The sequence below is a fragment of the Cimex lectularius genome, unplaced genomic scaffold (assembly GCF_000648675.2).
Source record: "Cimex lectularius strain Harlan isolate CLEC.00 unplaced genomic scaffold, Clec_2.1 scaffold53, whole genome shotgun sequence".
In the NCBI taxonomy this organism is placed as follows: domain Eukaryota; kingdom Metazoa; phylum Arthropoda; class Insecta; order Hemiptera; family Cimicidae; genus Cimex; species Cimex lectularius.
Genome location: NW_019392659.1, coordinates 246146 through 534503, shown reverse-complemented (window position 1 = coordinate 534503; position 288358 = coordinate 246146). Strand labels below are relative to the sequence as shown.

Here is a 288358-nt window from a genome sequence, read left to right as displayed (position 1 = left end):
AATTAAGGTTTTCAGTTGAGATGAAAAAAAGCTAATGGCACGAGAGGGATTCGAACCCACGACCTTCGGCTAGATACGCCGCTGCTCTACCACCTGAGCTATCGTGACCTCGATCCACTCGGACATCAACTCCCCATCCCAATTCATAAGGTGGGGTTGAGATGGGAAGTTAGTGTCCGAGTGGAACGAGGTCACGATAGCTCAGGTGGTAGAGCAGCGTCGTATCTAGCCGAACGTCGTGGGTTCGAATCCCTATCGTGCCATTAGCTTTTTTTCATCTCAACTAAAAACCTTAATTAATTGTCACTTATTTACACTTCTCAAATGTATATTTTTTACAAATCTCAATTAGAATGTATAATACAACAACGTTATTTGGGAAGAAGCTAAACCCCTTGTTCTGCATAGAAATTATTCTCCGATTTTGGAGCTCGTTAAAACTTTATTTGATTTGTCGAAACAAGTGCGCCCTTCCGCGGATATGGGTGCTTGGAATTTCACCCTTACAATTAACTACCGGCGAATCGACTTTTCCTAAACCCTTAAACATAAAATAAATCTTAATTTACTGAAGTTTAAATTGAGTAACTCTTCACGGCAGGGGTCATAGTACAAAAAATGTTTCAACGAGGGGGAAAGTTAATTCGATTTCGTCGTGCAAAAAAAGTGACTAAAAGTTACTAAAAGTCTTCAAGCAATAAACACGCCTTGAAGATGATTAATTTTTATTAGAAAAAGCATTCGGTTTCGCCGGTGGGAAAATCAAATAGAAATCTGTTAGCAGTAAAAATACCGATTGATCGATTTGAGCCTTCCCATAACAACAATTTTCGCTCAATCGAAAGTTTGATAAAGAAGTTAACCTAAAATTACCTTTATACAAAGCGTTAGTTAGTACTCTCTTACTTTTTACAAATTATGTCAATGCAAATTATAACAATATAAAGCGTTTACAAAAATTATTAATCACTTATGTATGATGCCTACTTAATCTCAAGTATGACGATCGATTATATGATAAATTTAAAGGGCTACATTTTTTAAAAGCGAAGAACTTCAAAAATTGCAGCTTTAATAAAGAAAACAATAATGATAGAAAAACCATAATTTCTACCAACCAATGTTCAATCGTAGAATCGCACAATTGCTCCTCAGTTACTCACTCTCTTTCTCTCTCTCTCTTTCTCTCTCTCTCTCTCTCTCTCTCTCTCTCACTCGCTCTCTCTCTCTTCTTTTCCTTTATATTGAAACGTTTTCAAATGCTGTCATAAGGAAGGAAAAAAATATTATCAGTTCAACCTATGGCGGGGAACACACTTACCCGATGCAACGCTATGCGACGCTACCTGATGCTTCACGACGCCTCGTCTCGTTTTGGTCAATCTATGCGACGTCTAGCGCACACCATGTACAGCCAGTCGCACAGCGTGTATCACAAATCAGTATCGGAATCGCAAAGCCTCTTTTGTTCTTAATGCATTATTTTGAGCAAAAACATGTGAAAAATTTGATGTTTGTTGATCGACCTGCCAATGATCCCTACGAAAATTAGAACTGTACATGTAATAAATTGTTAGTTAAATTTTATGTGCACAACTCAATCAATTGTTTATTAAACTTAATATTTTTAAATAATTATTCCGGTGTTTTGATAAATTTTCTTCCTATCCATCATAATTAAATAATTTTTATAAAAACTTATGAATTTTTGATCTCGTTTAATTTGGTTTACATTAAAATAGGAATGTTGTAATAAATATAACGACAAAATTACATATACTTAGTTTAAATTACTACAAAAAATATGAGTGTGCTGTTCTCACGTTACTGGACGAAAATGGTGCAATTTTATGAGCAAAACCATGAATTAAATTGTTAGTTAAATTTTATGTGCACAACTCAATAAATTGTTTATTAAACTTAATAGATTTAAATAATTATTCCGTTATTTTGATCAATTTTCTACCAAACAATTAAAATTAATTTTTTTTAAATAAAAAACTTGAATTTTTGATCTTGTTTAATTTGGTTTACATTAAAATAGGTATGTTGTAATAAATATAACGAAAAATTACATATACTTAGTTTGAAATAAACTACAAAAAATATGAGAGTCCTGTTCTGACGGTAACTCGATGAAAATGGTGTGATTTTATGAGCAAAACCATGAAATAAATTGTTTGTTAAATTTTATGAGCAAAACCATGAAATAAATTGTTAGTTAAATTTTATGAGCAAAACCATGAAATACATTGTTAGTTAAATTTTATGAGCAAAACCATGAAATAAATTGTTAGTTAAATTTTATGAGCTAATCCATGAAATAAATTGTTAGTTAATTTTATGAGCAAAACCGTGTAATAAATTGTTTCTTAAATTCTTTATATTCAAAAATTGTATTCCATTATTTTGATCAATTTTCTACCAAACAATTAAAATTAATTTTTTTAAAATAAAAAACTTTTAAATTTTTGATCTCGCTTAATTTGGTATATATTAAAATAAGTATGTTGTAATTAATGTAACGTCATGTAGTTTGAATAAAAAAATGAGTGTCCGGTTCTTTTGTCTTCGCCTATACTCGATGCTCCCGACGAAAATCTGGACAGTGGGTATCGCAGAGCATAGAGTAGGGTAGCGTTGCATCCGGCAAATGTGCACGGGGGTAGTACAACCATATGGAAAATTGGACTTTGGATTTGCGTCGGGTAGCGTTGTATCGGTGTGTTCCCAAGCATATCGTTATGTAATTTGTTATATATATTACTTGTCATTATTAATGGTGGCTAAATGTAGATGAAGATATAAATTGTTAAAATACAATAACAAATTTTTTTTTTACAGCTGCCGCAGGTGGAAGCTAACGATCAAGATGCCATCGGACGTAGATTTAGAGTGGAAAATGGAGAATCATTAGGAGGAAAAGAAGAGGTAGTTTAAACTAAATCACACATTTTTAAAAATTCACACGACTGTGTAACTTCAATAAAGTTGTTTTTATGGTTTAATCAAGCACGCTTCACTTGATGTACTTGAATGCACAATGAAGATGCATGCGCTATTTTGAGTTAAAATCCATCCATACGCAAATCAGAATCATTCATATTTAACATTAAAAACTGAACAGTTCATTGTTATTTAAATTTTTTATACTATTCTTCTGTTTCAGATATTTGGCTCGCCGAGCACACCCGTTTTAGAGAACCCGGAATACCAAACTAGGTGGTATTTCAAGTATTTCCTTGGGAAGCGTAAGTGTTAAATGAAATGTGTGGTGATTAGTGACCGTTAATCGATAATTATTCAGAAATCGTGAGATGCGGTCTGGTGTGATGTTTCAGAAAAACATTTTCTTTATCGTGCCAACAAAAACTTTGATTGAGCAGAAATACTTTGATTGAATATAAAAAATATATTTTGCATTGTATAAATTCAATTTTCCACATCCTAAATGTATTTGTTAAATGTAAACAATGTTTGTAAATCCCAGTCCCTGAAGATGATCTCAATAAAGATCGAAACGTTGGCACGATAAAGAAAATGTTTTTCTGAAACCTACATCACACCAGACCGCATCTCACGATTTCTGAATAGTTAAGTGAAATCTTGATCTACTCACGTTTTCAATAATACTTTTGTTTTTAGTGCATCAAAACTATGTCGGAGTCGATAGCGAAAAAGTACCCTTTTTCCTCAGCGTCGTTCTCACCGACACTAATTCCCAATGCGTCCCGCAGTATAGAGTTATTTTATGGAAAAAGACGGTGAGTTGGTAAAAGTACTCATAAAAATCCCGCATGAGAATTGCCTTTTATCCGAACCTCTCCTCTTCTACTCTACTAGCATTTACAATTGAATATTTCCAATGATATATCTAGTCTTATTGAATTAAATGATTTCGAAAATAGAATTGCTGAATGAAAAATTTATGACTAACCAATTTGCAAACACCGATTAATTGCATTTACAAATCTGTTAGTAAAAACAATCACTTTCTTTAACACAAGTTTTATAGCTTTCAGGCTTTTAAGGCCTTACTGTAATGATTGGGTATGGACTCTATTTTGACTTAACTCATCATGTCAATTATGAACGTGTCAATTTCAAATAATGTATTTGTGTTAGATTTTTAATTTCGATATTTTTTATTACAAGAGGAGGCTACAGACGTGAAATAGTTTTATGAAAACTTTTTTTACGATACGAGGTCAAAAATTATTAGACAATGTTCAAGCTTCCTAATGAGCTTCCAGAACGGATAAAGAAAACAATATTTTAATAATTTACATAATATTTTTAAATATGGTTTTCTCCCTTTGTTGTACATGTGTGTCAGGGTTATTAATTCCGATTATGTTAATTCATTTGTTTTGTTAAGCAGGATAATAATGTAATAATAAAATGGGCTACCAGCAAATACCGAATAACAGTAAAGATATATTTTCGTTGGGGAAAAAACAAAAACCATTCGGATTAGTTTTAAGCACCGTTTAATACAATTAAATTTTCATCGTAATAATAAATATAATATATTTTTCTAAATTCGTCGGGTGCAATTTTTTTTTCTCTCGCCTATGTTCAGTGCTCAACTTAAAATTACATAATTCTCAGGATTTTGCTTTTCAAAAACACACAAAGAACGGATCAGCTGGCTTGATGGTTAATATATTAGCCAGAGCAGAATATTTGTAGTGTGTATATCATAATTATTTCTTCGTGGAAGGGGAGAGCGTAAATAAAATTATACGAGCGACGGTGGGAATCGAACTAACTACCATAGGGTCTACGAGCCGAGAGTCTACCACACTGAAATCTCGGCAACCGCCGTCCCACAAACAAATTTACTACTACAATTAATTAAAGAGGGCCAAACTTAAAGGGGTCACGGGACTCATATCCAATCACTGGCATATGAGAAGACATTTACTCAACATGGACATATAGGGATGATCTGTACGTTATGTAATGAGGAGAATGTAACACCCACCCAAACCGTCTTCGAATATGAAGTGCGTAGTGGAGACAAAACTAGAGATACAGAAAACCCAGGAAAATGAATTATAGAAACGACGGATAGCCGGGAAGGAAGAAGCAGACAGGGCGGCCAAAGAAGCAGCCAGATGACCTCACGACGCTTCCCAACCTATACTCCCAGCGGATCTCAAGTTATTAATTTCAAATACGATAAAAGAAGAATTGAAAAACGGCTGGGCTCGGAACAATAGAAATAACCCTACAGATTAAGAAAGACGTCGGTCCCTGGTTCACAGAAAATTGGTCAAAAATGGAAAAGGTCATACTGACAAGACTACGCATAGGTCATACAAGAATTACGCACGGGCACCTTCTAGCAGGAAAGCGACCGCATAGGTGCCCATTATACATGGATAGAGTAACAGTCGAGCACGTTTTCAATTGTAGAAGGCTCGATGTTTATAGGCAATATTTTGGAATATCATCGGACCTGTGCGTAGTCTTGGGGGATGGCAGCGGGCACAAATCGCTGTATCGGTACCTCAGGGCTATAGGGACTTTCAATGTATATAGTTTATGTGTGTTTGTGCTGTGCTTGTATTGTGTATGAAGTGTTTGTGTCGTGTTTGTGTCATGTTTATGTTAGAATATTAGGATGAATGTAATTTATTAGCGTGAAAGGAAGGGGTTATTTACCCAGCCCCGAGGAATATCAAGTACTCTGGGGTGAGTGAATGTGACCAGACTTCTATGTTTGTGGCGATATATATGTGATTGTATGTTGGTTATTTATTCTTAACTTGACAACCTGAGGTACAAACAAGAGGCTAGGATTTTAAAATAACGACGTAATATACAAGTAAAAGCAGAGAGTCAGTAACCAGATCGAGATGCTCAAATGGCCGCAGTTCAATACAAAATACGCGAGAAATACANGTTAGTGTCCGAGTGGATCGAGGTCACGATAGCTCAAGTGGTAGAGCAGCGGTGTATCTAGCTGAAGATCGTGGGTTCGAATCCCGCTCGTGCCATTGACTCTTTTATCTCAACTAAGAAACCTTAATTAATTGAAATGTATTGATTGGTCAAGCGGACCACGAAATTAGTGAATTTAATCATCATCATTCCCAAAAGTATAGTGTACATAAATTTTCTTAATCAAGAAACCAAGTTGGTACTTATCGTGTACACCGAAATACCCGGAGAAAATTCAAATGCTACCTGATTTTTTCAAGTTCAAAAGAGTTGGAGTGACTTTAAAACGAATCCACGATTCGTACAAAGCTTTGCAAAAGTTAAGTACCCAATAACCGTTACGCAATAGCCTTCTTAATTAAATCAAAACCAGAGAATGTTTTTTTTCGTTTTACCATTATTTTTCTCAATTGTAAAAGCTCAAAACAGACAGATTTTGATACAGGCTCGAAGAAGAAAAATACGGATTTTCTCCGGACAAAAGTTTGAATTAAAGTTAATTGCGGAAGAGTTACAAATTTTCAAGTTAAAAACAAGCTATATGTCAGAAAAATCAAATTCTTCTGCCGATCCTTCCCAAAATGTATCTTTTAACAGATGTGAAAACACAAGGCCAAAAAAAGAAAAAAAAAGATTTTTTAAATTTTTTTATTACATTTATTTGGCATTTACAACTACAAGTGATGTATTAAGTAAATATGTTCGTATATGTTGAATTATCATTTGAGGCTCTTGTAGAAGTTGCCCAGTACCAACACTCCTTCACACTGATATCTTGTTCAGTCTTCTCACAATGAGAAGGTCTCGGGGCCACTTTCGCTTCAATCGTCTTGGAGGATTTTCAGATAGGGTTGGAAATGATAAATTTCGTACGAATAGATTACTGTGTTTGTTCAGTGATTGATGAAATTTTTTATATCGGGTTTTGATGAGTTCATGTACAAACGGGATGTGAAGGTCTTTATGGATAGTGTAATTTGAAACGTAAAAAGGAGCATTTATAATTTGACGGAGAATTTTTGATTGGATTGACTGGAGACGCTGGGAATTGGAATTCTTGATTTAGCCCCACACTTCACAACCGTACGCCCGAGAGGTCTAATCATTGTCGTGTAAATTAAAAGTTCATTTTCAAGGTCTTATTTTGATCGTGAGTCGAGTAGTCGTTTTAACAATTTATAACGTCGGTTTGTTTGCTGTCTTTTCTGTCTTGTATGGGGATTCCAAGTCAGTCGTTTATCCATGAAAAGTCCAAGATAACGCACAAGGTCAGTGTTAGGCAATGAAAGTCCATTTATACTCACCGCAGGACAGACATTTTTACGTAAGGTAAAATTGATCTGTGTGCTTTTTGTTAGGTTTACCTTTATTCTCCACTTTGTGAACCATATTGTTAATTCATTCAGGTGTTGTTGTAAGTGTTGAGTGCTAATTGAGGGGTCCGAATTGCGTGTAAGAATCGCTATATCATCGGCGAATGTGTGTGTCGAAATGTTAACGTGTGTAGGAATATCTGCAGTGTATATGGAAAATAGAAAAGGGCCAAGTATGCTTCCCTGAGGAACATCCGCCCTTATGCGCATATAAGGTGAGAATCCAGTTCCCTGACGGACTCGACAAAATCGATCCGTCAGATAAGATCTCAGTATAAGATACTACGAATGAGGGAGGATGTTCCTCACTTTCCAAAGCAAGCCCGAGTGCCAGACTCGATCGAAGGCCTGTTCTAAATCAAGAAAGACACCCAAGCAATGCTGTTTTTGTTCGAGGGAAGAGGCTATATTGTCAGCAACACGATGTAATTGTTGAGTTGTCGAGTGAAATGTGAAACCCAAACTGATGATCTGGAATAATATTAGAATTTTCAATTATTGTCAGTAATCATCGGAGAAGTAGTTTTTCTAGTATTTTTGCAAGAATAGAAAGGAGACTAATGGGTCTATAGGAATTAGGAAGATCAGAAGGTTTACTTGGCTTATGAATCATTTTAATTATAGAGAACTTCCATTGCAATGGAAAATATGTGGTCCTGAGTACAGCGTTGTATAAGTATGTTAAGTATAGTAAGCCTCTGTAGGGCAAATTTTGTAATATTTGTTTTGTAATTAGATCATAACCTGGAGCTTTTCGTGAAAAAAAAATTACTGTCATGAGTTGCGTATATTACAAGTGAATTATCATATGTCCCTTACGACCAAAAGATGTGTATTTCATCGTTCTGGTATGAACCCTGCCTAATGAATAAATCATTTTTACATAAAGGTTTTGACTAAATAATTAATAATCGTAATTAGTATACATATCGTTTTTTATAAATTATTTTGACTCGTTTTCGAACAGTTTTCACTGTTAGGTGTTGAATTATCCACCTGAAATTTGATAGGAAAAAAGCTTTATCTAGTAATATTTATTTTACACATACATAAAATAAAGTTTCAACAATATAAGCCTTTTACCGATTTTCATTATAGATATTAACGAACATTTCATGCCAATAGGTTATGTTTGCCGTTGAAAATGGTTGGTATGAAAATAATAAGTGGGACTTAATTATGTTAGGAAATTCAACCGCTCCGGCCCGCTGTAATGTAATTCATAAACATGATATGCAGATATCTTTGGAACGGATTTATATGAAAAGTGAGGTAGTCGACTCTTGATGTGGATTACACCGTACGAATCGTTATTTCAGCACCGACGAACCTTCTTTAATAAAATTTATAACATAAATTATATAATAATTTCAATACGGGAAACACGGAAAAACGTACACTCGACAAACGTATTACGGGGATTCAATTTACCTTTCTGAAAATATCTCTTAATAAATCCTAACAGACCAAGTCACTTACTTCATTTCAGTACATAGCAATTAGCCTTTATAATTAATAAAGGCTTTTACAATAAGCTCCGTATTGGTTGATGTAGGTAAAATATGTGGGAAACGTAATAGAACTAGCGCAGTTTTGCTGATAATGAAACAAAACCAACACTTAAGATAATGGATAGGCCAGGATTCATCGTAACTTGAAATATTAATTATTTTGGGCACAATTTGCAAATGTAGATGTAGATGTTATTAGTCGGGGTGATATATACTGCGCCCTTTAAGAGCTGCTGTATCCCCCGTTCTCTGCCTAAAGCACACCGATGAGTCCTATTTCATCAAGGAACTTGATTACTAGGGCCGGTTTCAGTGGTTGGATCTCTTCTATGGTCACATTGTACATCCCAAAACACTTCCTCCTGCGGGCAATTGTAGCTCCAAAGTTCGTTAGTAGGAGGGTTGGTGTCTCCTCTGCCTCTTTGCAGAATCTGCATGTGCCGTTGGATTATTCCAATTTCCTTTAAGTGACCATTTAGCTTGCAGCGTCATGTTAAGAATCCTATTAGGATTCTCAGTTCCTGATTCTCTTGACACATTCTATAATTTCTTTCCTTCCAAAATTGGTCAGAAGATTCTTGGATTGTCTGTGTCCAATGGTGAATTCCATTGTTCCTTCACTTTCTTTTTGACCTTCTGTCTGAGATACTTGTTAATAGTGTGGGTTCCTATGCCACAGAAAGGTTCAGGTCCTGTCAGTGGTGTAGCAGCTCCTTGCCTTGCAAGGGTGTCCGCTTTCTCGTTGCCTTCTACTCCCATGTGTCCTGGGACCCAGTATAGGCTGACTTTATTCTGCGTACCTAATATGTTTAGCTTGGTTTTGCAGTTCAGCACCATCTTGGAACTAATGATATTTGAGCTTAGTACTTTCATGGCTGCTTGGCTATCTGACATGATAGCTATGTTCTTGTTTTTGTACCCTTTACTTAGCTTGAGTTGAGTACATCTCTCGATTGCGTGAATCTCAGCTTGGAAGATACTAGTGTATTTATTTTCCCATGGGTTCTGAGTATTTGGTTCCAGGATCGAATACTCCTGCCCCTGTACCTTCTTGCGTTCTAGATCCATCTGTGTACCAAATGATGGTGCCATTCTTAAAGGAGGTGTTTCCCTCTCTTTCCCATTCTCTTTTGGTACCGAGATTTATTTGGAAGTTTTGATTAAATTCAAACATCCTGTTCATGTCGTCTCTTGGAGCGTTGAGTATCGGACGGTCTTTCATTATTTTGCTGCTACCTCTCCATTTTAGTTTTCTTCTTGTTGGAGGTTTCATTTTTCAAATAGACAATTGACTCTTTGTAAGCTGATAAATCATCAGCAGGTTTTGGGATTAAATAACACACTCGGTTTATCTAGGAAGGGGAAGGCGTACAAAATTTTCGAATAATCTAAATGTTCAAGTATAAATGATTTTCAATATAGCCTGGAATGAAGACCAACATCACTTTGGAGAAAGGATCTTCGGTGAGGTCACAACAGAACGACAATTGTTTAAGTTTTTGCCGAGCTTCCGACGATTGTATCGTCATGAACAGGGCCCCATCATCATAATAAGATAAAAGATTTTAGATGCAGTCTTTTCTTAAGGCTTATTTCAACACTCGTCGAGGAAAAGAAGAAAAATATAACTGTTTTTAATTTTGGTTTTACATACAATATGTTATAATTGCTATATTTTCCTATAATTAATAGGTCCTGATGATGACGATATAATCGTCGAACTCTCGGCAAAAACGAAAAGAATTGTCGTTCTGTTGTGACCTCACCGAAGATCCTTTTTCCAAGTTGTTCAACAGCAGGTCGATCCATCATTTTATCTTTAACAAACATCACCTTTGAAACCTACCTCCTAACCATATATCCTACTACATGTCCGAAATCCACGAAAGACGATTTTTGAAAATGTTAAATGCGCATCCTAGAAACGTCGGGTTCAATATCCATCATTCCACGTTCAAGTAATGTTTCAGAGTTGTTGATATCACTTCCTCCGATCCGAGAACAGGCTTTTGATAGGGTGTAGTGCTACAATCGTAAATTGAAATCCACTCTGCTGGTTGTGTACAATACATATACGGTTGTAGATAAAAATAAATAATTATTACTTATATTCAGAAATCGTGAGATGAATCTAAAATCGTCTAGCATTGTATTAATTCATGTTTTTGAATGTAAAATTTTCCAGCATTGCATAAATTCATTTTTTTAATCTAAAATTTTCTAGCAATGTATAAATTCATTTTTTTTAATCTCAAATTTTCTAGCATTGTATAAATTCATTTTTTTTCACACCTCCTAAAATCTCCCTTTGACAAAACCGAACCGCCCCAGATTTTCTACTATATTTTCCTGCATTGATCGTAAAATGACAATTTGTTTTTATTACTATTTTTATTCATATTTCACCGTCATATCAGACTTCGTCATATAGAAAATTAATTGTTAACAAAAACTCCAGCAAAGTAAATTTATCATTTTTAGACTATAGAAATTCTTAAAAAATCAAACACTAGAATTAATGATTATTTGGAGATCGTGAGATGCGGTCTGGTGTGATATAGGTTTTAGAAAAACATTTTCTTTATTGTGTCAACGTTTCGATATTTATTGCGATCATCTTCAGGGCCTAGGATTTATAAACAATGTTTATATTTTACAAATACATATATTTTGTCCACACCCTACATGTATTTGTAAAATTTAAACAATGTTTATAAATCCCAGCCCCTGAAGATGACCTAAATAAAGATCGAAACGTTGGCACGATAAAGAAATTTTTTTCTAAAACCTACGTCACACCAGACCGTGTCTCACGATCTCTGAATAATCATTGACTAACGGTCAGTAAACACCACACATAAAAATAAATGTCAGAAAAATTGTCATTTTTTAAAATTGTCAGGTCTCAATCAAGGTAAATGACAGGTCTCTAACATAGAATATACCGTTTATTTTCACTCGAGATATTACAACTATCAATAACAAGACCGGAGGGGCGTCTGTAGCCGCAAAGGTTAGTCGTTGTCACGGCGCTCATCAATGTAAGGTAAAGGTCCCGGGTTCGAATCCAGCGGCCCTGAATTGACCCGGCACCCTGAGGGTATATATGACCTCTGCTGTTGCAAACACTCGTTTAAAAAATACAAATAAATAATTTTTTTTATTTTTTTAAACACCGGAATACTATTTTATGCTTCAAATATTACTGTGGTGATAATATTACAGTGAAACAAAGACATAAGATAATGCTGTACGAAACAGACGATTGACTTATAAATGTAAACTCTGTACAAGTTTTATGATTTATCATTGCCCTTTATGGGTTGCATTTAAAAACATATTTATGTACGTTATCAATTTATATATTTTGTTAGTATTATAACTTTTATTTTTTATTAAACATGTGTTTTTTTTTTTAGGGTGCACAGAAAATCTCTTTATCCTACACCCCAAACAAGCCGATGACAGTGAAACAGATACTGAGGTAATAAAAGAAATTTTTTGTCAGGGGAAAGTCCTTGGGTTGGCAAAGGGCAGCAAGATAAATAAAGATTGGCAATAGTGCGGACAAGCTATTTATCAGGGCTCGAAACAGATTGCCGTGGACAATCCTGGGAAGGGGCAGATAGCCATATCTACCAAAACCCATCCTTTTTACACAATTTCTACTCCTCTTCTTGTCCCAGGGTTAATTGATTGGACAATCCCCCAAAAGACAATTTACCCAAAAGAAGTCAGGGAGGAAACTAATCTGCATATTAATTTCCGCCCTGAATGAGATTTAGATTTTATTTCAGCACTCAATTAGGGCCATTGTAAGTGGATTTTACGACGAGAAACATTTTTTGAATGTCACACCGGCGGCACGGTAAGCTGGGTGGTTAGGCAGGGATCTCGTGGAAAGATTTAAATTAAACCATCCCGATGGGATTTTAAACCTACTTATTTCCTGGTTCAACTATCGGTGTTATAAGTTCGTTTTGATTTCAGCAATTTCCCCAACATGGAAAAACTGGAAAAAGGCCCCAAGGAAATTTTTGCTCCCGATGTACAGAAGGTAAGTTTGTAACATTTTTTTTTTATCTCATTCTCTAAACTTAAAAAAACATCAATAAAATTCTACTTTGCGATTGGTGCTTAATATCAAAAGAAAATCAAATTAAAATAATAAACGAGCAAATATTTTTTATCGTGCCAATTATCAGCTATTTTATAACTAAAAACATTAAAAAGGAAGTTTCGGTTTCGGCCCGAAAAAATGCATTTTTATTTAAATAAAAACTTTATTAATTTAAAGTAAAACCTTCCGGCATAGACTAAAATTGGCCTCCTGAGAATTTGACCTTTAGAAGTGATAAGTTTTTTGAATGTTGCGAATAAAGTGCTCTGGTTTATCTTGCCTTGATGAACTTGCAACTTGTTAGCACTTGATCTCTTTGAAGGTTCTCCTCTTTTATGAATACTGTCTGAAAAATTACATTCCTAATGAACAAATCAGTTAACAAACCTTACAGCATGAGTTGTAATACTTTTTATGTCGTAAATTGCAAGGCAACTAATAGAAAAAATCGTGCTCGATCGCTCCTCATGAAAAGGTAATTTTTCGTCACACTCTTCACCAAAACCCTTCATCATATGAAACTTGCTTGAAATTTTTTTATTTTATTATAATTTTGCAGAGAGCGATTTGTTTTAAACATCCAAAAGCAGAAAAATGATTTTTTAAAGGAGTGATTTTGTCAAAATAATAAGTTGGAGCCAAATATTAACGATTCACTATTTTAAAAATCTTGCTGTATTACTAAAAGAAATAAAGTTTGAAATAAACCAAAAAATAGATTTTGAGAAAAGGTACTACAAAATGGCAGCTGTTTGACCTCTCTTCGAACAAATAAATGTTTTTGAAAGTTTGCTGAAATATGGTTCAATTTTAGAGTTTTTTAACACAGAAAGTTGAAACAAAAAGTCTGTTATAAAAATCCGCAAAATTAAAATCCATCGTCTGAAAATGGAGTCATTAACAGATCTCATTGTGAAAAGAGCAAAACACGATGCTGAGTTTATTTATGTGTTAAATCTGATAAGCATTATATTTCTAGATCTTTCATTCATCCAAAATACAAATAATGCGTTAAATATTTTCTTCCTAAGAGTGAAAGAATTTTTTAATTGTTATTTCATTTGTACCTTATACATGTTTGATCATGTTATAAATGTGAGTACAAAAAGGTTTTTCACGCGGGTACAGCCCTAACGCTAAAGCTAGCGCCGCACCGGAAAGACACATGCTATGAGATATCAGCCGGCACTCCATGTGATGGATTAAGGGAGAAGGAGTTCTCGAGGCATCCTTGATTAGGGCGACGAGGATGGTTCTCAGGATAGGAACGTGTAGAGATGGCTTGAGCAGTTGGGTTTGGATGAATCGAGATGTTGGTGTCAAACTTTTGAAATCGGGAACGGACAAAAGGGATGCTGATGTCGTTGTAGATAGTGAGGTTAGTGAGGTAGTAAGGTTCTTTGACAATTTGTGTTTGGAAGGTTTCGATGCACTGAACGTAGCTTGGTTTGGCTGTTCCATTCCGTATGCCCAAATTGGTTGGAAGTAATGTTTTATATAAAGATAATTTAGTTTTGACGGTCGTCAATATTGGTCCTATCAGTTTTCGAAGGTGTTCAAGTATTCTGTTGGGATACTTTAAGTCTTGTGTGGCGATTCAACGTCCGTCCGTTCTTTAGGTCTAGTCCTAAGTATTTAACTTGATGGAAGAAGCTATCTCTTTGTTTTTGATGTGCAGCAGAGAGCAAGATTTTTTCAATATGAACGTACACTGAGTAAATTTTTCTTCATTACGTTCCAGTTTTTTCACCAGTCTTCAATTATCAATGTGTACTTGTGCGTTGGAGGGTAGCTTGGATAGGATTCGAAGATGGATGTATATTTAAGTCAAGAGTATAAATTATATAAAGGACGGGTCCTAGAGCGCGCCCTTGTCGGACGCCGGCTTATATCTATCTGTCTTTCAAGAACTCGTTGCCGTTAAAAAAAAAAAATTGATGTTATTTTATCTACAAAAAACTTCTTAATTTTGTAGTAAGGATTTCCAATATATTATAAGTTGTCGTGATATAAAGTGTGCTACGCAAAGTAACAAAAAGGTTCTTAAATTAAAAAAAGTAATAAGGTGAATTCACCATCCCCGAGTTGTCTTTTCGTTTTATGTTCAAATTTTCAAAATAAAGGAAAAAATTTACTTTTCTATCGTACTTTCATTATCCACTCGCGTCTATGTATTATTCAAATCAATACGGCACGAGGAGATAGAATAAAATGGGAACTTGAGTCGTTCTGGGGCGTTATTATTTTCTTTACACCCGGGGACAATCACATTTCTACGATGCAGCCTTTCAACAAAATCAATTTAATTAAAACCACTTATAAGAAAAATACAAATCTTTCTATTAGAAGAAAATTTAATTATCTCCATATAACATCCGCCCGGATAATTTAAATCGTGACGAATAAAAAAGTAATGACTACTAACTGGCAGTCCTCAATGTTTGTTGGAAAGTTGCTACGATAATTTGATTCTGTTCAATACACCAGAAAATATAAATTAAAAGGTATGAGTATTAAGAGAGCATACGAAGGACGCAGAAATGACAAAGAATAACGAAACAAATATGGATGCATTTTTACGTACAATGGAAGAAATAGACAAATAATTCACACGGCATAAAAACAAAAATACAAGGCATGAAAGATGAAAATGAAGAAAGCAAAACACAGAAATTTAAAAGAATCTGGAAAGCATTCTAAGAAAAGCCAAAGAGAAAAATTTGTTCTGGGGACTGAATACTGAGGATAAATCCATTATATTTCATGGTCCGATTGACCAAATAACTTTTTTCAAGAATCTTTATGTAAGGTTGTTGGATAGAAAAAGTTAGTGTCACGAGCGGGATTCGAACCAACGACCTTCGGCCCAATACCTACAACATTTGTTATTTGCCCTCCTTTTCGTCATTTTTCTAAGGTTGTAGGTTGAGATGGGGAGTTGGTGTCCGAGTGGATCAAAGTACATAGCTCAAGAGGTAGATCAGCGGCGTATTTAGCGTAAATTCGTAAAAAATTAATTGAAAGAAGTAATTTGGTCAATAGACCACTAAATAAGATGGAACTAATTCTATCAATGAACTGATTCTATCCTTCTTCCAAAAGTTTCACATCAAGCTTTCGATCAATTCTACCTCTACTATCCGAGCCTTGTCCTTAATTTCCCAACTTGAGAACTTACCACGTCACATTGAAGACGTTGGCGTCAAAAACTCCTATTCTCTTGTTTCCCTTTGAGTACCAACATTGGCTGGTTTCTTTTAAAATGTGTCCTCCGGAGCAATGCTGGCCAATGCCTGGTTCGTGATTGGAAGAAAAATAATACGAAGAAAAATCATATTTGTAAAATGAATGTATGTGAAGACAAAAATAAATTGATTAAAAAATATAGTAGACAAAAATGAAACCCTAGACGACCCTCTTGAAATCGCATTCCGTATTTCAACAACATTCTCCCTAAATTGAACCCAATTTCGCAAAAACCAATGCGAGGTGGTGCTGACTAGTTGAATGAAGTTGAATTTTAAAAAATCAATGTTCAGGTAGCTGTAAAGTTCCAGTATAAAATTAAATTTGAAGCAGGCTGAGAGGCCCTGGCTCTAAATCAATTATACCCCAGTGGGAGAGCATTGTAATTCAGTAGAATTAACGTCGACAACTCCTTCGTAAGGTAATTCATCCTGATATTTGTGTGGTCCTGCTTCTGGCTGGGTGGCGTTGAAGCACTAAGAAATTCAGCTTCACGCTTTGTAGACTTTGTTGAAATTCTCCCTTTGAGAAAACCGAAGGCCTGACGCCTCAGATTTTCTACTATATTTTCCTGTATTGATCGTGAAACGAAAATTTGTTTTTATTATTATTTTTATTCATATTTCACCGTTATATCAGATTTCGTTGTATAGAAAATTAAATGTTAACAAAAACAACTAATATTTACTTTACTAGTAAAGCCTCAGCAACGTTGGTATTTTTAAAAATATTAATGCTAATCTTCATCATTTTTAGACTATAAAAATTCTTAAAAAATCAAACACTATAATTAATGATTATTTGCAGAACATGTGATGCGGTCTGGAGTGACGTAGGTTTTAGAAAAACGTTTTCTTTATCGTGCCAACGTTTCGATCCTTATTGAGATCATCTTCAGAGCCTGGGATTTATAAACATTGTTTAAATTTTACAAATACATTAGGATGTAGAAAAACACACATCCTTCATTTATTTTTTCCACATCCTACATGTATTTGTAAAATTTCCGACTCAAAATTAAACTAGCCTTATACAAGACTTTATTGAGACCAATTTACACGTACGGAGGGCAATTATGGGGTTCTGCCAAGCCATCCAACATCCAACGCATCCAATCAAAAGTCCTAAGACTAATCGTCGAAGTTCCTTACTATGTCACTAACCACCATATCCACAACGATCTCAACATTCCGTTTTGTCAATGAACTGATCCTTTCCCGATTCAAAAGTTTCATACACATTCAAGAACACCGTAAGCATATCGATGAATGGAGGGCAAGATTGAAGGGAAAAAATCTCTTCAGTGTCAATTCACATAAAAAATAATAAAACTTAACAAAAATCTCACCCTCCACTGTACGTCAACTACAAAGAGATGCCTATTTGCATTCAACTCAGATACGTAGAACTCTACCCAGACACGAGGCTTACGTGGAATCCCCACACAAGACAAAAGACAACCACTCAACAAAACACTTTGATTACTACAAAGACTTTTAGGACCAAAATCTGACTTGAACGTGAAAATAAACTAACCTTATACAAGACTCTATTGGGATACAAGTTGAGCATATCGAACAGTGTGGTTCTGCCAAGCCGTCCGATATTCAAGTTCGATCCTTCCAACTGAGTGCAAGCATTGACTGATTATTCGGAGAACGTGAGACGCGGTCTGGTGTGACATAGGTTTGACAAATACATTTTCTTTATCGTGCCAACGTTTCGACCTTTTACAATTAATTAAGGTTTTTAATTGAGATAAAAAAGTCAATGGCACGAGCGGTATTCGAACCCACGATCTTCGGCTTGGTACCCCGCTGCTCTACCACTTGAACTATGTTGACCTCGATCCACTCGGACACCAACTTCCCATCTCAACCGCATAATATTACATAATTAACTGTAATATATTAATTGGTCAAGCGGACCTCGAAATTAGTGAATTTCAAACTTTATTGAGATCATCTTCAGGGCTCATAGTGTTTGTTTTCCGTGTAGATGTGTCATTCCTGTCTGTGTGGGACTCTCAACACGACAGAGAAGAATGTCAAGATCGAAACGTTGACATGATGAAGAAAACGTTTTTCTAAAATCTACGTCTCACCAGACCGCATCCCAGGTCTGCAAATAATCAATGGCTAACCGTCACTAAACACAACACATTACTATAATTAATTATTTTTATATCTTAGAATACTTAAACTATTTTAATTCTTATGAAAAAAAGGTAAGGTCCGAAAAGATACCTCACCGTAGTATTTCATCTTTCCATGCATCATAATTGTATTTTTATTATTTTTTAAAATACAAATGACTCTTTTATTTAATTTAATAGTTAATCAGGATACTAAACCGAAATAAAGTTCATTCACGCCGTGTACAGTTCACCCTTGAGCATATCTATTGGAAATAGGAATAGAGAAAAATCTTACTATCAGATAAGACAAACAACAAAAGCCCTGTTGGTAGAACGCATTATTTCATCGAACAACTTAAATAATAAATTCTATTTTTGCAAAGACAATTAGGAGGAGGAAGTGTGATCGTTTAGGTTGGCATCGGTTAATATAAGAAAGCAAAAATGGTTTTTGTTTCTGGTAGAATGGACAGTATGCAATGTCTAGTATTAATGGACAAAACAGAAAATCAATTAAAAAGATATACAGAAACAATACCAAATTAGTCTTTTATTTTAGCAGGGCAATACTCTTGTCGATACAACGAAGTGTGTAAAGCGGCCCATAGAAGATCAATATTATTGCACAATATTTTGGGTTGTGCAATTTAATTGATCTTGTGTAGACGATATTGAAAGTTTGTGCAATACATTGCATGATTGACGAAAAGTTGAAAATATATTGTACAACCTGGAAAATATTGCACCGTCTGCGCATTATTGCGCAATATCAGCCATTTTGTGAAGTATCAACAAGTGGTAAAATATTGCACAAACTTCAATATCGCCTTCAAACTATTCAAGATCATTGCACAAACAAAATTTTGTACAATATTATTGAACGTTTAGGGGCAAACGTCAAATTATTGTGCAATAATATTGACCATCTATGGGCTGCTTTAAAGCTTTTTTTCAAAACGAAACCATCAAGTTTTGGAACTGTCATACAGGTCTGTACATTTTAATACAATGGAAAATATCTGCAGACATTTCGTCGTGGCTGAAATAAGGGCTGCAGCCAGTTCCAGAAGACAGAACATATGAAACGCACGATCAAAAAAGAATGGAAAAAAATAAATTATCTCAATATGTTTTTCTAATGCTTCTAATAATTATTCTTTCTGTATAAGGTCTTGGTTGAGATTAAAAAGTCAGTGTCGCGAGCGGGTTTCGAACACACGACCTTCGGCTAAATACGCTGCTCGTTCGAATTTCCCTCTTTTCGCCATTTTCAAATCTCGTGTAATCAGGATTGGATTCTCAGCGACTTATCAAGTAGCCACGGGGAGCTGTTCAGTCAAATGGTAGAGCAGCGGTGTATTTACCCGAAGGTCGTGGGTTCGAATCCCGCTCGCGACACTGACTTTTTTATCTCAACCAAGGACCTTTCATAGAAACAATAATTAATTGAAAGAAGAAACTTGGTCAATTGACCACTCTCATATATTTTTTTACTGCCATATAATTGTCAAAATACTTTTAAAATGTGACAAAATAGTTATTTAGTGTTTAAAAAAATTAATGAAAACAATAATTTATACCCGTATACCCAAAATGATAGAATTAGCTATATTTTCATCCCTGACCGTATGGATTGTGATCTTACAAAACTAAGTGATAACTTCTTTTAGATTCCTGTATTTTTCTTAGTATGTGTAGATTGGTATTGTACTTTTATGATAGGAAATTATTTTATCCCCAACACTATTTTTAGTTTAAAAACTGTATAACATACAAAAACTCAGTATTTGGAGAAAACAGCTATTAGCGAGTTAACGAAAACTAAGTAAAGCTGCAGAATAAATAAATATTGAGTAAGTGAATACAGCCTGTAAGTTTTATAGATAATTATACAGCACTTTATTACATAATTTATCAATTTAAATATTTGTTTTAAACAAATGCCTGCAAGGTTTGCTAAGCACAAACTTTGGAATCAAATCTTTTGGATCCGCCCAACCAGATTAACATCCTATTCCTTCAATGGGCTAAAAAGAAAGAAAAAGTAGGAGCTATTTTCATTTGTCGTTTACCTTAGAAAGTTGGGAATTGGAGGTAAACAAGAACTTAATAAACTCTTTTGCCATCCTAGATCAGCCAATAAGTGTCCCGTTTCCTAGTTAACCAGGCGATGGAGACGGTTAATTAAATTGCCAGCCTTGGCGCCCCTCTTTTTAACGCCAGCAAAATACCGTAGGTGAAGTCTGGCAAGAAGTTAAAATTTTATTCGGACATGAATGGACGTGTGCTACCATTCTACGATTGGGTCCTGAAGGCTTGAACTTGTGTTATCGCAATTTGTCTCGTTTCGTTCTGGGTCAAAGATCAAGGCTTTACCTTTCCTACCAACGTCAGACAATCAACGTTTCCCACACGTATCGATACGAATGTTGTTGAAGCATGTTGTTGTTAAATAACGTCATAAAGTCATAAATATATATATATTGTAGGCTTTTATTCAATTTAACTATACCAAACTCTAGATGATGAGAATCTAACTTTATTTAAGTATGGATATAATCAATGTGTATCAATATAATTTATAATCAATGTTTCAGAGGACGACAACATACGCTTTCTATTTTCATAACCATAAATTTTTAAATTCTACAGAGAAGCTGTAGTTCAAATCTTTATATATATAATAAAGAGTACTTTCAAAGGCTGTAAATACTGTATATATAGATACCAGAAACTCAGAAATTTTATCGATTCCTTCTGGAGATATCGAAATTTTCCTTCAGTACTAGACAGTGTCAACGATTTCAGCACGAACAAATTTATAAAATTTAAGTTGCTGGTATCTTTGTTTTCGAATAGAAAAAGTAACAAAATTGCCTTGAATATGAAAATTATAATTCAATGAATTTTTAAGGATGGATTTTCGCACTCCTTTTGAAATTTCTTTCATTTCTATAAAATTATACTAAAAGCGCCTTAATTCTATCGATTCGTACTGGAAATATTGACGTTTTCCTACAAATCTCGGATCATTTATATTAAATAATAATATTTAATAAATTTATTAAATATATAATAAATACAGCGATATATGGTGATTTATCCTTAAATGCTTCAATTAGAGATAAACATAAAATTAATGTGAAAAATATATCAAAGATTTTTAAGGTTTGTAAACAATTCACTAGTTTTCGTGGTCCGCTTGATCAATTAATATCTTACAATTAATTAAGGATTTTAGTTGAGATAAAAAAGTCAGTGTCACGAGCAGGATTCGAACCCACGACCTCCGGCTAAATACGCCGCTGCTCTACTGCTTGAACTATCGTGATTTCGTTCCGCTCGGACACCAACTTACCATCTCAACCTTACCTCTCGAATATTCGCTCCTTTTTCCATTTTTCAATTGTCGTGTAATCTATTTGATTCTTGGCGACAAATAAATTGGCCACGGAGAGCTTTAATGACGGTCCGAGTGGATCGAAGTCACGACAGCTTAAGTGGTAGAGCAGCGGCGTATCTAGCCGAAGGTCGTGGGTTCGAATCCCGCTCGTGACACTGACTGTTTTATCCAACTAAAAACCTTAATTAATTGAAAGATATTAATTGTTCAAGCGGACCACGAAAACTAGTGAATTGTTTACAAACTTGAAAATCTTTGATATATTTTCACATTAATTTTATGTTTATCTCTAATTGAAGCATTTGAAGCATTTTTAATTTTAAAAACCCTTAATTAATCTATAAACAATGTTTAAGACATTATTATAAAATATCTAGTTTGAATTTTTTGAAGTTTTATGTGTTTTTTTATTAACACATACATTTATCGGCTTTATATCTAAATTTTTATAATAATTTATGTTTATTTATCATTAACTTTTTAGTTATGTAGTTTTTCTTCATTTTTGTTAGAATGTGCATATTTTCTATTTAATAATAATAATATGAGAACCATCTGCGAAGCACCTATTCTTGTATTAGCTTAATGAGGATCAATTCGATTAGCTGAATCAGTTAACCACATTGAGGTTTTCATCGCTAAAAAGTATGACGGGGGGGGGGCAGAAAGGAGGAATGATAGAAACAAAACATTTACAGTTAGAGTGATAAATGGATAGAAAATGAACAAGGTAATCGTGCGTGCTATAATAGTATATTTTGAACATTTGAAGTTCAGCTCACATACTCCAGAATATTGAACTCTTTTAATGAAACAATATTCCGCTATGTTTTGTATTAATCGTATATAAATATTTCAGGACTTGCTGTTATTGGAAGAGCAGGAGGGCTCCGTCAATTTCAAGTTTGGCTGCCTCTACACCAGACCGGGTCAGGTCACCGATGACGAAATGTTCAGTAACGGTGAGTTCCTTTTTTCTCCAGGGGCTGAATTAATTATTCCAGATATAAAAAAAAAAACCTTGAATTTATGGCTGGGTTTGGGAAAGACAAGGCTGAATAATCAGTGTGGAGGAAAAACCAACTGTTGGATGTTTTTGTGACCATCCAATGTTGATGGTGAACTAAATAATAATAAATATGAGTTTGATGCTAAATTTTAATTAATTGAGCTTACTTGAAATAAAAAAATATAGGAACATTTTTCAAATTGTTTTTTAATTGGAATCGCAAAGTAATCAAACAAAATGTTTTAAACATAACAATAAATACACTTCTCTAGTTTTCGTGGTCCGCTTGACCAATTAATATCTTTCAATTAATGAAGGTTTTTAGTTGAGATAAAAAAGTCAATGTCACGTGCGGGAATTTGAAAAATGGCAAAAATGAGGGAAAATTAAAAATAGGTGGGGTTGAGATGGGAAGTTAGTGTCCGATTGGATCGAAGTCACGATAGCTCAAGTCGTGGGTTCGAATCCCGCTCGTGACATTGACTTTTTTATTTCAACTAAAAACCTTAATTAACAGAAAAAAATTAAATACACTGTAAGGCAAAATATTCCACCCACTTTTAACTTGATTTGTATGTATTAATCAAATTTTCACGTTTTTTACAGTTTGTAATTAATATATAATATTTATATGATATATANATTTATTATTATAATTCAGTCTTTCTCGGAAAAAGCTGGAAAAAATGTAAATTGCTAAGGAGAAAAAAAACAATAGACGGACAAATAAAATTTGATTTAATTATGTATTCGATTTTTAATTAACAATTTAATATCGCGAATTTCCTCCTTTTGCCTTAATTACATCTTGAAGATGCGTCGCCCTTTTTTTCTACCAGTCTGGACTGTCTCTTTACTGGAGGTTGCCTATTCTTCACAGAGTCCTTGAAAGATGGTGGAGTGAACCAGGAAGTGATGGACTTGCTCTTATTGGTCTTTTGTGGTTATCCTATAAATGTTCGATGGGGTCCAAGTCTAGAGAACTGACTCGCCAGGCTAAGACCCTGATGTTATGCTGTTGAAGGTACGTTCATACTATGCGAGCGACACGTGGAAGGGCATTGTCGTATATTAGAATAGGATCGCTGATTTCATCGAGGATAGGCAACGCACGATGTTCCAAAATTTCATCCACATAACGAGTGGCCGTCAAAGACCCTCAACTCTGTGAGGCTCTCCGTTGAAATTCCCGCTCACACCATCACAGAGCTACGTTGAAAAGGTTGGCTCTGGGAAAAATTACAGGCTTCGTATCTTTCATTTTGCCTTCTTCACACTCTACCACGCCCATCTATCTTCGAGCAGTGCTTTCAGAAATTTGGACAGAAGTCAAAAAATTGTTACCCCGCGGTTCTGTTACCCTAGGGCGCCCAGAATCGGACCTTCTATGGTATGATCTGATACGAATACCTGATGGAACATCTATCATCAATAAGGGTCACACCACGCACAACATCCTCAGCACTAAGTGACATTTTTAAATACTCAATTAACTATAGACGAATTAATTATTCGTTTCGAAAAAATTGTATATAATAAATTGCGTATTTATATAATTAGGCATAGGCTGATAAAATAATTAAACAGTTAGTATGGCATTTTTAAGATTCAAAAATTGAAATTAAGAAAACAAAGATGAAAACTAAACACTTTATTGCTTCAGAATTCAAATGAGACTGAATATTTATTTTAAATTCCGTAAAAAGGACATTGCAAAATCCTTTATCCTTCTTTTGGATTAAGGATTAAGAGTGTTCACGTCTAATTGATATTCCCAATTTAAAACATAACATAAACAAATATTTATTGATAAAAACAACGAGGCAAATTAAGGGCAGAATTTTCTTTTATCCAGAACATTGAAAAAAAATCAATTGGGTGGAATTTTTTGCCAGTTAGTGCATATTAATTCACGAATTATTTCAATAACCATAAGTTTATGTGTAAAAATATATTGAATAATTTTTCTTTACCTAAGATACTACCATTCTACGTTTCATGTTAAATTATGGTACGGTAATACTAATTTAGTATTACCGCTTATAACCTATTTTTTTAGAGTAGGCCAAGTTACTAAAACATCAAGCATACCTACCTCCAGATAATGACCCATATTTGGAAGCACATTCGCCATAATAAAAATGAATAATTTCATTATTTTTTCAAGGTTTTATTTACAAGGCTAAAAGTGTATTTTTGGTACAAAAAGAAAAATCTCAAATTGCATTAACTTTCTTCTCTACTCCTCTAGAAAATTAACTTCGTAAATTATACGTTGAAACAACCGTGTATGTAGCATTTAGCAACCGTTAATTAATGATTATTTATAGATCATGAGAAGGGCTCCGGTGTGATATAGGTTTAGAAAATCATTTCATTAAAGTGCCTACGTTTCCATCTTTCCTGAGGTCATCTTTAGGGCCTGGGATACATTGTTTAAATTATACAAATACATATAATGCATGAATATGAAATCTATACAAAGATGTACACAGTATATAAATTTTAGGTTTAAGTAAAGTATTTGTACTCTCCCAAAGTTAATTGACGATTATTTTTTATATATGTTACATATATGAACAAATATAACATATATAAAAAAATCATTAATGTCTCACTAAAACTTTCAACACGTCAAACAACAGTGACACATCTACACAAAAACCACACTTTGAATGAGTACAAGTACTTTGATTAAACCTAAAATTTTTATACTTTGTACATCATTGTATAATTTCATATTCATATCTTTCATGTATTTGTATAATTTTAACAATGCTTATAAATCCCAGGCCCTGAAGAAGATCTCAATAAAGATCGAAACGTTAGCACGATAAAGAAAATATTTTTCTAAGCCCATTACAGTTCGTGGTCCGATTGGCCAATTAACATTTTTCATTTAATTAATATTTATGAAAGGTATTGGTTGAGATAAAAAAGTCAGCATCACGAGCGGGATTCAAACCCATGACCTTTGGCTAAATACGCCGCTACTCTACCACTTGAGCTATCGTGACTTCGATCCGCTCGGACACTAACTTCCCACCTCAAAATCACGATAGCTGAAGTGGTAGAGTAGCGGCGTATTTAGCCGAAGGTCATGGGTTCGAATCCCGCTCGTGACACTGACTTTTTTATCTGAACCAATACTTTTCATAAATATTAATTAATTTTTCTAAACCTATATCATACCAGACCGCATCTCACGATTTTTAAAAAAACGTTTAAACAACCGTTTCCGTAAATTATATGACATATATTTTTAATTTAGATCGTCTTCCTAGTAAATTAACATACACAAGAGCACATTTGTTCGGGTTTACTAGACATCAATTCCTACCATACGCAAAAATATGATTGTAATTTAATAAATTATTAAAGGCACAGAAATTTCCTAACGGATTTCCCAAAACTTGTAGGTAATTATTCACTACCTACACAAAAATGTTGGCATTCAAAAATGTAACAAAAAGTTACATTAGAGCATTACAGGGATTAACACTATGTTTTCGTGTTGTGCGTCGTTTGTATTTTTACTGTACTAATATTTTTCAAATGTTTAATGTATTTTACGGAATAAAATATGTCAAAATATAAAGGGAAATAATATTGAGGAAAAGGAGGAAAGGAGAAGTCGTTAGGGTTGTTTGCTCGGTGACTGTGAACTGGAGCCAAGTGTCTTCCCCTCCTAATCGCGCAAGACAAAACCTGAATAATATATTTTCTGCCCTCTTTTATTTATCTCCCAATTCCCGCTCGTTCGCGATAAAGAGCCAAAATAGGAAATTCTATCTTCGTAGGAGAAATAACATTATTTGCTAAGCCGGTAGTGCTTTTTTTTTATGAATAATTCAAAAGATCAGTTGTATCGACTTCTATCTTTGCGGTTCCATTGCAGAAAAGTTTCACTTCCGGGGTCGTTTGAACCCTAATCAAAATATGAACGATGCCATTTCGATTCTTTTAATAAACTCGGTATACTCTGCAGACATTACGAGTAATCCATTACAGTGGTCCGATTGATCAATTAACTTTTTCAATTAATTAATATTTATGCGAGCGGTGAGGTTGAGATGGGAAGTTAGTGTCCGAGTGGATCGAAGCCATGATAGCTCAAGTGGTCGAGCAGTGGCGTATTTAGCCGAGGGTCGTGGGTTCGAATCTCGCTCGTGACGCTGTCTTTTTTACTCAACCAATACCTTTCATAAACAATAATTAATTGAAAAAAGTTAATTGGTCAATAGGACCTCGAACTGTAATGAATTTAATAATTAAATTGAACTAAATCTTCCCGAAAGCTCTCCGTGGCAATTTCATTTGTCGCCGAGAATCAAATAGATTACTCGACATTTGAAAAATGGCAAAAAGGAGGAGAAATTCTAAATGTTGGGTTGAGATGGGAAGTTATAGTCCGAGTGGATCGAATCCATGATAGCTCAAGTGGTCGAGCAGTGGTGTATTTAGCCGAGGGTCGTGGGTTCGAATCTCGTACGGACGCTGACTTTTTTTACCTCAACCAATACCTTTCATAAACAATAATTAATTGAAAAAAGTTAATTGGTCAATAGGACCTCGAACTGTAATGAATTTAATAATTAAATTGAACTATATCTTCACGAAAGCTCTCTGTGGCAATTTCATTTGTCGCCGAGAATCAAATAGATTACTCGACATTTGAAAAATGGCAAAAAGGACGAGAAATTCAAAATGTTGGGTTGAGATGGGAAGTTATAGTCCGAGTGGGTCGAAGCCATGATAGCTCAAGTGGTCGAGCAGTGGCGTATTTGGCCGATGGTCGTGTGTTCGAATCGCGCTCGTGACACTGACTTTTTTATCTCAAACAATACCTTTCATAAATATTAATTAATTAAAAAAATTATCAGTATTATTCAATAGATATGTTTCATATTTCCTTTTCTTGAAAACCCAACCTATTGTTCACCCTCATTGCGATAATCCTAGGATTTGAAATGTGAAATAATTTTGTAAGACATGTTTTTCAAGGATTAACGCGATGACAACTGTCTGAAATGACAAAAGAAACGTTATTCGCATTACTAAAACTGTATCCTTCATTTCAGAGACTGGAAGTGTTGAATTTGAGAGATTCACAGCCCTTCTGGGAGACAAGATCAGGTTGAAAGGCTGGGATAAGTACAGGGGAGGACTCGACGTCAAAGGTATGTCGGTATACAACAATTTTTGAAACTCCCAATTACTATCCACTCGATTAGGGATGGCAATATTTAATCTATATATCGGAAAACCGATATATCGTGAAAAATCCATCGATATTTTTAATTTTAGATACATTACGACTATTTTATAATATCCATATGAGCTAGCCCAACTGGAAGAAACGAACGATATTAGTAACGGTAAAAACATCCTCATGGTCATAAATAATTATATCATTCTTATTAAGTGTTATAAAAAAGGTATAAAATAAAATTGATTTAGGTTATAAAAATTAAGGTTTTTAAGCCCTTCGAGTATGTTTTACAAGTTGCCACTTGCTTATCTTTTTCCTCAGCATTTCCAAACAAAACTTTTTGACTTTTTCCCGGGGAAAGTGGCATAATAAAATCGTAATTGAAAATTGTGCGCAGGAAAGGAAATATAGATGCCGATGCTGACGCAGAAGGCAGAATGGTAAGTTAGGTTTACCCCCGGACCTCGGTTTAGGCTCAATTAAAATTATATACTATATATATTTAATAATAATAAAAATTATATACATATATCGATGTCTCATACCGGACGGCAGTCTCTAATCCCCTTTGACACACGGGATATTTTTTTAATTATTTATCCGATAACTAATTTAAAAAAATGTATAGTCAAGTTTTTGTAATTTAATTTTTTTTTGTAAATAAAAATGAATATATCGATACATTTGAACGAATAAATATTTCAAGTATCTAGTCAAATATATCGATAAAAATATACTCGATATATGTAGAAATATATCGATATATCGTTGCCATCCGTACCTCGATACTCATTTCAACATTAAATGGTTAATTTTAGTTTTATGGTTCAATGATAATTCACAAATAATCTGGATATCGGTAAGGTCTTGATGAAAAAACAAATCTAATTGTTAGTGTCAAGCTTTCGATTTATTTTATGCTCATCAATGTACATATTTCTATAGTTAAAATTTATACTTTCCATTGTAGTATGTAGAACCTCTTTTATTTGGTGTAATCGAGACTCTTTTTCCGTTATTTCAATATTAAAAAAATCAAAATGCACCCTACTTATTAGTGAATGTTTCGAGAGTCCAGTACCATTTCTGGATCTGTTACCACAATTAGAAGCAAGACCAGAAATTTTATGCTTTATTTTCTGTTTTGTTTGACCAATGTATTTTATTGGACATTCGCTACCCGAAATCCTATGAACAACATTCGATAAATTCAACATTTTTCCATATTGATGTTTCATTCTCGTCTGTTGTGTTGAGAATGCTCTTTTTGAATTCCGTGTTTTCGTTCTTCTCGTGTAGAAATGCGTGGTGTTTAGTGACCGTCACTTGATGATTATTCGGAGGTCGTGAGATGCGGTCTGGTGTGACGTAGGTTTTAGAAAAATATTTTCTTTATCGTGCCAACGTTTCGATCTTTATTGAGATCATCTTCAGGGCTCAAAGTGTTTGATTTGTTTAATTCCACTTCCCTGAATAAATAATATACCTCATATACCAACAATGGCCAACCTGGATGGAATTGGATTTAGTGATTTCTCAGGCTTTTTAAATATGATAAGAAAAGTTCATGTAAGTTGAAAAGGTGCCGATAGAAATTACAATTATAAACAAACACTTCGAGCCTGAAGATGATCTCAATAAACATAGAAACATTGGCACGATAAAGAAAATGTTTATCTAAAACCTACGTCACACCAGAGCGCATCACAAGAACTCCAAATAGTCATTTTTTCCATATCCTATTTTAGTATACAAAAAATTCATTTTATTCTTGTACCTGTAACAATTGATGGCTGGTATTTCTTTATCACATGGGACTGGGAATCACTGGGTCTTACGCTATGCTCGCGCGTCCAGGCTCATTCCTTGCACATCTGCTGAAATGGGGGAAAATTTCTATCTCCACACTATCAACCTGCATGAACTTTTGTTATCATATTTAAAAAGCCAGCCAATCCTGAGAATCACTAAATCCATTTAAATCCAGGTTTGCCAGTGTTTTTATATGAGGTATATTATTTGTTCAGGGAAATTGAATTAAATAAGCGTTTTACATCGAAGGAATCCAAAAGATCCTTTTTGGATCATCCTTTTCATCTACGTGTTTGTCTCACAAAAAGTCAGACATTTGGTCCTAACTAGGGTTCCCCGGTATGAAGTATCGATACTACACAAATATCCGATGAAAAATATCGATACTTCTAGTACTCTGTTGATGACTTTATTTTATCGCCAATAAACAACAGTTGTAGTCCGCTCAACAACTACAAAACTTTATCATGTCACAGAGACACTTAATATAATGAATTTAATACGTAAAACGAAGTATATTTTCACTAAGAGCTCTCCCTGGCTAATTCATTTGTCGCCGAGAATCGAATCCTGATTACACGACATTTGACAAATGGCAAAAAGGAGGGAAAATTCGAAAGTTGTAGGTTGGGATGGGGATTTTGTGTCAGAGTAGATCGTAATCACGATAGCACAAGTGGTTAGAGCAGCTGTGCATTGAGCCGAAGGTCGTGGGTTCGAATCCCGCTCGTGAAACTAGCTTTTTCATTTCAACCAATACTTTATATACTATATTTATGCTTTTATAAAGTGAATGGGTTAATTTTTTAAAGTAGCATAAAAATTGTTATTTTATAAGTTACATATAAATAAATTTAATAAAACTCTTTGAAGCACCATTTATATGTTAATAATGAATTAAACGACAATGATATATTCACCTCGCAAAGCGTAAAACATTTAAACAAAGACACGAAAATTTATTTAAATGGTTTGAGAATATGATGGCTAATAATGAATTATTTCAGGCGACATGACTGGAAAATATTCTGTCTACACGATCTACGAGGGCCACGAGATCATGTTCCATGTTTCAACGTTGCTTCCTTATTCAAAGGACAATAAACAACAGGTAAGAAAAGGGAAGTTGTTAGAGATAACAACACTTACATTTATCGTGACTGACAAAAAAAAATTCGTTTAGCTGATTTAGTCTTTTTATATCATTTTTATATCTTCTTTAAAGGGAAAGGTGAAAAGCGCATTAAGAAGACATTTCATTTTAATTACTAGAATTGATAATGTTCTAATCTAGCCGATCTTTAACGATTCATGATTTTATATTTGAATAAAATACTTTCTTGTCTTATTTCTAAAGATAAAAAACAATTTAGTAAAGCAAAGTACCGTAATGATCGAATTAAATTTAATTAAAAAGGTGTTATTAAAGCGTTTATATACAGGGTGGTTAGTTATGAGTTGCTAAAGAAGGATCATTTCAAAAAAAGGAGACGATTTATAAGATGGTAGGCTAAAAATATTTTTTTTATAAAAAATTTAAAAATAACTTTTTAATTTAATTATAAATTTTAATAACTGTCAATAGAATTTTGCCGGAAAAACGGGTTTCCTAACTCACTCAAAATAAGATACGATTTTTTCCGGAGAAACGAACTTTTCACGCACAAAAGAAAAGAAAATTCTTCGTTAAACTTTTCATGAAAATCGGATGTTTCTACAATCTACTTTAAATTGTCTAAAGATTAAATCATATATTGAACCATTTTAGTCCAACTGATACCTGTTTCGGTGGCACATGCATTTAAAATTTAAACATTGGACGGTTTTTGGAAAATTTTTAATACTCACCTTGATAAACCGACAAAGAGGTTGGCCAATTTTTCCGCTTCAATTGAATAAGCTTTTGAATTATATGCTTCCTAAGACCAGTACTTTTTTCTAGGGATGGGTAGTTCAAATCTTCAAAACATACGGGTCATTACTTTTTTGACAAATACTACTAACCACAAATTATCACAATCGACTCTACGTTGTGGGATACAAACGGCCTAAAAAAATTTTATAAGTAGTGAAAACATAAAGGTAAAATGAGCTCGAGAACACGCCAGTCTTGACTTCTGGGAAAATGTGAACTTCTTAGATAAAAGTAAGCTTAACATGTTTGGACATTATTGGCCCATTAGTTTTGAGGATATCAAATCTGGAATTAGGTTTTTAAAACATAACCGACTATGAAGCGTGAAGAAGCAAGTTATAGAGAGCCATGACTCTGTGAGCTCGTCATATTGGAGCATGATTATTATGAAATCGTGAGATGCGGTCAGCTAATTGTGAAAGAAAAATCGCTTGAATGAGACACTTTTAATTTTTTTATCCGCCTTAAAATTTGTACTAAAAATGCCTATTTTAAATTGATCAATTTTCTAATTGAATTATAGTAATTATTTACTATATCCTATATAAAGTACAATATGTATACTTAAATATTTCCTTACGTAAATTTCAAAAAAATCTTTTATCTGGGTTGCAACAATGTTGGAGAAGCCATTTTATGCGGTATGTTATAATTATAATCTATTGTAATATGATACATTTTCCGACCTTAACCCACTCATTTTCAAACAATCTAATTGTTTAATATACTTAAAAAACTGTTTGATAAACATTTCGTATTTATTTTAATGATTTATATGAAAAAGGAAAATATTAGAAAACGACAAAAACGGAGGGGTCAAAAGGAACCGTTTATTAAGCCCTCTGCTGTTTTCACAGTACATAAATGATTTAAAAGAATGTTAATTTATGAAAACTTTACATAAATCTAGCTAAATCTAAAATAATGTCTTTAAAAATGGCTGGAGATATTGACGATAATTTTATCTCTGCTTCTAATTTTTTTATTGAGTTTAAGGCATTCTCCAAAATAGCACATTTTCATAGATAAAATTATCGTCAATGTCCCCAGCCATTTTTAAAGACCATTATCTTAGATTTAGCCAGATTTATGTGAACGTTTCATAAATTAACACTTTCTTAAATCATTTATGTATTGTGAAAACAGCAGGGGGCTTAATAAACCGTTCCGTTTGTCCCTTCCGTTTTTGTCGTTTTCTAATATTGTCCTTTTAATATAAACCATTTGAATTGTGCATCAAACAGTTTTTAAGTAAATTAAACAATTAGATTGTTACAAATACAATTGATACAAATTTTTTGATCTAACATTTAGGGAAGTTAGTAAGTAAAATAAGTACAATTAAAAAAATAAGTACAATTTTTTTAAATAATTTGTTTTGGCAGAATTTGTAAGTATCTTTCCTCAGGCTTGTTCACAACTTTTAGCATATAAAGCTATAAGGCAATTTTAAGCCTTAAAGATGCATGGTTCATAATCATTTCAAAAAAAGCAGACGATTTATGGCAGACTAAGAAGACTTTTATAAAAAATTTAAAAACAACTTTTTAATTTAATTATAAATTTTAAGCCCCCTGACTTGAGCACTATAGCATGTTATTGCTCTATGTACCGTATTAAAAAAATGAGTTGAGCCTCAACTGATATTTTGCTTACTTGGGACAGATAGTTCTACATCGCATCTTTATACCTCTTTTCACCTAAGGAAGTTTTCCTGGAATATGATTTGGTAAAGACATAGTAGGCGTAAAGTTTTCCCCTATCCTTTTACAGAGTTTTACCACTTCTATCTCACTACCCTAAAAGTATCATCTTTTATTTCTTGCTAGTCGTCCACAGCCATTTTTAAAGACGAATATGTTAGATTTAACAAGATTTATGTAAAGTTTTCATAAATTAACATTCTTTTAAATCATTGATGTAATGTGAAAACAGCAGAGGGCTCAATAAACGGTTCCGATTGACCCCTCCGTTTTTGTCGTTTTCTAATATTTTCCTTTTTCATATAAAACATTAAAATATGTATGGAATGTTTATTAAACAGTTTTGTAAGTAATTTAAACAATTAGATGGTTGGCAAATGAGTGGGTTAAGGTCGTAAAACGTATCATATTACAATATATTATGGTTATGACATACCGAATAAAATGGCTTCTCCAACGTGTTGCAACCGAGATAAAAGATAATTTTTTTTAAATTTACGTAAGGAAATATTTAAATATACATATTTTACTTTATAGAGGATATAGTAAACAATTAATATAATTCAATTAGAATATTGATGAATTTAAAATAGGCATTTTAGTACATATTTTAAAGCAGATAAAAAAATTAAAAGTGCCTTTTCGAGAGATGTTTGTTTCACAATTAGGTGATATTGATTTTGGTCACATTCCCGACTTTACCTCTAAGTCCCTTGGTAATTTGATGTCACGTTATGTCAAAAATAAAATTAAAATTGCCACCTTCAAAGAATAGAAGGGGAAAAATCCAAAGACGTCAAGTATTTTTACTATTAATTTACTACATGTCCGATTTAAATATTTCTTACAGTATTATTATTAGCTTATTGTGAATTAGGTAAATAAACTTTTTAAGTAATTAGATTCCTAATTTTTAAATATTACTGGTTTAAATAAGCTCATTTGTATATGGATGTGTGGTGATTAGTGACCGTTAATCGATAATTATTCAGAAATCGTGAGATGCGGTCTGGTGTGATGTAGGTTTCAGAAAAACATTTTTTTATCGTGGCAACGTTTCGATATTTATTGAGATCATCTTCATGGCTCAAAGTGGGCACTCTCAACACGACACACAAGAATGGCACAATTACACAGAAGACAAACACTTTGAGCCCTGAAGATGATCTCAATAAAAGATCGAAACGTTGGCACGATAAAGAAAATGTTTTTCTGAAACCTACATCACACGGACCGCATCTCACGATTTCACGATTTCTGAATAATTTGTATATGGAGTTGAGCCATTTTGTCATTTTTCGCAGTCCACCGACAATGCCAGCTTTTGTACTTTACAATGACTTTTTGGCAGGTCTAAATATGGGGCGATTTGGAAAATATATGGGATACACGAATAAAGCTTGTAAAAATACTCGCAAGATCTTAAATAGTGGTGATTTGCTCCATCTAAAGAAGATCCTATACCCATTTTTTATTTTGGCAGTCCGAGATCAAATATCGTTCTCATCCGTCCAGCCGACGAGGTTGCATTCCAAGGGCAAGCAACAAATCACTATTCAAAAACGCTTTCTTATTTATATACCATTCCATTTGTACGTGTGGTGGAGTGCCCTTTGCAAATAATAGAAGGTCGATGGAACCCAATGTTCCGCCACTGGCCCTTTCACGCTACATTCACGCTAATAAATACATTCACTTTTTAGCATACGCTAGGGTCACAAAATTGTCCGTAGTATAAACAGTAAAACAATTCTATTTTATTCAAAGACCGGATCAGAGGACCCAAATACTCGCTGCCGTTCTCACATATCGGATGACATTCCTACGCGCTTTCTATATGGAGGCAAAGAATCGTCCTTTCAATTAGGTGGATCGAGCAACCTTTCCCTGTAAGCCGGATATATACGCAGGCTTTGGTCCAAAAGAGCTTGTGTGTCAACCTCGTATCTCCTATCCTTAATCGGGTGAGGTTTCTTCTAAGAAATAGATCATTCAAGGGCCACCTCTTGGTATGTAGGCTTCTCTACCGATCCGGCCAACCCGGAACCAAATACTCAGAACCCATGGGAAAGCACACCAGTATCTTCCAAGCAGAAATTCATGCAATTGAAAGATGTATCCAATTCAATCTAAATAAAGGATACAAAAACAAGAATATAGCTATCATGTCAGATAGCCAAGCAGCCATCAAAGCACTAAGCTCAAATACCATTAGTTCAAGGATGGTGCTGAACTGCAAAACCAAATTAAATACATTAGGCTCGCAGAATAAAGTCAGCCTCTGCTGGGTCCCAGGACACATGGGAGTAGAAGGTAATGAGGAAGCGGACACCCTGGCAAGAAAAGGGGCTGCCACACCGCTAATAGGACCTGAACCCTTCTGTGGAATAGGAACACACACTATCAACGAATACCTCAGACAGAAGGATAAAAAGAAAATGAGCGAACTTTGGAACTCACTTATTGGACACAGACAATCCAAGAATTTTCTAACCAACTTTGGCAAGAAAGAAATCACAGAATGTGTCAAAGGAAGCAGGAACAGACTGCGAATCCTAACAGGATTCCTGACAGGACACTGTAGATTAAATGGACATCTAAAGAAAATTGGAATAATCCAAGATGGCACATGTAGATTCTGCAAAGAAGCAGAAGAGACACCAACACACTTACTAACAAACTGCGGACCTACACTAGCCCGCAGGAGGAAGTGTTTTGGGATGTACAATGTGACCATAGAAGAACTACAACCACTGAAACCGGGCCTATTAATCAAGTTTCTTGATGAAATAGGACTCACCGATGTGCTTTAGGCAGAGCACAGGGGATACAATAGCTCTTAAAGGGCGCTGTATACCATACCATGAAATATTACATCTATCTATCTATCTATCTAACCGATGCTGCCACTTTCTTTTAAAAATGTTGTCTTGGCATTTTTAGTGTTAAGTTCGGAGCTTGGACGCCCGGACTGCTGCCTTCTGTCTTTTTGTTCAGTATCCGGATACCCAGATAAGAACCATGCATTGCTGAGACGCTCCAGGTTATGGTATCTCTCCAACAAGAGCGCAACTAATTTTTATTATAGTTAACAAAATATTGGGTTGTCCGGAAAATAATGCAGGATTTTAAGTTTTCATTAAAAAAAATCTATATAAAATATTCTGTTTACGTTTACAGGATTACTCATTTGTATGAATGTCAACACTTATTAATCCTCTTCCAAATGATATTGTTTGTTTACCTCTGTAGCATTCCGCTACTTGGAAATAATTCAGTCATCCTTATAATGTCAAAGCGAGAATTTCGTACGATTTTCTTTTACGAGTTTAAACTCGGCCGAAGCGGAGCCCAAACGGCTAGAAACATTAACCAAGTCTGGGGCGAGGGTTGTGTTAATGAGTGCACTGTGCAAAGGTGGTTTAAAAAATTTCGGGAGGGAGATTTCAGCCTTGAAGATGAAGAAGGTCGTGGAAGGCCTTCCTCTCTTAATGATGATGTTCTGCGATCAGTGGTGGAAGAAAACCCCAAAACAACTGTTCGAGAACTTGCAGAGCAACTCAAAGTCAGTAAAACGACCGTCGCTGACCACCTCAAGGCGATTGGAAAAGTGAAAAAACTCGAAAATTGGGTTCCACACTCATTAAACGATCGCCAAAAAAATCAGCGCTTTGATGTTTGTGCATCACTTCTTTGTCGAAACAAAAATGACCCATTTCTGGCCAGAATTGTTACATGTGACGAAAAGTGGATTCTCTACGATAACACTAGACGTTCTGGACAGTGGCTCGACAAAGGAGAAGCTCCAATACATTTTCCAAAGCCCCCAACTCATCAAAAAAAGGTAATGGTTACGGTATGGTGGGCTTCATTTGGTTTAATACACTACAGCTTCTTAAATCCTGGCGAAACCATCAATGCTGAATCATACTGTAACCAAATTAATACCATGCATCAGAAATTGGCAGTAATGAAGCCCTCTTTGGTCAATCGGAAAGGGCCCATTTTGTTGCATGACAACGCTCGACCACATGTGTCACGTGTAACGTCACAAAAATTATTGGAGCTTGGCTATGAAACTTTGCCTCACCCACCCTACTCTCCGGACCTCTCGCCTACTGACTACCATTTTTTTAGACACCTGGACCACTACTTACAACACATAATATTCAAAAATCAAACGGAACTGGAAAATGCATTTATTGACTTTATCAATTCTAAAAATTCTGAATTCTACTCAGACGGAATTAATAAGTTACCAACACGTTGGGAGAAATGTATTGAGAGTATGGGAAATTATTTTGATTAAAGAACATTGCTTTAAAGTAACTAGTTTCTTTTTTTTTTGTTTAATACCAAAATCCTGCATTATTTTCCGGACAACCCAATAGTTTTTAAACTGTTTAATTAATAGTTTAATAATTTTTCCACCATGTTCATTTAATAAATTGGAGAGACTTAAGAGCCATGTTTTTCTCACGCATAATACCTGTCGAATCAGTTGCTTTCTTATCCACCAAAACATGAAAAGCAATGGACACTAAAAATGAAAGAAATCTTGGAGGTTGTAGCATTGATATCGTGGTAAACCAAACCGTTGAGAAACATCAGTGAAGTTTTTGACAAAATTGGCACACTTTTATTTAAAAATTAAAATTCCTTTAACGAAATTAAAATTTATCTCAATTTTCCTATTTTCAAATTTATAAATATTTGCGTGCTTTCAGTTAAAATAAAATGGAACAAGAACTTGGTTTGTGTATGTCGTCTTGAGGTATGTGTCGCGAACTTTTTAAATCCCAGATACTCGTACCAGAACAGTCACGTCTATTATTATCTTCAATTAATTAATCTTTAAGTACGGTATTGGTTGAGATAAAAAAATTCAATGTAACGAACGGGATTCGAACTCACGACCTTCGGCTAAATACGCCGCTGCTCTACCACTTGAGCTATCATGACCTCGATCCACTCGGACACTAACTTCCCATCTCAACCACACCTTTTGAATTTTCCCTACTTTTTGCCATTTTATCTCAACCAATACCTTACTTAAAGATTAATTAATTGAAAATAATTTATTTGGTCAATCGGACCACGAAACCTAGTCGATTACCTTCAACTTACCTTTAAGGCCTGCTATTTGTGAATCACCCTGTATATGCTAAATAATGTTTCTTTCAATGCCGATAATATGATAATACAAATTTACGAGGGCATATTAATATCATTATATATGACACTGTGCAGATGGTGTGAAATCTAGGAATAAAAATCAATTTGCAATGACCGTTTTCATAAATAAAATTATTCTTGAATATATTCTTGACTTAACACTGATATTTTTTAGGTCGAAAGAAAACGTCACATAGGCAATGATATAGTTAACATTGTATTTGTGGAAGGTGGACCGTCGGAGATGGTCAACTTCAATCCGTCTTGCATCAAATCTCACTTCACTCGTATCCTTCTACTTATTACAACTAATTTGTCATAAAAAAGTGTATTTTTCTTAATTTCATAAAAATAGACGTGTTTGCCGTTGTTAGCTACTGCGCCGAAAACTCCTCATACAGACTGGTCGTGTACTCGGAGGAGTCTGTGCCGCTTTTCGGCCCATCACTGCCATGCCCCTCCGTCTTCAAAGACCCGAGCGAATTTCGAGAATTTCTTCTCGTTAAACGTAAGATTGAATAAACAAAGGCCTAGAAACAATGATAATTATTTCATTTTTCAGTGATCAACGGAGAAAAGGCGACCTTCAATACGCCTATATTTGCTCAGAAAAGGGAGAGAACGTTGGACATGCTGATCAAAGATCTTTGCGCCGAGCAGATGGGGGATGCCAGTAGAGCGGTTAGTACAAATGTTTGCATACTCATGAAAGCCCCCATTTCTAGAAATTATGAATGATGGAGTGAGTGCGGTATTCAATCCTTTTTTTAAAAAGATAGTTCCTACTCACAGTAAGTTGTTTTCCAACGATCCGAATTTCGAGCCCCTTAGCTCATCATCAGGTTGAAGAATTTTTACAACCACCTCTCTCGACATGAATTGTAAAAGTCAACCCGCCGATTCCCCCGCCAACAGGACGTTCCAATTAGCAGCTGGGTTTTAAAGCCGCTCAATTTTAAACGTGCGAAAAACGGGAATTATAACACAAATAAATATTACAATAGTAAATACTTAATATTATTAAATTATTATACAAATAATAACAATTAAAATGATTAATTTAATTATTTGGACGTTTAATATTATTTATGTACGTACTTAAAATAGGAGGTAGATCAAAATCTATTATATTATTAATACACTTAACTCCATGTTCAATTTTACATTTTTAATTTCAAATTTCTCAAACTAATCAAGTTCTCTCCCTTTGTTTAAACTATGTAACACTATTGTATTTAAATTTGAATTGAAATTATACTTTGTTTCTTTTAGATGGTCCTTAAATTCCGAAAATTTGTTCCAATTAGCCAAGTGTGTTCTTTTACTCTCGTTTTTATTTCTCTACCGCTTTAATATCACAATCAATTCAATTAAGTTGGTAAACCCCGCTTTTTGCCAAGTTGTCTTGGCAAAAACTTCTTTTACGTCTTCACTTAAAAACATCCTCTCAAAACCTGAAGACAAGGCAGACAAATTAGCAAAAAGCGGGGTTTACCAACTTAATTGTAATGATTGTGATATTGGTAAAATTGTACATGGAAATAAATGCATTAATATAATAAATTTTGATCTACCTCCCATTTTAAACATGTACAGAAATGATATTAAGCGTTCAAATAATTAAATTAATTAATCTAATTTTCATTAATTTTACCATAATTTACTAATCTTTTATTAAGGTATTATTCTAATTTAATTTTTATCTTTTATCTTTAATCACTAATTTATAATTAATTTCTTACAGTATTTACTAATATAATATTTACTTGTGTTATAATTCCCGTTTTTCGCACGTTTAAAATTGAGCGGCTTTAAAAACCAATTTCTCATTGGAACGTCGCGTTGGCGGGGGTATCGGCGGGTTCACTTTTGCAATTCATCTCGAGAGATGTGGTTGTAGAAATCCTTCAATCTGATGACGAGCTAAAAGCTCGAAATCCGGATCGTTGGAAAACAACTTACTGTGAGTAGGAACTATCTTTTAAAAAAAAGGCCCCCATTTCTTGACTCGCTTTTCCAAAAATCTATTTTAAAATGTTTATTGTTGTTTCGAAACTGTGAAACGTTAATCTTCTTTGAGGCGAATCGAATGTTTTTCTTTCTGCGGACTTTCCCAAATCCCAGATGCCAGACTCACTGCTAAACAGTGATGCCTATTATTAGCTCTGTGCTATGGGAAGATGTCATGTTCATTGTTCTGTTTTTTCTTTATAGACGAATAAAACAGAATTGTTAAAATTAATTTAATTAATTAATAATTTAACTATTAGCTCCATATTTCTTGAAATCAGATCTAAACCAAAAATTAAGTAGTTATTTCGGTATTGTAGAATGACCTAGATTCATATCTATTCAGACCGCCTGCTAACTTAAATTTATAATTTACCCCGTCTTTGCGAACAAGGAACGTCTTATAACCTGTTCCCCTCAACCGTTTCCATTTTAATAATTCTTGGTCTTTTGATAGTATTTCAATGGTTAAACCAAACCTCTTGGAGGTCCTGTTAATTATGTTCCAATATAAAAAAAAGATGTAACTCTTCTTTTATCAAGACTACTTATTATGTTGTATGTTTAAGACATGCTAAAACATGATTAAATTTAACGCATGTTCACATCAACCAAAACGACAAGCAGTTTCACTAATTAACTAGATTAATATGCATTGTAAAAAACTGCAATCTCCTTCTTTAAACAGGATCCGATCCTCAGGCCAACTCGTTTTAATGTTATTCTCAAGTTGTTTCGACATTTATTCTGGTCATCTTCAAGGTATAAAGTGTAGTGCTATTCTTGTGGTGTTACATTGTTACATTGTTTTGGGTGAAGTGTTATGCTATTCTTAATGATGTGGGAGCTGAGCGGGAAAGCTACAATGTGGGTTAAAATGGTTAAAGCCAGAGGTTAAGGACAATAAATTAGAAATTAATCATCAAATGGCAGAGTATCAAATGTTTACTCTGCCCGTAAAAACTTGATATTGTCCTTAAACAAAAGGAAAATATTCTGCCCAGCACATATTCAGCAATCAATCAAGGTGTGACACTAGGTAATAAAACAGGATGGAAGAATCACGTTGATGCATTAGTCTCGAAATGCAAAAAAAACTGAACATGCTTAAGCGATTAGCAGTCATATGGTGGGAAGTAAATCGTGATGTTACCTACAAAACCTGGAATATTGACTGTATCCAGTCACACTGAAATGCTGTTGTTTTAGCTATAACCAACAATCTGATCATAGTCTCTGAAGAGGTAAAATGTTTAATAAGTGTTTTCAACACTAACGGAAACCGAGGCCATTCTGGTCATTGCCGCCTGCTTGATAATAAGTCAATAATCTATCCAAGAAGCATGTGTAGTTGATCTAATCAGATCAACCACTACTTCTTAACCCAGTACAAAGATTAATTAATTAAGATTATTAGAAGTTTGCAGGCCCAAGGCCGTAGCACAGACTTTCCCTCTCTGCCGGATATACAATGCAGTTGGTGATCTAGAGATGTAGGTACTTGCCTCAGGGTGGCCACTGAGCTCGACTACCTTCAAAAGCATTTATTCAGGATGGGGATCTTTGATAGCCATCACATTGCCAGCTGCATTGGCAAGAGGAAGTTGTCTTTGACCATTTAAATCTTTTTGCTGCAGTACCTCCAGTGTGTAATGCAAAGACTATTTAAAAGGACACGCAAGAGTACTATGCTGCTAGATGGTGGAAAAAAATCATAAAATCGTAAAAGATAGTTTGCATGAGGCATGTGACCCAAACTTGATTATTGAACCTTTTATACAGTAATTTTTTTTGACATTGGATACCAGGAAGAGTTCCCACAGAGCACTGCAGATGTTCAGCTTCTTGTACTTTATCCCTAGCTCCATTTTTGGGGGCTCGCAACACGAGTATGAATTTGAGCCTCCGGTGTGCCGATGTTCTTCCATCGAAGAAACTCATGTTTGAAATTAGTTGGGACCAAATTTAGGGTCACTGAAATCTGATCCCACTCCTTCCATTGATGAGTGCCGTGTCAATTTTTTTTTTCAATTGCGGCCACCGGTCCCCTTAGGAGTCAGAAAAAAGTCCAAAGGCGACGGTGGGGATCGAACCCACGACCGCGGGTTCTAATAGCCGAGAGTTTGAAGCCTTAACCACTCGGCTACCGCGGCCCCCTTTATATTGTAATAGTAATTCATGAATATATTTCCAGACTATGCTTAACCGAAGGGCGTTCAGCGACGTTCTCCCGGATCCTCCCAGGGGTTCAAGGAGAAAGGAAGAAGCGAGGCAAGTGGAGTTCGTTAGAATTGGCCAGGCGCTGAAACTGGAAACTATAGTGAAAGGGGACGCACCAACCTCGTTGGCGACAACCGGTCTGTACAAGCGAGCCCCATGGGAGCCTCACTGCTTCTACCCTGACTTCAGTCACGAAATCATCTGTGGGGATTCCTGGGGCGAGTCGAAGTTGGTCGTGTCGACGGAGACAGGGGTCTTTCTAGTCGAAGGTTTGCATGACGTTTTGAATATTAATATCAATCTAACTTTCATTATTTGCAGATGGGTTGTCCCATAAACAAATTTTCGACAAATCGGTCGTCATCAAACAGCTCAACGTTGTCGAAGCTCATGGGATCCTACTCTTCCGAGCCGATAAAGGGAGAGACAGCAAAATCCACGTTTTCAGGTTGTCGGATTTTGACTCGGACTGCCAAGCCGAGCCCAGGGTTTACTCGAGGCCGGACCTTAAGGAACACAAACTCGATCGGACAAAAGGGTCCACCATGTACGCTGTGAGTCGTCCTGGTGGTTCACATCTGAGAATGGTAATGCTAATTAAGTTAGAAATTTAAACAACCTCTACAAATGTTGATACACAGGTGGTGAGCCTGGGAAAGAAACTTCTAGTCATGCAGTGGAGGCATTCAGCTGCCTGGACAGCATGGTGTCCAGCCAGCGACACTGACACAGTAGACGGATTTCAGTGTTTAAGGGTAATATATAACTACTTTATTAATCGTAGCTATAGTTTTGGCCCAATTGTTCATTGTGTCAAAATATGACACGAGGATCTTCCCTTGGTTGGCATTTTTATACACACACTGACCTTGTTGGTAAACGTTGGTATTAAAATAATAAATATTTGATTCACATTCACTAATTCATCAACAATTTGCTGTGTAAAATTCTGTTCTTGAAATTGTTACTGTATCACCATCCTACTTGAATTAACTTACATTTAAACTTAAAAATGTTCTTTGTAAAAAAAAAATTCATAATTTATAGGTTAAGTGTTTGGTTGCAAATGCATCATGAAAGTTTGCTTGGATTTCCACAGGAAATTTCTATACCGGAATCACCCACGCTCATGACCCTCGTGGATTCTTCGGTGGCGGCATCAGCAGGAGGGATCGCTGATAATACCATATGCATCGGCTACAAAAACATGTTTGACATTGTCAACGAACGGAGCGGAGAAGTCAACAAGCTATTCAGCATCGCCGAGGGCACAAAGGCACACCTGATCGCAGCAGTCGACCTGTACGAAGACGAAGAGCCAGAACTACTCCTTTGTTACAACAGTAAATAATTTAAATTATGATTTCATAAGCAAGGTATTGCATCTAAATTGCTGATATTATTCTCTCTTTCAGATACGTGTCATTTTCAAAAGTTATCCGACAACACATCCAACACGGATTTCGACTTTCATTGGAACTCAATTCCTACTGCAATTGGTAAAACATACTGTTTACATAACCTATTGGTTTTAGCATTCCCTCATTTTATTAACAGAATAAAATCTTACATTCAATACTATATATTCTAAAATACTTAGATAAACAATAATCTAGCTATTAATGCCGAGGAATCTTTAGCATGATGGGTGTTCACCTGGGCCATCTTCATGTCGTCCATGTGTGCCATTGTTTTACGTGAGAAGGTGTGTCCTCGTACAAATAACATGGCATTATCCTGCATTAGCAAGAATCTCTCAGCGATGTGTGGGGAAAATGTAATCATCATCCTTTGATTAAAATATTGGACCGAACACAAATGCTATTTCGTCATGCATGCAAGATATCGCCAACACACGGTTTGATGAGGGTTCCGACAATGGCATGTGCTTTACCTGCCTGTGCCACTCGATAACTCATCAAATAAGACGCTTTTAGTGAGTTTTAGATAACAGTTTTTCATGAATTTTAATGAAGGTTCGAGCAGCCAGTTCAGTGCGATTCCTCATGAATAATCAGTCTGTTTCTCCCGGAGTTCTGTGTACCCTCAAAATGACAAGGCAATTTAACTGTGACGCTGCTCTGTTGAGTAATATTGTAGAATCTGACCACAGGAATTGGTGCTCGAGATTCATCTGTAAAGACGTTTGAACCATGCACACCAGTGTGGCCAATAGAAGCTTTCCACATAATTAATTCTAGCCTGAAAAGACTAATTTTCATTAAAGGAGATATGGTCGATGTGGTGGCCACATATAGTTACCACAACTAGATGCCACTACCGTTTATGGAGTGTTTTCGCCCACCACTCTGCAGCCAATCAGAGTAGAGTTCTTCCGAATATAAGCAAGGGCACTACCCTAATGAAACCAGACTCGTCAACCCGACGAGGTCTCACCTGTCACTAATGGAACACCGTCATCGACATCGACAACGACGAAGCAAGGGTACTCTCAGCATTAGCCTGATTCTCGTCTTCTCAACACAGCCGACTTGGCTAAAAACGCCAACTGCTGCACTTGGCTAATTGCTGCACTTGAGTCCCTTCAGCCACTGAGGAAACAACCGACTCACCGCCCCCACACCTTAGCCAACGGTACACTTGGTCACAGACCACCAACGGCACACACACACACACACACACACACACACACACACACACACACACACATACACGGTCCCGGCCTCGACCCATCGTCTCGACGCTACGAATCTATACCGGCCCTTTTCAGGGCTAACAAAACTCCCAGTCACTAAACGCGATTTTGATATGAGCTGTCAAGAAGTATATATACATATATATATTCCTGTGTAATAGTTCTGAAATAGAACGGCTCCATATGCTTTTTCTCATGCACCACAGAAACTATGGATTTTTTAAAGGTTGTTCTGAATTTTACCAGATGGCAAGTTTTGACTGAAACTTCCTCTTCATTTGGTACATATTCGCCAGCAACCAAATACAAAATGGCACCAACGAACACCATCGAATATAGGAGATATAATTAATACGAAGATTTTTTCGGCATCAACGGGAATGGAAGATTTCCTATTGATTAAGAGGTGTTAGTTTAGAAAGAATTAAATAAAGGAATAAATGAACGAAAGGAGTAATTGAAGGATTCACTGTGTAATGAAATTTCTATGGTTTACAAGATGGACGATGATAGTATTGGAGACCTGAATGCGATGAATACCTCTGAAGGCGATGAAGGCCGGAAAGCGGTGAATGTCTCTGAATGCGATATCGTGCGTTGTTCGGCGATGACTAGGCCAGTGCACTTTCCTGGTTCCAGCAGCGTCGATGATGATGATGATGGATGATGAAATCCAGGTGGCGATGTCAGTGATAGTGATGATGATGGAGTCTTCCGGGGATAATGATGGATGATTCGTTCGTGGGGTTATGATATGATGGTAGATGAATAATGGGATATGAGATATTAAGGGAAAATGATGATGATAGGTTTGGGACCATGCGGTCCGGAGATGAGATATATGCGGAGTTGAAGATCGTATGGCGATATGAAGGGGGATCCGTGAAGATTCGCGTGGCGATGAAACTTTAAGAAACGGCGATCATACACGGTGGTTAATTACTATTGTGCAACACTTAGGGGAGATGACAGGGCGATAGGAGATGTGCACATTCCGAGAGCTGGCGGAGAAGAGAGCCAAAAAGGCTGGAAATGACGAATTTTTGAGGAAAACGGAGGGAAGCGTGTAGTGATTGGTGGATTTTGAGAAGATAGGGGATGTTGATAGAGGGGTACGGTGAACGTCACAAATCGGGCGCGTGCAAATTTATTTTCTGTCTTTGTCGTAGGAATTTTGCCTAATAATGCCGAGTCATTTGCGCGCCATTTATGTATGCTTTCAAGTACCTTTTAACCTCTCTCTCCATCACTTTGACTACAGGATGCTACAATTACAACTTGTATTACCTCCTCTTTAGAATGTTGCAAACCGTGCCCATTACTACCCATCCAAAGGTTGTGAGGTGTAATTTTGGCATGTTCATCCCCAAAGATAGTGACCCTTTAGTATAGAGAAAAATAGTTCAGTTCCAATGAGTATGCCTGATGTGGGGAATTATCACGAATTCTAGCCTTGTCTGAAATGCTCAAATATTCATTTTATAATGCAATTCACTGATAGTTTATCTCTTTCCTCCTATGCCACCAACTAAAAGTTCTTCATAGATTTTCAGTTAAGCAGTATTTTTCTTTTACTTCCTGCATAAAAACCTATGTTTTAACTGAATTTCATGTATTTGGGAAGTACGTTATAATTTTGATGAACAGTGAGATAGTCAGTAACCAAAATGAAAATTTTGAAATTCTTCCTTTTAGAAAAGGTTTAATATTAGGTGCTCAAATTTTTACAATGTCTCAAGAAACTCAAAGTTAATTTGTTTAAACTTGAAAAGCCAATCTAAAGCAGATATGCCTTAGTTTTTTTAAAGGTTTTTATATGTACCCAATGCTTGAATATTATTATTATCTCTTTTTTTGTACAGTTAGAAAATGTGTTGTTTTGTAGTGTGCGCATTTCCATATGTGTTGGCCTTTACTTCAGATTCAATGGAAATAAGGCTAATTATCAATGGGAACCTGGTTCAAACCATGGCCATGCCTAAATTAAGACTTATAACATCAAAGGTCTGTACAAATCAGTTGAATATTTAATTATGAAACTTAACTTTTGTCGTTAAATTGAAAATTATTTTAGAACGACATCTTTTTTGCTACAACAGCTCCTGAATTTTTTCAAAGCAAACCCGAAAGACTTCACATGGATATGAAGACCGAACGAGACAATAGCCTGTCGCCACCATCTTCTCCACACTGTAAGTCCAATTATCTTGAAGGATATTTTGAATGTTGTATGATTTTCTTTTTTTAATGCAGCAATATCACCGGAAGCACGCCCGTTCAGACTGTACAGAATACCATTGCATGCTCTGAGCGGTATAGTGGCCGCATGTGAGCGTCGTTGTCCGACGCCAAGCCCTGAACCCCAACCTGGCACCGGTGAAAGTTCCAGTTCCAGCCTGTCACCCGGATCCCGTCTGCTGGCAGAGCCGCCCCGGGGCATCAGCAGGAGTTGTTCGTCTTCGCCGACACCACAGTCATTTCTCCAGCAGCCCAAATGAGAGAAGGAGTCAAAGCTAATGTTGGGTTCTGTTTCCTGATTGAAGACGTTCAGTTGCTGTCGTTCGCCGGACTTAACCTACGACACCCTTGAACTTGACCCCCTCAGTGGAAAACTATGAGCATAAGGCAAATTATATGGAGACCCTCAATGTTTTTTCCAGTTTGTTAATTGGATAAAAAAAATCATTAATTTCTTCGTGTATCTTCTGCATTTATTCACAACTCATTAAAAATGTGATATATATTATTAATTTCATTCTTTTGTCTAATTATTTTTCTAAAAATATGAAAATAATAGTAAATTAGTTAGAAAAAATATAGAATACTTTTAAAAGAAACTTAGTTCTCCTATTTTTCTAATTAATGATGTATATTTTAAAAAATGTTTCATACAAAAATATTATGTTTTATTACTTCTGTGATGAAATCTATTGTACTTGTAGTAGTCGATGTTAGTAAATAATGAAAACTGAACAGTTTTATAAATCATGACTAAACATTATTGGTTTTGGTGGTGTAAACTCTTTGTGAATTAAAATTCAAAACTGCTATTAATAATGCACAATGTGATAAATTAGTTTCGATGGATTTTTCTTACATAAAAATCTTTGGGTCAGTTATATTATAAAATTATAATTGATTTTGACTTGCATTAGGTCCCATAAAAGGTTTATCATAGCTGGTTTTGGTCTAGCTTTTCCTTCTAGTCTTCTCATTTCAAATATATCATGATTTGTTGTTCCTCATACTTGATCTTCTCATTTCTTGTAAGTTGTCATTTCTTAATACTTAGTTGGTTAGATCTTGGCACTCGACAGTTCTAACTATGAGTCCATTATATGCTCCTGTGTCCTAGGAAGTGCCATTTACAAAATTTGCCCTTTGAATTTTCTTGGACTCGGATGACTGGAAAAAAACTCATAAAGTCATGCCCTCATAAGTAATTAGTAAACATAAAGAGAATTATATTGAAACTAATTTTTTTTTACATTGTCCTACTCAATTGAGAGAGAAATAATACAGAGCAGGTAAAAAGATAACTCTATATATATACTTTTTTTTTTTATTATGTACTTAATATTATTTTCAGCCTGCTCGTTTATGCATTATTCTAACGGCGAAAAGAAACTACATAGTCTTTCTTTTCATACAAAAACAAAGTAAGAAAATGATAAAATAAACAAATAGTATGATTAAATAAACATTTATAATAAAACGATATTATTTTTTGTATATAAAATTTACAAAGAGATTGAAACAAAAAGAATTTTATGGGAAATATTACATATATATTTTACTAAGAGATGTATATATAAAAACTATTAACAAAATCTATAATGAAAAAAAAAATCGTGACATATCTTTTTGTAAAATCCACCAATACAGAATATAAATGCATATTCTTGTTGAAAAATTAAATAAAAATAAATGTGATGAATTTATGAGCGCAGTAGTTGGCACAGTCTTGCTGTATGTTCTAAAGGTTTAAGTAGCTGAGAGTAAGTGTTTCTCCTCTTTCTTGGATGTCGACGGATTCTTCGGTTTTATCCAAACGTATATTTACTGTGGAGATGTTTCACAGTTGTGCCAAAACACGTCAAAGACGCTGACTGTTTTATCACTAGAATCATGATAGCGTTGACACGAAAAAGTTTTTGAATCTAGTCGGGGCCAAGAACGTTATTTCCCTAAGCTTTTTCAAGTGTTTTTATTCCAGTTTCTTTATGTGTGTTGTAAATAAAGGGTGAAGCAAGTTGTCTATGATAAATACTTGATGTTTTTCATTTATTCCTTCTTTTTATACTGTGGCATTCCTTGTAGAGTATTAAGTCTTCCTCACTGTGAGCTTTCTTTTGATTTGTCGTTTTATTCCAAAAAACTTTTTATTTTTTGACACTGTCAATGTGAATAGCTTAATTATTAATATAAAATCCAATCAATCTTTGAAAAAAGACATGATTATTATATAGAGAATAAGACATTGTTTATGAATGCACTACTGTATTGAAAAATTGCCATTTGAGCTGTTGTAATATTTGATTTTTACTTGTCTAATAGTGAATTGTGCTCTTTCTTTCTGTACACTGTTCAAAATGTCTTTTTTGGTTTTAAACGATTCGATTTGTCTTTTCAAAATAAGATTGGTATGGAAATATATAGAGTAGCGCTTAATTAGAATGCAAAATCAATGGCCTACTACTTTAAACAAAATCTATTTATGAAATAATACCAATTTTATACAATATAATTCTAAATTCAATTGACAATTAAAAAACTAAAAACTATAATCGAAGGTTAAGAAAATAATTGCTGGTCCAAGCTTTAATGTTTATCATACACTCTTTGGGAAACAATTGTGTACAAATGAATTTAGTTTTGTTAATTAATTTTTAAAACTATCAATATCAGTTCGTCTTCATTCTAGACGCACAACATACAGGAATAATTGTGTAATGGATGTTTAAATTATTTCCAAATAATTGTAATCAATAGTTTAGATGTTATAATAGACATGAATACTTGTAATGATTTGTCCGTAACCAGATGAAATAAATATATATATATTTAAATGTAAAAAAATGATTGACTATAAAATAGGCAATAAAATGTATTAATGTTTGTTAGTGTATGAAATAATTTATGGTGTTTTTTTATTGAGATGTTAAAATTCATTATTTCTATTGAAATGTTATGAGTTTATGCTTGTTAATTTTTATCTAAAAGTTACCAAAGATATATTATTTACAATTGTTGACATGTTTATATTTAAATCATATATGGCTATTATTTATATACTTTAATCTCAAAATAAAGCACAATGAATTTATACAAGATGTTATTTATACACCTTCTCTAATTTTCACTCATTTCAGAAATGAGAAAATGTTAAATATTTTACAATTAATTAAGGTTTTTAGTTGAGATAAAAAGTCAATGGTACGAGCGGGATTCGAACCCACGATTTTCGGCTAGATACGCCCCTGCTCTACCACTTGAGCTATCTTGACCTCGATCCACTCGGACACTACCATCTTAACCACACCTTTTGAATTTTCCCTCCTTTTTCCTATTTTTCAAATGTCGTGTAATCTATTCGATATTATGAGCCAATTACAGATTAATTAATTGAAAGATATTATTTGGTACTAGTGAATTATGAGCAAAAGAGAAAAGCGCGATTTCCGATTACTTTTGTGAGACACTGAAGATACATGAGACAAAATGTGATTGTTTTGTTAATTTTGGCTATGAATTTAACTAATTAATCTTTTTATAAGGCATTGGTTGAGATAAAAAAGTTCATGTCACGAGCGGGAACCGAACCCACGACCTTCGGCTCCCAACCTCCCGTATCAACCCACCTTTCGAATTTTCCCTTCTTTTTGCTATTTTTCAAATGTCGTGTAATCTGTTCGATTCTGGGCGACAAATGATATTGCCACGGAGAGTTTTCGTAAAGATATACTTCATTTTACTTATAAAATTCATTAGAGTTCGTGGTTCGATTGTCCAAATAACGTTTTTCAATTAATTAATGTTTAAGTAAGGTATTGGTTGAGATAAAATGGCAAATAGGTGGGAAAATTCAAAAGGTGGGGTTGAGATGGGAAGTTGGTGTCCGAGTCACGATAGCTCAAGTGGTAGAGCAGCGGCGTATCTAGCCGAAGATCGTGGGTTCGAATCCCGCTCGTGACGGTGACTTTTTTATCTCAACAAAAACCTTAATTAATTAAAAGATATTAATTGGCCAAGCGGACCACAAAAACTAGTGAATTTAATATAATAAAGGTTGTGTGCTGCATGATTTTATGAGCAAAAGGGATGGAATTAACTTGGGAGCTGCGTCATGTATTGCATAGTACATATGTCGATTGAACTATTCTGCTACTTCTTCTAAATCATGAAATTTATTACAGTTGTCTGAGGGGTGATAAACCAGTTATTTTATTCTTCCCGATCATTTTGGTTTGCCTATGCTTTCTGTATGGTCTTTCTGACACGTTTCAGCATATTGCCTTCTCTATTTTGTCTGTGTGATTTCATTTCAAGTTACAAATTTTTATAATATAATAATAACAAATACTTTGTTTGACAAATAGTATATATTCCCTTTTAAAATACATAGGTATTGCAATGGATTATGATGAAATATTGATTAAAAAAAATAACGAAATGGCCAATAAAATATAATAATATTTTCTGTGTTTCATAATATAATCAGAGAGAAAAAGAAAACCAATAAAATAATCGGGTGAACACAGAACAAGATAATTTATACACAATTAATTAAGTAAAAATTTCTTCTAATAATCAACAATTAAATTCTTGTACCAATTCCCAGTCGCAAAACTAGGCAAACGATTGAATTTTATTGAAACAAGAAGAATTTTTTGAACTTTGAAAGTAACAGGATTTCCCTAGTAGCAACCCAGAGAAGAAGTTTTAATACTAGGAAATTTCTTTTGTAAGTGACAAATTGAATTAAAAATATACGTTAATATATTTGAGGGGGTGGGGTAAAAAATTCGACTTTATCATTTATTAAAATATGTATTTACACATACTGTGCTTCCTTAATTATTTTTTTCAACACTGAACATGTACAAATAGAGAAACCAGACACAGATTTACATAAAAACAACATGTAGGAAATATTTTAATAACCATTTATCACTTGATTACACGGTTTTATCTAAACTATGTATAATTCTCATTGTTCGTTAAAAAAGAAAAAAAAACTGCCAAAAGAAACCGCAAGTATCGAAAAAACTTTTACTCTTTTGTATCTAAAATATGGGGACATCTTACATACAAAGATATGTTTCACGATAAGTAAAAAATAAGTGTACAATTTAAAAACAGTCTTAAACATGACGTCTTCACAAATTCTTTTCTGAAAAAAATGCATGATTAAAACTACATAAAATCAATTTGCATATTGCACAAATCCATTCACAGGCAGAAATGACTAGTATATACCGGGTACGTCAATCGCTCAAAGTTAAAAACAAGGATCACAGCTAGAATCACACGTGCTCTGTGGTATGCGCTGTGATTTTAGCCAAGCAGGGTAACTATCAAATATCAAAATCAGTCTCTAAAACACATTATTACTAATCAAATATACCATTGAAAAACTGAATTTAAACAAAGTTTATTATTATGTATTTAAATTGATAAGATATATTTATTAATTATTCTTATTATGTTTTCACAATGGTCAAAATATTTTGTAAATGATTTTAAATATTTTTTGTCCAGTTACAAACTCATGTCAATATTTTATACCTACATTAAATAATTAAATGTCAACTAAACATCAAAACAGCTGATTTTCTCTCAAATAAAATGGAAGACAATAAAGGAACTATTTCTATACCATTCATTCTTAAGTACAATCAGCTTTTGGATAAAATATAAAATGGAACGTCCTATTCATTGACATTTCTTATTTTCAACTGACTAGATAATAATAATTGGTCCTAAATAATGTTATTCAAATATATATCTTGTACATTTCAAAACAGGCACAGAGTCTTTTGTCACTCAAACATTAAAAATTCTTATACAATATGTACAGGCGTGAATATAGAACGCCGAGTCTAGTCTAGAAGCTAACTGCTGAAAAAGTGTTTAACACACTTCCAAAATTCAAAAAAGTCACTGTGTTACATGCACGGTTGGTTGTGTCACCGAACTACCCCTCTTACAAAACAAACAGCTAAGCAATTTATACAAATGCTGACATTCAAGAGACTTAAAACTAGAACACTTAAAAATCGTAGAGCGATTTCTTGATAAACGAGTCGAGATATATTTAGGAGTCTTTAATTATTGTTTGTATGGTTTCGCCTTGCTTGTTGATATGGCTAAAAAGTGATTATTTGTTGAAATATGCGTTACGAGAATGTACTTGGACGATTACTGTAGATTTGTTCCACTCTTGTGTTTTGTCTTCTTCCTTTTTTTCCGATTCTTCTTCTTCATCGTCCGCAAACTTGATCCCATCTTCGTTCTCGAGAATGTTGTAGTAATCTCCGCTTCCGGGGGATTTTTCCACACGAGTCTCTTTTTCCTTTTTAGGATATTGGTGCACTTTAACTGGAGACCCCGAGCCACTTTTCTCGACCAGGTTGGCGGCGCTGTCATCTTCTGTGCTGTACAAGACTCCGGTTGATAACGCCCTATTGGAAACAGACCTCACAATGCCTTCTTTGAAAATGCTGTCTGTTGATTTAGAAAGATCTTCATTGCTTCCCTTGAATTCAGTCTCATCCCAAACCTAATGAAAAAATAAAATAATTATCCATTTAATTATTTTAATGGAGAGATTCTTTTCTTTTTCAGATTGAGGAAGGTGATAGATAGGTAGGTAACAGATAGGTAGATAGATATATAGATACAGAGATAAATTGATAGAAAGAGAGAGGAGGAGAGAGAGAGAAAAAAAGAGAAGGAGTGCGAGAGGTACAAAAGGCAATAGAAAGATGGAGGAGAGAAAGAGAGGGTGAGAGAGAGATACAAAAGACAATAAAAAGAGTGGGAAAAAGGGTAAAGGAGTGAGAGAGATAAGTAATGACAGAGTAAGAGAGATAAGAAGGGAATAGAAACAGGTGGAAATAGACGGAGAGAAAGTGAGGGAGTGAGAGAAGTAGGTGGAGAGAGAAGGAGAGAGAGGGGAAGGAAGAGAGAGAAAGAGTTAGACAGAGAATGAAAAAGATAGATAGAGGGAGGGAGAGAGAGAGAAAGGAAGGAAGAGAAAGAGTTAGAGAGAGAATAAAAAAGATAGATAGAGGGAGGGAGAGAGCGAGAAATAGGTAGAGAGAGAGAGAGAGAGACTGAGAGAGACAATTTGTTAGAAATTGAGGGAGTGAGAGAAGTAGGTGGAGAGAGAAGGAGAGAGAGAGGAAGGAAGAGAGTGAAAGAGTTAGAGAGAGAATAAAAAAGATAGATAGAGGGAGGGAGAGAGAGAGAAATAGGTAGAGAGAGAGAGAGAGAGACTGAGAGAGACAATTTGTTAGAAATTGAGGCAGTGAGAGAAGTGTTATGAGAGAGAAAGAGAGACGAGGGGAGAGAGAGATAGAGAGAGAGATAGATAGAAAGAGAGAAAAAGAAAGAGAATGAGAGAGAGAGAGAAAGAGAGAGAGAGAGAAAGTGGAGAGATTTTCCTACCAGAAATACCATATGCGATAGGGAATTTATTTTTTGTATTCTTTAAATAGTATACATTTTATGTACAGAATTTTGAAATAAAAATTATTAAATCCATTATAACTCGTGGTCCGATTGACCTAATAACGTCTTTTAACTAATTAATTTTTATGTAAGGTATTGATTGAGATAAAAAAGTCAGTGATATGAGGGGGATTCGAACCCACAACCTTCGGCTAGATACGCCGCTGTTCTAATCACTTGAGCAATCGTGACTGTATCTATAGTGGTTAGAACAGCGGCGTATTGAGCCGAGAGAGAGATAGTGAGTATAATAAAGAGAAAGAGGGAAGGTGAGTGTGAATGAGCGTGAGAGTGAGTTTGACAGAGAAAATAGGAGATATAGAAAGCGGGAGGAATTGAGAATGAGCAGGATTGAGAGAAAGTGAATATATATAAGAGAGTAAGTACAGGAAATGTAACTTAAATTTGGAAACAATGACATGCAGACAAGCCTTCATCCAAAGAAAGTCCTTTGGGGAAAAGAAGGTAAATTAGATTGCTTAGGTGGATTGATCATCATGTACTGTGAAACTTACTCCAGGAGCAAAAGGCGGTATCCACAGGCAGAAAGCTGGATCCATCGCCAAGTATGAACCTGGTACTGCGTTCTGCACGTTATAGTCATAATAGTCCATTTCTAGATCCGGTCCGTTGAGGCTAAACTCTGACCCGGCGAGAACCCTTTCCCTGTTCCTTTTTTCTTTTGTTTCTTTAGAACTCGCTCCAACCACTGAAGGAGTTGAGCCCTAGAAAATATTGTTATCAACATGAAATATAATAATAATTTGGAAATTGATCTGAAGTACCTTGCTGAACGAGAAAGTGCTTACGTTGGTAAGGGTAGACGACTGGCTTGAACTGGCACTTGGTCTTGAATCGTTCCTTTCTTTCCGGAACACCCGAGGGGATGCAGCCTCGATTTCCATTTTGTCGCCGTCTTCGTCTTCAGGGCCTTCAGCGACCGGGCTCACTGGCGACATAAACTTTCTGTTCTTGAGCAGTCTAATTTGTCTCCTAGGCAACTGAGGAGTCTTAGGAACTTCTAGACTCGTAGGTCTTTTCTCCTCGCTCAACCTCGTAGTCATCTCAGTTGTTTGATGTTTGACTTCCTCCGTTTCTTCAGACTCGTCCACCCTTCAAAGTTAACACATTAACTAATTATTTATCACTTATTTATAACTCAAGTGTAACGCTATAAAATTTATTGTCAAGATGTCGTGAAATGTGAGAAAAAATTTTCAGTCATTCTTTAATTGGTCTATGGGGGGGGGGTTCAGTGACTGAATTTTAAGGTGTCCCACTCGTATTTGCCGGACTAAAAGTTCTGGGTTCAAATCCCAAAATAAATAATAGAATTTTATGTGATAATAATCTGGAAAACATATTGTGAAGTGGTTTGACCCCTCATACACGAGATCCAGGGGTAGTGGGAAGTTAAGACCTACAAAACTAAAGCTGTCTGGGCTTAGAATTATATAGGATAAGAACCACATTTATTGGCTTCATATGGCACGTCAAACTTATGATCAGGGATAAGGCAGTTTGAAAGAAGGAAAAAACACTCAGTTCTTTTTCCAAATTTTCGACGAATGTATCCTACAAATCCAAATTATCAATTATTTTATTTTTAAATATTACCTGGTTTCACCGGAAGCATTTTTCTCCAGTAACTCGGTGTTTTCCTCAGACAGCCGAAAATGTTTATGACCTCTGAATCGTTGCAGGGATATGACATCTGAGAGTAGGGTGGAGCTAGACGTCGCCCGACTCCTTCCGACCGCTAAACTCCCGCACGAATTGTTATCGAAAGACTCCATGTCATCAGCTGCCGATGCCAACTGGTATTTGTGGTATCGGTAGATGTACTGCACTCCTAGACACGCCGATGCTACCACTGCCATCAGCAGAGTGAGCGCCAGCCCTGCGTTCACGAGACCGCTGCTCGTCCAAAGTTCGCCGCTCACAGTCTCCGCCACAACAGGGCTTGTGAAATTCGTCTCCCTGCGGTCTAAGAAACACGTTAACTTTTGTCAAAATCGGCTGAACTGATGTAATTTACCAATTTGTGATGCATGTGCGAGAAATCCTCCGCTGCACTCGTCACCGCTCGTGATGTCGTCTCCTGCGTTAAATTCTATAAGAAGTGAAGAGGAAGAACTGACGATCTCTCGCACCTCCAGTGGAGTCCCTGACAACTTGCCAAGGAGTTTAGCAGAAGAACTGTCTCCATCACGTATCTATAATTTATTCAAATAATATTAAAATGCTTGTTTTTATGCAAGAAAGCCTGTACAAACCTTCAATGACTGGGAAAAACAAGGAAGCCTGAACTGCTCCATGCTGAGGCGGACACTTCTGTTTCTTTCAGTCTGCAACACGTACATCAGTTGAAGTTTTATGTCTTCAGCAAATAAATTTTGTAGGTGAGGAAACAAAAACAATAGTAGGTAGATTAATAGGAATAAAAAATTAGTTGGTCTTAAATTACAGAAAAATTGTACACAATGAAAACATATATTTCTTGAAGTCAAGAAAAAATAGTTTGCCGCCGCCTCCCTGTTCTTCCTTCATTCATTGTTGAAAATTCTTTAATATTATATCATCCAAGATGCCAGCAATTAAGGACAATCTGCATTTCATATATGCATTTAAAAGTTTAAAAATTAAATGTTTTAAAGCATCTTTTCTTGATGTACGTAATATTTCTCATAAATCGAATAAGCCGGAATACGGTCTGTTTCTGTCACGCCGATAGAACAAAGCGCTGGTCCTCAATCATGCCAGACAATGTCAATCGGAGTAAAGGCCATTAAGAATCGGGTATGCATCTGACACACTGTCAAATCACCTGGATCAGCCAGAACGTCCTGCCCGGACAGGAATGCGACGATGCCGCGATGAGGCGACGCGTTTTTCCAGTTCCGAGGTGAACGATGCAGCCGCACCTGCAACCGGGGCCGATCTCGGCCTTCACCTCTGGTCTGTCTGCAGGGACATCGCCGCTTCCCGTGTCTGGGTAGTACCTGCAGTTCCAAGCTCCCGCAACACCGCAATTCTCCGTCTCCAGAGCATGGCCCTGTAAAAATAAATAAAATTATACATATATATGTAATATCTTATTTAACTCCATGTAGTTGTAAAAGTTAAACAATGTTTATAAATTCCAGGCCCTGAAGATGGTCTCAGTAAAGATCGAAACGTTGGCACGATAAAGAAAATGTTTTTCTGAAACCTACGTCACATCAGATCGCATCTCACGATTTCCGAATAATCATCGACTAATGATCACTAATCACCACATATAATTTAAAATAGTAAAAAAAATATTTGACTTTTCTATCTCCTAAATATTGTTATTTGATTTAGTTTGTACTGAATCTTTAGATGTTAATAATTTCTCTAGGTTTTTGACATTCTCACAAAAACTGTGGCATTTTGTTACGAATAATTTGAATATAATGTATGTCTTATGGTGTAACGCTGTTTTAATGTTGTGCGCTATTTAGCGACCGATTTTTCAATAACTTGTTGAAATAACGAGGAGCGGTCAGGAATGAATTATTTTGGGAAACCACATTTTTTTCATAGTTTCATTTCACATACATGAGCAAATAATCAAGGTAGGGGCTAATTGTATTGAATGTAAGTAATTGTAACATCGTAGATCACATGAAATATAATTTTAAAAAATGAACAGGGAATATCTCACTAAATCGTGAATAAAACCGATATACTTGAGAGCCAAATAAGTCCTTGTTCATTAGTAGGCCGTCAATTTGGCTAAAATTAGTTAAAAAGGGTGAAATTCCCCGACCCTTCTTTTATCCCTTCTCGTGTACGACTAATTGACAAGTTTATTAAAAAGCTTCTATCTATCTTCCATGAATATTCACGCTCAGTCATGACAGTGTTTTACTTTTATTAAAACTGTGCTTTTTCATCATGGCGTAGAAAGGCATCCGACCTCTCCTGATGTATTATGTATGTGGAATATTGAAAATTGTGGACACAATTGGGTCGAATTGGGTCGAGAATCGTTTTAATTTATATTCGCCAATTAGCCGATTGTCTTATTCGTGAAAGCCTATAAGATCTGGGCGTTCGTTAGTAGACCAATATGTAGAATCAGGGGGAGATATAGAAATGTTGGGCAGAGAGGACAATTTGTAGACATGACCACGTGGTTTAGCTATTCTGTAACCGCACAGGGGTTGCTTTGCATTGGAATCACCACAGACAGGAAACGCGGGATAATGCACTGGACAAATGTTAAAGAAAATAACAGGTCTTTATATTGCCATTGTCCATTCGATTACTTCTTAAAAAATTTCAAAACTAAGACAGAAATTAGCCTGGAAACACTACATCTTTTGTCGGAAAGGCGATTCTAACGTCTAAAGAAATGAAAGAAACCCTCAAAAAATGCTTAACTACTTAAGGGATGTGAAATTTCTTCAATGAACTGGTAAAGCGGGGATGCGATACAACGGTATGCGACGCTACCCGATGATACCCGTAGCAAATTGTATTACCCCCATGCACAACTGCCCATGCTACGCAACGCTACCCTACTCTACGCTCTGCGATCCCCACTGCCCAGATTTTCGCCGGGTAGCATCCAGAGTCCAGTCGAAGACAAAAGAACCGGACACTTATATTTTTATTTAAACTACATGTATTATTGTTGTTATATTAATTACAACAAACTTATTTTAATATAAACCAATTTAACCGAGATCAAAAATTCATTAATAAAAAATTAAATTTAATGGTTTGGTAAAAAAATAGATCAAAACACCGGAATGCCATTTTTTGATATAGTGAATTTAACTAAAAATTTACTATTTTTCTTTTTATTTATTTTTTATTTTTTATTCAAACTACCTGTATTATTTACGTTATACTAATTACGACAATCAAATCAAAAATTCATTAGTTTTTTTTAAATTAATTTTAATGGTTGAGGAGAAAATTTATCAAAACACAGGTATACAGTTTTTTGATATAATGAATTTAATTAACAATTTATTACACAGTTTTGCTTATAAAATTTAACTAACAATTTATTTCATAGTTTTGCTCACAAAACTACACCATTTTCGTCGAGTAGCGCCAGAACAGGACACTCATATATTTTTAAGTTTATTTCAAACTATGTATATGTAATTTTATCGTATTCATTACAATATTCTAATTTTAATGACAACCAAATTAAACGAGATCCAAAATTCATAAGTTTTTATAAAAATTATTTAATCGTGATGGTAAGGAAGAAAATTTATCAAAACACCGGAATAACTTTATTTAAAACAATTAAGTTTTACAAACAATTTATTACATGGTTGTGCTCATAAAATTTAACTACCAATTTATTAAAGCTTTTGCGCATACAATTACACCATTTTCCTCGAGTAGCGCCAGAACAAGACACTCATATTTTTTTAAGTTTATTTCAAACTAAGTATATGTCATTTTCTCGTTATATCAATTACAACATTCTTATTTTAATATAAACCAAATTAAACGAGAGCAAAAATTCATTATTTTTTATAAAAATTATTTAATTATGATGGTTAGGAATACAATTTTATCAAAACACCGGAATAACTTTACTTAAAACATTTAAATAAAGTTATCAATTTATTTCATGGTTGTGCTCATAAACTTTAACTACCAATTTATTACATGGTTTTGCTCAAAATAATGCATTAAGAACAAAAGAGGCGTTGAGATTGTGATACTGATTTGTGATACACGCTGTGTGACTACGTGGCGTGCGCTTAACGTCGCATAGATATGCACACCCCACCAAAACGTGACAAGGCGTCGGGTAGCATCAAAGTAGCGTCGCATAGCGTTGCATCGGGTAAGGGTATTCTCCGCTTAATGCAGTTTTCTGAGTTTGGAAATAAAGATGGGCCTATCCAACAATAGATTTTTTTAGGTTGCGATGGAAAAAAGTGAAATATCGGTCACTAATAAACTCGAAGAAGGAAGAAAAGATTATTAATACTCATGTTATTCCAGTTTTTCAGTTTTATTACGACTGTTTATTGGTTTCTCGATTCTGTAGTAAAAGGTTTTTAAGTTATTAATCGAAAGTATGACAGCATAAGGCAAATAACTAGAGAATCCAATTTTTAATTAATTTCTCGACATTTATACTGTTTAAAGAGGGCGTTCAGGCGTTACATTGTTGAAACGAAAGTTCTTCACATTCGTACAAGCTAAGCGTGAAAATCACATCCACTATAATTGGCCCGAATAAACGGAACACCCTTTTTGCAAACACGTTGTAAACGATCTCCTTGAAACTCAAACGCAAATGGAAACGGCTTTGTTTTTCTAATTTGTTTGTGACATTTAAAACGGACAATCGCATGTGTGGGTGTTTGTTTGTGTGTGTGTGTGTGTGTGTGTGTGTGTGTGTGTGTGTGTGTGTGTGTGTGTGTGTGTGTGTGTGTGGGTGTGGGTGTGTGTGTGTGTGTGTGTGTGTGTGTGTGTGTGTGTGTGTGTGTGTGTGTGTGTGTGTGTGTGTGTGTGTGTGTGTTATGACAGATCCCTTTGCGATGCGATTAGAAGAAATCTTAAACCTTTTTAGATTAAATTACTGAGTAACAAACCCTCATTAAACCTTTATTGGTAGCATTAAATTTAGCAAATAATTCCAATCAGTTAAAGCTTAATTGCGTTTTTTAGTGCTACATAATTTTCTTCATAAATTATTAATAATATCAAATATATGATAAAAAAGTAATTAGTTTAATTTAATTTTGATATAATTTTGTAAAAGCCATAAAATTCACACAGATTTTTAGATACTGGGTCAACCTTTTTCTATCCCCTTCCATCACTTGTATTTAGCTGTTTATTTTATATTAGAAAATAATAATAATAAACTATTATAGGGATGGCCGATTATGTTAGATTGAGACAAACAACACAGGAATAGATAAAAAAGAAAATTTTATTTAATTAGGAGGGTTAAGGTTGGTCACAAAGCCAGGTGGGATGTTGAAGGTGAAGTCTGTGCTGGTGGGTAACGACGTCGAAGGTGGAAATTGAGGAAACGTGTTGGGATCAGATCCTTCACGAATGGAATTCATTCGGTTAGTGGTGTAGAAGGGAGCAGTTCGACCGCGAAAGTCCAAATCGGTCTGATGGGTGTTTTGCTCGTTTCCGCATAGCTTGTGCGTTGTGGGTTGGAATGTGTAGATATGTCAGTAGTTTAGATGAATTGGACCTAAGATACTTTCTCGTGTAATGCCATCTTTTATTGGCGTAATGGGTGCAAATCGGTGCCGATCCGATAGGAAGGACTCCATAAAGAGATAATGGTTCTAAGGGAGGTTACCTTTCAAATTATAAAAGAGAGCGGGATGCCACACTCGGCCGAATGCTTCCGCTCTTAACCAAAATACGGTTGGGAAATACTGTTTGTCTTCTAGAGCCGAGGTTATCGTGTCGATTACTCTGAAGCACTACTTAGTAGTATGGTGAGAACGGAATACAAATTGATAGTTGGAAATTGAGTTATCACAGTTAAAGTTAAGTTTTAGCTTTACAAATAAAATAATTAAACTTAACAGAAATACTGTACCTCGCAAAATTTGGCACCGTATCTGGGCGGAGGAGAATCGCAAAATCTATAACGATTCCTAGTCCCGCTGCTGCAGGTTGAAGTGCACTGGGTCCATGGGCTCCATTGTCCCCAGCCTCCCGTTTCCCAATCTGTAAAGAATAAACATCTTTTACGTTAATAGTTGTACAAACGTTATTTAAATTTATACTTTATATATAGCTATATTTCATCTAGCATAGAGGAAGTTTTTTGTGCTCTAATTTCATTGACTTATGACCCGACCTACAATTGGGGTCTATTTTGCCGAGTCCATTAGGGAGCTGAATTCTCATTTATATAAGCATTAAAGCGGGTGTTCCTCAGGGAAGCATACTTAGCCCATTTCTATTTTCAATATACACTGCAGATATTCCTAGACATGTTAACATTTCAACACACACATTCGCTGATAATACGGCGACTCTTACACGTAATTCGGACCCCTCAATTAACACTCACCACTCACAACAACACCTAAATGAATTAAAAGTATGTTTCACAAAGGACAGAATGAAGATAAACCTAACGAAAAGCGAACTGATAAATTTTACCTCACGTAAAAATATCTGTCCTGCAGTGAGTATAAATGAAATCCCATTGCCTACCACTGACATTGTGAGTTATCTTGGACTTGTCATGGTTAAACGACTTTGCCATCCCCACACATGACTGAAAAGACAGCAGACAAACCGACGTTATAAATTATTAAAAATACTACTTGACCCACGACAATCATTAGACCTCTGTGGGCGTACGGGTGAGAAGCGTGGGGCTCCACCAAAGATTCCAATTCCCAACGTTTCCAATCATTCCAATCTAAAATTATCCGTTAAATTATAAATGCTTCTTTTTATGTTTCAAATTACATATTCATAACGACCTACACATCTCGTTTGTACATAAACTCATCGAAACCCGCTATAAAACATTTCATCAACCACTGAACACATACAGTAATCTTTAGTACGGTATTTATCACTTCCAACCCTACCTTGAAATCCTCCAAGACGATTGAAATAAAAGTCTTCCCGAGAACTTCTCATTGAGTGAAGATTGAAAAAATTTAAGTGGAAAGGCCACTGGGCAATCTCTCATGCAAGACACTCAAATGACAAATTCAACATACATATTTACTCAGTACAATATTTGTAATTATTTGCAGATCGTGCCAACGTTTCGATCTTTATTGAGATCATCATCAGGGCTCAAAGTGTCTGTTTTCCGTGTAGATGTGTCATTCTTGTCTGACGTGTCCTCTCAACACTTTTACTCCCAATACGACACACATGAATGATGACACATATACACGGAAAACAAACACTTTGAGTGATTACAAATACTTCAGTTGAGTTCTAACATTTTCTAGCATTGAATAAATTGATTTTTTTTTTCATAATTTTTGTAGAATTGTATAAATTCATTTTTTTCCTACATCCAACATTATTTGTTTAATTTAAACAATGTTACAAATCCCAGGCTCTGAAGATGATCTCAATAAAGATCGAAACGTTGGCCCGATACAGAAAATGTTTTTCTAAAACCTACATCACACAAGATCGCATCTCACGACCTCCAAATAATTATCTCAATTAATTAATCTGTACTTAAGGTATTGATTGGGATGAAAATGTCAGTGTCACAAGAGAGATTCGAACCCACGACCTTCGGCTAAATACGCTCTGCTTTACCACTTGAGATATCGTGACTTCGATTCACTGGGACAACAACTTTCCATCTCAACCTCACCTTTCGAATTTTCCCTCCTTTTTGCCATTTTTCGTGTAATCTATTTGATTCTCGGCGACAAATGAAATGACCACGGAAAGCTTTAGTGACGATATACTTCACTTAACTTATTAAATTCACTAAATTTCGTGGTCCGCTTGACCAAATAACATCTTTCAATTAATTAATCTGTATTTACGGTATTGGTTGAGGTGGTGAGGTTGTGATGGGAAGTTAGTGTCCGAGTGAATCGAAGTCACGATAGCTCAAGTGGTAGAGCAGCGGCGTATTTAGCCGAAGGTCGTGGGTACGAATCCCGCTCTACGCTGACTTTTTTATCTCAACCAATACCTTAAATACCTATTAATTAATTGAAAGATATTATTTGGTCAAGCGGACCACGAAAACTAATGAATTTAATAAACATCAATCTTGTATTGTTAAGGTTTAGTGATGATTTTCTGTTAGAAGAGTTGCGTAGTTTGATTTTTCGTCAATAACCTTTAACCGATAACCATGTTATGTTGTTTATGTCTATTTGTTATTTTTCGTTCTTCCTGGTCGATGTACTTGTCTCTTTGCATGTTATGTGAATATGCTATCATTTCAAGAGGGTTGATTTTATAACTTTGTATTAGAAAAATATTTTCTTTATCGTGCCGACGTTTCGATCTTTATTGAGATCATTTTCAGAGTTGAAAGTGTCTCTCTTTCGGACTTTTGGAAGAATGACACATCTACACAGAAAACAAACACTTGCACACTGAAGATGATCGATTTCAATAAAGATCGAAACGTTGGCACGAAAAAGAAAATGTTTTTCTAAAACCTACACCAGACCGCATATCACGACCACCAAATAATCATTAACTAACGGTCGCTAAACACCACACAAAACATTTGTAGTTTTAATATCAAATAAATGTAATAAAAAATGTATACTTAAATAAAGAAAAAAATATCATAAAATCTTGTAAAAGAAGAAGTTTGACGAAAATAACTCTTCGAGCACGCTCTTAGCAAATATTTACTTAAAATAAACATGCTCAAAGCAGCGAAAATAGCAAATCCTGTTATCTTCCATAAAAACTTGAATACTACCGAGATCAATTTTCTATGTAAATTTACAAATATATTTTGTGTTTAGCTTTACCTAATAACTCAATTATCTGGTCGCCAAACAGGCTAACGAGCACGGATCCATTTTGCTAAGTCGGATTAACCATAGAGTTTAAACTTTAGGGCAATGCCGATGGATTTTAACGGTTTCCTACTTAAATATCCTGGACATTATCGCGCGAGTCTGCTAATCTGTGTTGATGATTAACAACCGGCCCAAGAGACACAAGTCCGGGTGTGGTTGGCACAGTGGCCACTCCACGTGAAATTATTGTCCAGAAGGCCCACTCCACAGCCCATCTGGACACGGTGGAATTTGGGTCGCATGTACGTTTCTCACTGCTAATAGAGGGCAACATTTCCAACGGAAACCTAAATCCACTCAGAATCCTCCGTTTCGCAATTTGCGCAAAAAGCCTCGAAATTTATCGCGGCTTTTATATCGCTGACGTATTTCTTGTTCTATTTGTTGTTAGATCTTTCAAGGATGTCACTTTTGTCCTGACACATGTGAAATTTCTCTGTTACGGGTACGATACACAAACAAAAAAACTAAACTAGAAAACTACTAATACAAAGCAGTTATAAAATTAACCCGCTTGAAATGATAGGATATACACATAATATGCAAAGAGACAAGTAAATCGAGCAGGAAGAACAAAAAATAACATACAGATCCAAAAAAATATAATACCGTTGTCGGACATTGACGGAAACTCAAACTATGCAATTTTTCTCACAGAAAATCATCACCAAACCTTAACGATAGCAGATGGAAATTATTAAATTCACTAGTTTTCGTGGTCCGCTTGACCAAATATTATCTTTCGATTAATTAATCGGTATTTAAGGTATTGGTTGAGATAAAAAATTAAGCGTCACGAGCGGGATTCGAATCCACGACCTTCGGCTAGATATGCCGCTGCTCTACCACTTGAGCTATCGTTACTTAGATCCACTCGGACACTTACTTCCCATCTCAACCTCACCTTCTCTACCAATACCTTAAATACAGATTCCTTAATTGAAAGATATTATTTGGTCAAGCGGACCATGAAAAATAGTGAATTTAATAAGTTAAATGGAGTTTATCTTCACTAAAGCTCTCCGTGGCCATTTAATTTGTCGCCGAGAATCAAATAGATTACACGACATTTGAAAAATGGCAAAAAGGAGGGAAAATTCAAAAGGCGGGTTCAGATGGGAAGTTAGTGTCCGAGTGGATCGAAGTCACGATAGCTCGAGTGGTATAGCAGAGCGTATTTAGCCGAAGTTCGTGGGTTCGAATCCCTCTTGTGACACTGACTTTTTATCCCAACCAATACCTTAAGTACAGATTAATTAATTGAGATTATTATTTGGAGGTCGTGAGATGCCGTCTTGTGTGCCGTAGGTTTTAGAAAAATATTTTCTTTATCGAGCCAACGTTTCGATCTTTATTGAGATCATCTTCAGGGCCTGGGATTTGTAAACATTGTTTTAATTCCGTGTATATGTGTCATCATTCATCTGTGTCGTGTTGGGAGTAAAAGTGTTGAGAGGACTCTCAACACGTCAGACAAGAATGACACATCTACACGGAAAACAAACACTCTGAGCTCTGATGATGATCTCAATGAAGATCGAAACGTTGGCACGATAAAGAAAATGTTTTTCTAAAACCTACATCATACCTGACCGCATCTCACGACCCCCAAATAATCATTAAGTGACAGTCAATAAACCCGACATATTGAGATTATTACAGATCAAACGACGTACACATAAGGACAAAAAATTAACATATTTGTGAACTTGGAAATATATGCACCACAACAAATTTAACGCTAAAAAAACTCACGAGCACACAAATTAAAAATATTCCATAGACATATTGAAAATATTATGTTATTAAAAAAGGACAAGGACGGACGATCATAAAGGCCAAAGAGAACAATTAAACAATCACACAAGCCTCATGCTGAAAGTGAGAAAAAGGCGAAAAGTTTTAAAAAAATCGGTAACCGCTAAATCATATAGGTCTGTCTGTTAAAATATGGCAGTGATAGACCAGCCCTTGCATGATCCGCCAAAACCGCCGACACAAAGAAAGGTCGTGAATTATCGCCAGGACAAGTTAGTAGATTTACATCATGCCTCATTAAATAAGTCATATTTAAATACTATTTCACACCCGGGCGTGGCTTCGAGCTATCGCAGCTGGGGTGTAACGGCGAGGGGTGGTTAATGAAAATTAGTTCCCCTGAGGGTGAAATATTACCCCCTTGGAACTCGGTGGGGTAACAATTTGTATTTGTAAGAGAAACCCCCTCTTCAAAGTCCAAGATATTTTTAGAAAACGCGCATTTAAAATTTTTTATAAGACTCTTTCTAGATTTTAGTCAGATGAGTATGGCTAATTGGAAAATTGTCTCAAATGCACACAGTTCGCCAGTACTTACTTAACATTCGACTTGAGTGTATGTAGGAAGAAAATTAGGGTCAGAATATTTGAGACAATAAACAATTGATACAAACAAAAAATACTATTGTTTTCCAAACATTCCAGAGAATCAATTTTGGAAATTATTTTTATTTTTTATTTACTGACGAAACAACCCATTTTTAATATGTAAACGATTCTTGCAAGATTTGGTTTATAATAACTTGACAAATCCTTGCTACGAGAAGATAACTATCATAAATGTAATCTGAATAATATTATTAATTTCTCTCCTTGAGAAAATGCTTTTTAACTAAAATATAATGAAATCCTTTTTCTTCAGAAAATTAAAAATATTCTCTCTTCTTATTCCAGCGTTCCACCATTGATACGATCTTCTTTAGGACCGTTAATTAATTAAACAGATTAATTTACCGCCTTTTATAATGTTTGAATTAATTAAAAACAATTGAGTACTTTGCAGTAGAGTTTTCAAAATTAATTTTAAGGTGTACATTTTAACGTCAACGCCAATACTTTGTATAGGTAAATATAACAATATTTAAAAACAAAACACCCTTTGAATGTAATGATAAATAAATATTTAGAATTATAGTATTAAAAACAGGGAGCGTCGGTGGCTGCAACGGTTTAGGCGTTGACACGGCGCTCATCATTGTAAGGTAAAGGTCCCGGGTTCGAATTCAGGGCCGCTGGATTCGAACCCGGGACCTGATGAGGTTGGTTAAGTTTATGTAGTTCATGCCATGCACTTCGAGACCTCGTAGTCGATGTCATCGGGATTTTTTCGTCATTCTGTAGTGTGAGAAATAGGATGCTGTAAGTTAAACCAAAAATTTATTATTCAGTCCCTGATGATGGTCTTATAAACACCGAAAGCTTGGCAAGTGATTACAGAGTCTACTTCTTTCTCTGTCTGACCAGAAACCAAATCCCAAAAATATTAAAAACAATGTAAGTAATTTTAATTTATGTTTTAATAACATGAATTCTGGCTCTTTTCTCTGTTTGCCTTATGTCCTGACGTGATTAATCGAAAGCTCATAAAGGGACAACCATCTGCTAGGATAGCCGCGTACACGAACAATGTATAACCACCTCCAAACGTGGAGCGCGTGGCGGGAGAATTCGTCGGATGCGCAGCGGCTCCGGCCAGACGAGGAACGCGTGGCGAAGAGTGAAGGTGGCTTTATCATCGTCCTCTTGTTCTTGCCTTTTTTCTTTGGCGATCTCTTTTACCGAGAAGGAGGACATCATCTGGATTTGACAGTCTATTTTGCGGAAGGACATCGGAGGGACATCGCTTCGAAGCGGACAAGGAGTTGCACCATTATAGCCCGGAATCCGTTCAGCGCGCTCCAGGACTAACCTCTGTGCACAGAGTATTTTTTATTTTATTTTCTTTTGTTTCTATATATGTCAATACATTTGTAGTTATTGCCGGCATAACATTCATTTCTTTTCTTGATCTTTACCAAAGAGGCCTTGTTCAAGATTGTTAGCCTTTCGAACGATATTATTTTATTATACCAAAAAAAAAAAAAGGGATTTTATTTTATTTTTTTTTTATTCTAAATTTTCCAAAAGAAAGGAATTAAAGAAAAAGTGATTATTATTATTTTTTTATTTTTTTATTTCTGTGCTACCTTTTTTTAACTGAAACAACTGTCCTGAGACCACGTCGCTCTTTCCTTTATTACAAATTGTTTATTACCCCTACATAAAATATATTATAAATGGAAACCGTGGGTAACAGGCTGATGCCATACTAGGCAATCAATAGATGCCACTACGCCAAAATATAACTTCCCCAAGTGCTCATAACGGAAAGGGTAGAGTGGGCCGATGGAAAATTTCTGAAGACCAAGAACTGTCAGCTCGAGACCGGAGAGAGGCACGGGAGCTGAAGCCCTCTAGACGAATCCGAAGACCCAACTGATTTTAAACTTAGATAAGTACGTCTTTTAATCTGAAATCATAGCAATTGAACACTTCGCCAGAGAGAAAAAAAGGAACATAATCCCAGAACATTTCTGGCTTCAGCATTCAGCTCGTTCATTGTTTAAAAAATCATCATTTGCTGAATTGCCGACAAGGTTCAGAATACACCTCGCTGTAAATTCAATATTTTTGCCTCTGGAATTAGAGATGTTGAATAACCCTTGCTAACAGTTAGCAGCTTTACGTTTCTATACGTGAAAGGTAGTCGGAATGCATTATGAACATGTCTCGAGGGTAAACACTCCATGTTGCACTATGTTAAAAGCCCGTTACTATATTATAAACGAAGAAAGGAAACGTAACGAAGAGAAACAATAAATAACAAAATGTTTCAGCTCGAGGGAGCAAATTGGTTTTTTGCCCTCCTTCTAAGGACTCGAGTGACGCGAGTAACTTCGCCGTTATATCAGTTTACCTTCATTCAACCGGGGCCCATAAATGGCTCCTTTTATAGTACCTTTCGCCTTTCGTAGAGATTAGATTCCATTTCATTTTACGGACTTTTAGACACCACACCGCATTTGCCATTCTCGAGGAAGGCCTCCCCCATTGAATCTGATCCGGCCGTCAGGGGTGCATTTGAAACCTTCAATTTTCGCTTTATTGAATTGATAGCGATTTATTGTCTCTTCTTGTTTTATGGACCCTTTTGTCTTTACAATAGGGAAAAAAGTAAAAGATACAACGATTCTCGTAGGCTGAAATCAGTTCTAAACGAAACTTTGAAATCCTCTATAACACCTAATATAATTTTTATGCTGCACAAGACTCTTGTTAGGGTGGAAAAACTATTCACTATAAAATTAATATAATTGAGAGGCTATAGGGTACTCATATTTCTACACTACACCACTCCCAATTCAAAAGGAAACACAAAACTAGGTATTTATCAAGTACTACATAAAAAGCCCTATTTTTTCCAAAAATTGGAACAAGAGATACAAGGGGATAGGAATAAGAGAGGCGGCCACAAGGCGTACTGCACCTCGACCTAACTAGATCTATTGTGCTCCTCTGTTAATTATAACTCACTGGCCAGCTTCAGGTTATGAACCAGCCTCCACAGCTTTGACAGCGGTTCCTTGGTGTAGGATCTTCCTTGTGGTTTTTCTTGTCCTAGTTGCAAGAACCTGCACCTACATAGACCTTCGCAGAAACATGAAACGTGTTCTGCGGTATCCTCCTCTTCCTGGCAGTATCAGCACAGTATTTTTTCTGTCTGTACTCCTATCCGGTGCATGTAATAGCTTAAGTGGCAGTGCCCCGTCAGTAGTACAACTAAGTTTTGCGGATTGTCCTTCTATGAATCTCTTCGCGTGTCTCATACCTGTGGTATTGTTCCACCAGGTTTTGGACTCATTAAGGATCCATTTTAAGATGTATCTTTTGTGGCAGGCAGCTAGGCCACAGTAGGGTTTTGCGCTCATAGAGTCTATGTTCGCTCCCTATTTGGCCAATATGTCAACCTTTTCGTTTTTTGGGCCTCTAAGCCCAAGAGATGCAAAGATTCACTCATGTCTGGCACATTCCTACTCGCTTTCTATATGGAGCCAATGAGTGGCACCCAATAATCAATAATGCACTTTTACCGTCAGAGAGCCGAATCCTCATGGGTAGGTCCAACGTTTGGTATATAACTAATCCAATTGAGGGTTCATGTGATATCCAATATCCAACATAGGCCCTAAATCACTGCACATTCTCTCTCAATAGACCCAAAAGGAAACACAAAACAAGATAACTATGTGCAAAAAAAATTTAAAAAGCAAAGCTCTACTTTCCCTACCAGTTGGAACAGGAGGTAAAGACTAGTGCTGTTCTCTTATTATACTACATTCCTACTCGCTCTCTCTAATATGGAGCAACAGAAATTACCCTCTTCAATTAAGTTTTATACATCGAGCAACCTTTCTCTACAAATCGTACACATGCGTGGGCTTTGGCCCGAAAGAACCTGACCATGTGTCAACCATATGACCTATTCTTCGTCGTGTTCGTAAGATCCCCCTTCTTCGATTCACTTCTTCTGCATTTGCATGTGAATGCTTCTTTCTCCTACCAACGCTGGTATTTCCTTTTAATAATATATATTTTTTAAATTATATATATACCTAGTTATTCAGATATCGTGAGATGCGGTCGGGTGTGATGTAGGTTTTAGAAAAACATTTTCTTTATCGTGCCAACGTTTCGATCTTTTATGGCGATCATCTTCAAAGCTCAAAGTGTGTGTCTTCTGTGTAATTGTGCCATCCTTGCGTGTCGTGTTGAGAGTGCCAGTGAGATTTTGCTGTTTTATGTTTATATATGTTTGGTTTTGAAGGGGTGGGGAAGGAAGTCGGTATATAAAAGACAATTAAATCTGTCGTAATCTACAAGATCAATTGTTTAAATTGTCCGGTAACTTACATCGGTCTTACATCCAAATATCTGGACAAGAGAGTAAAGCAACATATCTAGCATAATAGCATTCTTTCGAATCAGCCCTAGAAACTGATATTTGAATATTTTTGAATATGGATTTTTGTCTTTGTTAAGCATGGATATAAAGATTATTACACATCAGGCGATTTGTTTCTTTTATTGAGGACGTAAGAATTACAACCAGGATTCAATTAAATTAGCCTCATGCCATTTCCAATAATATAGTTTTAAAAAAATGTGTTATTTAAAAAAACAATTGGGATACGTTTTAAGCATTCGTTAAAGGTTTTTAATATGAAATCGTATACTAAAAAAATTAGCAAATGTAATAGGAATATAATAATATATTATATACTAATCCGGAATTAGTGGGGCAAGAAAATTTTTTTGTGTGTATCACATAAAATTCATAATGGCCCTGGATTATATACAAATTCAACATTAGAGCCTTAATCCCTGAACTTTTTATATATAATTAAAATATTAAGGCTGATATCAATCACATAAATTTATTACAACTCTTAATAAGGTGGATATTTCTTTTTTTAGCGTATGCTAACGACACCTATATTTTATGTGTCATTATAAGTGAGGTCATAATAAGTATAGAATTAACCAAACCACCTGAGGCCTTTTGTTTTATATCTCTGGTTTTAATTCTGCGAAAGCCAGGTTCTAACAATCATGTGTAGTTTATTTGGTTATAAGAATCATTAAAGTCTCTAGTGAATCGTTCCATTCGTATCTAGATTTTTTTGATTTCCGAAAAAAAAATTAATACACTTGGAAAATTGTATTCGGAAACTGTGTTTCTTGTAAAAAACTTATTAATCTACTTATCTACATTACTCTTCCACAAATGACGTATTTCAATATCAGTCCAAATAACATTAGCTATTTCTAGGTACCAAATAAATTTTTGACAGAGTGATATAGCAATGTAAGTTAAAATATCTTTTTAATAAGAAGAAAGCCTAACGTTTAATTTAAGCCACCTATAAACGATACTTATCATTTTTTTCTAATATTTTTCGCTTTCGAAATTTTTAGATAATTACAAAAATAGTACTACACGTAATATCTTAACCTCCACCTTTATAAATTAGGATCGAAAATATAAAATCAAACGTTTCAACATTTTTTTTATATATTTCATTTTTACGTTCCCAACTTCTAATATTATAATAACGAGAGATGGGAAGTTGATGTCCGAGTGGATCGAGGTCACGATAGGTCAAGTGGTAGAGCAGCGGCGTATTTAGCCAAAGGTCGTGGGTTCGAATCCCGCTCGTGACACTAACTTTTTTATCTCAACCAATACCTTACTTAAAGAACAATTAATTGAAAAGAATTTATTTGGTCAATCAAGTCACGATACCTAATAGATTATAATAACATCTAAACTTCGAGGTCATAGCCCAAAAGAAGTAATATTCCGCTTTCCAGGGTTGATTGAACATTCAATTTTGATAAAATGTAGATGAGTTTAATTTTTCACGGGGAAAAAATTGACCCTTGTGAATCCATCAGAAAAAGTCTAATTTTCTCTGCTAAAAAATTCGTATCTAAGGGTTTGGACGGTGTTAAAACCAATCAAATTTGTTTGCTTTTCAAACATATTTTTTGGAACGTTTTTTTGTTTTTCAAGTTTTAATTTGTTTTATACTACACTGAGGAGCGACCCTAGTTTAAATATATATAATATATAATATGTAACATAAAATATATATAGTATATATTATAAGAGGAGGAAATACTAAAAAAATTTTAACTCAGTTAAATTTTTTTTATTTAGCTATATTTTAAAATTTTCTTTAAAAATATCTTAAAATAAAGAAATAAAAACAAGATATAAGAGAAACAACAATTATCTGCATAGGGGACACCTGCGGGGGATTGGCCCACCAGCAAGTGACCATGTGTCGACCGCGTATGACCTATTCTTAATCTAGCAAGAATTTTGTTTACCTATTTAATTTTGCCCATAATGCGATATTATGAGCCAATTATAGATTAATTAATTGAAAGATATTATTTGGCCAAGCGGACTACAAAAAGTAGTGAATTACGAGCAAAAAGAGAAAAGCGCGATTTTCGATTACTTTTGTGAGGCACTGCAGGTACTTGAGAGAAAATTCCAAAAGTGGGGTTGAGATGGGAAGTTAGTGTCCGAGTGGATCGAAGTCACGATAACTCAAGTGGTAGATCAGCGGCATATTTAGACGAGGGTCGTGGGTTCGAATCCCGCCCGTGACACTGACTTTTTATCTCAACCAATGCCTTATATAAAGATTAATTAATTGAAAAACGTTATTCGGTCAATAGGACACGAACTTTAATGATTTGAATTTAGCATTGCGAAGGAAATTTTTAAATTTTTATTACTATCAAGATACACGAGCTTTATGGAGTTAATGTAGTTCGTAGTGTAATTTAAGTGAAAATGTTACAAATTATTTATATTATTATCTTCATATCTAAATAAAACTTTTACTATTATTTATCATACATTTCAAACTTGACTAAAGAATTTTTAATTGAGTTACATTTAATGAACTTAATATGGTTACATTTTTGTTAGTTATACATTTCTCTAATTGAAACGAAACCGCAATAATTCTCGTTAGTAAAAAATATTATTTGGTTTAAGTCTATAATTTTAGTAACATAACTTAAGGCTTATTTAACTCTATAATTTTGATCTAAGTAGAAATGAGTAGTAATAATCATTGTCAAACGATTAGAATGAGGGCGCAAGATGGAAATGAACACAAATTGAAGTGCCTCGCAATCGGCAGTCGTCGATAACACTTCGATTATTAAATCCCGAGTAAGAGAAAAGGTGGGCCCGAATCACCCAAGGGTGTGTAATTAAAGTCTGGGGACGGATGGCTTCGCTTGGCAGGTTTAATCAAGAAAGCTGAAGAATTCGCCCAATTGCCCTTTTTTGCCGTCTCGGCCAATGGGACAGCCGGTATTAATTTGCATCCATCACCTCGATTCTCAAACGGTTCGTCCAATTTTATGAAAAGGGCATATAACATTCCCCTAGTGAAGATAAACGTTTTCCTTTAAAACGTCCCATTACGCTTCATCGCGTAAAACGGGACCATCCTTCTTCCCCCTTGGTACCGATGATCTTCAGGGGCGTCGACTGATGGTAGATTTGAAATCACCGCAGTCAAATCCAAATATAAACAACTTTTCAAATGGAAAAAAACAGATTTCTTCGCATTTAAGTAGTCGTCATATTTCAGATTTTATTCAAACACAAGTCGCCTTTAACGAAGACAAAGCATGCTGTTCATTGATCAGTGCGCAGTTATATTTCGAGATGCCCAATTTTAAACATTACTCTTACAATCCCTCCGGCAAGTGACAAGAGATGTTCGAAGAGACAATCCTCAGTCCACGTCTACATTAAGCCGTCCCGGAAGGAGAGGATTAATACGTATCATTTATCTCGGATTGATGCTAGGAATTAAAATGGATTAAGGGTTAGAAAGAGTAATTCCAGATTTTAGGAGAGTTACACTTAAACCCTACCCGATTTTAAATTCTGAAACAACTTGAATTTCATACTTGAAAAGCGGAAAAGTTAAATTGTAACTTAAACTGAACAGAAATCGTTTGTTCCGTCTGATGTTACATAAATGTCCAACATTAAATACTGAAACACATTATTTTACAAGGAGTTTATAATTTACATACTATAGAAATTATGATACACACAACTGGACAAAAAGCTCCTAATTTCTTCCTCGAATATATTAACAGAACCCATTATAGTTCGTCGTCCGATTGACCAATTAACTTTTTAGAGTTAATTAATATTTATGTAAGGTATTGGTTGAGATTGAAAAATGGCAAAAAGGGGGGAAAATTCGAAAGGTGGGGTTGAGATAGGAAGTTTGTGTCCAAGTGGATCGGCTATTTAGCCGAGGGTCGTGGGTTCGAATCCCGCCCGTGACACTGACTTTTTCATCTCAGCGAATGCTTTATATAAAGATTAATTGATTGAAAACATAATCTCACAATAGGAAGTACACATATTGTATTATAAAAAAATATTTAAAAAAAAAACTTTTGAAATCCATATTTTCTCAGCCTCCTAAGCCACAGATCTGCGCTACATCTCATTGTTTAGAAAAATTTTCACTGAAGAAGATGGCATTCCTGGTTTTTCATCAGTAATTTCAACAATTGCTCTTGGAAAAAACAACTCACTCTTTCTCTTTCTCTCCTGATTTTACCATATTGTTTTAACACTTTATTTGAAGCCAAACTGCCACAATATCTTCGTAACGGGAAGGAAAAGTTGAATTTCCGTGATGAGGTAAACAAATGGTTATCGACAGGAGAAGCATTACGCATCCCAACAGGTCAGAATAAGAAAAGGTAAAAATTGTAGCTTCGGTGTTCCCTTTTTTGAAAAAGTCCTCTGAACAAATGTTGTAGAGCGTAAAATTTCCTAAAAAATGACGGTACAAAATTTATGCATTATTGAAAATCAGGAGAGAAAATGATCGAATTTTTCCATCAGCAAGTTTTTTTTGCCAAAAATTGAGAATAACTTGAAAACTGTTGAGAATCGGAAAAATGAAAGGAATGTAATTGCAAGCTTATTTAAATGTTTTATCGATTGCTATAGGACGCCGCTGCAAGGTGAATTTCCTGCCCCCTCATATCAATTTGAAGTTTTCGTAAAAAGTGCAAAAATTAACATGTTCCCAATTGATGAATTTTATTATAAATTACTGAAGCTAGGAAAATATTTCAAAAAGCCATCTTATTCAGCGTAAAACATTCTAAAAAGTGAGACTTAGCATAGGTCTGTGACTTTGAAGGCTCAGCAAATATGCATTTCCGAAATTGATCATTTTTTCGTGCAAAAAGCAGGCGGTCGATTTTTTTAATTTTTATGGGCAGTGTGTAATTATCTTACATGCAGGGTTAGACTATGTACTGATTTAGTTCTGTGAAACAATATTTATTAATAAATTACATTTTACACAATTTACCATAATTGTAGATGTATACATGTAAAACAAAATCGGTTTTTATAATCTTTTCTCGGTAACCACAATAAACACTGAACAAAATGAATTTTCAAGAAACACTCTTCTCAAATCTTACGGGTATTCACGATGTTTGTAAGATGATGTTAACTCGTGTTAACTCGAATAGAGAATTGTCCAGTAAGACCGTGAACGACCCCTTCTTTTCTTAGCATGTTAAACGTTAATTTTTCCGCAATGCTGCGCGTGGCGATTGGTAGAACCAAAAATAAAGCTATTAAAATCCTTGAAGGCTTGTTGTTGTTTGTTTGGATTTTCTTTTGTGTTAAATTGTGAGATGCCCGAAGTTAATAAAAACGGAAAATTAATGTATTGGTCTGATTTAATTAATGCGTATTTAAGAATAAAAATACGTGTAAACAAAAAACTGTTAAATTCATGGCTGCCATGTTGGTTACCTACGCCCTAACGGATAGCAATGTTACTACATTTTCGACATTTAACATTGGCCCAGCTCTGTTAGATCGAGCAATTTTAACTGGCCGATTCTTACAAGTCTACGTCATCGTTTTTCTCGATCTAACACGACCTAACAGAGTTAACAGGGTTAACGAAGATCGTGAATGCCTTTTATTTAGGCTTTTGGGAGCGTCAGGCTTCTTTCACTCTTTACCACTGCAGCCCCTACTAAAAATACTGTCAGCAATGAAGTATCCACACACACACACACACACACACAGAAACATTTACAACTACATATATAAACGTACGTCGAGAAAAAATTCCATGGGGCCTCAAAGGCCGAGAAAATATGCGTTATCAAACTTGGCCATTTTGTCGTTCAGGTAGTCCGTTTTTCCTTATTTTATAGGCAGCGCAGTTCATTTTTTCAGTGTAGGAAAAAGAGTAACGAGAAATTATCTGTTGTTTTAATGCCAGACTTTTATTGCAAGTTTTTTTTAATCCGGAAAAATCGTAAAATTCTTGGAATATTTTCTATTTTGTAAGCAAATAACCAAGCTTTATTAGCTCCTAGGATATTCATATATAAATATCAATATTTGTAAAAAAAATTTCTTTAGAGTTTGCCGGCAAATTCTTGTGAACTGTTCTTTAATGAAAATACCTTCGAACGCCAATATAATTCTGTACACGTTGCTAAATTATCGCCAGAATAAAAAAAGTCGACAAAATTATAAAATGTTTGGTATTTCATAAAAAATAAGTATATTAGAACTGAGAGCATTTCGCTATTGGACACACAGACACATTTTTAATTGAGAGGCGTTCTGAATACTTTTATTGTCGGTAATTATATGAGGGATTAGTCAAATGATCTTTTTTCTCAAGAACGAAGGATGAATATTTTCCCTGGGACAGTTTATACCAATTAAGATGAGTAACTGTTCTCCAATTGAACAGGATGATAGACGTGAATAATATTATGCTGTTTTTTGAGTTTTGTTCGGTTTAATCATCCCTTGTAATGAGAATTTTGTAAATTGGTTTTATGTATGGATTGATAAAAGAGATGAATTTATTATGACTTGAACATACCTAAAACTGGTAGAGTGGGTACACAGTCCATCCTGACGTCTGAGACCGCGCCCGTGATGCTCTTACTCACGTAGACAAAACAGTACTCGAAAAACTTTTCGGAAAATAGCGAACAGTCAAACCTGTTGGAGACAAAAAAGTTATTTATTGTTTATTACGATAAAAGTTGAAATTTCTTCTCACCGCAATGAATGTCTTCCCCTGAGGACTCGCTGTTCGGCGACGTAGTGTAGACTCGAGGGTGGTACCAGGGCGGAAACGTCCGCCCGCATTCTGGAGAACAGCCTCACCCGGTCCCCCTGGGAGAGGATGCAGGAAGGGTACTGGAACAACACTGGCACCCCGGATTGCCCGTCGCACGGGAATATCGAACGGGCATAAACGTTGAAAACGAACCGATCACTCCATATTGCCTAAAAAAGAACGTAAAAAAATTAAACCAACAATGTTATAGCCAATCTATAACTAAACGTGATAATTAATTAAATTATTTTTTAACAACCGACACTTTTACTTAGAGCTATTGGTTGTTAAAAATGGTGGGTGACAACTTGTCTACGAAGGGGATCGAGGAATGTACAGGAATATAGTAAATTATAATTCCTTAGTATTAACAGATCTCAGAACTGAAAGGTTTTAGAAATTTATAACACATAAAAGTAATTTTGATGATCAGACAATTAGTGATACACTGAGGATGGCGAAATGACGAAACGCGTTTGACATTCTAACCCTGCGAAGGCAGGTAGACCAAAGTGATCGGTAACTACCAACGTCAGGTTCACCACCCCATAAAACATGGATGTTGTAATGTCACAGGTATATCAGTTCTTTAATTTTAATGTTTTATTTACTTATGCTAATTATCACGTTGAGGACACCATCCAAACCCCGAAGGTACGATGTTAATAAGGCTGAAGTGATTTTAGACCAAAGAGACACAGACCATTTTTTAAACAGAGGTATAAAATGGGCTCTTTAATCGTGCAATTATAAAATTATTTAGGCAACTTGATTTATTTTGACTAAAAAATAAATAAAATAAATGGCACATATCTGTCAAACCTACGCTACACAGTTGATGAAGTTATACTCTCCAATAACCCCAACCCAATTTAAAAAAACTAAGCAACGGCATCAAGGAATTTTGAATACAGAAGGAACACCGAAAAGATATGAACCATAAGATCATGTTCAAAAGTAAATCGAATAGTTTTTAAAAAAACTTAATTAATTGACTACAATTAATTAAGGTTTTTAGTTGAGATAAAAAAGTGAATGGCACGAGCGGGATTCGAACCCACGATCTTCGGCTAGATACGGCGTTGCTCTACCACTTGAGCTATCGTGAACTTCCTATCTCAACCCCATGTTTTGAGTTTTGCCTCCTATTTGCCATTTTTTTATCTCAACTAAAAAACTTAATTAATTGTAATGTATTAATTGGTCAAGCGGACCACGAAATTAGTGAATTAATTAATTGAATTAAATGCCAATATTCTTCATTACCAAATCGCGAACGTGGAAAAATAAAAAAAATCTGTGTGGTGTTTGGTGAGCGTTAATTATTATTTGGTAATCGTGAGATGCGGTTTGGTGTGAAGTAGGTTTTAGAAAAACCTTTTCTTTATCGTGCCAACGTTTCGATCTTTATTGAGATCATCTTCAGGGCCTGAGATTTATAAACATTGTTTAAATTATACAAATACAAGTAGGATATGAAAAAAGTGAATTTATACAATGCTAGAAATTTTAGACTCAATCAAACTATTTGTACTCATTCAAAGCGTTTGTTTTCTGTGTAGACGTGTCATTATTGAGTGTCGTGTTGGAAGTGCCAGTGAGATCTTGATGTTTTATGTTTATATACATCGGATTTTGAAGGGATTTTGGATTTTGAACCATTACCCATTCTTTCATATTGTATAAAAATATAAAACCTACCTCATATAAAAATGTTTTCTATCATTTTTATTTCCTTCCCCACCTTCCTATACTTCCTTCCCAACACCTTCAAAATGCAAAGTGTATAAACATAATAATTTCACTGGCACTCTCAACACGACACACAATGTTGACACAAATACTTTCATTGAGACTAAAATTTCGAGCATTGTATAAATTAACTTTTTTCACTTCGTACATGTATTTGTTTAATTTAAAAAATGTTTATCCCAGGCTCTGAAGAATATCTCAGTAAAGATCGAAACGTTGGCACGACAAAGAAAATGTTTTTTTTAAAACCTACGTCACACCAGACCCTACCTCACGATCTCCAAATAATCATAAAAAATGGTTTCCAATCTCTATCCCTCACACCATCGAAAGGAGCATACTGGGAATCAGAGAATGACCGAAAATCAAAACATAAAGACAATGTGCTGGAATTTAGATGTCCTAAAACCACTTTTTATACATGCTTTTGGTGAGAATGAAGGAGAATCAATGTACAAAAAACAGGTGGGTACAATGATGGGAACAGAGAAAAGAAAAAAGGCAAATGGAAATCGATAGACGACCTGCTGAAGCACTTTTGGACCAAGACAAAACAAAACAATAATAATTTTTCTCCTTTGGGGAACTTATGCGTTGTAGGACCTTGTTCATCATCGCAATGCGCTCTCAGGCAACACTATAGATTATACGGTTTTTCAGTAGAAAATTCTTCTCCTACCAGGACCTCCAAATTTGTCCTTCTAGAATAATCTTATGGTCATCAGGGTGACGAAGAATATGGCTGAAAAATCGAAGTTTCCATGTTTTTGTTAATAAATAAATGTTGGGGTAATTGTGTTGTTTATGTTTCTGAGCACATCCACGTTAGTGATGTGTTATGTGCAGCTTATTTTTAGTATCTTTATATAGATGCACATCCAGAATGCCTCAGGTTTTATCATAGAGTCTTCTGTTAACATCAAAGATTCAACAATATACAGCACTGTTGAAAAGACGTAGACACTAGACCGCATCTCACGATTTCTGAATGATTATGGTCTAACAATCACTAATCACCACACATTTAAACGTTAATTTTTCCGAATTGCTGCGCTTGGCGATTGGTAGAAAAATAAAGCTATACAAGTCCTAGAAGGATTGTTGTTGTTTGTTTGTGTATTGTTTTGTGTTAAAATATAAAATTCCAGAAGTTAATAAAAAAGGAAAATTAAACAACTCTTTCATTCAAAATGCTATCAATGCACTCGAAAAGTAGTAGCAAATGCCACGTTTCAATTCGTGCCGACATACCAAACTTTTATCCTAACGTCTAACGGCCTACAACTTTATAGGATATGGGATGTGTCCATTATGAATGAGACTGTAAGGACAGGCCAGAAATTAAGAAAAGCAACGTATTGGTCTGATTTAATCAATGCGTATTTAAGAACGTAGTGGCCACTTGTAGCTACCACACGTTACCGCTATATGCCACTACGACTTATGGAATGTTCTCGCCCACCACTCTGCAGCCAATCAGAGTAGAGCTCTTCCCTATATAAGCAGGGGCACTGCCTCGCTGGAAGGAGACTCGTCAGTCCGACGAGATCTCAACCATCACTAACAGGCAAAAGAAGACTCGTCAACCCGACGAGATCCCACCAATTACTAATGTAAACGACATCGGCAAGAAGGACAGCAGACTCGTCAGCCCGACGAGGTCTCGTACATCACTAATAATCGACTACACTAGTACTCGCAGCTGACTGATCTCGCCTTCTAAACAGCCGACTTGGCCGTAAACGCCAACTGCTGCCCCTCGGCTAATTGCTGTACTCCAATACCTTTGGCCACTGTGGAGTCAACCGACTCACGGCCCCTGGACCTAAGCCAACGGTTTACTCATGGTCACAGACTACCACCAACGGCGCTACGAACACGGTCTCGGCCTCGATTCATGGTCACGCTTTCTCTACACGACACCGGCCCTTATCAGGGCCACAAAACTCCCAGTCACTAAAAAGAATAAAAATACATGTAAACGAAAAACAGCTGGTTAGTTCATGGCTGCCATGTTGGTCACCTACGCCCTAGCGGATAGCAATGTGACTACATTTTCCACCTAACATCTAACATTGGCCCTGGCCTGTCAGATCGAGCAATGTTAACTAACCGATTCTTACAAGTCTTCGTCATCATTTTTCTCGATCTAACAGGACCTAACAGAGTTAACAGGATTAACACAAAGATCGTGAATACCCCTATAATCTATCTTGAGTTTTACGTTAGTAATAGGTGTATTACTAATAACTATAAATTTAGACTTTTCAAAATTTAATTTTAAACGGCAGGTTCAGTGGAAAGGTGTTGGAAGATGAGAAAAGAAAAAAAAGATTGGCTATTTTAAATTCAAAACAATACTAACTGACTTTAAAAAAATGAATTTAATTGAAACAAAAATAAAAGTAAGTCTATATTCTTTTCATCTTTCTATAATCTCTATAATCGAAAGAAAATACACCTTTTACAATATACAGTTTACAATCGGAAAAAATGCTCAAAACTTAATTTTTTGTATGGCACGAGAATATTCGTCTTGTCGAGAGGAGTCCTTGAGCCATTTTTATCCCAACATTGGACAATAAAATGCAAATATTATTATTGTTATTATTCATAAATGCAATGAAGCAGGCGACTTAAAACCAGAGAAAAACTTAGACGTCTATAAATTGAAAGCAATCGAAGAAAAACTTTTGCTAAAGATGCCTTTTGCCAACGAAAAGTGGAGTCCCCTTGCTCACTTTACACGTACTAATTTTTGACAAGCATATTTGGTTTAATGAGATTAATAATTTATTCTGTTCAAGCTTATTTATTGCCTGTTACATCTATATCATAATCGATCGAATGGTAAAGTCAGAAAATCTGATGGATGTGGTACACACGTCGTCTGTGAAAGAGTCAATTTATATATTCTAGCAAAATGATGCAACATGAGAAATCAGAATCGGGTCAGTTTTTTTTTACCTATCGGAAAACGTGAAACCAGAGGAGTCATCAACGAATAATCAAAGTGAACTCGATCCGTTTGTGAAAGCCGATATATAAGAGATAATCCTCTCCCAGAACAGGATTTTCAAAGAGGCAGGTATACCAAAATATTACGGCAGATATTTCGTAAACCTATATAAAACGCATAAATTACAATATTTTTAATATCGCCTTGTAATTGTATTATGCGAAACCGATTGATAATTGAGATAACAAATTGACGTATATTGATAAAAGATGGATTTTAATGTTTTGCACTACATTCATTTGATATAAATGTAAAACTGAAAATAAACCACATGTAAATCGGATAATGTTCGTTTAAATTATAGTATTTAAATTAACAACCATCCTAAAAATCAATCGGTGAGGTTGTCGCCGGGTCACCCACGCTAGGAGGTCTCCTGTGAGGATTATCAGGTAAATTAATGGATGACAGGCTTTTGACAAAGGGATTTGGGTGGATAGTTTAGAATTAAACCTTTTGAAAGGGGATTGAGGTACAGTCAGTATGGATAGCTTGGAAACAGAAAAAAGTATGCTATGTCCGCATATCCAAATAGGGTTCAGCAGGACAATACAAAGTATTTTTTTGTTTGTTATTATGAGATTGATAGTCTATTAAGCATTAGCTTTAACACTATATACAATAAAAATGTGGATATTTTGATGTGAAAATCGTTTTCCGTGAAGAGGCACATCAAAACAAACCTTAGGTTATGAACAGTATGTTACAGTCTGTACTTTTAAGTCGTTTATGGAAAATCTCAGTCAAAACACTATATTCTAAACCAAACAAACTTACATCCTTTTCTAAAAACTTTGTCCATGAACCATCAATTTGAGTTCCAACTTAGTCAACTGTCCAGCAGTGCCTTCTTGTCGTAAACCTCATCGCCTCTGCTGAGTCAAGAGCGCTGGAATATTCCGTTAATCATAAAAGCATCCCTGCTAACACCTATCTTATCAAAATTCTATATTTCTACAGATATTTTCAAGTTTACGGTAGTCATTCAACTCCCCAACCCCGTCATCTTTTCAGTTAACGCTGTATCCCAAATCCTTTAATTAATGTATAGGTATGATTTCCTTACCATATATACTCCAACAGATAAATTAACATTTTTTTGATAATTATTCAGAAATCGTGAGATGCTGTCTGGTGTGATGTAGGTTTCAGAAAAAGATTTTCTTTATCGTGCCAACGTTTCGATCTTTATTGAGATCATCTTTATTGAGGCACTCTCAACACGACATGCAAGAATGGCACAATTCCACAGAAGACAAACACTTTGAGCCCTGAAGATGATCTCAATAAAGATCGAAACGTTGGCACGATAAAGAGAATCTTTTTCTGAAATCTACATCACACCAGACCGCATCTTACGATTTCTGAATAATTATCGATTAACGGTCACAAATCGCCACACATTTTTTTGATAGTTTTACTTTTCTACAATCTGCCTCTTATCTCCCACAAAGAGGTTCATAATCATATTTTCTTGCTGGTATAAAAAGTTGGAGATAAAGGTCAACAAGACTGTAAGTAAATATATAACCTTTACATTTAGAAAATCAAACTATTTCCTCTCCCATTGAGAATCTCTGTACGTTACCTTGGATGATTTCTGAACAGCCCTAGAACATACATTAGATAAACAGATTTCACATAAACCGACGATACTTGCTACTCACCAGACTGCTTGAGTGGCAGTTTAAACTGTCATTTCCTGTCAGACAATTCATATGCGATTAAACCAATATGGACGTAGGGACTCTTGAACTTTGGGGTTCATTGTGTTCCCGAGTACTCATCGTCAACAAGACAAGAGGATCTTTAGTTTCCGAACCTGCCTTTTGGCCTTATCGGACGTTTTGATTCTCAAGATGAGAGCTGACGCACCTCTGCATACGAATGGTGTTACAGCCGCAGCATTGGTGTAGAGGCGCCCCAGCCCCTAAGAGCCGAGACAACCTCGGTCTCCGCTTGTCCACTCCGAATGGTCGGGCCCGCATTGGGCATCGGGTCGTATGCCGCACGCAAAGGGCTAACAGGCCGAAATACATCACCCTCGCGTACTCCCTAGATAGAGAAGGACACCCTATCTCCCTGAGAAAAGTGCTTCCCCAGCGCAGAAACTTCCGGGAACGCCCCGGCAGCGGTTTAGTTTTAAGTGGAATTGCTAACAACACTCTAGATGAGCACCGCATACGGTAAAGTCTCTTATCGAGTTCAGGCTACACCTGTCAGGCCCATTCGAGGGACGCCATAGGCTCAGCCTAGGTGGTCCGATCCTTCGCTTCACCAAGGGTACCACGCCGGTCATACGCACAACAATGCAAAGCATACTCGGGTCAGAGCACGCATTCGAGGGACTATAGCGTGATCATCGCGCCCTCAACGCTTACACGCTGCCGTCCCAACGTCTCGCGTGAGGCCGGGGGGTTTTACGTTGGCCATACGCAAGCTTCACGAAGGTCACAGATAGAAGACAGCCTCTGTGTAAGTTCCCGCCAGGGGCGTCACCACGCACCACCACGAATCCATTCCCAGTGTAACTAGGGCTGAATTTGGAAGGTTTAGTTACCCCGTGGTACAGATGGCCATACACCCTCCCCCGTCTTTACAGACAGGATCTTGTGCACTGGCCCTCGTGTGACTCTCGCCAACCCTTGGCCGACCCGAGTACAGCTTGTGCTTCAGAGAGGTTGCCACGCCCTCTGGGCTGCACCTTTATTTTGTGCTCGGATACCCCCCCCCCTATGAAACCAAGGGTTAGGAGGGGCCCCAGGATAGAATGAAGGAACTCGGATTGAGAAAAAAAGGGCCGTGGATGAGAACACGAGGTGAGCCGTTTCGGGGTCTCGAGACCCAAACCACACTATACCGCCCGTTGTCGCCGTAGTTCCACATACAGTGGGCCAAGACTCCCAGGGTGGGTGAGACGAGATGGCCGTTCAAGAGCCGAACTATGAACTTTGGGGTTCAACTAAACGCTCAAATAACCGTAGAATCCAAACACAATAATCCAACATCCGACGAAAAATCATAGATGCTTTCGCATAACCGCACCGCCATCAATATTCGTCCATGGCTTGGCAAGAACCAGATAACATAAATTCCGCTCCACCCTTTTCACCTTCGCCAGTATAACTCAAATTGTATCCTCCACGTTAACTTTGTTTTCCCTCTGCCAGAATTTTGAGAAAATGAAGTTTATTTTGGAGATTACAGGTAGCTGCGAAGGGACGTTTACCACGGGAACCAATTGCGGTATCAAAGGCAAAGATAAGAGAGTAAATCTAACGCATTTTTAACATCTACAATTTTTGAACGGTTTTGAAAAACTATGAATAAAAATATGTCCTTTTTTGCAATAATACACTTATTTTTTATGGGGATGATTTCACATAAACGACTTTAGGTTGTGATTTGTACATTGTCAGGATTTTTTGGGACAATTCTGCCATTATTTATGGAAATGTTAATATGTCTGAAGATAAAAAAAAGCAATATCACTCACCTTCAAAGTGTCTTTTGCCTGCGTTGCAGCGATCGGTTCCCCTGTATCCTGGATCTTCGGCCGAAGTGCTAAGGCGTAATGCCCGGCCATTCCGAACAGTTCGCATTTCAGGGTTATCTCCCGATTTTCGGGGTAGCCTCTTATCTGCTCCGAATAGACGAGCTGAAAAGATAAAAGAAATTTACGTTCGAGTAAATTAAGATTGAGGATGCGTGATTGAGGTAAGTGATTTTTTATACATATTTATACATTTTATACATATACATGAAAATTAATTTTAATGGTTTGATAGAAAATTGATCAAAACACTGGAATATCATTTTTTGATATAATGAATTTAACTAACAATTTATTACACGATTTAGGTCATAAAATTTAACTAAAAATTTATTTCATGGTTTTGCTCATAGAAGTACACCATTTTCGTCGAGTAGCATCAGAATAGGACACTCATATTTTTTGTAGTTTAATTGAAACTATAGATATGTAATTTTGTCGTTATATCAATTACAACATTTCTATTTTAATATAAAGCAAATTAATAGAGATCAAAAATTCATGCGTTTTTATAAAAATTATTTATTTATGATGGTTCGGCAGAAAATTTATCAAAACACCGGAATAACTTTATTTAAAACAATTAAGTTTAACAAACAATTTATTTCATGGTTGTGCTCATAAAATTTAACTAACAATTTATTACAATGGTTTTGGTCAAAATAATGAATTAAGAACAAAAGAGGCGTTGCGATTGTGATATTGATTTCTGATACACGCTGTGTGACGGTGCGTGCGCTTGACGTCGGATAGATGTGCCCTAACCAAAACGTGGCAAGGCGTCGGGTAGCATTGGGTAGCGTCGCATGGCGTTGCATGGGGTAAGTGTGTTCCCGGCTTGAAGGTCGAAACGTTGGCAAAAAAACTGAAAAAAAGTGTTTTTCTAAACTACCTCATTCTTTACCACTCCTCACGAATCCCACAAATTATTAAACAACCAGTCACTAAAAGAACACACATTTATTTCAGGCTGGACACTTTTCTATGGACAGAGTTTAGAATTAGTACAGCCTTTATCGGGTAAAACAAAACGGGTTGTATTTACGCAATCAAATGGGTATGTTTTAAGTGACATATAATATAATTATAGTTCACGAAAAAACTCTAATTTGTTCTTAATTAGATATTCAAAAGTTGTTTGGTACCCTTTAAAACATTCGACAGAATTGTACACTGCTGTAATAAACAACAGTCTCGATGAGGAAAACCATTTATTGCTTTATTCATGTGCAGTAGTACACTTCAGATAGTTCAAGACATTTTAAAGCATACCATTTGCTCATCTTGCAGAAATGTTCTTCACCAAGTAGCATATTTATTATCTCGTAGCTACGGGGTATAATTGATAATAACCTACATAAACCATGGATTTCTCGAAGAACTTTAATTAAATCTATCAAGACAAATTTGCAAAACCTCGACATCGAATAATTGAGATAATTACTGCTAACCATGTTCAGTCATTTCTGATTCTAACTTCTTAATAATAATAATAATCCTGTAGTTGAACAAATCACGGCAGGTTACTTGAATCGACCTTAAATAATGGAAATAGATTTATATAATTTTATTATTAATTATTTTGTCACTATTTTTTAAATTATATTATTTAAAACTGGTGGTACTTGAAGAGTGTACAGCCCGATTTTTGAGAAAATTCTATTTTGTTGAAAGAATGTTTTCGCCCTATTGACATGAGCCGTTTTCAATTATTAATTAATTTAATTGTATTTAGTGGCCTATTCACCAAATTATTTCTTTCAATTAATTAATCTTGTTATGTAAGGTTTTGTTGAAATGAAATGATGTCAAGATCGGGATTCGAACCCACGACCTTCGGCTAAATACGCCGATGCTCTACCACTTGACCTAACGTGACTTCGATCCTCTCAGACATCAACTCCCCATCTCAACCTTCAAACTTTAGAATTTAGATATATTTCATTTTTTTTTTTTTTTTTTAATGGCAAAAAGAAGGGAAATTCGAAAGGTTGTAGGTTGTGATGGGGAGTTGGTGTCCGAGTGGATAGAAGTCATAACAGCTCAAATGGTAGAACAGCGGCGTATTTAGCCGAAGGTCGTGGGTTCGAATCCCGCTCGTGGCACTAGCTTTTTCATTTCAACCAAAACCTTCATAAAAGATTAATTAATTGAAAGTATTCAGTAGTACTCGGAATATTAATCCCCTATCCCACCTTATGAGTGGGGTTAATCCTATCGACGCTAAATTAGAGTAGTTATATAACTTGTGTGGAGGGTGATGAAGGAATATTGAGTACTCCACCGCCCTTTTTGATTGAATGGTATGTTGATAGGAAAGAATATATTTAAAAAAAATGATAGTGTCAGTATGGTTAGATTTAAAAACCTTGAAATGGCTTGGCTGGTGACAGCTCCTGGAGAGTAACTTAGGCGGTGGAGCGTATAAAGCCGAGAACGCACTTACCCGATGCAACGCTATGCGACGCTACCCGACGCAAATCCAAAGTCCATTTTTCCATAAGATTGTATTACCCCCGTGCACATCTGCCCGATGCTATGCAACGCTACCCTATTCTACCGCTTTTTGATATAATGAATTTAACTAACAATTTATTACACGGTTTGGCTCATGAAATTTAACTAACAATTTATTTCATAGTTTTGCTCACAAAATTACACCATTTTCGTCGAGTAGCGCCAGAACAGGACAATCATATTTTTTTAAAGTTTATTTCAAACTATGTATATGTAATTTTATCGTACATTAATTACAATATTCTACTTTTAATGAAAACCAAATTAAACGAAATCCAAAATTCATGTTTTTATAAAAATTATTTAATCGTGATGGTAAGGAAGAAAATTGATCCAAACACAGGAATAACTTTATTAAAAACAATTAAGTTTAACAAACAATTTATTACATGGTTGTGTTCATAAAATTTAATTAACAATTTATTTCAAGGTTTTGCTCATAAAATTACACCATATTCGTCGAGTAGCGTCCGAACAGGACAATCATATTTTTTTAAGTTTATTTAAAACTAAATATATGTAATTTTATCGTTATATTAATTACAACATTCCTATTTTAATGTAAACGAAATTAAACGAGATCAAAAAAACATAAGTTGTTATAAAAAATTTTGCTTTCTTTAATTTGTCATTGTAATAGTTAGGAAGAAAATTTAACAAAACAGCGGAATAACTTTATTTAAAACAATTAAGTTTAACATAAAATTTATTACATGGTTGTGCTCATAAAATTTAACTAACAATTTATTACATGGTTTTGCTCAAAATAATGCATTAAGAACAAAAGAGGCGTTGCGATTGTGATACTGATTTCTGATACACGCTGGGTGACTGTAAGTGGTGTGCGCTTGGCGTCGCATAGATGTGCAACGCGGTAAGGTCGGGTAGCATCGGGTAGCGTCGCATGGCGTTGCTTGGGGTAGGTGTGTTCCCGGCTTAAAGGTCGAAACGTTGGCAAAAAACTGAAAAAAGTGTTTTTCTAAACCTCATTCTTGACCATTCCTCCCATTCCAAAACCATGTGCTCAAAGTAATGCATTAAGAACAAAAGAGGCGTCGCGATTGCGATACTGATTTTGTGATACACGATGTGTGACTGACTGTACATGGCGTGCACTTGACGTCGCATAGATGTGCACACTCTACCAAACCGTGGCAATGCGTCGGGTAGCATCGAGTAGCGTCGCATAGCGTTGCATCGGGTGTGTTCCCGGCCTAAGACCTAAGTGTCCTCAAGGACTACCAAAACACCGATGTAGACGACGAAGTGTCAAGCCGCGAAAAGGCATAAGCTCAACTCTGCATAAACCCATGTGTATATATGAACGTGTATCTGCATATTTGAACTTATACTAATTTAATAAACCAAGTTTATAAAATATAATATTAAAATATAAATGTGTAAATCTATACATGAATTTTCATTATTCTTTTCAATACGTCAACATCGGACGTTGAGCCTCCCTTTTTCATTATTGAAATAACTCTTACTTGTTAATAATAATTAATGATCTCAGGTTGTACACATATCCAGGTATGTGTACGTAACCCATATCGCCATCGTTTGATTAATTTTGTATCAGCGCATTTTTTACATTATTGTGAGTGAATAATCATAAATTTCATATATAACTTGAGCCTAAATTAACTATTGATACATGTATAGTTTATTGGTTGTGTTCGGAATTAAAATTTTTATGATAAATTGCGTGATAATTTCTAGGTTCGACTCAATTGTTAAATCATTGGATTTTATTGTCCGATTGACCATACAGCAACTTTCAATTAATTAATCTTTATGGGAGGTATTGGTTGAAATGAAAAAGCTAGTGCCACGAGCAGGATTCGAACCCACGCCCTCGATCGGATCGAAGTTTCGATAGCTCAAGTGGTAGACCAATTAGCAGCGGTATAATTGGTATGTCTTTACAACAGAACCAAGAATTTTTAGTAGCTATTTTTCTGAGTAATTTTTTTGTCATTTGTTTGTTTATTTTTTATTGATTAATTTTCTAACGTTACAAGTCATCCGGAATTTTCAGTCGAAATGACACCAAAAGCCAGGTCAATAACGGGCAATTTTGACTACAATAGCAACGAAAGGACATTAAAGGGATGATGGGAAGCATTGTGATGACGTCGCGGAACAAATGCATTGTTACGTCGGTTTCTGTAAATACTGCCAGGCTCGTTTGTCTTCATAATCCTGCCGGGAGTCCGGCCCCGAACGGACATGATGACTGCTGCCCGAGGGAACTAGGCTGGACACAATTAAGCCAGAGGATGTACTAATTCGGTTCTCCTACCTAATATGAATAGTGTGGATGTGATTTGTTCTCTTATACCAACATACTTACCATAATTTCTAATTCAGATGTAATATACATAAACTATACTACTTTTTTATTAAAAATATTATTGATTATCCACGCTGGTTTTTGAATAGTAATTTTTATTTTAAGTACAGATCATAAAAGTGTTTTAGGTGCTAGCGTACAAGAAACATTATAAACTGGCAAAAAGGAGCGAAAAGTCAAAAAGTGGGGTTGAGGTGGGAAGTTGGTGTCCGATCGAAGTCACTATAGTGGTATAGCAGCGGCCGAATTTAGCCAAAGGTAGTGGGTTCGAATCCCGCTCGTGACGCTAACGTTTTGAACTAATACCGCCCTACCAGTACCTTAAAGATTATAAACTATATTTACTGAATATCAAAAAGCTCATAGAAAAAAGTACCTGTTTGTGTGTGTTATTGGGGTACGTGCAGGCGTGAGGAGAGTGTCCGCAGTACAGGAGGACTAGCCAAGTCTCTGGTTCTCTTGTGCCCAGTGCAGGCTCGCAATTCGTCTGCTGGAAGCTGAGCTTGGCTGTTACTGGAACCTCAGAATAGGTTTGGATCTCGTGAGGCTCCAGAGAGAGACGCGCTCCAGGCCATCTCACGTCCAATTCAGTTATCTGAAACAGAAAGAAATTTATCAAGATACTAAACAAATACTCTAAACTTTTATAAAAATTTTAGCTAGGAAGAACGTATATGTACTGTTACTATGGCAAATTGCTTGTAAGTTCCAAAAAATTTCAAGAGAGTGATTTATTATGAAAACGGATATTAATGATGGAAATATGTAAACAGTAAATAGTGGTTGGAACGAGAGGGTTCGAACAAAACCTAAATCTTTGAGAAGAAGATGACCAAAATTTTAATCATAATGAATAATAACTATCGGGTTTTTGATATTTAATTATTTTTCAAACTTGTTCTAATAAGGTTTCAGGCAGTATTTGGTAGAACGCCCGAACTTATAATTAAAAGGAGTGACTGGCGATCAGGTCAGGATTTATCTTGATCAAAGTCGATCCGAAGCTTTTAAGTGGGATAATCCCCGTTACCTATTTAGGGTTTTAAGCAGATCGTGATACAAACCCCTTTATCAAGGACCAGGGCCTATAAAGTCTACACAATATTAATTATTAAACTACCTTGTCCTTTAATGTTACTCAGTTTGTAAGGCAGGTAGTTTCAACCTTACAAGCACATGCTTCATAAATTGCAGGTTAACATTTGATTTTTGTTTAATTATCATTAAAAAAAACAATCAGGTTCATGTAAAGATGAACTAGATTATCGACCTGCTGGATACAAGAAGTCTTTTCAGAAAGAGGTCAAAACAGAGAAAACTTCCTTACGGTTTTCGCCGAGCTTTCGACAGTTTTATACTGTCATCTTCAGCGCCTGTTTTATTATCATATAAACAAACAATCAAAACATGAAAAAACAATAATTACAACAATAATTGGATATCTTACTTTAAAACCTTAATAGGAAATTAAACAACATGGTGTTTTGGGCACAGAAATACATTATGTTTTTTCCGGCTCAGCATCTAAATATTGATTTAAATGGAATACATTAACAATTAAAAATTATAGCTAAAATTACAGTACAAATAAAATTTAAAAAAACGTGGTCGAGCAAAGTTACCTCATATAAGTCTAAAAACCAATAAAATCCACCTTTTTTAGTTTTTCAGGTACAAGTGATCACAGTACGTTTTCCACTACTTCTTTTTCACTAAAGATAAATTGTGCCAAGAACGTAATCAGTAGGGTGTTGGGTCTAAATAACAGAAAGTTTTTTGAAGAGAATGTAAAACTAATTTACAATTTACTTAAAAATAACCATTACCCGGTGGCATTGATCTAATTACTGAATTCAGGCATAACCAAATTAATGTAATTAATGGCAATGTCGAAACTCTATAAATGTTGAAAATGATTTTCCAAACCAAAGTGCGATCGAATCACAAATGGTAAATCAAATCACAAAACAAATCGAAATGGTAAATAATGGGGTGGCAAAACCTACTTTTTTCAAGTCTATCACATACATACCTGAAGTGTCTCAAAAATTAAAAAGACTCTTCAGACATAAGATTGGTGATGTAGGTATTGCTTATAAATATAATAACAACCTAAATGTATTACATGCAAATCTGAAAACAAACGAACCAATCGGATCACTTTGCAATGTGGTCTATCAGGTGTCGTGTGGTGAAACTGTAAAACTGTCGAAAGCTCGCCGAAAACCGTAAGGAAGTTTTCTCTGTTTTGACCTCTTCCGAAAATCAGGTTCATGTTAATTGACCGCACGTAAAACTAGAGAAAAATATATAACATCTACTACTTGCTATTTTCAAAGGTAAGTAAAAATTAAGTAATTCCGCTCGTGACACTGACTTTTATCTCAACTAAAAACCTTAATTAATTGAATGATGCTTGTAGTGCGATCAACCAGCCTTCATACCATGTTGATTGGGATTCGGGTTGTGGTCTTCAATCATACAATGTTATTATATCAACGCCCAAGCTTTCGACAAGTTTTATTGCCTTCTTCAGGGGATCTACAGAGACATAGGGACATAATCATTTAGATAGTTATAAATTATATAAATAGTTATAAAATATCATATATGGCCTCCAAAATATACACAAACCAGGCATACCCCTTAGGCCCATAGTGTCCTCCATTAATAGCCCAGGAACAGAATTGTCTAAATATGTTGGTAACATATTAAACCAGCTGGATGTAGACAAACATTATAACATCCTCAATGCGTTTTTGTTTAGAGAGATGATAAAAGACCTCACCATAGAGGATGAAGAATTGCTTGTTTCCCTAGATGTGAAATCATTGTTTACAAGTATACCCCTAGGGATGATAAGTTAGATCTTAATGAGGAGGCAAAAAGAGTTAGATGCCCTTACCAACATCCCTTTTCACACTATACTGGATGTCTTACAAATCACTACATTTAGTGGATACTTCAAGCATGTAGATCAAATATATACATAAAAAGAAGGTGTGGCCATGGGAGGTACTCTTTCACCGGTGAAAGCTTGCGGACCTTGTAATGAATGAGCTATTGGATTGGATTGGATTGGACTTAATTTTGGATTTCACATCAAATTTCTTAAGAAATATATTGATGACTTGTTTTTGATTATAAAAAAGAGTGAGCTGGTGGACATTTTGAAGGCGTTTAATTCTTTCCATCCGTCGCTACAATTTGCGCAAGAAACTGAGGTGGATGGGAAACTTCCTTTTCTGGACGTAGTTGTCATTAGAGATAATGGTAAATGAATAACTAAGTGGTATTGGAAACCAACTAGCTCGGGCAGGACGCTACATTTCTCATCCATCCATTCTTTTCAAATGAAAGTTAACATAGTTTTTAACTTCATTGATAGGGCTCTGAAATTGAGCGATGATCTTTTCCACAGGGAGAACAATAAAAAAGTGCGCTCTATGTTAATAGATAATGGCTACCTAAGATCATTAATAAATAGATTAATTGAAAACAGGACAAGAGCAACAAGGAATGAGAATATACCTGTCTACCAAAACTTTATCAAGCAGTTACATAAGTAGCTGGAACATCAAGTAAGCTAAAAAAAACTGTTGAAAGAAAAAATAGATAATGTAAAAATTGTTTACAAATTTAGCAATAAAGTGGGTAAGAATTTTTACAAAAAACTTAAAAGTAAAGAAACTCCACTACAAAAATCTAATGTAGTGTATCGCATTAAATGTGCACAATGTCCCACTGTGTATTACGGCCAAACGAAACAATATTTATCCGAACGTGTACGGCAACATATGATTGCAGTGATGAAAAAAGGCCGGGAACAGCACTATCCAAATATACACACGCTACGAAACATAATTTTAACTTCGATGGAGTCAAAATTGTGAATTCAGAACAAAATACAGGTCGCAGACTTTTGAGTGAAATGATATCTATTCATCAGGATAACATGGCTTGTAATTTAAAAACAGATTTGAATAAAGTGTGATATACAGTGGGATTCTAGAAAAAGATAAGGTCTCTCTCAAAAGATTGTAACAATAATTGCGTACATATTTATTTATATATTATAACAGGCTGTGATAACATAGAATTACAATGTATTAGAAATTAAGATCTTGTTTTTAAAAATTGTGGGAAATGATTGTTATCAGTAGGTGATAGTGTGGGGAACCTCCCACCTGATAACGTGATAAACACAATTTTCTAGTCAAACGCCTGTGATATTTATGTACCAAAAGAATATTAATTGTTAAGTAATTGCTACTGGTTTAAAAATGCCTATATATGGAAGAGGCTATTAAGAAGAGGTTTTTATTTATTTATTTATTATATATGTATATATACATATCGTGTAATGTGAAATGTGTTTAAGTTTTGACTTTGCATCTGTAAGTAACAAAAAACTGATATTATATAACTATTTATACAATTTATTACTATCTAAATGATTATGTCCCTATGTCTCTGTAGATCCCCTGAAGAAGGCAATAAAACTTGTCGAAAGCTTGGGCGTTGATATAATAATTGTATGATTGAAGACCACAACCCGAATCCCAATCAACATCGTAATTGAATGATAATAATTTGTCAAGCGGACCACGAAAAATAGTGAATTTAATGAAATAAAATGAAGTATACTTCACGAAAGCTCTTCGTAGCCATTTTATTTGTCGCCGAGAATCAAATAGATTACACGACATTTGAAAAATGGCAAAAAGGAAGGAAAATTCAAAAGATGGGGTTGAGATAGGAAGTTGGTGTCTAAGCTCAAGTGATAGAGCAGCGGCGTATCTAGCCGAAGACCGTGGGTTCGAATCCCCCTCGTGACACTGACTTTTTTTATCTCAACGAAAAACATTAATTAATTAATTGATATTAATTAGTCAAGCGGACCACGAATAATAATGAATGGACATTACATAAAGTTTAATTAATTTAAAGAAGTTATTTGCTCAATCGGACCACTAACTCTAATGGATAAAAAATCAATGAAAATTAAGAATCAAAATATTGCATTTCTTCTTGACCACAGTGCAAGCACGCATTTCAAATATTATTTATAGAAATGCTTAAAAACTCTGAATAATGTTTTGATGGAAAAGTTTATTATTTGAACAATTCAATTCCTCTCTTCAAATGGAATTTTAGGGTTGAATGAATCCATCGAAGGGTAATGAGATCGGGAAATCACCGATAAAGCACGGCCTTAAGCTCCTCATTGGATGTCCCCCGTGATTCTGAAGTTCATCGTATATTTCAGTTGTCATTAAAGGCAAAACTGATTTTGAAAGTAATCAAGGGGATTCCTTGTATTATGGCATAAACGGATATCACTTTAATAACTTGAAATAATTGGCGTTGTTTAATGCCGCTTAATTCCTTTCTGTTTACCTACCTGAAAGGAGAAATTTTGTTTACGTCCATATCACCCTAACTATGTGATTTACTTAAAATTTTTTAAATTTCAGTTAAATGTGGTTTCATTTAAACAGTTTTAATTGCAGTAAGACCTATTTGTAGGATTAAACAACTAGACTAGGCTAATATTAAGTAACGAATAAACACTAAATTTTTATAAAAAAGAACCTATTAAGGGAAGACAAAATAATTTTTTACAATTGATGGTGTTTCCAAAAAATATTCTTCGGACAAAGTTTTTTAAATTATTATTTTCGGTAGCCGAGTGGTTAGCATGAGAGACTCTCACGCCGCGGTCGTGGGTTCGATTCCCACCGTCGCCTCTGGCCCTTTTTTCCCGATAACCCCCAATTTGAACACAAGAATTCGTACTATGGCTAATATGCAAGATCATAAGGCCAATAAAAAAAAATAAATTATTATTTTCGTGTTATTTGAAATTATAACTGTAGAATAAACAAAAAGAAGTAAAATACAATCTTTAATGAAGGTTTTGGTTGAAATAAAAAAGTCAGTGTCACGAGCGGGATTCGAACCCACGACCTTCGGCTTGATACGCCGATGCTCTACCACTTGAACTATCGTGACTTCGATCCACTCAGACACTAACTTCCTATCTCAACCTCACCTTTTGAATTTTCCCTCCTTTTTGTCATTTTCATCTCAACCAAAACCTTAAATAAAATTAATTAATTGAAAAGAATTTATTTGGTCAAGCGGACCACGAAACCTAATAAATGTAAAATACGATGATAAAAAAGATAACTGAGTTGTGTTTTCCCGAGCGGAGATCACCAGGCCATCGGCGTTTACGTCGGCATAGTAAAGTATCAGGAAGTGTGGCTGAGGTAAGTTGGGTTACTAAAGCACAGGGGAGGCTAGTGAGTGAGGAGTGAAATTGGTCGCATTTTGATTAGTTGATGTTGAGGTCATGTTGAAGGGTAAGATTGGACATATAGAACGGAGCATTGAGCATTGGCAACTCACCAGAGGGTTTTGGACTGGAAGAAATGGACACTGTAGGAATTGGATGCTTTGCCTGAGCCCCATATTTCTACACATTAAGTTCATATTTGAGTAATGTGCTGTAAATTATTCTTTTATTATTGATGAATAGTTTGGATCGTATGCCTAAGAGGTTCATTTGTTTATTTCACAATATGGCACAATAGGAGAAACCTGTCACACTACAGGAAAGGGGAATAGGAGCCATTGTTGGAAGTCTATGTGTGCTGGTATGAATTATGGTTTAGGGTTTTGTTCGGAGGTCACAAAATCACTTCTTAGGCCTAAGTCTTCATTGGCATCGTGGAGGATTGGAAGGTGGAACTAATCGGATGTCTAGTCTTTGTGGATGGTTTTGTTAGTAACGTGAAAGAGGGTGGTAAGGATGTGAAGAATTATTTTTAATAGAAAGAATCTTTGGATGTTTGTTGGCTCGGCTGAACCCCACAGCTCGACTTCGTAAGTCAAAATAGGTAGTGCTTGTATATGGATCCATTGTTGTGCAAACTCATTGCGGATTTGGTTCGAAGTAGGCGTCTGAATAATCCGTAACTTCGGTTCAGTGCTTGACATTTTTGTTTTGTGTTGTTCCATGAAATCTCCGGAATGAGTAGAACGCAAGGTAGGGGATTTGGTTGGATGAAGGGTTTACCGTATATGTGCACTGGTGTGCAGGTAGTCATCTAATTACGAACGTCCGACCAATATAAGTGCCGGTTCTTTTTTTCGTTTAGCTTAATGCGGCACCGAGTGCTTCAGTCGGTAATGAGGTCTAGGTTATCATGGAATACTTTTGCTGCACGGATAGAATCGAATTTGAGAAGATATTTGCGGTGTCGTCTGCGTAATTCGTAATATGGTGTTAGGGTGTACGCGGTGTAAACTCTCTGAAGGATCTGTCCTAGGATTCTTCCTTGGGTGATGCCGACTTGAAGGCTTGATGTTTGAATATTCAGTGCCAATTCTCACTTGAACCCGCTATTCGAGAGAAATGACGTCGGGATGCCACACTCTGTCCAATACCTCTGCGACTTATAGAAAAACTGCAGAGCAGTAATTTTTATTTTCAAGGGCAGAGATTTCGGTCGATTACTCGTTACCTTTGCGGGACAGTTCAGTAGAAGGGTCTAGGGGAAGAGGGGTGTTGTTTCGTGACTTCCTTAATGGATAGCCGCAAACCAACCAATGTTCTCGAACGGAGAGCAGAAAGAAATAGGGTGATTGTTGATGGTAAATAATGAATTGGGATATTATGGGAGTTGAATACGGAAATTAATATTTTGAGGAGGAGGTCGTTCAAACACCTTGGAAATCTATTACCATTGGAAAATTTGGAATTTAACTTTCGAGAAATGGATAGGATTGGGAGGCGGTGAGAGAAAAAAGAGGAATTGAGAAATTCTGCTCTTAGATTTGAGTGTTATGTTGAAACCAGAGCTTGATGAGGGTTGAAAAGAGTAGCAAGGTGGTCGGAAAGGTTTGACAGCTCTCTTTACTTGTTCTGGCCTAGAATCTGTTGGGCGATCTTATAAAGGAAGAGGGGTGTTGTTTCGTGACTTCCTTAATGGCTATCCACAAACCAACCAAGGTTCTCGAGCGGAGGACAGAAAGAAGTAGGGTGATTGTTAATGGTAAACAGTGGGCTAAAAGGATTGGAAGAGGGAATACCAATGGCTGTCGGGGGACTTTTCTACATTAAGGTAAAGCCTATTTTTAAAGGTTCCGGAGATAATTGAATTTAAGCCATTGTGAATTCTTACAATTGCACCTTGTAAGCCAGTAAGTGTAAATGAAAGGTAAATTCATCAAGGCACATACATTTTCAAGATTTGTCGTTCATATTCTTTAACTTTCGCCGTACTATTTCTTTTAACCTGTTGTCTGAAGTTTTTTCAGTCTTTCTTATTCGATTCAAGTCCAATTGTTTTTAATATTTAGGACTAAATATATTCAGTTCATGCTAACCTGATCGGTGTCGGAATGATTTCCAGTGCCGGCGACAAAAAGTCTGATCCCGTACCGTCCACCACGGGAAATGACACCGCACGGGAACCTAGCCTGGGCCGAGGTCTTGTCGGTCCATGTAAGCGGCACGGACCCCATTTCTTCCCAAGAATCCACAGAGGAATCCGACTCCAGGAGGGGTTTCTGGAGTAAGAGTAGCTTCCCAGTTAGCCCTGCCCAACCTCCGAGGACGTGCACTTCCAGGTCGCCCGAAAGCGCCCTGTGCTCCCCGGGAAGGACCAACTCCAGGCCACCTTCGGCCTTTCCCACCAGACGTTCTGAAAACAAAAAACAACCAATATTTAAATAATCTCTTAAAGAAGTGCAACAATTATGGGGTTAAAATAAATTAATTCTTCTTTTCCAATAACAACCACGTTATTGATTGCTATATTTTCAACTTGTACTGTATTTTCAAATTGTGTCTTCTTGAGCTTATATCATTAGTGTTTTTTTTGTTGTTAAATAACCTTGCTACAAGTATTGGGTTGTCCGGAAAATAATGCAGGATTTTGGTATTAAACAAAAAAAAAGAAACTAGTTACTTTAAAGCAATGTTCTTTAATCAAAATAATTTCCCATACTCTCAATACATTTCTCCCAACGTGTTGGTAACTTATTAATTCCGTCTGAGTAGAATTCAGAATTTTTAGAATTGATAAAGTCAATAAATGCATTTTCCAGTTCCGTTTGATTTTTGAATATTATGTGTTGTAAGTAGTGGTCCAGGTGTCTAAAAAAATGGTAGTCAGTAGGCGAGAGGTCCGGAGAGTAGGGTGGGTGAGGCAAAGTTTCATAGCCAAGCTCCAATAATTTTTGTGACGTTACACGTGACACATGTGGTCGAGCGTTGTCATGCAACAAAATGGGCCCTTTCCGATTGACCAAAGAGGGCTTCATTACTGCCAATTTCTGATGCATGGTATTAATTTGGTTACAGTATGATTCAGCATTGATGGTTTCGCCAGGATTTAAGAAGCTGTAGTGTATTAAACCAAATGAAGCCCACCATACCGTAACCATTACCTTTTTTTGATGAGTTGGGGGCTTTGGAAAATGTATTGGAGCTTCTCCTTTGTCGAGCCACTGTCCAGAACGTCTAGTGTTATCGTAGAGAATCCACTTTTCGTCACATGTAACAATTCTGGCCAGAAATGGGTCATTTTTGTTTCGACAAAGAAGTGATGCACAAACATCAAAGCGCTGATTTTTTTGGCGATCGTTTAATGAGTGTGGAACCCAATTTTCGAGTTTTTTCACTTTTCCAATCGCCTTGAGGTGGTCAGCGACGGTCGTTTTACTGACTTTGAGTTGCTCTGCAAGTTCTCGAACAGTTGTTTTGGGGTTTTCTTCCACCACTGATCGCAGAACATCATCATTAAGAGAGGAAGGCCTTCCACGACCTTCTTCATCTTCAAGGCTGAAATCTCCCTCCCGAAATTTTTTAAACCACCTTTGCACAGTGCACTCATTAACACAACCCTCGCCCCAGACTTGGTTAATGTTTCTAGCCGTTTGGGCTCCGCTTCGGCCGAGTTTAAACTCGTAAAAGAAAATCGTACGAAATTCTCGCTTTGACATTATAAGGATGACTGAATTATTTCCAAGTAGCGGAATGCTACAGAGGTAAACAAACAATATCATTTGGAAGAGGATTAATAAGTGTTGACATTCATACAAATGAGTAATCCTGTAAACGTAAACAGAATATTTTATATAGATTTTTTTTAATGAAAACTTAAAATCCTGCATTATTTTCCGGACAACCCGATAATTGTTAATTTACCCATAAAGTATTAATTGTACTTTTCGTGCATTAAATGAAAGGTTGTACAAGATCGAATACTGTTACTACGTGTAAAACGGACTAATATAGTAATCTTGATGTAGAAAAAAAGAAGAAAATAAGAAGTTTCCAATCTTAAAGCTTTGCGACACACGACAAGCCGAAGTAAAAGGTCTTCCGTTCCTGAGAAATCAATTTATTGCGACCAATCCAAACTGTTCTTCCTTTCACCTCGGCTGCGATAAGACTGCAAAGAAGAATTTGATGACGACGTGAATCACCTCGTTTCGCTTTTCTCTCGACGGAAGGAAACTGACGCTTCAATATCCTCGGCACTGTGCGAATCTGAGGCAAACAGTGTAACATGGGAATTAATCGTCGAACGGAGAGACATGGGGGGCTGAAAAGTAAATAAGGGTAGTTAGGGGAAAGAGAGATCAATCGTCTAACCACTCTTGGTTTTAGAAAATACCAGAAACAAGGCTAGTACATTACTCTTCTAATTCGTTCTAAATAAGAAACAAATATATTGCTGGTAATCAAAGAAGTTGTAAATGATATATGTGTTTTTTGATTAGATAACCTTAATACAAGTAATTGTTAATTTATCCATAAAGTGTAAAAACTATTTTTCCTAACAAGCGACCAATGAACAATTTAAGAAGAAGGACAATAGTCTTACTTCGACAAACACAGTTCATAAAGCTAGCAAACTAGCACCCCCTAATTCCTGACAATAATAAAAGTTAAATGCTAATAAAAGATTCAAACTATTTGGAAGCTAATCGTATATACATTAAAAAAAATTACAATCGTAGGATAATTTATAAATGTATTTTATAGTTTTAAAGTTTTTAACTTCATGTGTATTCATGATTTGGGATCAGGGGTGTGGTACAAGAAGATTATGCACTACCGCCAAGGTTTCGAAATTTATTATGCATTCGTCACGGCTCTAAATTTATAAGCAATAATTAATTTAAATCCATAATAATAATTGGACTTACAATATTACCTATTTTCCATTATTTATTTACTCGCTTAGCTACTAGGTCAGTGTCAAATTTATTCATACAAGTGTACTGTTAAAACGTCCTTTTTTCTTATTTTTTGTACAAAAGTCTTGTGGTAGGTATTGACTACATAAACAATTAAATAAAAAAGACTATATACTATAAATATATAAACAATTAAGAACGTTTAGTATTGCCAGTCACAATGTGAGAATCATCCTGAGCATACAGCATATTTATGATTTCAGTAGACAGTAGTCTACGAATAATTGCAAATTTGAAACAGGACAAGACCTAATTTAATACCGCGAAACCAACTAGAGAACCAAATTAGTTACAATTCTCTATACATAAACATAAAATAACAACTGGAACCAATTTGATCCCCTTTATTATTTGAATATTAATATTACAGATAGAATAATAATAAATAACATAGAATGCCGCTATATCTTACACTCAAATTATTTGCATCTGTTTGGACATTATATTCAATTCTATCATTACATATAGACACCAAAACAAAAATTGTAAAAAAACAAGAAAGTTTTTACAAAAGAAAAAAGGTATTAATAGTGAACCTATTTGTACAAAAGGAGTATTCACGATCTTTGTGTTAACCCTGTCAACTCTATTATGTCCTGTTAGATCGAGAAAAATGATGACGTTGACTTGTAAGAATGGCTAGTTAACATGGCTCGATCTAACAGGCCAGGGCCAATGTTAGATGTTAGGTCGAAAATGTAGTCACACTGCCATCCGTTAGGGCGTAGGTGACCAACATGACAGCCATGAATTCAACAGCTGTTTCTTGTTTGCACGTGTTTTTATTCTTAAATAAGCATTAATTCAATCAGACCAACCTTACATTTCTTTTGTTAATTTCTGACCTGTTCTTATACTCTCATTCATAATAGAATCATCATCCATCTATCCTATAAAGTTGTAGTTTGTTAGACGTTTGGATACAAGTTAGGTATATCGGCTCGAATTGAAGCGTGCCATTTGTTTCACTTTTCGAGTGCATAGATAGCAGGGGAATTCACGATGATTGTAGCATGTTAATCGATTAAAGAAGTGCCCAGTAAGATCGTGAACGCCCCCTTCTTTTATTAGCATGTTAAACATTAATTTTTCCGCAATGCTGCGCGTGGCGATTGATAGAACCAAAAATAAAGCTATAACAGTCCTTCAAGGATTGTTGTTGTTTGTTTTGGTTTTGTTTTGTGTTAAATTGTAATATACCAGAAGATAATATAAAAGAAAATTAATTTACTCTTTCATTCAAAATGCTTCATAGGATATGGTATGTACCTATTATGAATGAGATTATAGGATCAGGTCAGAAATTAATAAAAGAAATGTATCGGTCTGATTTAATTAACGCATATATAAGAATAAAAATATGTGTAAACAAAAAACAGCTGATCGGATAGCAATGTGACTACATTTTCGACCTAACATCTAACATTGGCCCTACCCTGTTAGATCGAGTAATATTAACTTATCGATTCTTACAAGTCTACGTCATCATTTTTCTCGATCTAACAAGACGTAACAGAGTTAACAGGGTTAACACAAAGATCGTGAATACCCCTAGCATTTTGAATAAAAGAGTTGATTAATTATTTGTGGTTCTACCAATCGCCAAGCGCAGCATTGCGGAAAAATTTACGTTTAACATGCTAATAAAAGAAGGGGGCGTTCACGATCTTACTGGGCACTTCTTTAATCGATTAACATGCTACAAACATCGTGAATTCCCCTGCTATCTATGCACTCGAAAAGTGAAACAAATGGCACGCTTCAATTCGAGCCGATATACCTAACTTGCGAAGAAAAGAATAAGCCGTTCACGATATTTTTTAACACCTTTCAAAAATCGTAAATACCCCTAAAGTTTACACTGACCTAAATACCTAAGTAAGTAAATAAATAATGAAAAAAGGAAGTATTGCAAGATCCATTATTTTATATATTAACTGTTATTTATGATTTTAGAGCCCTGAGGAATGCAAAAAAAAAACGAAAGATTGGGGCTAGTGCAATAATTGTCATTTTTGCACTATATCTCTGAAACCAAAGCATCAATATTACGCGATCGATCATCACGCCTGATATTCATGCGTATACTTAAGTTTTTAAGAGTATCAAAATTCTTCAGCATACACTTGAAACCGTCGTTTATAAACTAGGTAGATCGGCAATGTTTTGCCATTGTTGCTCGGCGATCGTCCGGTGAAATGGAATATCAAACGAAAGATGGATCAATATGTTGTCAGTTCAGCGATTTACTGATTGCTCATGTTTGATGATTCACAGATTGTGCTGCGAATTCCTGACCCATATTTTAATTTTCAGTATTATTATATACTGAATAATATATTATATTATTATATTAATATAATATATATTATATATAATTTATTTAGAAATCGTGAGATGCGGTCTGGTGTGATGTAGGTTTCAGAAAAACATTTTCTTTATCGTGCCAACGTTTCGATCTTCATTGAGCCCTGAAGATGATCTCAATAAAGATCGAAACTTTGGCACGATAAAGAAAATGTTTTTCTTTTTCTGAAACTACATCACACCAGACCTCATCTCACGATTTCTAAATAAATATCGATTAACGGTCACTAATCACCACACATTATATCTAATATGATATATTATATTAGAAATATGGAACAATTTTTCAGTTTAAGATCACTCGGGATTAAGGTATGGTCTTGAAGAAGAAAGCAAATTCACTTGTTACTCCCGAGCTATCGAGATCATCTTAAACAAACAACAAGCAAACAATCGCAAATATGTCTACAGGTTGACATATTAAGTTTTTTTTACAGGCGATCTAAATTTTTCTTGAAGAACCGAATCAGTCCCACCAAAATTATCATATTGAACGGTATTTGGTATTTAGCAATGTTGAGACTGTCGTCATATTATGATTGTTTTGTCCTGATGATGACCTTAAAATAGGTCGAGAGCTTGGCAGTAACAACTGAATTTGCTTTCTTCTTGAAGACCAAACTTTGATCCAGATTGTGCTATATTTTATATCATTTAATTCACGTACTTATCTGATAAGCAAAACTTTTAATATTTTGTTGGAAGATATGATCTGTGGAAAACATAACTATTAAACCTTCTTATTATACAATTTTCGGCCTACAAAGACAGAAAGGTGTTCATTATACGTTTTTTCTTTTACAAAGCACTCTTACAATAAAGGATACGGTTGCACCTTATATCTGCTATTTCTATTTTTATTTCCTTTTTTTTTCTTCATGCAAGGGTAATATTTTCTTTATCATTCCCATAAATATCTATACGATCTGCCTCTGCGAGATAGTAAAAACCGGAAGGAAGGGTGGGGAAGAGCCCCAGGGCCATTGTGCCAATAAAAAAAGGGAAAGCGGAACCGACCTTTTTCCTTACGCTGCCGGGCCTCGGTACGGAAAACTTGTTTCTATTTAATTAATTTTTCCGAAAGGAAACCCCTTTCTCTTTTCAAAGTCGGTGACCTTTTAAAAGTCCGGATGTTTATATTCCATTTAAAATTGCCAAACCGCCTTGTCCGTCTCCAACGAGTCATTGTTCAAACTTCCTTTTTTCTGTAGTTTGTTGCCGAGAGGTTCAAAACTTTCAACAATCCGTTTAAAGGTGAATTAATTCCTTTTTCAGACTAAATGTTTCATTTTCAGCCTTTAATAAATGACACGAAGGTCATTAACATTTAACCCTTCGGCTTTGAGATTTTCAAACTTTATACCTTATTGAGCCAAACAGACTTAGAAATATGATAATATTACCATGTGTAATTATTAGATCTTTCCCATTATTCTCACGTACGGTTATTAAATAATTAAGTGTGTGGTTTAATCATTTAGTGACCGTTAGCCAATCATTTTGAGATCGTGAGATGCGATCTGGTATGACGTAGTTATAGAAAAACATTTTCTTTATCGTGTCAACGTTTCAATTTTTATTGAGATCATCTTCAGGCTGTATCGCGTTGACAGTGCCAGTGGCACACGACAGACAAGAATGACAGATCTGCACAGAAAACAAACACTTTGAGCCCTGAAGATGATCTCAATAAAGATCGAAACGTTGGCACGATAAAAAAAAATGTTTTTTTAAAACCTACGCCACACCAGACCGCATCTCACGATCTCCAAATAATTATTAAATAGTTAAAATTGCAATATAGTGTATAGATCATAATCAGAATTTATAATTCGTAAAGTAGCTTTTCATTCCCTCAGCATTTACTAGGTTTTAAGATTTGTTGTGGGCAAAATTCTATAATTTAAAATTCGTTATTATAGATTTTTTAGATAAGATTAGAGTATGATCTACTTTCTACCTTTTTCCATTCTTCTGTGATTTCTTTAAATAAAAGTTAACTTGTTATTTTTATTAAAAATAATTATTTATTGATACATTTTTATGCACGAATATACATGAATAAAAATCAATATTTTTTTAGAAAAAACAAGACTTTTCACATTCTCATATACACACGGGCTTTCGTGGTTAGAAGTCAATACTTCTGGAGAATATTCTCCATGTCAAATGAGACTATAAAGTAAAAAAAGTCCCAATTATCTATGTTCTGATTTTGAAAGGTATTTGATATATTTCTCGTTTTTTAAAGGTTCTACTCACAGATTTGTAAACACTCCCAGATATTATTTCAATTTTTATATATTTATCTTTCTTCTTTATTTTATATCTTTATCTAATATCCCATGTAGCCTCTGTACCTCATAACATATTAATCCTTCTGTACATATTATTACGTCAACTGAAAGATAAATAAAAATGCTATTAGATTCATTTTTTATTGTACAAAGCACAATACCAGTTTGAACATACTTTTAGGCGATTTTCCAAAGTTTGAGTAGAAAACTTTACTTGGTTCGGTAAATACTTACAAAAATAGCGCTTACAGAAAGATTGCGTACTAGTGAACTTTAAACAGATGTACTTAATTTCTGAAAGGTCGACTTACATCACTGTAAAATTAACGATGAATTGCTTATAAGCTTATCTACAAGTTTTTTCGGTTACAAATAATGGGAAAAAAGTCATTAATATTAACATTAATTATTCATGTTACAATTTCTATTAAACCTGTGGTATTTAGTGACCGTTAGCCAATGATTATTTGGTGATCGTGAGATTCGGTCTATTAAACAATAATTAAATTTTGTTCCAAAGTAAACAAAAAATACACTTTGGAACAAAATTGGACATAAGACAAAACAAGGGGCTGTACATATGGGAACTCATTAATTATATTCCGTATCTGTCAGATATAAGTACGACCTCGTGGAAAGGGTTGAGAAATCTTGTGTACTTGTATGAAATGTGAAGAAGGATGAACTTGGAAAAAGTTAAATCAGTCAGGAGAAGATAATTCCTGTATTGTTTTAGAAAGTGGATATTTTCAACATTTAATTTAATCTTTTTATGAAAGGTTTATGTTGAAATAAAAAAAGTCAGTCTCACGAGCGGGATTCGAACCCATGACCTTCGGCTAAATACGGTAGCTCAAGTGGTAGAGCAGAGGCGTATTTAGCCGAAGGTCGTGGGTTCGAATCCCGCTCGTGAGACTGACGTTTTTATCTCAACCAATACCTTACATAAAGAATAATTAATTGAAAGAGGTTATTTAGCCAATCGCACCACGAAATCAAATGGATTTAATTTAATTTTTATTAAATAAAATTGATATTTTTTAAATATTAATCCATTTACGTTTCCGTGGTCAATTGTCCAAATTAGTTCATTCAATAAATTAATTATTATATATTTTATCTCAACCAAGACCTTACATAGAAAGAATAATTAATTGATTGAAAGTAATTTTTATTAAATTCATTAGATCCGTGGTCCACTTGACCAATTAATATCTTACAATTAATTAAGGTTTTCAGTTGAGATAAAAAAGTCAATGCCTGAGCGGGATTCGAACCCACGATCTTCGGCTTGATACGCCGCGGCTCTAGCACTTGAGCTATCTTGACCTCGATCCACTCGGACACCAACTTCCCATCTCAAAAGGTGTGGTTGAGATTCAATTTCTCAATTTTGTACCAAAGATTATTAGAAGTTTCAAAAATTTCAAAATACTAGTGGTAACTGAGTTTTGAGAAATTTGGCACGTGTTTAAAGCTCATTGGAAAAGGCAACTTTTCTGTTAGTCTTTTTAGATCCATGAAAATCTTACTTAAACTTTGGACAAAAAGTTCGTAAAATATGTATGTTCATTCTGTTGCCGTACTTTGCTGACGTTTATAATCTACAAATAAATGCATCTTATTGGATTTTCAATGCGTTTTCCACTGTTTAAGTCAAATTTATAGTAGCAATATTGAATGAGGGAAAAAGTTGTGAAAAATTGAATTAGTTCAAAAAATGAAATATTTCGTATAAAATTGAGATTCAGTCTTTAGGCAATGGAACCTTTTTACATCCATTTGCTATTTAAAATGACTGTACTGACGTATTTTCACGGGACACCGTGTATAATGTAAAATAGTACACCGCAGCTTACGCCACTGATCTGGTTTAATATTACAAGATACTAATTACTGACTATTTGATCCATGTATTGCTATTTAACTACCTATAATAAAATAAATATGAGTAAATCCGCATGCTAAATCAAAAATCATTAGCAATACAATCTGTATCGAGTTAGATTCATTAATCAAATCAATTTCTGCCTATAATATCGACTTTTTCTTTCACAGCACAAAAAAGTAAAATAGTCGTTTTTTCCATATACGCTTTGTTAGAATGGTATGCTCTATTGCCGGTGGTGTAGCATAAATGACATCTACGATCGATTCCACCAGATAATTAATTATTTGCACCTAAAAAAAACTTCCTCCGTTAATCAAAACTTTTTCGCAATTTATCGTTATCGTTAGACACTTTTCAGGTGTTTTTGACAGGTAGGTTTTAATATTTATAATATGTGGCGGAGGGGGTTTGCACTGAAATTTTTTTGAAGAATAAATTCATGGCTAAACTAAACTATATGAGAATTTTGGTCTAAAACTCTATCCCAAAGTTCTTCTCTAACATCTTAATTTGATTAATAGACGATTAATTTGTTTAATAATAATCCTTTAATTTGTGTGAACCACTTTTTAAATGAACCAACCAATGCAGATAATCCCATCGTCAATTAAATTATTCAACACTTGAAAAAAAAATTTTATTTGTTGTCCATAAACTATTAGTTCATATTACAAAAATGCTTTGTAACACGGCACGATTTTTTCAAGCATAGGTGCTAACACTAATGCCAGCACTGCACTCAGCGGACACGTGCATGGAAAAAACCAGAATAAAATACTGGTACTCACTGTGAGGGATTATTAAGGAGCAATGAAGTCTCGAGGCCATTATCGATTAAGACGAGGGGGGTTCTCCTGATGTGAATATGTAGGCAGGGCTCAAGCAATAGGATTAGGATGGATAGAGATGTGTGAAACTTTCGTTTACAAAAGGAATGGTTGAGGTCGTGGAGAGTGAGCATAGTGTAAAAGGAGCGTTCATGATTTCTCGAGGACGTTTGATTAGAAGGATCGTGGATTCGCTGGACGTTTTATTGGCTTCGCAGAACTAGTCCATTTGTCGAAAGTGGAAGCAATAAAGTCTTTAATTAGTTCAATTAATTATTATTTATATTCAAGGTCTTGTTTGAGATAAAAAAGTCAGTGTCACGAGCGGGATTCGAACCCATGATCCTCTCGGACACCAAGCTCCACGTGGCCACTTCTAAAGCCAGGAACACACTTACCCGATGCTACGCCATGCGACGCTACCCGATGCTACCCGACGCCTTGCCACGTTTTGGTGGGGTGTGCACATCTATCCGACGCAAGCACACGTCGCGTACAGTCCACAGCGTTTATCACAATAATCACTATCACAATCGCAACGCATCTTTTGTTCTTAATGCACTATTTTGAGCAAAACCTTGTAATAAATTGTTAGTTAAATTTTATGAGCACAACCATCTAATAAATTGTTTGTTAAACTTAATTGTTTTAAATAAAGTTACTCCTAACCATCATAATTAAACAATGTTTATAAAAACTTATGCATTTTTGATCTCGTTTAATTTGGTTTACATTAAAATAACATGTTGTAATTAATATAACGACAAAATTACATGTACTTAGTTTGAAATAAACTACAAAAAATATGAGTGTCCTGTTCTGATGCTACCCGACATTACAAAATGGTGTAATTTTACGAGCAAAACTATGAAATAAATTGTTAATTAAATTTTATGAGCAAAACCGTGTAATAAATTGTTCCAATTTTAGTATATGTACCGCCGAAGCGAGTACAATAAATTGTTAGTTAAATTCATTATATCAAAAAATCGTATTCCGGTGTTTTGATTAATTTTCTACCAAACCATTAAAATTAATTTTTTAAATAAAAACTAATTAATTTTTAATCACAGTTAATTTGGTTTATATTAAAATAAGTATGTTGTAATTAATATAACGACAATAATACATGTAGTTTGAATAAAAATATGAGTGTCCGGTTCTTTTGTCTTCGACTGTACTCGATGCGACCCGACGAAAATCTGGAGAGTGGGGATCGCAGAGCGTCGGGTAGGTTAGCGTGGCATAGCATCGGGTAGATGTGCACGGGGGTAATGCAACCTTATGGAAAATCGGAGATTGGATTTGTGTCGGGTAGCATCGGGTAAGTGCGTTTCTGGCTTTAAGCGCTGATAATCCAATCCTGATTACACGACATTTGAAAAAAGGGAAAATTCGAACGGTTGTAGGTTGAGATGGAGAGTTGGTGTCCGAGAGAATCGAAGTCACGATAGCTCAAGTGGTAGAGTAGCGCCGTATTTAACCGAAGATCGTGGGTTCGAATCCCGCTCATGACACTGACATTTTTATCTCAACCAAAACCTTCATTGAAGATTGTATTTTACTTCTTTTTTGTTTATTCTACAGTTATAATTTCAAATAAAACGAAAATAATAATAAAAAAAACTTTGTCCGAAGAATATTTTTTGAAAACACCATCAAGTGTAAAAAATTAATTTGTCTTCCCTTAATAGGTTGCTTTTTATAAAAATTTAAGGTTTATTCGTTGGTTAATATTAGCCTAGTCTAGTTGTTTAATCCTACAAATAGGTCTTACTGCAATTACTGTTTAAATGAAACCACATTTAACTGGAATTTGATTGAAGCATATCAGATGAAGAATTTTTTGTAAAATTTGACAAGTTGTAGGTACTGTTTTGTAACCTCAGTAGAACGTGCAATCATGACCAAAATTTTAAATTTTGTAATTTTGACATGTTCCAACTAATATTGGCTAAGATTTTATCTCATTCAGATTATTGCAAATAGAAGTATCTTACAGAAAATTTAGCGTTCTTTCAAATGGTGTAATTGGATTGGTTGTAGTCTCAACATTTTGGAAGTTGTAAGCGTTTTTATGTGGTAAGGTAGTGAAAAGTTGAAAAAACCTAAATTGACGAATATCTTCAAAATAACTTTCCGAAAATTTTCTCCTTAGCATTTTTTGCTCCAAACGAAGATTAGAATCGATTCCCTGAGTTTAGTCAGAAGGAGAAGACACCCAGTATATTCGAAGACATACGGTGCCATTTGCTCCCACATCGGTGAGACATTCTGGATAATGCCAGGCCCCATAGACCAAGTATGCTGATGACTACCTGAATGAAGTTGGAATTGAGTGCTTGAAACGACAAGTATGACGTCGAAACCCAGTCCAAACAACCTAGATGAGTTGGAAACGGCTGTTCTTGATGAATGGGAAAGAATTCCTCAGAATTTTTCCAGAAATCTTTTCCAAGGAATGGAAATGCTTTTAATGGACGTGATTTGTGCGAGAGGTGGAAATATTCTGTGTTAAAGGGGACAAAAAGTTTTTTACATTTTGTTTGTTCTTTACTTAATTATTTTTTTAGAATTAGTTAATATATATTTTATTTTTAAATGCCTTATTTTTACAGCCAAACCTATTTTTGTCATGAAAATTATTGTATGAATAAATACATTAAAATTTAAGGTTGGTGCGTTAACTTTGCGTCCATCAGTGTATATTCGGACATGAGGAAGCCAGTTAAAAGTTGCACTACAGTAATCAGTTTAATACTTGTATTTTTGCACTGTATGTTAAGTGGTAATAAAAGCCAGGATCGATAAGTAATTACTTCAAGAGCGGTTAACTAAAAAGTTCTGAACCATAGAATGTGTGAACTAATTTATTCCGACGAGGCTTCCTTGAATTTTAAATGAGTTTCTTTTCCCCCGTGGCGAATTTACTTTAAATAGGATCCAAAACAATTTCAGCTTTGTTAACCTACCTGAAAATTCGAAAGACGTTAACGATTCATGCATTCGTAAGCATACCAGAGGATGAAATAGATTTTATCCAAGCCATAAAAACGTACTTACTTCATTTATTGATATAAAATCTCGAGAGTTTAGTGTATCTGTCATTATAAAAAATATGAAATATTGCGTATAGGCTGTGTACAGCGAACAGTACGCCATGAAAACGAAACCTCGAAAACTCGTGAAAATAAAACGAGCGGGCCTGATCTTGTGAAATGTCTTTCCTATCAAGTGGGAGAATGTCCCATGGGTATGGATTAGATCTCGTAGATGGATAGGGACGAAGGGCCGGGGTGGAAAGAGACTTCACATCCCATATCCCTGATTAAGGTAACACATGTCCCCGAAAAGGTAAAAACGCCAGTAGAGACCAACCTTTTCTGAGGATCTTATAATCTTAAAATAAACAATTTTGGAGAGCGAACGATATCCAGTTGATGAACGTACGCCTTTTTCTTTTTTTACACCCAAAATCGTAATGTGAGTATTCATTTATTTTTAGTGAACTGGCTTCGCATAATGCAGTCGGTTATTAATAATTCAAAACCCAAGGGACCAAAAAAATAATTTCAATTATCAAGAGGAAAGAAAGAAATTGTTAAATTTTGATGTGCCTTTTTCCAAGTTATTACGTAAATTAAGTAATCTTTATGTAAGGTATTGGTTGGAATAAAAAGCCAGTGTCACGAACGGGATTCGAACTTTCGACTAAATATGCCTGATTACACGACATTTGAAAAATGCAAAAAGGAGGAAAAATTCGAAAGGTGGGTTGAGATGAAAAGTTGGTGTCCGATTATATCTAAGTCACGATAGCAGTCAAGTGGTAGAGACGTGGCGTATTTAGCTGAAGGTCGTGGGTTCGAATCCCGCTCGTGACACTGGCTTTTTTATTTCAACCAATACCTTACATAAACATTAATTATTTGAAAGAAGTTATTTGGACAATCGGACTACGAAATCTAATATATGTATTACTTAATTTGTGCATGAATAAAACATACTAAAAATAAGCGGAAATAGATCAAATGTAAAATTGAACATTTTTATGCGTTATTAAAAAGATTTTGAAGCGGGTTTTGTTTCATGTAGCCTGGCTTTCTTTGTTAAAATTATTTTCCAATGTGACTAGTGATGAGAACACATTGACAAAACACTGACCTCGGAGCATAACAAACTAGAGAAAATTCGAAGAAACATTCGGCTGTAAGGAAGTAGACAGTATGTGGACATTTAAAGGAATAAAACAAAGAAAAAGTGCAAATTATAAGGATGGGATGTGGCAAGGTTTTTCTCAATCTGGATCTTTGCGTGAACTCTGTTAAGTCTGTTAGTTTCTGTTAGATTGAGAAAAATGATGACATAGACTTGTAAGAATGGGCTAGTTAACATTGCTGCGCGTGGCGATTGGTAGAACCAACAATAAAGCTAAAGCTATAACAGTCCGTGAAGGCTTGTTGTTTTTTGATTTGGTATTGTACAGTGTTAAATTGTAAGATGCCAGAATTGAACAAAAAAGGAAAATTAATCAATTCTTTTATTCAAAATGCAAGCGGTATTCACGATCTTCGTGTTAACTCTGTTCAGTCTGTTACGTCCTGTTAGTTCGAGAAAAATGATGACGTACACTTTTAAGAATCGGCTCGTTAACATTGCTCGATCTAACAGGCCAGATCCAATGTTATGTGTTAGGCCTAAAATATAGTCACATTGCTATCCGTGAGGCCGCCATGCATTTAACAACTGTTTTTTTGTTTACACCTATTTTTATTCTTAAAAACGCATTAATTAAATCAGACCAATACATTTATTTTGTTAATTTCTGACCTATCCTTACACTCTCATTCATAATAGATACATCCCATATCCTATGAAGTCGTAGGCTGTTAGACCTTAGGATACAAGTTAGGTATGTCGGCACGAATTGAAGCGTGTCATTTGTTATAACTTTTCGAGTGCAGAGATAGCATTTTGAATAAAAGAGTTGATTAATTTTTCTTTTGTATCAACCTTTGGCATCTTACAATTTAACACAAAAGAAAACCAAAACAAACACCAACAAGCCTTCAAGGCCTGTTATAGCTTTATTTTTCGTTCTACCAATCGCCACGCGCAGCATTGCGGAAAAATTGACGTTTAACATGCTAAGAAAAGAAGGGGGCGTTCACGATCTTACTGGACATTTCCCTATTCGAGTTAACACGAGTTAATATCTTACAAACATCGTGAATACCCCTTATGTTACGAAAAATATTTCGTATTACCGACTGTACCAAAATACATACATTTTTTCGGTTTACCAAGGTGGCCTGCTGAGGAAGAAGATGGATTATCAAGAAATACGAATTACCCAGTTTGAAATTATCAAGTGTTGTTTGTATTAAATCCAAGCAATTTTAGTAACTATGCTTAAATTAAAATTTAACTTTTTACCGGGATCAAAGTCACCAAGAGTGGTTAGAGCCTTGTGTTGAAAGTGCCAGTGAGATGTTGATGTTTTAGGTATATATACGTTGGATTTTGAATGGGTGGGATGAAGTTGGGATAGAAAGACATTTTTATATGAGGAGTAGGCTTTTTTGAGGTAAAAGGAGCCGACAATGGGAAAGAATGGGTAATGGTTCGGCCTGATTATTTTTCAGGATTATATAGACAGGGATAATTTGAGAAAGGATAGCTTAATTGCTGAATAATTAAACTATGTAGAAATGTGTGGAATGGGATGATTGTTTTATATGTTATATCGTATGGTTTGTGTGATGTTCCTTTCCTTCCTCCCCCTTTCAAAATCCAACGTATATAAACATAAAACAGCAATTTCTCACTGGCACTCTCAACAGGACACACAAGAATGACAACACTTTGAGTGAGTACAAATACTTTGATTGAATCTAAATTTTTCTAGCATTGTATAAATTCATTCTTTTTTAAATCTAAAATATTCTCGCATTGTATAAATTCATTTTTTTATCTACAATTTTCTTGTATTCTTTAAATTCATTTTTTTACATCTTACATGTATTTGTAAAATTTAAACAAAGTTTAAAAACCCAGGCCCTGAAGATGATCTCAATAAAGATCGAAACGTTGCACGATAAAGAAAATATTGTTCTAAAATGTTGCCACACCAGACCGCACCTCACTATCTCTAAATAATATTGGACAGATACAAATGGGGGAAAATTCCGACATTACAGAGATATATTTTGATTTGTAATGAAAGATAAAAAGTGTTAATGAAACATCGAGTGAAATCGGTTATTTTGTCATCTTGAAATAATAGGGAAAAAACCTCCGAAGAAAAATCGGCCACCTGTTCCCAGTTAAGGCTCGTGAATAGCCATTACTGTTCCCAATGAGGGTAAACTAAGTTTTTACATCAATTTTTCTCGGGGGGTTTACCAACGTTTTTCCGGCCCCTTCCTAATAAAAGAGAACCTGGAATTTATAACCTCCGAGAGCGGGGGAGTTTCTTCTTTCACCCTCCGAAGAACACGGGCGGCCGAGCAAGTCATGGGAACCTTTTCCAACACTCATCTGTTTTCATTTACTCCGGGCTATATCTTCTTTTATACAATGGTCTTCTCGGTATGTGAAAAACAATGAATAATTTTATTTAGTATTGAACATTTTACTGCATTGAAGTAGCATGTGCCAGCTCCTAAGTCTAGTAAATTTTTAAGAAAACATAGACTTTTAATAATATGAGTGTAGGTTTTTGGTCTTGTATTGCAGAATTGATATAATATTTACAATAAACCTTTAAGATTAGCTACATTTTAAATGACAAGTAACATTGCCTGTGGCTCTTACGTTGATTACATTTAGCAAGGTTAAAACTAAAAAGCCGAAAAAAAGCACTGTCACTCGACAGGGATATTTCTTGATCTTTTGGGAGATATTGTACCATTTCAAAATGTGTCAGTTTTCACTGGATTTTCTTGTTCCATTGCATTAATTGTTTTATAGTGGTTTTAAAATAGAATTTTATGAGTTTGAGCGGTTAACTGAATCGATGAACCTATTCGACCGTTGATCGGTTTTGTTGATTTTTCTCATGTTTGGTCGTTTCTGCACAAGTCAGTGTAAATATTGCGAAAACATCTGCGTATTAGGAACAGCTACACTTTTGCACTTTACCACCAGTTCAACGGATGCGGAATCAATTTGACCCCTCCACTTGTTTTCCACCCTAAGTGGGCAACTTATTATTCAAAGCCGCCGCATTTGCTGTTACCTCGTATCCCACCGTTTTCTGTCGCTTAAGAGGATAATCCTAAATCACCTTGTTTACCCTAACAATTAAAAGCTCAACTCCCTCGAGGATTTAAACCAGAGTACTCAAACTTCCTACCGAAATACACATTCAACTTTGGTCGTTGTTAATCCCAAATGAAAATCTAAAATAGGAAACGCATCAATTGGTTTTCTGAACCCTGAGTTGATATTGAACGGTGGCAAACATAAAGGACGTGTTTATTATAATTTGCAAAATAAACTACCACCGGTAGCAGCTCCTCTACTTCATATTTTGCCAACCAGATATAGATCTGTTCAGGAGGCTTCCTGGAGGAATAATTTCGTTATCCCAACAAACACTGTAGAACTAAAAAGATGAGCAGCAAATATGATGGGTATTTTCAAGTATTTGAAAATTTGGCTCTTTGGCGAGAGTTACAACACGTCAGAATTTTCCATTCTATTAGTACTAATTAGAGTCTCCAGAACGGTATTGGTCAATCGGACCACGAAATCTAATGGATTTAATAAGTAAAATTAAGTATATGTCCATTGAAGCACTCCGTGGCCATTTCTTTTCTCGACGAGAATCGAATCCTGATTACATGACATTTGAAAAATGGGGGGGAAATCGAAAGGAGGGTTGAGATGGGAAATTGATGTCCGAGTGGTTCGAAGTCACGATAGCTCAAGTGGTAGGGTAGCGCCGTATTTAGCACTTAGCCGAAGGTCGTGGGTTCGAATCCCGCTCGTTACACTGGCTTTTTATTTCAACCTATAGCTTACATAAAAACTCACAAGGTCGGTCCTGTGTCTTATCGGTCCAGTAACCGCGGTTTAACTCCAATGGTAATCAAAGTTAGGTCATTTCAGATCCCAGCGCAATCCGACTCTAGACCCCCCCCCCACTTGGGATACGATGCTGTCAACAGCTTGGTCAATTCTCAACGATTGCAGCCACTCTTAAATACATTCTTTCTTTTTTATATACCATTCCATTCAGGGTGGTGGAGTACTCGATATTCCTTATCACCCTGACACTTATTATTGCCATTGGAGGGGGGAACGCGCGATTGAAGTTTATTATGATTTTTTTGTGTATGATTCGTGTTCGGCACGGGGGTCAAGGGGGTCGGGGTTGTATTCCAAACTTTCCCGGTTCTACCCCTCCTTCCGTGCACAGTATTTCCTAGGTTGCGTTCTTTTCCAGTCCCTCCACACTCGTCGCCCTCCTTACACCCAATCCCTCCAATTCAACTCCTCACATCACAGTCGTAATACCCGCTCATCCCCAATTGATCTTACCCTTCCACAACATACAACCCATACAGCCCCTAAATTCTGGAACTCACATCCCCTTTCTATTCGTCACGCCGCCTCCTTTTCCTCCTTTAAATCCCACCAGTATAATCACCTCCTCTCTCTCCAAATAGATATTTTACGACAATATTTGATATTTTTGTTTAATATTCTTGTAATTTTTTTTATGGCTTGCCTTATTTGTGTACATTGTGACATGATTTTTATTTAATTTTATTTTTTATTTCATAGAAGGCACTTCATTTATTTATTTCATGTATATTGTTCTTAGGGGACACGAGTCTCAGAATAAATTTATTTTTCGTCTTCTTATTATTATATAACTAACATAATTAAAGGTAGAAGGGGCAATCAATATTCCTCCATCGGCCCTCTCACATTACACGTTCAGCGTAAAACAGCCCTGTTCGCACTTAAAATCGATACCGTGTAACCAGATACTCGCTGCTGTGGTCAAGCACGATTCTCATATCAGGTGGCATTCCTCATTTCCTGGTAATGATTATTTAGAGATCGTGAGATGCGGTCTGGTGTGATATAGGTTTAGAAAAAACATTTTCTTTATCGTGCCAACGTTTCAACTTCATTGAGATCATCTTCAGAGCTTGGGATTTATAAACATTGCTTAAATTATACAAATACACGTAAGATGTATTTGTAGTACAAACTTGTAGTACTGGGAATACCACAGGGTAGTATGCTCGGACCACTCTTGCACCTCCTCCACACATCAGACATCCCATCCAGCTTCTATTCTCCTTGCATCCTTCGCCGACAACACAGCCGTCCTTCTGTCCAATCCTGAAAAAGCTTCGGAGGAGCTCCAATCACACGTAGCGGATTGCAGAATGGAGCAAAATATGAAGAATAAAAACACCCATATGACATTTACACTCTGAAGCAAAAATCCTCACATAGTGCACCTCAACAACATCCCTATTCCCAAAGCTGACTGCGTACGATACCTTGGGCTCTATTTTGACTCACGACTGACGTTGAAACAGCACATCCAAATAAAAAGACAGGAACTGAATACACGAGTCGGATGTTACAAGTGAGCACGAGAGGAAAATGTGTGCTCACCCCACTCAGGAAGGCAACATCGAAAAATGTGGCAGACCATATTGAAGAAAACGTGTTCCTCGCCTTTGGGGTGCCACGGGTAGTCATCTGCAATAACGGGGTTCAGTATCGTGGACGAGAGTTTACTACCAAAATGTCGGAGTACGGAGTGAAGATATGGTACAGGGCGCTATACCACCCGCAGGCTAACCCGACGGAACGAGTAAACCGAGTGATAAAGACGATGATGGCGTCTTACATTCGAGACAATCAGAGGCACTGGAACAAGGAACTCTCGAAACTGTCGTTTGCTGTAAACACTGCAGTACACGAAGCAACCGGGTACACACCAGCATATTTAAATTATGGGCAAGAACTCGCCCGTTCGGGTGGAGACTATCTAGGAGAAAAAACGGGAAGTCACGACGGCACCCTGGAGGTAGATCGGACGGCTCACCAAGGGAGATTACAACAGGTGCCGACACTCTTCCGAGAGGTACAGGTTCGACTTGATCGGGCGTACGAGAGATCTAGAAGGGTCTATAATATGAGGAGACGTCAGGTTGAGTACGTCGAGGGACAGGAGGTATGGTGTCACAATTATGTCCAATCAGATGCCGCCAGTAAGTTGACTCCCCGCTTCTCTAAAGCTAAGATTAAGAGAAAACTGTCTCCCTTGGTCTATGAGTTGGAGAACGAAGAAGGCCGGAGCTTAGGCCAATGGCATGTGAAGGACCTAAAGCCCCACCCCGGAAGTCAAGACTCCATGAGGGGGGAAAAAAAAAGGGTTAACCTTTTTTTTTGGGAGGAAGGAGTGGAAATGTTACAAGTGAACACGAGAGGAAAAAAAAATTTTTTTTTGCACTGGGGTGACCAGACTCAGGCAGAGGCGAGGGTGCCCTCGATAAGATTGCCAGATAAGAGGCCGAAGACGCGCGGGCGGCATTTGGAAGACGAAGGAAGCGGGGACGCTGGCGAGGAGTGGGGTCCGACGGCAGTGGACAAGAAGGCCTCGAGCTGAGACTGGTCGGTGTGGACGAGCGAGGCAAAAAAGTAAAACGTGACAGTGTATAATTTATTATTTTTGGGACTTTTCTCATCGTCGTGAAGTGGAGGGTTCGCGTGTGCGAGGGGAGAACCGTTCTGGAACGACGAGAAAAAGGACGTACACGAGGTTCGAGCTTTTAAGTTATAAGATTGGTTTCTGGCAGTTTTTTGGTTTTAATTCTGAAGAGACTTGTTTTATTTATTTTGTTTTGTTTTACAACTTATTCTTAATACAGAGGACATTAATATTTTATTTTCTTGTTGTGTTTTTTTATATATATATTTTTTATTTGTTATTTTGTTATTTCACCCCGAGGGTTTCACTGTTTTCCTAAAGGAAGAAAATGAAATAAAAACAGTGTGGCGCACGATTATTCCCCTTTTGGAGACGAAGCGGCCACGGGAAAAAATCTCCACTGAGCCCCAGGTACCCGGCAACCGGGTGAATTGCCAACGGTCCGTCGAGAAACCGTAACACGGACTACCCTACAAACTACTCGGACACAAATCTAATTTTTAGACAAAAAATTTAACACTGTACAGAACACTACTGAAACCGATTTGGACATACGGACTAGAACTATGGGTACCGCTAAACATACTAACATCCAACAAATTCAATCCTTCCAATCCAAAGTCCTTAGAATTATAATTAATGCTCTTTACTATGTCTCCAACGCCACCCTCCACAATGACCTCAAAATGCTCCTTGTAAATAAATTAATCTCGTCCAAATTCACTCAGTTCCTCGACAAACTCTACATTCACCCGAACCCACTAGGCCAGTTCATGTCCAACATAATCCATCCCTACAATCCTGTCGGCAGATTAAAGCGGAGATGTCCTCGGGACCTCCTCATCAAGGACTCATGCACAAAACTGGTTGACCAACAATGGTTGGCCCCTCAAGACAATAAAGTGTATAATGTAAATACGTAAATAATCTCAAATTACGAGATGTATATTTTATTAATGCAGTTAGTAATAAAAAAATTAACCGTCACTAAACACCACTCATCGTTCTTAATCTAGACGAATGAGTCAATAAACAAGCAGTTATTACTAAATCAGAACTTTATTTGTAAAAAAGTAAAAGATACAAAATAAGAATGATTTTGATGTATTAATTGTTCATATTCCGAATAATTACAATGAAAAAATTAAAATAATAAATTATAATTAATTAAGGTTTTTAGTTGAGATAAAAAAATCAATGGCACGATCGGGATTCGAACCCACGATCTTTGGATTGATACGCCGCTGCTCTACCAATTGAGCTATCGTGACCTCGATCCACTCGGACACTAACTTCCCATCTTAACCGAACCTTTTGAATTATCCCTCCTTTTTGCCATTTTTCAAATGTCGTGTAATCTACTTGACTTTTTTATCTCAACTAAAAACCTTAATTAATTGAATGGTATTAATTGGTCAAGCGGACCACGAAATTAGTGAATTTAAGGAATTAAAATAATAAAATTGTCTAAACATAAGAGGAAAAATGAAAATTTAATTTAAAAATATTACTTACTAAATAATACTTAATAAATACTTGAAATAATACTTGGCTTTTGAGAAATAATTAAAATTTGTGTAATTTGTTTAAATTTTAAATATTATTTCATTCTGTTTAAAATTGTTTGGTGGATTGCTCACATTTCCGTGTGACAGTTAAACTTCCCGGGATTTACGGTTTATCCAATATTCAGTGTCATGTGTACAATGCTAAAAGAGCGAAACAAAGCGGTGCGCATATGCACGAACACACGTCTCTTGACAGACGTGGACATTTCCCAGTCCGACAGGCAGACTCACGAATTTGAAAACGCCTTGATGTATTCGTCCCAGGAGAGAGAGTATACCTTATTTACCTAACTTAAACCTCTTCACAATCCCTCAAGTTTTAGGGAAATTAAATAATTGATCAACTGATTTTTACTTTCTCTCTGAAAAAAAAAGCACAAAGTCAAATTAAAACTAGAGTACGATGGTAATATTAAAACTTAGGATGATTAAACTTGTATGCAACTCTTTCTTTTTCTTCTTAAAAATTCTCAATTCAAAAGAGATGGGAAGTTGGTGCCTGGGGGGATCGAAGGCACGATGGCTCAAGTGGTAGAGTAGCGGCGTGTCAAGCCAGAGGTCGTGGGTTCGAATCCCGCTCGTGACACTGACTTTTTTATCTCAACTTAAAACCTTAATTAATTAAATGATATCAATTGGTCAAGCGGACCACTAAAAATAGTGAATTTAATGAATTAAAATGAAGTATACTTCACTAAAGCTCTCCGTGGCCATTTCACTTGTCGCCAAAAATCAAATAGATTACACGACATTTGAAAAATGGCAAAAAGGAGGGAAAATTCAAAAGGTGTGGTTGAGATGGGAAGTTGGTGCCCGGGGGAACAAAGTGACGCTAGCTCAATTGGTAGAGTAGCGGCGTATCCAGCCAGAGGTCGTGGGTTCGAATCCCGCTCGTGACACTGACTTTTTTATCTCAAATTAAAATCTTAATTAATTAAATGATATTAGTTGGTCAGGCGGACCACGAAAAATAATGAATTGTTTATTATTATTTTTCCAACACGGTATATTATATCACTCTAGTTACTTTTCTTTAATGTAGATATATTTTTTGGCAGCATACAGTTCATTGACTGATCCGCAAAATTTTTCTAATTGACATCAATACCAAGCCAAATATTTTCAGATCCGACCGTCTCATATCCTTGTATTGTGCTATAAAGGTTAAAAGGGGTCAGTTTTTTTGCCCTTGAGAACCGCGACCAATCTCCATCATTGTGAGCTTGAAGCCTTTTACCAGAAACCAAAACTTTGAAAGGGCTTCCGGTTGTACCATTTGACTTTTTCTCTCCCAGGAATACCAGCCTGCATTGGCTTTTCCACCAAAGGAAATTTTCTTCTTGGCCATTACGTTAGCTTGATCTCTGCTACTGTAGTCTGCCGATAATATACAAAGGGTATTCACGATGTTTGTAAGATGTTAACTCCTGTTAACCAGAAAAGAGAAATGTCCTGAAAGATCGTGAACGCCCCTTTCTTTTCTTACCATGTTAAACGTTAATTTTCCGCAATGCTGGGCGTGGCGATTGGTAGAACCAAAAATAAAACTATAACAGTCCTTGAAGGTTTCTTGTTGTTTGTTTTGGTTTTCATTTGGGTTAAATTGCAAGATGCCAGAAGTTAATAAAAAATAAAATTAAAGTACTCTTTTTCAAAATGTTATCTATATATGCACTCGAAAATTATTAACAAATGACACACTTCTATTCGTGCCGACATACCTAACCTGTATCCTAAGTTCTAACAGCCTACAACTTTATAGGATATGGGATGTATCTATTATGAATGAGAGTATAAGGACAAGTCAGAAATTAACAAAATAAATGTATTGGTCTGGTGTACTTAACGCGAATTTAAGAATAAAACTACATGTCATCAAAAACAGCTGTTAAATTCATGACTGCCATGTTGGTTACCTACGCCCTAACGGATATCAATGTTACTACATTTTCGATCTAACATCGAACATAGTCCCTGGCTATCGTGGCATCGTCCAATGTTAACTAGCGGATTTTTATAAGTCTACGTCATTATTTTTTTCGATCTAACAGGACTTAACAGAGTTAACAGGGTTAACACAAAGATCGTAAATACCCTTAACATCCCGGAAGGGCAAGCATTAAAATAAAATATTCCTCCTAGTTAATTCCCTCTCGTCATTGTCCGTTTATTTTTGTTTATTTTTCGAAACAAACCAAACAAAAATGTGGCCATTGTTTGATGATAAAAGTAAAGGTAAATACACATTACACACCTACCGAAGATGAAAATAAACACTAATTCGATATAATTTATGAAAATAATACCGCTTTTATTTAACAACAAATTTATCCACAAAAAAATTATATTCCATTCAGAGCTAATTTAATTTCATATTACTCTGTTATCTGACAGTTACATTACCACCTCCATCTGTTTCACAGCATTTAGCTTATCAATATTACGGTTTCCTAACGAAGTGAATTAATGGATTAATGGGACCATTACTTAATGGATCGGTAACATTAAGGCCCTGCAACAGCTGCTCCTTGCCTTAGATAATGTACCTTTTCGTCTCCGTACATTTTCGCCTTCCAACGATCAAAAAACAATGAAAACTTTGAACAAATACGTTTTATTTTATTTACTTAATTATTTTAATCAAAATTATTTGGCTTTTTTAGATGATTTCATTATATGATTTTAGCACGTTGGCCACTAGTATTTATGTGCTTTTATCTAATTGTTTGATTCGTTTTATTAATTTTCCTTTCACATGTATAATGAAAAATATATTTATTTACATAGTCTTTATGTTTTTTGACTACTTTGGTATGGTAAAACTGTTCCACTAGGCCGGTGTTAAGGCCAGGAAACATTGTCTTTTGTTATCCACAGAGTGCGTGAAATGTGCTTTTCAAAAACTTTTGGTTTATTTTCTTCTCTAATCCCGTTTTGTCCCTCATGTCTCTTTTCTTACTTTTTAAACAGTGGTAAGTCTGTTCTTCATACGCTTGTTTACTCCCGCGTTTCTGTCGAGTTAGATTCAAAATTGTGTAAAAAAAACCCTAAAACAGTAATTTTTCCGTATCGGGAACTAACTGTGGCTTTTCACGATCGGAAACTGGTGGACTTTGGTCCGAACTCCAGCCGCATAGTCGCAGAGAGGCCCCGAGTAAGTAAAGTAAATTTTTTTGTGCGCGTTATTTTTATTTATTTAGAAATCGTGAGATGTGGTCTGGTGTGATGTAGGTTTTAGAAAAACATTTTCTTTATCGTGCCAATGTTTCGATCTTTATTGAGATCATCTTCAGGGCCTGGGATTTACTTTCAGCTCAAAGAAGCCCACGCCTTATACAAAAATGTCTTTTCTATACCGACATCCTTCCCCACCCCTTCAAAATCCAACATATATAAACACAAAATAATAAAATCTCACTGGCACTCTCGACACGACACGCAAGAATGGCACAATTACCCAGAAGACAAACACTTTGAGTGAGTAGAAATACTTTGATTGAATATATAAAATATATTTTGCATTGTATAAATTCTTTTTTCCACATCCAAAATGTATTTGTAATATGTAAACAATGTTTGTAAATCCCAGGCCCTGAAGATGACCTTAATAAAGATCAAAACGTTGGCCCGATAAAGAAAGTGTTTTTCTGAAACCTATATCACACCAGACCGCATCTCACGATTTCTAAATAAATATCGATTAACGGTCCCTAATCGCCACACATTATTTTTATTTTACAATTACTTTAATACATCAGGAATCCCTTCCTTTCGTCCATTTTTCGTTTTTGTTTATTTATTTTGTTAATTTTTTGCGACAAAACAGGGTCGCTCAACAACCAAATTAAATTAATTAAGGTTTTGAGTTGAGAAAAAATTCAGTGTCACTGGCGTGAATGTATAATCTGAGAGAGCCACCAAATATCTTCCTTCAATTAATTAATCTTTATGTTAGGTATTGGTTGAAATGAAAAAGTTAGTGTCACGAGCGGGTTTCGAACCAACGACCTTCAGCTAGATACGCCGCCACCACCTGAACTATCGTGACTTCGATCAACTCGGACACTAACTTTCCATCTCAATCCCATCTTTTGAATTTTCCCTACTTTTTGCCATTTTTCAAATGTCGTGTAATCTACTTGACTTTTTTATCTCAACTAAAAACCATAATTAATTGAAAGATGTTATTGGTCAAGCGGACCACGAAAACTAGTGAATATAATAAGTTAAAATGAAGTATATCTTCACTAAAGCTCTCCGTGGCCATTTCATTTGTCACTGAAAATCAAATAGATTACACATTTGAAAAATGGCAAAAAGGAGGGAAAATTCAAAAGGTGGGGATGAGATAAGAAGTTACGATATCTCAGGTAGTAGAGTAGCGGCGTATCTATCCAAAGATTGTGGGTTCGAATCCCGCGTGACACTGGCTTTTTTATCTCAACTAAAAACCTTAATTAATTGAAAGATATTAATTGGTCAAGCGGATCACGAAAACTAGTGAATTTAACCAGATTAAAATTAACATAAGGAGCCCCGGATTTAGCCGGGGCAGGGAAATAAATATGTAAACGTTATGCAAGGAGCAATTAGAGAATGAATAACCAAATTTCTCTCATTATTCAAATAAATTTCAATTTGTAAATCTATCTTCATCCCTGTCCTTGATATTTACAGTATTTTCTTAAAACTCCATTCTATATTAAGGTACAAATGTAAATTCAAACAGCCAAAGATAAATTACATAACAGATGAAATCTATTATAAATAATTAATCAGTAATATTGTACATATTGTTAACAAACACCCGAAGAAGTCTCACTGACTACAAAGGAGAGAAAGAATTTAGAAGAACATCAGATACAACGATATGGTATAAAAATGTCTTCAAAACACATGAACGAACCGAATCAGGTTTTTTTTTTGTATAAGCCCGGAACATGAACAATCAAACTCGTTAGGGAAATACATCTCGGTTTTTCAAGCTGAAATACGGCATCAATGTTTGTGCCTTGGAAAATGTTCAAAAGACCGGATAGCCAAAACTATTAAAAAATGTAACAACATGTAAACAATCACATAAATACTAGTCATGCAATGCATCTAAAATCTCCAAAATGGCAAAGTGTTTTGAGTTCAGAGAATATGTAAATATGAGCCTGGACGCGCCCTCGAAAAGGTGCTGAAATTTGAAAACGAGAATTTTAAGAAGGTTTTTCACTAAATAACATCCTAACATACTATTTGTTTTTATTTTGTGAGAAAACATATTACTACTTCTGCCCACCTTAAGTACCTTTTTATGTCACCTCAAATATTATGAAGTAAATAAAAGGCGTTCTGACGTTAGAAAAATTGGCGCTCGGGCATCAAGAGAGAAAAATAGAGTGATTTGCAAAAATTATTATCTATCTTTGAGAAATACACCTCGGACTTTCAAGCTGAAATATATATTTACTAAATAATTGTCCCTCGGAAATATTAAAAGAGGTTACACAGGCAAAAAATCCACAGACCTTCATATATTCATATTTCCAGATATACCATCAGATTTATTTTGTACCGGACACAAAGGAATTTCGGATAACGAAAGGCAAACACACAGGCCAGAGGAGGATCGGCATAAACTATTATTATATAAATTATTATTATATAGGCCCTGAAACTTTTCTTGGGTTAAGAAAAACAATATCAGAATTTTCCATCACAGATTCAATCCAAAAATGGCAAAAGGAGACGTGGATAAATTCTATACGTACTGGACAGGATACGTACGTTATATGCTAAAATAACCACCACAAAGACTGGTAAACACTGTTACACTTAAACAGGGCAAATTCACAAAAGCGATAAAATATTTTATGCTCACTGGCATCTGAGAAAACATCTACACAGTATCAGTGGGGAGCCCCATTCATAGGTTATGCAAGGAGGTGGAAGCCACAGCCATCTATATCATCTTCGAATTGGAAGCAAACGCCCAACGGAGACATAAACGGTATTCACGATCTTTGTGTTGACCCTGTTAACTCTGTTAGGTCGTGTTAGATCGAGAAAAATGATGACGTAGACTTGTAAGAATCGGCCAGTTAATATTGTTCGATCTAACAGAATAGGGCCGATGTTAGGTGTTGTCGAAAATGTAGTCACATTGCCATCCGTTAGGGCGTAGGTAACCAACATGGCAGCCATGAATTTAACAGCTGTTTTTGGTTTACATATATTTTTATTCGTAAATACGCATTGATTAAATCAGACCAATGCATTTCTTTTTTTAATTTCTGACCTGTCCTTTCAGTCATTGATAATAGATATGTACATCCCACATCCTATAAAGTTGTAGGCTGTTAGACCTTAGGAAAAATATTAGGTACGTCGGCACAATTGATGAGTGTCATTCGTTAGTACTTTCGAGTGCACAGATATCATTTTGAATGCAAAAGTTGATTAATTTTCCTACAGCATTGCGGAAAAATTAACGTTTAACATGGTAAGAAAAGAAGGGGGCATTCAGGATCTTGCTGGACGTTTCTCTATTCGAGTTAACTTCTTACAAACATCGTGAAGATTGCTAGTGTTACATTAGAGAAGGCCCAAAACATAATGTACAGTTGAAAGACTTATGAAACCCCTCTCAAGAAACAAAACAAAGAATAGAAAAGGACGGCATTTATTAAAATAGTAGAGTACTGTGCAGCCACAAACTGGATTTGGGATTAAGAGTAAGATTATTGAAACGCTACGTCTTTTGAACTGTGCTGTATGATGTTGAATCTTTGATGTTAACAGAATACTCTATGAAAAAACCTGAAGTATTCAGGATGTGGACCTATTTGAAGATGCTAAAAATAAGCTGCATATAACACATCACTAACGTGGATGTACACAGAACAATAAACAACATAACACAATTAACCCAACAGTTATTTATTTACAAAAACAAAGAAACTTGGATTTTTTCAGTCATATCATCTTTGAATTGAAAGCAACCGGCCAATGGAGACATAAGGGGTATTCACGATCTTTGTGTTAACCATGTTAACTCTGTTAAGCCTGTTAGATCGAGAAAAATTATGACGTAGACTTGTAAGAATCGGCTAGTTAACATTGCTGGCCAGGGCCAATGTTAGATGTTAGGTCGAAAATGTAGTCACATTGCTATCCGTTAGGGCGAAGGTAACCAACATGGTAGACATGAATTTAACAGCTGTTTTTTGTTTACATGTACTTTTATTCTTAAATACGCACTAATTAAATCACATCAATATAGTTTTGTTAATTTCTGACCTGTTCTGGCGATGTAAAGAAAACCAAGGGAAAATAATTATAGCACTTTTTAACAGACGATCGGGTCGATTTCACTGAACTAAGGAATTAAGAAAATACAATAAGCTCGAAGGATGAATTTTGGGAACAAAATCTACTACTTCCTAGTATTCGTCATTTCAATAATCACTATTTGGAAATCGTGAGATGCTGTCTGTTGTGATGTAGATTTCAGCAAAACAGGTTCTTTATCGTGCCAACGTTTCGATCTCCATTGAGATCATCTTCAGCGCTCAAAGTGTTTATTTTCTGCGTAATTTTGCCATTTTTACGTGTCGTTTTGAGAGTGCCATCAATTATAGATTTTTTAACTACTCACAATAGAACTTAAATATATGTTTAAATAAAACTCGTATCTCGTTAAATAATATGAGAGCGAGAGTATGATAAAAACTTCCAGCAACATTGAAATCGCTGACAAGGCTTATCTTTTAATATTCCGAATTCTTCAAAGAAAAGGACGGAAGAGGAAGTTTATTGATTGAAAACTGTCGCTATGTGACTCGCCCATTGTTTTCATAAATGAGTAAAGTACAAAAGTCTTCTCTTACACAACTTTACACCTGCCAACCCCGCTCAGAAAATTAAGATTCGGGAGATGGTAATGAGGTGGCTGACAAAAGAGGGTTGTAACGAGGGCGTTGATGAGGTGCCAGCTTATCGATCCTCGACGGCCGACGAAACCGCGTCAAATCTTAACCGGCCTGTTAAATGGATAATCAAGTACAAAAGGGTTAAAACTCCACCCCCTACGATCTAGCTTTCTCCAGCCCATTGTTAGCTGATAAAAGATGTGGGTAAAGCACCGAATGCGTTAAATAAAGCTTTGTTTACCTTAAGGCAATGAAAGGATGAAAAGAACTAAACCGATTTTTCCTTTGCGTCTTCTAATAAATTAGGCAAAAATTATATTTGACTAAAATCCAATTTATTTGGCATGTGGAGAAAGAGTGGTCGATGAGTCCCACCTGATTGAAGGGTGCGATTCCTTGGCTGTATATATAGAGAGCGTGTAGGAATTCCACCTGATATGAGAATTGTGGTTCATCAAATTAGCAATTATTTAGATCCCCTATTTCAATTTTTGGAGGATGCAGAGTTGTTTTATTGGATTTATGTTTATTATTGAAGGCATAGTTTTGTGCCCCTAGCGTGTGTTAAAAGTGAATATACTTATCGGCGTGAATGTATAATGTGAGAGAGCCACCAAATAATTTCTTTCAATTAATTTTTAATCTTGGTTGAAATGAAAAAGTTAGAGTCAGGAGCGGGATTCGAACCCACGACCTTCGGCCAAATACGCCGCTTCTCTACTACTTGAGCTATCGTGACTTCAATCATCATTTTCGTTTGTCCCCGTGAATCGAATTCTGATTACACGATATTTGAACAATGGCAAAAAGGAGGGAAAATTCAAAAGGTAAGTTGTGATGGGGAGTTGGTGTTCTAGTGGATCGAAGTCACGATTGCTCAAGTGGTTAGAGAAGCGGTATTGAGCCGAAGGTCGTGGGTTCGAATTCCCCTCGCGACGTTGACTTTTTTATCTCAACCAATACCTTACTTAAAGATTAATTTATTTAAAGATGTTATTTGGTCAATCCGACCACGAAAGCTAATGGATTTAATAAGTTAAATGAAGTATATCTTCACTCCGCTCTCCGTGGCTATTTCATTTGTCCCCGAGAATCGAATCCTGATTACAGGACATTTGAAAAATGGTAAAAGGGAGGAGAAATTCGAAGGTAGGTTGAGATGGGAAATCGGAAAGTCCGAGTGGAACTTTTTCATTTCAACCAATGTCTTACATAAAGATGGTAAAATCAATTTTTGTTTCGAAACACTCAATTGTGGCTCGTGCAATGTATTCCAAAGTTATACTCTCTTTTATATTTTTTAGCACTTTTCTTAGTGAAACCTTCTTTATACTTGTTAGGTTCCTTGGGCCGATTGACCAAATAAATTTTTTTCAATTAATTAATCTGTCATTAATTCGATTATTTAATTCGAATTTCGTGACACTTTTTTATCTCAACCAAAACTTTAATTAAAGGTAAATTAATTGAAAAGAACTTCTTTACAATGTTGAAAAACCTGATATCGTGGGTTCGAGAGCAGCAACTCAAAAATATCGTACATGTCAAATTTTTAATTAAAACATTTATTGTTATCAATGAAAATGTGATCCATTTCCCTTCCTTGTTCTTTCAAGAAGAAAGGGAATTGCATTTGATTTTTGTTGTCCGGGCGGTGCCACATTGAATGGTTAGGGGTGGTTAGTGCAATGTCGTCAAAAACACATCAATCAATTTTAAACAAATAATTCGTTAGTCAGTAACGGTGAACTTTAGTGTACACAGCACTGAGTCTGTCAACGATCTGAATGTTGCTGATTCCGTGATTCTCGTATACTGATAACTGCGACCTGACGAAAGCTTGTTTTGTGAGCGCTTGTTGGGAATGTCTACTTCAAGTATAAATTGCTTAACTACATTAAAACTCACCCCTATTTGATCTCTTTTGATTCCATTATATACTGAATGCGATATTTGAAGTTATTCATAAAAAGTTGCAAACACACACTTGCCCGGTGAACACATTCACTTAAACGTTTTCTTCGTGCGCTGTCGACATAATTGGTCATTTTGAAAAGTCATCAAAATTTTAATTTTATAGAATTTTTACCAATGATTATTTGGAGATCGTGAGATGCAGTCTGGTGTGACGTAGGTTTTAAAAAAAAAATTCTTTATCCTGCCAACGTTTCGATCTTTATTGACATCATCTTCAGAGCCTGGGATTTATAAACATGGTTTAATTTTACAAATACATGTAGAATGTGAAAAAATGAATTTGTACAACGCTAGAAATTTTAGATTAAAAAAAATTAAATAAATAACATGAATTTATGCAATGCTAGAAAAGTTTAGACAAAACAATGAATGTATACAAGGCTAGAAAATTTTAGAATAAAAAATGAATTTATACAATGCTTTTTTTAACCTAAATTTGTAATTTGTAGGCAAGTGTTCTTTAACTCTCGTTTTTATTTCTCTACTGCTTTGTCCTATATTTAATGTTATCCTATTCAATCCTCCTTCAACCTGATGAAGCGAAAAGCTCGAAATCCGGATCGTTGGAAAACAACTTACTGTGAGTACAAACTATCTATTTAAAAAGGATGCAGTTATATTGTTCTGAATGTTTTATTAGTTTAGTCTAATTATTATGCCAATTACTCAATTTTTTTTGCTTAACCATACATCTACTGATCGATTTTAATTTTTATAAGCATTTCTTCTTCAATAAGGTTTGTTTTTGATAAAGGATAAAAAAATCTAAAAAATTACAATATTTTAGCGTTTTTGAAGGTCATTTAGTTGTCAAAAAAAGGTAAAAATTTGCCTTTTTTCAATAAAAACGAAAACGTTTTCTTTCTTTTGGTTAGTTTTACTATCTCTTTTTTAAATTCTAAATATAATAGTTTTTTATAAATAAATAGCACTTTTTACAAATAATTATTACAGATTAAGTCGGAAATGAAACATAAACAAAGAAGGCTATTATAACTTATTTCCATGTTCGGTTATATCTGTCCACGTTTAGGACGTATGAATTAAAATTCTAGTTTTAATTTTTTACTAAATATATATTTAAATCTATAACCTCTGATTTCTCTAATAATAATCAATAAAACTATTTATAATATTAATATTATTATAATTATATTCCCGACTTCCCTCCACACTTCTTCAAAATCCAACGTATATAAACATAAATCAGCAATATCTCACTGGCACTCTCAACACGACACGCAAGAATGGCACAATTACGCAGAAAACAAACACTTTGAGTGAGTTCAAATAGCATAATTGATTCTGAAATTTCTAGCATTGTATAAATCCATTTTTTAAATTTAATTTTGTTTTAATCTCTAAATATCTAGCATTGTACAAATTCATTCTTTTTTTTAATCTAAAATTTTCTAGCATTGTATAATTTTTTTTAGATCTAAAATTTTTTAGCATTGTATAAATTCATTTTTATCACATTCTACGTTATTTTTTTTTTTTGCCTAGTTATACATTAGCCTCAACCATGATTTCTAGCATTGTATAATTTTTTTTAGATCTAAAATTTTTTAGCATTGTATAAATTCATTTTTATCACATTCTACATGTGTTTGTAAAATTTAAACTATGTTTATAAATCCCAGGCCCAGAAGATGATCTCAATAAAGATCGAAGCGTTGGCACGATAAAGAAAATATTTTTCTGAAACCTGCGTCACACCAGACTGCATCTCACGATCTCCGAACAATCAACTTACGGTCATTAAGCACCACACATTTTTACCAATCTTGTTTTGCTACTAGCAAAGAGTCTTGTGGGATAAAAAACGTTGTTTTAGACAATTTTAACCCCTTCTGGTGCACAAGAATTAATTTTCCACGAGAGATGATCTATTTTCAAAATGAACATGCGTGTTCAAAATCACAACACAAACATTCTTTTAAAATCCACAAATATTTATTTCGCACTCACACACTTAATTTTTTTTTCTAATTTGTTTATTTCTTGTTTTTTTCTTATAAATAAAAGTATTACATTACTTTAATAATAAATATATAAAAGTTAAAAGATCGGACATCGAAGGTTTGATGTCGTTTTCTCATCTTCAGACTCAGCCGGATTTATTTACCGACCGGCTCTGTATACATGACCGTTGCCCAACTCACTTCTCTTTGACCGGCTCTTTTACATCAGGGATGAAGGTTGGCGGGCAATCCCATCCCACGTAGCGGTGAGATCGGCTCAATTTCCCATCGACCCTTGATGAAGGATAGACGCACTTCCAAAAGCCGAACTGATGATAAAGAGTAATTGAGGAGAAGGTAGGACTGAAAGATCAATATGATATATTTTAGTAGAACGGTTTGGTTTTACGTTCTCCCTTGACTATTCAAGAGACAATACATATGACGGGGGCGTCGGTGGCCGCAACGGTTTAGACATTGACACGGCTTTCAACACTGTAAGGTAAAGGTCCCGGGTTCGAATCTAGTGGCCCTGCATTCAAAACCGACATATATACATACTTACAAATGAGGAATCTTGAAGGATCAAGTAACCTCGTAGTTGAAATACCCTCGTAAAATATACAGAGAGAAAGGAAGTACACGCGGAGAAACAGTATTTTTTTTTAGAATCTTATTATATGCAAAAGGCTCATGGATTTGTAAGAACCAGTATTGTGTTTTCGGATTAAGAATAATTCTTAAGAGAGAATTTCCATGGGGTAGAGAAGTGATAGTCGTAACCAGGATTGTAAGATTTCCAGATGCAGGCTAGTTTACAACTAAAAAGGGCTGTCAAACAATCAAGTGCAGAACGAATAATTGCAAATCTGCAGTACCATGCAGGATAAATATTTCTTTAAAAAAAACAGTGGATAAAAATCAAGTATGAAAATACTCGGTTTTTTCGAATAAAGGTAAGAATGGCCCAAGTGGCAAAGAGTGGAAAGGAGCAAAACGGCAGAAGGTTCGTCGGAGGTGGGAGGCTTATGAAAATTAAAACAAGCCCTTCGTTTTCCGTCCAAAGTATATTACACGAAAGATAAAAGTTTGCCTTGACTCAGCTCGCGCTTCTTTGCTATTTATAAGCCTCTTCCAGTCACTTTCGCTCATCCCGGATCGGAAAACTTTGCCTTTCAGTTAATATTGGTTCCGAGTGAACTTCCGCTCTGCCACTCCGCCCTTGCTTATTAATAATAATGCCTCTTAGTCTGACGACGTTGGGCAAATATTTTCACCCGAGCCCGTATCGGTTTTCGTTCTTGTTTGACCTTTGAAATCAGCATATTGTACGAAATTCTATCCTGTTTCCACGAGTGTGTAAGCGTTAAAAATATCGTTGTAAGCGTGATCGACAAAGTGTACAATATTTTTTTTTAAATGTGTGGTGTTTAGTGGCCGTTAATCAATGATTATTCGTAGATCGTGAGATGCGATCTGGTGTGACATAGACTTTAGAAAAATATTTTCTTTATCATCAGGTTTTAGGAATTAGAGGACAAAGAAATAATCAAAATTTACTACCATTAAAAAAATTAAAGCAAAATACATGTAAATGTTTATTTGGAGATCGTGAGATGCGGTCTGGTGTGACGTAGGTTTTAGGAAAACATTTTCTTTATCGTGCCAACGTTTCGATCTTTATTGAGATCATCTTCAGGGCCTGGGATTCATAAACATTGTTTAAATTTACAAATATATGTAGGATGTGAAAAAATGAATTTATACAACGCTAGAAATTTTCGATTAAAACAAATTAAATCATTTTATTTGAATTTATACAATGCTATAAAATTTTATATTAAAAAAATTAATTTATCCTATGCCATAAAATTTTATACTAAAAAAATTTATTTATAAAACGCTAGAAATTTTAGATTTAAAAAAATCAAATCATTTTATTTGAATTCATATAATGCTAGAAAATTTTATATTAAAAAAATGGATTTATACAATGCTATCAAATTTTATATTAAAAAAATGAATTTATACTGTGCTATAAAATTTTATCCTAAAAAAATGAATTTATACTGTGCTATAAAATTTTATACTAAAAAAATGAATTTATACAACGCTAGAAATTTTAGATTTAAAAAAATCAAATCATTTTATTTGAATTCATATAATGCTATAAAATTTTATATTAAAAAAATTGAATTTATACTATGCTATAAAATTTTATACTAAAAAAATGAATTTATACAACGCTAGAAATTTTAGATTAAAAAAAATCAAATCATTTTATTTGAATTTATACAATGCTAGAAAATTTTATATAAAAAAAATTAATTTTCTAGCATTGTATAAATTCATTTTTTTATAAAATTTTCTAGCATTGTATAAATTCATTTTTTTATAAAATTTTCTAGCATTGTATAAATTCAAATAAAATGATTTGATTTTTTAAATCTAAAATTTCTAGCGTTGTATGAATTCATTTTTTTAATATAAAATTTTATAGCACTGTATAAATACAAATAAAATGATTTAATTTTTTTTAATCGAAAATTTCTCGCGTTGTATGAATTCATTTTTCATTCATGTATTTGTAAAATTTAAACAATGTTTATAAATCCCAGGCCCTGAAGATGATATCAATAAAGATAGAAACTTAATTATTCAGAAATCGTGAAATGCGGTCTGGTACAGTATATACTCGATATTTGTAGAAATATATCGATATATATGCCACATACTACTATATGATATATCGGTATAACGTTGCCATCCCTACTTATGGCTATGGGCAAACCAAAAGTGGTAGTCGTATTTTGCTACATTGGCTACAAGCTGGCAATGTCTAAGCTGTGGATCATTGTTTAGAAGAACTAAACCATTTTTTTACATAAGACTTTCTATAAGCAAGGGTGGATTATGCAGTAGACAGACTAGGCAACAAAACTAACCTCAGGTTTCGAAACTTCAACCATCTACTTCTACCCTCGCCGTGTACTTGACATTGATTCGATTTTCATTTCTCAGACCCTTCTTGGCACACCTCGTTTATACTTGGCCGTATATGGTTACGCAACTATCGAATTACCTAATTGGAAGGAAGTTTCAGTTTTGAACAACAGTGAGGGGGTTGTTGAAAACAATCCTCATCTCGTAGGGAATTCAGGCATAACACGGAGGAGGTGAGAACAATTAGGAGGGTAATGAAGGTACTAATTCGTGTATACGACCGGGTAAGTAGGGCCTGAGGCACCTTTATACCCGCCCGTGGATGGAGTTTTATTCGACGTCCACTAAGCGAATTATAGCTACCAACTTTCGTTGAGACTGAACGTACCGTGTCAAAAGTTTGTTTATCTGCTGTTATTCTGTTTAATTACGGCATCCTTTGGTAGAAAAGTGAACTGGCGATCACACAAAATAAGAGTAAAAATACAAACGTTTTTATATAATTTTCTAAATATTTTCATTGATGTTATTTTATCAACTGTAAAATTGAGCATTACTTCCTTTTTTTACGAGTTCTATTTAATTAGTACATGAGTAAAAAGCATGTTCTTCAGTGTGTCTGAATGATCACACAGATGTTCATTCTGCACTTCACTGAAGATGGCCCATGCCTATGCCTGTTTAGTATGATATTCTACATTTCTTAAGCCATTAATACACTTACCCGATGCAACGCTATGCGACGCTACCCGATGCTACCCGACGCCTTGTCATGTTTTGGTAGGGTGTGCACATTCATGCGACATCAAGCGCACGCACGTACAGTCACACAGCGTGTATCACAAATCAATACCACAGACACAACGCCTCTTGTGTTCTTAATGCATTATTTTGAGCAAACCCATGAAATAAATTGTTAATTAAATTTTATGAGCACAACCATGTAATAAATTGTGACGTAAATTTATTTGTTTTAAATAAAGTTATTCTGCTATTTTGATAAATTTTCTTCCTAACCATCATAATTAAATATTTTTTATAAAAACATATGAATTTTTGATCTCGTTCAATTTGGTTTACATTAAAATAGGAATATTGTAATTAATATAACGACAAAGTTACATATACTTAGTTTGAAATAAACTACAAAAAATATGAGTGTCCGGTTCTAACGCTACTGGACCAAAATGGTGTAACTTTACTAGAAAAACCATGAAGTAAATAGTTGATTAAATTTTATCAGCAAAACCGTGTAATAAATTGTTAGTTTAATTTATTATATCAAAAAATGGTATTCCGCTGTTTTGATAAATTTTCTACCAAACCATCAAAATTAATTTTAAAAAAGTGTGTGGTGATTAGTGATCGTTAATCGATATTTATTTAGGAATCGTGAGATGCGGTCTGGTGTGACGTAGGTTTCAGAAAAACATTTTCTTTATCGTGCCAACGTTTCGATCTTTATTGAGATCATCTTCAGGGCCTGGGATTTACAAACAATGTTTACATATAACAATTACATTTTGGATGTGGAAAAGTGAATTTATACAATGCAAAATATATTTTTTATATATTCAATCAAAGTATTTCTACTTACTGAAAGTGTTTATCTTCTGCGTAATTGTGCACTTTTCCACATCCAAAATCTAATTGTATATGTAAACAATGTTTGCAAATCCCAGGCCCTGAAGATGATCTCAGTAAAGATCGAAACGTTGGCACAATAAAGAAAATGTTTTTCTGAAACCTACATCACACCAGACCGCATCTCACGTTTCCTAAATAAAAATTAAAAAAAATTAAATAATTAAAAACTAACGAATATTTCATCTTGGTTAATTTGGTTTATATTGAAATAAGTATGTTGTAATTGATATAACGACAATAATACATGTGTGTTTTGATAAATTTTCTACTAAACCATTAAAATTAATTTTAAAAACTAATGAATTTCTGATTTGATTGTTAATATAACGTAAATAATACATGTAGTTTGAATAAAAATGTGAATATCCGGTTCTTTTGTCTTTGACTGTACTCGATGCGACCCGACGAAAAGATGGACAGTGGGGATCGCAGAGCGTAGCGTTGCATAGCATGGGGCAGAAGTGCACGTGGTAAGACTATCTTATGGAAAATTGGATTATATATTTATCTATTCATTGTGAGATTCCTGCAAGTGGTCTGCAAAGTGATGAACCTGGAATTTAGTTTTACCGGCCATCCTGTTCTGCTTATACTTTCTGGTTGGTCCGTCATGGTTTCAGCGTTTCGGCATCTTCAGCCGGTTTACAAAAATATTGATAACTGATAATATAATAAAACAATGTATATATAATTTGGTCGTTATCGATCAGTATGAACGGTATTGGTATTGGTCTGACATAACAGTATCTTTACGGTATTGGTATGACAGACGCGTATCACATCATCTTCTGGGTGATCACGCATCAAACAACATATTTAAAACGTAAACATTCAGAATAATATACACCTACTATAAGATAGTGGGTACTCAGTGTGCTCAATAATTCATAAACCCCACCCTCCTTACTGTAATAAATACATTCGTACACCTAATCGTTAAAACAATATATTGTAAATATACAGAGAAGGGTAGAGATGACCCTCTTTGGGGTCAGGTATTTTTGTTCATTCCGGACCTTTACCTTACAGTGATGAGCTTCTGTCAACGCCTAAACCGTTGCAGCCACTGACACTCCCATCAATGGCCTGCAGTAAGATCATCTAAGGGAGATACGTCAAAACAATTTATATCAACGTTCAAAAAATTATTAACAATATTTCTAAAGCTCAGAATCTCATAAAACTACTTCCGTTATATGCTAAATAGACATTAGTTTAATTTAAAATAAAATTTTTCCCAAAAAATGGTCTTTATCTCCGTAAGTGCTTCTAGAAGCACACAATCCTGGCCGAATACAGGTTATTCATAAAAATATTGTAGTAATATGTTTTTTCTTAAAGTGTGGGTTAAAATAATGTTGGATTTTTACTACTTTTTACTTCATAAAATACACCCTGTATCTGAAAGACATTTCACTAACATTTCATGTTTTCATTGAACTGACTACACAGACATCCTGGTAGTCAGATGGCCTGAACCTGACCGTCAGAAAGTTAAGGCTTTTGTTTCCCGTCTCCCGACGCACCGGGCAGGAGTACAGACAAAAATGAACACTGCAATTACTGCCAGGAAGAGGAGGACAATACATAACACATTTTATGTTTTTGTAAATGTTTTTGTTTGGACAGATTATTACAACTAGGACAGGAGAAACCACAAGCAAGATCCTGCACTAAGGAGCCACTGGCAAGCCTTGGAAGATGATTAAAAACTTGCAGCTGGCCAATGAGTTGTAACAAGCAGGTGAACAACAATAGATCTACTCAGGTGGAGGTGCAGAAGGCCTTGTGGCCGACGGTTTTATCCTTATTCCTTACCCGTTTCCCCCCCCCACGCTTCGTAATTTCCATGTATGTCATAATAACATCGTAATTATCAAAAGAATAAGAAGTTCTCTTGTGTTCTGACTTCTACCAAAATTAAAAATTCTTTGGACTTACACCTTGCTTCCCAGCTTCTGAAAGGACTACCACAATAATTACATTTAAAACAGTGTCCAGGCATTGGGCTATTTAGCCAGAATCTCGCCCCCAATCAACTTGTAAATTGAATAATCTTAGGTCTATGAGGTACCGTATTTATAAGACGAACCCATTCGCACATACTTTCTCTTACGCTCAAGCTAATAAATACGTTCACTCAAGAAGGAATAATCAAGTCTGAAAGGGATTGCGGGGTCACGTAAGTGCGACCATATTTATCCTATTCATGTAACCAACCAATTTCTCGGCGCATCTAAGCTTAAGGTTAAAAGTAGTCGGTCACTTCCCCCCTATTAATTATTACATTTTCGTTCTATTGTGCAATCCCCATTATTATCTATATCTCTTCGTTAAACTTAAGGCTTTTTATCTTTGTCTGGATGGTTTTGTCTGTATCTTTTGCTGCAACTATATTTATAATTATGCATATTAATAATCAGGCGGCCGCTGCCATTAAGTGTCAGAAAGTCCAGCGGCGACGGTGGGAATTCAACTCGTGATACGTAGAACCCAGAGTATGACGTCATAATGACGTCTACAACAGTCCTTTAGTTACTTATTGAAGGCAACAAGTTGGCCATACTTCCTTGTTAATAATTAATCCGTAAAGTAATATTATTACATATATTTTTTGTATTTTTCTTTCTGCAGAATCTCCTGGGCTACAGGGAATATTCGATGATCTAAAAACGTGATTATGAAAGGAACTGAAGAGAAGGGAAATTTGATACCCATCGAACTAGAGCTTATTAAATATCATCACCCTTAAAACATTTCATTATCGAAAATCCGTTTTGTTTTATGCGAGCACGTCTCTGTCTTTATCATTATTTGAAAAATATTTGCTAAATAACAAGATAAACAAAATATTGTACGTTATCACAGATTTGTTTCAAGTAGCCTTTAACCATGCTGTTTTTTACTGCTTTTTTGTTGACAGGGAACCATTTGAATTAAATTGATTGCCATTTCAAAAAAAGTTATTGCAGGATAAAACTTTACGCTTTTCTTAACGTCGGGTAATAATTTTTAACTCTAAACTTTTGATCTATACAGAAATAATGTTTGAATGGTGTGGTAAATCTATAGTTTACGGCTGTTCACCTTTTACGCAATCATAATTAATTATCATACAAACAAATAAATTATTTATATGATTTTAAAAGATAGGTTGTCGAAATGGTCGTACAATGCCTATTAAATAATACTACTATTCAGAACTTAAAACTACCTGAATAATAAACACAGGGGGAAACGAGATATTGTATTTTCGACTCTTTTTCATACTTAAAAAGGCGATTTCCTCTAAAAGCATTTAACTTTAATCGCAGGGGACAAGTTAAGAGTCGTTCATAAATTTAAATTTATTAAGGTTTTCTCCTTTCTACAATGACTTCGGTTGAACATATTCTACAATAAACGATTTAACTGTAGCCATCAGTGAAAAATTTGCAATACTGCAATGTGGTAATGAAATTTTTGTTTTAATGAAAATGTTTTTATTTATTTTTATTATTAAGTTCTAGGTTTGTACAATATAAAGAGAAGGAACATTAATGGCGATAGGCACAATCTTAGAAACATATTTCCGTAGAATTAGTTGCAATTTCATATAATGATAACAAATTTATCTTTGGCGAAGATGTCATGCCTTGGCTCCTTACAGACCTCTTGTAAGCATGCCCAATTTAAGATTGATTCTCGGCCGTTATGTGAATGACGTCGGGATTTTACATTGTTTATTGTATAAACATATGTTATATGTGTTTTGTGATTATATGGTTTGTTTGAGTGCGTATAGTTATTTGTATAAGTGGTGAGGGGTGATGATGAAATATAGTGTCATCATCACCCTCCCAAGCAGAATGTGTGTTAGTGAACTGTTTATTTGAACTGATTGTGTAAATTATGAATGTATATAGTTAAATTATTTATTTAAAATGGCAGTTAAAAAATAAATGTACATAGTTTAATCATGTATTTAAACTGGTAGTATTAAGTAGTTAAGTTTGTTATTCATATGTTTTTATGATCACTATGTTAATTCCCTAGTCAATATAGTCATTTTATTAATAACTGTACATGTATATAATCGAATTATTTAAATGAAATGTCTTGTTTTTTATGTTATATATATGTACATAGTTAAATTATATATTTGAGAAGTTATATTTAAAGTTATAAATGTATATAGTCCGTTAAGGTTATTTAAGCTAGCACGTTTTAGTAAATTAAGTTATTTTGTTTTCATTATTCGCATGTTTATATGAGTATACAATTGAATTACTTATATGAAATATCTAGTCTAAGTAATAATGTATATATTTAAATAATTTATATGAAATGTTTGTTTAGATTTATACAGGTATATAGCCTAAAGGGTTTATTTAAGCTAGTAAGATCTATTTAACAATCTTTTTATTTAATTGTTTCATTGTGCTCATGTTTTTATTACTAGTCAAAATAGTCTGTTTATATTGTTTAAAAATGTTCTAGCCGCCAAAAATTCTCTATAAAAATTGTTATTAAACCCCTCAGGAGCGGTCCATCCCGGAAACGTTATAATATAATTATAATTATAACGGCTAAAGATCTGTAAGGGGACCTGTTGTGGTAGAAAAAAAAATATTAATTTAGAAATTTATTAAAACAAATAATTTGATAAATAAAAAATAAAATAAAAGCAAACGCTGTAGGAGGTTTACACCGAAAAACAGCAAAAACACAAATAACAAAATCAATGGTGGCCGAATATCTATAAAAGTACCCCATCTACCCTAATTTGGATTAGATTATTAATAGCATGTGTAGTTTGATGGAAGATTATCCAGTATTCCACCGATTAACCAGAATTTTTTTAATACTTTTTTTAAAGATTTTATACGATATACTGATAAATAGAAAAAAAGTACAATACGACATGGATACCCCTCTGTCGGGAGTTAACTAAAATGAGAAACAAAGTAACCGAGATCAAAAATTCATTAGTTTTTATTTAAAAAAAATAATTTTAATGGTTCGGTAGAAAATTGATCAAAACACCGGAATACCATTTTTGGAAATAATGAATTTAACTAACGTTTATTACACGGAAATTATAAATGATGGGGTGAGTGTGGAGATCAATCCTTTTTAAAAAAGTGTAGAGATTAGTGACCGTTAATCGATAGTATCGGGTTGTCCGGAAAATAATGCAGGATTTTAAGTTTTCATTAAAAAAAATCTATATAAAATATTCTGTTTACGTTTACAGGATTACTCATNTGGGAAATTATTTTGATTAAAGAACATTGCTTTAAAGTAACTAGTTTCTTTTTTTTTGTTTAATACCAAAATCCTGCATTATTTTCCGGACAACCCAATAAGAGTTTCAATTCATATGGAAAAGGTTACATTTGAATTGGAAAGGTATCAACTCATGAAAAGGATTAAATTTGACGTCGTAAGGTTTTTAACTAATATGGAAATGGTTAAATTTTAATTACAAAGGCATCATCAACTCACATATAATTGGTTACATATGTAATGGGGAGTGGTTTCAACATATGGAAGAGGTTAAATTTAACTTGGAAAGAGTTTCAACTCATAGGGAAAAGATTACATTTGAATAGGAAAGGTATAAAGTCATGAAGAGGATTCCATTTAACTTGTAGTTTTATCTCAACGAAAAACTATAATTAATTGAAAGATTTATTGGTCAAGCGGACCACGAAAACTATTAAATTTAGCAAGTAAAAATTAAGTATATATTCACTAAGGCTCTCCGTGGCCATTTCATTTGCCGGCCGAGAATCAAATAGATTACACGACATTTGAAGAAATGATGATGGTGTCTAGGCGAAGAAAAAGAAGCTTTTCAAGTACATTTTATTAGGTTTCGTGGTCCGTTTGACCAAATAAATTCTTTGCCAATTAATTAAGGTATTGGTTGAGATAAAAAAAGGAATTGAAAAGTGGCAAAAAGGAGGGAAAATTAAAAAGGTGGGGTTGAGTTGTGAAATTAGTGTCTGAGTGGGTCAAAGTCACGATAGCTCAAGTGGTAGAGTAGCAGCGTATCTAGCCAAAGGTCGTGGGTTCGAATCCCATTCGTGACACTGACTTTTTTATCTCAACTAAAACCCTTAATTAATTGAAATAGTGAATTACATTTAACATGGAAATGGTATGAACTTATATGGAAAGGATTACATTTGACTTGGAAAGGCTACACCTCATATGTAAAATGTTACATTTGAATTGGAAAGGTATCAACTCATGAAAAGTTTCAACTCATATGGAAGAGGGTAAAATTTGACTTGGAAACGGTTTCAACATATCTTTTTAACCCTTTCCACCACCTCGCCGTACCTGAGGAAGACCCCATACCGGCGGACAAACGCTTTAGCTTAATCGAATTTGAATATCTAAGGGATTTCAAACAAATGGGATAAAAATACCTCTCAACGATCAACATATATGGAAATGGTTACATTTGAGTTAGAAAGGCACCAACGCATATGAAATGGGTTACATTCGTCTCGGAAAGGGTTTCAACTGAAGGGGTTATATTTAACTAGCAAAGGGTTTCAACTCATTTGGAAAAGGTTACATTAGAATTAAAAAGGTATCGTCTCATGAAAAGGATTAAATTTTTTAAAGCCGCGGTCGTGGGTTCGATTCCCACCGTCGCCTCTGGCCCTTTTTTCCCGATAACCCCCAATTAGAACGACATATATAAGAATTCGTCATGGCTAATATGCAAAGATCATAAGGCCAAAAAAAAAAAAAATGATGGTTAGGCAGAAAATTTATCAAAACAATAACTTTATTTAAAACAATTAATTTATTTAATAATTTATTACATGGTTGTGCTCATAAAATTTAACTAATAATTTATTACATGGTTTTGCTCAAAATAATGCATTAAGAACAAAAGAGGCTTTGCGATTGTGATACTGATTTGTGAAACGTTGGCACTATAAAGAAAATGATTTCCTAAACCTACTTCATACCAGATCAACCTCACGATCTCTTAATAATCGTTAATTGACGGTCACTAAATACTACACACATTTATTAATATATTTTTCCTTACGGACCTCACGTAAGTGTACGGGATGATACAACTTGGCCGTTTAAAAATAAGGCATAACTGTGAGTTGATCGTACCTCAGAAAACGTTGTTATGAAAAGCTAAAATAACTTCCTTCTCAGGTGTATGTCAAAATTCTTTATCACCCCGGGGCAAAAGGGAACAATTGGGCAAACGGCTGACATATCGGGAATAAATAGTCGTCAGCGCAATGACCTTTCCCGACGAATGGAAGGCCTGCATCGGATTGAACGGACGGGAAAAGTGAAACGTTATCGTCTCAGAACACTCCACCGCCCCCAACCGAGCTTTGTTTTTCATACAATTTCTCGAAAGGGGCTTTCAAGCTGTCCGCGGACCTCCGACCGCTTGAAACCGGCCAAATCTACGTCCCTCGCAGAATGCATTAGCCAACAATTGAAAATGATAAAATTCCGCTCAGTAAACCTCCTACTGCTCTTTTGTTTTTGCCTTAAGTATATTGTTTATTTCCAAGAAATGGTTATTTTTTCTTTTCTCACTTTGATTAATAAGCCGCAATTAATTACAACTGATAAATTACATCATCTAAACCAGCTACACAACGTGCACAATATTCATGGTAAACTTGATCATTTAGGAAACTGCTTCCGTATAAGATCCGGAGCTGACTAAATCCGGAAATTGGAAACTAAACACCCTACGAGTTGGCCGTCCACTAATTGAGTTTGGGAGAACAAGGCGCTGGCTGACCGGACTAATGAAGTCTGGGGGTGCGTAGGCTCAACCTGTAGAAGCCATTAGGTGATTGCAGGCTTGGACATGATAAATGGTCCGGCCTCAACCCTCCTCGTTGGAATAATTTACCATCCAACTCGATGCGAGATAAAAGGAACACCTTCGGCCGTATCATGTGTAACCCATAAAACAATTTGTCCTAAAACCCAACGCAAAAAGACCACATTTTGGTTACTTCTATATTGACTGCTTCTTTGTACACTTTTTTTACAATGTACACTTTGGTTAGCAACAGTGTTCAACAAATCATTGGCAAAAACACAATGCAATATTAGTTGAGTCTTAAGTCTACTAAAATCCAATTATTTCTTTTGTGAATGTTAATATTACATATATAATTATCATTGCAAATTATTTGCAATTATTTAATTAAATCTATATATGTATAAGCTATTGTTTCAACGAATTTTGTACCATTAAGCAACGCAAACCTGTGATTTTGACAAAAAACAAATGGTATCACGATGGGATAGGATACAAGCACTTAATTGTGCAAATCAAAAATAAAATAATTGCACAAACATTACAATTAACAAAATAATTATGCTCAAAAATGCAGGTGTGAATTTAAATACTAGTTAAATTCACTAGTTTTCATGGTCCGCTTGAGCAATTAATATCTTTCAATTAATTAAGGTTTTGAGTTGAGATAAAACCGAAAACCTAAAAAAAATCTCAACTGGACCGAAGTCACCATAGCTCAAGTTGTAGAGCAGCGTTTCTAGCCGAAGATCGTGGGTTCGAATCCCGCTCGTGAACTGACGTTTTTATTTCAACTAAAAACTTTAATAAATTGAAATATTGATCAAGCGGACCATTAAAACTTGTGAATTAATAAGTAAAAAAATGAAGTATATCTTCACTCAAGCTCTCCGTTGTCGCCGAGAATCAAATAGATTATATTACTTTTGAAAAATGGCAAAAAGGAGGAAAAATTCAAAAGGTGGGTTTGAGATGGGAAGTTAGTGGCCGAGAGGATCGAAGTCACGATAGCTCGAGTGGTAGAACAGCGGCGTATCTAGCCGAAGATCGTGGGTTCGAATCCCACTCGTGACACTAACTTTTTCATTTCAACCAATACCTTAATTGAATTGTGTTAAATATTTTTATGCCAAATTTTATAATTATTTAGTGGTCTATTGACCAAATTACTTCTTTCAATAGGTAATCATTTTATGTAAGGTTTTGGTTGAAATGAAAAAGTTAGTGCCACGAGCGGGATTCGAACGCACGACCTTCGGTTAAATACGCCACTGCTCTACCACTGGACTTCGATCCCCTGACTTTTTCATTTCAACTAATACCTTACAAAATCACTAATTTGAAATTAATAATATTATCCAAATCTACACCAGTTCTAAGCTTTTAAAAGTTTCTTCTGTTTATTAATTTATCATTAAATAATACATATTTACAATATATAATTTTGTGGTTTCAGTAAATAATAAATTGTTTTTCTTCTTACACATTTAATATAACATCTTTAAAATAACAGTTATAATTAATTTAGTTTAACAAACAATTAATGCTTAATTTTAAATTAATTAATTTTTTTTAATGTAAGGTTTTGGTCGGAATGAAAAAGTTAGTGCCACGAGCTGGATTCGAACCCCGAACGTTACTCTACCACCTCTCAAGTTGTAGAGCAGCGGCGTATCTAGCCGAAGGTCGTGGGTTCGAATCCCGCTCGTGACACTGACTTTTTCATTTCAACCAAAACCTTACATAAAAAGATTAATTAATTTATAATTATGCTTTAATTGTTTTTTTTTTTTTTGTTTTAAAATAGAAAAATTAATGAATAACGACGAGAACAGCGCATAAGTGACATAGCCAGCTTAATAGCCTAAATTGATGATCTTCAGGAATTGTGGTAAAATAAATTAATCTGAGGAATGGCTCTATACTCTTCTAGATTTTCATTTCTGTGGTTCTATACTGGAATAGGTGTGTGAGCGCACAGAATTATTTAGCAACACACATTCACAACTTACTTCAGTGAACAGGTTTACAGGGCTATGCTGGGTCTGAACAAAATCTGAAGACTTTTGTTGTTGGACCAGCTAAGAGGTACTTCCCATGGAGAACCGGAGATATTCACAAATGTATGAAGGTCCTCCCTGGTCTTTAAATTGCACAGAAAACACCCAGTCAAGATGAAGTGCCTTTACAATTAACATATCAAGTTTATGATAGCGTGTAGGGGGTAGGCTACCCAAATAGACAATAAGCCCCCGATTAAACTTTCTTCACTTTTATGAAAATAAAATAGTTCATTGGAAGGAGTCTATGAGGTCTATGCAGTCTATTTTTTCAGTTTAGAAATATTTTGGAGCCACATATGGAATTCATTGTTTCTGTTTGCAGCGATTCTGGATGGAATTGTGTCCCAAGCTGAGACGGAATTTACAACTTTTTTGCCAGCTAGTTTATAAATTGTCACTGTAAACTATTTTCAAATTTTGCTTACCGGTGAGTACGAGAACATAGCTGACTAAGTGGACATATGTCGCAAATGAGGCAACACCCATTGCCACATCATTACTTAGGCCACTGAAACAAAAGAAAAAATAAATGTGAAAAAAATTAAATAAATAAATTATTTACAATAACTTGTTTACACGCCAATCACTCAATTAGGGTGAGGAGTACTCAACACATCACCCTTTCTAATCTAATTTGCAATCGAAAGTATACTCAATATTCACTTATCAGCTCACATACACTAATAACACATTTGCTCTAATATATATAAAAAAGAACCAAAATTAGAATCAAGTAATATGTATAATAAAGCAGCCCTGTTTCTTCCAAAAATTTGAACAGAATCACTCAAGCACGTCGTCAAAGATTTGCTCCCGAATGGCATATACTCCTTGTATTACTTTTATTTCCCCATAAAGTTGCTTCTGGCAAGAGAGTGGTTGTTAATGTTAATTCTAAGTAGTTGTACTCATTTGCGATTTTGATAGGGTGCTTGTCGTAGAACCATTTTTCATGTACGCCATATCAAGTATCAGAAAACTAAGCATAACCACTGATAATATATTAGGGGTATTTGTGTTAACTCTTTTCAGCCTGTTAAGTCCTGTTAGATCGAGAAAAATGATGACGAAGACTTGTACGAATCGGCTAGCAACCTCGATCTAACAGGGTAGGGCTAATGCTAGATATTAGGTCGAAAATGTAGTCACATTGCTATCCGTTAGGGCGGAGGTAACCAACATGGCAGCCATGAATTGAACAGCTGTTTTTTGTTTAAACGTATTTTTATTCTTCAATACGCGTTAATTAAATCAGACTAATACATTTCTTTTTTTAATTTCTGACTTGTCCTTGTACTCTCATTCATAATAGATACATCTTTTATCTTATAAAGTTGTAGGCTGTTAGACAATAGGATGCAAGTTAGATATATAGGCACGAATTGTCGAAAACGAGTCATTTGCTAGTACTTTTCGAGTGCATAGGTAGCATTTTGAATGAAAGAGTTGATTAATTTCCCTTTTTTATTAACTTCTGGCATCTTATAATTTAGCACAAAAAACCCAAACAAATTACAACAAGCCTAAATAAATTATTTACAATAAGTTGTTTAAACGAGTTTATTTTATATATAGCAATCTGTACAAAAATGTGCATTGAGTAAATAGTATAGATATATACAAAAATGAGAGATTTGAAAAACCAGGAGGTAGAAAACCAAGCAGTGCTGGACCTCTGTTTTATTTAATTGGGTGGGCTAAGATTCCCCACTTAAATAGCTGTTAAATTGCTGTTGTAATATATTTAATAAAGCAGCCCTGTTTCTTCCCAAACTTTTCACAAGTTCAATCAAGCACAATTGACATGTTAGCATAATGACAATATTTTTGTAACTTTTTTATAAAGTATGACATATATGTTGGCTTTGGCCCAAAATTAATCGTCTATGTAAGTCTATTAGTAGTCTTGTGATCCCTTATATTACAAAACAAGTGTTCAATAGTAAAAAACCCACTTGGGTGAAAGAATTTTAACATCAAAATACACTGATTTGAAAAATGTTCTCCACTTTTGTTCAAAGGGTTCCTTCAACATATATAATAATATAAGCACGTATGGTGTGATTAATTTACTAATTTTAGGTTTAATTAAGTCGAGAAACTGCTTACTGCTGATACCTTCAAGAAGCCCTTTAATCAAGCAGGCTAACACCGTTGAGTAAATGAAGTTAATTTCCCGTAATAATTATATCCATAATTGTAGTTTTTAGACAATTTGTTTAGAACTAGTTTTAAACGCGATTAGGTGAAACTCAGAATTACTGAACATTTGATCAAAAAGAAAAAGACTCACGAAAAACGCATAACGACAAATAAATAAAATTTCAGTCAAACACATTTAAACAGTTGCATACGTTAAATATACCATTTCCCAACAGATATATTAAATAAGTTAAGTAGTACATAAACATAAAAAACTGCATGAAAAACAACAAATACCACGTCCAAACCTGAACAAAAACCTAGTGGCCAGAACTTCTTCCCACTTTAGCTGACTCGATTATCACCTGAACCGTATTAGATTCAATTCATACGTAAAGAGATACATTTGTCTTAATATTGGGTTGTCCGGAAAATAATGCAGGATTTTAAGTTTTCATTAAAAAAAATCTATATAAAATATTCTGTTTACGTTTACAGGATTACNGTATGGGAAATTATTTTGATTAAAGAACATTGCTTTAAAGTAACTAGTTTCTTTTTTTTTGTTTAATACCAAAATCCTGCATTATTTTCCGGACAACCCAATAAGAGTTTCAATTCATATGGAAAAGGTTACATTTGAATTGGAAAGGTATCAACTCATGAAAAGGATTAAATTTGACGTCGTAAGGTTTTTAACTAATATGGAAATGGTTAAATTTTAATTACAAAGGCATCATCAACTCACATATAATTGGTTACATATGTAATGGGGAGTGGTTTCAACATATGGAAGAGGTTAAATTTAACTTGGAAAGAGTTTCAACTCATAGGGAAAAGATTACATTTGAATAGGAAAGGTATAAAGTCATGAAGAGGATTCCATTTAACTTGTAGTTTTATCTCAACGAAAAACTATAATTAATTGAAAGATTTATTGGTCAAGCGGACCACGAAAACTATTAAATTTAGCAAGTAAAAATTAAGTATATATTCACTAAGGCTCTCCGTGGCCATTTCATTTGCCGGCCGAGAATCAAATAGATTACACGACATTTGAAGAAATGATGATGGTGTCTAGGCGAAGAAAAAGAAGCTTTTCAAGTACATTTTATTAGGTTTCGTGGTCCGTTTGACCAAATAAATTCTTTGCCAATTAATTAAGGTATTGGTTGAGATAAAAAAAGGAATTGAAAAGTGGCAAAAAGGAGGGAAAATTAAAAAGGTGGGGTTGAGTTGTGAAATTAGTGTCTGAGTGGGTCAAAGTCACGATAGCTCAAGTGGTAGAGTAGCAGCGTATCTAGCCAAAGGTCGTGGGTTCGAATCCCATTCGTGACACTGACTTTTTTATCTCAACTAAAACCCTTAATTAATTGAAATAGTGAATTACATTTAACATGGAAATGGTATGAACTTATATGGAAAGGATTACATTTGACTTGGAAAGGCTACACCTCATATGTAAAATGTTACATTTGAATTGGAAAGGTATCAACTCATGAAAAGTTTCAACTCATATGGAAGAGGGTAAAATTTGACTTGGAAACGGTTTCAACATATCTTTTTAACCCTTTCCACCACCTCGCCGTACCTGAGGAAGACCCCATACCGGCGGACAAACGCTTTAGCTTAATCGAATTTGAATATCTAAGGGATTTCAAACAAATGGGATAAAAATACCTCTCAACGATCAACATATATGGAAATGGTTACATTTGAGTTAGAAAGGCACCAACGCATATGAAATGGGTTACATTCGTCTCGGAAAGGGTTTCAACTGAAGGGGTTATATTTAACTAGCAAAGGGTTTCAACTCATTTGGAAAAGGTTACATTAGAATTAAAAAGGTATCGTCTCATGAAAAGGATTAAATTTTTTAAAGCCGCGGTCGTGGGTTCGATTCCCACCGTCGCCTCTGGCCCTTTTTTCCCGATAACCCCCAATTTGAACACACAAGAATTCGTACTATGGCTAATATGCAAGATCATAAGGCCAATAAAAAAAAAAAAAAAAAATTTAAAGTTTCAGCGTATGGAAATGGTTACATTTGAATTAGAAAGGTTTCAACTGATATGAAATAGGTTATATACGTTTCGGAAAAGGTTTCAACATATGGAAGGGGTTACATTTAACTTCGACAGGTTACAACTCATATGGAAAAGGTTTCATTTGAATTAGAAAGGTTTCAACTCATATGAAATAGGTTACATACGTTTTGGAAAAGGTTTCAACATATGGAAGGGGTTACATTTAACTTCGACAAGTTACACCTCATATGGAAAACGTTACATTTGAATTGGAAAGGTATCAACTCATGAAAAGTTTCAGCTCATATGGAAGAGAGTAAAATTTGACTTCGAAAGGGTTTCAACATATATGGAAATGGTTACATTTGAGTTAGAAAGTACCAATGCATATGAAATGGGTTACATTCGTATCGGAAAAGGTTTCAACATACAGAAGTGGTTACATTTAACTAGCAAAGGGTTTCAACTCATGTGGGAAAGATTTCATTTTAATTAGAAAGGTATCACCTCATGAAAAGAATTAAATTTTTTTTTTAATGTTTCAGGGCATTGAAATGGTTACGTTTGAATTAGAAATGTTTCAACTTATATGAGTTGTATGACTAGGTTACATACGTCTTGGAAAAGGTTTCAACATAAGGAAGGGGTTACATTTAACTTGGAAAGGGTTTCAACTAATATGGAAACTATTTGATTTAATTTTGAAAGGGTTGGTTACTCGGAGCGTATGTGATTTGTAAAACTTTACAATTGACTTAAAAATTAACAGTAATTATTAATTAATAAGCATTATTAACCAAATGAGAAATAGCTGAACATAATGAAAAAAATTTACAGGCATAATATTATTATTTCTTATTTAGCCAAGTTAGGGGATAAAACGGACAGGAATGACAATAATTCACGGGCCTTTCCCTAAAACTCTAGACTGTTCGATAGGTTCAGTATATGTATGAAAACTGTTGGAACGTCCAGGTTAGGAAAATCTGGATGATCAGAAATGATATTTTTTTAAAATTCTTTACTAAACCTAATACAACTGTATATTACATTAGGTCTACAAATCCCAAAGCGTTAAAACATCGTTCCGGAGAATTATGAAGTTAAAGATAACCCTAACGTGACCTGATTTAAAAAAAAACTTATACAACTAAATAGTCTCCCTTTGTAATTAAGATTTTGAAGAAATATTACAAATAAGATTGTAAAATAATATCACTTTCAATAAAGAGTGTTTCAACAAAAATCAATTAACTCTAGTTTTTTAAACATTTTCTAATTATCACTGAAGAGCACATTCAACTAATTGAACACAGGGTTTTCAGTCTCTAACATTTAGAAAACTAAGAAAATAGTCACCGGAGAGCAGAATTGCTTTAAAATACTACCGTCTAAGAGTAGAACAGTAGAAATAACAGTAAAATAAAAGCTATCCTCCTTGACTTAGCAAAACATAGAGGAAAATAAATTCTTCCTCATTAGACTTCAATTCCTCTTAAGACTTAATATTCTCGTTTAGAACATTGCCACGTGCCTTCATAATGAATTGAATCTGTTTAAAGTTTTAGTTATATCAGACAGAGGTAGTCTGAATCAAAATTAAGCTCTCTGTAGAACAAATATTGCTCGTTATTATCGTCACTCCTAACGCATTAATATTTTTTCCTTACAATATCCAGAATTTTTTTTTAAAGCAGAATAGCCAATTTTTAATATTATCTTCCTAACGTGTAAATCATTGGTCGCTAATAGTTTGATGATGTCTCTAAACCATGGCAAGTTCTTTTCTATTGTGTACAGTGCTATATTTGTTTGTCAAATGTGACTGTACTCTCATGAATGTTAGTATTTAGTCGAGAGGCAGTTTAATTGTGAAAGTGAAGTCATATCCGGTTTCTAGATACACAATACTGATGGCGATACAGACTAAAAGGCGAAACAACTCTTTACGAACGTATATTGGAAATTTTCATCACTGTGATGATGTTAAGACTCCATAAAATAAGAGTGAACATGAATAACATGACTTAAACACATCTATTTTGGTAGAAAACGCTATTGAGCTTTCGTCAAAGATTTTATCCCAAATTGCATATACTCCTTGTATTACTTTCGTTATTTTCCCGGAAAGTTGCTTCTGGCAAGAAAGAGTGGGTTTTAATGTTAATTCTAAGTAGTTGTACTCATTTGGGATTTTGATAGGGTGCTTGTCGTAGAACCAGTTTTCATGTACGCCATCAAGTATCAGAAAACGTAAGCATAGCCACTTATAATATATTAGGGGTATTCACAATCTTTGTGAACCTTAAGAACTCTGTTAAGTCCTGTTATATTGAGAAAAATGATGACGTAGACTTGTACAAATCGGCTAGTAACCTTGATCTAACAGGGTAGGGGTAATGCTAGATGTTAGGTCGAAAATGTAGTCACATTGCTATCCGTTAGGGCGGAGGTAACCAACATGGCAGCCATGAATTTAACAGCTGATTTTTGTTTAAACGTATTTTTATTCTTAAATACGCTTAAATACTCCAAAACCTTTCTCCCCTAAAGAAGTCAAGCAGGCCATCCTAAACCTTTCCAAAAAGAAATGTCCAGGNCATACCGACCTAAATGTCCCTTTTGTTACCGAGCTAGCCCAATCCCGCTACAAAACGTACCATTCCAACTACTCCATCATCCGAACCCTTTCGTCCAAAACCTGTCATCCACCACATTACCTAATAATCCCAACAGAAGACTGAAGCGTCGGTGGCCCCGCGACAACCTTAACAATTGACATCGGTCTCCTACGATGGAGTACATCTCGCTCATCGTATTGATTAACTAACGGCTACCATCACTGGATGGTAATTGTTCAAGTTTTCACGCTACCGTTAATAATTTTATATGTAAATACTATCCGTTTTACTTGTTGCGTCGAAGAATGCAGTTGTAAAAAACAAATAAAAAGTTTAAAAAAAAATACGCATTAATTAAATCAGACCAATACATTTCTTTTGTTAATTTCTGATCTGTCCTTACAGTCTCATTCATGATAGTTACATCGCCCATCCTATGAAGTTGTTGGTTGTTAGACGTTAGGATACAAGTTAGGTATAATAAACAACCTAATATAAATAGACGTATATAGAAAACCTACAACTACAGACACTATGATACCAGCGGATTATTCCCATCCATGGTCCCAAAAGGCTGCTGGTTTCATTTGGCTCATAGACCGGATGTTAAAACTTCCGCTAACACCTGATAACTCTAAAAAATAATTAAAAACTATTAAAACCTTAGCAAAAACAATGGGTATCAAGAAATATTTATTTATAGGTTGCTAGTTAAAAGAATAAAAAAATTAACTTTAAACGAATCAACAATAGGACTAGCCACCCCACCACAAATGAATCATTAGATTTCCGTTGTTTGCCGTACATTGGTGAACTATCAGAAAAAAATTAGCAAAATTTTTAAACAAGAAGGTTTTAGAATAGCTTTTAGAAGTACGGGTTCACTTAAAAACATCCTCTCAAAACCTAAAGACAAAGTAGACAACTTGGCAAAAAGTGGGGTTTACCAACTCAATTGTAATGATTGTGATATTAAATATATAGGACAAAGCGGTAGAGAAATAAAAACAAGAGTAAAAGAACCTAGAAGCCTAAATTGAGCAAATTTTCGGAATTGAAGGACCATCTAAAAGAAACAAAACATAATTTCAATTCAAATTTAAATACAAGAGTGTTGCATAGTTTCAACAAAGGGAAAGAACTAGATTGGTTTGTGAAATTTGAAATTAAAATATGTAAAATTGAACATGGTGATAAATGCATTAATAATATAACAGATTTTGATCTACCCCCCATTTTAAATATGTACATAAATAATATCAAATATCCAAATAATTAAACTAATTATTTTAATTGTTATTATTTTTATAGTAATTTAATAATATTAAGTATTTCCTAGTATAATATTAATTTGTGTTATAATTTCCGCGTTTCGCACGTTCAAATTGAGGGCAATTAAAAAAATCAGCTGCTAATTGGAACGTGGCGTTGGCGGAGGTATCATGGGGTTCACTTTGGCAATTCATGTCGAGAGGCGTGGTTGTAGAAGTCCTTCAACCTGATGATGGGCTAAAAGGCTCGAAATCCGGATCGTTGCAAAACAACTTACTGTGAGTAGGAACTATCTTTTTAGGAAGGATTGAACACCGCACTCACTCCATCATTTATCATTTCTACAAGTTAGGTATGTCGGTACGAATTGAAGCGAGTCATTTGCTAGTACCTTTCGAGTGCATAGATAGCATTTTGAATGAAAGAATTGATTAATTTTCCTTTTTTATTAACTTTTGGCATCTTATAATTTAATACATACATACAATAGAAAACCCAAACAAAGTACAACAAGCCTTCAAGGACTGTTATAGCTTCATTTTTGGTTCTACCAGCCGCCACGCGCAGCATTGCGGAAAAATTAACGTTTAACATGCTAAGAAAAGAAGATCTTAGTGGACATTTTTCTATTAGAGTTAACACGAGTTAACATCTTACAAACATAGAGAATATCCGTATGGAGGTGATGATTCAAATTTGGGCAATATCGATCAAAAGTGATGTGAGGTTTGAGCATCTTTATTGTCCAATTAGTTTTTATATTGTCGATTATCCCTGATAAGTCGGATATCTAATCGTTCGGAGGGGATCGAAATCTTTAATTACGTTGGAATTTCTTTCCAGGAGGGAGTGGATTTTCAATTAAGGGCATTCTCGGACCCCCGGGGGACAACTGTTGCCAAAATCCGAATAAAGCCTTGTTTATATAAATAAGAGAGCTTTCAAGTTCACACTTTTGGCCGGAGGTGGGGACTAGGAAATTTGGACCCCGTCCAATAGTGTGAGTAAGGGCTCTCTCTGGCAAGAGTTGCACTGTTCACAGATTACTGCGAAACGGAAACGGGGACGGCGTAGTGGTCGTCCTTTCCCTTTCCACTATTTCATTACATTTTACGATTGAGTAGTTTTGAAAATAATAACTTTATCGTACCGTTTATTATGTTATCACTCCAGTTTTTTTCAAAATAAATTTTTTTGTTTATAATTAATTTATAAACCTTGTAATTGGCTCACAAGACCTCCTAAATTGGCGAATTTGACATTTATTCATTTGCAACCTGGGATAATGTTTAGATAAAAGTTAAACGCTGTAATAAAAGTCTGTTTTATGTTAACTAGGAGGAAAAAACGATTGTTTCCCGTAGCTTTTGTTTCCCCTCGTCGTAGAGATTTTGTTTTTATCGGTTTTTATTGATTTGATCTGTGATCCTACTGTATTGTTATTTAAATTTTAAAATAAGTTAATTGTGTATATATATATTTGGAAAACGTACTGTGATCACATGTACCTGAAAAACTAAAAAAGGAGGATTTTATTGGTTTTTAGACATATATGAGGTAACCTTTCTCGACCACGTTTTTTAATTTTTATTTTTACTGTAATTTTAGCTATAATTTTTAATTATTAATGTATTCAATTTAAATCAATATTTAGATGCTGAGCCCCAAAAAACATAACGTACTTCTGTGCCCAAAACACCATGTTGTTTAATTTCCTATTAAGGTTTTAAAGTAAGATATCCAATTATTGTTGTAATTATTGTTTTTTCATGTTTTAATTGTTTGTTTATATGATAATAAAACAGGCCCTGAAGATGACAGTATAAAACTGTCGAAAGCTCGGCGAAAACCGTAAGGAAGTTTTCTCTGTGACCTCTTCCGAAGATCCTCTGAAAAGACTTCTTGTATCCAGCAGGTCGAAAATCTAGTTCATCGTTTGTTACGGCCGTAACATCGTTAAAAAGTCTGTTATTAAACCATATTGCTTTAGATAACATATTTTAATATGTGTTAGATGATGACTGGACCATTTTTCTATTCATGAATAATCCGGATCAAGGTACAGTCTTGATAACAAAAAAGTCTAAACCCGGGAACACACTTACCCGACGCTACGCGATGCTACCCTTTGGTCCATGCCTTGCCACGTTTTGGTAGGGCGTGCACATCTATGCGACTTCAAGCGCACGCAGTCACACACCGTCTATCAGAAATCGGTATCACAATCGCAATGCCTCTTTTGTTCTTAATGCATTATTTTGAGCAAAACCATGTAATAAATTGTTTAACTTAATTGTTTTAAATAAAGTTATTCCGGTATCTGCCTAACATCATAATTAAATAATTTTTATAAAAACTCATGAATTTTTGATCTCCTTTAATTTGGTTTATATTAAAATAATAATGCTATGATTAATATAACGACAAAATCACATATACATAGTTTGAAATAAACTACAAAAAACATGGGTGTCCTGTTCTGACACTACTCGACGAAAAAGGTGTAATTTTATGAGCACAATTAAATTAGTTAAATTCGCCGACTAGCCCAATTAAATTCGTTATATCAATAAATCGTATTCCGGTGTTTTGACAAATTTTCTGTTAAATCATTAGACTTATTTTTTTTAATAATGAATTTTTGATCTCGCTTATGGTTTGGTTATTATGTTGTAATTATTAATAATATAATTGAATAAAAGTTTGAGTGTCCGGTTCTTTTGTCTTCGACTGTACTCGATGCTACCCGACGAAAATCTGGACAGTGGGGATCGCAGAGCGTAGAGTAGGGTAGCATTGCATATCATCGGGCAGATGTGCACGGTGGTAATACAATCTTATGGAAAAATGGACTTTGGATTTCGTCACGTAGGCTCGGATAGCGCCGCATGGCGTTGCATCTGTTAAGTGCGTTCCTGGCTTAATTCAGTTGCGACTGCCAAGCTTTCGGTCAGTTTTAAGGACATCATCATGGCCAATATTAATTTCAAATAATATAAAAACAATTTGTACAAATTATTTAAGAATCTATATAACTACATAGAACTTAGAAAACACATCTCTGCAAATTAACATATCTAAGTTTCTTTTACAGGCGATCTCCGATTTCTTTGAAGTCCGACTCAAGATTAAAACTATAGTAACATTTCGGAAGCATATTGAGCAAGTGGCTTGTAATGGATACCACAATTTGGGCTTTATTAAAAGGAAAACCTCAGACTTTACAAATTTGAAATTAAAATTATCTTTTTCGGTATAGCTAGGAGTACTTTGAACTACTCATCCTCTGTTTGGTTTCCTTGGCATTGGCAGTATTATTCAATCCAATTGGAAAAGATACAAAAAAGTTTCATGAGAAATATGGTTTTTAAAATATGGCTCAGATGGGAGGAAAAGGAATATGACATATGGGTTTTTTTTTATGGAAGTTGGTTAATGGGCTCTATTATTGTCCGGAATTATTAAGTAAAATTTCCTAGTTAAACGAACAGAAATGTTAAAATGTTTTATTCTGATTTTATCAAACTCTTTGCGGACAGGGTAGGTCAATCTCTTTTCATCACTGCTTTTGAGCACAATTTTGGCAGCATAGTATTTCTGGGCTGTAAAGTTGTCAAATAACTTCTGCTATTTCTATTAAGTTTATATTTTGTATTGTATGTACCAGGCTTACTTTTAACTTTGCACTTGGTACATGTTATGCTTCTTATAAATGGCATACATATTTCAAACTACATACATGTTAATGTTCATACTACACAAATGTTAATATGTTAATTATTATGTAAGACAGTACTACTTGGGAATTTTCCTGTTAATAATAAATAGGACTGTAACAGTGTTTCAGCCATATCTCTGTGGCTCTCCTGTCGTTAGCAAATCCTCTTTTTATAATTAATAAGACATTCATAAATTGAAGTAGGAAGTTGGCGTCCGAGTGGATGGAAGTCTCGATAGATCAAGTGGTAGGGTAGCGGCGTATTTAGCCGAAGTTTGTGGGTTCAAATCCCGCTCGTGAAACTGGCATTTTTTATCTCAACTAAAAACCTTAATTAATTGTAATGTATTAATTGGTCAAGCGGACCACGAAATTAGAGAATATAATGTACTAATTGGGTTTGTTCAGTTGCTACTCCACCATTTTTATCTACGTATCTCTATAAACGTAGTAGCAGTTTTAACTACTTCTAATCCAACGGAATCCCACTGCTTCGATGAATGAAATTTTCGTATTAATGAAACTATCGTTGGTAATGGTTCAATCGCCTCGGTTTTTGTCGAACATAAGTTCAAACAACAGAGATTAGGGGGACCGCGGTAGCCGAGTGGTTAGCATGAGAGACTCTCACGCCGCGGTCGTGGGTTCGATTCCCACCGTCGCCTCTGGCCCTTTTTTCCCGATAACCCCCAATTTGAACAGCATATATAAGAATTCGTCATGGCTAATATGCAAAGATCACAAGGCAAAAAAAACCAGATTATTAAACGGTATAAAAAATTAATAACTACAAGTATTCCTCAAATGTGCGGGGGTTAAAGCGAACATACTTTAACAGAAACAAGACGGTGGAAATATTGAAATGGAAAAAGCACAGACGTTTGCCCAAATGGTAAATTGGATCAATTAGTTCGACTTAGAAACTCATCACTCGTTCTCCCTTCACCCTTAGCCACCCCCTGCTCACAACAATCACAACTAAAAGGTTCAACCAAAGTCGCAGGTAACGGTTAACAACCAAGGAAAATTTCACTCAAGACAACTGGGCTTCGGCTAAAGCCTAGATATTTTTGTATTAATAATAATAATAATAATAAGTTATAAGCTAAGCGGTTTACCTAAATCCGTTTAAACAGGAATAAAATATTAAGGGTAGTCGACGGGCTAGGGGCTCATTGTGCCTTTTCACTCTCTCCACCATTGTGAACATAGTGAGCTTAGCATGTAGCACCTTCCTAACAAATTTGCCCACCTCAAGTTGAATAGATTTATGAGGTTTTTGTTACATAAATTTATCTCCACAGTTTAATCAACAAATTTAGAAAAAGCTGGGAAAAAGCCATTTGGCGTGTAAATATATATATTATTTAATAACAAAAATAAAAATATAATTGAACAGTAGACCCAAAATCCCATGCAAAGAACTATCTTAAGCTATGTTGCGTGATTCAAACTGAATATAACAAAAACACAAATATGTAAATATATTGTAGAAAATGTATTATATTTTTATTATCTGGTTTATTTTCCAATGGACGGTTTTGCTGTAAAATAAACAAATTTTCGGTGCTTCCAGCTAGGAATAGAATAAAATTCCGAAATCGTAGAATGCGTTATGATTAGGACTGTGAAATCTATGCATTTGCATATTTTTCTGGTTATTTAAAACATCCAGTTTTAACAGACTGTATAACTTTTAAAGCATTTGGAATCAAGTTAAGCTATATTTATGTTGCATATTTGTGCATATATTGCCATAAATGTATATTTTTCATAAGTCGGTTATAATTGAATATTTTTTTACATATCCGGCATATCGGTATTTGGCACGTCAAATTTTAATGTCTCTGAGCAGGTAAAAAAGAAAAATTCTCCGAAAAAGAGCTACGGCCTCCCATTCTTCCATTTCCACATAATGTACGAGACAATTAATTAAGGTTTTTAGTTGAGATAAAAAAGTCAATGGCAGGAACGGGATTCGAACCCACGATCTTCGGCTTGATACGTCGCTGCTCTACCACTTGAGCTATCGTGACCTCGATCCAATCGGACATCAACTTTCTATCCTATATATTTCATTTGTCAGCGAGAATCCAATCCGATTACAAGACATTTGAAAAATGGCGAAAAGGAGGGAAAACTCATAAGGTGGGGTTGAGATAGGAAGTTGATGTCCGATTGGATCGAGGTCACGATAGCTCAAGTGGTAGAGCAGCGACGTATCAAGCCGGTTTTTAGTTGAGATAAAAACAAAAATGGCACGAGGGGGATTCGAACCCACGATCTTCGGCTTGATACGTCGCTGCTCTACCACTTGAGCTATCGTGACCTCGATCCACTAGGACACTAACTTCCCATCTCAACCCTACCTTTTTGAATTTTCCCTCCTTTTTGCCATTTTTCAAAAGGTGCGGTTGAGATGGGAAGTTGGTGTCCGAGTGGATCGAGGTCACGATAGCTCAAGTGGTAGAGCAGCGACGTATCAAGCCGAAGATCGTGGGTTCGAATCCCGCTCCTGCCATTGACTTTTTTATCTCAACTAAAAACGTTAATTAATTGTAATGTATTAATTGGTTACGCGGACCACGAAATTAGTGAATATAATGGACGAGTTTGTGTTCGTTTAGTTGCTGCTCCACCGCTTTCCTGTTACTTTCGGTCACCTTTGCTTTTCTCGGAATAAATAGAGAAAGGAATAGTGTTTGTACCATTGTAAATGTTCTCTTGGAATAGTTTAATTGGATTCATAGAAATATTACGATCTCATTTCTCTTCTTAACTTACCATCATACTTTTCAGTTTTACCCAGTCTCTCATGCGTTTTCCATTGTGAAACGTTATTTGTGTATTGTGAACTGACTACTCCTAAAATGCCGAAAGTCACCGCAAAACGAAAGATTTTATTCAAAAGTACGTGCTTGAGTTTTCAAGTGAAACTTTTTAAGGGCGATGCAGACATTTTATACTGTCTTTGTTGTGATAAACCTGTATCAACAGAGACAGGTTTTTTTGGTAACACAGCACACAAAGACAGCAAAACACAGCGAAGACAAAGGTATGAAGTCTAAGTTTCAATAAACCTTTGTGACACAATCTGCCAGAAGAGCTGGGTCTGGAAAGTCCGGTTTCGATACCGGTTTATGTCGTCCATTAGTTAGAGCTGACATACCGATCCATAATCTAAGCCACCCTGACTTCAAGAGTTTTTTGGAGAAATACACAGGGTAAACCATTCCCCACGAAAGTACCTTCAGGAAATCTCACCTGGATCTTATTTACAATGAAGCACTCCATTAAATCAGAGACTTCATCTAAAATGGACTGATCTGGGTTTCGATGGACGAGACGACGGATTTTTCAAATTTAACTTTTTTTTAAACATTTTTCTTTTTTAATGTTAGCAATGTGATGTTCCTCTTGCCACTTTTCTCTTTTCAATACAATTATGTGCTTTTGTTTGAGGTTTACTTATTTTTTCTAATGGTAGGTTTTGCATATTTTCAGTTTTAAATTGCATTTTTTACCAAATATATTTACATATTTGTCTGTTTTTATTGTATAAATTACGGCCCTAGTTATAATAATATGACGTGGAAAAACGGAAGCTTCAACGTATATTGTATTTTTCATGACGATATTAGTCTTGAAATTATACAGAAACTAAACAAAAACAGCCAAACTTAAATTCAATCTGTTTTATGAATGAGCTGTGGAAACTTTTTTACTTTTTTTTTTTTACTTAAAGAGGAAACTCGATTATAGTAACGAGAATACAGAAGTGGAAGATCCCTAAAGACCCGCCTTGCCGAGAGGGCAATCTTCAGTTCCTCAGGGAATGGACTCTTCGAGTTGCTGATTTTTCCCCTGGCTCCTGTTTTATTTCCGCTTCCTCTTTACTTTTCCAACATTTTACAAAGCTTTCAGAAATAGCGAACTTATGTTAGGTTGGAGGTACACTTTTTTTTACAAACACCTCGGTCAGATTTAGAAAACCGCAGATATGCCCACCATCAGAATATAGAGAAAAATATAATTTTCTCTTCAATTTATATAGAATCGCAGGCAAATAATTTCACCCACTTGTAATACAACTTGATTTTTATATATTAATCAAAGTTTCTTGTTTTTTAACGTTTAATAATTGAGTCTTTTTCTAAAAAAGAATAAAAAAAATTTAAATTGCTAAGGAAAATTAAAAAAAAATAATGAAAAAATTAAAAAAAAAGACGGGCAGATAAAATTGCTTTTAATTTTTTTTAGATTTTTAATTAACTTTTTCAATATCGCGTATCTCCTCCTTTTGCTGTAATTATATTTCGAAGTCATCTCGCCATACTTTCTACCAGTCTGGAAATGTCTCTTTGCTGTAGGTTAGCCCATTCTTCATGAAGAGACCTTTCAAGATCGTGGAGAATTTCAGGAAGAGATGGACGTGCTCTTATTCGTCTTTTGAGGTTATTTCATAAATATTCGCTAAGGTTCAAGTCTGGAGAAAGGGCTGACCAGCTAAGACCCTGATGTTATGCTGTTGAAGGTAGGTTCGCATTATGCGAGGGTTATATGAACGGGTGTTATCGTGGATTAGATCAGGATGGTCGCTGATTTCATCGAAGATAAGCAACCCGTGATGTTTCAATATTTCATCCTCATAGCGAGTGGCAGTCAAAGATCCTCCACGAACAAAAACCAACTCGGTGCGTCTCTCTATTGAAATTCCCGCCCACACCATCACTGGGATACGTTGAAAAGGTTGCCTCTGGGAAAAATTACAGGCTTCGTACCTTTCATTTCACCTGCTCAACACTCTTTCACGCCCATCTGGAGATCGTAGAGAGAATCTACACTTCTCTGTAAAAAGTACAGCAGACTAATCATCTAAAGAGAATAGCTGTGTTCTCGAGAAAATGTGTGGGGTGCAACTCCGTGTGTTCTGGTCAGTTCTGGTCCTCTTACGGAGCATCGTCTTCGAGCAGGGCGTTCAGAAATTTAGACACCTCGAACTTCTTGGAGCTGATGAATCGCTTGAACAACAGTAAGACGCCGGTTTCGCAATATTCTCAAAGGCAAAAAATGGTCATCCTCTAGGGAACCTAGGGCGTCCAGAACCAGGCCTTCTATGGTAAGACCAAGTTTCTCGAAAACGACTAACGGCGTCTCGCAGTGTTAGGTATGGAACTCCATGGCAATAACCGCATACCTGAGAGAAAAATTGAAGTTAAGAAAACAAAGATGAAAACAAAACAGTTTCATTCAAATTCAAATGAGACTGAATAAACATTTTAAATTTCCTAAAAATTAAACATTCAAAAATCCTTTATCCTTGTTTTGGATTAAGGATTAATCGTGTTTACGTCTAATTAATATTCCCAATTTAAAATAGCATCGGGAGAAAAGAAATCAGTTGGGTGGAATTTTTTGCTAGTCAGTGTATTATATAAATAGTTTTTAAGTCTAATTTTACATAAGATTGTATTACCCCCTTATTACTCAGAAGAATAATAAGAAAGGTTTTACATACTAGAATGGAAAATAATAATTGTAATACAAAGATACTATGAGCATAAGTTCAATTTATGAATATTAATTATAAAAAGAGGATTTGATAACGAGAGGAGAGCTACCGGAATAGGTTTGCAATACTGTTACAGGCCTCGGCAATGTTTGGAGTTTATTCTTTATTATTAAGTCTGTTTTCTAAGTTCTATATAGTTATATTGATTGTCAAATCATTTGTACAAATTGTTTTAATATTATGTGAAATTAATATAGGCCATGATGATGTCCTTAAAATTGACCGAAAGCTTGGGAGTATCAACTGAATTAAGCCGGGAAAACACCCGATGGAATGCCATGCGACGCTACCCTACTCTGGTCTGCGATCCCCACAGTCCAGATTTTCGTGGGGTAGCATCGAGTACAGTCGAAGACAAAAGAACCGGACACTCATATTTTTATTTAAATTACATGTATTATTGTCGTTATATTAATTACAACGTACTTATTTTAATATAAACCAATTTAACCGGGATCAAAAATTCATTCGATTTTATTTAAAAATATTAAATTTAATGTTTTGGTAAAAAATTGATCAAAACACCGGAATACCATTTTTTGATATTGTGAATTTAACTAAAAATTTATTACACGGGTTTTCTCATGAAATTTAACTAACAATTTATTTCGTGGTTTTGCTCGTAAAATTACACCATTTTCGTTGAGTAGGGTCAGAACAGGACAATCATATTTTTTTGTAGTTCACTTCAAACTAAGTATATGTAATTACAACATTCTTATTTTACAATTAAGTAAGTTTTTAGTTGAGATGAAAAAAAGCTAATGGCACGAGAGGGATTCGACATTTGAAAAATGGCAAAAGGAGGGAAAACTCATAAGGTGGGGTTGAGATGGGCGGTGATGTCCGAGTGGATCGAGGTCACGATAGCTCAAGTGGTAGAGCAGCGGCGTATCTAGCCAAAGGTCGTAGGTTCGAATCCCTCTCGTGCCATTAGCTTTTTTTTCATCTCAACTAAAAACCTTAATTAATTGTCATGTAATAATTGGTCAAGCGGACTACGAAAGTAGTGAATTAATTCTTATTTTAATATAAACCTAATTAAACGAGATAAAAAATCTATGTGTATTTATAAAAATTATTTAATTATGATAGTTAGGCAGAAAATTTATCAAAACACCAAAATAACTTTATTTAAAACAATTAGGTTTAACAAAGAATTTATTACTTGATTGTGCTTATAAAATTTAACTAACAATTTATTACATGGTTTTGCTCAAAATAATGCATTAAGAATAAAAGAGGCGTTGCGATTGTGATACTGATTTGTGATACACGCTGGGTGGTGACTGTACGTGGGATGCGCTTGACGTCGCATAGATGTGCGCACCCTACCAAAACGTGGCAAGACGTCGAGCAGCATCGCATAGCGTGGCATTGGGTGACGGCTATAATAATGAACGTGCGGCAGTAAAACAAAAACTTCAGTTAGATCCTACTCCCATTCCTTTTTGATTTATCCGGTTTGATTGTAATATAAATATTGTTCTTTTAAATGTTTGTGAACGGAAATTTAACTGCGTTTTTACGGTTAAAGATTTACCATTACAAAATATTAATAGTCGAAAGAGCAATACAGTTCAATTTTTAAATAATGTTAATAATAACAAGTAATAACATCATTAGCCATTTGTCAAGGTGGAATATGTATTTAACACTCTTAATTTGCCCCCCCCCCCTTTGCCGGGCTTTCAGCAGGAGTTGAAATAGTTATTGAAGTTGCATCCACTGAACGCCGCAAACGCAGGATCAGAGAAATATTGCCTTCAGGGCCTTGATTACTCTCAAAGCGGTCTGTGCGATCATTATTTACCGTCTTCTATAAATTTCGGGACGGTAGAGCGTGGTTAGAGATATACAAAGCAAATTTAGACATCGGCATCACTGCCGACAACGAAACCTAACAAACCACAAAAAAAGACTTCAACACGTTTCTTACAGTCTCAGGAAAGTATTTGCTTCAAAATTATGATAAACAGGCTTATTCTGTTCAAATAGAAATAATGAATGGAAACAAATTTATTCGATAGTTTAAAAATATTTTGAAACGTTTGCATTTTTTTAGCAACTATGCAGACATGGTTTTATTGAAAGGAAAGCATTATTTAACAAATAAAAGGAGAAAACCGTCAAGCATTAGAAAATTTGGTGCATGAAAATAATTAATATAATACTTATTCGAAACATCAACAAAACGTAAAAGGTTATGTACGCTCATTCAGCTGGGAAGCTGTATAACATGAAATATAACCATTAATCAAAATCCATTATATTTTGTGGTCCGATTGACCAAATAACTTCTTTCAATAAATTAATTTTAATGGAAGGTATAGGGATGGTTAAGGATGGTTAGGGTATAGGTCAAGGTATAGGTTGAGATAAAAAAGTCAGTGCCACGAGCGCGTTTCGAACCCACGACCTTAGGCTAAATACGGAGCTGTTGAATATTTATTATTATTCCAATTATTTATTCCTTTTATCTAAGGCTTTTGGTCGAAATGAAAAATTAGTGTCACTAACGGAATTCGAATCCATAAACTTCGGCTCAATACGCCGCTGCTCTAACCACTTGAGCTGTTGTTGAGATGAAAAAAAGTTAATGGCACGAGAAGGATTGAAAAATGGCAAAAGGAGGGAAAACTCATAAGGTGGGGTTGAGATGGGGAGTTGATGTCCGAGTGGATCGAGGTCACTATAGCTCAGGTGGTAGAGCAGCGGCGTATCTAGCCGAAGGTCGTGGGTTCGAATCCCTTTCGTGCCATTAGCTTTTTTTCATCTCAACTAAAAACCTTAATTAATTGTCATGTATTAATTGGTCAAGCGGACCACAAATGTAGTGAATTAATTCTTATTTTAATATAAACCTAATTAAACGAGATAAAAAATCTATGTGTATTTATAAAAATTATTTAATTATGATACTTAGGCAGAAAATTTATCAAAACATCAAAATAACTTTATTTAAAACAATTAGGTTTAACAAACAATTTATTACTTGATTGTGCTCATAAAGCTTAACTAACAATTTAATTCATGGTTTTGCTCAAAATAATACAGTAAGAAGATAAGAGGCGTTCCGATTGTGATACTGATTTGTGATTCCCTCTGTGTGACTGTACGTGGAGTGCGCTTGACGTCGCATAGATGTGCACACCCTACCAAAACGTGGCAAGACGTCGGGTAGCGTTGCATCGGGTGAGTGTGTTTCCGGCTTAAATGATGTGGATTATACCTTGGCTCCATTTAGAGAGCGAATAAAAATATATGAAATATGAGAATTGTCTTAAGTTACCTTTTAGATTTTTGTAGGAAAAAATGTTTTCTTAATTGCAGTAAATTTTGTGTTAAATCTTTCAGTTAATTAAAGTTTTTAGTTGAGATAAAATAGTCAGTGTAACGAGCGGGATTCGAACCTACTATCTTCGGCTAGATACGCCGTTGCTCTACCACTTGAGCTATCGGGAATTCGATCCACTCGGACACTAACTTCTCATCTCCACCCCACCTTTTGAATTTTCCCTCCTTTTTGCCATATTTTCAAATGTCATGTAATCTATTTGATTCTCGGCGACAAATGAATTGGCCACGGATCCCGCTCGTGCCATTGACTTTTTTATCCCAACTAAAAACTTTAATTAATTCAAAGATATTAATTGGTCAAGCGGACCACGGAAACTAGTGACTTTGTGTTAAATGTTTTGTGAGAGTGTATTTAAAAGCGTGATTGTATGTGTAGTAAAAGAGCATCCATCGAATTAGACTTTTTAGTTTATCTGTATTTGTTTATATGTGTAAACGGTAATGAAGGCAAATCGATTATTGATTTTCAGGCTAAGCGTTTCCGTGGCTCAGCTGTCAGCCCCCGCATCAGCCTTTATTACAACTATAAAATATTTATAAACAGTTAAAATTACTCACAAACTTTAAAGTTAATATTTATATATTTTTGAAGTTCATGTTTTGTTTTTATATCTTTTTTTAAATTAATCGCCTAGTCCTTATTTAAAAAAAGAAAAACTTCATCTAAACGTCAACGTTTACTTTGGTTAATTTGACTATATTATATATATCCAGAGTTAATTTTGTATTTATCAAAGAAACAAGAATACCAAATATATGACTTAATAATAAATAGCATTCAAAAATATTCCACTAATCAAAATAAATATTTAAGTATATATACAATAAAAATTGTAGTCGATTCTTCTTCTTTAGTTAATATAAATCAATCTGTCAGTAAATAATAGTTAAACAAGGTGAATACAGTACGGTCGGTGGGTATTAAAATTAAAATTTTAAACTCATTTCACTTCAATTTTAAAATGAATTTGTGAGGAAAATGTATAAGATTCTTAATTTCAAAAAACCTCCGCCCATAACTATGATTCATAAAAAGGATACAACGTTTAACAAACGTTATCAATTATTTCAACAGTTAAATTATTATAAATCAAAGCTAGGAGCTCAAATTAAGCTGCCATAAGTCAATTTCAGACCAAATCCTGTCCGGCCAATTGTGGAGAATTATAGGTTGGCGAACGCCGGGAATACTGTTTACTGTTTGATTTAGGCTTGTAAAGGCGCTTGAAAAATTCGGTCCACAACTTGAATAAAGTCTGATCGCCCTAAAAAACTCAAAATGTTGATTGCTTATATGTGCTATTCCTTATGACCTTTTCGCAATCTCAAGCATCAATATGGATATTTTGGTTGGTAATGGTAACGTCGCACCTGACAAACCAACAGACTTCATTTTCGAAAAAAAAATTTCATGGTTTTACAAGTATGATTTTTGAATAATCTTTGCCTAACGTCACTAATCACACACATATGATTATTAAATTGTATCCATTTTTTCTTAAAGTTGCTGTTTATATAATCATCGGTCATGTTTGTTAAAACTTGTAACAATAAAAACCAGCTCTCTTGCATGTATTGAATTGCATCCACTTTTCAGCTCATCGTTGATGAGGGAAAGTTTGGGGGGGAGTCCCAAAATGTATTCCATATATGCAAGAGCTATTGTGCGAAGTTTTTAACAAACCTGACCACTGACCATGATTATTAATTAATACGGCTTGTTTCTATAGACAATTGGTTTGCCGTAAATTTCTACATATAATAGTCAGAAATTGCATAATGCGCCGTTAATCATGAAATAACGGAGATCGATATGCCTACAAAGGTCCCCCCCTTAACAGTACAGGGAATCCTATTTTATTAATCGATCCATTCACGGGGATAATCGTTGTTTTCCCACAAAACTACCATACTATCCGGCCCGAGGGGAAATTTGTCTAAGGGCGGAATTTCATTATTGTTTAATCTGGGGCCTCTTGCCTCTTACGTTTTGATCTCCCCCAGAAGGGGCTGAAGGGTTGCCCGCCGAGCAAGGCACCCAAGAGGTTTGTGGTCTGCTCCCGGCCAACTTCCACCCTATTTCCCGAATCAACTTAGAAATGTAAGTAGCATCTCAATGTTCTACGTATTCGGACCTTCCGAAAGAGTAGGGTATTGGAAGCGAATAGAATTTTAAAAATTTTCTATCCACATCAATTTCCAAATAAAACGTTTTCGGGTCAAATTTTGCCTTAAACGTCTCAAAAGATTACTATATAATATTAATATGGATAATTATTCAACAACAAAAATATATCGTAAGTGTAATGCGATTCGAGGATTTTTTTATCATGGGAGTCATAAGCAAACGTGTAGTGTCTGGATTGTATGATAGTACACATAAATTAGAATGTGTGGTGATTAGTGAGGGAACTCTCAACACGACACGCAAGAATAGCACAATTACACAGAAGACGAACACTTTGAGCCCTGAAGATGATCTGAATAAAGATCGAAACGTTGGCACGATAAAGAAAATGTTTTGCTGAAACCTACATCACACCAGACCGCATCTCCCGATTTCTGAATAATTATAAATTAGAATGATTTATATGGCAAATTTTATGCTTAAGGTATTGACAAAATCGAAATCGGAACTTTGCGACCATGCAGGCATTGGCAGAACAATAAAATTACTTTTGTTTTGATGCAAGGTGGATATACAAGGCATAGGAGCAAGGTAGAAGCCGATAGATCTGACAAGGAAAGTTCGATTTTCCATAGAACCGGAACCCTTTTGTGGCACGTAGAACTACCAAATAAGAATAATTTCCCGGTTCAATGAGAATGTATCCCTTAACAGAACCTTGCGAAAAATTTCATCGCATAAACTGACTACATTTCCACTAAACCTCATACGAGTTTACTCGTTGACAATAGGTCTGTAAACTGGACACTGCAGATTTCAAAGGAATATGTACAAATTCTGATCAGCAGGAAGAAGAAAAAACAACGGACTAATGCAAGCTAAGATTCATACTCCTAGCAGAGGCCAGGAAACCAAGGCCTGAAGGATAAAGACAGGAACCTTTAACAAACTTTATGATTATGTAAAAAAGCTCTATACAATGATGAAGATTGTACAATATACCAATACTGGCCGCGGTGCGCTAGATTACGAAAGAGCCGACTTTTAACCTTTTACCATTTAACCTTTATAAGTATGCGAGTGGAATAATCTATTTCCATCAAAATGTTTTGGTGATGGTATTACAGTATTATGCGCGTTCCCGAGAAGATGAAATACAAATATTATTTGGAGATCGTGAGATACGGTCTGGTGTGTCGTAGGTTTTAGAAAAAACATTTTCTTTATCGTGCCAACGTTTCGATCTTTATTGAGATCATCATCAGGGCTCAAAGTGTTTGTTTTCCGTGTAGATGTGTCATTCTTGTGTGTCGTGTTAATCCATCCATTCACGTGGATAATCGTTGTTTTCCCACTATCTGGCCCGAGGGGAAATTTGTCTCTTAACGCGACACACAACAATAACTTTGAGCCCTTATGACGATCTCAACTCGGTCATGACGCCAATTCCTCATCTCGGTTGTAGAACCGGCCTAATTTTTCCTATTTTTACCATATTTTCAAAAGTCGTATAATTACAATTCGATTCTCAGCAACTTATGAATTAATAATTCCATTAAACATTGTATGTGGTACCTGCTTCGAGCTTACTCGACTTTCCTCGAAGCGGGGTAAAAAAACCTTCCTTTCACGCTAATAAATTACAGATTATTTGAAGATAGTGAGATAGGGTCTGGTGTGACGTAGGCTTTCGAAAAACATTTTCTTTGTCGTGTCAACGTTTCGATCTTCAGGGCCTGGGATTTATAAAGATGATCTCCATAAAGATCGAAACAGTTCGGAAATCGTGAGATGCGGTCTGGTGTGACGCAGGTTTCAGAAAAACATTTTCTTTATCGTGCCAAGGTTTCGATCTTTATTGAGATCATCTTCAGGACCCAAAGTGATTGTTTTCTTCGTAATTATTTCAATATTTTAAATTTGCAATTGTCTTTTGTTCTGTTTTCTATACATACGATTCACAAGAATGACACTTCTACACGGAAAACAAACACTTTGAGTACGAATTCTTTGATTGAATCTAAAATTTTCTAGCATTGTATATATTCATAATTTTTTTTCACCATCCCTAAACACATCCTATATGTATTTGTAAAATTCATACAATGTTTATAAATCCCAGGCCCTGAAGATGATCTCAATAAAGATCGAAACGTGGCCACGATAAAGAAAATTTTTCTAAACCCTACGTCACACAAGACCGCATCTCACGATCTACGAATAAACATTAAATATTTTAAATTTTTTCAAAACTGCACCTAGTTAATCCTTAAATATTGCATATTTTATAATAAACTGCAAAGTACAATAATAAATTTAGTAAAGTGCTAATACTACTTAGAAGAACACTCACACACATAAATGGTTGAAGTAGTGAAGAGCGGTCACGTTAGTTGTATTTCAGAAAAATACCTTTTTAATTGTATTACGGACAATTATTCAGAAATCGTGAGATGCGGTCTGGTGTGATGTAGGTTTCAGGAAAACATTTTCTTTATCGTGCCAAAGTTTCGATCTTTATTGAGATCATGTTCGGGACTCAAAGTGATTGTTTTCTTCGTAATTTTGTCATTCTCGTGTGTCTTGTAATCACTCTCAACATGATAAATAAGAATGACTCATCTGTACAGAAAACAACCACTTTGAGCCCTGAAGGTGATCTCAATAAAGATCGAAACGTTGGCACGATAAAGAAAATGTTTTTCTAAAACCTACGTCATACCAGACCGCATCTCACGATCTTCAAATAATCATTAAGTAACGGTCACTAAACAACACACATTTATACAGTAAAATATTCAGGTCCACGTCGAAATTACGCTGACGATTTCTTGGTGGTTACCCCAGCAGCTGAACCATAACTTATCATATTTCGAGCAAAGCGAATAAACGTTTCGTGGTTTACACTGAGGTGATCAGAAAATATCTGGGAATACCACTAGACTGCACGACGCGCACTACAACCACCATTTATAAAACAGTCCTACATATCAACTCTCGGTTGATCGGAAAAATGTGCTATTCGGTTCATTTTGAATGAAATACTGAATGTAACAGTTAATATTGTAAAATTAAGATTTGCTCTCCTAAGTTTGACAAACAATGACAGAATGTGAACAATAAAGGAAATTGATGTTTACTTTAGTGAAGAAGCAAATTATAGGAATTAACAATTAAACAAACGAAACTTTTTTTCAAACATTTTGCCTTACCTTTGTCATTTTTCCACCAATTTAAAATCCGATTGAACCATTGTTTTCAGCGTAAAAAATCTTTTAAAATTATGTGTCAGGTTGGATAGGGTCGTATTTGAAATTTTAAGTTTGACTGAATCTGTGCTACCCGTACAATTTTTCTCAAAAAATAGTTAAAAATTGGAAACTAGATTAAAAAATATTAAACAGGTATTTATTGACAGCGTCATTGGTTCAGGAGAAACTCAGCCGGGCCTTCTAAATACGACACCCTGTATATAAAAAAATATTATAATTTCTACCATATTTATCGACCTAGTATCATCTAAAAAGTTTCATTAAATTCAATACTCCCAACGTTACTCTTATAAAATCTAGTGTGGTGAGTGCTAAAAAAGAGTCGGAGCATATTATTACGGTGATACAAGTGACATAAATGATAATCACTAAATCACATGTCCTTAAACTCAGACTCGAACCCAGATCGACCCCCGGAGCTCTGAGGTAAAAGAATCTCCAGTGACCTTGGAAGAGGAGAGGATGGCGACTAGATAAAGCCCTGCACACAATGTTTACACTCTAAGATAGATCAGTCAAAAATACTCATTAGTGGATAATGGGGTTTCATTTACACTATGTACAATGGTCTGACTACAAGTACTTTACTGCAAGGAATAAAAAAAATTTCATTCTGTTAAATCCATTATATTTAGTGGACTATTGAACAAATTACTTTTTTCAATTACTTAATTTTTTAATGTAAGGTTTTGGTTGACATGAAAAAGTTAGTGTCACGAACGGGAATCGAACCCACGACCTTCGTCGTGACTCAAGTGCTTAGAGCAGCTGCGTATTGAGCCGAAGTCGTGGGTTCGATTCTCGCTCCTGACATTGACTTTTCATTTCAACCAAAACCTTAAAAAAAAGACTAACTAAAATTCGGTGCCGATGCTTACTTTAAACTATTGATTCGAGCAAAAGCATTTCACGATAAAATACGAACAAGGGAGGATGGTATGGCATGGTATGGTAGAAAAGGATACTAGGATGCTGGGTTTGTACTCCCCAGGCATTCTGGCTTATTGTAACTTCCTAGTTCCTTAGTTCAGTCAATAGACTCAATTTTTCTTCTTAGAAGTATCAGGTCATTGACTGTCGCTGCTGCAATTTGATTCCAGTTTTTTCCATATGGTAGGGTAAACCTCCATTGAACTGTTGCTTCGCATTCGAAGATGATATGAGTGGCTGTTTCCTCCTCCTCATTTCTTAATCTGGAAATGGGATTATCGTTGTAAATGCCTATTATTGTGTAGATGTTTTCTCAGATACCAGTGTCTGGTTAGTAGTCCTACCACTCCTCTGAGTTTGGCCCTCTCCAATTGCAGCAATGCTTTTGCCAGTCTCATAAGTTTACTATGCCTAGCACCGCTAGAGTTTATCCACTTCTCCTTTTGTTTTATTTCGATCCATTCTGAGATGGAGGATTCTATATTTGTTTTGGTTATTCCAAGTATATGTTCGGGTGGGGCCTATGTATGATCTTGCAGATCCTCCTCTGGCCAGACTGTCTACTTTCTCATTACCCAAAATTCCCCTTTGCCCTGGCACCCAAGATATCATCAGTTGTGTTTACCCAGCTCTTGGAGATTTTGGATGCATTCACTGACTAATTTTGATATGATTCTTTTACATGTTAATGCTTTAATGGCTGCTTGGCTATCTGATCATGCGGATTTTTTTGTCAGTGTAACCTCTTTTAAGATTTTTCAGGGCACAAGCATTGATGGCATGTTTTTCTGCTAGAAAGACCGAAGTGTACTTCCTAAATTGGTTTGAGTGCTCATGTTTTGGGCTTATACAGAAAACGCCCGATCCGGTACCTTCGTTTTTTTTGGAGCCGTCTGTATACGATTTCATTCTATCTGATGCTCTCCTGTGTTCTTCCTTTGTAGTCCGTTCATAATTTATAGGAAGTTGTGAAGAATGTTTCCGGGATCGTATAATCAGTCCCCATTTCTAGTAATGCATGTCTGATTTTGTTGATTATGGTTGTACGCCCGAATTGTTTAGTTCCTTTCCAATTTAATTGTTTCTGGAGCCAAAGTGAGCTTTTCCTATCCTCTCCTTGTACGAATATTTCCAATTGGGGTAGGTTTAGCAGAGTTTCTAATACATTTGTAGGGGGTTGTTTTCATTGCTCTTGTGATACATTGTTTTGCTAGTTTTTGTATGCTGCCTAATGTTTGAGTAGCTACTTTTTGTTGAGCTTTGTTCCACCAGATTAGTGATCCATAGGTTGTTCTTAGTCTTATTATTGCCGTATATAGCCAATAGGCCATTTTCGGGTTTAATCAAAAAAGTGGTAGAGGTAATACCTTTCATAAATATATATTACTTATATACAATCAAATTGTAAAGCCCACCTTACTCTATGCTTACTTTGCATCACAAATTTTGAGTTTGACGAGGGAGGATACATTTTAACTTATAATGCCGGGGTGCCATACTCGTTCAAATGCTTCCGTACGGATGAGTATAGTTTTTTTTAATTACTTTTACCTGTATTTTAAGGTATTATGATATATATTATATAAATTATGATCAAGAACAAAGCTGTCTCTACAGCTTGCTTAATGCTAGTAATTTATGTTTTAAAAAAACATGGACAGTACGATTATGAAAAGCTAAAAATGTCATACAATGGCTTTGATCCGTTTTGAATTCAAAGAAATTATTTCCATCCGTAAACCCCTCCGCCTTCAAGAATATTTATTGTTATTTTGAAATAAGGCTTCGTTGAGAATGAAAGGACAGAAACACTTTTTTCCCCGTCGCCAATTACAAAGACTAATGTTCCAATTAGGTGTAGAGCCTTTTAGAGATAGGGAATGCCTTTTGTCAGTATAAACCTTGAAAGGGAAAGGGAAAAGGGGCCAGAATGAGGGATAGAAAGAAAGAGGAGCAAGATTGATCTGAAGCCGTTTTAGACTGTATAACAACCCTTCACTCCCTCGGTTTTCTGTTATAGCAGAGGCTAACCGCCGGTTGACAAATACGCAACGACTCGGCGAGGGTGCCAATTATACACAGCGCTATAAAATCACCTCGTTTCTCTTCAGGGGTGGAGGGTAATACAATGAAAAGGATTACCTAGTCTTTCATTATTCTAGAGTCACCTTTTATGAAACTGTACAATGACAAAAACGGTTCGTTGTTTATTTGACATATTTAACATTTCAAGTTTAACTTGACGCATACACAAATGTACGCAAGCTTGGCGATGTGTGCATGTACGGACATTTAATAAAAATTTCATTCCTTTTTGTTCATGTATTTATAAACTAACTGTATTACTTTCTTTTCCTGTAATGATCCAAAATACTTCTGCCATGCGAAAAGGCGTAGCCACACAAAATAGCCCCAATTTAATGTACTGGCTTTTATTTTCATTTATTTTTATACTCTACCTATTTCATCAAAGTTCAAGAAGGGCAAGGTCAAGGTTCCAGTTACTCCAGCGAAGTTATGATGTAGTATACAACAGTAATCAACTCTCTTTTTAACACATTACTAGTCTCACTACACCTCACAAACACAGACACAGAAAAAAATAAAATATGATATTCTGGATAACATTCACACTGATAGTACTGTAGTGCTTTCGGTTAATTAAACTTTATGTGTAACGTTTCAATTTGAATGTACCGCCATGCCCCTCCACACACATCTAACAGTGAAAGGAGCCAGGAAAGGGGGGGGAATTTTTTTTCAAGTCCTAGAACAGATCCCTTTCTGGTTTGTGTGGGTAAACAGCTATTTTTGGTAAAAAGAAAAATTTAGTGTGTACACTATTCAAGTGAGTTAATTTTTATTACTTTGACGTCAAAATAAAAAAATAATAATTGTAATTTAATTTTAAAAGGGTATATATTTTTATAAAGAAAAATAAAATGAATAATATTTCATTTTAAAAGTTGTGTTAATATTTTAATTGTATTTTCTAATTTGGTGGTCAAAATTTTAATAATAATTTCTTTACCTTTCTTTATGGAACTATAAAACGAGAATCAAATTCCATTTTAAAATTGAGGTTTGTAGATTTGAGATAGGTTTGTTATAGGATTAAAGGATTCTTTAAATTAAAAATAATAATTAATAAAATATATTGTCATTTTATGTGAAAATAAATTGTAATTAAAGATTCAAATTTAACAAACATTTGGTGTCGTATTTACTTTGGTTTAAATGAAATATAAAAGGTGCCTGATCGATAAATAAATAATAAAATCTGGAACCTAGTTTTCGGTTTTCCGAATTCAGGGTTGGGCCCAACAAAAAAGAAGAAGAGACACGCTATATCACATATGTAAGTTATTGGTTGAAATGAAAAAGTTAGTCCTTTTTAAAAAGATAGTTCCTACTCACAATAACTGTTTATATTTTATAAAGTTTCTTACTGTGAGTAGGAACTATCTTTTTTATCACCGCACTCATTCCACCATTCATCATTTCTATGAAAAAGTTAGGGTAACGAGCGGGATTCGAACTCACGACCTTCGGCCTGACTTCAAGTGCTTAGAGCAGCTGCAGTCGTCAAATACTAGGGACTTGATGCACAAAAACCCCGGGGGACCGAAGTTACGATAACTTAAGTGGCTAGAGCACCGGGGTGTAAAGCTGTAGGTCTTGAGTTATTCAGATATCATGAGATGCGGTCGGGTGTGATGTAGGTTTCAAAAAAACATTTTCTTTTTCTTTATCTTTATCGGGCACGATAAAGAAAATGTTTTTCTGAAACCTACATCACACCCGACCGCATCTCACGATATCTGAATAACTATCGATTAACGGTCACTAATCTCTACACATTTCTACACGTGTAGGTCTTGAGTTCGAGTCCGGCTCGTGACACTAATTTTTCAACTCAACCACACTCTACATAAAAATTATAAATATTGATGAAAAACAATTTCAATTAATTAATCTTTAAGTAAGGTACTGGGCGAGATAAAAAAAAGTCGGTCACGAGCGGGATTCGAACCTACGACCTTCGGCTCAATACGCCGCTGGTCTAACCATTTCAACTATCGTGACTTTGATCCTCTCGGAGACCAACTCCCCACCTTAACCTACCTTTCGAGTTTTCCCTCCTTTTCGCCATTTAGCTCCTTCTTGCCAATGCCAGCGGCGTATTGAGCCAAAGGTCGTGGGTTCGAACCCGCTCGTGACACTAAATTTTTCAGTTCAACCTCACATAAAGATTAATTAATTGAAAAAAGTTATTTGGTCAATCGGACCACGAATTATAATTTAAGTAGTATAGTACATTCAGAGTGGAATAGTGTACATGTAAAATTGCTGTACAACCAACTATGAAATTTTAACCTTATTCTTTTGCTGAAAAAAATCTTTTATTTTTTTGTTAAATATGAGATTTTTAGGCCAACTATATTTTAAATACCTTTTATATTATGTTTACGTTGTAAGCTTCGTCTCTGGATTATATAATATTTAGATAAAATTGTTCTTTTAGTTCAAAAATACTCATTTTTTTATTAAATTAGGAAATGTTTCTAGAAAAGAGGAAGACAATGAATTTATTTACAAATGCAAAGATTTAACAATATTTTATTAAGCCTGCCTATAATAGCCGTTTTATCACCGCTCTCGCGTACATGAATGATTTTCTAGGCAGTTTGCAAATATGAGATAAAACGTTTTCAATTTCAATAGAGAAAACCTCCCTTTCTTGACGTCGAACGGTTCTATCAATGTGAAAAGTGGCAGGAGACTCGTGCCAAAGAGTTTAAGTGAGTTCCTGCCCATGACAGGTGGCATCTAGCCAACGGCACCGTTTATGAAATCAAATCCAGGTGGCTTTCGAGGATTTAATACCTTTATTTAAGGATGTTCAGAAATTAAATCGAATCCTTTAAAGGTCGTTTCAATATGTAATTATGCCATGTCTGTCATGTAAGAAAAAGCTGCGTTAATTCAATCCTATTTAGACGCAAACCGCTGAATGTGTTTTGATTATCCAAGATTAAAGTTTTAGGTTGTTTGGTGTTTGCGCATGAGGCTTAGCATAAACAGACTAGGAATTACAGTTAATGGGGCATTATAAATGTTCGTTCCACTTCATGATAGATTCTTACGAAAAGAGGTCGCTCTAATTCAAACAGTTTATAAAAATCTTGACACTTCTAGTTGCTATCTTTAACTAAATATTTTAAAAATTAATTAATTTCTATTTAAATAAGTTTATTTTATATGGAATGATGAAACAAATTTTACACCGGGAAAATAATTGTATCTAACTAATCTTTTTTATGTAAGGTTTTGTTTGAAATGAAATAGTTAGTGCCACGAGCGGGATTCGAACCCACGACCTTTGGTTAAGTACGACCGCTCTACCACTTGAGCTATTGTGACTTCTTTTTGCATATTGAGCCGAAGGTTGTGGGTCCGAATCCCGCTCGTGGCACTAACTTTTTTATATCAACCAATATCTTACATAAAGATTAATTAATTGAAAGAAGTTATATGGTGGCTCTCTCACCTTATACATTCACGCCAATAAATATATTCACTCTTACCACACGCTAGGGACACAAAACTATGACTACAATTGTTGAATCAGTCATTTTGAAAATTCATTTACAACTTCTCAAATTTTACAGGAAAAACAAAAACACTATAAAGCCATCATATTTCGTGGTCGGATTGCCTAAATAACTTCTTTCAATTAATTAATCTTTATGTAAGATCTTTGTGGAAATGAAAAAGTAAGTGTCACGAGAAGGATTCGAACCCACGACCTTCGGCTAGATACGTCGCTGCTCTACAACTTGAGAGGTGGTAGAGTAAAGGCGTGTAACCCAAGACGTTAGGGGTTAGAATCCAGCTCGTGGCACTAACTTTTTCATTTTGACCAAAACCATACATTAAAAAAATTAATTAATATATAATTAAGCATTAATTGTTTATTAAAATAAATTAATTATAACTGTTATGTTAAAGATGTTATATTAAATGTGTAAGAAGAAAAATAATTTATTATTTACTGAAACCACAAAATTATATATTGTAAATATGTATTATTTAATGATAAATTAATAAACAGAAGAAACTTTTAAAAGCTTAGAACTGGTGTAGATTTGGATAATATTATTAATTTCAAATTAGTGATTTTGTAAGGTATTAGTTGCAATGAAAAAGTCCAGCGGTAGAGCAGTGGCGTATTTCGCCGAAGGTCGTGTGTTCGAATCCCGCTCGTGACACTGACTTTTTCCTATCAACCAAAACCTTACATAAAAAGATTAACTAATTGAAAGAAGTAATTTGGTCAATAGATCACTAAATATAATGGACAAAATTATAAAATTGGCGTAAAAGTATTTAACTCAAATTAATTAAGGTTTTTAGTTGAGGTTAAAAAGTCAATGTCACGAACAAGATTCGAACCCACGATCTTCGGCTAGATACGCCGCTGCTCTAACATTTGAGCTATCGTGACTTCAATCAACTCGGATACTAACTTCCCGTCTCAACCCCCCCCCTCCTTTTGAATTTCCCTCCTTTTTGCCATTTTTCGAAAGTCGTGTAATCTATTTGGTTCTCGGCGACAAATGAAATGGCCCCTAAGAGCGCTTTAGTGAAGTACATCATTTAACTTATTAAATCCACTAGTTTTCGTGGTCCGCTTGACCAATTATTATCTTTCAATTAATTAAGGTTTTCAGCTGAGATAAAAAAGTCAATGGCACGAGCGGGATTCGAACCCAGGACCTTCGCCTCAATGCTGCTCTAACCACTTGAGCTATCGTGACTTTTTTTTTGGCATTGACCTTTTGTCTTCAGCCATGTTTGAAATCGTGACTTCGATTCACTCAGTCACCAAGTCCCCATCTCTATCTACCTTTACAATTCCCCCCCCCCTTTTTGCCATTTTTCAAATGTCGTGTAATTAGGATTCGATTCTCGGCGACAAATGAAATGGCCCCGAAGAGCTTAAGTGAAGATACTCTTCATTTTACTTATCAAATTCATTATATTTAGTTGTCCGATTGACCAAATAACAACTTTCAATTAATTAATCTTCATTTAAGGTATTGGTTGAGATAAAAAATTTATCAGAATGGGATAGTGTTTCACACAATAAAATACAGGCGGTTTAATATTAGATAAAATCCATTATATTTACTGGTCTATTGAACAAATTAATTTTTTCAATTAATTAATCTTTTTTGTAAGGTTTTGGTTGAGATGAAAAAGTTAGTGTCACGAGCGGGATTCAAACCCACCACCTTCGACCTTGAAAGAATTAATTCGGTCAATAGACCGCTAAATATAATGGATTGAATCTAACATTTAACTGTAACAACTTTGATTTGATTGGACGAATTGATAGCACAGTCACCCTGGGAAATACAATAGGATTACGTCCTTTCGAGTGCAAATATCCGGCTTGGGGTAAAAAAAGAAAACTTCGGACCTGCCTAAGGTAAGTCATGATATTCTTGAGCAACAGGTGATCTCTTGTTGGAACCATACCCTTCTAAGTCGGCGCTCTTACACAAACCCAATAATGCCGGATTGAATTTGCCCGAGGAAAAGGGTGTTATTGTGTCGCCTTTCTGATTGTTTCAAAAGTAATCAAAATTTATCGCTGTCGTTCTTTACTATCTTTAATCGTTTATTTCAGTTTGAAGACGAGAGGAAGCAGTTTTATTTAATATAAAATGTGTGAATATGAAATGAACAATAACAGATTTACGATAAATGGAACAATCTAAAGATTTATTTTTAATAAATCTATCAGATCTCGTGTTCCGATTGACCAAATAACTACATTCAATTTTATTAATCTTTATATAAGGTATTGGTTGAGATAAAAATAGAAAAATGGCAAAAAGGAGGGAAAATTCGAAAGGAAGATCCTAGAGGATCGACGTCACGATAGCTCAGTGATAGAGCAGCGGCGTATTTAGCCGAAGGTCGTGGGTTCGAATCCAACTCATGACACTGACTTTTTTATATCAATCAATACCTTGCATGAAGATTAATTAATTGTACGTATTTATTTTTACATTTGTTATTTAAATTTTTATCTTATAAATTTATGTAATAGAAGTAACGTTATATGACAAAATCAACCTACCACGGGGATTCGTATGGAGGTAAGAAAAACTAATAGAGAGATAATTTTCAGTGGAATTTGAAGTATGAGGATTTGGCTAAGTGAATGAAGAAATTCCGAAGTCTAAGTATGAATGCTCATAAAGGATTGGTTCCTGTCAAGATAGGATTTGATTTTTTAACTGTCCATTTTAACAGTCCCTACAGCTAGAAGAGCTGTGGGAAATACTTTCTTCTGTCGTGAGAACTAAGTCTTGAATGAAAGTATGTCTAACAAATTCTTAGTTGTTCTGTACCTGTAGTTAAATGTTGACATTGTACGTCACATTTGTGGATGTCAGCCTTTTTGTCAATATTTTATCATAAATTAAAAAAACGAATTCCCATAATTTTTTCCGCTTTTGTAAATAGATACCTCTTGTTTAAATTTTATAGGAAACCATTGCAATTTTTGTTTTTATGTAAAGAAGAGCTTATATTTATTTTCATGACATATTGTAATTATTAATATAATTTTTATCAAATATCAGAATTAAATTTATTTTTCTTCATGGAAATATTTCTTAAGTTTTCATTTAAAATTGTATTACTATTAATACCATGGCTTACGGATAGTTTTTATATTTTGCAATCATGAAAGAATTATATTGTAATTTTAAATAAAGTATTACACTTCTCATTAAAAAAAATAAATAAATACCAAAAACATAAAATTAAAATAAAAAATAACTTGAAAAGTGCCATAAAACTCACCATTAATTTCAATAATTCTATAAATCTAATATTACAATATAAACATAAGTGATCAACTCTGATAATACCTACTCCATTACTATTCCAAAAAGAAAAAGAAGCTGTAGTCTACTTGCTTTCCTCAACAGATATTAGAGAAACCACAGCTGTATCTATATTCCGCTACATTTCGCACCACACTTCTGGATGCCTAGCCTTTGTATTCCAGGACTCGGCGCTTATGAAGTGCATTTCTTTACATCCATGCACTCCTGGATAGCGGCTCATACCACTCCAAGGACTACCTGCTTCTTGTTCAAAGCATGGTACATCTCGCTTTACCATAAAAGCCTTTATTCCTACCAGCATGACAATTTCTACATCAAAAGGGAAACTGATGAGGACTTCATCGTTGACTGGAACTACGGCAAGGCACGTCTCTAAAGAAAGTTTGACAACCATTATTTTTTCTAGATCTTCAGCTGTCTTGAACACTTGTCGGGATATAATGATTATTGTAAACTGTCTTGAATTATTTCATTAAGCTCCTTGCCATATTTCAAACATTTGAATGTATAAGAATAACAATTTTCTATTTTTCTCTTTTTTTTCTTTTAGTTTTTTTTGGGGAATTTTTTATAACAATATTTTTAAAAACGTGGAGCTTATCTCAAAGGATAAGCTAATCCCCTACGGCAGGCTCGGGCAGTGCGAGCTGAACTACGGAAGGACTAGGAAGGATTCTCTCTCAATTTTGCTTGAAGGCACCTGCTCTTTTATATGTAAATGGCAAGGAGTTAGTTGCGTATGTCAAAGATCACATATCTCTTTTTTTTCAAATCTAAATACATTTATTTTTTTGAAGGCTTTGTCATAATTTATTTGGATCAGGTCCCAAATTTTGTCTTTTCCGTTTAATTTAATTGAGTTTGTGGCACAAATATTTTTTCTTATTTTTATTTTACACGAACGGAAGGAAACGAGTTTGCTTCGTGTGAAGGGGATTCACCCTAACACGTTATAATTTATAATTTTTATGTAAAGTGTTATATGTAAAGAGACAACATGGACTCTCAGGGCCCAGAACCCTACTGCGGCCTAGCAGCCTGCCACAAATAGGATACATCTTAAAATATATCCTTAATGAGCCCAAAACCTGGTGGAACGCTACTACAGGTATGAGGCAAGCGAAGAGATTCCTAGAAGGACCATTTCGCAACCGCAACCGATTCTGGTTGGATTCCTGACAGGGCACTGCCACTGAAGAAAGTACATGCACCGGATTGGAGTACACATGGAAGGAACCCTGTGCAGGTACTGCCTGGAAGAGGAGGAGACCGCAGAACACAATTTATATCTCTGTGAAGATCTATGTAGGTGCAGGTTCATGCAACTAGGACAAGAAAAACCACAAGCAAGATCCTACACCAAGGAACCGCTGCCAAAGCTGTGGAGGCTGGTTAATTACCAGAAGCTGGCCAGTGAGTTATAAATAACAGAGGAGGACAATAGATCTTTTCAGGTCAAAATGCAGTAGGCCTTGTGGCTGCCTCTTTTATCTCTATCCCTATGTAATGTGTGGTTGAGTTGAAAAATCAGTGTCACGAGCCGGATTCGAACTCAAGACCTCCAGCTTTATACCCTGGCTTTTAGTGCATGAAGTTTATAAGTAAACAAAACGTGTTGAGGTTAGTTTTCATTTATTTTTAATATAACTTACGGAACTTTGGTTCTAAGGTGGAGAAGTGGTCTTGGAACTACTAAAACGGAATCGAGGTTTACAGAGAGTGTTGCTATATCGGCAGGAAAATAAGGGTGAGAGTGCTTGAGAAAACATGCTAAAATGTAACGGACCTGGAATGCTACCTCCAGACAACAGAGAGTTTCGGTGGGTAACATGGAAGAAACGTTAGGATGATTTTTAAATAAGATATAGTAGTGAGTACGAAAAAAGAAGAATTTGAAAAGAAGAATTTTTATCAGCAGGCCCTGGTACCAGTGCGATCGAGTATCTGGTAGACGTCCGGTATGATTCCATGTCAGAACTGGTTAAGTCATAGAGGTATTGAGATGAAATCATCAACACCTTGAATTTGGTTGGTAGTCACGTGGTAGTTACGTAATTTGTGGCCAGGAATAGTCTAAACATATTGAATAAAAATTAGGTAGCGATTAAAACAAAGGAAATCATTGTCTGGACACAAGCATCTTTTTTCAATTTTTTATAATTCGAATATGTACTTTTATTTATATGTAATGTAAACCGAACAATGATGTATCTACGAATTTTGGTTATTACTTACTTCGGTTATAACTTACTTATAATATTAAAGTTAAATATCTATATCCATGTCATAATGTTAAAATTGGGGGTAAAACTACTAAAACTATACCATCAGAATTTGCAATATTCTTAAAATATATAAGCGGCCATAACGGCAATAAAAGGAGGTGTTTTCATTTTACAGCAAAACTGGCGTTTCACGCCGTTGAAAGTATACCGATGATTAGCGGAGAGAGGCTCATATAGATATATCTTGTTCCAGGAGTAATTGAAAAGGGAACAACGGAACGGGGGATGTGATGTATGGGGTCGTCCAGGGTTACGTCCTATCGGGACGTATTAAGTGGATGATACGTCATCACGGGCCTAGCCACACATTCATCAAGACGAGGATGGACGGACCGTCGACCGTCCATTTACACGGTACCGCTTTCTTCTTGGGCCAAATACAAACCCGTTCCTTTTCTGTGGAAGCAAGTATTCTCCAGTTTTGGTTTAGCTCTCACTCCTAACTTTAGTTTTCACAAGATCTGTCACGAATGAGAGAAAAAGCAAAAACTGTCAACACATCGGATATGGGTTACTTGCTGGTTTCGCTAATACTATTTCTGGCGTATTGTATTAGTATGCTGACAACTTTTAGGTACCTAATGGCAATGTTAATTATATATTCACTAATTTCGTGGTCCGCTTGACCAATTAATATCTTACACTTAATTAAGGTTTTCAGTTAAGATAAAAAGTCAATGGCACGAACGGGATTCGAACCCACGATCTTCGGCTTAATACGCCGCTGCTCTACCTCTGCCACTTGAGCTATCGTGACCTCGATCCACTCGGACACTAACTTCCCATCTCAACTGAAAACCTTAATTAATTGTAATATATTAATTGGTCAAGCGGGCCACGAACTAGTGAATTGAATAAGTTTGAAATTAAGTATACTTTCACTAAATCTCTCCGTGACCAGGTCATTTGTCGTCGAGAAAGAAATAGATTATACGACATTTGAAAAATGGCAAAAAGGAGGGAAAATTCACAGAAAGGTGTGGTTGAGATGGGAAGTCAGTGTCCCAGTGGATCGAGGTCACGATAGCTCAAGTTGTAGAGCAGCGGCGTATAAAGCTGAAGATCGTGGGTTCGAATCCCGCTCGTGCCATTGACTTTTTTATCTCTAGTGAAAACCTTAATTAATTGTTAATTATACAGTAGAATGATTTCTCTAGATCTATATTCCTATGATATAAAAAGTAAATGAGATAATCCAGACGTGCATGTACTAAAGTTAAATCCCGAAGTGGTAACATACTTCAGAGGTGCAACTGTAAATTCCAGCTATAATTAAAATAACGTAGACTGCTATAACAAAGCCAAATGATAGAAAATCATGATTTCCAAGTGATCACAATTAACGGGGACCTTTGAACAAAGGCAAACTCCATGTTTTAGGAAGGTACGCTGATGGATAAAAGATGGACCAGGGAGTAGGTGTAATAAAGGTAAAAATTCTTGAACTTTTTCCACCTATCTTCAATGCTGAGGTCCATGCAATTCAACTTTATGTACGGATAAAGGAGAAAATAAACAATACACAAATATATACATTCTTTTGGATAGTCAAGCAGTTAAAAAGTCACTACATGCATTTGCTCAGAGCACCCAACTTCTTTGCGAATGCTTAGATTCCTTGATTTCACATTCGAAAAGGTTACCATAAGGTCGTTCCAGGTACATCAAGGTATAGAAGGAAACGAACAGGCTGGCCAACTGGGCAAAAAAGGGGCTGCCTGAAATTACTTGGTTGCATATATAGAGCGTGTAGGAATGACACACGTATGAGAATCCTGCTTGAACACGGCTGTGAGTATTTTGATTCCCTATGCCGATTCTTGCAGGAAACAGGGTTGTTTACTGTATAATACGAATAGTTTTGGGTCCCTAGTGTGTGTTGAAAGTGAGTGTATTTATTGACGTGAATGTGTTTTGTGAGAGGTCCAATGGCGGAATATCGTCTACCCCACAGAAATATCTACATTCTTTTGGATAGCCAGGCAGTTAAAGAGAAACTAAATGCATTTGCTCAGATCTCCAAACTTGTTTGCGAATGCTTAGATTCCTTGATGTCTCATTCGAAAAGGTTACCATAAAGTAGTTCTAGGTACATCAAGGTATAGAAGGAAACGAACAGGCTGGCCAACTAGGCAAAAAAGGGGCAGCCTGAAATTATTTGGTTGCATATACAGAGCGTGTAGGAATGACACACGTGTGAGAATCCTGCTTGAACACGGCTGTGAGTATTTTGATCCCCTGTGCCGATTGTTGCAGGAAAGAGGGTTGTTCTATTATCTAATACGAATAGTTTTGGGTCCCTCGCGAGTGTTGAAAGTGAGTGTATTTATTGGCGTGAATGGGTTGTTTGAGAGGGCTGATAGCGGAATATCGACTACCCCATCGACTAATTAGGTAAGTTATATAAGAGATATGATGAGTAATATCAAGGAATCCATCACCCTAGCTTAGTGATGGTATGTAAATAAGAAAGAATGTTTGTAAAATTTAAATGAGAGAGGGAATATGATTGGTTTTAAGTATTGATGGCGTTGAGGAATGAAATGACCAAGTTATGTCATCTCCCAGAGCCCAACCTTGGTAGCAGGACATAACACCAAGGTCTGAGTCACAGGACTGTCACTAACCAAGATGGATAATTCTCGAGGCCTGCCCGTTATTTGTTGTTAATCTCAAAAGCTCGAATTGCCGGTGGATCGAGCCAAATGATAGGCTCAACCTTCTATTTATCATGTATTTATGTACGTGCATGTGCAGAGTTGAGCTTATATAAATTAGTAACCAGTAATCAGGTGTTAATCACAGATGTTCCACATGCATCAACTTTCATGAACATAACATGGCAGATATTAACCACGATACATTTATGAGGTCACAAAACATTATTTATTATTTAAAAAATTAGTGAAAACTAATTAAAATTTTTGATTGAGATAAAAAAGTCAGTGTCACGAGCGGGATTCGAACCCACGACCTTCGTCTAGATACGCTGCTACTCTACCACTTGAGCTATCGTGACTTCGATCCACTCGGACACTAACTTCCAATCTCATCGCCACCTTCTGAATTTTCCCTACTTTTTGCCATTTTTCAAAAGTTGTGTAATCTATTTGATTCTCGGCAACAAATGAATTTTATCTCAACTAAAAACCTTAATTAATTGAAAGATAATAATTGGTCAAACCGGCCACGAAAACTAGTGAATTAGTAAATAATCATAAAGTTTAACATATAGCTAAAATTTTGGTGTGAGCTATCTTTTTGTCGTTGACAAACTAACTTATGACTTCGTAGATCACAGGAGGAAATCTTGAAAGCTGAAATTAATCGTAATATCTATCATTGTAGTTTTGTAAATTGTATGAAATGTTGATTTTTGCTCAATAGTACACCCAAAAATATAGAGTTTTATAGAACTTTTTGATTTTTTTACAATGTACGGTTTCAACATTTATTCTTATATTATTAAACTTTTTAATTAAGTAAGCTTTCCTTGATATTTTTTATTTTATAAAAGCCCTTTGTCAGTTCATTCATATTTAGAAAACAAAAGATTCTTAAACTTTTAAAAGTTCATTAATAAGAGTCCGTTCAAAAAATAACTGACAAAAAAGGAGCCATCTCACGAGGAAAAATAAGGTGCGGAAAAGCGCGTTACTTTGCGATTGGACCAATTTCACACATCCACTCACTCACACACTCTCTCTCTCTCTCACTCTCTCTCTCTCTCTCTCTCTCTCTCTCTCTCTGCTGGTATCCCACTCACCCTCGCTACGAAATGTTTGCACCAAATGGAATCAAGTGACTCCTTTGTGGTGGACAGTGTTCGATGTGAAATCGCCCTTTGTCCACGTTCCCGGCGTTCGCCAACCTATAATTCTCCAGTTTCAACAATTGGCCGGACAGGATTTGGTCTGAAATTGACTTATGGCAGCTTAATTTGAGCTCCTAGCTTTGATTTATAATAATTTAACTGTTGAAATAATTGATAACGTTTGTTAAACGTTGTATCCTTTTTATGAATCATAGTTATGGGCGGAGGTTTTTTGAAATTTAGAATCTTATATATTTTCCTCACAAATTGATTTTAAAATTGAAGTGAAATGAGTTTAAAATTTTAATTTTAATACCCACCGACCGTACTGTATTCACCTTGTTTAACTATTATTTACTGACAGATTGATTTATATTACCTAAAGAAGAATAATCGACTACAATTTTTATTGTATATATATTTAAATATTTATTTTGATTAGTGGAATATTTTTGAATGCTATTTATTATTAAGTCATATATTTGGTATTCTTGTTTCTTTGATAAATACAAAATTAACTCTGGATATATATAATATAGTCAGATTAACCAAAGTAAACGTTGACGTTTAGATGAAGTTTTTCTTTTTTTAAATAAGGACTAGGCGATTAATTTAAAAAAAGATATAAAAACAAAACATGAACTTCAAAAATATATAAATATTAACTTTAAAGTTTGTGAGTAATTTTAACTGTTTATAAATATTTTATAGTTGTAATAAAGGCTGATGCGGGGGCTGACAGCTGAGCCACGGAAACGCTTAGCCTGAAAATCAATAATCGATTTGCCTTCATTACCGTTTACACATATAAACAAATACAGATAAACTAAAAAGTCTAATTCGATGGATGCTCTTTTACTACACATACAATCACGCTTTTAAATACACTCTCACAAAACATTTAACACAAAGTCACTAGTTTCTGTGGTCCGCTTGACCAATTAATATCTTTGAATTAATTAAAGTTTTCAGATAAAAAAGTCAGTGTCACGAGCGGCGGGATCCGTGGCCATTTCATTTGTCGCCGAGAATCAAATAGATTACACGCCATTTGAGAAATGGCAAAAAGGAGGAGAATTCAGAACGTGGGGTTGAGATGGCAAGTTAGTGTCCGAGTGGATCGAATTCCCGATAGCTCAAGTGGTAGAGCAACGGCGTATCTAGGCGAAGATAGTGGGTTCGAATCCCGCTCGTTACACTGACTATTTTATCTCAACTAAAAACTTTAATTAACTGAAAGATTTAACACAAAATTTACTACAATTAAGAAAACATTTTTTCCTACAAAAATCTAAAAGGTAACTTAAGACAATTCTCATATTTCATATATTTTTATTCGCTCTCTAAATGGAGCCAAGGTATAATCCACATCATTTAAACACACTCACCCGATGCACGCTATGCGACGCTACCCGACGTCTTGCCACGTTTTGGTAGGGTGCGCACATCTATGCGACGTCAAGCGCACGCCACGTACAGTCACACAGAGGGAATCACAAATCAGTATCACAATCGGAACGCCTCTTATCTTCTTACTGTATTATTTTGAGCAAAACCATGAATTAAAATGTTAGTTATGCTTTATGAGCACAATCAAGTAATAAATTGTTTGTTAAACCTAATTGTTTTAAATAAAGTTATTTTGATGTTTTGATAAATTTTCTGCCTAACTATCATAATTAAATAATTTTTATAAATACACATAGATTTTTTATCTCGTTTAATTAGGTTTATATTAAAAAAAGAATTAATTCACTACATTTGTTGTCGGCTTGACCAATTAATACATGACAATTAATTAAGGTTTTTAGTTGAGATGAAAAAAAGCTAATGGCACGCGAGGGATTCGAACCCACGACCTTCGGCTAGATACGCCGCTGCTCTACCACCTGAGCTATCGTGACCTCGATCCGCTCGGACATCAACTCCCCATCTCAACCCCACCTTATGAGTTTTCCCTCCTTTTGCCATTTTTCAATCCTTCTCGTGCCATTAACTTTTTTTCATCTCAACAACAGCTCAAGTGGTTAGAGCAGCGACGTATTGAGCCGAAGGTTGTAGGTTCGAATCCCGCTAGAGACACTAATTTTTCATCTCGTCCAAAAACCTTAGATAAAAAGAATAATTAATTGGAATTGGAATAAATATTCGACAGCTGCGTATTTAGCCGAAGTTCGAATCCCGTTTGTGACACTGACTTTTTTATCTCAACCAATACCTTACATAAAAATTAATTAATTGAAAGAAGTTATTTAGTCAATCAGACCACGAAATATAATGGATTTTGATTAATGATTATATTTCATGTTATACAGCTTCCCATCTGAATGAGCGTTCATAACATTTTACGTTATTTTCTAATGCTTGACTCATAGTTTTCTTCTCCTTTGACTTGTCAAATAATGCTTTCCTTTGATTAAAACCACGTCTGCATAGTTGCTAAAAAAATGCAAACTTTTCAAAATGTTTTCAAATTATCGAATAAATTTATTTCCATTCATTGTATCTATTTGAACAGAATAAGTCTGTTTATCATAATTTTAAAGCAAATACTTTCCTGAGACTGTTAGAAACGTGTTGAGGTCCTTTTTTCAAGTTTGTTAGGTTTTGTCGTCGGCTGTGTTGCCGATGTCCAAATTTGCTTTGGATATCTCTAACCACGCTCTACCGTCCCCAAATTTATAGAAGACGGTAAATAATGATCGCACAGACCGCTTTGAGAGTAATCAAGGCCCTGAAGGCAATATTTCTCTGATCCTGCGTTTGCGGTGTTCAGTGGATGCAACTTCAATAACCATTTCAACTCCTGCTGAAAGCCTGGCAAAGGGGGGGGGGCAAATTAAGAGTGTTAAATTTGTAAAATATGTATATGGAAATACATATTCCAACTTGATAAATGGCGTTATGTTGTTGACCTTTTATTATTGACATTATTTAAAAATTGAACTGTATTGCTCTTTCGACTATTAATATTTGTTAACGGTAAAACTTCAACCGTAAAAACACAGTTAAATTTCCGTTCACAAACATTTAAAAGAACAATATTTATATTACAATCAAACCGGATAAATCAAAAAGGAATGGGAGTAGAATCTAACTGAAATTTTTCTTTTACTGCCCCACGTTCATTATTATAGCTGGGAACACAGTCACCCAAAGCAACGCTATGTGACGCTACCGACGCCTTGCCACGTTTTGGTAGGGTGTGCACATCTACGCGACATCAAGCGCACGCCACGTACAGTCACACAGCGAGTATCGCAAATCAGTATCACAATCGCAAGGCCTCTTTTTTTCTTAATGCATTATTTTCAGCACAAACACGTAGTACATTGTTTGTTAAACTTAATTGCTTTAAGTACAGTTATTCCGGTGTAAGTTTTCTTCCTAACCAACATAATTAAATGTTTTTTTTAATAAAAACTCATGAATTTTTGATTTCGCTTAATTTGGTTTACATAAAAAAATAAGAATGTTGTAATTAATATACGACAAAATTACATATACTTAGTTTGAAGTGAACTTCAAAAAATATGAGTGTCCAGTACCGAAGCTACTCGACGGAAATGGTGTAATTTTATGAGCAAAACTATGAAATAAATTGTTAATTAAATTTTATGAGCAAAACCGTATAATAAGTTGTTAGTTAAATTCATTATATATAAAAATGGTATTCCGGTGTTTTAATGATCAATTTTCTACTAAACCATTAAAATTAATTTTTTTTTAAATAAAAACTATCGAATTTTTAATCTCTGTTAATTTGGTTTATGTTAAAAGAGGTATGTTGTAATTAATATAACGACAATAATACATGTAGTTTGAATAAAAATACGTCCGGTTCTTTTGTCTTCGTCTGTACTCGATGCTACCCGGCGAAAATCTGGACAGTGCGGATCACATGGCGTAGAGAAGAGTAGCGTCGCATAGCATTGCACCGGGTAAGTGTGTTCCCGGCTTTAAGTTGGAACCCATCGACCAGCTCCAAGACCCGTCCGCGGGCTTTGGACTAAAGGTAAGTGGACGTATGTCAATCATATACGGCCGATTTTGAGTTTGGTTAGAATGATATCATGCTGCTTTTTAGACACTATCTGAGGTCATGTATCAACCGTGCATAGGATATGTAACAGCTTATTTGCCGATCCAGCTCACAAACGCTGTCATTTGCTTTTAATCGTGTTTTTATGGGATTTTTTAGAATCGAATTAGGTCCCTAGGGACGTACATCCGGCCTTATTGAGATTCTTACCTTCCAGACCTACCGTCCGGAATCATTTAAATCGTTTGACCTTTTGAATTTTAATAATGAGCCAGCTTCCACTTGTTCCTTCCCCCCGTTTTGTATAGTCCATGAGAAGAATGAGAGGGTGAAAGAAAAGCTACTTAAGGGAATTATCCATGATGCCCAAATGAGTAGCCTAGAGGAAGAAAAATTCTTGGTATTGTACTGACTTTAGATGCCTATATACTCGGAGGTACTCCTGCATACATACACAGTATGACAAATGAAAAATAATTGACTACTCTACCCTAGACATCTGCCCATGGTTCTGCCAATTAAAGTATGTTAAAAAGTGAGATCGATAAAAGATATTTTTGGGTCTGGCATTGGATTAAAGGGGAACCATCACAGATTTTCCCAATTGCAAGACTTCTCTTTCTGCTAACAAAACAGTACCTACGCACGTTGCTCGTAGTAAAACCAGTGTCGAAACACCCAGACTTTATAACTCTAGTTATATTCCCAATCAACGTGCCGAATTCTTCCCAAGGCGCAGTGACCTCCATCGGCCCATCCAGGATGGCTCAATAGTCTAAAAGAAAAGTACCTTTCGCAAAAAGACCGTATGGTCTGCACAGCATTTAAAATCTGTCCTTGAGTATTATTATACAGTTAAACTGTGCGTATTGAAAATAATGATAATTATATTGGGTTGTCCGGAAAATAATGCAGGATTTTAAGTTTTCATTAAAAAAAATCTATATAAAATATTCTGTTTACGTTTACAGGATTACTCATTTGTATGAATGTCAACACTTATTAATCCTCTTCCAAATGATATTGTTTGTTTACCTCTGTAGCATTCCGCTACTTGGAAATAATTCAGTCATCCTTATAATGTCAAAGCGAGAATTTCGTACGATTTTCTTTTACGAGTTTAAACTCGGCCGAAGCGGAGCCCAAACGGCTAGAAACATTAACCAAGTCTGGGGCGAGGGTTGTGTTAATGAGTGCACTGTGCAAAGGTGGTTTAAAAAATTTCGGGAGGGAGATTTCAGCCTTGAAGATGAAGAAGGTCGTGGAAGGCCTTCCTCTCTTAATGATGATGTTCTGCGATCAGTGGTGGAAGAAAACCCCAAAACAACTGTTCGAGAACTTGCAGAGCAACTCAAAGTCAGTAAAACGACCGTCGCTGACCACCTCAAGGCGATTGGAAAAGTGAAAAAACTCGAAAATTGGGTTCCACACTCATTAAACGATCGCCAAAAAATCAGCGCTTTGATGTTTGTGCATCACTTCTTTGTCGAAACAAAAATGACCCATTTCTGGCCAGAATTGTTACATGTGACGAAAAGTGGATTCTCTACGATAACACTAGACGTTCTGGACAGTGGCTCGACAAAGGAGAAGCTCCAATACATTTTCGAAAGCCCCCAACTCATCAAAAAAAGGTAATGGTTACGGTATGGTGGGCTTCATTTGGTTTAATACACTACAGCTTCTTAAATCCTGGCGAAACCATCAATGCTGAATCATACTGTAACCAAATTAATACCATGCATCAGAAATTGGCAGTAATGAAGCCCTCTTTGGTCAATCGGAAAGGGCCCATTTTGTTGCATGACAACGCTCGACCACATGTGTCACGTGTAACGTCACAAAAATTATTGGAGCTTGGCTATGAAACTTTGCCTCAGCCACCCTACTCTCCGGACCTCTCGCCTACTGACTACCATTTTTTTAGACACCTGGACCACTACTTACAACACATAATATTCAAAAATCAAACGGAACTGGAAAATGCATTTATTGACTTTATCAATTCTAAAAATTCTGAATTCTACTCAGACGGAATTAATAAGTTACCAACACGTTGGGAGAAATGTATAATTATTTTGATTAAAGAACATTGCTTTAAAGTAACTAGTTTCTTTTTTTTTGTTTAATACCAAAATCCTGCATTATTTTCCGGACAACCCAATAATAATACACGCTGTATCAATCATGCAAACTAATTAGACAACCCATTAGTTCAATTTCATTGATTTGCTCCATCGCCTGATTAATTAGATCGACATTCAGAACGGGTGTTTGTTTGTGTACATGGAATAAAGGGTCAATTACAATTCATAATACCATCACGCTCTCCGTTTTATCCTTTGTTAAATAATTTAACATTCGGGGCGGTCGTATAAACGCGGTAAATTTAATGAATAGGCTCAGAGGGACAGCGGTCTAATATTATTTTTGCTATTTAATAACCATTTATAATCTCATTAAAACACCTTTAAAAAAATCACCAACGCTAGATTTATTATAAGAAAAAGCTCAGCACTGTTAAATGTTAAACAAAAAAATAAAGGTTGGTTTGAGTGGGAAGTTGGTGTCCGAGTGGATCGAAGTCACGATAGCTCAAGTGGTAGAGCAGCGGCGTATCTAGCCGAAGATCGTGGGTTCGAATCCAGCTCATGACACTGACTTTTTTATCTACCTTAAATAAGGATTAATTAATTGAAAGATGCTATTTGGTCAATTGGATCACGAAATCTAATGGAGTTAAATAAAATAGTTGATAAATATCATTATGATTACACATTATTCACTACTGATCAAGATGATTATATAAATACCTGAATTTTTTGCATCATGTCGTAGTTTTGCTGGTTGGACGACGACACAGCCAGAAAAGCAGAACGAAGAATGAGTACCTGCAAGAAACATTAAATACGATACTTTAGAGACTTGCCAATAATATTAAAATTAAAATTAAACTACCATGTTGTAATGTGCTAAAACGTTTAAGCTATACGCGGACGTTTTTAAGTAAGAATATGGAAGCGGAGGGTGGTTGATAGGACTTTCACTCTTCCTGGAAAAAGGGCCGAATTGATTCTCTCATTAGTGAGAAAACCCAGCCTACGACTTTCCTGTCGTTCTTTTAGCCCTTTTTCTACTCGACAACTGTTTGTTAACAATGTATAACAAGCAGTTCGGAACAGTAAATTTATTATGCGATTCTGTTATGCAAACATGCTTTGTCAGCAATCCTCTTTATAGTTTTGTCATTATTTATTCCACGATTATACGTACTTTTCACACAGAAAGAAGTGAGATAGAATCGAATTTTCCAGTTGTTTTACAATATTGCATGCAATTCAAGTAATTCATCTATAATGACCGTATTTGTTAAAAGATTCTTTTAAAAAAGATAGTACCTTCTCACAGTAAGTTGTTTTCCAAAGATCCGGATTTCGAGCCCTTAGCGCATCATCAGGTTTACGGAGTTCTACAACCACGTCACTCGACATGAATTACAAAAGTGCACCCGCCGACACCCCCGCCAACGCGACGTTCCAATTAGCAGCTGATTTTTTTAATGACGCTCAATTTAGAACGTGCGAAAAGCGGAAATTATAACACATGTACATATTATAATGGTAAATACTCTAAGAAATTAATTATAAATTAGAGATTAAAGATAAAAGATAAAAATTAAATTACAATAATACCTTAATATTATAAAAATAATAACAATTAAAATAATTAATTTAATTACCTGGTCGTTTAATATTATTCATGAACTTATTTAAAAAGGGAGGTAGATCATAATCTATTATATTATTAATGCGTTTAACTAGTTATCTCCTTTTGTTGAAACTATGTAACACTCTTGTATTTAAATTTAAATTGAAATTGTGTTTTGCTTTTTTAGATGGTCCTTAAATTGCGAAAATATGTTTGATTTAGGCAAGTATTCTTTAACTCTCGTTTTCATAAGTTCAAATACTTGATTGATTCTGAAATTTCTAGCTTTGTATAAATTCATTTTTTAAATTTAATTTTGTTTTAATTTCTAAATGTCTAGCACTGTACAAATTCATTCTTTTTTAAATCTAAAATTTTCTAGCATTGTATAAATTCATTTTTATCACATCCTACATGTATTTGGAAAATTTAAATAATGTTTATAAATCCCATGCTCTGAAGATGATCTCAATAAAGATCGAAACGTTGGCACGATAAAGAAAATGTTTTTCTAAAACCTACGCCACGCCAGACCACATCGGACGACCTCCAAATAACAGTTTTATACATTGATTAAATAAACAGCAATACATTTTGCAATGATTTCTTTATCTATCTATTTGGTCTTCTCCAATACCACCAATAATATCTGAATGTAACTTACAGACGTTTTCATCCATAAAAATGTTGATCGTCTTTTTCACGAGTCTACGGCCGAGGTGAATGATTTTTACCTAATCAAATTTGAATTTGTGAGTTTTTTTGTGGCAACGTTCACAAAGCGGTAACTGGTATTTTTATCTTTGCTATCATAATAATGCTAGAAGATCAAAGAAGTCATGATGATAAAAAAAAACCTTTTTTCTCATGTCGAGCTTTTGGCTATCTTCGACTATAAAGATCTTTACTATTTAACATTGATTTTAATTAAATATTCCTGAGGAAGGCGTCAAATACAGGCAAAAGCTTGACATGAGAAAACAAGTTTTATATATATAAAGTCATAACAATTATTCAACTGACTTAATTGAACACCTATTTACACAAAAAAACAACAAATTATTTAAAAAACAACTATATAAACTAACTTATGAAAAAATAGGTCGTAATAGTGTATCTGATATATGGTGTTTTGGGAGTCCATATATTTTTGGGCATGATTATATTTATATTTTTTACAATATATATATGGTTAGGGATGGTTAGGGTTATATATATATATATATATATATATATATATATATTGGTAGGTTTTCACTATTCTTTTTTATTACTTTTTGTTTGGATCGTACTAGTACTTCCATTTGCTTTATTTTAGTTTTGTCTTCTAAACAGTATCTATATTTATTTCTTGCAGTTTCAGTTTTCTATAACTAGTGTCAAGTTTCATTTTGTGAGCTTTTGCGACGCTACTGAAATTCCTCAATGAGGGCTTTGAAAATGAGTTAATTTTTAATATTTCGGCAATAAAGTTAAAATGGGGAAAAATGGTAAAACTCTTTTTTGTAGAAAAATTATTTTTCCGTTCATTTTTTAAATTTATTTATTATTCAATTCACTAGTTTTCGTGGTCCGCTTGACCAATTAATATCTTTCAATTAATTAAGGTTTTTAGTTGAGATAAAAAAGTCATTGTCACGAACGGGATTCGAACCCACGACCTTCTGCTAAATACACCGCCAAATCTACCACTAGAGCTATCGTGACTTAGAAGTTCGATCCACTCGGACACTAACCTCCGATCTCAACCCCACCTTTTGAATTTTCCCTCCTTTTTGCCATTTTTCAAAGGTCGTGTAATCTATTTGATTCTCGGCGACAAATGAAATGTCCACGGAAAGCTTTAGTGAAGATATACTTCTAGATATAAGGTTCGGACAAAAAGATAGCCCACCCAATATTTTTTCTCTTAATCAATTTTAACCATTGATATAAATTTTTTTTATTAATATGTAGTGTATTTTGAACCGATTTTCTCCATCAGGAATTGGAAAAACATAATTTGTAAGAATTCATAAATAATACTTGATTTGGGGTGAGACAAAAAGATAGCACAGTGAACAATAATAATAAAATTCTTTATTAAAACACAATTAATATAACACAAATTAAATTTAATATCCTGTATATGCACCATCTTTTTCTAATGCAGCAATCATACGATTTAAAAGCGAGTCAAAATGATGACGAATTATCTCTTGTGGAAGTTTGGCCCACTCCTCCTGAATTGTTTTTTTCAATTCTTCAACGCCCTAGAATTGTACCGCTGTAAACACTCCTAGCAAAATGCCCCCTTACATTTTCGATGATATTAAAATCCGGGGCCTAAGTGACCAATCTATAATTGTGATACTTTCTTTTCTAAAAATTATTTTGCAACTTTTGCCGTGTGAACTGGAGCATTATCTTGCTGAAAAATTACGTTCTCTTTTGGAACAAGCTCAAAATATTTTTTTAAATTGGTTTTCTAACAAATTAACATATTGTTGGTTGTTCATTCGACCAGAAATAAACACAATATCAGTTTTGTGATCATAGCCAATACCACCCCATATCATGCGATGCCTCCTCCCATTTGCCTTTTGGAAAACACTTTCTCTTCTTTCCGTAGGTGATGGTAATAGTGAGCCCAGCCATCGGGACCGTCGAGATTGAATTTTTTTTCGACTGTGAACCGGACATCCATTCATCTTTCCATTGCACGTGTTCACGGGCAAACTCCTTTCTTCTTTCTTTATGCGCCGTGCTTAGAGGTGGAATGCCTTTCATTTTCATTCTTTTAATGTGAGGAGCTGCACGAATGATCCTTTGGACGTTTTTCACATTCGTCACTACACCAGCTCTTCAGCAATTTGAAGGGCCGTTAAAGTTGAGTTGGATGCAAACCTTAAAATTGCCCGTTTTTGTCGTGTTGTTAAGACCGGTAGTCTTCCAGGAGAAATTTAAAAAGTAGTTAAAACGAAAATTTAAAATTACTTTTCTACTCCTACCGGTATTTTTTGAAATAATGGAAATACAAAATCCTCGATTTTTCATTAGCCTTCCTTTCTCAGAGGGATTTGGTTTTGTTTGTAAATAAACAACAAGTGCTATCTTTTTGTCTACCCTAAATCAAGTATTATTCATTAATTCTTACAAAATATTTTTTTTTTTCAGTTCCTAATGGAGAAAATCGGTCCAAAATAGATAAAAAAAAATTATATCAATAAAAAAATTATATCAATGGTTAAAATTGATTAAGAGAAAAAATATTAGGTGGGCTATCTTTTTGTCCCGGCCCTTACTTATCTTATTAAATTCACTAGTTTCATGGTCCGCTTGACCAATTAATGTTCAATTAATTTATTTATTATATTTATTTTCGTCTCAGATTTCCATTTTGTTAGATGCTCAGTACTGCGTATTGTTGCTTTCAAAAATGAAAAAATGATTGTTAAAATAGGGTGAAGAGTTTTGGAGAAATGTGAACCGAAAAGTGAAAAAACGCTATTTTTTTTCAAGAGAACGAGCTCGAATTTTACCCCTTGTTGATCAATATACTCCGTAAAAACGTTACCACCGATTCTCAGCTAACAGAGAGTTTTAATTAAACGGTTTTAATTAAAAGAGTACTCGTTAGGTACTAGGATAGAATTAGAATACATGCATGTTATAGGAGATCTGTCAGCACTATCCACCTCCAAGTTAACTAAGTTGTTAAATTATTAATCTAAAAAAATTTAATCTTAGCCTAGCTATCATTGAGAGGATATCATTGTACTAGCATAACTTTATTGCTGAAATAGAGTTTTTTTAAATAAAAGGTATCACGAATGAACAAACCTAACTGGCGCAGTCGGTAGGACACCAAGAGTTTTCAAAAGCATATTGGAGACCTCTGTATCATCGGTTGATTTGCTCTTTCGAATTTCAACTTTTTCAACTTCGCTTTAATCAACATCAACTTTTTTCAACTTAACTTCATTCTAAGAAGACGACATTTAAGTCATCTTCGAAAGAAACAAGGGATGTGGTATATCTTGTATCGATATTGTAAATCAGAAACCCTTTTATCATAGCAATTTTAACAACTTACCAATTCACATAAACTGTTTTCACATAAACTATTTTCAATCGGTAATGCCTGAAAAAGAATGTACTTTTTGTTGAAGTTGATTTGAAAAAAAAAAGTTAAAGACCTCATTCAAAACACTGGTTCTGAATAACAAAAGCGTATCAGCTCAACGCTTAACTGCATCAGTGGGGTAATTGGCAGTTAGAGTAGACATTCAGCCAGAATTGTCGCATGATAATTACTGGCAGTGTAGATAAACGGAGAGAAATAATTAATTAAGATTGTCTGGCTGTGGAACGGCAAATCCTGCCCTCCAGCATATCAGCAGGACGGAGGAATATGGAATTCTGTACCAACATAATTGAATGAGTGTTATGTAAACAGGCAAATGTATTTAAGAATGAACAAATGTACGAATGGGTTTGGAACTGCATCCATTCGGTGTTGAATTAATCTAGTTGCTGACAGCACCCAAGCTAAACCACGGTGGCTGGACGGATAAGGCTAAGGTATGCCTCCGGATTGCCAACACCCTGGGCGGGTGATTTTCGAGTCTGCCGTAATTTACTAATATCGAAAGATAGAATTGCCGGTGGACGAGAAGCCAATGGGCTCGAGTCGGTACATGTTTGTACGTATGTATAGATGAGTGTATATGATCCTACATAAATCCAAATCATTTAAACTCTACAAAACAAAGACGCCATTCGTACTTTACATAATAAATTCTGCTTATGCAAATAAATATCATTTGAAAAGATTAATTGGAGATCGTGAGATGCGGGCTGGTGTGACGTAGGTTTTAGAAAAATGGCAAAAAGGAGGGAAAATTCAAAAGGTGGGGTTGAGATGGGAAGTTAGTTCCGAGTGGATCGAGGTCACGACATCTCAAGTGGTAGAGCAGTGGCGTATCTAGCCGAAGATCGTAGGTTCGAATCCCGCTCGTGACACTAACTTTTTCATTTCATTTAAAAACCTGAATTAATATAAAGGTTTTATAAAAACATTTTCTTTATCGTGCCAACATTTCGATCTTTATTGAAATCATCTTCAGGGCATCTATCATCATCACATCACACAAAACATATGATATAACATAAAAAACTGTCATTACATTCCACACATCAAACATTTTTACATAGTCTAACACTTCAAAAATTTAGCTTTCCTTTCCCTAATTATTCCCGTATACATATAATCCTGAAAGGCCGAACCATTACCCATTTTTTCCCATTGTCGGCTCCTATCACCTCAAAGAAGACAACTTCTCATATAAAAAATGTCTTTCTATCCCTACTTCCCTCCTCACCCTTTCAAAATCCAACATGTATAAATCAATATCTCACTGGCACTCTCAACACGACACACAAGAATGACACATCAACACAGAAAACAAACTCTTTCATTGAGTACAAAAACTTTGATTGAATCTAAAAATTTTAGCACTGTATAAATTCATTTTTTTCACATCCTACATTTATTTGTATAATTTAAACAATGTTTATAAATCCCAGGCCCTGAAGATGATCTCAATAAAGACCGAAACGTTGGCACGACAAAGAAAATGTTTTTATAAAACCTACGTCAAAACTGAATAGTTTCTCCATTTTTCTTTTATTTCTTTTGAAACTAATAGCTTTGAATCCTTTATACATTTAACAAATCTAACAAATTAAAATATTTTTATATACAAAAATACACTTATGAAAAAGTTTGAAACACAGCTATAATTACAATTTATTTTGCTTTTAAACACTACTTTCGTTTGTTTGTGAAAACAGAATTTCAATTTCGGTTGTCTGCTTTAATTTTCTAACGGATCCTGCCATACCCTTTCCATGTTTACAGCCTGCCATGAGTGACGTGACTATCTGATATTGGATTCTCCTGGATTCGGGTTCTGAAAGTTTAATACATCGAACAGCTACGAATCGGGCTCGACTGAGTCAAAACTTTTTAAAATAGTTGATTAGTTGTTTAATAATTCCTGAAAAAACTGTTCATTCTTGGAACTGAACAAATCCCATCATCAATGGTTCGATTTATACGTTCGATAGCTCACAGGTTAATATCCCCACAAAACATAAAACGTTGTCCACGGCCAGAATTAGAAGACAAAGAAATAATCAAAATTTATTACCATTAAAAAAATTAAAGCGAAATACATGGAAATGTTTATTTGGAGATCATGAGGTGCGGTCTGGTGTGACGTAGGTTTTAGAAAAACATTTTGTTTATCATGACAACGTTTCGATCTTTATTGAGATCATCTTCAGGGCTCAAAGTGACTCTCAACACGACAGACAAGAATGACACATCTATACGGAAAACAAACACTTTGAGTCTAAACACAACCGCGGGATCTACGATCCGAGAGTCTCTCCCGCTAACCACTCGGCTACCGCGGCGCCTAATTGAACTAATTGGAAAAGTACAATAAGGCAACAAGATGGACTTATGTGGGAATGTGTCGTGTTTAGGAAGTTGGGAAAGAAAACATTTTTATATGAGGAGTCGGCTTCTTTGAGGTAAAATGAGATAGTAAAGCAAAATATCTACCCAAACAAATCCTACTGCACTGGCTACCCACCATTTTGAACAACAACACAATTTCGACTTAAAAAATACAAAAATATTACGTACAGAACAAAACAAACATAAACGTAACTTTTTAGAACTGGTTTACATCAACAGAGATAAGCACAGCATCAATTATAGAAAGACACATGTAAACTCAGTCACAGCGAGGCTAATATCATAAAATTCAATATCGATAACATAAATATATCATCATCAAATCACACAAAGCATACAAAACAATCATTACATTTCTCACTTCAAACATTTCTACATAGTCTAATTCTACAACAATTTTGCTTTCCATTCCCTAATTATCCCCCCTATTATATAATCCTGAAAGGATAATCAGGCCGATTCATTATCCGTTCTTTCATTCCAATTGTCGGCTGTCGGCTCTTTTTATTTCAAAGAAGCCGACTCCTAATATAAAAATGCTTTCTGCCCCAAGTTCCTTCCCCACTTTTTCAGAATCTAACATATATAAACATAAAACATCAACACCTCGCTGGCAGTCTTAACACGACCCCCAATAAAGACACACCCACTCGAAAAACAAACACTTTGAGCCTGAAGATGATCTCAATAAAGTCCGAAACGTTGGCACGATAAAGGAAATGTTTTTCTGAAACCTATATCACACCAGACCGCATCTCACCATCTCCAAATAATTATGTGGGAATATTAAACCCCGTTTCTTGGCCTCTTTCTCCTTACTATCGATCGGAGCTTGAGAACGCGTTTCAAAAAAGCTAGCGAGTGTATTCAAAAAGGTTTAACCTTTTTCAATTCTCGGCTGGAGCAGGTGGCACAACGTCGGATTTAGGCGGACGGAAAAATGAGAAATAAATTAAATACCAAGCTCAAAGGAAACGTAAGCACGCAATATAGAAACATACACGAGACTGCGCCTATGCGACTTTAGCGTGGGGACTTGTCTTAAGTCTAAATACGGCTGTCTAAATAAAGGGGCCGTGACAATTTCAGAATACGCCTAGTATTGTTTAAGATAATGGGGGCGTTAAGAGACGCCTTGGCGCACAATTTCAGTTAAACTTTAACCACAAAAAAGTCTAATAAATTCAGAGCGAACAAATAATTTACAGTTATAACTTAATAATTAATAATTTATCTCTAATAATATATTTTTGTTATAAATCTAATTAACTGTTCAGTATGTATACTATTTTCTAGAATTATTATTTTGTCTGATGATTTTTACACTAGAATGTTTGGTACGAGTCATTTAAATTTAAGGTTACAATTTTCTTAATTTTACTAATTTCGTGGTCCACTTGACGAATTAATATATTACAATTAATTAAGGTTTTTAGTTGAGATAAAAAAGTCAGTGGCACGAGTCGGATTCGAACCCACTATCTTCGGTTAAATATTCCGCAGCTCTAACACTTGAGCTATCGTGACCTCGATCCACTCGGACATCAACTTCCTATCTCAACCGCACCTTTTGAATTTTCCCTCCTTTTTGCCATTTTTCAAATGTCGTGTAATCAGATTGGATTCTCGACGACAAATGAAATGGCCACGGAGAACTTTAGTGAAGTATACTTCATTTTAAATCATTAAATTCACTAATTTAGAGGTCCGCTTGACCAATTAATAAATTACAATTAATTAAGGTTTTTAGTTGAGATAAAAAGGAGGGAAAATTCAAAAGGTGCGGTGGAGATAGGAAGTTAATGTCCGAGCGGATCGAGGTCACGATAACTCAAGTATGGTAGAGCAGCGGCGTATCTAGCCGAAGATCGTGGGTTCGAATCCCGCTCGTGCCATTGACTTTTTTATCTGAACTAAAAACCTTAATTAATTGTAATTTTCTTAATATTGTAAAAAATAAAGTTCTTTTAGAACCAATCCAGACAACTTCATAACAGTTTTGAAAGAAGGGTCCACTTTTCCCAAGCATCACCTGGCTGTTTTTTTCCAGATTTTCTAGAAATTCCTGACGATTCAATTATTTCTTAATCCTACATTATTTTAGCTCATGTAGAGTATTACTTCGACTTTTAGTTCAATTCCTTTCAACTTTCAGACCAAACAAAACTATTTTATGTTTATTGGTGTAGGAAAGCTTTCATCAATCAAACTGCAAAACTGCTTTATGAACTAAATATACGAACCGAACAATTAGTATTTATTAGTGTAAATGGTGAGGTGTGACGGTGAAATATTGCGTCACCATCACCCCTCCAGCAGTGTATGTGCATACGTGCTGCGATGGCGGAATATTTATAAAAGTACCTTATCGACCATAATTTAAGTTAGATTATTAATAATATGCATAGGTCGATGGAGGAATATCCAGCATTCCACCGACTAATCATGTCGTGCATGCATGAATATATTTAGATGTATGAATTGTGCGAATGATTTATCCAATTTAAGTAGTAGTCTAGAATATTGTTTCCATGTTTTGAGGCTGAAATGACCTATCTGTTGAAAGATCCCGTCGGAGCATGACACCGTTGTTAGGGAAGCAGCGATCTCGTGAGCATTTGGACATCAACATAAGGTGGGCTTGAGATAGGAAGTTGATGTCCGAGTGGATCGAGGTCAAGTGGTAGAGCAGCGGCGTATCTAGCCGAAGATCGTGGGTTCGAATCCCGCTCGGGCCATTAACTTTTTTTCATCTCAATTAAAAACCTTAATTATTTGTCCTAAATATTTAATGTCACAATCATTACAATTAGGTTGGTATATCCCCCTTTGTGCCAAGTTGTCTACCTTGTCTTCAGGTTTTGAGAGGATGTTTTTGTTTTTTCTTCTTGTTTAAAAATTTTACTAATTCTTTCTGATACTTCACCAATGTACGGCAAACAACGGAAATCTAATGATTCATTTATGGTGGGGTGACTGAGTCCTATTGTTGCTTCTTTTAAAGTTAATTTTTTTAATCTTTTAAGTAGATCGTTGGATCGTTTGAAAACACCTTACTGTGAGTAGGAACAACCATTTTTAAAAAGCCTCGGTGTGAAAGTCCTACAATCACGAATCCTTATTTAAATCGTCAACGACCGGTTCTATGTTTCCTTCTGCACCATCCATAACGTTCTAAATGTTCTTTTTATAAAATAAAAAAATGTTGACAGATCCAGCTACAAAAATACCACACTAACGTTCAATTCCATTCTAATCCACGAAAATCTTTTCTTTAGATTTTCCTAATATTCCTCGTCCGTGGTCGAAAAAAGTTTCCCAACGCGTCACGACCTGCATTCAGGAGAGGATAAAATGAATCCTTGAATTACTACTATTATCACTAGATAGATTCTCTACTTGATATAATATTATTTTATTTTCATATGCTATGTAACTCTATTGCTTCTCTGGCAAATTGGATTAAATTAAAAAATTAGCAAGAAGTTTTTATTTTAACTACAACTTTGTAGGATCAAATATGTTTTATGGCTGCAGTCAATATTAAAAGATAACTATTTTTAAATCAAAACAATCAAAATTTACTTACCTTCTCAGTGCATGTTTATGTTCATCGCATAGTCGTCCTTTATCTGAAACAAAAACCAAACTATATTTTAACACCCCGATATATGCATTATAATAATTAAATTTTATTACATTTTAAACATAATTGTACCATTTTATACAACCCCATTTAACCCAAAATTCAAAATCGAAGTGACGATTGCTCAAGTGGTAGAGCAGCGCCGTATCTAGCCGAAGGTCTTGGGTTCGAATCCCGCTCGTGACACTGACTGTTTTATTTCAACCAAAAACCTTACTTAAAGATTAATTAATTGAAAAGAATTTAAAAAAACTTGTTTATCCTTGTTGACTTCTTAACGTCGTTTATAATTTTTGAAATGTGTAGTGAAAGAGTTTTCTAGGCATATGTCAATCTTTTAATTATAAAGAAGGCTTTCATTCTCTTAAAATATACTTCTTTATAAAGTGCTTTGAAAGGGGGAAATATTTTGCAAGCATTAGAGGTTGCGCTGCAGAAGTTCTCCTCAGTTGACAAGAGGGGAAAGTTTTAATGGGTACCTCGCAAAGACCGGACGAACTTGGAACGCTCACTAATGTATATTTTTATTAACTGTATTAAAAAGCCCTATGAATATTACAAGGATTGGATTTGGTACGATTCCGATAGTTGAAAGTAGAAAACTGATGCAAATCAAACCACTCCATGAAATAAGCATGAGAATGTTTGGAGGATCATTAAGTAAAATTTATGGGCCTAACTACTGCCTAAAAGATCACTTATTAACGTCAAATCTCATTAGTATTTTTCAAATTAAATTTAAGACTTAAAGAATAATTAAGAAATATAATTTATAATTAACTAATAAAAATTAAATAATTGCTAATTGAATAAAAATTGAGAATTTCTTGTTTTAATACGTCTTTTTTATTTTTCTTAGATTTTTATTTTGCATCCAGAATTGATTGTGAATAATTTTTTTGTTTACGAGGGTTGGCAACAGTCGAGGTCATATAAACCCTCAGGGTGCCGGTAGACCATTTGTAAGTATGACCGGTTCGAATGCAAGGCCGCGGGATTCGAACACGGGACCTTTACCTTACAGTGATAAGCGCCGTGTCAACGCCTAAACCATTGCGGCCAACGACGCTCCCCCGTGAATAATATTAAACTCTTTAAAACTAAAAAATTCCCAACTAGTCTTCATTGTGGTTTTTTTAATCATTAAAAAATATAGTTTGTAATTGACTAATAATAGTTAAATAATTGTTTTAATACGTCTTTTTGGTTTTTCTTACTTTTCTTCTTCCATAATTGATTGTGAATTAAACTCTTAACGACTAGAAAATTCCTAACATTAGTCTTCATTATGGTTTTTTTTAAATTAAATAATAAAATTTGTAATTAACTAATAATAATTAAGTAATTGCTAACAGAATAAAAATTGAATATTTCTTTTTTTGATACGTCTTTTTGGTTTTTCTTACTTTTTTTGTATCCAGAATTGATTTTGAATTAAACTCTTAAAAACTAGAACATTCCTAACATCAGTCTTCATTATGGTGTTTTTTATAATTAAGTAATATAATTTGTAATTAAAAATAATAATTAAGTAATTGCTAACAGAATAAAAATTGAATATTTCTTGTTTTGATACGTCTTTTTGGTTTTTCTTCCTTTTTTAATCCAGAATTGATTGTGAATTAAACTCTTAAAAACTAGAAAATTCCCAACATTAGTCTTCATTATGGTTTTTTTAAGAATTATGTAATATAATTTGTAATTAACTAATAATAATTAAGTAATTGTTAATAGAATAAAAATTGAATTTTTTTAATACGTCTTTTTGGTTTTTCTAACTTTTTTCCATCCAGAATTGATTGTGAATTAAACTCTTAAATACAAGAAAATTCCTAACATTAGTCTTCATTATGGTTTTTTTAAGAATTAAGTAATATAATTTGTAATTAAAAATAATAATTAAGTAATTGCTAACCGAATAAAAATTGAATATTTCTTGTTTTGATACGTGTTTTTGGTTTTTCTTACTTTTTTGCATCCAGAATTGATGGTGAATTAAACTCTTTAAAAGTAGAAAATTCCCAAAATTAGTTTTCATTATGGCTTTATTGCTGTCAATATAATTCTCACTTTTGAAAGCTGTTAGCAAAAATAGCAAATTTATGGGAATAAAATATTAACAGTTTAGCCTCATAGTTCATAAAACTATAGTATAATTAGGTGCCCGTTATGTAGTAAAGGTTCCTCGATGTGATCCACATAATAAAAGCTTGTCATGCCTCCTTACAGAAAGCGTGTAGGCTTGCCGCCGGATTTAAGAATGGTTCTCGAGTATAGTAGCAAGTTTCTAGATCCGGTTTGCTCCGTTTTAGAAGATTTGGGTTTTTTTTTTATTGTGTATAGATAAATTTTATGTTTTATTTGAGTGCCTGTACTTATCCTTGTGAGTGGTGAGGTTCTAATATTTCACTCAATTATAGTTATTTTTACTAGTTGTAAGTAAATTTTTTTTCTTGGTGGTGAATTATAGCGTTACAATCTCCAATCCTACTGGGTTTGTCTAGGATCGATGAGCGAATATTTGTAAAATTCGAAATAAGATTATTAATTGTGTATAGGTCGGTGGACAAAACGAAGAACTCCACCGATTAATCAGAAATGCAATGTATACAGGTGTAAATGTATTTATTTGCGCGACTGTAACGTTGGGGCTGCGTTCGTCGCTGAAATGTCGAAAGCTTCCGTTGAAGCCTAATCTGACACTAGGCTGGACAATATTAGGTTTTTAAGTACATAATTTTCAAATTTTAATCATTATTAAATTCAACAGTTTTTGTGGTCCACTTGAACAATTAATATCTTTCAATTAGTTAAGGTTTTTAGTTGAGTCAAAAAAGTCAGTGTCAAGAGCGTGATTCGCTATCTTGCTGTTAAATATTTAATTATTATTTTTAAATAGGAAAAGTGTTTTGACTGGCAAGGTTAATAACAATTTTTTATCTTATACCCCAAAAGCGTAGTTCGGTGTCTGAAGACTAAACTGCCAAAATATAACACCCGATTAGTTTTAAAATCCAATATATTTAGTTTTCTATTGAGCAAATTACTTCTTTCAATTAATTAATCTTTTTATGTAAGGTTTGGGTCGAAATGAAAAAGTTAGTGCCACGAGCGGGATTCGAACCCACGACCTTCGACTAATACGCCGCTGCTCTACCACATGACTTCGATCCACTCGGATACCAACTCACCCCTCATCTTAGCCTACAACTGTTCGAATTTTCCCTCCTTTTTTGCCCTTTTTCAAATGTCGATTAATCAGGATTCGATTCTCGGCGACATGTGAAGTGGCCACGGGGAGCTGCTAGTGAAGTTATACTTCGTTTTACTTATTAAATCCATCATATTTAGTGGTATATTGACCAAATTCCTTATTTCAATTAATTAATCTTTTTATGTAAGGTTTGGGTCGAAATGAAATTTCAATCGAATCGGCTCGAACACCGCTCGTGACAATAGTGACACTAACTTTTTTATATCAATTATTTTTTTTAAGTTGGCCTTTATATTGTTTCTTGTGTGTCGCACTGCGTTTAGTCATCAGGTTGGCTTGTATTATGTCGATCGTTATGGTTTTCTCTCGAATTGTAGCTCGTTGTCAAGTTTTGTATATGTCGATCTCATGCTGCTTCGGTTTAAAAGAAGGTGCACACTATGATCATCTTATTCCTGTAGGGGGCGAGTGCGAGCATATTATTCAAAATCGATTTATTTATTTATTATTATCTTCGGACCGTGAGGTCAAGACAGCTTAAGTGTTAAAACAGCGGCGTATCAAGCCGAAGATCGTGGATTCGAATCACGCTCGTCACACTGACTTTTCTATCTCAACTAAAAACCTTAATTGATTTAATAACTAGATTTGCTTTTTAGAACTTAAAAATATTTACGTGAGTCAAAAACCGAAGTACAATATTTTTACCGCTAAATGTAGTAAACTAAGTGAAATTGTATACATTTTTGAAAAATTATATAACGTCTATGCCACTGATGTATTTATCAATCAGCATCTATCAGCCAACTAGTCTTGTGTTCTTTTTCATTGCCTTAGCTGCATTCATTCTACCACCACCCCGGTTTGTGATTTAAATAGCCAACACCTTCTTGGTATACAGCTACCATATAGGCCTCATCACGACACCATCCTGAATAAAATCTTCGATGATAGACGTGCCACCATTAGGCGGGGAACACACTTACCCGATGCAACACTACGCGACTCTACTCGATTCTACTCGATTCTACCCGACGCAAATCCAAAGTCCAATTTTCCATAAGATTGTATTACCCCCGACTCGTAGTTTAGTTTTCTTGTATGTTGAGTGGGTTTTGGTTGTTATACTACTAATATAGTCACATAAATAGCTTTCAACGCGCTTGGCCATCGAAATTTTTGCAATTGCCTTTACCTGATAGTAATTAGGAGTAGCAACGATGCTTGTAAGTTGTTAACTCGTGTTAATTCCAATAGAGAAATTTCCGATAAGATAGAAAACGCCCCCTTTTTTTCTTAGCTTGTTAGAACTTTTGCAATGCTGCGCGTGGCGATTGGTAGAACCAAAAATAATGCTATAACAGTCCTTGAAGGCTTGTTGTTGTTTGTTTTGGCTATCTTTTGTGTTAAATTGTAAGATACCAGAAGTTAATAGAAAAGGAAAATTAATCAACTTTTTCATTCAAAATGCTATGCACTCCAAAATTCTAACAAATGACACACTTTATTTCGTGCCGACATACCTAACTTGTACACTAATGTCTGACAGCCTACAACTTTGTAGGATCGGGGATCTCATACGAATGAGAGTATAAGAACAGGTCAGAAATTAACAAAAGAAATGTATTGGTTTTAATTAATGGGATTTAATTAATTATTATTTAAGAATAAAAATACGTGTAAACAAAAAACAGATGTTAAATTCATGGCGGCCATGTTGGTTACCTACGCCCTAACGGATAGCAATGTGACTACATTTTCGACCTAACATTGTCCATGGTCTGTTAGATCGAGCAATGTTAACTGGCCGATTCTTACAAGTCTACGTCATCATTTTTCTCGCTATCATCAGGATCAAAGATCGTGAGCATTTTGAATAAAAGAGTTGATTAATTATTTGTGGTTCTATCGTACCAATCGCCACGCGCAGCATTACGGAAAAATTTACGTTTTACATGCTAAGAAAAGAAGAAGCCGTTCACGATATTTCTTAACACCATTCAAAAATCGTAAATACCCCTAAAGTTTACACTGACCTAATACCTATGTAAGTAAATAAATAATGAAAAAAAGGAAGTATTGCGAGATCCATTATTTTATATATTTATATTAATTGTTGTTTATGAATTTAGAGCCCTGAGGAATGCAAAAAATAACGAAAGATTGGCGTTAGTGCAATAATTGTCATTTTTTCACCAACAGAGTTAACAGGGTTAGCACAAAGAACTGTGCTGAAAACTGAACAACCTAAAGTTGGAATTGGAAGAAGTGTATGAAGAAGAAAAACTCAAGCATGAGACAAAAGCACCAGGTATGAGGCATGCTAAGAAATTTTGTAAGGCACTGAAAAAAAAGAAAGCAAGATTTGAGGGAAATATGCCATTATACGAGAAAGTCACCTTTAAACATCACTTTCTTTTTTTCTGTGTGTCTTTCTCTACCTCTTTATCATATCAATCGCTCAGCAGGCACAATTTGAGAAAAAATATTTGGCTTATATCCGCCACTGCTATAAATAGATAAAGATAGATAAAGCAGATACAGAAACATTTCGTCTCTGCCAAAAAAAAAAAAAAAAAAAAAAAAAGAGACATCGGCACATATCGTTTGATAATGTAAAAGCCCGTATACGGGAAAGCAACTTCGGTAAGGCATTTCTCAAGTTCTCAAGTGCAAGAAGAGGCACCGAGAAAGTCTTTAGTTTCGAGGTGAAAACCGCACTTACGTCGGTCACATTCTTGGTCTGCCTAACCATGATGATTTTTGTTGGTTCAAAAGTGTTTCGGATTTACCAGAGTTAACAGAGTTAAAAGAAAAATCGTGAATCTTCTTATTATTAAGTGCACGATTATAATGCTTTACGTAGTAAAAATGGCTAGGTTTGCAGTTCTCACAAATAGTGAAAGTTTTGTCGTTGAAACTTGGTGAGTTCGGTAAAATGAACGATCTGGTTAAAATTAGTGCGGAACGAGCCGAAAACCTTGAAAAGGTCAGAAAAGTGAAAAGCTTTAATAGAAGATCCACCTGGGCATGAAACGTAATTAAGACCTTGTCGTTTCAAGGCGTCCAACGCCTTCGAACCAAATTCTCCCACTATTACTTTTTGCATCTCTCACCGCCGAGAAGATTGGAAGCAAATGGGTTTTTAATGGAGACCGCTACGCGGTTTTAATTCGCAGTCTTCTCCGAGAGGGGAATAATATTTGTTGATTTTAATGAAAACGACGGCTCGAGAGGCGTTTCTCCCTTTTTAATCAACGCATTGAAATGAGAAGCAATAATTAGCGACGGAAGGCTGAACGCGCCGCTACATACACGAAAAGGGATCCGCCTTCGCCACCTCAAGCTGCTGTATCAGCCTTTCTTAACAGCACCTATGCATTCAACAGATGTTTCGGTCTTACGGCAAAGCCTCCAGCATTAATTATTCATCCGATCAACTAACAGACAGCGGTTGAATAACGTCTCCACTCTCAAGTGGATTGTTAATCTGTTATTAGAGAAATGTGTTTAGCTTCTCATAAGATTTGAGTGAATTTCCCAGAGAAATGTAGGGATAAATATTTACGATTCAACTTTACATTACTTAACATACCATCACCGTCTCTAAACTCACAAACAAAATACATATCATAGCAGATCAAAGGAAAATGTCACTCAATCGAATGTTCATAGATTTTCCAATTGTTATAATTATAACTTACTGGGAAGAAAATTCTACCTTCCTCCCATTTCCTACTAATATTAACAATTCAAGTATTTTATAATTATTAATATTTTTATTATATTTCGTAGTCCGATTGACCAAATAATTACTTTCAATTAACTAATCGTTATGCAAGGCATTGGTTGAAATGAAAAAGTCAGTGTCACGAGCGGGATTCGAACCCAAGACCTTCGGCTAAATATGCCGCTGCTCTACCACTTGAGCAATCGTGACTTCGATCCACTCGGACACCAACTTCCCATCTCAACCTACCTTTCGAATTTTTACTCTATTCCGCCATTTTTTCAAATGTCGTGTAATCAATTTGATTCTCGGCGCCAAATTAAATGGCCACGGAGAGCACTAGGGAAGATATATTTCATTTAACTTATTAAATTCATTACATTTCGTGGTCCGATTAACCAAATAACTTCTTTCAATCTTTTCATGTAAGGTTTTGCTTAAAACGAAAAGTAAGGGTCACGAGCGGGATTCGAACCCACGACCTTCGGCTAAATACGCCGCTGCTCTACCACTTGAGCAATAGTAACGTCGATCCACTTGCTCGTAACACTGAATTTTTCATTTCACCAAATGCCTTACAAAAAGATTAATTAATTGAAATTATTAATATTATCCAAATCTACACCAGTTCTAACTTTTTTACAAGTTTCTTCTGTTTATTAATTTGTCATTAAATAATACATATTTACAATATATAATTTTGTGGTTTCAGTAAATAATAAATATTTGTTCTTCAGTTATTATTAATTTAGTTTTTATGGAAAAATGGAAAAACAGAACTATGACATAAACAATTAAGTTGGCTAGATGTACACTAGTACAAGGCCAGAAAAAAATAAAAAAAATTAAGTTAATAAATACGTCCTTTGGATTTCGTACTCCGATTGACCAAATAACTACGTTCAATTAATTATACTTTATGTAAGGTTTTGCTTCAAATGAAAAAGTCAGTGTCACGAGCGGGATTCGAACCCACGACCTTCGGCTAAATACACCGCTGCTCTACCACTTGAGCTATCATGACTTCAATCCACTCGCTCGTAACACTGACTTTTCCATTTCAACATAATGCCTTACATAAAGACTAATTAATTGAAATTATTAATATTATCCAAATCTACACCAGTTCTAAGTTTTTTAAAAGTTTCTTCTATTTATTAATTTAAAATAATACATAATTACAATATATAATGTTGTGGTTTCAGTAAATAATAAATATTTGTTCTTTTTACACATTTAATATAACAACTTTAACATTACAGTTATTATGAATTTGGTTTTTAGGGAAAAATGGAAAAACATAACTAGGAAATAAATAATTACGTTAATAAATAAGTCCGTTGTATTTCGCAGTCCGATTGACCAAATAACTTCGTTCATTTAATTAATCTTTATGTAATGTTTTCCTTCAAACGAAAAATCAGTGTCACGAGCGGGATTCGAACCCACTAAGTTCGGCGTGACTTCACGTGCTTAGAGTAGCTGCGTATTTAGGCGAAGGTCATGGGTTCTATTCTTGCCCCTGACACTAACTTTTTTATTTCTACCAAAACCTTAGATAAAAAGATTAAGTAATTGGTTATGTTATTCGTTTATGAAGCAGCCTAAAGTAGTTCGTATTATACATTAGTTATTAAAGTTTGTTCTACCAACAAACCTTTCAAGTTTTCCCTCCTTTTTTGCCATTTTTCAAAGTAGTAAAACGAAGTATAGCTTTACTAACAGCTCCCCGTGGGCACTTCATGAGACACCGAGAATCCAATCATGGTTACACGACATTTGAAAAATGGCAAAAAGGAGGGAAAATTCGAAAAGTAGGTTGAGATAGGAAGTGTACGAGTGGGTCGAAGTCACGATAGCTCAAGTGGTAGAGCAACGGCGTATTTAGGCAAAGGTCATGGGTTCGAATCCCGCTAGTGACACTAACTTTTTCATTCCAATCAATACCGTACATAAATATTAATTAATTAATAATTTAAATTGATATATCACACTTTTGTTAAACACAGAACATTAGCATTGTGCCCTTGAGACAATTCCTTGGTGTGATATCCACTCCTATGCTTGACACTCTGTTTTTGTAATAAAAGATTTGATCGCGCGTTTAATTATGAATTCATCAATGTTTTCGAAGTCCGCTTTTTATGGAGGACTTCAATTTTCGAGTATAGATAGCTAACCTTAGGAATTTATTTTGTACAGAACAAGGGTAAGGTAGTACGGTCCTAGTTCTAAGTTATAAACCTAATTCACATCCGAATTTTTCATAAACAAGAAAGGGGTTTTTCCATGGTCTCTGCTAGCTTTTATCCAGGCAGTAAAATGGATTAAAGATCGAATTAACTGGATTAACACGGTCCCTATAAACCCGACATCAAAAGACACCAGAGGTTCGTTTATGTCCGTAAAACTAAATTTATTATAAATCTATTGATACAACTTATAATAGTTGTTTAATTGAAATACTAACAGATGAACAAACCAAATCCGTGTTATTTTACGAAAAACAACTCACACTTGAAATCTGTAAACAAGGAGGAAATGAAGCAATAAAGGGATCGTTCACGCTGTAAAAGGCCTTTTAGAGTGATTTAAAGTTAAAATAAGTGTTGAATGTTATTGGAATTTTAATCCCACGTTTCTGTTCTCAACAATATCAATTGGGACTCCGCTGAAACCAATCTGTTTCAATGCAAGCTTGATAAATGGAAAATTGAACAAAAACTAAGTTTATTGTTGATGCTGCCTTTGCAATTGAATAGGTAAAGCGCTGAATTATTCAGTCAACGATTAACGATGCATATTGAATAATTGCAAGAAGCCATTCTGTAGTAATTTCTCCAGGGACATTTTTTTAAATTGAAAATTCTTCTTTTGAACCTTTCTTTATTGTGAGGGGAATGGTCAAGTAAAGAATCCAACCGTTTATCGACCTATAACGTTCTATTGTGTAAACCCTGTGATTTTTTCCTAGACTTTTCTTGACAAAGAGAGAGAGAGAGAGAGAGAGAGAGAGAGAGAGAGAGAGAGAGGNCAAGATGGCCGATGATCGTATTGGAGATCTGAAGGCGATGACGGTCTAAATGAGATAAATCCCTCTGAAGGCGAAGAAGACCGGAAAGCGATGAATGTGTCCTGAATGCGATATCGTGCGTTGTTCGGCAGTGATTAGGCCGAACAACGCACGATATCGCATTCAGGACACATTCATCGCTTTCCGGTCTTCTTCGCCTTCAGAGGGATTTATCTCATTTAGACCGTCATCGCCTTCAGATCTCCAATACGATCATCGGCCATCTTGCAAGCCATGGAAATTTCATTAAACAGAGAGTCTTCAACTACTCCTTTCGTTCATTATTTATTCCTTCATTTAACCATTCCTAAACTAACATCCCCTTTTCAATCGGGAATCTTCCATTTCCGTTGGTGCCGAAACAATCTTCTTATTAACTGCAACTTCTCTCTCCGGCGGTGTTCGTCGGGGCCATTTTGAATTTTGGCTGCTGGCGAAAAGAGCATTATTGCCGATTAATACATAATCATACATAATAATACATTACATGACGGTTTTTCTTTCCCGTTCTCGAGGTTTAATTAATATTTAGTTTTTTTGATTTATCAAGCAAAGCAATAGAAACTGCACTCTTTATTTCAGCCTTAGACGCTCCAGTACAAATGCTTTCTTACGAAAATGTCCCAGACTACGGAAATGAAAAAAAAAATCGAAATCTGAGAAGAAGCCCTCATAAAATTCTAGATTATTCAACCCTTTATACCACTCATAGAAAACACGAGATCTTTTGTAGAAAGACAAACCCACGTTTCAGGAGAGACTCCTGTACGGTACACTGATGGATCAAAGACGAAAGAGGAAATGCAGGTAATCCAACTCTGTGAACAGGAGTTAACAGAGGAAATGCAGGACGCACGCATCGACTTATTTTAGGACAGTCAGGCAACTATAAAGTGCTTACTAATTGCTTGGGGCATGAAGGTATAGAAGAAAGGAAACAGGTTGACAAACATAATGATGAAGGAGGGTGACGAGGAATCATTTGGGCCATAGGACCTGACCACCCTCTCTCACTCACCCCTCTCATTTTATCTCTCTCTCTGGATTTCAGTATCTCTCTTTTTCTCTGGCTGTCTGTCGTCTATCTGTCTGTCCCTCTTTTTCTCTGTCTATCTGTATGTCTCTGTGTTTTTTTTCTCTCTCTATCTCTTTTTCTCACTCTCTTTCCATATCTGAGAAATTGTGGGACGTGTTTTCATTGCTCCCGTTAAGCAAATGCATGCAAGTCTCTGTATTTTCGTGAGTTCGTTTCTTTAAGTAAATTGTTCTACTTTATCGGCCCGGGCTACAGCTCCGTATGTAAGTATGGGTCTTACTATAACAGTGTACATCCAAAGCATGGTTTCCGGTCTATATGTCTGTCTGTCTGTCTCTCTCTCTCTCTCCTCTCTCCCTCCCTCCTCTCTCTCTATCTCTCTCTCTCCTCTCTCTCACTCTCTCTCCTCTCTCTCTCTCTATCTCTATCTATCTCTCTCCTCTCTCTCTCTATCTCTATCTCTCTCTCTCCTCTCTCTCTCTCTCTCTCTCTNATTAAATCAATTAAGGTTTTTAGTTGAGATAGAAAAGTCAGTGTGACGAGCGTGATTCGAATCCACGATCTTCGGCTTGATACGCCGCTGTTTTAACACTTAAGCTGTCTTGACCTCACGGTCCGAAGATAATAATAAATAAATAAATCGATTTTGAATAATATGCTCGCACTCGCCCCCTACAGGAATAAGATGATCATAGTGTGCACCTTCTTTTAAACCGAAGCAGCATGAGATCGACATATACAAAACTTGACAACGAGCTACAATTCGAGAGAAAACCATAACGATCGACATAATACAAGCCAACCTGATGACTAAACGCAGTGCGACACACAAGAAACAATATAAAGGCCAACTTAAAAATAATAATTGATATAAAAAAGTTAGTGTCACTATTGTCACGAGCGGTGTTCGAGCCGATTCGATTGAAATTTCATTTCGACCCAAACCTTACATAAAAAGATTAATTAATTGAAATAAGGAATTTGGTCAATATACCACTAAATATGATGGATTTAATAAGTAAAACGAAGTATAACTTCACTAGCAGCTCCCCGTGGCCACTTCACATGTCGCCGAGAATCGAATCCTGATTAATCGACATTTGAAAAAGGGCAAAAAAGGAGGGAAAATTCGAACAGTTGTAGGCTAAGATGAGGGGTGAGTTGGTATCCGAGTGGATCGAAGTCATGTGGTAGAGCAGCGGCGTATTAGTCGAAGGTCGTGGGTTCGAATCCCGCTCGTGGCACTAACTTTTTCATTTCGACCCAAACCTTACATAAAAAGATTAATTAATTGAAAGAAGTAATTTGCTCAATAGAAAACTAAATATATTGGATTTTAAAACTAATCGGGTGTTATATTTTGGCAGTTTAGTCTTCAGACACCGAACTACGCTTTTGGGGTATAAGATAAAAAATTGTTATTAACCTTGCCAGTCAAAACACTTTTCCTATTTAAAAATAATAATTAAATATTTAACAGCAAGATAGCGAATCACGCTCTTGACACTGACTTTTTTGACTCAACTAAAAACCTTAACTAATTGAAAGATATTAATTGTTCAAGTGGACCACAAAAACTGTTGAATTTAATAATGATTAAAATTTGAAAATTATGTACTTAAAAACCTAATATTGTCCAGCCTGCTGACAGGCGTTGTACAGTTGACTGATTTGTGTTACTCTTGTCCATTTAGAACCTTACAATGTTCAAAACTTCGTTAAAGAATTCTTCTATGCAGGGCTACTCGTTTATGTAAAGATATTGTCCGGCAATGAAGATTAAATTAAAAAGTTTAACCAGGACGTAATAAACTAGTTATAGAAGTTACTTTTATTGGCACTAGAGTTCGTTAAGATTATAATTCTATTACCGACTTATTTAAGGCTGTTGCTGCCCAGCTGGCTTTTCTTTAGAAATACACTTTGAACTCTGTTAATGACATAAAATTAAACTGGAGAATTTTACCAATTGCAGAAAGACGTAAAGTAAAAGACGTAGCGCGGGATTAAATTATTTATTACCCTAGCATTAATTAGTAGTTGCCTACAATAATTAGATTCTAGTCGCTATCTTGCTGTTAAATACTTAATTATTATTTTTAAATAGTAAAAATGTTTTACGGGCAATGTTGAAAGCTATTTTTATTTTTTGTAATTTTTATCTCATATAAGTATATATTAGATATTTTGGATGTAATTTAGTAAAAGACTTTGTCCACCAAAAGCGTAGGGGGAACAACTAATGAATAACTAATGAAAAAATAGTGCCACGAGCGGTAATCGAACCCCCAACCTTCGGCTTGATACGCCGCTGCTCTACCACTTGAGCTGCAGTGACCTTACGGTCCGAAGATCGTGGGTTCGAATCCCGCTCGTGACACTGACTTTTTTATCTCAACTAAAAACCTTAATTAATTGAAACATATAACAGATAGATAAGTCTCCACTCTCTTGTGGATTGTTAATCTGTTATTAGAGAAATGTGTGTTTAGCTTCTCATAAGATTTGAGCGAATTTCCCAGAGAAAGGTAGCGCGAAATATTTACGATTCAACCATACTTTACTTAACATACCATCACCGTCTCTAAATATACAAACAAAATACATATCACAGCAGATCAAAGGAAAATGTCACTCAATCGAATGTTCATAGATTTTCCAATTGTTATAATTATAACTTACTGGAAAGAAAATTCTCCCTTCCTCCCATTTCACACAAATATTAACAATTCAAGTATTTTATAATTATTAATATTTATATTATATTTCATAGTCCGATTGACCAATAACTACTTTCAATTAAATAATCTTTGGTTGGAAAGAAAAAGTCAGCTCACGAGCGGGATTCGAACCCACGACCTTTGGCTAAATACGCAGCTGCTACCTACCACAAGTGGTAGAGCAGCGACGTATTGAGCCGAAGGTCGTGGGTTCGAATCCCGCTCGTGGCATTAACTTTTTCATTTCGACCAAAACATTACATAAAAATATTAATTAATTGAAATTCATTAAATATTTAGAAAAATTCAAACTTGTAATATTTATTTGGAAATTGTGTAGTATTTTAATATTTATTTTACTAATTGTTTTGGGTTTAACTAACTGAGCCTATTAACTATAAATTACAATGCTTTTTAGGACAAAAAAATAATATCCAAGAAAAAAAATATATACCGTGAAAAAGTGGCGCTCAGCTTTTTCCCAGTTTGCACCCGGCTGTAAAACATGGTTTAATGAGCAATTATACAGGCTGGAACGAACGGTGCGGAGGAATTTTCCGCGTAGATGAAAAAAGCAAACAGCCCAACGCAGCTTAATTAGCTGTTGTTAATACAAACGAATGACTTCCGTGATGGGGGATTGAGATCAGTTTTGGAAAATTGAGGAAATCTTAATTAGTTGCCAACATTAATGTCCACCACTACCTACAACAATAAATAGTAATTTTCTCTATTTTCATAATCAGGTATATTAAATTATAAATATAATATTTTTAAAAAAATGATAGTTAATGGTAAAGAAATACGAGAATGCGTACAAATTATACTTCAACGGAGACCTTGCTTTAAAACGTTAAAGTTTTCACTGACTACGGTATATCAGGTTATTATACGAAAAGTCAATGGTCAAAGACGAGTTTGGGCATTGGAGATCATCACCGACAATAGTGGAAATAATTTATCAAAACAGAATCGGTTATCGATCGAGAAGCGATCAACTGACATGAAAATTAATTGTCACTGTTTATCCTATATCGGTCTGTTTGTATTTCATTAAATGACATTAGTAGTGAATGATCGGCAGGGGGAATGGACAAAAGTGTCGACATCATGCTAATTAAGCATCCATTTATGAAATCGATGAAACTAGGGATGTGTAAAATTTATATCAATCTAATTAAATTTAATGATATGTTCGAGAACGTTTTCCTTAATACCTAGTCCTGCCATAAGTTCTGTTACTAGAAAAAGAGCCATTAGGGAATAGAGAAACTTGATAATTTGAACAAGAAATTTATTTTAAAAAATCCAATATTTTTTAAGATTGAAATAAAATAATATTACTCGAAATGACCACCTTTTGCCTTCACACAAGCTTTTAGTCTTCGGCGCCAATCATCTATAGCAGTACGCAACACGTCTTGAGGAAATTTCTCAACTGCTTTTAGCAGAGCGGACTTGAGGCTCTCTAAATTGGCGTGTTTCCTGTGGCAAGCCATAAGCTCAAGATGGGACCACACCTTGTAGTCCAGAGGATTCAAATCTGGGCTTCCCGAGGGCCAATCTGAAGCCTTAATGAATTCCGGAACATTCTCCTCTAGCCACTGCTGAGTTGTTCGGGCCTTGTGCGCAGGAGCTAAGTCCTGTTGGAAGACCCAATGAATTCCGGAAAAAAGAGTAGTACTTAAGGGCTTTACTACTTTCTCAAGGATGTCTTCTTGGTAATTTTTCGCCCTTGTTTTAACTCCTTGCTCACAAAAATGGAGTTTTGTGGTGCCATCGTAGAGTTAGGGTAGGTAAATAGCACATGCTCATCCAAATTCTGGTATAAACCTCAAGAAGATAAGATAATCGGAGTGTTTCCTAACCGAAAACCTCTCTGTGAAAAAAGTAAATAATTTAAATGAATTCAATGGCTTTAAAAAATCATAAGCAACCTGTAGACAATAGACGCAGACCTGTCTGCCTAGCATCAACAAAAAGCTTCAAGCATATCTCTCTTCGTGGCACTCGTATACACATTTGTTGGAAAGCAGAACATGAAATGAATACTCAGGTATACACTGTTATGCTATAGAATACTAATGATTTCAAGAGGACTTACTTTGAGAAAATGACAAAAACTAAAAATACAATGAGAGAGGCCATTGAAATTTGCTATTTAACTAGACGTAAAAGAACATCGAAACTTTAAATACATATTAAATCTATTAACTTTCGTGATCCGATTGATCAATAACTTATTTCAATTAATTAATCTTTTTACGTAAGGTATTGGTTGATATAAAAAAAGATTGTAGTGGAAAAATGGCAAAAAGGAAAATTCATAAGGTTGTAGGTTGAGATGGGGAGTTGGTGTCCGAGTGGATATTGAATTACAAATTAATAAACAGCGGAAACTTTTAAAAAACTTAGAACTGGTGTAGATTTGGATAATATTAATAATATCAGTTAATTAATCTTTATGTAAGGCTTGGTTGAAATGAAAAAGTCAATGTCACGAGCAAGTGGATCGAAGTCACGATAGCTCAAGTGGTAGAGCAGCGGCGTATTGAGCCGAAGGACGTCGGTTCGAATCCCGCCCGCGACACTAACTTTTTCTTTACCTTACATAAAGATTTATTAGTTGAAAGAAGTTGTCAATAGAGCCACGAAATACAATAGACTTTATTTTAGTAATTAATTTTGTACTTTAAAAAAATTAATATTCCTGACTTCAGAATCCCGCATGTGCCAATAACTTTTTCCTTTCAACCAATACATTACATAAAAATATCATTTAAATAAGTATAAATAGATAAGAAAGTTAAAACAAAATGGAAGATACAAGAAGTAGATGAGAATATATTTTTTACTTGCAAAAGAGAAAGAAATCGAGCACAATTCTTAAACGTTAGATCCTACAGAATAGAATGGCTAGTTTAACACTCACCTAGTTAAATTTTTCAACATTTAGCGCAAATCTAGTGACGGTTTGGTTTTTTGACTAGATTTTATAGAATAATGACAAATACTATGTAAACTATTTTATGACATGTGATGAATCTATCTATTTATATAATATTTTGATGATTTCCACGCGTTAATAGAAGTATAGCCGATTTCGAAAGCGTGTGCACTACTTCTATTTTAGTTAGTCTACGGCAACACGTTGCAGAACTCGGCAACCCTGGGATAGAGTTTGCGGCAACACGTAGTCAGCTATTTATTAACGTGCTCCATGTATTTTAGTTTGTTTGGTTCAACAACGTTTTAACTTCTTGTATTATCTAGAATTACTAATGTTTATCTTGAATATTCATTTTTAAATAGACGAAAAAATCTACACATAGATTTGGCATATATAGATTTATATATTAAAAAAACTCTCCACCTATCCAAAAAGCAACATTTTTTAATTAAACATGTATGAAGAAAACAGAGTGTTTTTGTTTGTCTTGTACTAATATGAAAAATAAATCTTTTGCATTCAACAACAGACAGAGAATCACTGAGGAGTAGTGACGTGCGATACCAAAAAAATATACGACACCTGTACTCGATACTGGTATAGAAAGAAACATTCGACACTACTCAAGAATCGACAGATATTAATCGATACTAACGAGTACTTACTCATATGAGTAGTTTTTCTTTTATTCATCAACTAACTATTCTGGACTTTGGTTAAAATACGCTCATGTTTTATCCGGAGATCGTGAGATGCGGTCTGGTGTGACGTAGGTTTTAGAAAACATTGTCTTTATCGTGCGAACGTTTCGATCTTTATTGAGATCATCTTCAGGCTCTGGAATTTATAAACATTGTTTGAATTTTACAAATACATGTAGGATCTGGAAAAATAATTCAATAATTAAATAATAAAATAATTCAATGCTAGAAAATTTTAGATTATAAAAAAATTAAATTTATGCAATGGTAGAAAATTTGAGATTTAATAAAATGAATTTATACAATACTAGAAAATTTTATATTTAAAAAAATTTGCATTTATGCTTTTTTTATCTAAAATTTTCTAGAAGGATAAATTCATTTTTTTTAATCTAAAATTTTCTAGCATTGTAGAAATTCATTTTTTTTAATCTAAAATTTTCTAGCATTGCATAAATTCAATTTTCTTTATCTAAAATTTTCTCGCATTGTATAGATTTATAATTTTTTTCCACATCCTTCATGTATTTGTAAAATAAAAACAATGTTTACAAATCCCAGGCACTGAAGATGATCTCAATAAAGATCGAAACGTTGGCACGATAAAGAAAATGCTTTTCCAAACCAAGGTCAAAACAGGGGCACTCTCAACACGAAACAGAAGAATGAACATGTGCACGGAAAACAAACACTTTGAGCCCTGAAGATGATCTCAATAAAGATCGAAACGTTGGCACGATAATGAAAATGCTTTTCCAATTCTACTCCCAACAGGGGCACTCTCAACACGAAACAGAAGAATGACCATGTGCACGGAAAACAAACACTTTGAGCCCTGAAGATGATCTGAATAAAGATCGAAACGTTGGTACGATAAAGAAAATGTTTTTCTAAAACCAATGTCACATCAGACCGCATCTCACGATCTCCCAATAATCATTGGCTAACGGTCACTAACCACCACACACACACACGCTCATGCGTTAAACTTATCTAGAAATTACTTTTTTTTTCATTTTTAAGTATTTTTTCACACAGTGGGTACGTAAGTAAGAACAACGAAAAGCGGCCAACACATTTCAAAGTTTGAGAGAGACAAATTCTCCAGAGGTTAGAAGAAGCCGACGATTCAGTTTTCTTAGTAAAATTACCTCATGCCTTAATTTTGGGAGAAGAAATGATTAGGTACCTACCTACGAGAAGGAAGGCGAACACATTTTAGGGACTTGAAGAATTTTATAAAACATTTTATAAAAACTTACTGAAATTAATAGTGCTTGGTGCGACACTGGAAAGAATTATGAGTTAACAGAATTATCAGCAGAGTTACTAACCACCAATTAAAAAGTATGGTTAACTTCGTTGATACATGTCGCCAGTGGCGCTCTAGTCAATTCCCAGTTTGATGAGAGGTTAGTTTCGAACGGTAAATAACAGTTCAATATTACTTGAACACTCGACGTAAAATCTATTTGAATTTTCCGATACGACAAAAAGCATTCGATACACTACTTGTATCTAATGACAATATTCTATACAAAAAGTTCTCGGTATCGAAAGAAAATATTCTATACTTTACTCATATCGATTGGTATCGCACCTCATTATTCCTACATACAGTATCTCCTTTTTACATAGTCCAGCCGAATTTCTTTTATAGGAATGACGCTATCAATCATTTTCAATTTTTTTCGGGATAAAAATTATACAGAGAATTTGAAGTGTCAGGATGTATAGGGTCATATTGACAATTTTGAAGTTTAACTGGTCTGATGTACGCTCTATAATTTTTCTCCAAAATAGATAAAAATTTGAAACTAGTCTAAAAAATATAAACCATGTATTTTTGTTGTTTTGATAGCGTGATTGGTTCAAGAGATATTCAGCCATTTAAAAAGGACACTGTATAATTTTTAACCACCTTTTAAAATATGGTTATTTGTCCATGTGTATTACTTCAAGGTCATTTTTTATCAGTAGATTTTTATTTTGACGTAAAACAAGAAAATAAGATGAAATATTATATTAAATGAGATTAGATATTACACTCATATAAAAAGATGTAAACACAAAAAATGCGTTGAGTTTAGTAGGATAAGTTGTTTTAAATATTCAGATTAAACACACTGTATTATCATTAAAAATATATATTTTTGTCGCAAAAAATAGATATTTTTGGGCTGGATGAGACAGGGGTTATTTAATTTATTGGTTAGTTAAGCAATTAGTTTAATTTTATAATTGCGGGACAATTTAAAATTGGAATTTTTCGCTTTCAATGTTGATGATTGCACACTGTTAAAAATGTTTATAGAAATAATTTATTCCTGACCAGATGAACAGTGTACATATTATGGATATGCAAATTTATGTTAGGGATATAACAACAATAAAATAAAAAATAAGCTATTTTTAGAACATTGATTTTTAAAGTGTGGCGCAAATTATGAGAACACATTAAATTATCCCTGAGAGTGGTTTTTTCTAATTCATTTGATTAATCAATACTGTGAAACAGTAGTTAATTGTTTTAGCAAAACGATTTTAAATCCAGTATAATTGGTCGCCAATCAAAAACCAAACCCTATTACCAACTGTGTGATATCGCCACCAGTTCCATTTTTCAGGGTAATTCGTAGAGGACGGTTCTGCCGCTCTATCAGATTTTCGAGACCATTAATTCTCATGAAATTTGGCAGCATGGCCACGGGAAAAAATTATTTACACTGAACGATAAGCTATGTCCATTGGAAATACGATCAGAACGAGAGACCGTTCATTCCCATCAATTCTACATTGACGTATTTCGTTTTCCCAACTTCTAAATAATATTGAATCCCGTGATTTTCAATAATTAATTACGTATCTTTTATCTTGTCCCACTCAAATTTTAATACAAATCTATAGAATATAATAACAACAACAATATTATTTGTGGGAGGGGGGTGCGTCGGTGGCCGCCAGTGTTGGGCAAAAATTAGTAATGTCTAATGATTAATGATTGATCACTCATACCGTTAGTCATGATTGTAGTAAGTGACTAATTTAGTCATGAGTCGCCATATGTGATTGATGGCTAAATTAGTCATGACTAGTAATTAAATACGAGGCATGACTAATTTAGTCGCCATATGTGATTGATGGCTAAATTAGTCATGACTAGTAATTAAATACGAGGCATGACTAATTTAGTCACAATTTAGTTAGTCATGACTAAATTTCGATAAATCATGTTAAAATGGGTACTCAAATGAAAAATACACTTCATCACGTTTAACAAATTTTCTAACAGAAATTTATATCATCCAAACGAAAATCCTTCATCACCTTTAACAAAAATCAATCTTCCAATTATAAGTAAAACTCCGTCGTTATGAACAGCCAAAAAATAATGATAATGATAATAATAATAAAATAAAATAAAAAAAATCCTAGAACAAGCTACGCTTTGAAAAGTAAATATGTTTACATAGCCGATCAATGGAAAAAATATTTCTTTGAATTAAAATTTATTCCACTTAAAAGGAGAGATTTCTACTTTATTTGGAAAATACACCATCTTGATTGTAATAAAATAGACATGTAGAATAATTATGTAAATTTGGTTTTGTTTATGATAACTATTTTTGAAGGTTGGCCTTGAGCATGACTGTCATCTCAAAATTTTTATCCGGAGTCGGTTGGATTTTGGTAAGTTGGTCATTGTAGCCAGAGTTGGGCAAAATCAAAATAATTCAATCAGGATAAAGAATTTTAATTAATGTTTAATCATGATTGAATTAGTCATGAGTAAATTAATCATTATATGATTTAGTCATACCTCATGATTGAATTAATTATGATTAAATCAAATAATGATTAATTTACTCAAGAATAATTCAATCATGATTAAACTTCAATCAAAATTCTTAATCATGACTGAATTAGCTAGATTTTGCCCAACTATGGTGGCCGCAACGGTTTAGGCGTTTATACGGCGCTCATCACTGTAAGCTAAAGGTCCTGGGTTCGAATCCAGCGGCCCTGCATTCGAACCCGACTGACTTACAAATGGGCTTTTGATTTGAAGCTCATAACCGATTGATACAGGAAACCTACTCGTAACCATAGGTATATGGATTTTCGCTCAGCCCATTCATTTTCTCTAAAGGAAAATTGAGCTTATAATTTAATAAACCGTGTTGTAGGACTTTGTGACTCTTGGTTCATGGAGAAAATGTAAATATAGTTAAAAGAATTTTTATAAAAAACCATTAGCCATTGGCACTTGTTAAAAAACGTATTAACAAATTTAAGACGAAAATGAATAACCTTAGTAACCTCCCGTTGTTAGGTGTTAAGGTGGAACCTATTTCAACTCCCATTGACTTCAAGTCAATTACTTACTGATGTGTCTCAAAAAATTAAAAAGTTAATGTTTGGTAAAATAAATGTTTTGCTTATAAATAAAGGTTCACTGTTTTAAAGTCAAAGAGCCTATTGGCTCCCAGTCTAATGCGGTTGTGTAGGGTGTCCTGTGGTAGTTGCAGCGTTCAATATGTGGGTAAAACTTAGTAAAAAACCAATGTTAAAATGAAGCGACTCAGATTGGATTGCGTACGTAAAAAGATAGCCACAGGGTTGTCCACTCATGCAATAAAAAAACAGCCATTTTTTTTTCAAATTGGATTCCGCGGAAGTTTCGGTTTCTATTGGAAAAGGTACATATTCATGTAACAAAGAACGCCTGCAGCTTGCAGCGATCTCGACGTTTGCGGGATTGACAGAGGTTTACAAAAAACGGAAAAAAGGAGGCAACCGTTGGAGGGCGCACGATTGAAGGCACACAGAGCTTAGTAACCCCTTTTTATCCTTTTTAAAAATATAAGTTCCTACTCGCGGTAAGTTGTTTTGCAACGATCCGGATTTCGAGCTTTTAGTTCATCATCAGGTTGAAGGAGTTCTACAACCACGTCTCTCGGCATGACTTACAATAGTGAACCCGCCGATACCCCGTTAGTTAATGATTATTTGGAGATCAGAAAATGCGTTAGTTTTAGAAAAAGATTTTTTTTATCGTGCCGACGTTTCGAACTTTATTGCTATCATCTTCAGGGCTCAATAAAGATCGAAACGTTGGCATGATAAAGAAAATCTTTTTCTAAAACCTAGTAAAATAAACGTTGAATAATCGCTAATACGGCGCATCGCAATGCTAAACCTGAATGATTGATCTGTCATCTTGGTTTTAATATATTCAAAGGCCTTTCTTTGAAGAAATTTTTACTTGCAAGTAGCAAACATGATTATGATTGAGTGAGTATATCAATTCAAAGAGTAGAAAAACTAAATTGACCTTGCAAACTATTATAAATATTAATATCATTGAGTATAGTATCGGCCATAATCATAAATAGTAATCTTATCCTGGAAGTCAAAACACATGACAATAATTTTTATTCGGTATGATTTTATGCTTATTACAATTAATTAAGGTTTTTAGTTGAGATAAAAAAGTCAATGGCACGAGCAGGATTCGAACTCACGATCTTCGGCTAGATACGCCGCTGCTCTACCACTTGAGCTGTCGTGACCTCGGAGAGCTTTAGTGAAGTATACTTCATTTTAATTCATTAAATTCACTAATTTCGTGGTCCGCTTGACCAATTAATATATTACAATTAATTAAGGTTTTTAGTTGAGATAAAAAAGTTAAAATGAAGTATACTTCACTAAAACTCTCCGTGGCCATTTCATTTGTCGCCGAGAATCCAATCCGATTACACGAAATTTGAAAAATGGCAAAAAGGAGGAAAAACTCAAAAGGTGGGGGTTGAGATAGGAAGTTGATGTGCGATTGGATCGAGGTCACGATAGCTCAAGTGGTAGAGCAGCGGCGTATCTAGCTGAAGATCGTGGGTTCGAATCCCGCTCCATTGACGTTTTTATCTCAACTAAAAACCTTAATTAATTGTAATATATTAATTGGTCAATCGGACCACGAAATTAGTGAATTTATGCTTATTGCTGTTGTTTGCATGATGATCATTTAATACTTGTTTGGGATAATATTTATGCACTTATTAGCTTAACATTCATCTTTTTGTCAAACTTCCCTAGCCAATCTAGTTTGCGTGGATATTCCGCAATCGACCTTCTTATTTACTCATCCACACAAACAAACCATATGTACATATGTACGCACTGTAGATATATACAATAATTATTACATTAATATTAACAGTCCCTATTCGATTTTTAAGGGATGCAACAACCCACTCTCATCAACTCACACTCATTCATAATCATTTTACTAATTGTAAGTACAAATTTCTTCTTAGAATGGCGGTTGTATACAGTAAAACCCGCATGACAGATCGGTCTTGCAGGTTTAACATGGCGATTCGATATTAGCGATTCATAAATGGTTTTTTTTCTATTTGTTTAAAACGGTTGACATTTTTTGATGTTTATTTTATAATTTTATTATTTGTTCTATTAGATTTCGTGGTCCGATTGACCAAATAAATTCTTTCCAATTAATTAATCTTTACGTAAGGTAATTATTTAGAAATCGTGAGATGCGGTCTGGTGTGATGTAGGTTTCAGAAAAACATTTTCGTGTCAACGTTTCGATCTTTATTGAGATCATCTTCATGGCCTGGGATTTACAACCATTGTTTACATTTACCAAATACATGTAGGATGTGGAAAAGTGAATTTATACAATGCAAAATAAATTTTTTTTATTCAATCAAAGTATTTCTACTCACTCAAACTCACTGGCACTCTCAACACGACACGCAAGAATGGAACAATTACACAGAAGACAAACACTTTGAGTGAGTAGAAATACTTTGATTGAATATAAAAAATATATTTTGCATTATATAAATTCACTTTTCCACATCCTACATGTATTTGTTAAATGTAAACAATGTTTGTAAATCCCAGCCCAGAAGATGATCTCAATAAAGATCGAAACGTTGACACGATAAAGAAAATGTTTTTCTGAAACCTACATTACACCAGACCGCATCTCACGATTTCTGAATAATTGTCGATTAACGGTCACTAATTTCCACACATTTATGTTAGATATTGGTTGAGATAAAAAAGCCAGTGTCATGAGCGGGATTCGAACCGCCGCTACTCTGCCACTTGAGCTATCGTCACTTCTATCCACTCGGACGCTAACTTCCCATGTCAACCCCACCTTTTAAATTTTCCCTCCTTTTTGCCATTTTTCAATTAATTGATTTCATTAATTGAAAAGAATTTATTATTTGTATTGCAGGTTGTTGAAAAGATATTGCAGCATGGAATTTTATTTATTACTAGAAAGTTTTTGACATAATAACTTGAGTCTATCCAATGGAATTCCTAACAATGTCACTTATCGATGTCATGAAACAAATAATAATTTTTTTTATTGCTAATCATTTCCGAATCCCTTAGTGAAATGTTAAAGAATGGAATCCCCAGCAATAATAATTTTAATTTTATTTTTACAGATTTTATTTTATTCCATTTTTGTATTTAATTTAATTAATAACGATGTCTTCGTCATCATTGCGACGTCCAGTTGATAGAAAATTTAATTAATAGTGAAGATGTCTCATGTGATGAGTTCGAAAACGTTCTTTTAATAAATAAAATTTCATGTTGCACTATATTATTCAACGACCTACAGTTCAAATAATAAAAATTTTGTTTTAATTTATTGTACTGTTGATCATTGCCAAATGCCTTAGTGAAATTTTAACAATTAACTTTGTTTTACTAGTTTGTTGTTTTAGGATAGTTTGAAAGTTCAGTTTACAGAGCAATATTGTCCCTTCATGGACATGACCTGGAATAATTTATGTTAGCATAGAATGAAAAAGACAAACGTATTAGACAATGATTTTAAGAAATGATCTAGTGTTTGTTCTGTATGTTTATAGCTTACAAGTGACCAACATATGTAGGTGACAACTATTGGGTTGAAACTGTTATCGGTCGTTATCTATCATTCTGATCAATCCTCGCTGGATTGTTGTGTCAGACGTGTGTTGACATCTCGACATTTTCAGTGTCTGTCTATGTGATATCTCGTTACTAAAATCGGGCGGATTGGGGTGCGCGTGTCGTCGATATATTTGTTTGACAGAGCCATTGATGGATTAAGTATGGGTTTTTTCGATTTTTCCGGTTGTTCTTCGAGATCTTCAGTTTTTTTTAAAATTTAATATATATATTATAACGGCAGCACATTAACCAACGCATATAATCAATAAAAAAAACTCTTTAAACCTCGTTAAAGAGTTGTAATATCAAGAGTGTCCAATTGTAGTGAATTATTTCAGAGAAAATGGTCATTTTTATCAAAGAGTAAATGTATAATGCAAAAATCGCAGCTTATTAAAATTTAATAACTCAGGAATATTTCATATAAGAAAATTAATTCAGAGATATGTCTTTTTTAAAGGGTTGAGAAATTATGCTGGATGTTGTACAGGGCAAAAAAAACACATAGGGAGTCGCGCGGTTCAGTCCCAGGGGTTGTTACTCGTAAATTAGCCTCCTTGGCTGTAAAAAGTCCAGCACGACTCGGTCCAGTTCAACTGTTCACGTTGCTCGACCCATCCGTATTACAAGCTGGACATAAATGAGAACCGTGTCTACTCGTTTTTTCACGAAAGCAACCATACGGCAGATTTATTCGAACGGCAATTATTTTTTGTATTTTTTTAAAAATATTTTTGTATTTTTTAATTGGCTTCTAGTCAACTGAAACATTTGACACTTTTTCGACCCGGCTCAAATGATTAAAACGCTTTTTTTTTAGATAGTAATACAATACTTACACATCGGAGCGCAGGGAAAGTGCATTGAGTATTGAATTACATTTCCTTTTTAATTTAAGTTATCCCAACACAAATAGAAACAAGCAATTTAAATCTGAACCACGCTTTCCGTGATAATATTGCAGTTTTTAATTAATTTATTCATTTTAAACAGCATGACTTTTACATAAAAATTGTTTAATTAAGAATAATAAAGTTGTAGATTTTAAAGTTCTTAAACAACTTATTTAAAAGAATTGCAAATAGAATTAAGCAATATTTTTATAAGTTCATTTTTGTAGCAGCTGGTGTTTTACATTCACAAAAGATATGTAACTATGTCTCTAGTTTCGCTAGTCTATTTTTGCGGAAATAATCCTGACATGAGCTGTTATTGAGGTATTAGCGATTAGACTATAAGAAAGTTTCTTAACAGCGAGGAAAAATACGAGGAAGCTATCTGTGACATAATCCAAGAGGGATTAAAAATCACAGAAGAATGGTGTAAAACCGTTTAGGATTCAACCATAATAAAACAACCATAGTCGCTTTTAAGCTCAGAGAGAGAGAGAGAGAGAGAGAGAGAGAGAGAGAGAGAGAGAGAGAGAGAGAGAGAGAGAGAGAGAGAGAGAGAGAGAAACAGAGCAAGAGAGAGAGAGAGAGAGAGAGGGAGATAGATAGATAAAAACACAGAGACAGAGAGAATGAGAGAGAGAGAGGGAAAGAGAAAGAGAGAGAAAGAAAGGAAGAGAGCAAGCGAGAGAGAAAGAGTGAGAGAGAGAGTGAGAGAGAGAGAGAGAAAGGGAGAGAGAGAGATAAAAACACAGAGACAGAGAGAATGAGAGCGAGAGAAAGAGAGAGAAAGAAAGAAAGTGAGCAAGAGAGAGAGAGAGAGAGAGAGAGAGAGAGAGAGAGAGAGAGAGAGAGAGAGAGAGAGAGAAAGAGAGAGAGAGAGAGAGGGAGATAGAGAGATAAAAACACAGAGACAGAGAGAATGAGAGAGAGAGAGAGAGAGAGAGAGAGAGAGAGAGAGAGAGAGAGAGAGAGAGAGAGAGAGAGAGAGAAACACAGAGACAGAGAGAATGAGAGAGAGAGAAAGAGAAAGAGAGAGAAAGAAAGGAAGAGAGCAAGAGAGAGAGAGAGAGTAAGAGAGAGAGAGTGAGAGAGAGAGATAGAGAGAAAGGGAGAGAGAGAGATAAAAACACAGAGACAGAGAGAATGAGAGAGAGAGAAAGAGAAAGAGAGAGAAAGAAAGAAAGAGAGCAAGAGAGTGAGAGAGACTCACAGAGAAATAAAGAAAAAAGACAGCCATTTTCCCGGCCCAATATATTCTCCGAAACGCCTAGTTGCGGTTCTGCTCCATAGTGTGGTCTGCCTCTTTTTTGTTAGTGCTTATTTACTTAATAAAGTTTACACAGATGTTAAATAATGATTGATATATTTAATCAACTTTATAAACCCACGAAGTCTGGCTTTAGGAGACTTTTTTACACATAAAATGTTTCTAACTGCTAAGTAATTTTGTGCAAGTAACGTACTTCACCGTGCAATCCCACAAAACTACAGGGATCGAGTTTACCACCGGGCGGTTCGCCACTGCCTGACTAATGACCCATTTAGCTGATTTTCAAGTAGCCAACGCTCTGTTAAATTATTAAATTACATGGCATAGTTGAGTAGATTAAAATAAATTAATTGCTGTGCGAAGGAAATTAATTTAAATGCACACAAGCCTTTCGGCCGATACGTTTACATAATATGTTTAAGTATTTTTCCTTTTATTTTAATTATGTGTTACTAAGGCTTCAAAATATCACAAAAGTTGAAAAAAAGATATAATGGTAGAGAGCAATTGTTGTTATCTATAATATTTCTTTGTGTTTACGCCTGAATTTAAATTGCAGGTATAAACTAATTTAAAAGCATCTTACGCGAGTTTTAGATCAATATCAGCGTACATTTGGGGAACTGAGTACGATCGCTAATCGAATAGAAGCCCTTCTCAACTCCCGTCAATTACATTCGATATCTTTTGATCCAGATAACATCGACATTCTTACACCTATTTTCTTACAGGCGCTCTTCCATGCTCCAAGCTGGAATGGGATGTTGCAGAGATTCCCAGTACGGGGCTGTCCCCATGGAAATTTTTACAAATGTACACAATGCCTCTGGAAGAAATGAAGAATAGATTATCTGCAAAATTGACAACAGATAGGGAAGTGGACAAACCCCGAAACCAAAATCGAAAAAGGGGAACTAGTCCTACTAGAAGACGATGACGCGACTCCGTTGCATTGGCCATGAGGATGAGTAATCAGACCACCTTGGTCAAGATGGAATAACAACACGCACACTGGCCACTCTGTCACCCTTACTTCCTGATAGATATTTTGTAGAAGATTTGGTGGGCGGAATGTTTACGTCTTAATTTAAATTTTAATTAAGTTAGAGTTTCTTTGTGGTGCTATGGGGAACGAATGTTTACGCCTTCGTTGCTATGGGAACCAAATGTTTACCTTTCGGTTGCTATGAATACCAGTGGTTACAGGTCGCCGTTGCTACGGAGATTTGTTTTGTCCCAGTCGCGTCTTAACCGCCAAGAAAACAGCATATGATCCGTTTCTTTAATGTTAGATGTTTCAGGCAATAATATTTCTTTTATAAGTTATTTTATATTGTGAATCCAATAGTTTAAGTTCTGTTCAACAATACGGGCAATATTATTATTCGTCTGTCGCATTTGTGGTCTACGTCTTGTTACACAACGACCGAACGCCCTGAGATCTTCCCGCACCGCAGCATAAATGGACCCGACTTCATCGGTCTTTCCCGGACAACCACAAAGCTACATCACATCTATACATCAACAGTATTCACAAGTGAACTTTCAGTTTAATCTTTCAATTAATTATTCTTTGTATGTAAGGTATTGGTTGAGATAGAAAAGTCAGTGTCACGAGCGGGATTCGAACCCACGTCCTTCGGCTCAATACGCCGCTGCTCTACCGCTTGAGCTATCGTGACCTCGATCCACTCGGACACCAACTCTCCATCTCAACATACAACCGTTCGAATTTTCCCTCTTTTTGCCATTATCTTATGTCGTGTATTCAGGATTGTATTCAGGATTATATTCTCAGCGACTCATGAAGTGGCCACGGGGAGCTGTTTAATGAAGTGATACTTCTTTTACTTATTAAATATTAATCCATTTCCGTTTTTTATTGGTCAATTGACCAATTTACTTCTTTCTATTAATTAGTCTTTGTATGTAGATGTTGGTTGAGATAAAAAAAGTCAGTGTCACGTGCGGGATTCGAACCCACGACTTTCGGCTAAATACGCCGCTGCTCTACCACTTGCTCACTTGCCAGATAGCTCAAGTGGTATAGCAGCGGCTAATTTAGCAGAAAGTCGTGGGTTCGTATCCAGCTCGTGACACTGACTTTTTATCTCAACCAATACCTCGCATAAAAATTAATTAATTGAAAGATGTCATAGAGTCAATCGAACCACGAAAGCTAATGGATTTAATAACTTTTATGAAGTATATCTTCACTAAAGCTCTCCATGGCCAATATTTTGCCGAGAATCAAATAGAATACACACCATTTGAAAAATGACAAGAAGGGAAAATTCGAAATGTTGGGTTGAAGTGGGAAGTTAGTGTCCGAGTGGATCTAAGTCAAGATAGTTCAAATTTTTAAAAGCGGCGTATTTAGCCGAAGCTCTGGGTTCGAATCCCGCTCGTGACACTGACTTCATTATTTCAAACAATACCTTACATAAAGATTAATTTATTGAAATATATCACTTCAACCTTTTAACTGACATTTGTGTTTAGCGATGGGATGTTTAGATACCCAAATCCATAATAAAACTTTCTTCTCTCTCTCTCTCTCTCTCTCTCTCTCTCTCTCTCTCTCTCTCAGTATAATTTTAGATAATGATGGATTACACTCGGACACTTTTATCTTTCTTTTCCCTTAGGGGACTTCCGTCATGGGCACAGCCCCAAGGGGCGCAATCGGTGCCCTATAAAATATATCAGCAGCGTTTACACCTGACCAGTTTCATCATGTAGGTCGCTTGATTAAAACAGGTAACGGATTAAATTACACCGGTCCGAGACCACGGCCATAAGTGGCAGCTCGTGTAATTATCCGAATGCGTCCCCCTTGTACGGGGTTGATTAAATTTTACGTTTTGACTTTTACCACTGATTGCGAAACGCCGCCGCGGAGATTGGCCCCTTTAGGTCCCAACCAGACGCAAGGGTTAATTAAACTCCTCTGGAATATTTGCGAATAAATTTTTAACCCTATGAATTAAATTCCAGCCAAAAAAAAAATTTTAACGTTGCAAATGTTTATTTTTACCTAATGATAAGTCATTTCGTTTTTCAGGAAAAGTGTTAATAATTCATAAAAATTTGTACAGTTTGTGTTTTAATATGAATTTGCAAACTTATACATACATTGAGAATTGGCTCTGAATTTAGAAACATCAAGCCCATCAAGTTAGGCCTTTTTGACCTACAGGAGGACCTACACACTCTAATCACATCTCGGCCTCCAAGGACGATCTCAATCCTTTCTTCACATTCTGATCCTGTATTTGCAGTAAAAGTAACCCATCATCGGCGAGACCTAATTACTTACTAGAGCACAAGTTTGCACATCAATGTAGGCGAACGAACGAGCTGGCAAGATATTTACGATTCGAAGTGAACATATGAAAGGTGTTAAACTTAACTTGTAAATGAAAGTAAAATTTAATATACTTAGTGGCATGCAAAAATTACCAGGTTTATAAAATTATTTAGTTTATCATACATAGATTACACTATAGCTTATACTTATGAAGTGCAATCAATAACGTTTAATTTTTAACAGTGAAAGAAAAAATTAATGATTATCTCAATATTCATTAACATTAAATGTAAGTTATCATCATCAGGAGAAGTAATGCATATTTGGCCTATTCGTTATTAAATTTTTTATAATAATTTTTCGGAGATCGTGAAATTCGGTCTGGTGTGACGTAGGTTTTAGAAAAACATTTTCTTTATCGTGCCGCGTTTCGATCTTTACTGAGATCATCTTCAGGGTCTGGAATTAATAAACATCGTTTAAATTTTATAAATACATGTAGGCTGTGAAAAAATGAATGTATACAATGCTAGAAAATTTTAGATAAAAAAATGATTTTGTACAGTGCTAGAAAATATTAGAATCAGTCAAAGTATTTGTACGTAAAATTTTTTTATAGCTTTGTATAAATTCATTTTTTAATTAAATTTTTTTTATAGCTTTGTATAAATTCATTTTTTTGGATCTAAAATTTTCTAGCATTGTATAAATACATTTCTTTAATCTAAAATTTTCTAGCATTGTATACAAATTTTTTTTATCTAAAATTTTCTAGGATTGTATAAATTAATTTTTTTAATCTAAAATTTCTAACATTGTATAAATTCATTTTTTCACATCCTACATGTATTTGTAAAATTTAATCAATGTTTATAAATCCCAGGCCCTGAAGATGATCTCAATAAAGATCGAAACGTTGGCACGATAAAGAAAATGTTTTTCTAAAACCTACGGCACACCAGACCGCATCTCACAATTTCCGAATAATCATTGACTAACGGCCACTAAACACCACACACTTTTATAATAATATTATTTTGTATCTTGTAAATGAGTTATATACAATACAAATTTGTATACAAATTGTCGAGGCCAAAACACTAACACTACGGCCAGCAGTGCACCCGAAATGCAAGTGTTATCTGAAGCGACCCATTGCTGGCATTCAATTTGTAGGGGTCTTGTTCAGGCGAGGAGTCTCGGGGCCATCCTCGTTTGAGGCGACATGGAGGATTCTCAAGATGGAAAGAAATGAAGAGGGATACGGTTAGGAAGGGTTGAAAGATCGGAGATTCGAAAAAGCAGGCATGGATCTATTCTTTGACGAAGGCAATCTTAAGGTCATTGTGGATAGTGAGATAAGTGTGAAGACATGGCACGAAGTTTGGAGAAATCTTCTACTTTTGATTGGAAAGGTTGTATTCGTTAGATGTTTGATGGCTTGAGATTAACCTCACACTTCTTCTCTGTATGTCCAAATAGGACGAAATAATGTTTTGTACAGAGTTATTTTGTTCATGTCATTATTAATTTCGGTCCTATAAGTCTTGTAGTTTTCCAAATCGTCTATTTAGTTCTTTTTGTTTGAGGCTTGGTGTGTGGATTCCAAGTCCTAGATCGGGATAAAAGAGGCGGCCATAAGGCCTACTGCACCCTCGACCTGAATAGATCTATTGTGCTCCTCTGTTATTTATGATTCACTGGCCAGCTTCGTGCTATTAACCAGCCTCCACAGCTTTACCAGCAGTTACGTGGTGTAGGATCTTGCTTGTAGTTTTTCTTGTCCTAGTTGTAAGAACCTGCACTTACATAGACCTTCGCAGAAATATAAAATCAGTTCTGCAGTCTCCTCCTCTTCCTGGCATTATCTGCACTATTATCCGGTGCTTGTGCTTTCTTAAGTGGCACTGCCCCGAATCCTGGTTCGGTTGCTGTTGCCTTCCAGTAATTCTTTGGTAAGTTTTGCGGATGGTCCTTCTATGAACCTCGTCGCGTGCCTCATACCTGTGGTATTGTTCCACCAGGTTTTGGATTCATTAAGGATCCAATTTAAGATGTATCCTCTTTTGTGGCAGACTGCTAGGCAGTAAGTTTCTGGGCCCATAGAGTCCATCTTGGCTCCCTTTTTCGCCAGCATGTCAACTTTTTCGTTGCCTCTATGCTCCGAATGTCCAGCGACCCATGCCAGTGTCGCTGACTTCCGTCAGAGCCTCCATGCAGTTCCAAATACTTTTTGCCTAACGCCTCGCATGAGGCTAAAGCCCTGAGAGCTGCCTGGGTGTCAGAGAAAATGGCTACATTCCCGGAATATATTCCTAGCTTTTTTATTTCTCTGGCACGTTGTTCAATCGCTATGGTTTCAGACTGGAAAACTGTAGCATACTTGCCTAGGTTTACCGTCAGTTCGGTCTTGGAGTTCATCCCAAAGACCCCACCTCACGTATCTTTGTCGGTTTTAGAGCCGTCAGTAGAGTACGCCCTAAGTGTTTTATTTGTGTGGATATCGGTTGTTCTCTATTGTTAATTCACTAGTTTTCGTGGCCCGCTTGACCAATTAATTAAGGTTTTTAGTTGAGATAAAATTCTTCTATTGTTAATATTCATATGTGGGCAATGCTGTTTGTTTACCGTGAACCTCACTTGGGTTCATTTGGCTCTGTTCATTATTGGATATGGCTTGGGTAGGATTGGAGTTAGGATGATGACGATCATCACGATCATGGATACTAGGAAGCTGGATGCTTCCCAGGCACTGCAGCCTTCTGGCTTATTGTACCTTCCTTGTTCCCTAGTTTCTTGTTCAACATAAAAGACTGGCCATATTCACTCCCCCAGAATACGCGATATTCTTCTGGGCGGGGTTTCAAGAAGTTTGTAGTTCAGCGACATGTTACAGATCCCTATCTGGTATGTCAGTGGAGCGTCCGTTCAGTTTAGAAACCCTGGAGGTCATCAACTCAAACAGAATCATATTCACACTCATCCTCCTCGGAGCGGAGTTGAACTTTTCCATTCTCGCTAATAACTTACTTCACTTTCACTTACTTCAACTCTCCTGACGACACATACTCATCAGGGTACCCAATATCCCTCGAAAAGGGATGAACAACTCCTTCATAAATTACATCCAATAAATTACATTATTCCAATAAATTACACACCGATATAAACATTTATTTCTTATATGCTATGTTTATTACCTTATTGTGAAACTTTTTGTATAAAACAATACGATATTTGCGAATAATCAATTTAATTAAAACATATTTTGACGTAAATTAACAGTTAGAAAATAAATAGAAACTCTTTGTGACTATTATTGAACTCAAAACTCAACGCCTGAATTTGACTTATTCAGAGTTTTATGGTATTTTGTGGTAATTATGTGCAATAAGTAAAACCTTAAATGCAAATAAATTACACCAATATTAAGTACCCTATTTTTTACTCATGAAATTGAAATTAGCACTGAATATATAAAGAGGAACAGCGGGAAATAATATTCTCTTGGATATTTTTTCTAAAATACGGTTAATCACTTTAATGGGCCAAAATGGCCAGAAAGTGGGCGACACCCTCTCCAATAAATATGAGTAATGAAGAAGGATTTCCGGTGCGACGCGAATTTTAATTATAATTCCAGCCCACTTCGTACTCTTTTTCCGGTCTCGCATTTTTCCCCATCTGGAATTGGCGTTTATTGAATAATTCAGGGAAAAGGGGCAAAGATAGGTGGCACATCGGGAATGAGAAGTCGCACGGACGGGCCCGGAATCGTTAAATGGAAATCTCTATCGAAATGGCCACGATTCTTACGCGCGTCACTCTGCCGGAAGACTTTTCCTTAATTGTCAAAAATACACTACCCGCGCACGTTTTGTTTTATGGTGTAGAAATAACGAATACCTATTCTATTTTTTACAGCTGGAAGATTTCCATAATAATTTTTCAATTATTAAAATCACTTTTCGCAAAATGTTGTATATTTTTAAGCCTGTATATCTGAAAAACGGTGAATAAGTAGATGACAAAACAGGTGGGAAATAGCGTTAAAATTAAACTAACCTTCTAATAATTTCATCTGTTCGAGACCGAACTCAAGCTATATAAATCTCCCCATTACTGGACATGCAAAACTATGACAGAGCGCGCCTACGTTGTCAGATACGTTCATAAAATGAAAAAAACTTTAGACGGAGTAGGGAGTCTATGAGGACGTCGAGCACAAGATATTTTTATGAAAAAAGTTATAGTGAGAGAGAGAGAGAGAGAGAGAGAGACCTACTCCAAAAGGAGAACTCGAGTAGCTGGCTGTCCAGCGTTAAATAGCTCGTCCAAACAAAGCAACCATACCAACCTTTCAAAAAATTTTCTGTGATAGATAAGCCCCCAAGAGCGTATGTGTGTGGTGTTTAGTGACCGTTAGCCAATGATTATTCGGAGATCGTGAGATGCGGTCTGGTGTGACATTGGTTTTAGAAAAACATTTTCTTTATTGTGCCAACGTTTCGATCTTTAGTGAGATCATCATCAGGGCTCAAAGTGTTTGATTTCTGTGCACATGGTCATTCTTCTGTTTCGTATTGAGAGTGCCTCTTGTGACGTAGGTTTGGAAAAACATTTTCTTTATCGTGCCAACGTTTCGATCTTTCTTGAGATAATATTCAGGGCCTGGGATTTATAAACATTGTTTATTTTTACAAATACATGTAGGATGTGAAAAAAAAATTTCACCTCAATGAAGCCTTCCAATATAGACGGGGATAATTAGGGAAAAAAAGGCCAAATTGTTCAAGAATCAGACTATGTAGAATTGTTTCATGTGAGGAATGTAATGATTGTTTTATATTTTGTGTGAAGTGATGATGATATATTTATGTTATCGAAATTGAATTTGATTAATGATGATATTAGCGTAGATGCGACTGAGTTTACATGTGCCCTTTCTGTAATTGATGCTGTGTTTATCTCTGTGTTTATAAATCATTTCTACAAAGTTACGTTTATGTTTGCAATATGTCTGTAAATCTATCAAATACAGACAAACCGATATACATATCCATGACAATCATTCACGGCCCATCACATAAATTAAACACATTTTTCACTTCTGATAACTTTAAAACAGCTTTAAGAACCTATAAAAAAATTCACACACTTTTTTCCAAGATTGAAATACAAAATCAATTGTTTAAACTGCTCTGCAACTTACATCGAAATTATATCCCAATATCTGGATAAGAGAGTAAAGCAACATATCTATGACTGCAAAAAACCCAAACAAAATTCTACAGCACTGGCTACTCACCATTATGAACACCAACACGATTTCGACTTCAACAATCCAAAAATATTACACACAGAACAAATCAAAAATAAACGTAACTTTTTAGAAATGTTTATTTAGAAATCATGAGATGCGGTCTGGTGTGATGTAGGTTTCAGAAAAACATTTTCTTTATCGTGCCAACGTTTCGATCTTTATTGAGATCATCTTCAGCTCCTGGGATTTACAAACATTATTTTCATAAAATTCACTAATTTCGTGGTCCGCTTGACCAATTAAATCATTACAATTAATTATGGTTTTTAGTTGAGATGAAAAAAGTTAATGGCACGAGAGGAATTCGACCCCACGACCTTCGGCTAGATGCCGCTGCTCTGAAAAATGGCAAAAGGAGGGTAAGGTAAACTCATAAGGTGGGGTTGAGATGGGGAGTTGATGTCCGAGTAGATCACTAATCACCACACATTTTTAGAAATGATTTACATCAACAGGGATAAATAAAAACAGCATCAATTACAGAACAGATACATGTAAACTCAGTCGCAGCTACGCTAATATCATTAATAAAATTCCATATCGATAACATACATACATCATCATCACATCAGACAAAACATATAATATAACATATAAAATATTCATTACATTCCTCACATGAAACAATTCTACATAGTCCAATTCTTGAACAATTTGGCTTTCCTTTCCGTAATTATCCCCGTCTGTATAATCCTGAAAAGAGAATCAGGCCGAACCATTCCCCATTTTTTCCTATTGTCGGCTCTGTCAGCTCTTTTCGCCTCAAAGAAGCCGACTCCCAATATAAAAATGTTTTCTGTCTCAACTTCCTTTCCCACCACTTCAAAATCCAATATAAAAAAATCCAAAATCAAAATATAAACATAAAACATCAATATCTCACTGGCACTCTCAACACGACTCAGAAGAATGATATACTACACGGAAAACAAACACTTTGATTGAATCTAAAATTTTCTCCCATTGTATAAATTCATTTAATATATAAATTTTTTTAGCATTGTATAAACTCATTTTTTTAATCTAAAATTTTTTAGCATTGCATAAATTCAGATTTTTTACCTAAAATTTTCACGCATTATATAAATTCATTTTTTTAAATCTAAAATTGTATAGCATTGCATAAATTCATTTTTTTTAATCTAAAATTTTATAGCATTGTATAAATTCTTGTTTTTTAATCTAAAATTTTATAGCAATGAATAAATTCAGTTTTTTTAACCTAAAATTTCCCCCATTGTATAAATTCATTTTTTATATAAATTTTTTTAGCATTGTATAAATTCGTGTTTTTAATCTAAAATTTTATAACAATGAATAAATTCAGTTTTTTTAATCTAAAATTCTCACGCATTGTAAAAATTCATTTTTTTAATATAAAATTGTATAGCATTGCATAAATTCATTTTTTTAAATCTAAAATTTTATAGCATTCTATAAATTTATTTTTTTCCGTATCCTACATGTATTTGTTTAATTTAACCAATGTTTATAAATCCCAGGCCCTGAAGTTGATCTCAATAAAGATCGAAACTGTGGAACGGTAAAGAAAATGTTTTTCTAAAACCTACGCCACACAAAACCGCATCTCACGATCTTCGAATAGTCATAAACTAACGGTCACTAAACACACCACCTATGATGGATATTAATATATATCAGATATATTCATGTTTATCTATTTTATTAAATTTAAGTCAATTTCAATCGTTTGTTAAGAAATTTTATTTCAGACAAGTTTCCACTTGACTTAATTTAACATGTTTAAATTTCAATATATTCCTGTAAATATTTCATTAGCCCTCCCACATACTAGTATAAAAGGGGAAACCTGTAAAAGGAGATCCTTTGAATCATAATACACAAGTTTAAAGATTTATAATCTCCCTTACGTTCCTTTGGCCGTCCTTTACAGGTGAGACCAAATGAATACCTTACGAAATTAAATAGTTCCAAAAAATTGCATTTTTAGCATGTCAAATAACCGTTTGTTTCGCTGTAGTGTAAGTACGCGGGGTGGATGTGAAAAACCTGCATATCTGGACTAAATAGGATCATACTTTATAATTATTTCATCACTTTAAATAAATACTCAATTAATTCTACACAATTTTTTCCAAATGAAAATTTTTGACACGAGCGGGATTCGAACCCACGACTTTCGGCTAAATACGCCGCTGCTCTACCACTTCAGCTATCGTTACCTTGATCGCCCATGCCATAAACTTTTCATTTCAATTTTCCGTTTTATCACAATTGTAAGCAAATCATAATCAAAAATAAATAGGATCACTGTAAAACTGTAAAATATTTATTGTATTTTAAAGCAAACGATACCGAAGTATTCTATATTAGTTTGCTTTCAACAAGTAATTATATTTTGATGACTGTTCATTCAATGTTGTATATTTTTGGGTGAAACACTTATAGGTCGTTTGATTTTGCCGATAGTAAAAAATAGAAATGACGAGCTATGCTGGGATTCGAACCCAGGGCTGCTAATGGCAATACGAGTCGACCGCCGTAACCACACAGCCACTGCGGTCCCTCCCCTAAAACTAATAATATAAAAGACTATTACTTGTTATTTTTTTGTTCGTTTACATATTTGGATAGGTTTAGTATATACTATTTTTAGCTTGTTTTATAGAAGTTAGAGCCCATGGAAAATTCGCCGAAATGCCCGTGTATATCTAAAGAGAAACCTTTCAAAATCTTTTCCCATCGCCGCTGGAGAACCACAAGGCTCCATATTAGGAACCCTCTTCCTATTATTTATAAACCCCTCCGCAGTTCAAAAATTGTATAATTGTGCTATATGCGGATGACATAGTGATAAGTAGCATGGAAGCCAGATACGATTGTTTGTCGATTGAATGAGAACGTAAATCACATGTACCGATTCGGCAACCGTTAAAAATTAAGTATAAATGCCATTAACTGAAGCCGTGATTTTAATGGGTAAAAAGTGTGTAGAAATACTTTGATTGAATATAAACAAAAATTTTTTGCATTCTATAAATTCACTTTTTTCCCACATCCTACATGCATTTGTTAAATTTAAACAATGTTTGTAAATCCCAGGCCCTGAAGATGATCTCAATAAAGATCGAAACGTTGGCACGATAAAGAAAATGTTTTTCTGAAACCTACGTCACACCAGACCGCATCTTACGATTTTCGAATAATTAGTTTATCTGACTGTCAATAATAATGCCACAATCTTTAACAATTTCTAATCTGATTAAGTGCGAGTCTGATAAGCGTAGTAAAATTTCGTAGGATGTTTTGTTTTATGGAAAGTCATAACTGAAGAATTATCCTGATTTAAAAGAACATTATTAATGGTTAAATTCTCTAATTTCGTGGTCCGCTTGACCAATTAAATCATTACAATTAATTAAGGTTTTTAGTTGAGATGAAAAAAAGTTAATGGTCACGATAGCTCAGGTGGTCGAGCAGCGGCGTATCAAGCCGAAGGTCGTGGGTTCGAATCCCTCTCGTGCCATTAACTTTTTTTCATCTCAACTAAAAACCTTAATTAATTGTAATTATTAATGGTACAGAGTTGATACGTGAGAGCTTCGCTACCCTAGATTATTGTTTCCATAGTGAGCGATATTTTAGAAAATAGACAAAAAAATTACACTTTTATCAATGTGTAGTGGTAGTTATAATAATACAAATGCTAACAATAAAGAACCATGAAACAATAAAATAAAACGTAAAATATGACTTTTGTGTTTTTCTCAATGAACTCAACTTTTACACCATTAAATTCACTAATTTCGTGGTCCGCTTCACCAATTAATATATTATAATCAATTGAGGTTTTTAGTTAAGACAAAAGTCGTCGAGAATCCAATCCGATTACACGACATTTGAAAAATGGCAAAAAAGGAGGGAAAATTCAAAAGGTGCGGTTGAGATGGGAAGTTGGTGTCCGAGTGGATCGAGGTCACGATAGCTCAAGTGGTAGAGCGTATCAAGCCGAAGATCGTGGGTTCGAATCCCGCTCGTCCGTTGACTTTTTTATCTCAACTAAAAACATTAATTATTTTACACCATTGTTTGTTTGAAATTGCCAATAAAATTTATATCAGCTGAAAAAGAATCGTTGATGAATTTCATTTTTTTTAAGTTTTTGAAAAAAAAAGTCTGAAAATACGAACTTGGACATAAAATAAGACTCGGCTTTTTAGCAAGGTTTTAATATGCACACGATTGCGTAGGTTCGTCAAGCTTTAGTTTTGATGTGGCAGACTCCAATTAATTTTTGATCAAGTCGTTAAACAAAGTATCAGACTGGCATCAATATTGAACAGACTATTTGATATTGTTGGACCTGTTAAATTACAAAACGTTGAGAAAATCACAACTGTACACTTTTCCTCATAGAAAAAACAACAGTTTATAATAATGTATTAAATTTACTCCTAACTTTATCACTGCATTGTTCATAAAATAACTCTCTTGAAATAAATCGGTGCGTGATTTTTTTATGAGCTGAATTTGGAGCGCGGCCTCACAATGTCGGCTGTGATAAATAAAAAATTCCCGGCCGCACAACAGGTGGCGATGCAAGGCATGGATTCATTCACTTACCCCCGGCCTTTTTATATCTGCAAGCAGTGATCCCACTTGCGGCTAGCCTGATAAACTCCCTCCTAAAAATTTCATACAGGAAAATTTTATTTAAATCAATTTGAAAAAAAATGTTAAAGAAAAACAACACAGTTCCGTCTCAGCAAAAACAAAAACATTTTATGCTTAATGTCTCCGACAATAGAGAAATCGCGGTTATAGGGAGGGAGTGATGTTGTAGGGTATTGGGAAATGAGATAAGGAGTTGCGAGCAAGAATTGCTGTCACTCCGTGGGATGACCCATTGGGGTGATGAGTCGTGTAAGTTGTGTAACCTGGGATGTAAAATCGCAATCTGTCAGTAAAGTTAGTTTCTGTTATCAAAACTATATCAATTCTTTTTTCATATAACAGTATTTTAAGTTCATGTCGTCGGTTAACAACTTATTACAAAATAAATTATATGTACAACAAGGGTAGTCACGATGTTAGTAAGATGTTAACTCGTGTTAACTGAAATAGAGAAACGTCCAGTAAGATCGTGAACGTCCCCGTCTGTTCTTAGCGTGTTAAACATTACTTTTTCCGCAATGCTGCGAGTGGCGATCAGTAGAACCAAAGATAAAGCTATAACAGTTCTTGAAGCTTGCAGTTTGTTTTTGTTTTCTTTTGTGTTAAATTGTAAAATGCCAGAAAAAAAGAATAATGAAATATGTGAACACCTCTGGAGATGTCCACTACTTCCGAACAGTTCGAGATACAGTGCTGCAAGACCATGAATGGGTGGTCAGACAGTTTTATGTTTCGACAAAGCCAACCAGTCTATCTTCAAGTGAATACGAACTTTCATAGACATTACTTCTGACTCCACCATGAAACCGAAGCTGTCTAGATTCTGAACCCGATATCCGACTCCAGCTACCAAAATTTAAATATAATTTAATGTTTATAAACCCTACGCCCTGAAGATGTTCTCAAAAGGTCGAAACGTAGGCACGACAAAGAAAATGTTTTTTCTAAAACCTACATCACACCTCGTCTCACGATCTTCAAAAAGACAATATCAAATGTTCTTCTGTTATCTAATGTAATCATAAAATTTTAAAGATTTTTTGTATTCGTAAAAACCGTTTCGAAGAGGGACAATATTCGACAAGCGTCGACACTTCCAATGAGTTGCTATTTGCTATCAATTGATTTCGTGTTGTTGATAATGTAATGACGCGAGGTTGCCGTTGTAGTTTAACTTTTCCTTGTGATTAGTCACCCATTAAATAGTGGGAACACGGGAGCCATTAGTGGGACGTAACGTTACGGAGCCCGTCTGTCCTCACCAAACCCCACCGGTTATTACGGAAAATAATTCCAACCCTAATTGACAAAGACATTAACCGTTGCGCAGAAGATGGCCGAGTCGAGACTGAACGGGGTGGCCATGGCTGGCTTTTAATTAAATTTAAACAAACACCATTTGCCAGTGACGTAAACGAGATAATCTGTAAAAAACGGCGAAGGGGTTGGGCTGAGGGAAAAAGAAAAATGCAGCGTGTTTTGTTAACGGTGAGAAGTTCAGGTTTTAATTATTAATTAATTTTTTTATGTTAACAGAGCTTTAATAATTTTTTGGTGGTATTATTAAAAGAAAAAAAAATATTTACCAAAGCAATATTGACATGAGTTTATTACTGGTACAGTTGTTTATTTAAACCAGAGTACGCATAAAATAGTTTACTTAAGTTCTTTGTTTGTATTAATTAATTGAGATGGAGAGTTGGGGTCCGATAGGATCGAAGTCACGATAACTCAAGTGGTAGAGGTATGGTATGGTAAAAAAGCATACTAGGAAGCACGGTTTGCGTTCTCCAGGCACTGCAGCCTTCTGGCTTATTCCTAGTTCAGTGCTACAGACTCAATACATTTCTTTAGAAGTATCAGGTCATTGACTGTCGCTGCTGCAATTTGATTCCCTAAGTGTTTTCCGTACGTTAGGTTAAACCTCCACTGGGCTGTTGCTTTGCATTCGAAGATTATATGAGTGGCTGTTTCCTCCTCCTCATTTCTTAATCTGCAAATGGGATCATTGTTGTATATACCTATATTGTGTAGATGTTTTCCCAGATACCAGTGTCTGGTTAGTAGTTCAGAGGGATAGAGTCGCCTTCTCTATCTAGGGAGTACGCGAGGGGGGGGACGGCCTGATGTATTTCGGCCCGTTAGCCCCTCGCGTGCGACGTACGACCTGACGCACAATGCAGGCCCGACCATTCGGAGTGGACAAGCGGAGAGCGTGGCTACTGACCCTTAGGGGCCGGGACACCACTACACCAATGCTGCGGCGGTAACACTTTTCCGTCGTATGCAGAAGTGCGTCAGCTCTCATCTTGAGAATCAAAGCGTCCGATAAGGCCATGAGCCAGGTGCGGACGTTAAAGATCCTCTTGTCTTGTTGACGATGAGTAAATCGGGAAGCAATGTCTGGTTAGTAGTCCCACCACTCCTCTGAGTTTGGCCCTCTCCAATTGCAGCAATGCTTTTGCCAGTCTCGTTGAGGGTTGTTCATAAGTTTACTATGCCTAGCACCGCTAGAGTTTATCCACTTCTCCTTTTGTTTTGTTTGGATCCATTCTGCGATGGAGGATTCTATATTTGTTTTGGTTATTCCAAGTATATGTTCGGGGGGCCTATGTATGAACTTGCAGATCCTCTGGCCAGACTGTCTGCTTTCTCATTACTCAAAATTCCCCTGTGCCCTGGCACCCAATATATCAGTATGTACTCTTCTGCGCAACGGTTAATGTCTTTGTCAATTAGGGTTGGAATTATTTTCCGTAATAACCGGTGGGGATTGGTGAGGACAGACGGGCTCCGTAACGTTACGTCCCACTAATGGCTCCCGTGTTCCCACTATTTAATGGGTGACTAATCACAAGGAAAAGTTAAACTACAACGGCAACCTCGCGTCATTACATTACCAACAACACGAAATCAATTGATAGCAAATAGCAACTCATTGGAAGTGTTGACTCTTGTCGAATATTGTCACTCTTCGAAACGGTTTTTACGTATAAAAAAAAATCTTTAAAATTTTATGATTACATTAGATAACAGGAGAACATTTGATATTGTCTATTTGAAGATCGTGAGACGGGATGTGACGTAGGTTTTAGAAAAAACATTTTCTTTGTCGTGCCAACGTTTCGATCTTTATTGAGAACATCTTCAGGGCGTAGGGTTTATAAACATTAAGTTATATTTAAATTTTGGTAGCTGGAGACGGATATCGGGTTCAGCATCTAGACAGCTTCGGTTTCATGGTAGAGTCAGAAGTAATGTCTATGAAAGTTTGTATTCACTTGAAGATAGACTGGTTGGCTTTGTCGAAACATAAAACTGTTTCGGAATTCATGGTCTTGCAGCACTGTATCTCGAACTGTTCGGAAGTAGTGGACATCTCCAAAGTTTGAAGGTGTTCACATATTTCATCTATCAAGGTGCTATCCAAGATCCAGGTTTTTATTAAAAACAACATTTAACACAGGAAAACACTCCACCTTTCTTTCTCCACATTTAAACCCAAAACTTTATTTTCGTTTTAAAGGCGCTGTCTTAGTCATTAGCATCGAAAGCACAAATACGATACACATTGCCTTTTTTTTACCAATGAAAACGTTTGCCTATTTGTCATTTTGGTTCATCAACAAGAGAAGACTTCAGAACGTAGATGTTGAGATACAGCGATCTCATTTTTGTATGGAAAATTGAGGTTTAATAAAGGCTTCCAATTTCATCATTTCGGTCTTGTGAAAAGACTTGACTTCAATAGCCGTGACTTGAGATAATTAATAATTTGAACAGATTCATGCCAAAATGTCTTAAAAGAGGCTGGGATTTGTTTAACAGCTAAAGCTTGTCCGTGAAAACACGAAAACACAATATCTGCTTCTGGAAAATAAAACCTCTCGTTTTCTGCACGAAATGTTATTTGTTTTATTTTTGTAAATTTTAATTCGTTCAAATTTTGCCGCGGACCGAAGTTTGTCCTAGAATATTCGGAGATAATGAGATGCGGTCTGGTGTGACGTAGGTATTAGAAAAACATTTTTTATATCGTGCCAACGTTTCGATTTTTATTAAGATCATCTTCAGAGCTCAAAATGTTTGATTTCTGTGTAGATGTGTCCTTCTCATGAGTCGTGTTGAGAGTGCCCCACGACTCACAAGAATAACTCATTTAGACAGAAAACGAACACTTTGAGCCCAGAAGATGTTCTCAATAAAGATCGAAACGTTGGCACGATAAAGAAACTGTTTTTCTAAAACCTACGTCACACCGGACCGCATCTCACGATATCCAAATAATCATTGACTAACGGTCACTAAACACCACACACACACACACACACACACACAACACACGTTTGTCCTAGATCGAATCCACATCTAGGAAATATGGGAAATAAAAAAAAAATGCAAGTGGCCGTTTTTTGTCTTTGAGAATTATTGATTGCTCATCGAAATGAATTGTACAGGTAATTACCTATAGGAATTTAACTATTCTTATGAATGTACGGCGTTGCAAATGAAATTTATCAAGTTGCTTTGACATAATTCGTAACAAGAACATTTGTGTGGACTACGTTTGTCTCTCAGTCCATTGTACTACTGGCCAAGTTAGTTAAGAGCTAGGGTGAGTAGGATACCCGTCCGTTGGGGGCTTGTATTTGGGAAAGTGATGTGTCAACGTCTTAAGATCGTAGACAATGGGCAAAGCGAAGTCACTTCCTACAAACTTTACCCGGTACACCCTGTACAAGAGTTTCAGGTGGCCCTTATCGAAAACTAGCGTGTCTTTAATTATTTTCTCTACATTTCTACATTTTAAATCCTAAAAGAAAATCATCTCCTCCGCATTTTATCGATCTTCAATCCGCCCGGGCAAAGTTTACTAATTGTTTTCCTCGACCGACGGCCTGGAAAACTAAACAAATCTCCTCCCAGTGAACATTGCAAAAGGGTGAAAAGGAAGCTTATATAACTCCGTCCGTAGCACTTTCTCCACAAAGCATTTCCGGTTGTCAAATATAAAACATGTTACTTCATAAAAAAATTTGTTCCAATTTTGCAAATAGTTGGAACAGTTACCTTTCATTCCTACTTAAAGAGAAATTACTGTTCACAATTCAATAAAGGATCTATTTTGACAATTGACTACAATCTGGTGTTTAGTGACTATTAGCCAATGATTATTTGAAGATCGTGAGGTGCGGTCTGGTGTGACGTTTTAGAGAATCATTTTCTTTATCATGCCAACGTTTTGAGCTTTATTGAGATCATCTTCAGAGCTCAAAGATTGGGCACTCTCAACACGACACACAAAATGACACATCTACACGGAAAACAAACACTATGAGCTCTGAAGATGATTTCAATAAAGATCGAAACGTTGGCAACATAAAGAAAATGTTTTTCTTAAAACTACGTCACACCAGACCGCACGTCATGATCTCAAAATAATAATTGGAAAAATATTAAAATGTCTTAGAATCAAGTCAATAGATTCTAAATTTTATAATTTATTTAAATTACTTATATTTTTTATCTACTGTCTTGGTTGAAAAAACTGGTGTCACGATCTTGGTGACTTCAGTCCACTCGGACAACAACTCCTCATCACAACCTACAACCTGACGAATTTTCCCTTTTCTTTTTACATGTACAAATTTTCATTTACGTATATTGCATATATATTGTCAATCACGGCTACTAGGATAAATACATATACCCATTAATTTTCTAAATTATTAATTAATTGCAAAAAGGGTGGAAAGGTTGTTAAATATAAAATATGTCTTCATCAGGAAAAGTTGTTACATTTTCCAAATAGTTTCACTAATGCCCTTTCATTCCTGCTTAAAGAGAAAATACTGCTGACAATTCAATAAAGGATCAATTTTGATACGTGACTACGACTCTACGAATTTGACTAATTACATTTCAGCAATTTGAAAAATATTAAAATATTCATAGAATCTAGTCAAGAGCTTCTAAATTTAATTTATAAAATCGTCAAAATTGATTCTTTATTAAAGTGTCAGCAATATTTTCTCTTTTGTGTGGTGATTAGTGATCCGTTAATCGATATTTATTTAGAAATCGTGAGATGCGGTCTGGTGTGATGTAGGCTTCAGAAAAACATTTTCTTTATCGTTTCGATCTTTATTGAGATCATCTTCAGGGCTCAAAGTGTTTGTCTTCTTGCGTGTCGTGTCGAGAGTGCCTTTTTTTTTGTCTGCATTTCAGGAAAAAAGTTCTTTGATTGAGAGCCGATGCGAGTTTCTTCTCATTGTTGGTGATGTCTTTCAGTATACTTTTAGCTTCGTGTCCGTATGTAGTTGCAATTTGTTCATAGAATCCCATGTTGCTCTCTCGACACGACACGCAAGAATGACACAATTACACAGAAGACAAATTACTTATATTTTTTATGTACGGTCTTGGTTGAAAAAGCTAGTGTGTCGAGCTTAGTGACTTCGATCTAGTCGGACACCACCTCCTCATCACAACTTACAACTTTTCAAATTTTCCTTTTCCTTTGACATATTTTCAATTTTGAGAAGAGATGTTGGACCCGATCGTAGTCACGATTGTTCAAGTTGTTACAGCAGCGACGTATTGAGCCGAAGGTCGAGGGTTCGAATCCTCTCGTGACATTTGCATTTTCATTTGAACCATGACCTTAGATAAAAATTGTAAATAATCGACATTATTCGCACGGAAAATTAAGACTACTAGGATAAATACATATACGGTTTAATTTATAAATTATTATTTCATTTTCGTTTTAGTTGTCAATTGACCAAGTTACATCTTTCGATTAATTATTCTTTCAGATCAAATCAGTGTCACGAGCGGGATTCGAACCCTCGTTCTTCGACTAAATACGTCGCTGCTCTACCACTTGAGCTATCGCGTCTTCGATCCTCTAGGACACCAACTCTCCAAGTGACTTTTTTATCTCAACCAATACCTTACATGGAAAGAATAATTTATAAATTATCTTCTTTTATAATAAGTAACATGCCTTTCTCTTGACAATATATATCCAAAATGCCACGAAGTAGGTAATGTAAAACAGGAATAAAATAGAAATGTTTTTTCATTGTTATAAATATTTAATTTTTTTTAATTTAGTCTCAATTTTTCAAAAGTAAGATCCGGCAAAATGGCGTAACAGCGCGTTATCAACCTCTTGCCTTCTCTTTCTCGCTCTCTCTCCAAAAAAGAGGAATTGTGCTGGTTTGACAAAGTGGAAATTGGAGATACCAGAATAAAAGAAGAGATCTCGCAAGTCCCGATTCACAGGCAGCGGCGAGCTAAGTTTTGATTAAACTTCCTTCCTCCGTTCCTTGCGAGGATGATAGTTGCCCTCCCGGCCCTCAGAATTGGCCCGATTCGCCTTTCAATACAAACCGCGCCCAGGTGAAAAGTCAGTGCTGTTACCTAAATCGAATTTTCCCGTGGAAAGTAAAAGTTTCCCTTTCCGATAGTAAATAATAAGAATAGGATCTTCAACGAGATTTGCGGTTTTGTTTCTGAAGTTTCCTCATTTTCCATCAGAAAGAACGCTTGCAAAGAACCGCTTAAGATAAAATTGGTAAAAGTTACACACAAAAAATGATAAATCTGTACCAAGAGACATGTTTTTTTGCCGGCAGGTTTGATGCATTCAAATTTTGCTTTTGTATTCACTCGGATTATTTTGGAGAAACGTGCATTACTAGGGATGAGCAGGGAAGGTCGATGTTTAGAAAACATTCATGTTACTGAACAAACATTGTTACAATAGCTTTTAGAAGTACGGGGTCACTAAACAACATCCTCTCAAAACCTAAGTACAAGGTAGACAACTTGGCAAAAAGCCTGTTTTACCAACTCAATTGTAATAATTGTGATATTAAATATATAGGACAAAGCGGTATAGAAATAAAAACGAGAATTAAAGAACACTTGCCTAAATCGAACAAATTTTCGCAATTTAAGGACCGTCTAAAAGAAACAAAACATCATTTCAATTCAAATTTAAATACAACAGTGTTACGTAGTGTCAACAAAGGAAAAGAACTAGATTGGTTTGAGAAATTTGAAATTAAAAAATGTAAAATTCAACACGGTGATAAATGAATTAATAATATAACCGATTTTGATCTACCTCCCATTTTAAATATGTACATAAATAATATTAAACGTCCAATTAATTAAATTAATTACTTTAATCGTTATTATTTTTATAGTTAATAATATTAAGGTATCATGTGTGGTGATTAGTGACCGTTAATCCATATTTATTTAGAAATAGTGAGATGCGGTCTGGTGTAATGTAGGTTTCAGAAAAACATTTTCTTTATCGTGCCAACGTTTCGATCTTTATTGAGATCATCTTCGGGGCCTGGGATTTACCAACATTGTTTACATATAACAATTACATTTTGGATGGGAAAAGTGAATTTACATTGCAAAATATATATATTTTTATATTCAATCAAAGTATTTCTACTCACTCAAAGTGTTTGTCTTCTGTGTAATTGTGACATTCTTGCGTGTCGAGAGTGCCAGTGAGATTTTGCTATTTTGTGTTTATATACGTTGGATTTTGTAGGGGGGGGGAAGGGTGTCGGTATAGAAAAGACATTTTTCTATAAGGCGTCGGCTTTTTTGAGGTGAAAAGAGCCGACGAAGGGAAAAAATGTGTTGGTAATTGTTCGGTCAGTTTATACTTTCAGGATTATATAGAAAGGGATAAATAGGAAAAGGAAAGCGAAATTGTTGGACAATTAGACTATGTGAAAAATATTTGATGTGTGGAAAGTAATGTGGTGATATCGGTATGCTATCTGTATTGAATTTGATTAATGATATTGGCGTAGCTGCGACTGAGTTTACATGTATCTGTTCTCTAATTGATGCTGTGTTTATCTCGATTGATATAAACCATTTCTAAGAAATTACATTTGTTTGTTTTGTTCTGTGTGTAATACTTTTGGATTTTTGAAGTCGAAATTGTGTTGGTGTTCAAGATGGTGGGTAGCGAGTGCTGTAGGATTTTACTTAGATTTTTTGCAATCATAGAAATGTTGCTTTACTCTGTTGTCCAGATATTGGGATGTAAGACCGTTGTAAGTTGCCGGACAGTTTAAACAGTTGATCTTGTAGATTACGTCAGATTTATTTGTTATTGATGTGGGATCTTTAATTTTGGAAAAAAAGTGTTTGAATTGTTTTATAATTTTTGAAAGCTATTTTGAAGTTATCGGATAAGAGAAATGTGTTTAATTTATGTGATAGGCCTTGGATGAATGGTATGAAAATGTATGCTGGTTTGTTTGTATTCGATAGATTTAATGTAGTATTATTAGTAATAGTGGATGGTGTTAGTGTTGAGTTGCAATTGTTGATTATTCTGTTAATTATGTGTTTAGGGTAGAGATTGTTTTGGAGGATCTGTTTGTATATCTTTATGTTTTTGTGGTGGAAGGATTCATGGCTTAAGGTAATCATTCTTTGGCCGTGTTTATTATTGTATGAAGGGGATGGTGAGATGAATAGCTGTATTTAGTAGACGTGTCATGATTATGTCTGCCAGTATCGGGCCTAGGTTGCTACCCATGGCTATACCAAATAGTTGTTTATAAAATTGATTGTCTTATGTAAAATATCCGTTAACACAACAGTGTCGGATCATTGTAATGAACGTGTTCTTTGATAGAGTTGTGTGTGGTTTTATGTTGGGCCATTTATCTTTAATAATGTTCAGTGCTGTGTCTATTGGGATGTTAGTAAACAATGATGAAACATCTAGGGATATGAGAGAGTAGTGTGAGGGGATGTGAATATTATAAATTTTGTTAATGAAATGAAATGAATCATTTACATTATATGTGTTATTTGTGATGTTGTTGAGTATATTGGTTAGATATTTTGTCATGTTATATGTGGGTGAGTTTACAAATGAATTTATGGGTCTTAGAGGGTGTTCGGGTTTATGTGTTTTTCAGATCCATATAGTTTCGGGGGCGTTCGTGAACAACTCATATATATGTTGTTATATGTAAACAATGTTTGTAAATCCCAGGCCCTGAAGATGATCTCAATAAAGATCGAAACGTTGGCACGACAAAGAAAATGTTTTTCTGAAACCTACATCACACCAGACCGCATCTCACGATTTCTAAATAAATAAAAAATTAAGGAATCATTTTAATTTTCTATCTTTTATCTTTAATCACTAATTTATAATTAATTTCTAACAGTATTTACTAGTATAATATTGTGTTATAATATCCGCGTTTCGCACGTTCAAATTGAGCACCATTAAAAAATCAGCTGCTAATTGGAACGTCGCGTTGGCGGGGGTGTCGGCGGGTTCACTTTTGCAATTCATGTCGAGAGACGTGGTTGTAGAACTCCTTCAAACTGATGATGACGTAAAAGCTCGAAATCCGGATCGTTGGAAAACAATTTACTGTGAGTAGGAACTATCATTTTGAAGAAGGATTGAACACCACACTCACTCCATCATTTATCATTTCTATCAATGTTACTGTTCCGTTGTTTTTGACCATTGATGATGGGCTATCGATGTTTTATAAATTGTTTCAGTTTTTCCAAATTTTCACTTTTGTGAATATGACCCATATTCTTCCGATATGACAGTGACCCATCAGAACCTCCCAGCGGTTGTTGAGTTGCTTTAGTGGTATATATGTTTCCTCTGAACGATTATTTTCCAAAGCTGGATTATTTTGAAGACCAGAAATCGGTTAGAAGATAAATTGGCTTTGAAGCTAGGTTTTTATAATTGCGTTCCGGAGAAGATGTGGTAGAGTTTCATTTTAAAATTTGGATACATTAATTCTAATAAATTAAGGATATGGTTGATTGTAGTTACGAACATGTTAAACGTTTAACTTTTTTTGAGCAAGGGACAGAAATAAAGCCAGGAGCACGCTTACTCGATGCTACGCCATGCGACGCTACCCGATGCTACCCGACGCATTGCCACGTTTTGGTGGGGTGTGCACATCTATCCGACGCAAGTACACGTCGCGTACAGTCCACAGCGTTTATCACAATAATCACTATCACAATCGCAACGCATCTTTTGTTCTTAATGCACTTTTTTGAGCAAAACCTTGTAATAAATTGTTAGTTAAAATTTTATGAGCACAACCATCTAAAACATTGTTCGTTAAAATTAATTGTTTTAAATAAAGTTACTCCTAACCATCTAATTAAACAATGTTTATAAAAACTTATGCATTTTTGATCTTGGTTAATTTGGTTTACATTAAAATAACATGTTGTAATTAATATAACGACAAAATTAAATGTACTTAGTTTGAAATAAACTACAAGAAAACATGAGTGTCCTGTTCTGATGCCCCCCGACATTAGAAAATGGTGTAATTTTACGAACAAAACTATGAAATAAATTGTTAATTCAATTTCATGAGCAACACCGTGTAATAAATTGTTCCAATTTTAGTATATGTACCGCCGAAGCGAGTACAATAAATTGTTAGTTAAATTCATTATATCAAAAAATCGTATTCCGGTGTTTTGATTAATTTTCTACCAAACCGTTAAAATTAATTTCTTAAATAAAAACTAATTAATTTTTAATCACAGTTAATTTGGTTTATATCAAAAAAAGTATGTTGTAATTAACATAACGACATTAATACATGTAGTTTGTAGTCTAATGGCGTAGCATCGGGTAAGTGTATTTCTGGCTTTAGGCTTAGGTGGATTATGGATGTTTTCCAAAGTAGCGAAGAAAAACAGCGAGGTATTTTGAATAAAATTCTGCTCCTCTCAATGTTAATAGTTGTATATAAGTTCATGTATCCGCAAATTACTATTGTAAATAATAATTACAGATTGTAATTAGAAAAATAAAATAAAAAATAAATATAAGTTATTAATCAACTTCCTAATTAAGATAGGAATTGGTGACCATCGATGTTTTTTTATCAATGCTCATGCCTAGCATTTACCCAAGGATGTAATTACAAATTTAATTTTATTACAATTAATTAAGGTTTTTTATTTTATTTTTTAGTTGAGATAAAAAAACGTCAATGACACGAGCGGGATTCGAACCCACGATCTTCGGCTTGATACGCCGCTGCTCTACCACTTGAGCTATCGTGACCTCGATCCACTCGGACACCAACTTCCCATCTCAACCGCACCTTTTGAATTTTCCCTCCTTTTTGCCATTTTTCAAGTGCCATTTTTGCCATTCCGAGTGGATCGAGATCACGATAGCTCAAGTGGTAGAGCAGCGGTGTATCAAGCCGAAGATGGTCGGTTCGAATCCCGCTCGTGCCATTGACTTCTTTATCTCAACTAAAAAAAACCTTAATTAATTGTAATATATCAATTGGTCAAGCGGACCACGAAATTAGTGAATTTAATTTTATTGTGTTTGACCGTTTACGAGTGGATGAACTCATGTTGTACAGATAGAAACTTTCCTGGGTCCGTCCATTTTTGCTAGATTACGATGCAAGTTGAAATTGAACATATAAATTTCGTAACAAATAATTCGCGTATTTATCCATACGGTCACATCTAATCACAATTAGCGTACAGATTAGCCAAAATTACAGATAAATCTAACACTTAAGATGAAAAAGGCCGAAAAGCTTCTGGCAGAACGAAGCGAGTATAAGTGGACCGTCGTAAACGAACAAAATACAGGTTCTCGTCATAATGGTGCTGTATATTACGTTAATTTTTAACAATTTAATGCATTTCTATAATTAGGGACAGCAAACAACTGTCTAGATAGAAAAAAGTATCTATAAATGTAGAATAATATGCTTGTCAAAACACAATTAACAAAAAAATAGTTTCGAAGTTTTTCAACCTCTGCTTGAGTAGGTTCCTTACAACCAAAATGATATAAATATTATTATGTAATAACAAATATTATATAATAAATAATAACATAACTACTCAATTAATTATACACAATTTTTCATTCCGAAAAAATTGTGTATAATTAATTGAGTATTTATATATTTAAATAGAAGCTGATAAAATAATTAAACATTTAGTATTAATCTAGAATCACATCTGTGAATCGTACACAGTCCCGCTAATCTAGTACAATCGTTAATAAAAAGTTTTTCTATATGAAGCCGCGATTTGCTTACAATTGGAATAAAATCGGGGAGTCGAGATGAGAAGTTTGTGGCATGGGGGATCGAAGTCACGGTGGCTCAAGTGGTAGAGAAGCGGCGTATTGAGCCGAAGGTCGTGGGTTCGAATCCCGCCTGTGACACCAATTTTTCATTTCGAAAAAATTGGGAATAATTAATTGAGTATTTATATATTTAAATAGAAGCTGATAATATAATTAAAAATAATAACATATTAATCTCCAGACCGGACCATCGCGACCAGGCCCTCTGACGCCAAGCTAGCAATAAAGAACATGATAAAAGAAAGCTGGCAGCGTCAGTGGGCCGGGTCGTCCGAAAGGCTTTTGCGCGTGGATTCGTGAATGGCTCGCCGATAACCTGAGCCGGAAACAAGGAATCGTCCTTACGCGATTAAGAATAGGACACACGAGCACCTACTCTTGGGAGAAAGCCCGCGCAGGTGCCCCTTATGCAGAGAAAAGTTGCTCGATATGTCCCACATACTGGAAACATGTCATGCCTTGGCTCCCCACAGGGAGCGTGTAGGCATGCCATCCAATCTGAAAATGGTACTCGAGCACTGCAGCGGGTTTGTGGGTCCCCTGTTCCGCTATTTAGAGGAAAATTGTTTTTTTTTTTTTTTTTTTTATTGTATATAGTATGTCTTATTTGTTGTGTGTTTATATGTATTGTCTGAGTGCTATTTATTAGGGTGAATGGCGAGAGGTGATGGTGAAATATAACGTCATCATCGCCCCTCGTACGTTCAGAGCGTATGAGTGTGTTCGGGGTAGATGGTGGAATATTTATAAAAGTACTCCATCGACCCCAATCTAGATTAGTTTGAGTTTTATTTAGAAATCGTGTGATGCGGTCTGGTGTGATAAAGGTTTCAGAAAAACATTTTCTTTATCGTGCCAACGTTTCGATCTTTTATTGAGATCATCTTCAGGGCTCAAAGTGTTTGTCTTCTGTGTAATTGTGCCATCCTTGCGTGTCGTGTTGAGAGTGCGTAAGGATGGCACAATTACTCAGAAGACAAACACTTTGAGCTCTGAAGATGATCTAAATAAAGATCGAAACGTTGGCACGACAAAGAAAATGTTTTTCTGAAACCTATAGCACACCAGACCGCATCTCACGATTTCTAAATAAATATCGATTAACGGTCACTAATCACCACACATTAGTTTGAGTATAGGTCGGTGTAGGAATATCAAGTACTCCACCGACCAAACGGAATGAGTGTACTGTATGGATGTATTTATGTGTATGAATGTATTTATTTGTATGAATGTAGTGTTTGAAAGGGTAAAAACAATATAGACTTAGTTGGGGGCTGAAATGACCTAGATGTCGGAAGCCCCAGTCAAAAATAAAAACAAGAAAAAAACATATTAATGAGGGCATTGGTGGCTCAATGCTAATGGCATTTGGACAGGGGTTGACAATATAACCTCGGATGTTGCAACCGTCGTAAAATAATCTATGTAACGGAATCTCGTTAAAACGTTATAATTAAATTAATTAATTCTAAAGTATTATTGAGAAAGCTATGGTCATGTTTTTAAAATGATGAGAGTGATAATGGAAGCTGAGCAGGTTTCGGGTGCCTACATGATTTTTTTATTCCAGCCCGAATCATTGGGGGCCGCAATCCTATTCAACAGAAATCCGATGGGAACAGAACAAACCAAAGGAGCTACTATCAGGTTTCCGTTATCACATTTGTCAAGATCACTCCCACAGGGAAAACGCCTTTTAGCCGGTCGATTGATCCGGCACAAAACCCATCAGCGGGATCTTTGTTCAGAAATAAAAGAAATAGAACACAATCCTTTGGAAAAGGCTCTTATCAGCTGATTACACCGGTTTTAATGAAATGGAACCTTCGAATTACTCACCCCACTGTTCACTGTATCACAAGTATGACAACAGCCATAGAAATCCCTTCATCTTTTGTGCGATATATACTTATTCGGAATAAAGCAAGTTTATGTTACATTAATACATTCTTTATCAGCTTATATTTTAATCATTTAGCGTAGACGTATCATTTGTTAGGTTTATCAAAGCTGAATCAAATTGCCATTAATTGTACTTTTCCAGTAAACAGAAATTTCGTTTTGCAGGTTAGGCATAAGATAAAATTTTATATGTTTGCTTTTGCGTTTAAACTTGACAATATCTTAATTGAAATACTAAATATTTGAATCAGTTTTTATTATTGTTGGGCATTTTCATGAAGTCATGCGAGTTTTGAACTCCATACCACTAGAAGAGGGGCAGTTCTGAGGGAGGATGAAGAAATAAAACGGGTCCATCCAAGTCAATTATACGTCTGCTATTAAAATACAACCTGGAAAAGACGTGACAGCGGTGTAAGAAAGTGCAAATGTTTTGAAACAGGCCACACAACAATGCAACATCATACTACATCACGCTGACTATTCATAGTTAATTTTAAGACGTAAAAAACTGTGAATGAAATAGTACATAAAAAATAGTATTTGGAGATCGTTAAATGTCGTCTGGTGTGACGTAGGTTTTAGAAAAATCGTGCTAACGTTTCGATCTTTATTGAGATCATCTTCAGGGCTCAAAGTGTACGTTTTCTGTCTAAATGAGTTATTCTTGTGAGTCGTGGGGCACTCTCAGCACGACATGAGAAGGACACATCTACACAGAAATCAAACACTTTGAGCTCTGAAGATGATCTTAATCTGATTAGTGACCGTTACTCGATAATTATTCAGAAATCGTGAGATGCGGTCTGATGTGATGTAGTTTTCAGAAAAATATTTTCTTTATCGTGCTAACGTTTCGGTCTTTATTGAGATCATCTTCAAGGCACAAAATGTTTGTTTTCCGTGTAGATGTGTCATTATTGGGAGTCGTGTTGAGATTTCCAGTGAGATATTGATGTTTATGTCTATATATGTTGGATTTTGAAGGGTAGGGAAGGAAGTCAGGATAGAAAGACATTTTTATATGAAGAGAAGGCTTCTTTGAGGTGAAAGGGGCCGACAATGGGAAAAAATGGGTAATGGTTCGGCCTGATTAGCCTTTCAGGTTTATATCGATGGGGAAAAATAGGGAAAGGAAAGCCAAATTGTTGAAAAATTAGACTATGTAGAAATGTTTGATGTGTGGAATGTGATGATTTTTTTATATGTTACATTATATGTTTTGTGTCATGTGACATCGATTTACATCGAAAGATATCACAGCATCAATTTCAGAACATACGCATGTAAACTCAGTCGCAGCTATGCTAATATCATTAATCAAATTCAATATCAATAACAAATCATCACATCACACAAAACCATCTACCTTTGAGAGACCTGCTACGTCATCCTAATGATGGTTTCCACCGCAGATAAATGTGATATCATTAAATTTGTGTCTAGTGTATGTATATGTCGCCCAACCAACTAACCATCTTCCTATCCTGTCTCCTCTGAAGAATTAAACACCCACTTTGTCTCGCCCAACTCTTCTTCATCAAAGCCTGTCCCCATACTGTACCTCTGGATCCTCATTCAGTTCGTCTAACTTCTATTTCTCCTATCTAACCCATACCGAAGTCCTCGAGGCCATAACCAAATCTTACTCCAATGCCATTGGAATGGATGGCATCCCTATAAAATTTTCTTAAACTCTGCCTCGCAATAATACCACCTGTTCTACTTCACATCTATAACTCACTCCAAAACTTTGTTTTTCCGACAGCTTGGCAAAAAGCCCTTGTCCACCCTGTCAATAAAACACACAACCCATCCTCCCCAACAGACTACCGTCCCATTTCCATGCTTTCAAACCTGTCCAAGCTCCTAGAAAGTTTAGTCCAAGCACAAGTCTCCAGGCACTTTGAACAGTCCCATCTTTTCAACCCCTTCCAATCTGACTTCCGCCAAGGTTATTCCACCCAATCAGCACTAATAAAAATTACCAGTGACCTCCACTTAGCAATGGACCAACGGAAAGTTACTATACTTGTCTTTCTTGATTTTTTTCAAAGCCTTCGATTCTGCCCCTCACTCTCCTCTCCTCACCAACCTAAAGGAAATCTTTTTCTTTCTCCGCCGGCACCATCCGTTAGTTCCACTCCTACCTTACCAATCGCCACCAAGCTGTCTCCCTTCCCAATGGCCTTACCTCCTCCTTCCTCCCTCTAAAATCTGGGGTGCCCCAAGGCTCTAGCATCTCTCCTACCCTTTTTTCCATTTATATCAATGACCTGCCCGACTCCATCCAGTCCTGTAACTATCACCTATATGCCGATCACTCCCAAATATACATATCCTTCCACCCTTTCCGATCTTCACTCGGCAATTCTCAAGATCCAAAAAGACCTAAAATCCATCAACGAATGGGACCATAAAAATTCCCTAGTTCTCAATCCGTCCAAATCCACCGCCATAATTATCGGGCCCGGGCAACTCCTCAATTCCCTCCCCAGCATTCCACCTCTCATGCCAAATAACCATCCCATTCCATTCTGCTCCTCGCTTAAAAACCTAGGAGTAGTCTTTGACCAAAAACATTCCTGGCATCCTCACATTTCCCAAATTTCACGCCATTACATTGCCTCCTTCAGCCTGTTTCGTCGGTTTAGGATGGATTTGCAGCCGCCAAACGCTGATCACTACGATCAGACATGTTAAATACATAATGTAATATCTAGTTATTATCAAATCTAATAGTGTATGTAACAGTAGTTTAATGTGAATAAATTTCAGTAAATATCCTCTAACTCGCAGTAAGTATACAAAACTACTTGTTTTCACTTTACAGTTTTAAAATTCATTTTTCGATCTACTTATTTATTATTTCATTATTTTTTTTACAGTCGATTATCAATATGTCTATGATTTGGCCCGTTCTGCAATCGGATTTCTTCACAAATTTCCTCTCTCCCTCCTTATGTAATTTCCTTTTCCTTTCGTTTTCCTCGCACCTGACGCAACGGAAAGGCCGCGAGGGTGTTTTTATCTCAAAAAAAAAGAGGAAAACCACCTTCAATCGTGAAAAAGCCAAAGTGGAAAGTTTATTCAGTCGATTTCAAAGGAGTCGGGAAACTTTTAAAACTGTAGTCGAGACAATTCTGAGTGGGCACCGTTTGTTTCACCGCGCTTTACGAGCGTCAGCTTTTGTGAGTTTAATGATTTATATTATTTTCATTTCGGTTTTATTTGCATAACATGTCAGCTTTACTAAAAATATTTCATCCTTGCTTTAGATCATAAAAAAGTAAATAAAATATTATTATTGAATCATGTGTGATTTTTATGCCTTATATTTAATTGATTATTTAAAGACCATAGTCACCTTGCAATCAGAATATTTAAACATTAAATGTTAAAGTCTCTCTCTCTCTCTCTCTCTCTTTCTCTCTCTCTCTCTCCCTCCCCCTCTCTCTCTCCCCCTTTTTATAGATTTTATTGTTGTTTTTTTTTACGAGAGTCGCAACAGCAAATATATCAACCCTCGGGATGCCGGTATTTAAAAAAATTCATTTGTAAGTTTGTCGCGTTTGAATGCAGGGCCGCTGGATTCGAACCCGGGACCTTCACCTTACATGAGCCCGTGTCAACGCCTAAACCGTTGCGGCCAACGACGCCCCCCTTGGGCGTATTGTCATCAAGTGTGTGGCTCAGCCAATGATTCCAATTCTCAACCTCTCTGATTATCCGACAAATTATCAATGCTACATTTTCTGTTTCAAATTACACTGGTCGAAACGAGCTAGACACCCCGTTTGTGCCCTGATCAAAACGTGCTATAAAAATTTCATCACTCACTGAACATCCACAAAGTCTCTCCTAGAATGACAATTACCACATCCAAATCAACCGGAGTCTTCAGTGTAAAGGAGTAATGCTTTTGGCGAATTTCAGAAGTGACTTAAATGGTCTTCTCCATTTAATCCTCGGTTTCTGAATGAAACCTTCATTGTTGCTGCCCCACTCTTCCATGACCTTGCAAAATTGGAATTCGTAAAACAAAATATTAATGGATACTCATGGTTCAGATTATTTATTATGATTATTTATATTATTTATTTATTTATTGAAAAATGGCAAAAAGGAGGGAAAATTCAAAAGGTGGGTTGAGATAGGACGTTATTGTTCGATTGGATCGAAGTCACGATAGCTCAAGGGGTCGTATTTAGCCGACGATCGTGGGTTCGAATCCCGCTCGTCAACACTGACCTTTTTATCTCAACCATTATCTTACACAAAGATTAATTAATTGAAAGAACTTATTTGACGAGGAAATCAAATGAATTATTTATAAAGTTAACTATTTTTTTGTCTAAAGTATTTATTTTTAACATATCCACTGTTCTTTTAATCATGACTGTCCTGTAGTGGGTTCACCTGTGTGGACTTAAACAATAACAGATATATAATTATTTCCTTTAGAGCCCACAACGCATTTAGCGAGTCGGTGCAAAATTTATCTAACATTTCAACATGTTCATATTCGATTTCGAATAAGGGGACCGCGGTAGCCGAGTGGTTAGCATGAGTGACTCTCACGGCGCGGTCGTGGGTTCGATTCCCACCGTCGCCTCTGGCCCTTTTTTCACAATAACCCCCCCAAATGTGATCACACATATATGAATTGTCACATGGCTAATATGCATAGTTAATAACGCCAAAAAAAAATAATAATAATTTCGAATAATCTGGATCACGATAAGGTCTTGACGAAAAAACAAACTCAATTGATTCTGCAAAGATTTTGACCTAATTCAAGGAGATCAGAGAGATCAGTGGGGAGCAATCTTATAATAAACATGTTTACAAATTGAAAATTGAACAATTTAATTGTTTAAACACAGTGCCACAATTTAAATATCACTGTTAAAGATCACCCTTGGCAATATTGACATTGAATCGGTCTTCAAAGAAATATGAAACTGTCTATAAAAACATAATTATCTCAATTCCTAGACATATTAAAGATATCTTGCCTCGATGATGACGTTAAAATAGGTCAAAAGATTGGCAGTAACAATTGAATTTGTGTTTTCATCCAGACTATATCGTGATCCAGGTGATTCGTGAGTAAAAAAGAAGAAAAAGAAATCAAGTTTGTTCAACGAAGATAGCAAACAGTGCCTTTTCACCGGAGGTACCGTCTTTAAAACGAGGTAGATATTTTTAAAGAAAAGATTTTCCCATTAGGGCACAGAAGAGATAAACGGGAGGATTACGGGTCATTTGGTTATCGACGGGGTAGAATTCAAAACTCTGTTATCTGTTTCGGATTAACAGCGGCATCGGTCCTCTTTTATTAACAAGGGCAATTCATCTCCAGGGGAAATTTTCCCAAAGGGCGTCGTTGATGTGCGTAATATTTAATACCTTTGCCTTTGTAAGTTAAAAGTCTCCCTTTAACCGTCGATAAAACGGCTATTAATCATTTATATTCGGAATGTTTCGAAAGACGTTAAAAAAAATTTATTTATTATTATTTACTTTTATTTATTAACAACTAGCATGTTTCAACTATACAAAATCACTTTTTAACATCAAAACGAATATTTGGAGATCGTGAGATGCGGTCTGGTGTGACGTAGGTTTTAGAAAAAATATTTTCTTTATCGTGCAAACGTTTCGATCTTTATTGAGATCACCTTCAGGGCTCAAAGTGTTAGTTTTCCGTGTAGATGTGTCATTCTTGCGTGTCATGTTGAGAGTGCCAGTGAGATATTGATGAAGATGATCTCAATAAAGATCGAAAGTTGGCACATTAAAGAAATTGTTTTTTTTAAACATAGTAAAATAAACGTTGAGTAATCGCTCAACATCTTCAGAGCTCGAAGTGCTTGTTTTATGGGTAGATGTGTCATTTTTGTATGTCGTGTGAGAAACAAGACACACAAGAATGACCAATTACGCACAAAAAAATCACCATGAGCCCTGAAGATGATCTCAATAAACGTCGAAACGTTGGCACGATAAAAAAAATGTTTCTCTAAAACCTAGTAAAATAAACGTTGAGTAATCGCTAATACGGCGCAACGCAATTCTAAACCTGAATGATCGATCTGTCATGTTGGTTTTAGTATATTCGAGTGCCTTTCTGTGAAGAAATTTGTACTTGCATGTAGCAAAAATGATTATGATGGAATGAGTATATCCATTCAAACAATTGAAAAAGAAAAATTTTTGCCTGCAAACTATTATAAATATTAATATCGTTGAGTATACTATCGGCCTTCATGATTAATAGTAAAAACAATTACTCTACGTTCATTTTACTAGATTTTAGAAAAACATTTTCTGTATCGTTTCGATCTTTATTGAGATAATGTTCAAGGCTCGAAGTGCTTATTTTCTGGGAAGATGTGTCATTTTTGTGTATCCTGTTGTGAGTCAAGACACACAACAATGACCAAACGCAGAAAACAAACACCTTGAGCCCTGAAGATGATCTCAATAAAGGTCGGAACGTTGGCACGATAAAAAAAATATTGTTCTAAAACCTACGTCACACCAGACTGCATGTCACGATCTCCAAATAACAATTAACTAACGGTCACTAAACACCTAACATCAAACGTTGATTTTTCTAAAAAACGATTATCTCTACAAATGTTTTATTTTTGGTAATAGGTCATTTTTAATAATAAATTTAGGTTAATAAGTTATGTAGCAAATATTTCATTAGTTCGTTCGTTACTTGTTATATAAACAAAAATAATTCTAGGAAATTAAATATTTTGCACGTGAACGGCCATATTTTTACTAATAAAAAGATTATTCAGAGGCATAGCCGAGTATTAAATTTTTTTCACTTTTCCTCGCGGATATTTGCTACAACAGAGGTCATATTAACCCCTGGGTTCTATTTAAAAAAAAATTCCATTGGTAAATACAGTAAACTCACTTTATCCATGCGTTCACTCATCCATGGTTGCTTCCCTAGTTGAATTTAGAAGAGATTGGGAATGAGCAGAGAGTGGAAACGCATTTGTTCAATCATCGAAAAACCACCGAGCGTAATTAAATTTTTACTAAAAAAAAGTTGAAATATGTACGCATAAGTTCTTACATTTTGTCAAAGTTTTTATCCGTGGTGTTGCTTGTACGTATCCTCCGCAGATAACGAGAGTCTACTGCAATGCAACATAAAAATATTCGTCAGAAATTTCGTCATTTTTGATTGCCTCGGGCCGTCCAGCTTCGCTTTTTTCGTGTCGACTTTGCGATAGATCTGAATTCAACGTGCGGACAAACTTTCAACAGTTGGACCACCAGAAAACCCTGGTTTTAATTATTCAAAGAAACGTACAAACTAACGAATCTATATAACAAATTAATTGAATTATTTGGAGGTCGTTAGATGCGGTCTGCTGTGACGTAGGTTTTAAAAAGATATTTTCTTTATCGTGCCAACGTTTCGATCTTTATTGAGATCATCTTCAGGGCTAAAAGTGTTCGTTTCCGGGTAGATGTGTCATTCTTCTGTGTCTCCCAACACTACAGACAAGAATGACACATCTACCCGGAAAACAAACACGGTGAGCACTGAAGATGATCTCAATAAAGATCGAAACGTCGCACGATAAAGAAAATGTTTTTCTAAAACCTACGTCACACCAGATCGCAACTCACGACCATCAAATAATCATCAAGTAACGGTCACTAAACACCACATATAACAAAGTAAATTCACTTAATACCACGAACACAATCGGAAAACGACCAACACAAACATAAACTAAACTGACCCATTTGAAAAAAAAAAGGCATATAACTTGCAAATGAGGAGACAAATACATTAGACAGACAGAAAGAAAAATGAAAGACAGATACAAAGAACATATAAGATCATTTAAGAACGAAAACAGAAAATCAACCTGCGCAACACACCTCACAGAAAACCATCACTTGCCTTTAACGTTTTCATGCCCTATCTCAGAGCAACACCAAATTTAGCAAATTCGCTAAAGCTTAGCTAATTCCAAGAGGTTAAGGCGGGTGCAATGTTTTTCCTTTAATGTTTCATCCCGTGTGATGGAGCGCCAATGTAAAATCTACATCTTGGAATCTTCCATCTTTAATGGCCTTTCCACAACTAGTATCGATTGTTGTATTTGGCAAGCAATAAAACTTTCCATATCTAGTTTATAATTTAACCAATTCTTGCCCAAAGTTGCTTGAGAGCAATGCCAGCTGTATAAATTTATTAATTTTGTATGGTGTTTAGTGACTGTTAGTTCTATTTGGAGATCGTGAGATGCGGTCTGCTGTGACGTAGGTTTTAAAAAGATATTTTCTTTATCGTGACAACGTTTCGATCTTTATTGAGATCATCTTCAGGGCTAAAAGTGTTCGTTTCCGGGTAGATGTGTCATTCTTCTGTGTCTCCCAACACTACAGACAAGAATGACACATCTACCCGGAAAACAAACACGGTGAGCACTGAAGATGATCTCAATAAAGGTCGAAACGTTGACACAATAAAGAAAATGTTTTTTTTAAAGCTTACGTCACACCTGACCGCATCTCACGGTCTCCAAATAGTCATTTATTAATTTTGTTTAACAAGCAATAAGGTCAACAAGAAAACCCGCGCGTTCAGGGTGCAGTGATGTTCCTCGTCGTGGATTGCCAACTCGGTTTTATTTAGCGGCAATCTAAATCACTATCACCAAATTCACTGGATTTCTAGTTAACCTTTTAAATTGCTAAAGTTTGTCTTGCTATAAGACATCAATAGGCAACAAAGGGTTAACAATTGAAGATAAGCGCTAAACTGCACGGCGTTCAAAAAGTACAAAAATCAACATACTCGAAAACTTATTAATGCATGTATAAACATACATTAAATGACAAATAATTAAACTAAATTAAAACAATATAACAACAGACTATATATATACCAAGTTAAAAAGACGGACCGTCCAACACGGATATCTATTGGAACAATCGCAAAACCTAAGACCTCATCAACCAAAGTAACGGAATAACAAATATAACGCCGATTCGCTTACCTCACTCAACCCGACCTCATTGACTTGAGTTAACCAAATCACAAAGACACACTGAAAATGAAGAAATTGCGAAAGGAACCTGATAAACCAACTTAGCAACATTAAGCAGGCCAAAATGATAGTTGACCAAATGTCATACCTATTATTATCAATATTAGATCCCCCAAACCTTTTCTTTTATAAATCGACCATGTTCTAAAGATCTTGGAAAGAAGGATTAAAATTAAAATCTCATTCCACTAAGTAACCCACCCAACCCGGCAATAAATGATTCCGGAGTTAAGTTCTCTTGTGGGAGCCAGTGTTTGTTATCGTGTCGGTAAGTTGTGAAACGTTATCAGCCGGAAAATACACACCCTCGCCTTTGCTGTAATTAAGGCGGTTGCCCATTATCAAAGGGTAGTTGGACAAGCTTTTTTCCACCGAATCATCACATTAACCGTTTTTTAGACCAACTCCACTAATTGCTTCTGTGGTGCGATGTGGTAGTTAGTTTTAATCAATATCTAGTTTTCGTGTCCAATGGCAATAACGCTGGTATACAATATTTTCTTGCTTAAATTATTATAAAACTAACTATTTAGAAAAGTGTTACAAACTAAACAAGCGTTTAAAGTATAATAATGTACAATAATGCAACTGACTCTCGGAAAACGAACGAGTCTAAGAACCGTTACATTCTCCAAGGTAGTCAAATATCTAGGGGATAACAGATCATATGAAATCCACATCTAATCAAAACTGCCCAAAGAGTCAAACCTGCCTGGTGGAGCTGATGACTCTGTGCTAAAAATTAAAAAATTAAACCCCAACATGGTCTACATCCATGTCCTAGATCAATATCCTGGTTGATCAAGACTTTGCTTGCTAAGGCGATCGAACTTTTAAGTGCCACTCAAAGATAACCTTGCCTCAGTGTGTTCAGCGCGAACTGCGGCCTTGGAGGTGTTGTTAAACCTTTCATCTTTCCATATGTTAATCCAAGGGAAACCAGAGCAGCGACTCATAAATCACTACCATCAGGAAGGTCATGGCAATGGACTCTGAGGAAGCAGGTGCAGGCCAATGCCAAACTAGGTAGGCCAATCAATGCCACTACCCCAAGAATCACTTCACCAACAAGCACAAAGTACTTATACCAGAATAGAAGTAGGGCCAACGGAACATCTGTGAAGACGAATTCCTACTGATACACCGACGGCTCAAAAACGGATAAAGTCACGTGAGCTGGGATCGTCGGGATGAATCCGAAAGCCGAATTGTCTTTAAACGTAAGCAAATACGGTATACTTTTCCACTCTGGAACCACAGAAAGGAATACTGCGCCAAAGAAATAAAAAAGCTAGCACACATTCTAGGAATTTTTTCTATTTTTTCCGACAGTCAGGCAGCACTTAAGGCCATAGCCTCATTCGAGATAGAGGAAAAAAGCGTATGGAATTTAATGGGAGAAGACAGTGACACCCATGACCTGACCTTCGCATGGGTCCAGTCAAGGTATAGGCAGTGAGAACCAAAAAATATCCAATACGATTGCTTTAGGTCATAACCCTACAGTGCCTATCACTTTGCCTCAATAGACGACAGATCCAAAAATGGATCCTTAATGATTCAAAAACCTGGTGGAAAAATACCTCAGGCATGAGACTCGCGAAGAAATTCATATATTCATACCATCCGCAAGACGTAAAAAAGGAATTACTACGGGTAACCGCAAAAGAACTAGGATACTGGTTGGACATGGACAAGACAACACGGCGGGCGTTCCCAAATACTCGGTCGTCCTTAAAAGTACAAAGAGGACTGTTTAACGTCCGCAACTAGCCTTATTGAACGTTTTGGTTCTCAAGAGGAGAGCTGACGCACCTCCGCATACGACAGAAGTGTTACTGCTGCAGCGTTGGTGTAAATGCTCCCCGCTAAGGTAACAACCTCGCTCCCCGCTTGCCCATTCAGAGTGGTCGGGTCTGCATTAAGCATCAGACCGTATGCCGCGCGCATAGGGCTACCTAAGCCGAAATACATCAGCCTGGTTTCCCCCGCACTCCATAGATGAGAAGGCCACTCTATCTCTCAGAGTATTGAGGCTCCCCCAGAGTACGTAACTTCCGGATCGGCTCTGGCAGGGGTTTCGTTTAAAGTGGAATTGCTTACCACCCCTAGAGGAGTCTGCCTACGGTAAAAGCCGCCAATCGAGCACATTACGTATACATGCGTGCACAGCGCACTCGAATAGGTGCAACCGATTGACTACTCATTTCTATCTGCTACATCTCACGCATTCGGGGGACTCCGTCAGCGTAGTCTGAGCGTCCTTAACGCTATATGCTTCGATTGTCCGATCCTTCATCTCCCGAGAGGCCGGGGGAATAACGATGGTCAAACGCAAGTTTCGTGCGAAGTTCACAGATAGAAAACAGCCTCTTCTCTAGGTGCCCGCCAGGGGTCTCGCCACGGCCAACTATGGGTCCATTCCCAGTGTAACAGGGGCTGAACCTTGGAACATTTCTGTTACCCCGTAGTACAGATGGTTATGCACCCTCCTCCGTCTATGCAGACAGGATCTGGTACCCTAACCCACGTGTGCCTCTGATAAAGCCCTCGCCGTCCGCTGCCGACCCGGAGGCCGACACGAATCCAGCTTGTCCTTTAGCGAGCTTGTCACGCCCTCAAGGCTGCACCATTATTTTGCGCCAAATGTTGGCAGAGCTCTCAAGGAATAATGCCGGATGTAAAATAGTTCGTAATGATTCCAGAAGAGCTTGTGGTTGTCTCTTTTGACCCTAAGATCGGTTTCGCAGTATACTTTTAGCCCGAGAGGTATTTTGCACAATTGCACTATCTTTAAGTCTTGGATAACTTTTAACGGAACACACTAAAACCAAAATTAACCTTTCAATGGCAACATCTGTTAAAGTAATCTGATCTGGTGGAACAGAGTTGAGATAAAGATAACGTAAGTTTATCTTACATAAACTAACTTCCAGCTTTATAGTATGTCCCTGATTATCAGCTCTGTTCGGTGTTGTAATAGCGTTTACAGCTCTATTATTTCCCGTTTCCTAATCTCCTTGATCTTTTCTTTAAAGCGTTCTGCTTTACCTTGGGGTGGCGCAAAGCAATCTGCCGGAAATTGATAAAATAATTCCGCTTCAATCTCCGCTTATCATAAACTACTTACGGAAATTGAAAACTTTGAATGTAACAATATTCTCTTTTGGGCTTTATTTAACAGGGGAAATTTTAATGAACTTTGTCATTGAACCATCACAATGGTGATAATTTATCGGCCAACAAAGAATCTAACACCACAGAAAATATGATTTATCCTTAAGGGAGGTTTTATTTCTGACAAAATGAGGGAACAGAGATAAGTAAAATATTTGCAATTTACGAGATACGTATTAGTTCCTAAACTAAATTGCTTTGCATTGAACTCAATATTCTGAGATTATATAACAAGGTTTTGTTATTTAAGAGGTGTGAGTGGCGGAAGGGATAAGAGTACGTTAACAGGATACCCATCAAGTGCCTTGCCGATAGCCTAGATCCCATTACAATCGGCTCAGAAGGAATTAAATATCAAAAAGTTTAGGTTTCCCTTATACATTAGCTCAGGAAATTCCCTACTGGTTGTGACGTAAATAATCATGTATGTAAATAAGTTTTTAAAAATGTTTTTGCTTCTGAACAATCGAAGGGAGCTTTGTATTCATGCGAGAAGTTGAAAATATTTTTGTCAAAATAGAAATTTCCACTCACATTTTTTTAACACCTCTGTAAACAAATTTGGATTCCTGTCTGCCTGTCTGTAGTCAATTCCTTGGAAACGGCAAAAATCCGAAAATGGGGCCAATTTTTATGAATGTTTCATGCACAACATGTGAGGAAGCTATACTGCCCGCCCACTTGGCAGAGGTTTTTATTTCTTTGTATGTAACGATCTGGATATTAATTTTGAACTGAGTTCTTTAAAAAACTTACATTTTACTTCAAATGAACGTTCTTCTGTTTGATAATATCGAATAAACATTCGATAACTACGAATCGAATAAACAATTGGACAAACAAATTCGTCGAAACATTTGGAAAATAACCCTCCTTCAATAACCAAGAAATTGTGTCACATTTCACGAACAAATTATATGATGTCAATAGTTATTATAAATTCTTTTCAATTAAGTAATCACTAATTAAGGTTTTCGTTGAGATGAAAAAGTCAATGTCACGAGCGGGATTCGAACCCACGACCTTCGGCTAAATACGCTGCTGCTCTACCACTTGAGCTATCGTGACTTCGGAGTTTGATCCACTCGGACACCAACTTCCCATCTCAATCCCACCTTTTGAATTTTCCCTACTTTTTGCCATTTTTCAAATGTCGTGTTATCTATTTGATTCTCGGCGACAAATGATATAACCACGGAGAGCTCTAGTGAAGTATACTTCATTTTGCTTATTACATCTATTAGGTTTCGTGGTCCGATTGGCCAAATAAATTCTTTTCAATTAATTAATCCTGAAATATGGCAAAGAAAAGGGAAAATTCAAAAGGTGGGGTTGAGATGGGAAGTTAGTGTCAGAATGGATCGAGGTCACGATAGCTCAGGTGGTAGAGCAGCGGCGTATCTAGCCGAAGATCGTAGGTTCGAATCCCGCTCGTGACACTGACTTTTTATCTCAGCCAATAAATTAATTAAAGATTAATTATTTTAAAAGAATTTATTTGGCCAATCGTAGCACGAAAGCTAATAGATTATATTATTATATTGATTTTTTTTTTTTTTTATCCGGTGTTTCTGTTTAAAGGTCTATCTAGAAGTCTATAATCGCGGCCTTATTTCAAAAGATTATTATTTTAAATAGATCTTACAGATAGTTTGTTCGCCGTATACAGACGCGTTAAATTCTAATTATAGAGTGAAAAACTCTATATGCAAGAGACCAATAAATTTGGTCATACAAATTTATTATTTTTTTACGAAATATGCAATAAAGGTAAAGTATTTTCTGTCATACATTTACAGTTGAACGTTTAAGTACCCGTTCTAATATTTTCACATAAAATTCCAAGGGCAGTGTTTGGTTTCGAACTCAGAACTGCCAGTGTGATAATTAGGAGTCGGTACGCCAAACTGGAGATGGTAAAACCTGCTCTTTTTAAGGATCGCATCAAAATCGTGAATTGAATCAGTTCTATTTATGTTACAAAGTGGTCAACGTCACAATGTGAACGAGTTAAATAATGCGGTCTCATTTATGTTACCTAAAGATGGAAGCTTTTATTTTCGTTTTCTGTTTTGTGAGCCATACCTTCATTTCATTGAAATGTTGCTGTTTATGATGAGTAGAGATGGGAAAATTCGCCCTTTTAAAGGATCGGATCAAAACAGCCCACTGAGAGTATTGAATCATCTTTTTTTCATGGCTCACCGCTCACGCTCATTAAATTTATCTTACCCACAATTCCATACGTAAACTTAGGCGAGTTTGTCCAAAGAAATGAGTAATATTGAATATTAAAAGAATATAAGCGAAGACAGTTGAAAGTTCGTTATTTCGTTCACATAACGGTTAATAACGCTGTAATTTTATTAATTTTTTCTTGTGAACCAATGAATAAAACAAAAATCAAAATGTATAAACAAATAAAATATATATATTATGAAAATAAATATTTTTATTAAATTCACTAATTTCTTGGTCCGCTTGACCAATTAATACATTACAATTAATTAAGGTTTTCGGTTGAGATAAAACAGTTAATGGTACGAGCGAGATTCGAACCCACGATCCTCGGCTTGATACGCCGCTGCTCTACCACTTGAGCTATCGTGACCNATATATATATATATATAAGTTAAATAACTTCAACTGCGGATTCCCTTTTTAAAAAACTTTATTTGAAGTTACAAGAACAAGTTTTAACCTAATTTAACGATGTACTCTCGTCAAGCTCTAGGCAAGGAATCGTTATTAAAAATACAGAATTAAATAAGTAGGTCTCTTGGGAGGGAGAAGGTGCTGACTACAATACTAGGAATCCTGCATCTAAGCGTTGTAAACAAATAATTTCACATAACATATATATATATATATATATATATATATATACACACATATACATATACATGTGGGATGATGACGTGAGAGTGCGATTGGTGGAGGGGACGTGACGTGACGGATGAGGCGGAGTGGAAAGGAGGTTACAGAGAGTCACGAGGAGAAGAAGATCTGAAAGACGAAAAAGACGCGTGAAGTTTAAGTGAAATTTAAGGTTGTTTGTAAACATTAAACAAATCATAATAGTAACTTAACTTTGGAGCAAAAATATATTCCTTATATTAATAATAAATGATATTTAAATAAAAAATTAAGTTAAACCTTTTAGAAATACAATTTTTTATTTGACAAAGTAATATTTATAGACAGGTGGTTTAATTTGAAAGACTTTTTAACTCAGTCATCGTAGATAGCAAAGATGTCAATTTCCCAGGGGCTTTCAACGGTAAATTATTTTCAGAATTCGGTCAGTCTGAGGGATTCCAGTTGAATAGTGGATGGGAGCGGTTAGAGAGGTTTTGACTCCGGACCTGTTAAACGCAATTAGAGGTTTCATCCAATCCAAGTGGGTCCGCGAGGTCATTGCGATGCAAGGGATGCTAATCTAAGTCTCCCTTTTCCACCTTGTTAATGATTCCAAGCCCCAAACGAGTCAGTTTTGAGAAGGCATCCGACCCCCGCAGACCACAGGACTATTATTGGAATTAAAGTTGTAACTTATTTAAACTAGTGAAAAAAACATTAAAACATTAAAAACATTTTTAAATAAAAACATAAAGAAACTAATTGCACTTTAAAAAAATTAACATGGACCGGAAGTGAAACAATACACACTGAGATCTGAGATACATAGAACGAACCAACATTCATGACACAATAGAAGACATAAGTTTCGTTTTTTTTTAGTTGTGAGAGACTGGGAAGAGTTAAAGTTAAATCTATTTAACTACATTACAAATCTTTCATTTATGACTGTTATATTCATCGATGTTGGGTTGTGAGATATGCAGTCATACAGAAAACATAGTGCTCAATTCTTTAATTTCCCAACGTTTCGAATGATTTCATTCTTTTTCAAGGGAACGCTGGAATAAAAGTATAGCCCCTTTTGTCCACTTTTTTCGTGTGTTAGTATTAATATCGTAGCCGTAATTCGTTTCGAAGTGGTAGTTCTTCAATTTTTTTCTTTCTTTTTTTATGCCGGAACGTGCCTAATTACGTGTCAAGGGCTTTAATTTGATGTACTTTTTAATTGGAAATCTTTTACTCCTTCCAGTCTCTTCTGATTTCAACATTCTTTTAATTTTTTTTACGAGACTGGAAGGACTAAAAGCCCTTGACACGTAATCAGAGTAGTACCGGCATGAAAAAAAATTGAAGAACTACCACTTCGAAAGGAATTACGGCTACGATTTTAATGCTAAGACCGGAAAAAAAGTGGACAAAAGATAGGCTCTATCTTTATTCCAGCGTTGCCTTGAAAAAGAAAGAAAAACATTCAAAACATTGGCAAATTAAAGAATTGAGCACTACGCTATGTTTTTTGTATGGCTGCACATCCCATAACCCAACATCGTAAAATAAAAATAAAACAAGGAATGCAAAATTAATCATTTGTTATGATCAAGCATACATTATATCATGTTGGCAAGTAAGTTAGTACAACTCTCTTCAACAAGCAACTAATATCTAAACTAGCAGCAATCTATCAGGGAGGAATGTCTCAGAAATTGAATCATGTACAACGTTTCCCAGATCGATACTTGCATACTTTTGGGCTCGTAAGTAATTTTGCAATATATACATTTTTTAACATAATTAACCACCACTGATTTCATCATGGGCCCTTGTGCTGGTGCATAAACCAAGGAGTAATTTTCTTCGGGACAAAAGGACGCCAGGGACACATTCAAAGCCGGAAGGGAAGAGGCGGTTATAATGGTCCTTTTTGCTTCGCCATGATCATCCGTTTTTCACTTATTATCAAGAAAGAAAAACGCAACCTTTTGTACAATCCTTATGTGGCGTTCCCTGTAAGTGCTGAAAGAATAATATTTGGTGATTAATGTTGCGTCGCTGATTTAAAAAATTATGGAAATTAATTGAACAGTATTATAATCGATGCATTTTATTACAACCAATGAGATAATCAACAAAATATTATTCATTGATCAACAAATGTGTCATGTACAAAATTTTAAATCGATGTATTAATACCGATTAACTAAAGCTACTAAAACCGAAAATCGACGAACTATCTCAAATCAAATCATCGCTAATAAAGATGTTTAAGACTATTTGAACAATTATCTACATGAATGAATTTGATCGATGTAACACGCATTTATAGGTGTAATTAATTACCTTCGATCAAATCTACAACTCACACTCGGGCTTGGTTTAGACATCTATATACTGATATCATTCCTGACAGACTTTCACCTAATGTACGCATCAAGGCAGGTATTCCTCAGGAAAGCATTCTTGGTCCTTGTTTTTAAATATACACAACAGACAGTCTTAAGCGAGGATCACATTTACACGATGCAACGCTACCCGACGCCTTTTCACGTTTTGGTAGGGTGTGCACGTCTACGCGACGTCAAGCGCACGCCACGTCCAGTCACACAGCGTCTATCACAAATCAGTATCACAATCGCAACGCCTCTTTTGTTCTTAATGCATTATTTTGAGCTAAACCATGTAATAAATTGTTGGTTATATTTTATGAGCACCACCATGTAATAAACTGGTTTTTAAACTTAATTGTTTTAAATAAAGTTATTCCGGTGTTTTGATAAATTTTCTTCCTAACCATCATAATCAAATAATTTTTATAAAAACTTATGAACATTTGATCTCGTTTAATTTGCTTTACATTAAAATATGAATTTGTAATTAACATAACGACAAAATTACGTATACTTAGTTGGCTAAGTATTTAAATAAACTACAGAAATATGACTGTCCGGTTCTGAAGCTACTCGACGAAAATGGTGTAATTCTATGAGAAAAATCATGAAACAAATTGTTCGTTATAAGGAGCACTCCAAGGAATTAAAAACAAAATAAAATAACTGATCTTATAATTTTTAAAAATGCAGCTCAACAAATGAAAATAGATCAACTAATCTTTTGAATTAAAGAACAAATTATTTCAAAAATGACCAAAGCGCGCACTAACAATATTTGTCGGAGCAGGAGCAGGAGACACGCCTCAATTATTTATTTTTGTTTTCTCCTTCCTTATTATCTCTCCCCACCATTAATCGGTGCGCTCCTGATCCTGATAAATTTTATTATTAAATTTTTTTTAAAATAAAGACTAATGAATTTTTGATCTCGATTAATTTGGTTTATACTAAAATAAGTATTTTGTAATTAATATAACGGCAATAATACATGTACTTTCAATAAAAATATGAGTGTCCGGTTCGTTTGTCTTCGACTGTACTCGGTGCTACTCGACGAAAATCTGGACAGTGGGGATCGCAAAGCGTAGAGTAGAGTAGCTTGCATCGGGTAAGTGTGCTCCCGGCTTTAAACATATTGACTTTTCAACACATACCATCGATGTTGATAGTGAAACTTTGGAAAAAAAAAGTGCGGCAGCTTCCCTCCAATCCGTACCACCTCTTCAGCAATCGCCGCATACTTATGAATTTTGTCTTAACCATCACTCAATAATACTCTTTATGTTATTGTTTCTCCGCTTTTATAATTCACCTACGTTCTTGCCCGTTAAGCATCAACACTCTGCGTACCCTCTGCCAGCAATGAGCATTTCTCAAGCTTTTATTTATTAATTTATTTGCAGGTTACTCAGACACAAGCAATGTTTACAGATGAGCTCTTCTTTTTATTCGATGTTTCATAAAATAATTTATTTCCTTTGTATGTACATTATATTTGTTTATATATTTTGATTTATTTCAATTAATTAATTTTAAGTAAGGTATTCGTTGAGATAAGAAAGTGTCACTAGCGGGATTCGAACCCACGACCTTGGGCTCGATAAGCCGCTGCTCTACCACTTGAGCTATCGTGACTTCGATCCACTCGGACACTGTTTCAACCAAAGCCTTACATAAAAACATTAATTAATAGAAAGAAGTAATTCGGTCAGTAGACCACTAAATATAATAGATTTTGATTTATGTTGTATTGGATTCGTTTTCGAGAAAAAGGTAATAAAATTACAGGGTTATTTTACGTTATGTGATCGAAATAACGAACTGTTCAACCTTCTTCGCTTTTGTTGTTTTTTGACATTTAAATATGCGAGATCCTGGAGAGTTAGATTGAAAGTTTTGGCTCATGAATAATTAGACAATAATAAAATTTACGTGTCTATAAGTCTTTCCCAAAAAGTTTTTTTTTAATTTTTTGTATTTATTTATCATATTATTATTTTTTATAGCTTGTCGGTCAAGGAAGGCTGCTTTAGTCGACTAGAACTGAAGAAGGGAATAATACATGAACGATTCCTAATAGAAAAACTAAAGCATACGAAAATTCGATGCTTCTGTTAGGATAACCGGCAGTGAATATCATTGTAAGAAGACATCAGGCAATAAGCTGTAACGGAGGAAACAGCGTAGCTCCCACGCTGATGCTACGGAAGTGGATCTGAATTTCAAATCCCCCTCAGCCACGTTTCGGCGAATCCGTCCTTTGGGGAGTTTTCATCCGTTTCCTAAACACGGCTTTCTACAGTTCGACCGGGGATGGTTACATCTTAAATCATCTCTGCTGTGGACGAGCATCGATAAATTCTTATCCAACTCAAATGTAGGACAAAAAAAGTTTATAGCAGTTAAAAGCCTGGCTAAGTTCCTCTCAATTTCTTTTATATTGCAACAATATTGGAATGTAGAATATCAGACCAATGATGCAGTGATTCATTCTTCCGTCTCGTCTTGATCCTACCAATTTTCACAGAAACTTCGAAAATCAATTTTTACGGTAAAAATGCAATACAAAAAATAACTTCACTAATTTCGTGGTCCGCTTGACCAATTAATACATTACAATTAATTAAGGTTTATTAGTTGAGATGAAAAAAAATTAATGGCACGAGCGGGATTCGAACCCACGATCTTCGGCTAGATACGCCGCTGCTCTACCACTTGAGCTATCGTGACCTCGATTCACTCGGACATCAGTTTCCTATCTCAACCCCACCTTATGAGTTTTCCCTCCTTTTTGTCATTTTTCAAATGTCGTGTAATCGGATTGGATTCTCGACGACAAATGAAATGACCATGGAGAGCTTTAGTGAAGTGTACTTCATTTTAATTCATTATATTCACTAATTTCGTGGTCCGCTTGACCAATTAATACATTACAATTAATTAAGGTTTTTAGTCGAGATGAAAAAAATGGCAAAAAGGAGGGAAAACTCATAAGGTGGGGTTGAGATAGGAAGTTGATGTCTGAGTGGATCGAGGTCACGATAGCTCAAGTGGTAGAGCAGCGGCTTATCTAGCCGAAGGTCGTGGGTTCGAATCCCGCTCGTGCCATTAAGTTTTCATCTCAACTAAAAACCTTAATTAACAAAAAATAATGTTGGATATTAAAAAAATGTTTATTACTCCTTTACGAATATATTTTACCTTCTCTCTAGTTATACCAAATTGCTCTTCCTCACATTGCTGTTGCGGTGGAACTTCGTGGAATTTCTATAACAAAACACTGATATGGAACCTACACTAAGATTATTTGAAGATCGTGAGATGCGGTCTGGTTTGACGTAGGTTTTAGAAAAACATTTTCTTTATCGTGCCAACGTTTCGATCTTTGAATTAATTAATCGTTTCGTGAGGTATTGGTTGAGATAAAAATTCAACGTCACGAGCTGGATTCGAACCCAAGACCTTCGGCTTAATACGCTGCTGCTCTACCACTTGAGCTATCGTGACTTCGATCCACTCGGACACGAACTTCCCATCTCAACCCAACCTTTTGAGTTTTCCCTCCTTTTTGCCATTTTTCAAATGTCGTGTAATCTATTTGATTCTCGGCGACAAATGAAATGGCCACGGAGAGCTTTAGTGAAGAGATACTTCATTTAACTTATTAAATTCACTAGATTTCGTATCTCAACCAATACCTTACATAATTATTAATCAATTGAAAAAAGTTATTTGGTCAATCGGACCACGAAATCTAGTGGATTTAATAAGTTAAATAAAGTCTAGTTTCACAAAAGTTCTCGCCGAAAATCAAATAGATTACACGACATTTGAAAAATGGCAAAATGGAAGGAAAATTCGAAATTAAGGTTGAGATGGGGAATTGGTATCCGAGTAGATCGAAGTCACGATAGCTCAAGTCGTAAAGCAGCGGCGTATGTATCCCAAGGTCGTGGGTTCGAATCCCGCTCGTGACGCTGACTTTTTTTATCTCAATCAGTACTTTCCATAAATTAATTTAAAGATGTAATTTCGTCAATCGGACCACGAAATCTAGTGAAGTATCGATCTTTACTGAGATCATCTTCAGGGCCTGGGATTTATAAACATTGTTTAAATTATACAAATACATGTAAAATGTGAAAAAAGTGAATTTATACAATGCTAGAAATTTTAGATTTAATCACATTATTTATACTCACTCAAAGTATACTTTCGATTTTGAAAATGTGGGGAAGGAAGTTGGGATAGTAAGCATTTTTATATAAGGAGTCGGCTTTTGAGGTAAAAGGATCCGACAATGGGAAAAAATGAGTAATGGTTCGGCCTGATTATCCTTTCACGATTATATAGCCGGGGATAATTAGGGAAAGGAAAGCTAAATCGTTGAAGAATTAGACTATGTAGAAATGTTTGATGTGTGGAATGTGATGATTATTTTATATTTTTTGTGTGATGTGATGATGATATATGTATATTGTTGATATTAGCGTAGCTGCGACTGAGTTTACATGTTTCTGTTCTGTAATTGATGCTGTGTTTATCTCTGTTGATGTAAACCATTTCTAAAAAGTTACGTTTATGTTTCCTTTGTTCTGTGTGTAATATATTTGGATTGTTGAAGTCAAAATTGTGTTGGTGTGCAAAACGGTGGGTAACGAGTGCTGTAGGATTTTGCTTGGGTTTTTTTTTTTTTGCAATCAGATATGCTGCTTTACTCTCTTATCCAGATATTGGGATGTAATTCCGATGTAAGTTGCAACAATTTAAACAACTGATTTTGCAAATTACGTCAAATGTATTTGTTACTGGTGTGGGATCTTTAATTTTGGAAAAAAATGGATAGCAACCTATGCCACTACAAGAACATAAAGATATATTGATGTGCCATGTTTATACACGTTGGATTTATGTTGTAGTTGCCGGACAGTTTAAACAATTGATTTTGTAAATAACGTCAGATTTATTTGTTACTGATGTGGGATCTTTAATTTTGGAAAAAAAAGTCTGTGAATTGTTTTATAGTTTTTGAAAGCTATTTTCAAGTTATCAGAACAGTGAAATGTGTTTCATTTATGTGATAGGCCATAAATGAATGGCATATTGGTTTG

At 35.2% G+C, this 288358-nt stretch overlaps 2 protein-coding genes and 2 non-coding genes across 8 annotated transcripts in view; 2 read left to right on the top strand and 2 right to left on the bottom strand.

The window, feature by feature from the left end:
* Positions 1–48210, top strand: part of LOC106669064 (GTPase-activating Rap/Ran-GAP domain-like protein 3) — a 423385-nt gene extending 375175 nt beyond the window's left edge. For 2 of the 3 annotated variants that reach the window (XM_024224835.1, XM_024224836.1), the window contains exons 4-22: positions 2845–2931; positions 3170–3251; positions 3646–3764; positions 12253–12317; positions 12824–12890; positions 22599–22701; positions 27830–27928; positions 30780–30883; positions 38741–38852; positions 38921–39073; positions 39128–39246; positions 42770–43064; positions 43117–43382; positions 43437–43550; positions 43895–44138; positions 44211–44294; positions 47337–47455; positions 47526–47643; positions 47705–48209. In XM_024224835.1, coding sequence (XP_024080603.1) covers positions 2845–2931; positions 3170–3251; positions 3646–3764; positions 12253–12317; positions 12824–12890; positions 22599–22701; positions 27830–27928; positions 30780–30883; positions 38741–38852; positions 38921–39073; positions 39128–39246; positions 42770–43064; positions 43117–43382; positions 43437–43550; positions 43895–44138; positions 44211–44294; positions 47337–47455; positions 47526–47643; positions 47705–47949 — 2595 coding nt within the window. In that variant the 3' untranslated portion in view covers positions 47950–48209. Of the gene's footprint in view, positions 1–2844; positions 2932–3169; positions 3252–3645; positions 3765–12252; positions 12318–12823; positions 12891–22598; positions 22702–27829; positions 27929–30779; positions 30884–38740; positions 38853–38920; positions 39074–39127; positions 39247–42769; positions 43065–43116; positions 43383–43436; positions 43551–43894; positions 44139–44210; positions 44295–47336; positions 47456–47525; positions 47644–47704 lie in introns of all 3 variants that reach the window. The other variant, XM_014398322.2, reaches the window with a different exon arrangement.
* A 4943-nt stretch (positions 48211–53153) lies between these two features.
* Positions 53154–209740, bottom strand: LOC106669079. Of its 3 annotated transcripts, none has more exons than XM_014398341.2 (16): positions 209696–209740; positions 198683–198760; positions 150182–150264; positions 100911–101227; positions 92890–93108; positions 87584–87745; positions 79257–79486; positions 79074–79195; positions 62766–62896; positions 58014–58241; positions 57463–57534; positions 57225–57402; positions 56804–57173; positions 55972–56299; positions 55702–55911; positions 53154–54233 (listed from the first exon to the last, which is right to left on the bottom strand). In XM_014398341.2, the coding sequence occupies exons 3-16, from the start codon at positions 150240–150242 to the stop codon at positions 53832–53834; spliced, it is 3030 nt and encodes a 1009-aa protein (XP_014253827.1). In that variant the 5' UTR covers positions 150243–150264; positions 198683–198760; positions 209696–209740; the 3' UTR covers positions 53154–53831. The 3 variants fall into 3 exon arrangements, with proteins under 3 accessions (XP_014253827.1, XP_014253828.1, XP_014253829.1); XM_014398342.2 differs by having other exon boundaries at positions 53155–54233; positions 55996–56299; XM_014398343.2 differs by lacking the exon at positions 53154–54233 and having other exon boundaries at positions 55720–55895.
* On the bottom strand, positions 98456–98528 carry Trnad-auc. Its single transcript has one exon. It is a non-coding gene; the product is annotated as a tRNA-Asp (tRNA).
* Positions 123944–124016, top strand: Trnad-guc. The gene has a single exon. It is a non-coding gene; the product is annotated as a tRNA-Asp (tRNA).
* Positions 209741–288358: the final 78618 nt, after the last annotated feature.

Coding starts and splice junctions, on each gene's coding strand:
- LOC106669079 (XM_014398341.2), bottom strand. CDS start 150,242: ATGGGTGTTGCCTCATTTGCGACATATGTCCACTTAGTCAGCTATGTT. Junction 79,196..79,256: donor AGGGGAAGACATTCATTGCG/GTGAGAAGAAAT, acceptor TGTCTCCAACAG/GTTTGACTGTTCGCTATTTT. Junction 62,897..79,073: donor ACCCACTCTACCAGTTTTAG/GTATGTTCAAGT, acceptor TATTCTTTACAG/ATTGGGAAACGGGAGGCTGG.